Source organism: Glycine soja, chromosome 13 (genome assembly GCF_004193775.1).
Source record: "Glycine soja cultivar W05 chromosome 13, ASM419377v2, whole genome shotgun sequence".
Taxonomy (NCBI): domain Eukaryota; kingdom Viridiplantae; phylum Streptophyta; class Magnoliopsida; order Fabales; family Fabaceae; genus Glycine; species Glycine soja.
In genome coordinates this window covers 24,262,454-24,523,954 of record NC_041014.1, presented here as the reverse complement: position 1 = coordinate 24,523,954, position 261,501 = coordinate 24,262,454, and the positions used below count along the sequence as shown (strand labels likewise).

General features: G+C 31.5%; 25 protein-coding genes, 1 long non-coding RNA gene and 1 pseudogene across 41 annotated transcripts in view; 12 read left to right on the top strand and 15 right to left on the bottom strand.

Annotated features, from left to right (window-relative positions):
- The first annotated feature begins 10,038 nt into the window (after positions 1 to 10,038).
- Positions 10,039 to 17,212, top strand: LOC114381307 (type I inositol polyphosphate 5-phosphatase 8-like). 3 transcript variants are annotated; one of them, XM_028340523.1, is made up of 10 exons: positions 10,039 to 10,342; positions 11,305 to 11,350; positions 11,461 to 11,554; positions 12,019 to 12,112; positions 12,282 to 12,386; positions 13,322 to 13,640; positions 14,019 to 14,215; positions 14,313 to 14,421; positions 14,639 to 14,787; positions 16,046 to 17,212. In XM_028340523.1, exons 2-10 carry the CDS (start codon positions 11,318 to 11,320, stop codon positions 16,347 to 16,349), a joined length of 1,404 nt encoding a protein of 467 aa, XP_028196324.1. In that variant the 5' UTR covers positions 10,039 to 10,342; positions 11,305 to 11,317; the 3' UTR covers positions 16,350 to 17,212. The 3 variants fall into 3 exon arrangements, with proteins under 3 accessions (XP_028196324.1, XP_028196325.1, XP_028196326.1); XM_028340524.1 differs by lacking the exon at positions 10,039 to 10,342 and adding an exon at positions 10,492 to 10,919; XM_028340525.1 differs by lacking the exons at positions 10,039 to 10,342; positions 11,305 to 11,350; positions 11,461 to 11,554 and having other exon boundaries at positions 12,053 to 12,112; positions 12,236 to 12,386.
- A 5,751-nt stretch (positions 17,213 to 22,963) lies between these two features.
- LOC114382418 lies at positions 22,964 to 26,649 on the top strand. Of its 2 annotated transcripts, none has more exons than XM_028341817.1 (6): positions 22,964 to 23,315; positions 23,455 to 23,558; positions 24,503 to 25,690; positions 25,775 to 25,840; positions 25,924 to 26,122; positions 26,233 to 26,649. In XM_028341817.1, exons 2-6 carry the CDS (start codon positions 23,556 to 23,558, stop codon positions 26,286 to 26,288), a joined length of 1,512 nt encoding a protein of 503 aa, XP_028197618.1. In that variant the 5' UTR covers positions 22,964 to 23,315; positions 23,455 to 23,555; the 3' UTR covers positions 26,289 to 26,649. The 2 variants fall into 2 exon arrangements, with proteins under 2 accessions (XP_028197618.1, XP_028197617.1); XM_028341816.1 differs by having other exon boundaries at positions 22,966 to 23,315; positions 25,772 to 25,840.
- A 31-nt stretch (positions 26,650 to 26,680) lies between these two features.
- On the bottom strand, positions 26,681 to 30,481 carry LOC114382419 (WAT1-related protein At2g37460-like). 2 transcript variants are annotated; one of them, XM_028341819.1, is made up of 7 exons: positions 30,218 to 30,481; positions 30,032 to 30,094; positions 29,813 to 29,929; positions 29,264 to 29,495; positions 28,566 to 28,727; positions 27,539 to 27,690; positions 26,681 to 27,168 (listed from the first exon to the last, which is right to left on the bottom strand). In XM_028341819.1, exons 1-7 carry the CDS (start codon positions 30,406 to 30,408, stop codon positions 26,946 to 26,948), a joined length of 1,140 nt encoding a protein of 379 aa, XP_028197620.1. In that variant the 5' UTR covers positions 30,409 to 30,481; the 3' UTR covers positions 26,681 to 26,945. The 2 variants fall into 2 exon arrangements, with proteins under 2 accessions (XP_028197620.1, XP_028197621.1); XM_028341820.1 differs by having other exon boundaries at positions 30,171 to 30,306.
- A 16,395-nt stretch (positions 30,482 to 46,876) lies between these two features.
- Positions 46,877 to 50,986, top strand: LOC114382497 (soluble inorganic pyrophosphatase 4-like). Its single transcript, XM_028341966.1, has 9 exons — positions 46,877 to 47,090; positions 47,830 to 47,967; positions 48,075 to 48,103; positions 49,024 to 49,089; positions 49,168 to 49,275; positions 49,879 to 49,944; positions 50,088 to 50,208; positions 50,352 to 50,433; positions 50,630 to 50,986. The coding sequence occupies exons 2-9, from the start codon at positions 47,832 to 47,834 to the stop codon at positions 50,670 to 50,672; spliced, it is 651 nt and encodes a 216-aa protein (XP_028197767.1). The 5' UTR covers positions 46,877 to 47,090; positions 47,830 to 47,831; the 3' UTR covers positions 50,673 to 50,986.
- Positions 50,987 to 54,584: 3,598 nt separating this feature from the next.
- Positions 54,585 to 58,506, bottom strand: LOC114382529. Of its 2 annotated transcripts, XM_028342009.1 has the most exons (4): positions 58,123 to 58,506; positions 56,739 to 56,888; positions 55,550 to 55,646; positions 54,585 to 55,101 (listed from the first exon to the last, which is right to left on the bottom strand). In XM_028342009.1, the coding sequence occupies exons 2-4, from the start codon at positions 56,799 to 56,801 to the stop codon at positions 54,977 to 54,979; spliced, it is 285 nt and encodes a 94-aa protein (XP_028197810.1). In that variant the 5' UTR covers positions 56,802 to 56,888; positions 58,123 to 58,506; the 3' UTR covers positions 54,585 to 54,976. The 2 variants fall into 2 exon arrangements, 1 of the variants encoding a protein (XP_028197810.1); XR_003660258.1 differs by lacking the exon at positions 56,739 to 56,888 and having other exon boundaries at positions 54,998 to 55,101; positions 55,548 to 55,646; positions 58,123 to 58,505.
- Positions 58,507 to 61,800: 3,294 nt separating this feature from the next.
- Positions 61,801 to 62,470, top strand: LOC114382620 (probable histone H2B.3). The gene has a single exon (XM_028342176.1). The coding sequence runs from the start codon at positions 61,899 to 61,901 to the stop codon at positions 62,316 to 62,318; it is 420 nt and encodes a 139-aa protein (XP_028197977.1). The 5' UTR covers positions 61,801 to 61,898; the 3' UTR covers positions 62,319 to 62,470.
- Positions 62,471 to 63,558: 1,088 nt separating this feature from the next.
- Positions 63,559 to 67,100, top strand: LOC114382279 (annotated as a pseudogene).
- On the bottom strand, positions 66,251 to 66,841 carry LOC114382280. The gene is made up of 2 exons (XR_003660234.1): positions 66,714 to 66,841; positions 66,251 to 66,615 (listed from the first exon to the last, which is right to left on the bottom strand). It is a non-coding gene; the product is annotated as an uncharacterized LOC114382280 (long non-coding RNA).
- Positions 67,101 to 67,320: 220 nt separating the features above from the next.
- On the bottom strand, positions 67,321 to 74,216 carry LOC114382278 (arginine biosynthesis bifunctional protein ArgJ, chloroplastic-like). The gene is made up of 17 exons (XM_028341583.1): positions 73,874 to 74,216; positions 73,638 to 73,742; positions 73,334 to 73,457; positions 73,193 to 73,266; positions 72,682 to 72,726; positions 72,426 to 72,476; positions 72,259 to 72,327; positions 72,056 to 72,114; positions 71,742 to 71,811; positions 71,192 to 71,272; positions 71,026 to 71,112; positions 70,642 to 70,764; positions 70,146 to 70,208; positions 68,805 to 68,882; positions 68,579 to 68,724; positions 67,815 to 67,885; positions 67,321 to 67,698 (listed from the first exon to the last, which is right to left on the bottom strand). The coding sequence occupies exons 1-17, from the start codon at positions 73,937 to 73,939 to the stop codon at positions 67,616 to 67,618; spliced, it is 1,395 nt and encodes a 464-aa protein (XP_028197384.1). The 5' UTR covers positions 73,940 to 74,216; the 3' UTR covers positions 67,321 to 67,615.
- A 991-nt stretch (positions 74,217 to 75,207) lies between these two features.
- Positions 75,208 to 84,942, bottom strand: LOC114382459. Of its 2 annotated transcripts, XM_028341887.1 has the most exons (20): positions 84,561 to 84,942; positions 83,381 to 84,312; positions 83,238 to 83,306; positions 82,959 to 83,157; positions 81,501 to 81,585; positions 80,669 to 80,779; positions 80,449 to 80,517; positions 80,258 to 80,339; positions 80,097 to 80,156; positions 79,952 to 80,004; positions 79,712 to 79,878; positions 79,177 to 79,342; positions 78,732 to 78,789; positions 78,595 to 78,651; positions 78,267 to 78,515; positions 77,468 to 77,529; positions 76,713 to 76,769; positions 76,534 to 76,627; positions 76,262 to 76,402; positions 75,208 to 75,692 (listed from the first exon to the last, which is right to left on the bottom strand). In XM_028341887.1, exons 2-20 carry the CDS (start codon positions 84,179 to 84,181, stop codon positions 75,606 to 75,608), a joined length of 2,667 nt encoding a protein of 888 aa, XP_028197688.1. In that variant the 5' UTR covers positions 84,182 to 84,312; positions 84,561 to 84,942; the 3' UTR covers positions 75,208 to 75,605. The 2 variants fall into 2 exon arrangements, with proteins under 2 accessions (XP_028197688.1, XP_028197689.1); XM_028341888.1 differs by lacking the exon at positions 80,669 to 80,779 and having other exon boundaries at positions 75,281 to 75,692; positions 84,561 to 84,900.
- A 5,616-nt stretch (positions 84,943 to 90,558) lies between these two features.
- On the top strand, positions 90,559 to 92,422 carry LOC114382460 (actin-depolymerizing factor 2). The gene is made up of 3 exons (XM_028341889.1): positions 90,559 to 90,749; positions 91,595 to 91,860; positions 91,960 to 92,422. The coding sequence occupies exons 1-3, from the start codon at positions 90,747 to 90,749 to the stop codon at positions 92,108 to 92,110; spliced, it is 420 nt and encodes a 139-aa protein (XP_028197690.1). The 5' UTR covers positions 90,559 to 90,746; the 3' UTR covers positions 92,111 to 92,422.
- Positions 92,423 to 96,550: 4,128 nt separating this feature from the next.
- On the bottom strand, positions 96,551 to 99,406 carry LOC114381891 (pentatricopeptide repeat-containing protein At3g53700, chloroplastic-like). Its single transcript, XM_028341115.1, has 2 exons — positions 99,323 to 99,406; positions 96,551 to 99,289 (listed from the first exon to the last, which is right to left on the bottom strand). Exon 2 carries the CDS (start codon positions 99,249 to 99,251, stop codon positions 96,981 to 96,983), a length of 2,271 nt encoding a protein of 756 aa, XP_028196916.1. The 5' UTR covers positions 99,252 to 99,289; positions 99,323 to 99,406; the 3' UTR covers positions 96,551 to 96,980.
- Positions 99,407 to 106,085: 6,679 nt separating this feature from the next.
- On the bottom strand, positions 106,086 to 111,338 carry LOC114381189 (short-chain dehydrogenase TIC 32, chloroplastic-like). Its single transcript, XM_028340382.1, has 8 exons — positions 111,081 to 111,338; positions 108,687 to 108,918; positions 108,389 to 108,468; positions 107,912 to 108,065; positions 107,479 to 107,557; positions 106,786 to 106,870; positions 106,638 to 106,684; positions 106,086 to 106,492 (listed from the first exon to the last, which is right to left on the bottom strand). Exons 1-8 carry the CDS (start codon positions 111,199 to 111,201, stop codon positions 106,319 to 106,321), a joined length of 972 nt encoding a protein of 323 aa, XP_028196183.1. The 5' UTR covers positions 111,202 to 111,338; the 3' UTR covers positions 106,086 to 106,318.
- A 5,792-nt stretch (positions 111,339 to 117,130) lies between these two features.
- On the top strand, positions 117,131 to 121,796 carry LOC114382163 (ADP-ribosylation factor GTPase-activating protein AGD7-like). The gene is made up of 4 exons (XM_028341396.1): positions 117,131 to 118,002; positions 118,099 to 118,176; positions 120,399 to 120,999; positions 121,286 to 121,796. The coding sequence occupies exons 1-3, from the start codon at positions 117,235 to 117,237 to the stop codon at positions 120,996 to 120,998; spliced, it is 1,446 nt and encodes a 481-aa protein (XP_028197197.1). The 5' UTR covers positions 117,131 to 117,234; the 3' UTR covers position 120,999; positions 121,286 to 121,796.
- Positions 121,797 to 123,921: 2,125 nt separating this feature from the next.
- Positions 123,922 to 127,585, bottom strand: LOC114382141 (cation/H(+) antiporter 20-like). The gene is made up of 4 exons (XM_028341376.1): positions 127,131 to 127,585; positions 126,035 to 127,060; positions 124,461 to 125,399; positions 123,922 to 124,345 (listed from the first exon to the last, which is right to left on the bottom strand). The coding sequence occupies exons 1-4, from the start codon at positions 127,308 to 127,310 to the stop codon at positions 124,016 to 124,018; spliced, it is 2,475 nt and encodes an 824-aa protein (XP_028197177.1). The 5' UTR covers positions 127,311 to 127,585; the 3' UTR covers positions 123,922 to 124,015.
- Positions 127,586 to 136,099: 8,514 nt separating this feature from the next.
- LOC114381368 (kinetochore-associated protein KNL-2 homolog) lies at positions 136,100 to 141,310 on the bottom strand. Of its 2 annotated transcripts, none has more exons than XM_028340607.1 (9): positions 141,141 to 141,310; positions 140,963 to 141,066; positions 140,664 to 140,808; positions 140,132 to 140,279; positions 139,671 to 140,003; positions 138,994 to 139,566; positions 138,752 to 138,810; positions 138,535 to 138,611; positions 136,100 to 136,356 (listed from the first exon to the last, which is right to left on the bottom strand). In XM_028340607.1, the coding sequence occupies exons 1-9, from the start codon at positions 141,204 to 141,206 to the stop codon at positions 136,329 to 136,331; spliced, it is 1,533 nt and encodes a 510-aa protein (XP_028196408.1). In that variant the 5' UTR covers positions 141,207 to 141,310; the 3' UTR covers positions 136,100 to 136,328. The 2 variants fall into 2 exon arrangements, with proteins under 2 accessions (XP_028196408.1, XP_028196409.1); XM_028340608.1 differs by having other exon boundaries at positions 140,963 to 141,048; positions 141,141 to 141,309.
- Positions 141,311 to 143,881: 2,571 nt separating this feature from the next.
- Positions 143,882 to 146,875, top strand: LOC114382640 (heat shock cognate 70 kDa protein 2-like). Its single transcript, XM_028342200.1, has 2 exons — positions 143,882 to 144,217; positions 144,918 to 146,875. Exons 1-2 carry the CDS (start codon positions 144,004 to 144,006, stop codon positions 146,648 to 146,650), a joined length of 1,947 nt encoding a protein of 648 aa, XP_028198001.1. The 5' UTR covers positions 143,882 to 144,003; the 3' UTR covers positions 146,651 to 146,875.
- A 1,214-nt stretch (positions 146,876 to 148,089) lies between these two features.
- Positions 148,090 to 150,311, bottom strand: LOC114382395. 2 transcript variants are annotated; one of them, XM_028341781.1, is made up of 2 exons: positions 150,139 to 150,311; positions 148,090 to 149,832 (listed from the first exon to the last, which is right to left on the bottom strand). In XM_028341781.1, the coding sequence occupies exon 2, from the start codon at positions 149,742 to 149,744 to the stop codon at positions 148,233 to 148,235; it is 1,512 nt and encodes a 503-aa protein (XP_028197582.1). In that variant the 5' UTR covers positions 149,745 to 149,832; positions 150,139 to 150,311; the 3' UTR covers positions 148,090 to 148,232. The 2 variants fall into 2 exon arrangements, with proteins under 2 accessions (XP_028197582.1, XP_028197583.1); XM_028341782.1 differs by having other exon boundaries at positions 148,090 to 149,782.
- A 9,886-nt stretch (positions 150,312 to 160,197) lies between these two features.
- On the bottom strand, positions 160,198 to 162,710 carry LOC114381143. Of its 2 annotated transcripts, none has more exons than XM_028340326.1 (2): positions 162,490 to 162,710; positions 160,198 to 161,991 (listed from the first exon to the last, which is right to left on the bottom strand). In XM_028340326.1, the coding sequence occupies exon 2, from the start codon at positions 161,959 to 161,961 to the stop codon at positions 160,450 to 160,452; it is 1,512 nt and encodes a 503-aa protein (XP_028196127.1). In that variant the 5' UTR covers positions 161,962 to 161,991; positions 162,490 to 162,710; the 3' UTR covers positions 160,198 to 160,449. The 2 variants fall into 2 exon arrangements, with proteins under 2 accessions (XP_028196127.1, XP_028196126.1); XM_028340325.1 differs by having other exon boundaries at positions 160,198 to 162,095; positions 162,490 to 162,709.
- An 18,125-nt stretch (positions 162,711 to 180,835) lies between these two features.
- LOC114381868 (glycine-rich protein 5-like) lies at positions 180,836 to 181,543 on the top strand. The gene has a single exon (XM_028341096.1). It carries the CDS (start codon positions 180,937 to 180,939, stop codon positions 181,210 to 181,212), a length of 276 nt encoding a protein of 91 aa, XP_028196897.1. The 5' UTR covers positions 180,836 to 180,936; the 3' UTR covers positions 181,213 to 181,543.
- A 6,601-nt stretch (positions 181,544 to 188,144) lies between these two features.
- On the top strand, positions 188,145 to 192,424 carry LOC114381268 (26S proteasome regulatory subunit 4 homolog A-like). The gene is made up of 6 exons (XM_028340488.1): positions 188,145 to 188,718; positions 189,467 to 189,712; positions 189,852 to 190,021; positions 190,155 to 190,371; positions 190,930 to 191,070; positions 192,167 to 192,424. The coding sequence occupies exons 1-6, from the start codon at positions 188,245 to 188,247 to the stop codon at positions 192,248 to 192,250; spliced, it is 1,332 nt and encodes a 443-aa protein (XP_028196289.1). The 5' UTR covers positions 188,145 to 188,244; the 3' UTR covers positions 192,251 to 192,424.
- A 745-nt stretch (positions 192,425 to 193,169) lies between these two features.
- On the bottom strand, positions 193,170 to 195,784 carry LOC114381267 (ankyrin repeat-containing protein BDA1-like). Its single transcript, XM_028340487.1, has 2 exons — positions 195,015 to 195,784; positions 193,170 to 194,219 (listed from the first exon to the last, which is right to left on the bottom strand). The coding sequence occupies exons 1-2, from the start codon at positions 195,621 to 195,623 to the stop codon at positions 193,416 to 193,418; spliced, it is 1,413 nt and encodes a 470-aa protein (XP_028196288.1). The 5' UTR covers positions 195,624 to 195,784; the 3' UTR covers positions 193,170 to 193,415.
- An 875-nt stretch (positions 195,785 to 196,659) lies between these two features.
- Positions 196,660 to 199,558, top strand: LOC114381468 (zinc finger HIT domain-containing protein 3-like). 4 transcript variants are annotated; one of them, XM_028340728.1, is made up of 8 exons: positions 196,660 to 196,783; positions 196,921 to 197,013; positions 197,117 to 197,148; positions 197,468 to 197,509; positions 198,574 to 198,660; positions 198,775 to 198,863; positions 199,035 to 199,085; positions 199,222 to 199,558. In XM_028340728.1, the coding sequence occupies exons 2-8, from the start codon at positions 196,940 to 196,942 to the stop codon at positions 199,243 to 199,245; spliced, it is 399 nt and encodes a 132-aa protein (XP_028196529.1). In that variant the 5' UTR covers positions 196,660 to 196,783; positions 196,921 to 196,939; the 3' UTR covers positions 199,246 to 199,558. The 4 variants fall into 4 exon arrangements, with proteins under 4 accessions (XP_028196529.1, XP_028196531.1, XP_028196532.1 ...); XM_028340730.1 differs by having other exon boundaries at positions 196,877 to 197,013; XM_028340731.1 differs by lacking the exon at positions 199,222 to 199,558 and having other exon boundaries at positions 198,952 to 199,078.
- Positions 199,559 to 202,325: 2,767 nt separating this feature from the next.
- On the bottom strand, positions 202,326 to 208,090 carry LOC114382258 (transcription factor PIF1-like). 4 transcript variants are annotated; one of them, XR_003660227.1, is made up of 10 exons: positions 207,805 to 208,090; positions 207,551 to 207,640; positions 206,748 to 207,483; positions 204,892 to 204,990; positions 204,739 to 204,804; positions 204,542 to 204,607; positions 203,720 to 204,115; positions 203,028 to 203,100; positions 202,787 to 202,899; positions 202,326 to 202,710 (listed from the first exon to the last, which is right to left on the bottom strand). XR_003660227.1 is itself a non-coding variant. In XM_028341543.1 (9 exons), exons 2-9 carry the CDS (start codon positions 207,631 to 207,633, stop codon positions 202,889 to 202,891), a joined length of 1,530 nt encoding a protein of 509 aa, XP_028197344.1. In that variant the 5' UTR covers positions 207,634 to 207,640; positions 207,805 to 208,090; the 3' UTR covers positions 202,326 to 202,888. The 4 variants fall into 4 exon arrangements, 2 of the variants coding, with proteins under 2 accessions (XP_028197344.1, XP_028197345.1); XR_003660228.1 differs by having other exon boundaries at positions 202,823 to 202,899; XM_028341543.1 differs by having other exon boundaries at positions 202,326 to 202,899.
- Positions 208,091 to 221,306: 13,216 nt separating this feature from the next.
- LOC114382439 (CLIP-associated protein-like) lies at positions 221,307 to 240,779 on the bottom strand. The gene is made up of 21 exons (XM_028341857.1): positions 240,188 to 240,779; positions 237,271 to 237,426; positions 237,108 to 237,170; positions 235,416 to 235,484; positions 235,067 to 235,232; positions 233,795 to 233,956; positions 231,694 to 231,791; positions 231,152 to 231,226; positions 231,001 to 231,069; positions 230,826 to 230,911; positions 230,636 to 230,753; positions 229,623 to 229,721; positions 229,186 to 229,540; positions 227,285 to 229,038; positions 225,627 to 225,728; positions 225,095 to 225,199; positions 224,879 to 224,953; positions 224,726 to 224,794; positions 224,533 to 224,601; positions 223,637 to 223,738; positions 221,307 to 221,723 (listed from the first exon to the last, which is right to left on the bottom strand). The coding sequence occupies exons 1-21, from the start codon at positions 240,518 to 240,520 to the stop codon at positions 221,562 to 221,564; spliced, it is 4,287 nt and encodes a 1,428-aa protein (XP_028197658.1). The 5' UTR covers positions 240,521 to 240,779; the 3' UTR covers positions 221,307 to 221,561.
- Positions 240,780 to 242,391: 1,612 nt separating this feature from the next.
- Positions 242,392 to 247,793, bottom strand: LOC114381516 (GDSL esterase/lipase At4g28780-like). The gene is made up of 5 exons (XM_028340792.1): positions 247,501 to 247,793; positions 247,221 to 247,348; positions 245,475 to 245,717; positions 243,411 to 243,663; positions 242,392 to 242,916 (listed from the first exon to the last, which is right to left on the bottom strand). Exons 1-5 carry the CDS (start codon positions 247,757 to 247,759, stop codon positions 242,681 to 242,683), a joined length of 1,119 nt encoding a protein of 372 aa, XP_028196593.1. The 5' UTR covers positions 247,760 to 247,793; the 3' UTR covers positions 242,392 to 242,680.
- Positions 247,794 to 256,874: 9,081 nt separating this feature from the next.
- LOC114382788 (tetraspanin-18-like) overlaps positions 256,875 to 261,501 on the top strand; it is a 4,882-nt gene continuing 255 nt past the window's right edge. The window contains exons 1-6 of the mRNA XM_028342403.1: positions 256,875 to 257,330; positions 257,790 to 257,889; positions 258,240 to 258,320; positions 258,429 to 258,533; positions 260,441 to 260,644; positions 261,215 to 261,501. The exon at positions 261,215 to 261,501 is cut by the window's right edge and continues 255 nt beyond it. Of these exons, the coding sequence (XP_028198204.1) occupies positions 257,128 to 257,330; positions 257,790 to 257,889; positions 258,240 to 258,320; positions 258,429 to 258,533; positions 260,441 to 260,644; positions 261,215 to 261,259 (738 nt within the window). The 5' untranslated portion in view covers positions 256,875 to 257,127 and the 3' untranslated portion in view covers positions 261,260 to 261,501. The remainder of the gene's footprint in view (positions 257,331 to 257,789; positions 257,890 to 258,239; positions 258,321 to 258,428; positions 258,534 to 260,440; positions 260,645 to 261,214) is intronic.

Genomic DNA, 261,501 nt, shown 5'->3' with positions numbered 1-261,501 from the left:
TTTTTAGAGAATGAATGGGAAGACATTATAAAAATTTTTCAAAATAGAAATAAGAAAGAGTATAAGTATGTAAATTAATCTGTTTTGATTTTTTTTTATACTTAATGAAATTACTTAATAAATTAATGAAAACTGTTAATAACATTCATTTATTTAAAATTTTCGAGAATGTTTCTGGATGTGTTGTTATATATATATATATATATAACACAAAGGAAATGAAAAATTAAAATTTTATAGTTGGACATACAAGGTTGATTTTTTTTTTTATGTAAAGTAATGTAATTTATTACCACAGGGGAAATATATGTTTCATTTATTGGCGTTGCATCCGTAATAGAGTAGAGTTGAATTCATGAAATACCACAAGGGAAATATATGTTTAATTTATTGAAGATTTAAATGAACATGTAAGGAGAGAATCTCATTTAATGTTTTTTATATCTTATGTATTTGATGCATAAATTAAAGACCAGTAAATTCATTCTTTTAAATATTTTTAATTAATTAAAGATATATTAAATAATTTTTGTTTTAAACAGATATTTTTTTCAATAAAACTTATATTTTTTTGTTTGATTAACTTGAACCCTTCATGTATAAAATATATATATATAAAAATGTTAATAAAATTTGTATATGATCAAAAGGAAAATCTACTATAGTTTTTTATGTTAAAACATGATAATAAATATTGATTGTAAGGTATTTTTTTAGGAACACTGTAAGGTAATTAATAATTATAAAAAGTTATTCATTGGATTATGATTATTAATACTTTTACGTACGGTTTATCATATATAATTCATATCTATTTATAGATAAATTATTATCTAAACACAAATATAACTTTATATTATATTTTAAAATATTTTTTGATAATCATGTATTTTTTTACTTTAAAAATATACAAAATATTTTATATTTTCAATTTTTTATTTAATTTTAACGGGCTAGGCACAAATAATACAAAAACTCTAGTCTCGTTAGTATTATCGAAACACTTTGCCAGGATATCAATGAATGAACTTGGCTAAATATCCTGATTATTGTGAGACCAATTTAATCCCTTATTAATCATGTCGATACTTACCTAATTATTGGTAGGCTTTTACTTCAAAAATTGTTTGTAAAAGTAGCTAGTAGAGCCAACCGAACTTTTCATCTAACCTTCTTCATTCATAAAATGTCTTCAGGTAAGGAAATTGGATAGTGTTTGAAAACAAGAATCGATGGACCTAATAAAGTTTGCTTAATCCAATATATTAATTTGGTGCTATATATCTAACCTCACTCTAACTCAACTACATTAATTAATCAAGCATTTGTGTTAGGATCATTAGGATTACATATATGGCAAGTGAATATGATTTGTTTGTTGTCCTGTGTAGCAGCCCCCTCTGTAATTCTCTATACTGTATATGGCATTCATGGAAGTTCTACACTCCACATCTTCCCGTGGTAATGTCGGAAGCAGTCTCAATCTATGCAATGAATTTAATTAGAATATATGGATGGTGTGAAAGTTTTTATACGGTTATTTGATTCTAAATTAGTGTAATATTTTGTGTAATAATGTTTAAAATAATTAATTTTGTACAAAAAGTTATATTAATAATATATTAAATTAAACTCATACATTATATATACACTATAACTTATGCACTTCCTCCCCTTACACATCAAACAAATGAGTGAGACTATTGCCACTTTAATATGTTTATTCACATTCTTTACCTTTTTTACTTTTATTCTATTTTCCAGACCTATTTTTATGTAGGTTTTAAAATAAAATATTAAATTATATAATATAAATCTCTTTGTATATCTTATATATTTTTTTATTCCCTTCAGTTCACTATGCTATCTATTATAGTTATTATTTTTTCTATATTCCCTATCTTTCTCTTCACTCTTAAAATATATGTATTTAAAAAATGTAAAGCTTTATTTTTCTAAAATTCATTTAAAATTACATCTTTTTCAACAAGCATTCATTGATATTTATGTTAGTCATTTTTTTAATTTGATAGAAAAATATTTATGTTTTGTTATTAGCATGAAAATAGTAAATTAAATATATTCAAATGAATAAAAAATAAATTAAGACACTGAAAAATATCAATATTTCTTTTTAGTTTTTATTGCATGTATAAATCAAACGTATTCATCTTTTCTATCAAAATTTAGCAATATTTTCTTAAAAGAGTCAAATTAAACAATAAAAATATTAAAAATATATAATTCCATTTTAAAAATTCATTTTAAAATTTTATAGTGAAATAAAAATATAGAAAATAATTTCATAACATTAACTTCATAAAAGACAATACATTCCATTATTTTTTTTACATTTTATCATATTCTTGTACATCTTGTTAATTAGTATTATTATAGTGTATTGGTTGAAAAACTTGGTAAAAAGTTATTATTATTAGAAATTGTAGAATTATAGAATTATATTAAAGGTCAACAGTGATAACAATAATCTTTCTTTTAATATGTTTGTTATTGTTGGTTGAAATTTATTAAAATTTATGAAATTATAAGTGAAACTCATTAAAAAATATAACACGTATAATTTAGTAATTTATAGTAATATTTTATAAAAAAAATTGTTTAAAAGAATATATATATATATATATCCTCCTTTCTCCCCATCTTTCTCTCTTCACAGAAACCAATCAACCTACAACCCATGTATTTCACTCATTATTTCATGCCAATGAGCATGCATTTTCCTCTTGTTAATTTGTTTCAGAATTAACTCTAAGACTTAATAATTATGTAATCAAGAAAATTAATTAAATGGAAACTTCAATACTTGAAAATAACTTCATTCCACAATAACATAATGACTAAATAATTCTAAACCAAATTAGCATCCAAATTCATTTTAGTTTTTTCTTCTTAATCAAACCTCTCTAATTAAGTGAGACATTAAATCAATAATATGTGAAATAAAGAATTAATAACACTTTATCTTATCGAATTCAATCATAAATTAGCATGTATAATTAAGATTTAATTGAGTTTAAATTTTAAAAAAAGCATAGAATTATATTAAATTAATATATATCGTTCATACTAATTCTAACCGAATTCAACATGATGTTTTCATTGGAAAAAAAAAAGTCAAGAATTTTACAAGACTTACGACAGCACGAAACCCAAAACTGTTTTATCACAGAAACATGGACATTGTTACTGTTTTAAATTGTCTGTGGATGATTCAAACACAGTCTTAATCGAAGTGAATAGGCCTTAAGTATATAACATGAATTTGAACTAGTAAGCAGCTTGTAGCCCCACAAGAGACACTTTTCTTGCGTCACATTGTGTATAAAAAATTCTTAGGCAGTTAATTATTTATAAGGGTACTGAATATTGCCCTCTTTTCTCATTACTGGCTCGGCGGAATAACAAATTTGACAAATCTTATCTACGATGAACCGGCCATGATCTTTTTTAGTCAAAAAGTCTAATTCCTAATGTGTCTGTCAAAAAAGTTCCCCATAATAAAACGATTAGGATCAATATAATTAGTTTACTGGCTGCTGGATTTAGAGGCCTATCCTTTTATTAATTGTTGGAGACGTTGCCGTGAGTCAGAAGACAACATATGTTTAATTAAGTGTTCAGTAATTAACAATGTATTTAAAATCAAATTAATAATTAATCAAAATCTTCAACATAAGAACTTGGATGAGGATGGTGCAACTTCTAAATGAAATCCTATATCATTATTCCTCGTCAACAATATCCAAGTATCATTGTCGGCATTCAAGTAAGTGCATTCTGATATCACATGCCCGCAAATCTTAATTTGCATTAGAATGTAATGCTGACCTATTAGAACCTCGTCAACAATATAAATGGATTATATGACCGCATCAGATTCATCTCCTTCAAGTAAATATTTAACAATTAATATAATTTAGTATTTTACACGTATGTTGTACGCTAAAATTAAATTAAAATTAATTCAAAATATAAAATATGTGAACTATTTATGTTAAATTTAATATAAAAATACATCGTTATAAAAAAATTAATGAAATGCAAGACAATTAATATATTTGTAATTAGAAGCAGTTTATCCAGAAATAAAAGTAAATTTTTAAAGTATAATAAGAGTATCAGTTAATAATTATAACATAATTAATAAAATAATTTATAGTTATTGATTGCTTTGAAATGAATGTTTCATTCCATACTTCAACATGAGAGTTTATAACATGATCATCAAACTTTTTTATAAATAAAAATCACTTTTTTTCCCTACAATATAGACAAAGTTTATCGATAATGTTTTATCTTATACTATATCAGGTCTATAGTTGTGGAAGTAAGAATAATTATTAAAAATAAAAAACTATTATATTTGAAATAAATAATCATTTAATCTTTATTTTTAAACTAATTAATATTAATTAAGAATGCATATTTGTAATGTATTTTAACTTATGCAACAAATGCACAAGATAAAAAATATATATATGCATTATATAAATTAGCTAGGTTGATTAGAATTTATCTAAGCATCAAACATATCTATTTTATTTTCATATATTTTAATTTTTGGTGATGTTTAAAGTCGTGTATATAACTAAACTTGATTTTTCTTATAATTTTAGGTGATTAATATTATAATATAATACTCACATATGATTTTCAATTTAAACAATGCAAGTATGATATTATATAACAATTTGTTTTAGTTGTTTATGCTTCTGTGAAATGTCTTTTAATTAATTGCTTTTAAACATTGATAGTTAAGTAGATCTACATATCTATGAAAATATAGTCAAATGAAATTTTAATATTTAATTAAATATTAATAATTTATTTATTTTATTAAAAATATTATAGTTTTACATTATCCCATGCCTTATATATATACATAATGTGTGTGTGTGTGACAATATACGAGTTATGAGAGATCATGTAAAACAATATTTTTTTAATAAAACAAATAAAAATTGTTTATATGAATACTTGAATGTTAAATTTAATTTGACTATACGTTCATAAACATGTATAACTATCAATGTTTAAAAGCAATTAATTAAAGATTGTACAGAAGTATACATTAACAAGTAAAATAAATTGTTAAATAAAATAATACTCGCATTGTTTAAATTGAAAATCATATGTAAGTATTATATTATAAAATTAATCACCTAAAATTTTAAGAAAATATTAAATTTAAATATATACATGACTTTAAATACCATTGATAATTAATATTTTTAGGTCACACTAATATTAGTAATATTAGTATGTAATAATTGTTGAATTTGTTGATCACTAACTTAGAATTAAAAAAAAGCTTAAATATGTTTAATTTCTTTGATAAATAATTAAATTTTATTCAGAGACTAATAAATTTTTTAATTATTTCAAGTCGTTGATATATTAAAATTTTTGTTTTAAGTCTGAAAGTTAAGTAATGACATGACATTATCACAATAATTAATATAGTTGATAAAAAAATCAATTTGTAAATAACTGATATTAAAGATTTAAAATAAATTTAATATATAAAAACTAAAAAAAACTAAAAAAAATATTAAAAATCCAAAATAAAATTCAACCATTTATTAAAAACCTTAATCATAACAAAGAAAAACTTATCTAATAACTTTTAGTGAGATGAACTTGACATATTATTTTATTTGAGAATATTGAGTCCAATTCTGTTAAGAATTAATTTTTGTCTTTTATGTATTAATTAGATGATGAAGACCTTCGATAATTTTATTAGAACTATGCCTGCCCCTATCTCTTCTATGACCGTTTACTCTCCTATGAGTTGTGACATCTAAATGAGCCCATGCATTTATATCAGTCCATATAAATCAGTTAAATACCAAGATGGCTGCACCGCTGAACCAACCAGGTTTTGATGGCTAATACTCTATTTTATTTTATTTATTATAGTGTTGATATGAAGCAATCTCAGTGATTAATTTTTATAAGCAGTTATAAGTGTATATCAAAAAATATTTTCCTTTTAATATAATTTATTTCATATCTAAAAGTATGATTCAAATTATAAATAATTTAATTAAGTAATATAAATTACTATTAGTTGGGTCAATTTGACAAATAATACTTAGTTAATGTCCACTTTATACTGCAATTCAATGTGGAAAAATATCTGACACAACGGTTTTGAAAATTAAAAAGCAACATATTTTAATTAGTTGCAATTTGGTTCTACACTAAAAAAAAGCAATTAATAACCCAAAACTGAAATTGTTTAATTATTTGTTATTTACTCATCAAATGTTAAAATATCACATTTTCTCTGACAAATCTTAGCAAAAATAAAAAAAAGTTTAACAGTTGAGTAGAATATTTAAGTTGTTATAAATTTTCTAATTTTATCTTCAATTATTGTTAAGAATAAAAAAAATCATAACAAAAACTTTACTAAGAAAACTATACATTCACATTTCTCATGGTTAAAATAGAGAACAAAAGTAGATCCTTATTTTCACTTGCATAAGAAATCTTTAGCCAAAAATTTTATGATGGGAGAAAAGAAAAAATTATATAAATAACAAGGTATTTGTATTAGAATGAAGAGAAAAATAAATCATATATGGATTTTTTTTCTTTCCTTTCATTTTTTTCTCTGATTCAAATTTTAAATTATTTTCCTTTTTTTATTCTCTTTCATCTGAAACAAACAAAGCATTGTAGCATTCGAAAGAGTATTCTTGGAATTTATTTCGGATTATCTCTACTTATTAAAACTAAATTCTAAATAAAGTAATTTACGTTTAGATTTTTTATCTTAAAATTAAATAAATTTAGAATAAAACTTAAAATACAATGCCGAACTAATGCAAAATTATAGAGAAAAGTATGTTTAACCAAATTTTTTTCATTAGAAATTAGAAACGTTCATCTAAGGTGTGTGTTTGGTTTAGTTATTTTCTATTTTCATTTTAAAAAATGGTGATGGAAATGTATTTCATGAAAATAATTTTCTAAACATCTAGAAATTGACTGCCGCCTCCTTAAGGTTTCCTCTTCCCACCAACTCGCAGATATGTTTTCCCCAAGACTATTTCAATCAAATCTTTCCAAGCTTGAGCTTCACGATATCTTTGAACCTTCAGCTTGTGGGGGCTAAAAGGAGAAGAAAATCGCAATTAAACAGAAGATTATCTCATATTACTTTGTACAGCTGTAGAGCCTATTATCCTTTTCTCTATTTTGTTTTTATTCATAACTGCATTTTGTTACTAGGATTCAGAATTTGCTGAGGTGTATATTTTCTGTTATTCCTTTTTGTATCTTTTTTTTTCAAAGGTTGTATATATGTACGTTTCCCTCTTCAATATGAGATAAGGAAAACCAATTCCATTCTTCTGTCTTTTATAGCCTTGTGTTTTCTTTTAAATAGGTTATACTCTGATTTACTGAGTTACAAAAAGTGGGTCGTTTGTCCTGTCCCATGAAATCTGTTTTGTCATGTGCTGCAATCATTTTTACAGATCAAATAGGAAATAAATTGATTTGTTATGTCCTGTCGCCTTAATATTTTATCTATGCCTAGCTAAATACTTCCCTTTCCTCTTCTCATGTCCACGTTACTATGCAAACTGCTATGTTACTATCAAACAGTTAAATTGTAATGGCCACCTGGGGGCTGGATTAATGAAGTGAAGTTGTTGGAAGTGGTCAAGCATCCCAATCTGGCGAAATTTTAGTGGCTACTGCGCTGAGGATAATGAAAAAGGGATTCATAGACGACTTTTGGTGTGCGGGTTTATGCCTAATAAGAGCTTCGAAGTTGGAACACCGTCTTTTGACTCCAGTTCCTTCAAACTTCAAAGCTCCTTGGGGACCAGCTGACTGAAAAAATTATTCTCCCCATTCTAATGTTTTAACATTTGGCTATTTGTTTATAGATATGATCTTACATTTTCAGGAATCATTTTATTAGAAATATTGTAATAGAATAATATTTTTAGGTATGTCTAAAAATACGTTTACTTAACTTTTAATATTTTTAGGAATATTTTTTATATTTTAAAATAATAATAAAAAGAGTCAAAATGGGATTAGAAAATAATTTTCTACATTTCCATGTAACTTTTTCGCTCTTAACATGGAAATAAAAATTGCGTGTACATGAAAATACAACTTTTCCAATAATAAAAGATATCTAAGAACATTTTTAATAATCTCCTAACAAACAAGAGAATAAATATTCTCACTTTTATATTTCTTGAATGTTAGAAGATCTTTTTAAAACAAATGTCTCCTATAAAATATCCAAATTGATTGATATTTTTAGTTATTTTTATTAGATGTTAAAACTTTTAAGAAGAGTGGTTTGTTGAAAAAATTGAACTGATCTGAAAATGCAAGATTTTGTGAAACAAATATCTCTTATAAAAAAATCAAATTGATTGATATTTTCAGTTATGAGATGTTAAAACTTTTAAGAATAGTGGTTTAAAATGATCGGAAAAAATTGGAATAACTGATAAATCAATTAAATTAAAATGTATATTTGAAATGACAAAAATAAAATTAAATGCTGAACATAAGTGGTTCAATAAATACAACTCCTAAAAATACTTTTATTATTTTTTATTAAAGAATAATTCTTAAAAATACTTGTATTTAATATGAGAATTTGAATTTATAGTATATGAATAGATTTTGTATAATGTAAATATATTTTTGAAAATAAAAATATAAGCTAATCCTTATTAGGTAAAGTATAATATACTACTATACTACAAATCTAGATCCTTATCCTTGAATCAGTGTGCTTTTAGGAATTCTTTATAAACTAGTATTTTATTCTATGTATTACATATAATAAATGTTTATTTAATAATGAAAAATTATAATTTATGATAAATAAATATGAGAAGAAGGTTTATACATTAACTGTATAAAAAAATTACACTCTCATTTAAAACACAAATATGATAAGTTTGTTAACTTTTATAATAACTACCTTAAAAGTCATATTAACAATATTTATTATTAGATGATAATATAAAAGTGGATTACACTATTTTACATTATGATTCAATCATAAGGATCACTTCTAAGATAATTATTGTAATAATTAACACAGTTATCATATATAATAGATTGTAATTAGATGGTTTTGTAAATTTATTTTATACTATCTTAAGAGTCATACCAACAATGATTTTTATTAGTTGATAAATAATATAAAATTGTTTTACACTCTTACTATGCATGACCATTAAGCTATAATCAAAATATTAATAAATAGATATTTTTAACATATGAATTATATTTAGATTTATGATAAATAATTTATGTTGTTATATATATATATATATATATATATGTGTGTGTGTATTATTTTCAATTATTGATGATTTTTTTATAGAAATATTTATATGCAAGTCAGAACTAAAGATGTCAAAATGATATATTGAAAGAGATAAGAAGTTAAACTAAATTGTTTAGATATTAAAAGTGTAAATTAATATATCGAGTATATTTAAAATTAAAAGTATAAAATGATATATCACATCTTCAACAAATAATTTCACCAAAGCTTATCTTTTATTTTTTAATAATATTTCACACTTTCTTATAATATCACATCATATTTCTTACTTTGAACAACTCATTTAAATTGTTACTTTAACAAAAAAAATTCACTAAAATTTCTTAAATAGATCCCACAATATATCTAATTTTTTCTCCAACCCAATATAAAAAGTAGCATGTACACCCACGAAGTTGCTATATATTTGAAATTAAAAGTGTCTAATATAAAAAGTATGTAAATTAAATTTTTGAAGTTAAAAGTATAAAATTATATAAATTAAATTAAATTTTAATTTTTCATATATAATTATATGATTTAAATTTAATTTTTTTATTATAAAAAAATATTTTCTTCTCGTATGATATGTACTTAAATTATTATATTTCCCCATAAATAAATTGGATAGACTAAGAAACTAATTCATCTTATTTTTCAAAATCAAATATCCCCTTTCCGAGAAAAGCCCCCAAAACAAAACATCATCTGCATCTCTCTCTCTCTCTCTCTCCCTCCCAGTTTCCACCTTTCCTTCCCTACAAAGTACTACAAACCAATAAAGGCAAACAAGCTGGAAGCTACAGGTCACTGTGACATATCACATATACACTTTTATGTGTTGGTGTTACCTCTCTTCACATCATTAACAAAAGGGGAAGAACTAAGGAGCATCAAACCCGGGATTATAAACAGTCTGTTTCATATCCACTCTCTCCTTCTGAATCATTTTCACTCAAACTGAAACCCCACACCACACCCCCATATTTTTCAATTCTCGTAAGTGTTTTTCATCTGTTTCTTGCTAATTATCACTTACAACCGTCACACACTAGTCCACAATAAGCAATGTCGTTGACCCACTTCACTATAATGTTCCACTTTCTCCTTGTTCCATGCTCTTGTCCTGCTTCTATCTCTGCTATGCTTCTCTTTTTCTTTTCTTCTTTCTGTTTTGGCTTTTTGTTCTTTTCGCGTTTTCCAAAAAGGCTTCGGATTTGGTGTCCCTCCTTTCGTTTTCACCACTCTGATTCCGGGTCCAGCTATTAGATTGATGTGTTTCCGTCCATTCACACACGCCATTTTCTTTTTTCAATCTTCTAGTTTTGGATGTAGACACAACCCCAGTTTGTGTTCAGATTTTTCCTCGAGAAAAAAGTCACAAACTTTCGCTTTTTGAACGAACGTTGAATGTGATCACACCCCAGTTTGTGTGCAATTTTTTGTTGGTTCATCCGCACACTGTTTTTCTTATCTGTAAAGCGCAAAACTGGAGCTTGTAAAAGGAGATTCCTCAGAGCCGAAGAGGAAGATGCACCTAGCCTTTTTTCTAACCTCTTTCTTCCTTTCTCTTTTGGTATATTCTATGAGCCCAATTTTCGTTTTCATTTTTTCTTTTTTAACATTTTAAGTACTCAGAAGCTGTCTCCATTTCCCCTGCAACTGGGTCTTAAATATTGGCCGTTGAAAACTATTCAAAACTAGTTTATTAACATTATTTCAATTTCAAACAATAAACTTAGTTTTCTCGTACAAAAAAGGAAAAATAAAATATCTAGTGTGTCTAGACCCATTTTGTTGTTTTTTCTCCCTTGATGACTTAACGAAATTTCTAACCTTAATTATAAAAAATTCCCACATGGATTTGGATAATCTGAGCTGTTGCTATTAAACCGCCGGCACCCGCGTTCCCATGCCATTTTGTTGTTTCTTATCATTTGTTGTTGTCTTATTTGGTTCAGTTGGAGAAGAACAATGAGAACAGAGTTGAAGAAGAAGATATCCAAGGTATGAAACATAAATGTCCTTGCTATCTTCCACTTTTGGCAATACATGTTCTTTATTATCTCTCTGACCCCAAATTCTTATTTTTTTTCCTTTTCATTTTCGGGTTACAGTCTTCATGGCCAAAATTTAATGTAAGAAAGTGGCTCAATATAAGGAGCAACGATGATAAATTTCACTCAGATGCGTCATATTACTCTTTACCAGGTAAAATTCAGTTTTCGGGTAATTTGTCATTTAATAGATTTTTTTATTAACATTAAGAATTATTATTTGTTTTTGAGGTGAAAACGTGTATTTTCTTTCGGGTAATTTGAGGGACAGATTGGTGGTACATGGGTATGATGGGTTAGCGTAGTGTGATTAGACATGGTGATGGAACAAAAGGAAGTGACTTTGATTAAGGGTACGCCATATTTGTTACCGGGGTCCTTGGGTCCCATCTGAGAGGCTTCCATTGAATCTCCACGTGGATGGCTAATTTTCTGAAAATCAAATTGGCCTATAATTGAGCCTGTAATTGCAAAACCACACGGTTTTAGGTTCGATATAGGATCTTTTGTTTTGGGGAAAAAAAGTAGTATATGTAAATGTTTATTTATTTATTTATTAATTATCTGTTGTGCCTGCTTTAGTATTGATTTTGGTTTTTTGGGATTTTATTTTCAAAGAGGGGTGGCTGATGGACTCCACAAATGAATTGAAACATTCGGCATCAGTGATGGAGGCACCATCTGTCATTGACATTGACACGCTCAACCTTAGGTAAACACACCCATCATACCTGATTTGAAGTAATAAATATGATTATGTGCTATGATCTGGCTAAAGCTAAAAAATTTGTTCTCAAGATATATATTTTACTTTTTGGTGAAATTTTGGCTATAGAATTTTGTTTATTTGGAAAGATGATGATGGAGGGCGTGGTCTGTAGGATGTTCGTGGGGACTTGGAATGTTGGAGGAAAGTCACCCAACGAGGGATTGAACTTGAGGGATTGGTTGATGTTGCCTTCACAAGCTGACATCTATGTCATTGGGTATACTATTTTATTTTTTATCATAAGTTTATTCCTCCTTTTTATTACCAATCCCAGTTTCGAATTTATACAACACTTGTGTTGTGTGTTTCTTATTTGATGTGCCTAATACTAGTATATTTATTTCTCACTTCAAGGTTTAATTTCAACGAGTACAGACTTTGTACTCATAATTACGTTGTCAGTTTTCACAACTGTAATTCTTTTATTATTTGGTTATGGTGACTGGAAGTCTCTACACACCAGAGGCCAGGGCTCAGAGGCTACTAGGCTATAGCTCAAAAGAGCAAATTATTGGCAAAAAAGTAACGGCAATTTTTACCTTCTGCCTTTCCCCCTTGTGTTATTAACTTGTTCTCCAATCCTTTTGCCCATTCTCGAGTTCTGAGAGCACTGCTTTTATGAATTTAGATTATTTAATTTAAACGGTCACTTAAATATACTATTATAGAGTATGTTTGTTTGATAATTTTTTAATGCAAACTAATTAAAAAAATATAAGAAAATATTATTATTGTACAACTGTAATACAAACATGATTAGTTTTATAATTGTAAATAGTTATTTAAATTTTAATTATCAATTTTTAATCAATTTTTATAATTACTTATATATATATATATATAAATAAACTAAATCCTTGTTTGTATACCTTTTACTGCTACCAGCACTTTGCATGTAGTTAGTGTTGGGCTGGTACAAGAAACCTTGAACACAGCTAGTGAATCCAAACATGTTCAATCCTCATTATAGTGTATTTGCATTTTAGCTTTTGGACCTCACTATCAAATCACGGCCTAGCTAAGTTCACAATTTTGCCCCTAGTCAATCTAGGAAATTGAAATAATGTCCATGTGAAAATAAATTCAAGTCTTTCTTTTGAGGGTAAAATATTGAAATATTAATGATTTTGTTTTTATTGCATTGCACCATAGGTTCCAAGAAATTATACCTCTAAACGCAGGAAACGTGCTTGGGCCAGAGGACAGTGGCCCAGCATCGAAATGGCTGAACCTTATTCGTCAAGCCTTGAACTCTAACACAAGCTCCAGTGGAGAAAATTCTCCTACATCGTCTTTTAACAGTAGAAGGCAATGCTGCCCAAATGAACAACACTATTATTGCCTAGCAGCAAGCAAACAAATGGTGGGTATCTTCTTGTGTGTGTGGGTACGTGCGGATCTTTACAAGCATGTCAGCAAGTTAAAGGTGTCTTGTGTTGGTAGAGGCATCATGGGCTATCTAGGAAATAAGGTTGGTTCCTCTAATTTGCTTACTTATATTAAGTGTGTCTTGGATAAGCATTTGCAAAATTGATTTTGTGAATGTTAAAGTTGATTTTCAAGTGATGTTATGTTTAGATGTTTTAGTATAAAGGCCAAAAGTAAGTTAGAAATAATATTTAGTATATATTTTTTGGTCCAACACAAAAATTATAAAATTGTTTCAACTCAGAACCAATTGTAAATCTAGAATCAATTCCTTGACAATGTGAAATCAAATATGTGAGAAATTATCTCAAATCACTTTACAATGGGATCATTTGACTTTTGAGATTAATTTCAGCACTAGAAATTCTTTGTATGTGATATTGTGATTGCTTATTACTTTGTCTTGTTGGTTAATTAACAGGGTTCAATATCAATTAGCATGACATTGTACCACACAACGTTCTGCTTCGTTTGTACCCACTTGGCCTCCGGAGAGAAAGATGGTGATGAGGTGCGAAGAAATTTGGACGTTTCAGAGATATTAAAGAAAACTAAATTTTCACACTCATTCAAAGCACTTGGCCAACCACTCCCTCCTGAAAGCATATTAGAGCATGAGTATGTTCTTTGTTTCTAATTTGCAAAAGAATCTAATAATTTTCCAGCAATTACCTTTAGTTACTAAATGGCCCTTGAATTTATTTTTTATTCGCAGTAAGATAATTTGGCTTGGGGATTTGAATTATCGCCTTGCTGCTGCTTACGATGATACACTTGGGCTGCTGAAGAAGAATGATTGGCAGGCACTATTAGAGAAGGATCAGGTAATTTACATACATAGCCATTTGTTTTGTGTGTATGGTCTCGATTAATCTCTAGGTGACAAGTAATTAAGTTTTATTAATTCTTTATCATAAATTGAAAATTTTGGTTGTATGTCGTGTAAAAATTTGATTAGAATCATAGACACATACTGATTTCGGACTGTGTAACAATTTTTCTTCTGTCTTACCATTATGTTGTTTTCATTCCACTTGGCAGCTAAGGATAGAGCAGAGAGCTGGTCGAGTATTCAAAGAGTGGAAGGAAGGGAAGATATACTTTGCTCCAACTTACAAATATTTATTTGATTCTGACCAATATGTTGCCCAAACTAACAAGTCCAAGGAAAAACGACGAACTCCGGCTTGGTAAGATTTGATATATTAATATTCCTTTTATTAAAACTAGAACTCTTTTCTTATCCACAATGGGAATATCATTTTATCATATGCATTATTGTTGCCGTCTGTTTTGTGTATGCTCTGACGTTAAGTGATGCCAAGTTGAGGTGACTTTTTGGGATTAAGATATGTCTAGTTGAACATAATTTTCAACCATGTTATGCATAATTAAGTATCTTCACTTAATTGGTTGGTACGTAACAGTAATATATACCAGTTGCAATTCTTTATGAAACTAGTCCCGTATGCCTTTGAAAAGGATTTGCCTGTATAATATATTAGCAACTGTTTATACTTCAATGCTGAATTAGTCAACCATGAGCAAGTGATTTATACAATTATTCTGTAAAATCATTGGCTATGTTTAATGAAATATTCCAAAATGGTTGATGACTTAATGATGGGTTGCGGGGAAACACTGTATATTTTATATCATACATGATAGGACCATCACCTTCAGAGATTAAATATCCAGGTCGTCATTGTTTTCAATATAATCATATAAACCAAATTGAACCTCCACCCATTACCATCGACCAATCGCATAGATCTTCACCCAATCACACGCCCATCTTCATCAAACATTAATTTTCTACAATAAACTAAGTTAAATGATGTCAGGTTATCAAACAGACTATTATTATTTTTCCAATTACAATGCATAGAGGCAGGCAAATTGCTTCCGATTGACATTATATTATATAATGATGGGAGATATAAGACTCATCTAGTGATAAAAAAAATCGTAAGTTTAAATTTTCATACTAACAAAATTTAATAATACTAATTACTAACATTTTTTGTTCAGAAAAAACTATTATATTAATGGTTAAAATATACTTTTGTTTCTTCACTTATTTCTTTAGTCTCAGTTTGATCTTTAAAGTTTAAAAAGTCTCTTTTTTTTATTTTTTTTAAGTATGTATGTGAATGTTAAATTAAGTTCGTTGTTTTATTAGTTTATTATACTAACATTGTTGATCAAAATTAATATCGCTAGTACAAAAAATCAATAGAAAACCTAATTTGGTCTAACAAATATACTATAAGAAATTAAAATAAAACTTTTTAAAACTTAGAAGAATAGATCGAAACCAAAATACTAAAATACTAAGACAAGGAATATATATATATATTGTAGTCTATATTAATATTTTGATGTTCTAGTTAAGTTTTCTTGATGAATTATCACAACTGAAGTAAATTTGTTTCTTTGGAACAAAAGGTGTGATCGAATTCTATGGAGAGGTGAAGGCGTGGAGCAGCTATGGTATGTGCGAGGAGAGTCCAAATTCTCAGACCACAGGCCAGTGTATTCACTATTCTCGGTTGACGTGGACTTGACATGTAACAAGCTAAGTAGTCCCTCTATTGCTGCATCAGATAGCAGCTCAATAATCTCAACAAGGTCGTGTTCCTCTAGACCCTTAACAAACGCTGCCTTGTCCTCATCTTGCTTTGCTAAAGTTCAGGCTGAGGAACAACTTTTGTTACTAACCAGGGTACATAGACACAGGGTTCTGACTTAGTACATAGGATACTATACAAACACTTTCCGAGAAAGTAAAGTAAGTACATAAGAGACACGACCACCAAGTTGCCGCAGCTCGCGGTGTGCCCTGACAAAGCGTAAAGTGAGGGAAAATCAAACATTAGTTGTCATGGTTCGGGTTCTGTGTTCCTCACTTTTTTTGTTGAAACAGAGGATGGATTAGTCTTTTATGGGGTAAAAAGATTAGGTTCTTTTCCAAGGATATTGCTAAAAAGTGTTTTTTAGCATATTGGTTAAGAAATTAAAAGAAAAAAATATTTATTGTAAAAATTATAGAAGAATATAAAAAAATAATTAACAACATAATTTTATACATCTCTATAAGAAAATCTTTCTTATTTTAATTTCTTAAGCAATACTCTAAGAATACTTCCTAGATGGCCTTTGCCCTTTTCATAATTGCTCTCATGCGAGCCTTGGCAATTTGGCATGCACCCTTCTGGCCCAGATGAAAACTATGTGACATGTTGAGCTAGCAATGATTAGAGGACTGCATTTGGTGTAAAAAGTGAGAAACAGAAGCGTGGCAGCGATTGAAGTGAAGAAAATAATGGCTCGATGTGTGGGAATCTCTAATCATGCGTGCTCTTTTTTTAAGCTTTTTGGGTATTAGAGGCTTAGCTTTTTTTATATAAGCTTGGAATCTTGAAAAGGTTTGGTTGTTTTAGTAGAGGCCGGGGGATGATTTGCATTTTGATAATCGGATCGGTGGAGGTGAGATTGATAGCTGTTGAAAGTTGTAAATTAAACTGTTTATCAGTTTTGTTATCGTTATTCAATACAATGTATGGAATTTTGTTATGTGAAAAATCTATAGCAGCTTAGTATAATATTTGTTCATGTCATTGCAACGCGACTTTGGTATCTTTGGCGTAGTATCAAGGATCCTTTGCTGATCAGGATAAAATAAAGATGTGTGAAATAAGACGATAAAATGGTACAAGGAAAGAGTATGAAAGGATAAGTTTGTATTGTTTCCAATATTTAGTACACACAAAGATAACTTAATAGATATCATATAAATTGTATGTAAATAATGAAAATACTTTTTATAAAAGAGTTGTGGTATTAATAATAATAATAATAATAATAATAATAATAATAATAATAATAATAATAGTGGCAATGACCTTGACAGATTATAGTATAAATTATAAAAAAAAATCACCGTATAGTAGCAAGTAATCAATGATGGATGCACATATTGGGCTGTGGGGGCAATTTCCCCCACAAGATTTTTTTCCCATTGTATATGTATAATAAAAGAAATATAAAAAATTAAATAAAATGAATAAATTGATATTGATTTTATTATTTTATTCTTTTTATTTTATATAGTATTGAAAATGGAAAAAAATTGTAGAACATTTTCAAAGTATAAAAATACATATATCGCAATTATAATTTATAGAAATTTAAGTATTTTGGATTTTATTTGTCATCACATTATGTATTTTTTAAAAGTTTGTGATTTTTTCTTCTTAAATGCAATTTTGTTCCCCTAATCTTTAAAATCCATAAATTTGGTTTCTTTATTTTAAAATAAAAACATTTAGTCTTCATATTTTTTAAAATTTGTAATTTCAATCTCTCTATTTTAAATAGAGACTTTAGTTTTTACTTTTATAAAATTTGTGATTTTGGTCATTTCAAAATATTGATTAGTAAGAGATTAATATGATGAAATTCAAATTTAGTGATGTGACACGAGTATTTGTTTAATCCATATCATAATCAACGTAATCTTTTAATAATTAACACTTTTAGTTTAACTAAATGATCAAAATCACAAATTTTGTAGAATTGAAGGCTAAATGTTTATATTTTAAAATAGGATGACCAAAATTACAAATTTTAAAAAATATAAAGATTAGTTAGTGTCTCTATTTTAAAATAGAAAAACAAATTACATTTAAGCATTTTTTTCTTTTATATAAACTGTTTTTTGTCCCACCAAGAAAATTTTCTAGATCCATCATTGGTAGCAATATTGTGATTATGATGACTATAGTGTGGATGAAGGAATACTAGTTGGGATAGTGGTGGTCACAATTATAATGAAAGCGAATTAATGATGATAATGACTATAATAGTAAGGAAAATAATGATACTGATAATAATAATAATAATAATTATGATGTTCACATAGAATTGTAATGATAGTGATAATAATAATGATAATTATGATAGTTGTGTTATTAAGAATGATAACAACAAAAATTCAACATTTATAATGATCATAATGGTGAAACCAAGAAATTTTGTGATGTGAATTAAGAGTAAATAGAATTTTTTTTTTATCTTGTATTTTTGTAGTCAGGTTTTTCCTTATAAGATAAATTTTCAATTAATATATGATAATAAAAGTTAATTGGATATGATTATCCTATGCTGTTAACTCATCAAATAATAAATAAAAATAGATGATGTATCTTCTCATTGTTACTTTTTTATTACAGGAGTATCGTCATTGTTATTATTCACTATTAAATAAGTTTTACATAATAAATTTTATGTATCCAAAAAGTATTTAAAGTAATATGCTAACTGTTTCACAAGTTATAATTGGTCATGTTTAAAACTGGTACAACTTTAGTTTTACATTATATTAAAATTTTATCTACAAGAGTTAAGTATAGAGGAAGAAGACAACTTTATATACATGACCAATTAAGATTTAAATCTTTATTGAAAGAGACATTTATATTTAGTATTTGACACGAATTGCCTTCAAGACAAAATACTAGTGGGAGAAACTATTAAAACTTTATTGATATTTTGAGATAGGAACTAATCAATAAAGTGCAAGTTCACCTTTCAATAATTTTACCTTTTAAGTATTGAGTTTAAATAACTTTTAATTTTAAATTAGAATGTATATTCGCTTCTAAATTTGCATTTGCATAGCCACGCACTCAAAACCCATCACGCCCAAATGTTAATGTTAGCATTAATTGGCTTTATTAATTCTTAATTGCTACCGAATGTTAGAAATCATTCTTGGGTAAACATGAGAAGGAATTTTAATTGGGCCACACAAGGTCCAAATAAAGGGATTGCTATTAGTCCCATTGATATTGTTTTCGGCCCCTACTAAGGGGATAACAATTTTTTTTCATTTTGAAAATGTCCTTCTCACTTTGAATGTCCAAATTCACACCCTTCTTATCACAACGGAATGTGATTTCGTTGTATAGTATACAATGCAACCATGATTCCGCTGTATTTTTTTAATTGCCTCAGACATCACAACGGAATCATAATTTCGTTGTTATTTTTGTTAGCACCCCCTTATGATTTTGTTGCTTAAGTTTTTGTATCATAACAAAATTATGTTGTACTGTTTTTAAAAAAAAATTGTGTAAAAAAGAAAAAAATACATTTTGTGTTTTATATTAATTGAACACTACATTTGTTTATTGAACACTATTTTTTCTAAGAGGTATTAACTTAACACTGTTTTTCCTAAGATGTATTGATTGGACATTTTTTTAATACACATACCAATTGTATTAAGTATAGACACGATCTAAATCGTCTATATTGTCAAACCAAAGCCATTGTGTTCTCCTCTACCCTGAAAACCTCTACCTCTAAAGCCACTTATGTCTGAGCCACCTCTGTATTTCCCATCACCTACTCCATCGGAATTTTCATTTGAACCTTTATTTACACCATCATTACTTGAGGCATTTGTTGTGTTCCAACTACTATTGCTTATCCAAGTGGTGTTTTGATTAGCATCACCAAATCCATAATTTCAATTACTTTTCTTGCCCCAATTAGAATCTTTATTTCCAGGATCCCCAAAACTCCAGTTAGAGTTTTTGTTTTCATTCCCAACACTCCAAGAGGATTTGTTAGAGTTCCAATTGCTATTGCTTGGATTAGAAGCATGGTTACCATTGTTCCTAGAGTTCCAATTGCTTTCCTTGCCCTGATATTCACCATATTACTGAAAACATGAAGAGTGTACATGTTGTTGTGTATTGTGATGGTGACGTGATTTCATCATTTGAAGGGGAATGGGTATTATTTGAATGTCATAGTGGTTCTAAAGTCATTAGAATAAGTGAGGATATGTGATGCTTTAAAGAAAACAATTACGAACGCCATCGGAGGTAACAAAATTTTGCTTGACCTGTTTATATAGGTGATGGTTGTGTTGAATATGAGTGTATGAAGCTTACACGCGACGATGATGTGAGAAAAATATTTTTCATCTTTTCAGAATGTTGTAGCAAATGTCTAATTGATCTGTATACAACTTTTGGCTGATCTCTACATGAAGTCCTTGCCTTGTTGTGCAAACCAAGGAAATCCATATGTGCTAATGAGCACCTAAGCATCATGGCTCACAAGCTCCACCTTTGGTCGCTCTTGACAGATCTAGACGTGTCCAACACAATGGTCCCTATATGTTGTTGAAGAAAGGACAAATCAACTAGACCTCCTCCAAATAGAGGTCCAATGATCCTACCAGCAAGTGGCCCTGGTTGTGGTTGTGGCTCTAGCTCTGCTTGTTGTTGCCAACGCTTGTCATCACAACACCGGTGCGCCAACGCTTTCACTCCATGATGTCTCTCTACAACATTTATCCCTTGTTGCGATGGGTCTTCATGGGAGGGGTTACATCCAACAACATATGATGTTTGATTTATGCAAGCCATCTGAAAAAAATGAAAAAAAAATAAGTCATCATAATAAACATTTATTTAACTAAGAGAATAAAATTAAAAAAACATTATATTTGTCTAAAAGTAATAAAAAAAATAAAACACACAATGGAATCACAATTTCATTGTGTTTCACCAGAATGCACAATGGAATTGTGATTCTATTGTGTCTCCAATGAAACACAACAAAATCGTGATTCCTCCAAATCCAAAAAAAATATAACGAAACCATGATTTTATGTAGCTATATCTACAATGGAATTGTGATTCCTTAAAATCGTTGATTTGCGAAAATAAAATAAAAAAAAGTGCCTTAAAGGAATTATAAAAAAATAGGTAGAAGGGTCGGGCGTGGTTAGGAGGTGAAGGAGGTTGGTTGGGAAGGAGAGAAGTTAGAGAAGGGAAGAAGAGGTTGGAAGGAGAAGGGTTGGGGAATAGAGAAGAGGAAGAGTGCAGAGGGAGTAGGGTGGAATAGGGGGTGGAGTAGAAGGAAGAGGGAGGGGTAAGGAATTTGAAATGGGGGTAGAAGGGTTTTTTCCCCTTTTGGTAGGGGCCAAGAACAATTCTGGTAGGGACCAATAGTAGTCCCTCCAAACAAATTAACATAGAGGCCCGACGCTTGCGGGTTACGTTCACTTTGAAACCAACCAACTTTACTAATGACATTACCCACATAGGTCGTGTTTTGCATTTTTCTGAAATTGTCTTACCCACGAAAATATGATTTTGTTACAAACAAATATAATGGAATTTTGTTTTTGTTGCGCATACGGGGGTAAAAAAATGAAACAACAGAAAATATGATTTTATTGTACACTATATAACAATGAAATCATATTTTCATCGTTGAACAACAACCATCCCACAACCATTCTAGCACCACCATCCCAAAACCCATTGACAACAACACAAACAACAACAACACATGGTGCTGCCCTCACCTAGGTTACCGTTGAGACGTGCGCCACCATCCCAGCATTGCGCTGCCATCACAACACCACCGCATAGCCAAACAACATCATTGCATAGTAAAACAACAACCCTACACCAACAGATATGCACACCACTATTAGCATCATCGTGTCACCCTGCCGCTAGTGCACCACCACCACCATCACCGCACCACTGTTTGAATGCCACGCACTGCGACCACACCCAGATCTGACTAGATCCACCCCAATCTCACCATTGAGTCATTGACCATATGTTCCACAAATCACAACACTCTTATTTGTTTGAACAATTAAATAATTTTGTCATTTATTGATAGAATAATATTTAGAAGTTCAAAATGAATTTTATAATTTGTTAAAAATGCACTTTTAGTTATTTATGTTTTCAAATATCTTTAATTTGATCTCTTATTTTTTTAAAATGTTAACTTAATAGTTTATCTTTTAAAATAGTTAAAATGCTCATTTCAAAATGTTGTAATTATTGTTTTAAATTTTCGGATATAATTTTGAACTTTAATGTTATCATGTGAAACTTAGTCTATTAATTTCATTTACATAAAAATATAAAAGTCAACCGCTCAAAAATACTCATAAACATAATAAAAATTTCAACAAAAATCAATCTAATGAGTAGTAAAAAGAAATTTTAATCTAATATCATTTTTTTTCTTATGAGAATCATTTTTCATACTATTTTTTTTATATTTATGGTCATTACCGGTTCAAACATAAAAATGTAAGTAAATTTAATGATACATATGTCACATCTTGTTAGTAAAAAAAATCAAAATTATATTCCAAAATTAATAACTCTTGTTATTTCAAAATGATCCATTTTACTAAAAAAAAATACGATACTAAAGGGAACATAATTAAATGAGAGTCTCTAATATTTATTCTTTTTGAATTAACTCAAATAGTTCTGGTATCTTTTTTTTCCCCTCAAAATAAAACTGAAACAATAGAATAGAGTCATAGACACCGTTATAGAGAGTCACTGAGGTGAGGTGAGGCAGCCGGCGTATGTATGATGAACCTCAGACGCACAAAACTCGATGATGCCACGTGTACGGAAAAGATGTGATGTGACGATGCGATCGTGCGGAGCACCATCGTTTAACTTTTCCGACAAGCACAAAATCCTCAAAAATCTTTCTACCGATCTTACCGTGTTCCTCCGCATGATTCACAAAACCTGCTCCATCAAACGTAGGTTCACGGCAACGCATTCCCACTGAGTCACTCACTAGGTTACGAATCAAAACCGATGCTAATGTTGTTCCTTTTTCCGCTTCCTCGTCTCAGTAACATGTAAGTTCTATTTTTTGTTGACCCGAATTTTATCAACTTTTGGAGCCACCCAAGATGCGGTTTTTACCATTGCATGTTCCATTTTCGAGTAAAGTAACGGTTTTTAGTTTAAGTTGGTTTTGGGGGTGCTCATTGGCAGGTAAATTTATCGAGCAAGCACTGATTATTGGGAAGTTCCATCGAAAAGACCAACATTGCTTTGATTCTCTCAGTAACGAGGAGTTTGCAGTGAAGAGGGAAATGGTATGTTTCTCTTGATTGCATGGAATTTTTGTTTGCTGCTGCATATGCTTTTGTGGTCCATTTTTTTTAATGACAACCGAAATTTTGTGTGGTGCTAGTAGGTACAAAGATTTAGCATTAAATTTTTGTTTTTATTTCCATTATTAACCTGAGTAAAAAGTGTCCAAGGTCTAGTAAGGAAAGTGTGTGTAATGGTTAGGAAGTTTACCATTATGTTCTAGTTACAAATACTATGCTAAAGGAGTTAATTATATATTTTTGTTGCATGATTCACTAAACATTAATCACCAAGTCACTGTAGTGGAAGATCTCTATATTTTTTGATAGAAAAATTTTAACTATGATGATTCTGCCTTCTTTTGTTTTTAATTACATGCATTTTTTTTTATCTTTAGCCAATGTTATGCTCTACTGCAAATTTTTACATAGCTGGCCCCGTGCCAGGATAAAAGAGGGTGGTGCGAAGCAGTTTTCAGCTAACCTAAAACTTACTCAGTATTAATGTTTTTTTTTTTTGTAATTTCATTTGTTAGTGGCAATTAGCTATATGTGGAATTTGTGATAAAATTTATGGCTACTTGATTAGGAAATTTGGTTTAAGTAATTTCATATTCATTGCATGTTAATCTCAAGCTACATGAGAGTGTTTTCGTGTGATCAGTTCATGCAAAGACGTTTTGGGTTCAGATCTATTGCCTGTAGTCATAATTTAGGAGGTTCTTAGAATATGTGATTTAGATTGTAGAGATTTAAGAGAAGGAAGTGTTTTGTTTTTTCATGGTACTTATTCTTATTGGCACTGGTATTTGTGAATGTTTTTCCCTATTGGTGATAAGATGCATGCTAAAGTTTGTTCCATCTATAGTTCAGATTTAGCGGCAAGTTTTTTTTTTCATTGAAATTCTTTAGTAGGGGCATCTTTCTAAAGAGTTTTTTTGTGACAGTCTTTCCACAATCAAGCATTTTGGATGGGGAAGAGTCCTGGGGGGTTGAATGACGGTGACATGACAAATGACAATTCTTCTAGAATAGAGTCCAAGCGTGCTCATCAGTGGTTCATGGATGACCCTGAAGTGGATATGTTTCCCAATAAGAAACAAGCCGTAGAGGCTCCAAACAATTTGTTATCTGGAATGCTCAACTCCAATATTTCTTCATGGGGAAATTCCTCAGGATTTCACTCTTTAAATGGTCATTTTACTGAACAGTTATTTGCCCCAGATGCAGTAACTATGGGTTTTGAAGACACAAACACCCCCTCTGTTAGCATAGATGATAAGTTGAGTGTGGAAAGAAAGGATAACATGGATCCCTTTGGGAGTGAGTCCTCATTTGGTTTATCCATCTCAACTGCATTAGAAGATCCTCATTTAGTTTTTAATTATGATGGAACTAGAAAAGTCAAAGTTAATGAGGTGAGGGAATCTGAGAATGCCATGCCTGTTGCTACAAATAATCCCTATGAAAGAGGTGTTAGTGACAGTGTCTCAAATCCTTGTCTATACAAGGAGGATGATAATTCCATATCAACAAGTCTCGCCTACAATGAAGAGGTTGCGAATATAATAACAATGGATGGCACATATGACAGGACAGATAACAATTTTACATCAATGATTCAATCCTATAACAAGGGAAATGACAGCTTATCTATACATCCAACGTTCAATGAAATGGATTTGGGTTTCAGTAAGGTAGATAGTAATGTAACATCTATTGCTCAAGGTTACAACAAGGCCTATAACAATTCCGTGTTAACTAACCACTTATACAGTAAGGTTGACAATGACACTTTATCATTGCATCACACCTACCACAAGCAGGGAAATGATGTGCCATTTGTTTCACATTCCTATAATAATGGAGAGAGCACTATCATATCCTTTGGTGGCTGTGATGATGATGCAACTCCCACTCACTTATTCATTTCTGACTATGAGAGCATCTATCATTTACTTCCAAGTACAGCTCAGACATCTGAACCTGAGACTGAAAATGTTCCCAAGACAAAAGGGGAGATAAAAATGTCTAGAAAAGCTACTTCAAACAACTTCCCTTCAAACGTCAGAAGTTTGCTATCCACTGGTATGCTGGATGGTCTCTCAGTAAAGTACAAGGCGTGGTCACGGGAGGTAAAATTTAGTATTAATGAGTTCATCTTTCACAGTAGCTTATCTTTCATCACATGTCTGTGTACTTCCTATGATTGTTAGAAGGAACTTCGAGGTGTTATAAAAGGTGCTGGCTATTTGTGCAGTTGTCACTCATGTAATTTTTCCAAGGTAAAGTTTCTTCAATCCTTATCATAAAGGAGAATCCTTTTTGAGCCAAACTGCTACCTTTGACTAATATTACATTTGTTCAGGTTATTAATGCATTTGAATTTGAGCGACATGCTGGTTGCAAGACAAAACACCCCAATAATCACATTTACTTTGATAATGGGAAAACTATATATGGGGTTGTACAAGAGCTCAGGAGCACTCCACAGAGCATGTTGTTTGAAGTTATTCAGACTATAACTGGTTCACCTATCGATCAGAAATCCTTCTGCATTTGGAAAGGTAATATATCTTGTTCTGTTAGTGCTGTATTTCCTGGTTTTGTCTTAATATCTTTATGTTGACACTAGATGCTCCTTCTCACATTTGGACTCTCTCTTCCTCCTCTACAGAATCTTTTTTGCCTACAGCAGGGAACTCCAGCGCATATGGGCAAAACAAGAAGTAAAACAATTGTTATAAAGGAGCAATTTTGAGTTACAAGATAGGACAATCTTTGTTGGTTTCATAGGAGTAATGTTTTGATACACCTTTTGCTGACCGATTGTCAATGCATCATAAGTTTTGAACCCTTTACCCATTTGAAGATAAACTCATCTTTGATGAAAATAGTAGGGAACTCTCCAAACAAAATGGAAATATGTATTGCAAATTGGATCTATCATGGTAGCATATAGTTGATAAATTTCAAGAAGGGAAATTGATTTTGTTGTCAAGGTCTGTAGTCTTATTAATACTCTATTATTACCATTTTCTTTTGTTGTTGTATGTGGACCATATCTCAAATCGAAATATCGTATAATTAGATACACTTGCAAATTCCTGGTATCATCTGTAGGCTGACAAAAGGAAGTTTGATAGGTACCTTTGTCTTTTATTGCTGCTGTTACACCTTGACATTTAGTTATATGCAACATCATAATCTATTTTCAAAGTTTCACTACTATTTTTTAGTTATCTACCTGCCTTGTTGAGATAACTTACAACACGTTAAAAATCTATGCTCTCGTAAATCGTAATTGAAAGATTAAACAACTAGGAACACTGGCATAGCTGGAATGTCCTAGAATAGTTGAATTTTAGATAGTAAATGGTAAAGCTTTCCTCACACTAGTTCTTCATTTCTAGTGATTCCATTTCCAAAATTGTTGACGTTGATGACTTCGTGAGTGCAATTGTAATTCTCCTTCTTAGCATTGTCCTCATTTACTATTTGTTTTGCCGGTAATGTGGGCTCTTGAGTATTTGGGTTTGGTGGGCTATAATCTTTGCTTTTCCCCCACACCACAACGTATAGGCCCAAACAAATAATAACGGCACCGATCATTCTGCAACATTCAGATTCCATTAAGGTTTTGGTTAATTTCATATGTATGGAAAAAATCCGACTTAAATACCTTGGAATTTATTTTTGTTTTTAATTTTTGTCATTGTAAAATTTTTTTTTTATTGTTTTTAATTTTAAAGTTATGTTTATTTTGCTTTTTGTCCTAATAAAGCTTTAGATAACATTTTTTCATTGTTCAAACTTCAAAGTGTTATCTAAAGTACTTTAAAAATAAATAAAAAATATAATTTGCAATAACTAAAAATAAACAGATAATTTTGTAAGGAAAAAAACAAAAATAAATAAATTATAAGAATTAAAAAATATTTAAACCCAGAAAAACATCATAGGACTAAAATTTTGATAATTACCTTCCAAGAAACACTTGTTCGGCCAGAATAAAGTAGCTCATGACAGCCACGATTACCATGCAGAGGGGACTAAAAGCTGTTACGAAGACTGGGCCTCTAGTTTTGATCACTACTCCTTGCAAGTAATAGCCCATTCCCGAGCACACTATGCCCTGTATGTGAATATTTTCTTAATTAGTTTATTAGAATGAGCATTAGAAATAACTGGTATGCGTGATGACTCTTGGAAGAAAAATAAATAATTTTCTCTTTATTATTTTGTATGAATATGAAAAGAAAAGGGAGAGAAAGAAAAAAGGGGGGGGGGGGGGGGGGGGGGGAAGAGAGGTTAATTTTATCTTTTATCTTTTCTCTTGATTGATTAGAGGGAAAAGGTGAGAAGAAAAAAAATGTAGTTATATTAAATGAGGTTTTTTTTATCTTTTTAATATAATGGTGGGTAGGTGATTAGATGGATAGACTTTTTCTTTCAATAATTTTTTCTCTTTTTCTTCCAAAGGAGAGAAAACTCCTAATTTAGTATTGTTTTCTAATTACAGTTGAACTTTCACCTTGAAAGCCTGACTTTAAATGCTAATTTTTTTTCATATTGAAGAAACTCTAATTTTAGTTATAAATAAAAGAACGCTCAAAATATCTAAAGAACTGTATTTATTGTTTGTCCTTTCTTAATATCAATAGTAGCTCGAGAAAATAGGCTTTGGATGCCAACGACTTTACTCGAATGTTCAACATAAACGAAATGAACCACACAATTTTTTTCATTAAGTTATTTATCACAATTTTTTCTTAACTTTTCTACTTTATTTATTTTTTCTTTTTTTTAATCCATCTTGCATCCACAAGAGTACGTGGGGAAAAAAAAGCACTATTAATGATAAAAAAAAAATAGAACGAGTGGATTTAGCCAACCCAACAAGGCAACTTGGTGATGTTTTCCATATTTGTATTATTAATTTTCCATGCAACATGTTGCATATAACGTGGTTTTCTTATATTTTTGAGTAGTTAGGTTAGAGGGGCTTACAGTGTAGACTGCACATAGCAGTTTCATGTCCAATTTTAGAGACCAAACTGAAGGGTTGCCCCTTTCCATAATCAAAGCCACTGCGGCACCTTCAATTGTGCCCATTAAGCATATCCACGCAGAAAGAGAGAGTTCAGCAGGGTAGGTTTTAAGCGTAATAGCCTACACAAACAGATGATGCTGTGTTAGAACTCTATCTATTAAAATTATATATATTTAGCAGAATTCTATATTATTCCATTAATTTTTCTTTTCTCGACCTTTTAGCAATTTTATTTTAGTGCATAATTCATATATGACAAACACCTATTCATTTACTTTTTAGCTCAGCGTATCATCGATCTAATATATAAATTTATTTTTTTTTCTCCTCATCTGTCTTTCTTTCATTCTCTTTCTCAAAGTGTCAAATAGCATTAGATCATTACATGTTCATGCTTCTTTGTTCTTAATTATATGCGGTTTTCTATTAGAGAAAAATTAATTAAATACAAAATATAAGAATTAGTAAGCAAGTAGTTCATATTTTTTTATAAAATTAAATATTAACTATACTTTTTAATTCTTGTGCCTACAACCTCAGACAACATACGAAGGAAAAGAAAGAAAGGATCGAGTGTCCTTATTATTATAATTTTTTGGTCATTCTTCTATATGATTATTATTGAATAATTAATTAGCTAGAATACTCCACTCACTTGTAGGATCACGAAACAAGCCCAACTAAAGCATCCAATTGTGATCATTATGAATCCCGTTATTGTATGCTGCATACTTGTCCCATTGTGCTGGCCGTGATCATTGCTTCTGTGTGACCCTAAAAGTACGGGACCTTTCAGCAGTGTCATAACCATGGCACCCGAAACAGTTGCTAGAGTTCCTACCACCTTTGCTTGGCTCCTTATACTTTTTATTTTTATCTTCTCAAGCCTGATCAGAAACAGAGAAATCGCCTAACCTTATCAAAAACAATGAAAAATTAACTGCTATATATTAGGTAATAAGTTTGTTAATAATTTTTATGTCATATTAAAAATGAATTTTGATTGGTTGATAATATAAAAATATTTACACTTATATATGTCTATAGTGGTCATTTTTGTTAGCTTAATTAGTAATCTGTATAAGAATCTCTATCTTTCAGCAAGTTGCCAAGCAAGCAAGAACAAAACGGCAAAACCTTAGACCATATTTGAAAAAAAAAATTAACTGGTGGAGCAAAAACAATTAATGTTAGTTAGAATTACCTAAGAATGCATGCGAAGATAAAGGTAATGGCAGGAAGCATATTGGTCGTGGCAACGGCAAAGGTTGCTGTTGTGTACTTCATCCCCAAAAAATACAAATTCTGGTCAATAACTGGCCTGTCACAAAGAAATATAAATCAACATCAAAGTTAAGTGATTATTTATTTTTCCATTAAAAAAAAAGTTAATGTGTCTATAGCAATGCAGAAAATTAATTACTCTAGCAAGCTGAGCACCGCTATCTTCATGAAAATTGATAATGTCATCTTTGGCCTTACTTTCCTGTTAAAAGATCAATGCAAAAATTACTTAAATTTTATATTGACACACAAAAATATGAGTAGTGTTAGAAACGTACACTAACACACTCCTTCAAGCACACGTAGAGGAATAAGGGTTAATTACTTGTCAAAAAACCATGCCAAAGGGGCCATAACAAAGAATGCAACAGCATGACGATAAACGACAAACACATAGTTGCTCATCCCTTTGTTCATTGCAGCCTTGGATAGAACATCCATAGCTGCATATCCAAACTGCATTGATACCACAGCTGCTAAAGGCTTCACTCTTTCGAACCAATTTTGTGTCTCCATCTCTTGTTAGAGCTCCTCCAACAACCTTAACCACTAATTTAATTTGTTGAGCCTCAAGAATGAAATGATACAACGTAGAATCATCGTATTTATATGGATATATTGAAAATTATTTGCCCCTTTTTGCCCTTCCAATTGATAAATGACACGTCACTATAAAATTCCCATAAGAGGGTATGTAAATCTGTTGTTGCTTTTTAAATCAGTTGCGTCCACTAGGCATACATATTACATAGGAACTCCGTTATTTCACGCAAATAAATAGAGTTAAAACGTATAAGTACTGGTTTATTATTAAGAGACCCTCAAACAATCCTTGAATCAAAAGTTTTGAATTTTTACTTCTCTCAAAATCTGTATGAGAATGTGTGTCCATTCAACCTAAGATTAAATCAAATACACCCTTAAATCATCTGTGTAACCCATGTATCCAGAGAATTCTTTAAAACTTTTGTCTTCTTTCAATTATTATTGCCTTTAAAATAATTAAATGTTTACTGATTGACTTCAATTCACCAAAAAAAAAAATGTTTACTGATTGTAAAGTAGCTTTTATCGATCGTTCATGGTTCTGCTTTACCATTTCTTTTTATTATTATTATTGATTTTTGTTATTGGCTTTTGGCATTCTGCATGTAAAATATTTGTATAAAAGAACATTTTTGTGTCTTATTTCTCTAATAAAAAATGTCAGCTCAACATAAAATGGAATAGATTTCTAATTGAGAAATTGTATTTATGTAAGAATGTTGTACAAAAAGTTATACTACAATACAAAGAGAGATAGAAAGAGAAGAGAAAATTCATGAGATAAGATAATTAGTTTATATGATGGTGAGAAAGAGAGAAAACATATTATTGATTGTTATAAAAAAATGTTTGCATGATTTTGTTATAGGATAATATAACTATTTGTAATTTTCTGTCCTCCCATGAGGTGAGGAAAAACAATATGCCAAAGATGTTTTTAGATGAAGCTCTGGTTCATGGTTTAAATTTCCAAAAAAAATAAATTATTGAAGGCCAATCGAATTAGCTAGTCCACAATCGAAGTTGACAGATGAGGGATGATTTACGCAAGTGTGAATGATCATCATATCCTGTTATTAGTCTTGCTTTATACACTATGAACAAAAGATTTGGTCTCAAAGTGTGGTAATTACTAATTAGCTAGCACTTAATTAGTCCACTATATGTAGTTAGTGGCTAAAGTTGTTTCCTCCTTTTGTGCTTTCAGTATGTGTAGGCACTAGCATGGTCGTTTGGATACTCCACCTCCTGCTGGAACCCCATTCACTACTCCATTTATTAATTTTTCATATAATAAGTGGATTTATGACCCCACTAACTGTTAAAAAACAATGACTGCATCTACTAATTGTGTGTTTATAGGGCGCCCCCCTTCTGAAGCATTGGTGGGCTAATGTGCCTATGAATGGAGTCTTACTCAATGCGGGTCCGGCAGCAACAGTTATCACCACCGCCAAATCACATAGTAGGAACGAAACATACAAGAAAACAATGGTCGGAAGGAAAGGGAAAGGAGGATTATATATATAAGATATTTTTTATACTAAAATTATATCCAAGATATTGAGGAACAAGATTTGTTAATATTAACACATTTAACGACTAAAACTACTATTTTAAACGGCATTTACCTATAAATAAAACAGAAAAAGGATATAAAAAAAAAAAAAAAACCTTCTCTTTTCAATTGTAAAGTTGCTTTTATCGTTCATGATTTTACATACATACATATATATATGAAAGCACATAGAAATACAAGAAAATGGAAGTTGAGTTGTGTTTCCAGTATGAAGATCCAATTCGATCAGTCTCAATTTAATAAGTTGGTTTGGGTCAAATTTGTTAAAGTCTATGGAAGTTGGGTCCCATATATTTTTTTAAACACAACTCATATTTACTTATGTTGCTAGCTTTATTTTCATGACCATTGCTATTTTAGCCTGTATTGTACAATATAGATATTTATTTTTATATAATTAAAATTTATAATAAATAAATATAATTTTTTTATAAGTCAATTTTTTTAATTGAAACTAAAATGCTTGAATTTGACAAAAGTGATACCCAATTCAAGATTAGGCAATACAAAGAGCAATACTTCCAATGACAGAGTGCCACTATCATTGAGCATCCATCTAACCTAGCTATATCTACGAAACACCCAGTGTCCTCCCAACTCTATTATATTTACAAATCAAACGTGGTTGATTTCCACAGCCTAATGCTTGCTACCTCAAATATGGTTAGCATTGACTACATATGTGATTGATGTCATTAATGGATTTTATATTTACAAGTTAGGCCCACACCTAATTAAGACATTGGCTATATATGTGGTTGATTTCATTCGTATTTTTTATGGAAAAAAAATTATACACTAACATTGTAAAAAAATTTACATGATCATTCCTATATTGATTCTTCATGAGAAAAAAAGTTATATACTAGCAATGTAAAAAATTTTACATAGTCATATTATAAAAACTTATCTTGTATGATAAATTTGTAAAATTTTAAAATAATTATCTTAAAATAATTCAAACGATAATATATGATTCGATGACAATGTAATATTATTTTACATTCTCAGTATATATAGATATTAAACTCAGTATTTATATGTTAAGTTCATTCTCCTTAAATACATGTTTTTTTTACTATGTAACATAATTTAATTTAATAAGGAAATGTATGTTTTCTTCAAAATGTGTCCAATTAATTTTGATTACATGGTCATCTTATAACAATCTGTCATGTATGATAAGTTTATTAATTTTTAAAATAATTATCTTAAAGTAATTTAAAATTTATAATTAGATGATAATGTAAAACTATTTTACACTATTAATACATAGGCATTAAACTCATTATTTATATGTAATTTAGTTTAATAAGGAAATGTATGTTTTCTTCAAAATGTGCCCAATTAATTGTGGCTACATAGTCATTCTATAACAACTCATCTTATATAATAAGATTGTTGACTTTTAAAATAATTATTTTAAAATAATTTAAATAATAATTTATGATTGAATGATAATATAATATTATTTTATAATATTAGTGTATAGATATTAAACTCATTATTTATATATTAAGTTCAATGTCTTTAAATACGTACATTTTTACTATGTTACATAATTTAATTTAATAAGAAAATGTATGCTTTTGTGATTACATATGTGGTCAATTTAATTCATTGATTTGTTGATCTTAAGGTTAATTGTAAGCCCTCAAATATGGTTAATATTGACTAAATATGTGGATGATGTCATTAATAAATTTGTTATTTACAAGTTAGGTTCAAAATAGTTACATAGTACAAATACTTTAAACATGGAACAATATGAAATTAAGAAGCTTTTTTTATTAATTCTTTAATAAAATAATAAGAAAAAAGAGTAATTATAAAATGAAACAAGAATTATTCAAAACTCAATCGGGCTCAATTTCGTCCAAACACCATTTAGCATCTGTCTAATAAAACTATTAAAAATTAAGTGTTGTTTTATCTAATCTAATATAAATTAATCGTGCTCAATTGAACATTTTTTATTGGAATTAAAGTTAAATGTTTGACTCGGATTCTCTATATTAAGAGATAAAAGTGCACTATGGATAACCCAAGCATTACTTAAATATACTTATAATATTATAAAATACAATAGATACACTTATTTTATCTAAAATTCGATAATTGTAAAAATTAAACATTTTTTCTTATTTATAAAGTAATGAAATACTATATTCTCTCAATTTTTTTCATTAAAAATCTATACAATTTTCCTCTTAATTTTGTATTACTGTTTTTGTTTTATTAATAAATTTAACTCAATTTTAATAATTTTATAACCTTTGTCTTAAGTGCTAAACAAAATTATACTCCGTAACAGCCTAGGGTTGACTAATAATATGGATTTGGGTAATATGAATGAAGTTTTAACTTGAAACCTCATTATCGACATTGTAAATGAAATAAAAACTACACAAGTATAATTGATAGTTAATAATAATAACAACTACATTTGTTACTTTCCAATAATAATCAAAAGTAGTTTAACAATTGAAGAGTTAATTCTATCTTATACTTTAATTATTGAGCTTTAAACTTTTCTTGTTATTGCTCTTAAAAAAATAGTTAATTATTTTAAATGCACTGTCGTGACGATGGGAGGGGGTGTGCCCATCGAGCTTGCCATTGACCAAAAAGGAATTAGTCTCAATAAAACAAAGGCTGACTCAGAAAAAGGTTTCTTTTCTAAAAGTTGTTGGACATAACAAAACAGAAATTATAACCCAAGCACCGAATATAAGGTTACAAAAAAAAAGTTAGTATCAACATGCACTTACGTGTACTCAATTAACATAGAGGAGAATAGAAGAGAATAAGAAAATGAAAAAGGTTGCTTGGTCTTGCTTTCCCGTGTTAAACCAAGTATATGACATTAATTTCTGTTGTTGAAAGTATTAAAAGTACAGCAGATAAGAAATCCTCATAGTCCAAACAATCAATTATACACAAGCTTGTAACATTAAATAATAAATAGGATAAATAATAATTTTTGTCCCTAAACGTGTAGAATCTGATAAAAATTTATCCCTGCAGGATAACAATTCAAATTTTAGTCCCTGGAAATATAAAACAAATGTAAAAAATCATCTCTTACCATTAATAAAAAAAACCTCGCGACACATTTAGGATGAATTTGTCAACGTTCTACACATTCAAGCATGAATATAATTATTTATCCAAAATATAATTCAATCTTCATCTTCTTTCTTTTTTAATCCTTGTAAGTGTTACAATAAACACTTAAAAAATAAAAAAACAAAATAGGAAAACAAACATAAATTAGAACAAATATAATAATAATATGAATGAAAGTTAAAACAAATATAAATTTGTTTCATCCCTGAATGTGAAATGTAGGTTCTTTCATTAATAGTAATGGACGAAAGTTAATGAATGGATAAATTTGTCACACTTTTTTTATTTTTAAGAACTAAAATTTAAATTTTTATGTATCAAGAACGAATTTGTAAGCATTTTACACATTTAAGAATAAAAATATCTATTTAGCCATAGTAAATACCTCCCTTCGAATTTTAACTTAATTCCCTATAGTAAGTTTAATTTCTCTAGAGAGGGATAAGAACGTACATATTCTAATGGTGTTAATTAATTAAAAGAATGCATTTTGTTCAAGAAAGGACAAATTTACGATGATAAGAATTTGCCAAAAGTATTTTTCGTTCATTGCATGCGGATGAAATTTAATTTCCTAGACATATATATGACATTAATGAGCCATAAGCGCATAGCTAAACGAATGTTTTCTCGTGGTAATTTTTGTTAACGTATTTCCACTTTTTGATTTATGATAAGGATATTCCAGAAAAGTTGGTTGATGCGAACAGACACTTATATAAGATGTTCCTTATTCTTCAGTGTGGCCAGCAAATAACATCAAAGTACAGATCTGGAATTTTTTTCATTTCAACATCTATGTATGTCTAGGTTCTTCTTCCTTTCCACATCAAAAGTATTGATCTAGGATTTCCCCTTACACTGAAAATTACCCAGTGCTTGTGAATTTTCGAGATGCATGAAATTCTGCTTCCAATCCTGTTTTATCGAACTTTTATGATTCTTTTGCAATGCTACATGATTCTCATAAGAAAGTCGGTCAACACAGACATTAGCCAAATGTGTTTCATTTTCGTTTTTAGCACTAAAAGAAGGAACTAATTAAAAACATCTATGACATAACACACCAACAACCAGAGGTTGGCAAAAGATAAATCATAAAACGCATTAATTGGTGGTTTTATTTTATTGAAGGAAAAATGTAAGATAAACTAAGACCTTTTTCTTTTCTGTTTTATTCAAAATTTTAAAATTACTTTCCTTATTGCAAAATAAACTACCTTTAAAACTCTTAAAGTTAGTTATTTTTTTTGGTTTTGTCCCTTTCATTTCTGTTTTTTTAGCTTTGTAGCTTTCATATGGACAAATTAACATGCCTATTTTGCGTAGATGGATGGAACGCAAAGGATAAGAATAGAGAATAGGGGAAAAAATGGAATAATTGAATTATGAATTCGGATGATGCAAACCAAATAAGAAAAAGTTCAGAAAACGAGATACCGCATTTTCCTATAAACTTTTTGATCCTGGGGGAATCCTTGAAGAAATGTTCATCATAAAGATATGTCTCTAAAATAATAAGCAACATAAGTATATTTATTCTTAAATTTATAGAAATGATTTCACAATGCACTTCAATTGATCAAATCAGTAGTAATGTTGTCTTCTTTTTTATTTTTAAATTTTGTTGTCTTATCATGTTGTTGCTTACTTTATTGTTTTGGGCTTTTTAAAATAGAATATTGCTTTCAACATCGGCAAATATCACACCAAAAGCTCATGTGACTTTCATTGTCATCCCATTAAAATAGCAAGCGATTAACATAATAGCAGCTAGCTAGTCTCAAACTATATATCCTCCATGATATCTTACAGTGAAGATCTTGTTAAGAATGCCATCACCCATCTCGTTATTTATCCAATTTCTCCATTCCTTTTGAATGCTTTCATCCATACTCCTTTTTACCCCTAATCTTAAGAGAGCTCATTCTAATACGTTCAGAAGTTATATACGGTGGATTTTTAAGCTCAAAGAACACTTATGTAAAAAACTTATATTTACCTCATAAAAAAACTAAATAGAACTTCAAATCTATAACATGTGAGATACAAGGTAATTAAGACTTTATTTCATTCAACTAACCCCGGCCCTTAAGCTCGAAGCTTGATTCAAAAAGGTTGAAGCTAAACACAATTATGAATATTAGATACATTGGGTTATGTTTAATCAGCAAAACACAAGTATCATGTAGTCTTTCCATCCTAAAATAAGTGTTGTTTTTATATTATTTTACACATATCAAGAAAAGTTAATAAATCGATAAAAGAGAATAATAATTTTATAAAATTAATCTTATTAAATAGATGAAACAGAATAATATTAATATTAGATTCAAAAATTAAAGTGATATTTATTCTATGTATTGGTGAAAAAAAGTAATTAATATTGCAATAAAAAGTCAAATGCGATACTTATTTTAGAACAATTTTTTTTCTAAATGCTACACTTATTTTGGGAGGGGAGAGTATACATTAAAAGGTGTTGCTAACTAGTGTCCTAAAGACATTGGTTAAGAAATGAAAAAGTATTTATTGTGAAAATTAGATAAAAATGCAAAAAAAATCATAAACAATATAATTTTGCGTATCCCAATAAAAATATTTCTCTTTTTAATTCCTTAACTAATCTCTTTAGGGACAATAGTTAACATTTACCTATATTAAAATACTTTAATTCTTATACAAAAGATCTAATAATAATGTGTTTGGGTACTCCTTTAACAAAGGAAACACATTTTCCTAGATAACATAGAAACAACACATTTATTGCTTTTAAAAAAGCATTAGTTACTTTTGAAAAAAACGGTAACCTAAATGTGATGTTATTGGTTACTAGTAATTCAACTATATATTTTTTAGGTCTCAAATATAAGGGGGGGAAACATTTTTTTTAGTCTCAAATATTAAAAAAATTCAACTAATTTTAACTTATTAAATACTACTATTTCTAATATGCCTTTCACTTAATTTTAAATTTTAATTGAGATTTTAGTTACAATAAATAATAAATTGAGAAAATTTTAGTTTTTAATTAAGATTGTTACAATTAAATGTAGTTAATTAATTTTTTTTAGTTAGTGTGAATTAATTTTTTTTCTTCTTATATTTAAGACTTAAGGAAGAAACAAAGGATTTAAAGATCATTAATCTGATATGCATATTAAATACCATTCTTAAATAGTGATATTGGTATGAATATAAATACAATGATAAATTAAATATGATTCTTTTACAAAAACTAAGATTGAAGTAGGATAATATATTAAGTACAATATATTTATATTTTATTAATTTGTTTTGCATCATTATTTATTTTTCTTAATATAAATGATATTTATATTTATTTGCACGCCATTACTAATCTATAATTTCTTACAAAACTTAAGGGAAAAAGCTTGATTATAAATAAATATAAATAAAGGTAGTCATATTATACATGTATCATATCTGATATATGACTTTGAGAGAGTTTAACTCAATTAATTGAACGAAATATCTAAATTACTATAAATTTTTCAATAGTAATGAATCTCTAAACTGTTTAAAAGTGGACAAATACATCCCTTTATTTTAATAAATTCATGTTATTTTCTTAAAATTTTATATTTTGTATTTCTAATTTTATGTGTTTTAACCCTGACTTATTCTCATTGGAAAGCATAGTAATGTTTTATATTACAATAAGTCAGAAGGTGAGTTAATTTTCCATCTAGTTATGAGTCATGTATAGCATTGTAATTTTTTTTTTTTTACATAGCAGTGTAATTATTCATCCGAAAGTTTTATATTATAGCATTGTAATGTTTTTTCTTTTATGTGTTTGATAGCAATGTAATGCTTGATCATTGGTGACAGAGGGTTAGTTAATTTTCTATCTAGTTATGAGTCATGTAAAATTTTATGTGCTTCCACTTTCTTGTTTTTGGAATATAACGTTGTTCTCGCAGTCAATGTTGCGTTCTCCCTGGCGGCCAGATATGAGTGTTTTTTTCTTGGTAATTTCTTCCTGCACCCCCAAACTTTCTAATATTCTCAAACTATCCTTTTCTTATTATAACTTCTTTCATTTATTTTTTTTCAAACATTTATCTTTATCGATGGGCTAATCCATAGGTTACATTTTTTATAGGCTTCTCGATTCGTTGTTCTAGAAATAACGTAGCATTATTCCAGAATCAATAATCCATAAAACATGTTTTTAAAATTACTCATTCTGTTGTTTGTAAAAAAAAAAAAAGGAATTACTCATTCTGGAATAATGCTATGATATTTTTGGAACAACAAATCCAAAAGTTATCTAACATTGTTATAGATTGAATATTCCAGAAAACTACATGGATTCTGGATTACTTAATTCGGAACCAATGCTTTCAGATTTACTATTCTAGAACTTTGTTAGCCCATACGTAAAAGGATTTAGGCACGACTTCATGATGGCCTTTTCTCATTACAAATTCGTTTACACCTCAAACATGGTGGCACAATGGAGGTTTGGAGACATTAGAAAGGGATGGCGGTGGAGGTTCAAAGAAGAATGCATCCCGGCTAACGACGATAACGTTGAGTCTCAACGGTAATGAGGAGTTTTAAATCTAAACGTGACGGTCACACCCACTACTGCAAAAAAGACATTTAACGACGATTAATAGAGGCATTTATCGACGGTCACACTCACTACTTCAAGTTTGAAATGTTGAGTCTCAATCTTTCAAGTTTGTTGAACAAGCCTTGATCTAGAAGTATGTCCGAGACCCTTAATTCATTTTTCCTTGCAGGCTTGGATGGTTGCTCAAACTTGCTACAATTGTGCACAACTAGTGGCTTTTGTTTATCTACACCATAGTTTTCTTCGAGGATGCTTTCAGGAGCATCATCTTTGTCATCAAGGTCACATATTTGGCTACTGAAATTGATGAAGGATCTTTGTAATAAAGAAGGGAAGACTCTGGAACTGAGAGTGTCAAAAGGCCAAAATTGTTTGTTGTTTGAGAGGTCTTGGGGTGGGGGTGTAGTTATTATGGCAAAGGGATCAACGTGAGGTTTCATTCAGATCTGGAACGGAAGGGGGTGCAAGGGAAAGGAAAGGACACATTTGTCCATTTAAGTTTCCTATGGGATGTAAGAAGTAAAATATGAGGTGGAGGAAGTAATTGTCTTTTTTCTTGTACATGTAGTAGTGGACTGGAATGCAAAAACTAATTTTGTCGAGTGGCTACAATCTAGGTATTAACGGGCTTAGAAGGGTTCATAACCCAAACCCAATAGCTGAACACAACAATTACTCACAAGTGATAGGATTTTACCTATTAAATGGAGGCAATTACTATTTTACACCCCCTACTTCTCCATCCTCATTTCTTCTTCCTAAATTACCCTAACTTTTCTCTTCCTCTGGTAGTACAAACCCCCCCCTGATAAACCTATGTGTTTAAAGATAAAGCTTTGTTATGTCCATCATCAAGCCATTGTTTTACAATGGCTTGAAGCTTTTATTTTTAAATTTTTTAGATGAAAAATCACTTACTAAAATATCACAATTAAGTTTTGATCTTTCTCTTTCATTTGATAGGAAAGTTAAATATTGAGATGATTTTTATTAATTGAGAAATCTATTTCTTAAAAGAAAAACTTATTTTTAATATTACTCATTAATTAATTTATAACCTCTTTTCAGATTTTTTTTATAGTGAGAAAATAATACCGACAATCATCAATATTTTGAGATCTAGAGAAAAATGTTTTCATGAAACTGTTGACGATCGTCATCTTTGAAATTCTTTTTTATGTTACTGCAAGAATAATTTGTAAATGCCTTTGACAAGTGTTGAGCCAAGATTTAAAATAGTATGTGGTTTTCCTTTTTACTGCAGAAGATTCCAAACATTCAGGTCATGTTATCAGTGAGTTTGGTAACGTGTTAAATATTTTGTTTTTTTAAAAAAATATTTTTCATTTACAATTTTCAACATTTAAAAAATATTTTTGTTTTGACTACTTAATTTATGTCTTCAAAAAATTAAAATTATAAAAATGCATTTGTTTTAACTTCTATTTCTAAACTTTTTATTTCTATTTTCATTAAATATTTTGTATATATAATTTAAAATAAGAAAAACATATTTATATATTTTAATAAAAAAACAATTATAAATATAAAAAATATTATATATAAATATTCTGAATAATATTTTGCGTTGTTTATTTATAGATATAAGTATTATAGATTTTTATAAGTTAACTATAACCATCATAACAAAAAAAAATGCCTAATTATAATCATCAGAAAATTTTTGAACATTTATATATATTTGAATTTACGTGTTTCAACATTCTACAAACACATTATATAAGTTTGTTTTTAGATAAATTTCTTGATAAGCAGGAAAGGGATGAATACAAAAAATAATGTAAAAGGAAATAAGTTTCTTTTACAAGCTAAAATAAACATGTGCATTTAAACTTTTAAAAAAGTTAGATGATAAAGCTTCTAAATTTTATTTTATTTTTATGGAAAACTTCTAGAGCATACGAGAGAAGCGAAATTCGTCTTATTTTCTAATTTTGTTCTCTCGTGGATGTTTATGGAAAAAAAAAATTCAAATATGGCCTAATTCTTATTTTATTTGTGGCCATAATGCGTTGTGAAAATCACGCAAATAACATATTTGCCTTTTTTTATAATGAATTTTTGCCTTTGAAATAAGACAAAAATAGCCTAGCATATTGGGAAATTTAGAGTTGGTAAGATAAAATTGTTTTGTAACTATAAACAATGCACCTATTTAATTACTTAGTACCGTTAAAAATGAAATAATATTGTTTTAAGAAAAAATTATCTAAACAAGGCTTCAGAAAATTATTTTCATGAGTTAAACCATCCAAAAAAAATCATAAATGATTTGTGATCTCTTTCCAGTCAAAATAAACAAATAGATGTTAAAAAATATTAAAAATCTTTTATATTCCAGTTATAATGCAACATAAGTTAAATATTTGAATAAATTTAAATCTTACAAACAAATGTTATATGTGAGAATAAAGTGGGAATCTTACAAACATAACATTAAATTTTTATTTTTGAATTTATTAAATAAACTTGTCAAGATGAGATAAAAAAAAAAAATATTTAGAGTCGCACCTATTTATACTGATAAATGTGTGTCCACATCAAGATTTGTTGGGGGAGAAAAATTCCCTCTTTATATCGAGCCTTAATTTTTTTACTAGTGGTCATTACACTTTCGGTTAATTGTCATGCTACCCGCTGCATGGTAAAGCTTAAAAAATGTTGTTAACGCGTAGCTTTGTTATATATATATATATGCTTATCTAAAAGCACGTTCCTTCATTCCGGGACAGGATGCTTCACCCGATTCTGTGTGGGCACCACTACATGCTTTGTCTCCCTCTCTTCCTTGATCACCTTTCATCTTGCATTCATTTTCGTGCATAAAAAAATAAAAATTTGATTTCTCTGTTATCCTTTTCTGTATTATTTTATAAAATTATATAATTTTTTAAAATTATATATTACCATTAAATATTAAATATTAACATAATGTATGATTATTTTAATGAAACAATATAGGAATAACATGAAAAAGGCCAACGGAAAATTCAAGTCCAAAATAAAATACCCAAAAGACGAAAACCAACAAAAAAAAAAAAAGAAGAAAGATCCATGACAAATGGAGGCGATGCAACTAACTAATCGTGGACGACCTTGAAAAGTCATTTTGATCGACCTGGTCCTTTTTTTTTTTTTTGAAGACCAACTGATTCAAATTTTGTCCTGGTCTAACCACGATCTATATATTCAAACCTATCGTTCCCATTATTTTTTTTATATAATTCAAAGCTAGGCATAGTTTTGATATAAAAAAAAAAAAACTAGGCAAAGGAAATTCGAACCATAATGCCATGATGGCAAATAATTTTTTAATGCTTTGCTAAATTAATCAGAATTGAATTGCTGTTGTTGATGAAATGGAAACTAGCTGTAGCGTAGGAAAAGGAAGGGACAGTGAGATGCCAGCCTCCATTGTAAATGCAATGCATATTTATTTATTTGCTTTCATATATTTTGAAGAAATAGTTATCAACTTAAACAAAGAGTTTTTCCTTATTTTAAAGATATTGCATTTTAAAATTTCAGCTGGACAACGTGAACGAATTAAATGAACCTTTTTCCCTTGGATAATAAGATATTATTACACTTTAAAGGACCCTTTTTTATTATAACCAAACAATTTCTTCTAGTTTTTTTATTATAAGTTAACTATATTGATCTTTCTTGAAATTTGTATTTTATATATATATATATATATATATATATATATATATATAATTTTATTTATCACCAGACTTGTTAATATTTGTTTTTTTTATAAAAAAAAAACATATGATTGCTTTGACTATTTATACCTATTAACCAAACACGTAATGTTTTCAAACATAACAAAAAGAAAAGAAAAGAAATATAATTTTCCGAACAAGTAAAATATAAATATAATCACCGTTAATATTAATACTTAGCACGTTGGATGGACCAATTCAATGGAGACTCGGAAATATTGAAGAGTGACTTACAAGAGGAATTCAAATCTCCAACCACTTGGATTATCAAGACATCAACCATTACAGGAGCGATAAAAAGAATTTAAGGGTAGAGTTTTATGTTAGATATCAACCATTACAGGAGGGATAAAAAAAATTGAAGGGTAGAGTTTATGTTAAAAATTGCTCCTCTTTATTATCTTTTTAAGTGAAATTTTTATTTGGGTTCTTTTAAAATAAAATCTTTACATTAAAACACGTCTCCCCTTTTGAGTATTATTTAAAATTCTTTTATCTTGTAAAAAAAACATGTTTTCTTATTTTTAATTAAAGACTAACATTTTATTGAATAATAAAAAGATCACATGAGGAGATCTAAACCCGAGTACTCGTGCATTAATCCTTTTAACTTTAAGTAGGATTTTCATTTGAATTCTCTCGCGTGAAAATCTCTACTACTACTAATAGTGTGTTTCGGTACTTCCTAAAATTAATTTTACCACCAAAATTATGGTAGAAAATTGAAAATTGAAAATTAAGAAATTGAAGCAATTATTTGTCCATTTGGTTTCAACTTTATTTTATTAGAATTGAAAACTAATTTAAACACACTAAAATTCCCATGAAAGAAGTAATTAACTTCAAGTATCTCTTTTACTATGAAGTATTTTCTTTAACGATCAAAATTGTCCAATCATTCTAATTTTTTCTATTTAATTAAATAAGTTATATCATTTGTCTTATCTATATAAAGAAATGTTAATGTATTCTTTTTTCAATACTCTCTTATGATTAACTGACATTTGTTAAAAATGATCAATTTTGGTTAATCATACTTATCATTTAATGATTTTATTTCTTAATCTAAATATAAGATTTTATCTCTGTATATCCACTTAGATAACATACAATCTCACATAATATTTTTTCTTTTTAAAAAAATTCCTCTCTATTTCTTTTTAGCATCTAAAGTGTAAAAGATACGAGCAAATTTTCAAATTTACCCAACTAAACGCCCCTTTGCTGTCAGGAACACAGTTTCATTGCTTCTACGCCACTTCCTTTAATTCATTACAAAAATAGTGCAAGGTCGCATCCCGTGCGGACGGTGCCAAGAAATGTCACGTTTATTTTTGTTGAATAAGGAATGTCATATTTATTAAATTTGTTGTCATTATTAAAAAAAATACAGGACCATGCGTTTAAAAAGTGAAATCAAGAGGTGGCCTTGCTTTGAAAAAAATTAATGTATAAAACGAAATATAAAAAAATTAGAAAAATATTTGTTTTTTTATTATATTTCACATTATTTATTGAATGAATTAATAGATTTGCAAATATAAAATAATATCATTCTTGCTTTCTTTTTTCTTTTTATTGTTATCATGTTTTTTTCTTTCTTTTTCATTCTTTCAATTCTCTGTTTTACTTAACTTTTAATTTAAAGAACCTTTTCTTTTCATTTTAAGATAATAATAATAATACATCAAAATCTCAAGTTACTATCTATATAAAAAAAAAAAATCACAAACATACATAGACAAATGAACAACTTTTAGTTTAAACATACATAGGTAGCTCATAAATCGCTAGTAAGCAGAAAAATAAATAACCGGAGTGATAATCCAATTCACCCTCAAAGATCAGTTAGTAGTTTACTTAGTTTGAAAAAAAATATGCATATTTGTGTTTAGTTTATTCGGAAAGAGTTCTAATGGATTAAAAATGCAATATTTATCCACAGCATGAAAATTAATCTGAAAAATCTCTACGTAAAAAATGTTATATTGAGACTAAAAAAGAGAGAGATGAATGGTGGGTGAGCCAGCACTGCATCACACATGATCCCCACTTGCCGTGAGCGAAGATCCGTTTCGTTAACGGAACAAACTTCTTTGCTGTCTCGAGACAATATGGCGTAGGAGTGGGTTCCTACTGCACCGCACGACCGTTCGGATTTGGAACGCCGTCTCCGTCAACGGTGGGTCCACGTCACACCCAGTCAGCATATGATAAACGGGTAAGAGATGCTTATCCATGCTGAGTAGGAAAGAAGGTATCGTATTCTATTCTTCTCTTTCAATTCTTCAAAGTAATTCATGCTTTTTACTTTAAAAGGAATGAATAATCCACTTACCGCACACATGATTAGTGTGGTAACCAGATATCATTACTAAATTGAATGACTAGTATTATAATTTCTGAGACAAAAACATAAATCACCACTGATAAAAAAAAGTACAAATTCTTTAAGTAAATTAATTTTATAATAAAAAGCTTTCTTTTTTTCTTTTTCTTTTTCTTTTTTTATAAAAAAAACAGCTTTCTTTTATCAAGAAAACGCCAATATATTTGCTAAAATTATCAAAATCATGAAACAGCTATATTAGTTTTTTTATTATCATAAGCAAAAGTTTAGAATCTGTACTTAAGAGTAATCAAATTATTTTTAAAAAACTTTATTTTTGTAAATTATGTTAATAATGATTTATGTTAAATACAAAATTAATAATTAAAAATAATGCCATACTTTTTATAATTTTATTATAAAGGAAAATCAAAAAACTAAACGAAAAAATTTATTTTAAAACTATTTTTCACTCACCATATTAAAATATAAAATTCTACTATATAATTATTTATAATAAATTATTATAAATATAATTATTTATCAAAATAATTTGTCACAGCTAAACTCACATTAATTAAATGTTACTAATTCCTTTCATATTTTAAGGAATTCATATTCCCAAATTCGCAAAATATAAATGCAACAACAAGAGTTTTTATTTTGATTTTCACTTCTATGTTTTTATTTAAAAACGGCAACATCTAAACATTACTATAATAGAAACTCTCAATGAACGTTTTTTTTTTTATATTCATTTATTGATAACCCAGGTTATTTTATCTAACTTAATCTTTTATTCAATGGAAAGATAAATAAAATTTAATCAATAATTATTTTTAATAAAAATCGAATTTGAATATTTAATCTTAATTTTAATAAATTAATCATTTGTTTTTCATCATTTAATTAAATTTTTCTTTCTTTCATTTTTTTTCTTTTTATATTTATTTTATTTCTTACATTATTTTTTTTTATTCGGCACCTTACCAAACAGATATTCTCTGATTCTTTCTCCTTATTTAATTTAATTTTGAATAAAGGTGAAGTGGCTATGGCCTGTGTCTGTGAAACAACAAGGAGAGCGGGAACGCGTTGCGTACACCTCACATCCTCCTCCTCTACATAAGCGCCCTCGCATCCCATTCTTTGCAGACTCAACAAGCATTCCACTCACACCTCATCGTTTCTCTCTCTAGATCTCTGTTTCTTCTTTTTCTCCAACCTTCGTTTCACCACCACACTTACATTACTTTGTCGGTGAGTTCCCGTTTTTCCTCCTTCCACTCCCACCGCTAGGGTTGCGATGCTCCTAAACTTTTTTTTTTCTTAATTAATTCTTATTTCTGCTTAATTTTCTTGAAGCGCCGTTTCTTAAACTCCACGTTTCTTAGTAACCTCTGTTTTTAAGTAGTAGCAATATGCTTGCCCTGGAATATCTCAGATCTGTCGCCGTTTTGGCCTTTCCCTGCCGTTTAGTTACGTTTTTTTTTTTTTTTTTTTTGTGTAATTCCCTATGCTCTGCCGTTTCGCTTGCAAAAATGGCTTCTGAATCAGAGAATGTCAAATGAGTTATAGGAAAACGTGTTTTTTAAAGTCGTAATTGCAATTGTGACGGTGCTTTTGGTGAGATTGGAAAAGAAAAAACTAGGTGTCTCTGCATATAACATTTATTGAAATTAAAATAGATTTTGTCAAATGGATTGATTATTTGAGTTTTTAATTCGTAATTGCAGACATTCATCTTTTATGACGGTGCTTTTGGTGAAATTAGAATAGATTTTGTTTTTGCAATTCTTGCCTAAGTTTACGCGTCAAATGGATTGATTATTGTTGATTTTGTATGGTATTAATTTTCGGACACTGTTCTTTTGGGTGATTATTGAAAGGTCAAAGGTCAAATTTGGTACATTGTTTTTTTTTTTAAAAGGTTGGTAAATAATGTGAAAATACAACTATGGATCTAGTGAAAAATATTATTTATTATTTCGGAGTGCAGAAATGGCTCCACCAATTGAGACCCCAAACAAGGTTTCCAGCTATCAACAGTCCCCAAACCCTCGTCTTAACGAGAGGATTCTTTCATCCATTTCCAGGAGACACGTTGCTGCACACCCGTGGCACGATCTTGAGATAGGTAAGCTATGTAATTGTAAAATTGTGACATCTTAATGTTTTGATCGTGATGTATTTCTTTTTTCTTACTTTATTTTGTATGTTAACTGTATTTTCTCCACAATGCAGGACCCGAAGCTCCAAAGATCTTCAACTGTGTAAGCATATATACTTAAAACTTACAATCCTAAACATTGAATGACTTGTCATGCAATTTCCATGCCAAATCATTAAAGGATCACTAAATGTTTTGCTGAGATTTTATCTATTAATGGCTATGATGCACGGATATAATATGCATGTTTGTTTGATGGAATGGTAAAGTAAAAGATATACAATGTAATTCACACCAAAAAAACAGATATACGATGTATTTTATTTTTTTTACAATAGTCACTGAATTTTGATTCATGACCTCATGTATACTACTCTAGGCCCAACATTAAGCCGACCCTGGACGGTTGATACTGTGTTACTATATAGGAAACAATGCTTGCAATGTGTGTGTGGGTGTGTAAAGAGGACATCAAATAAGTATGAAGTATCCAAATATTCATATTGGATAGTGAAGCAAATGCAAGTATTGGTGCTTTGTAGACTGATGGTTAGAACAGGGATCATATTGGATAATGGCGATTCCATTTTCATCTCAAATTTTTCCAGTTAGTCTGTCTTCTTATTGGAAATGACTATCCTGTTACCTGACTGACTTGTTGGAAGGGCATAATTTGATTATTTGTATGGGATTCTGGCTGAATTTGTTCTAAACTTGTACTATAGGTTTAAGCATATCTAGCATTGCGGGACAATTTGTTGTCAAGTACCCAAAATATTTCCTATATTATGTTTCTCATGCTTTCTTTTTCTTTTCATCTAATTCTTAAATGCTATAGAATGATAAGCCTAAGCTTTTTAAGAATTGCAGTGTTTGACCTATAACATTTTCTAATCAGCATGGCTACTCTAATCTCAAGTTTTCATATCATGTTGTTCCTGTGACCTTAAATTGTTATGATTTTTATTGCCTCTATTGAGAAATTAGACTTGAATACTTGTGAAATATTGCTGAATCTTGCAGGTGGTCGAAATAGGGAAAGGAAGCAAGGTGAAATATGAACTTGACAAAAGAACTGGACTTATTATGGTAATCATGGTTGCCTAGCTTTTTCTTCCCTTGTTACACTTGTTGACAGGATATTGCTGAACATGCATCTATGTGCAGGTTGATCGTATACTTTACTCATCAGTTGTTTATCCTCACAACTATGGGTTTATTCCACGTACTATTTGTGAGGACGGTGATCCCATGGATGTCTTGGTTATTATGCAGGTACTTGAATATTGTTCATATTGCCAACTTCTTGCTAGTTAGTGTGATTCAAGTTTTCTGAAAATGGATTGTGTAATAAGTCAACAACTTCCGTTCAACTGCAATACCAAATACTTAAGTTGGTGGTTAGAGTAACGAGGTCAACATTTTAACTAAAGTCTCTTGAGTAGAGTTTCTATAGTTTTGATGATTTTAGTGTCTTTAAAGTGATCCTTGTCATTTTAAAAGACCTTTACTTATTAGGCCTTATCTTTATTACTAATCTAAAATTTAGCCAGCTCAAGTGATCTCAATGTGGGAACCTGAATAAAATTATTTTATATACTGTAATATAATTAATAATCCCAGAATATTTTTATCGTAATAATTCAAGGAGAGTCAATGAATTGGCCTTCCTAGTTCAACAATTTTGTATTTGACGTTTGTGGACCATCCTACATTTTTACATCTTCAGTATTTTTCTACTATCTTTAGTGTATATTATGTATATATTTTTATACATTATCTTTAGTATATTAATTAATTAATCTATTAAGTACGTTTTGTTTTATGCTTTTACTGTTTTTTTGTGATGCTAACCCTTGGTCGTACTTGGTTGGACAGGAGCCAGTTCTTCCGGGTTGCTTTCTTCGGGCCAAAGCTATTGGTCTCATGCCTATGATTGATCAGGTATATTAGACATTCCCTTTTTCCACAAAGCAAGAGCCTCTCTCTCTCTCTCTCTCTCTCTCTCTCTCTCTATATATATATATATATATATATTTAGCAGTTCTTTTGATTATTGATCTACCATTAATTGTGATCAAATTCAGGGTGAGAAAGATGACAAGATAATTGCTGTCTGTGCTGATGATCCTGAGTATAGGCATTACAATGATATCAAGGAGCTTCCTCCACACCGTTTAGCTGAAATTCGTCGTTTCTTTGAAGATTGTATCCTTTCCAAGAATTTCAAAATGTGTTTGTTCAGCACTTCCTATATGTTAGCATCTACATAACAGCGAAATACACAAGTATCATTTGGTGCGCCATGTAAAATCAAACTATTTTTGTGTTTTTCTTAATAAAGGAATTAGACAAGAAGAATGAGAACAAGGAAGTTGCAGTGAACGACTTTCTTCCTGCCTCAGCTGCCTATGAAGCGATCAAGCATTCCATGTAAGTAGCAGCCATCTGATTCATGATCACTAAACCGTTTTTTATCCATTAAGTAATGGGTAATTGATCACTTTAACTCGTCCAATTTTGACATTTTTTTTAAAAATGTTTTAAGGTTTCAATTTTATTACTTCTCTTTTTATTCATGCGCAAGAATGATATGAAGTTTAAAACCTTTTTATTTTGTTGTGAGAAGGACCTTATATGCGGAATACGTTGTGGAGAACTTGAGGCGGTAGTGTTGATTCCTGGGTGCTTGGAATTTTGTTTGGTTGTGAAGACATACATTACATGTATTCAAAGGCTGCTATTATAATTACGATTATGACGATAACAAAAGCTTTCTATCCTTGTCGCGTGTGCATTGGTCTCAGGGCTGCAACATGCATATTCTACACATGTGCTTAGTTTTGAGTGAATGATTTTTTCATTTATTAATATCAAAGTTTTATTATTGTAGCTCACTCTACCAAATATTTGGAGCATATGGGATTCTTACATCTTATATAAAGCATTTTTACAACAAATATTAGTACTATGTTTTGTGCTTATTGCCACTGTTTACCCGAAAAATTGCATCGAATCAAGATCAAAACTATTTCATCGCGTGTGCAAATAATACGCGATAAGAAAATTGGTGCCTCGTAAATTTGCAGAGAGCAATGTCAATGTGTATGGTTGTACCAGGATGACACATGCAAAACAAGGGCATGTTTACGGTTCAAGCAACTTATTAAAGATGGAAATGATTTAAAATTTTATATCTAGCTTGCCTCGTTTATTAAATATATATGCTTCATGACTTTATGACTACAGTTTAAAACTTTTTTTTTATTATACTGACTATGTTTCTCTTTATCATGTCCCTCTGGACTTTTCACATGTGTATTTGGGGCGCTAGTGCGCTACTGCGGGGTTATCTGTTTCAATAGGGAAAAAGTATAGCAAAGCTAAACTATTACACACTACTCTAGCCAAAAAAAAAAAAAACTAGTATACACTAGCACATTGGTCAATATAATTTTTTGAAACAGTGAAGAAATCCTCAAGATTTTTTGGAAGAAAAAAAAATGAAATAATTTGATGTAGATTATACTGATTCGAGTCATGTATGAGGTCACATATATATTACAATAACCGAGTAAGATTTTTTACATGAAAAAAACAAGATTAGTATAATAATAAAGTTACCTCTTCAAATATTGTCTTTGAAGATTTATATGACTGATTCGGGTTATAACAAATTATATTTCCCCCCCTTTTTTACAACAATAAACTGCATTTAAAAAGTGTGGAAAAAAATTCATCAATCCACCATGTATCAATCTAGATTCACGTAACAACATTTGACAAAATACCAAAAAGGGTGAATCAATAAAAGTTTGGATTTAAGCTTAAGCAAAACAGATGGCACATAGCTGATGAGGAACGAATCAGTCATAGTTCAGTGAGTCATCAGCCAGAGGCCAGATGGTGGCTAGGCATGCAACTCTGCAAGTGCTTACAGAGACCTCACATTTGAATACGTCGTGCCACACATCACAGATGATGATGGCTGGGGACCAAGATCCTGTGCAATTTTTCAACAAACTTCATCAATCTCATCCATTAAGATATCTTTAATGGTTAAAATTTAACATACTCTTAGAACATATTAAATTATTTTTTTTTAAAAAAAATTTAGAGATGAGTTATTGATATAAGATACCCAAACAAAAACTTAAGAAACACCCACAATGTCAATTGGACTTCTCCAATAACAAAAGAAAATAAAAAACATATATTTTTTATCCTAAAAAATTCATTAGACGTCTTCCATTGGAGATGAGCTTAGCATTTAACTAATAAAATTTGTAGAATTTTTATAATGAGATAGCGAGTATGAAAACTGGCGTCACTTAAATCTAGGGTTTTATGTGCATAAATTTCAGAACATCAGGGTGTATATACCATGAAACACAGATATGGGTTGCCACATTAGTTTAGAACACCTTCTATTGGACAAGTCAATAACTTAAGACGGGTGAAAAGTTTTAAAATTTTTCCACTAACAAACTTTAACCTCCTTTTAAATGATAGACTCAGAATGAAGAAGAAGAAACAACAATCAATTTAATTGATGTTTTTTAAACGTGCAAGACAAAATTGATTGTAATAAAATAAATGAGATAAGGGAAGAGAGAATTGCAAACTTGATTTATACTGGTTCGACCACTTCTCATGCCTACTTCCAATCCTCAAGCAATCCACTTGATTGTTCACTATCTCTGTACATCTTTTATAGATTTCGAACACACTTTGGAATCTCTCACCCTTGTGTTCAAGATTCTCTAAGAGACACTCAATTTCTTGATTACAATTCTCACAATCCGAGAGACAATCAGTCTCTTGATTACAACTCAGTTTCTGAGATGAACAGAAAGATTTCTCTTCTTTAGAGTAGATGATACAAATTGAAGATTCTAGAGGAATTTTTCTCTTTTAGAGATAATAATACAAATTGAAGTTCTTAGATGAATTCTCAATAAATTTGTAAGTGTTTACCCAATAGTTGTTAAGAGAGCATTTGACTATTAAGTTCTTTTAGAACATCTCTCTTTTCGAAGTCAGACACATATATATAGGCCCATTGTACCTTTTCAAAATGGTTTGAAAAAATGCATCTTTTCAAAAAGTTTTTCTGAAATTTTCTCACTGGTAATCGATTGTAGGTTTCTGGTAATCGATTACACAATTATATTTTGAACGGTCGTGACTTTTCAAAGTGTTTTCTGAACGGTCATAACTTTTCAAAGTGTTTTCTAAAGTGTCGTTATTGGTAATTGATTAGAAACATTTGGTAATCAATTACAAAATTCAAAATTCAAATTTCAAAACCCTTTTGAAAAGCTTATTTCCAAATTTGTCTATGGTAATCGATTACAAACATTTGGTAATCGATTACAAAATTCAAATTTCAAAACCCTTTTGAAAAGCTTATTTCCAAATTTGTCTCTGGTAATCGATTACGAGGCTAGTGCCTTTGATCTCTTGGAAATAATTTGTTTTGAGGCAAAAACCAATCAACCAGTGAGATTGTTTGAAACCTTATCTTTTTATTGACATTGAATTAATCTTAAAGTAATGTTTAACCTTTGAATGTTTGTTGAAGCAACCTTATTTGATTCTACTTTGACATCATCAAAACCTTGTATTCATACATTCACATTCCCTCCCTTTTTTAAGATGACAATTATTACCAAGTGAATTCTTTTCAGCATCATCAAAACCTACATATTTCACACCTTCACCTTCAATAAAAAGAATTAAACTGAAAAGAAAAGATTTCTTCTTCATAGAGAGCCAATAAATAAACTCTTGTGAACAGAAAACAGCATTCAAACATATAAAATAAACCGTACTACCACAGCATTCAACGTTGAGAAAGATCCTCGAAAGGAAAGAAACAATGACCATTTTTATACGGGGGAACAATTGCAATTCAAACTCGAATCAGGGAGTAGAAACACCCACTTATAGTACTAAGGAACACCAAATAGAATAAACATTGATACTTTATATTGTCCCTTTTTTTAGAAGAAATGAACCGTAGTAATGCAACATTTTGTTATGCACTTGTGCAAATTCTGAAGCACACTCTAAGTCGATTTTCTCAAAATACACTTATACGAGAAGAAATAAAAAAATCAAAGAAATAAAATAAACTTCACTTTAAGTTAAACATCTCAACTTATAAAGAAGTAAGATTTGAGAAGTTATAAAAAGGTTTAAGTACACAAGTTAATTAACTTATGATTGGAGCATGACTCGATTTATTTTCTTTTCCTGTAAGTCTTCATTGAGAAGTTTATTCGAACTGCCTCTTTATCATCTCTAGTCTCTACCCAACCATAGTAGCTACTTGCTATTCCCATCTTAATGAAAATACGCTTAAATGTGCTTTAGTAAGAATAGACAAAGGTGACAGTCATGAAGATGACAAGAAACAAGTGGATCGCAATGTGGAAGCTCTATGATGTGTGTAAGAAGCAGCCCTAAAATGCTTTTCTCCTTTGCCTGAAGGAGATTAAGTAAAGATTGGCTAAAGTAAATGTCAACTGAAATTGTAGAAGAATGAGACTACTTTGAAAGACTTGCACATAAGAGGTAAATGTCAGCCAGGGAAACAAATTAAGAAACATTTGTATTTTTTTTTTTAGTTGAGAATAATGTTAGCACACGTGTGCTTGTCTCAGTGTTGTATATGTACCATATTACCAAGAAAACACTGCGCACTTATTCAAGAGTCAAATAAAATAAATTCAACACTCAAAGCCAGATAGCAAAATTGAAGGTTGTGTGAGCCATCCCAGAGTTGCCCATGATTTGGAGTCTAGCCGACAAGATGTAGCAATCAAGGTTGTTGGATGGTAATATACCAGATCCACTTTCATAACAGAATAGCTAGTCCAAATGTTATTAGTTTATTTCCGCACATTCTCACATAACACTTTGAGTTCTTTAAAATCACTCATGGATTTTAAGAAAATGATTCATAATTGAGTCAGGACTTCTTTGTTTTTTCTGTGTCAATCTGTCTCCAGGGGTTTAGAGCTTCTCTAATTGCCTGAGCATCAGGCGAATTCTCCCAGGCACGCTTTTCTGACTCCAAAACAGTTACTTTGTCATCTGTACAAAAACAAGGCAAGGAAAAATTGAAACATTCAAATTTTTATAAAGTCTAAATCCTTCGATGAAAAAAAAATCACGGGAGCTATCACAATACCTAAGAAAACAATAATTAAATTCTCTTCATATGCAAAATATTATGTTGATTGGGCAATTTGATCAAGAGAAATAATGTAAAAAGCCATGTATGACAGAGTACATGATATTTCCCAAATATTGTTCTCATTGGAAGACCATGGATGCTTCCCAAAAATCAGATTCACAACATTATTGAATTGTGTATCTACTAACTAGTAGTACTGGAGGCAATATAATAATCAAGACACTACTCTAGTAACCAAAATCAATAACCTGCTATTAGACAACTCAAAAGGTCATATCACATTAAAAAAGAAGCAAAAATAAGAGCATCAAATGGAAAATCAATAAGAAAGGAAAGTTCTCACACAGAATCCAGTTTTGATCATGAACAACTCCATAGAAGCCCCAACCAGAGCCGACACAACCCCAATCTTCAGGTACCAATCAAGAAACTTCATTTTCAACTGAATGAAATAGAAACAATGATTACTGAAGTCAAAATCTGAATACAGTACTGATTAATTGCAAACCCAACACCATTTCTAAGTTCCAAAAGAACTGGAATTAGTTAAGCTTGTCATTAACGGTTCAAGTTTAAACTCATTGTGTAAAATCATAATCATAAACGTATAATTGAATTTGGATTTCATTATGCAGAAGCATTAGAAATAACTAGAGCCAAATAAGAATCAAACTGAAGGAAGCAGAAGCCACATTGTGATTCCAGAAAAATCTAATAGAAAACACACCAAAGGTAAAGGGAAGGGAACCGTATGCTATCACAATCATCACCACAGGATCAAGCAAACACAAAATTCCAGATTAAGGTCCAATAGTTTAACAAATGCATGCATGGTTGACCTTCTTGATAGATCTTGGGATTTAGGAATTGAAACTAAGCCAGAACACTATGCATGCATGTAGATTTGATAATAAGCATGCCTTTAAGCTTTACACATGGCTGAGTTTACTGCCAATAATCTGCTTGAGCTTGATCCAACTATTGCAACTGGATATGTTCAATTGGCTAATGTTTATGCAGCACAAAACAGACGGGATCATGTTGCTATGATCCAAAAATCAATTAAAGAAAATAATGTAGACACCTGGATATAGTTGGTTTGAAATAAAAAGTGTGGTGCATGAGTTTAGATTGAGAGACAGATTGCACCCTATTTGGTTTATATACATGAAAAACTAAATGTCTTGGAGAACAAAATGAAGTTGACTGGCTATGTGCCAGATCTTGCATTTGTGTTGCATGATGTGGGAGAGGAGTTGAAAGGACAGCTTTTTTTATGGCATAGTGAGAAGCTGAAAATTGCATTTGGACTTCCAAAGGTACCATATTAGGGGTTCCAATCCGGGTGTTCAAAACTTGAGAGTTTGTGGAGATTGCCACTCTGCAACCAAGTACATCTCGAGTATTGAAAGAAATCATAATTAGAGATACCACAGGGTTTCATCATTTCAAGGATGGGTTCTACTCCTGCACAGATTACTTTTAAGCTCGAGAATGTGCAATCAGCATGATGCTATTAAATTGAAGGATATACCGTTTTATTCCAAGAGCAATGCTGGCATGCGCCTGAGGTTGACGTTGATTTGATTTTGATCATACACAGAAAGGAATACCATTATAGAGATTCAAAAAAGTGGGCTTAATTGCTCTAGCATCGTATTAAATTTCCGGTTGAACTAATTGCCTGTGATATTGAAAATTAACAGCCAAGTCACATCTTAGGTGTTAGCAGTCTTATGGACACTACTTTGTAAAATACAGAGGTTCTCGACAGAATATGACTAGAGAGAACACAATCCATTGATGTTTGTTAGCACCCAAAAATTAAATGCTTTTGCAAATGCAGTCTCAAGAATGAAAAATTGACTTGTATTAACTTCCAAAATAGAAAGGCTACATGACAGTAGGATGGCATGGCTCCCAATCAGATAAATTCCCTTGACCACTTGGTTTTGACTTTTGGTGGCATTGGTATTCAAGATTTGGCACACTGATTTCATGTTGAAAAAATCATCCACTGCTCCCATCCAGACCATTCCATATTGTTAGTGTTTTGATGAGGAGCATTATCTACCATTTTATCAATTGTTTCTTGAGACAGTAAATAAAAAAATTCTTGCAAGTTCCTCCACCGCTGGGTGACAAGTACCTGCAAGCTTTTTTATAAACCAATTGTCTAGGTACAGGCCTAAAGCTATATTGAGCAAATAGCTAATATAAGGAATCCAATGACCCTGCTACAAATTAATATGCTTCCCATTCCCTAAGCTCCACATCATGTTGTTTTTAATTTTATCACAAGCCATAACGTACTCCCATCCAAAAGTTGGAAGATTGCTAATGTTTGTAAATTTTGAGATAAAAAAAAATTAGCATTTACTAAACTTGTTACCTATGATCCTTAGTCCAGAGGTATAATCTATAATCACAACATTGGAAGATCAATCATATTCACCGATTCATCATATTCAAAATATAATCATTGGAATGAGTGAAACACATAAAGTAGTCAGTACTTGAAAGCATTAGCAATTTAGCATGTGACAGATATGAAAGGAGATTATACTGTCCAACACAATTGATTATAGCCAATGTAAAATAATCAAATCATCAAAACAAAAGAGAAAAAGAATTACATTTACATTGGATAGCATATAAGGATATATGTTCATCTCATATATGTACACTAAAAACATCTAAGAAAAAGCGAGTATATCAAATTATATTGCATGAGAGAAGAAGATATGGAAAACATTCCTGTACATGATAAAGCATATGCCAAAAATTTTGATAATGAGTTTGCTTATCTATGATTCTATGTATTATTTAGAGCAATTATTTTATCCTATAGTTATTTTCACAAACATGATAATTTTCTGTATCATTCAACTCCTTTGTCAGAGTGGAAAGTATCATACTATTCACGATACGTATCGCACGATTCGATACGATTCCAGCTGCTCCCGATACGAATCGGAGGTTGTCTCGTTTTTGTTCCTGAATCGTGGTTGAATATCTTTATCGGGGATGAATCGTGCTTGAATCGCGATTTCCAGACGAATCGCGCGATTCTTCACCGGCGGCTGGCCTCGCGACTCTTGAGCCTGCGCAGACTCGTCGGAGAGCGGAATCGCTGGACACGCCGCGCTGGATCGCAGGATCGTGAAGACGGGCGTGTTTCCGCGTCGCTATTTTCTCAGCCGTGGCAGAGCGGAGTCAAGGTTGTTTCAGATTTAGGGTTACTGTGGAGGAGATAACTGATATTTGGGCTTGCGGGACTTGGACAAATTCGGCTCACGTGATTTTTAAACTAAATGACGCTCCACACGTGCCTTTTTAAAACATAATAAGGATTCAAATGTGATTTTTTTATTCTGTACTAAAATTTGGGTGAGTTTTTAAATCTTGCAGTCAAATGTGATTTGTGCTTTTTTATTTTAAAATAGGTTCAATAGTATCTTTTTTTTATTACAATTAATTTTTTTTTTTTATGGTGTGGCTGTTTTTCTTTCTACTTTTATTTGTATGGACTCTTGAACCTTCATATGTGAATAATAAGTTACTTGACATGCATGCAAGGGTGATAACTTTCAATACGAATCAAGGTGAGCGACCACCAGGGCCTCATATTTAAAGTGCCATCAAAATTGTTATTTAGTCTAAGTATTAAAATTTTATATAATATTATGATTTAGCAATGTCAACTTGAGCTTGAAGAATTGTTTCTTGTCCATTGGATTGCAAAATGTAAAGAGGAATAAGTTATGAACATAAAAAAAAATTCTCTTAAAACATGATAATTCTCTAGGCTTCCTAAGATTAATCTTTAGTGTCCCGAACAAAAAAAATTAAGTATTCATAATTATTGAAATATTGTTCATCTTGAATTTTGTTGTTGTAAAACTCATTAGTAATTTATTTATAATTAAGATCATTTAAAGTAATGATAACGTGTATATTACTCTAAAAGTTGTTATTAACAATAACATGAATAATTAATTTATCATGAAATAAAAAAATTAATTAATCTACCTTGTCACATAATAAATTACAAATTGATAAACTCTTTTAAAATAAGTGAAATGATTAAAAAATTGTAGAACTAAGAAAATAAATATACATAGAGTATGAATATCGAGACAAGCAATTATATATAATATGAATGACACATCAAGAGCTCATGATTGACAATTGTGAATTAAAATTACAATTATTGTATTAATAATATATATATATATATATATATATATATATATATATATATATAAGTTTGTACTGATAGTGTACGCTCACATTATGTAGTATAATTTGAATTTGTTTTTCTTGAATTAAAATTAATTTTAAAAAATAGGCTTACAAAATATGATTCGTTACTTAAATAGATTTTGTGATTTGTAAAATCAAAGTATAACAAAATATAGCAATAAAATATTAGATTTAACTAAAATTAAAATAAAATTCTAAAACAAATAACTTACAAATTCATAAAAATTCTTATAGAAATTAAAATAGCAAAAAATGGTCTTATTCATACTCTCCTAATCTATAAACTAATTAAATCTAGATGGATAACAATAATATTATCACAAGTGCAATTAAGTTTCTTTTATAAGCAAACCATAGACTAGTGGGGAAAAAACACATTAGAAACTTCATAACATTTTATTATTTACACTTGGAAACTAAATTATGACATTTGTACATGGACCTGTAACTAATAATAATGAAAATAAGATAATATTCACATATTTTATTTACAACAAATAAAAATAATAAGAAAATGTTTATTTTAAAAAAATGTAAACTAACCAAACTAATAGATAAATAAATATTTTAAGATTCTTTTTTAAACTTGTTCTCACCATTTCAAGTCAAGAGATACATAAATAGACACATATCATTATATGTTTGTAGTGATACTATTAAGAACCTATTAAACCAACACAAAAAAAAATTGTCTATTATGTAACATGCCTTTTTTTCGTAAATAAATGATTTAATAATGTACAACCTAAGAATAGAAATAAAAATACAAATCTAACCCTTTATTGTCATTATAATGTGATTCGGTGTGATTATGCAAAAATATGTTACTTAAGATTGTTGACTTACTATTATTGTTATGTCCAATTATATGTTTTGTTATCATGAACAAATAGATGAAGAGCAAACAACTACAAAAGAATAGTGTAAGTCTTAAAGATCTTTTGAGGAAAAATAATATGACTTTTTTCATTGATTAAATCAATCACTTGACTTTCTAAACAAAAAAAAAGTTACTAATGAATGAAATTAGAACATAAGCAATGCTTTAAGAGTATTGTCTTTGTTGAGTAAGTTGCCACACCAAAAAGTCCAAAGATCATTTTCAAGATAGGAGTATGACATAGACGAAATCAATGAAGAAGAACCTATTAAACCAAACTTTAATATCAATGTGAATGAGTCTTGTGATAAGAAATTATGTACAACACTAATGATACGATAATAATTCCAAATCAAAATTGTACATCCAAGGAAACAAGTACACATCATGGTACAATTATAAGTTTAGACTTGGAAGCATCTATTCATGGAATTGAAAAAAATTACTCTAGGTAAATACTACTTTTAAACATTTAAAATGTGGCAACATTCTGCCAAAATTTAAAAGGTCATTCGCATCGAGTTTAATAACAATTTGTCATGGATTAATAGAATGTACAACTGATTTCAATAAATTACATTATTCTTATCACTAATACAATTGTCATAAATTTTATATATGTTTTTCTCTTGAACAAAAAGTTGAAGACTTGAAAATAACAATAAAAGAGTACAAGAAGTATGTTGTCTCTAGGAGTCTGTGCAAGAGAAATAATGTAGGTTTTGTCATTGGCAAAAAAATTGTTACTACTTGATGCAATCTGAACTCAATCAATATTTTTCTTTTGAGCAAAAAGTTTTCATATCACAAGCCTAAAGAATTATCATAAAACAAGTATGCGATGTACATGAAACTTGTGAATATTCAATTTAGTCCAGCAAACAAAAATATTTATTTACAAAAAACTATGTTTGATGTCTGATTGCATCTAAAAATACATATAGGAGCAAAGGACCATTATTGTTGAGCTAAAAAATATATGTTAACCATCCTTTTTTCATAATAATAATAATAAAAATAAACAAACATAATAAAAAAAATTATCTTTTTAGTAAATAAGTTCGAGTGAGATAAATGTTTTAAAAATTAAAAATAATCTATTTAATTAATTAGAGGTACCCATCTTAGGAAGAATATTATGGAGTGTTAACACCTTTATTATGCATAATCGATTCGTTTAGGGAGGGTTTTTGTATACCGAATCCAAAAAATATTATTATTTAAAAAAAAAAAAAACTTGAAACGTTCCCCAAGTTTGCGCTCCTAGCAAGTGCAGTAAGTGAAAGTGAGTAAACTACTCCAAACTCGACTGCGGATTACGCAAGCTGAAACCGATACGGTGAAATCTCAGCCGTTAAAAAAAGGAAGATGCAACTGGACACGTCATCGATCCGCGTGACAGTGTATCCTCCAATAAGAACCCATCTCTTATCCCTATATATACTTCCACTCTTTCATCCTATTACTCATCGCATTTCATAGCACTCACCCTCATTACCAACACGAAAGCATAGCCAAAACCTTTTTTCGAAGTCTCTGATTTTCCTAATGGCTCCGGCAAAGGCAGAGAAGAAGCCGGCGGAGAAGAAGCCAGCGGCGGAGAAGGCACCGGCGGAGAAGAAGCCGAAGGCGGAGAAGAAGATCTCGAAGGAAGGAGGGAGCGAGAAGAAGAAGAAGCGCACGAAGAAGAGCGTGGAGACCTACAAGATCTACATCTTCAAGGTCCTCAAGCAGGTTCACCCCGACATTGGTATTTCCAGCAAGGCCATGGGCATCATGAACAGCTTCATCAACGACATCTTCGAGAAGCTCGCCCAGGAAGCGTCGCGTTTGGCTCGCTACAACAAGAAGCCCACCATCACCTCGAGGGAGATCCAGACCGCCGTGCGTCTCGTGCTCCCTGGTGAATTGGCCAAACACGCCGTTTCTGAAGGGACCAAGGCGGTTACCAAGTTTACCAGCTCTTGAATTAGGGTTTGTTAGGCGGTTGTGTTGCAGATCTAGGGTTTTCTGTGGATTTCTTTTCTTAAAAATTAGTTTGTAGATGTAATGATCTGAACAGTTGTTAATGGAAGGTTTCGTTTGAATAATTATAATTGCATGACTGTGGATTACTTTTTCGTCCTTTTTGTTTATGGTTTGGGCGGTGATTAGGGTTAGGGTTGTTGGATTGACTCTTAAGATGTATAATAGATAAGAGGAGTGTGGGGTTGTGTCAATTTGATCATATCGTTCCCTAATTTTCGCTCTGTTTGCCGCAATTTGAAGAACAACAGTTCACACTATTCTTTGTTTTTTGGCTATTGTTTTCTGATTTTCGAAATGAACGCCGTTTTGAAGGATGTGGTTTTCGTTGTTTCGGAAGATCGGTGAGGGCTTGAATGTATTTTGGCTGCTTAATGGACGTGCTGGAATAATTATCGCAGCCTATTTTTAGAAATTGATTCTCAGTATTTGTGTATTTAAACTTTTGAATGAATATTGATATATTGAATTAAATTTATCAAAATAAATCATAATTGATCGTATCTATGTTAACGGTTGCGATCAGTTGAAAACATAGAATGGGGAAATTTTCTGACTGCTGGAGTCCGGATTCTTATTTTTTTATGTTGCTGGATTGTTGGGACTTGGGAGACCTAATTCAATATTTCAATGCCTTTCAAAATAGACTTTGCCCTTATCATTTACGGAAAAGAATATCAAATGTTGGGGGTCGTTCATTTTCGGATCAGTTACAACTTAATAACAATAGAGAAATACAAATTGTAGTTGATTACTACTATTTGACTAAATTATATTTTGGGTCTGTATATGGGTTTCCTTCCCTTGCCATTTATGTACATTTCAAATTTTCAAACTCTTGCGAACTCCGATCACAGTATCACACTCCTAAGAGGATGGGATGCTTTGAGATTTTACAGTAAGAGATACTGCATAAGTAATATTGTCAAACTATTTCCCAAGAATACGGAAAGAATTGTGCTTTTGCCTTTTTTTTTTTATAGAAAAATATGAAAATTCCAAACCGTCAACACGCCTTTTCTCTATATATATGGGCTGAAAATGTAAAATTTAGTGAATATTGGGCTTTGACACCGTAAGTGTTAAGCATATCCACAAAAATACACCGACACGTGTACGTCCAGATTTGTTCTGACTTTTCCCATTCCCTCCCAGCACCAACTATAAATAGAATTTCTCATTATAGCTCCAAATTCCATTCCGTTGACGCGTTTTTCCTTCTTCGCTAGATTACCCAGATCTACGACGAGTCTCTGCTATGAATTAATTCTTATCTTAATTTTATTTATTTATTTATTTTCATTCTAATCTTTCCAGAACCCTCGAATCTCTCCTTCGAACGTTCAGTGATCTTTGACTTGACCGAATGCTGTTGCGGTTGAAATCTCAGAGGCTTTGGGATTTCGGTGTGAGAAAATAGGGCTTCGACGATTCCTTTGCTTCCCTTCGGACTCCTTCTACGCCATTTGGTCCCTTCCTTGGCCGTATTCCACTGTGGATGCTCCTCTCATCGTCTCAAACATCTCGAAAAAAGTGATCGGCGTTGTAGTCTTAGTTAACATTACGACTTTTTCTTTCTTCTGTTTTTTTCGGTGTTCGTGGTTTTGTTTGTTTTGGAAATACCTGTTTCGGTTTCCTCTATTTTTGGCCGACGAATTTGGGAATCGAGGTGTTTTTGTTTCTCTCGGTGTTAGGAAAAAAATGCTGCCACAGGGATAGTTATCATCTTAGAAACAGTTATTCTGATGGTTATTGTAGTGATTATTGGAGTGGAATTACGGTTAATGTACATGTTTAATAGGTAATGCACATAGCCTTTAAATATCAAGAAACATTAAATAAAATGTAAAATATTTAGAGTTATTTCTTTTTTTTTTGTTCTTGAAGACATTCCATAGTCTCAAATCCAGATTAAGGACAGTTTTTAAAAGAAAGAAAGGAAATAATAAACTTAAATCTGAATATTCTATATTTTATTTAGTGTTTTTTGATGTTTAAAGGTCTATCAAACATATATAATAACCACAATTCCATTATAATAATCACCACATTAAATGCTTTTAGAATGATAACTAACTCTATCACAAATTTTCATGGTAGAACATCTTTCTAACACTCGGTAACACTCGGTATTGCGTTGACTTCAAGGAACGTGGAAGTTTTGCAGCTGTAAACGCCGACATTTACAGTATGGGGTCTGAATTCAATGAAAACTGTCTGATACCCGTGGCATGTGTTAAAACATGTTTGTACTTAATGGAATAATACTTGGTGTTAATGGCTGTGTTATTTGATGCTGTATTCGAATCTCTTGTATGATCTAGTATTTTTTTAAAAAAACCATTTATCCATTTAGTTATTCTAGGATGTAATGTTAAAAAGTTATTATTTAATTCTGTGTGAGAAATCTTACTTGACTTAATTTTTAGTGTAGAAATAAGATCATCAAATTAGTTGTTTAAATGTTGCCAAAAAAACACATCAGTGGTTTAAATATCAAATAGGCGGGTAATGGTTTTAGCAGATGAAGTTTTAGGCCGTTTGAATCGGATAGAATGTGTTGCTTTTTTTTTTCGGAAAGATGGAATCTTCTCAGGGTTTACATATTTGGTAATTTAATTCAAATTTCATTAGGATTTTCGAAGGTCGCCAATATATAGCTCTTAGTCATGATATCTCGATTAATTTCTCTTTATAGCTCTTTGATTTCTTCCTAATCATGAGCACAATATGTGTGTGGAATGGTTTACTTGTTAAGGCTTCTGTGTGAAGATTATTAGTAATATATATATTTTTTATTATTCATCAAATAGAGGACGAACCCTGGTAAAGTTGTGTCTTGGTGATTAGCTGGTCATGGGTTGAAATCAAGAAACAGCCTTTTTGCATATGCAAGGATAAGGCTGTGTATAATTACCCTCCCCTATACCTTCGCTTAGCGAGGAGCTTCCGGGCATTGGGGTTCGCTAGTATTTTATTGTTCATCAAATAATTTGTTTTGTCCTTTGTTGCTTGTAGTGCGTAATACAAATGATGGACACGCGCTCTCCTGTTAATGCTGTGTATGACAACATCATAGGTAAGCTAGAAGGTACTTTTAGTGAGTCATTACATATACATGATGCTCAGAAGTCGGAACATGCATCTGAAGGGGATCATATTGGTAATTGTGCTGTGGGAGAGGTGAACTTACGTGGAGGTTTTGAACTGCAAAAACCAAATTAGAGATAAAGTGCTTGAAAGAGTGTTCAACCTTTCCTTGTCCTGATATGATGCTGCCTTCAAGCTCGTCTGATGAGGAGGCTGATGCATCACCCTCTAAGCAGTCTCCACGCGAAAACTACTCGTGCTCAGTATTTTTACCAGTAAGTTCTTAATTTTGATTTTCTGCATGTTATTTTGTTAAATGAGGGTTAGTTTTGATATCCTACGTAAAGATTGTCTGCAATGCGTTTTTTTTTTTAATGAAGAAACGCATAAAATTAATGGCGGAATGGACTGTTTGACTTATCTTCATTTAGAGGATGTTTAAACTGAATTGTTGCTTGTGTGTTCCAGCCTAGTGCATCAGTTGGTGTATTAAATGCTGTGCATTTACACAAACATTTCTTGTTATTTAGCACTTTGCAAATTGTGTAACTAGTGTCTGTAAATACCTGAGCCCCCCTTTTTGCATATTTCAACAACGAAGATATGGTCCTACCCTTGGGTAGTGTGGCATGTGCTTTTTCATTGCAATAATAGGCTAGAACGTTATGGCTGCTTCGTATGTTGCATGCTGTAGACTGTAGTTTATCTCAAATTTAACGTTCCAACCCAAAATAGAACACAGGGTGGTTGAAGAGTCTTGTTGTTTTCCGTACTTATGATTTGGGTTTTTTCTGTTGATGAAGTATAGATGTTTCTATTGCAAAATAAATAAATAAATAAACAAACGTTGGTAGGTTTAGTTTACAGATTGTTATGTTGCTACAGTGTCTCAGCATTTCCCGTTCTTGGTTCAACAGATAGAAGCGATGATTAGGGGAAGTTCCACAGATAGAATGCAGTTTGGTCTTTGGGCATACATTATTGGCAGCTATTTTTAGTAGCATTTGCTTATGATTTTCTTTTTCTCTGTGCTTTACACTACAGGCACCTCCAAAGCATGTATCTGCCATGAAAGGTGGTCGTGAGAAAGAGGGTGGATCACAAATGAAATTGACTGTGACATGGGCCCCTGATGTGTCTGATCCGGTACCTACATTGTTATCACATACTGTAAAAAACAAGAAACAGCAGAAACCCAGGATCAAGAAGAGTCAAAAGAAAAATGGAAAGGGCCAAAAGGTCAGTTACTCCAAAAGAGGCAGCAGCAAAGGCAAACTGTATCGAAATAGGTGGTTGCATTCTCATGATGAAGTGTTTGAAGCTTCCTCTGAATTAGATGATCTTAATGCTGTTAACCATGATTCCTACTATGGAACTAGTTACTACTTAAAAACATCATTCACACAAAGGTTCACTGGCCTATTGGAGACGCGCTGTAACATGCTTGGTTGTGTCGTATACTGAGACTGCATAAATAGATAATTTCCTGTTATATTGTGATATGAATAGATCGATCAAGGCTGTTAGAACATCCAATGTACCACTAAAAGCAGCCTAATGCACGATTCATACCTTTTTTGTTAAATAATTCGTGGAGCAATTTTTTTTATACCATCATTTATGGGCTTCTAGGTAGCAGTGCAGTCTTTTGGTTGACTGTTTGTGCAGAATCTAATCATGTGCTGTTTGTGCAGAATCTAATCATGTGCTGTTTGTGGACACTTGACAAATTGAAGGCTCCTCATGAACATATTATAATAACAATCTTTTTACACTGATTTAAGCAGCACAATTTTTTACCGGTCTTGTTGATGACCGCTATCAAGTGCACAATCAAACGCTATATGACGAGAAATGAGGTGAATAAGGAAGCTCGAGTACTACTATAAGTGCAGATTGCAGAGTACTATGCTTATGAGAGTTTGTTCATGAAACAACAAAAGTAAAGATGAAATTCCTAAACATAAGATAAAGATAAAGGTAAATCAAATTCCAACCAAATCCTGAATAAGATAATGCAGACTAATTACCATAAATTCAAAATAACATCCCTAAATATGAAATCAAAATTGAAATCCTGAATAATATCTAATTAGATCATAATCCAATCCCCATCACTATGCCAATGTACGTGTGAGGTTTCCTTTTGCCTATGTTGTGTACTCAGCATTTATTTTAACATAATCGTAGCTTAAATCACATCCCCATGCTTGTCCACGTCCTGGTCCATTGCCTGTTAGTATGAAATGAATATAAATTAGTAAGTATGATAATATACATGGATATTTATTCCAGACGGCTTAAAAAGAAAAAGAAAAAAAAAAGTACTGTTCGCAGGCTATAACTTACCAACTGATATCTGAATTTTAACCGTGTCGTGAGTCTCCCCAGCCTTTCTAAGATAACTACTAGCCGCGTGCCTGCCACGATTACAAGCTTTAAGAGTTTGCATAATAAAGCATAACAAAGATGCAGCCATGGGTGGATTCTAAAGTGAATGGACAAAGAAGACTTGCACATAAGAAAATACTAATAAAAATGTACAAGATAATTGGATGGACTATGGATCAATAAATTACATGATCTAACATTTGTTAGATATAAGCATCATCTTAGCAATTAAAATTGAATATTAAATTGCAATTATTATTATTTTGACAAGAAAAGGAAACAGACTGTTTTCTTTTGGAAGACAAAGTGTAATATAGCTGACAACGGCATTATTAGAAAAGTAAAACTTAATATTTAGCAGGCAATTTCTTGCTACAAAGTTCTACTGCTAGTGTTTGATGGAAAAACATGTGAATCTAATCAAAGGATCAATGTTATTCTACTTTCCTTTCATTCTTGAGCTTTTTATTTTATTATGTGGACATATTAATAATTTGGCTGAATGATTGATGTTATAAGTAAACAGTTTCCTTCATGCAATAGAAATGGAAAGTGATACTCTTCCACAGCATCAGATTTTGTCCATTTACTAACTGGTATTGGAGAAAAAAGGTAATTGGTTGGTTTCAAGGCTTGAATGTAGATAAAATGTCAGAAAATATTTTTTTCTTTTTTTACTAATTTGCAAATGCAAGTAAAATAACCAAAAACAGAAATCCTACCGGTCAAATAATTGTGGTTCCCCGCCATCCATTAGTAAAATATCCCCCAGCTCTACCCTAAGTAAATCTTGATGGAATGAAACCCCCGAGTAACCAGCTGCAGCAGCAATGCGTCCCCAATTGGGGTCTCTACCATATATAGCAGCCTGATGAAACATTAGGTTGGATAATTAGACTTAAGCCGGATTGAAAAATGTAAAAGATTTCTTTAGTTCAATTATCATGCCTTTACAAGTGAAGATGATGCAACTGAACGCGCAACTTTTGCAGCTTCAGCCTCACTATTTGCACCAGTCACACAGACCTGCAAAGTGAAGATGGAATTTGATGAAAAATAGCCATATCAATCAAGACTAAGTCAACATTTTGGCTAAGCAACATCAACAGACTTCAAAATCACACAGAAATTGACAATAAGAGTTGGATTGAATAACTAAGTGGCCATGTAAGACATCAGCAATGGCTTATTTATCTTACTAAAGAAAGCATATGCACATGTATGCATAAAAAGAAAGGGCCCCTCTTTCTCTTGTTAGCTTCCCTCTGTAAGAATTCAGGACTGTCGCCTCCTCTTTTTGGTTTCACATTTTTCCCCCAATAAATTTCTCAAATCTGTTAAATCTTGAGATTGGTTGTTGAGTTGTTCAGATTAGCTTCTCCCAGTGACAGATTAAATGGTCGCATAGATCCACATTGGAAGAAGTGATCATTAAATCTTCAAGTTGCAACACTTTCCAAGTCTCCAATGTGAAAATGGTCAGTCATTGGGTAGCAGAGCTACATATTGTTGGTTACTCCCTCCATTCCTATTTATAAGACTCAATTACTTAATTAATCAAGATTAATGAAAGTGGTTAATTTAGTTGATAGAAATAAATTTTTCTTTAATTTATAACTTTTTCCCAAACTATCCTTGTCATTAATACTCCTCTCTCTTCTAATTGTTTGTCAATACATTCTCTCTTCTTTTAATTAGGGGTATTTCTAGTCTAAAAATAATTACTGCAAGGAACATTATAGATTGGGTCTTATAAAAAGGAAAAAGTCCCATTTCAAACTTGGATCTTATAAATAGGAATAGAGGGAGTAGTTCAGAGTGCATATTGTTTTTGTTTCCTTTTTTCTATCTAGATCCAGTGTATCTTTTCTGATTTATAAGTTTCACCGAGCTTCATTCGCTATGAATTTTCTTTATCAATAAGAAAAGGCAGAGAAAATGAGACAAGAAAATCAGTTATAACAGAAAAGGCAGTGGTGATAAGGATGGAGGAAAAATATAAGAAAGTGGAGAAACAATGGGGGATATATTATTTAAATTTATTTTGATTTTATTTATCACTCAGACCCTGCATTTTTATTCATTAATTAACAAATATTTGAATTGATGAGGTTCTTCGAAAACAAGGCAGGATGAAAACTATCACTTGTTTTGTTAAAAGAGTAAAGAAAGTTTCAATCATGATTCATGCACAAGGACTGTGGAGGATTAATATTGGAATATAAAACAACAGTCACATAAATCAACAGTCATGATGCAAATATCCTTATCCTTGACACAAAAAAATACCTCAACGAGGCATGTTGCTCCTTCCCCATCCCAAGCTATTGATTTGGCAAGACCTTGCATTACCTGGAAAGAACAATCAACTCAAAACTTCACATTTTCTGACTGGGTACTTTTGAAGAATAAATTATGCTTACATCTGAAGGAGGTTGGAATAAAGGATGACAAAAAGGAGTTTCAGGCATTTTTGCAGGCCTTTTTTCTTGAAATGAATGGGAGCAGGGGGGTTACAACATCATTTACCAGAAAAAGAAATGGGTGTTATGCTTACACCCCCCCTGCATATTACTGAATATCTGATTCCAAATGGACTATGATACTACTTCCAGCAAAACAGTCATAGTAATTCATTTGCCAGTTTTACTAGAAAGGTGAAGCTTCCAGCAAGGGAGCAAGAGTTTAAGTACATCAATATATTAGTTTGTTCAAAGGAAAAGAATGAAAATATGAGATGACAAAATAGTGATGAAATTGTAGTATGGTACAAGGTCAACTTTACCGCATCTAGGCATGCCTGAAGTTGAATAGCCTCATCACTGTCTAGAGAAGATATGCAACCAAGCCCAGACAACCCACTAGCCAAGGCAATAACAGTATCATTAGTACTAGTATCTCCATCTACCTGTAGCAAAATAATGCAAAACATAGGAATCAATTACAATCCAAAAATTGGGGGCAAAAGCTTCGGATGGCACCACATTAAATTGGCTAATAATCTTTTGACATAGAATGCTATAATTACAATTGTGAAATTGTAGCAACATGTTTTTGCATTTTAAAATAGGGAAAATGCTGAAAAGAATTATTTTATAATTGATAATGTAGCACCAATATATCACTAACTGAATTCATAATATCCAGAAAAAGCATGAAAAACACATACAGTTATCTGGTTGAAACTTCGGTTTACAGCAACCTGCACCATCTTTCTCCAAACATCACTGGTTAACCGGGCATCAGTTGTTATTACCTACAGTAGATAAAATTCAAGGAACGGACAGTTAAATCTATATATTCCAAATAAGAAAGAAGCATCAAGTAAAACATACCCCAAGCATGGTAGCCATATTTGGGTGGATCATTCCAGAACCTTTTGCCATTCCCCCAACTCTGACCTTAGTTCCTCCAATCTAACCAACACCCAACAATAATAATAAGATTATCTATCTTTGTTCTCAATCTTCAAATTAGCAAACAGATATAGAATTTGGGAATGAACCAAGCATGTTTCGTGAAGTTAATTCCCCAAACTCCAAGAGTTAAGGTTTGTCTGAGAAATTACAGCTTCACAGAATTATGGAAAGCTATCAAACATATCAATATAGAAATCTCCAAAACAGTTAAGTTATAGGTTCGTTTTTAAATTAGACCTATTAACTTTTGGGCTGCTGAATGCTGACCCTATACATATCAACAACTCATTCCAGTGAACTGAACAAGGCCCTTTTATGATTTATCCATACGACTAAATGCATGCATCCATACAAATGTCAAATGTGTGCGTTTATCTATATATGTATGTGTGCTAATAAAACAGTTACATACAAACTAGTTGTATCAACTTAAAACAAGTGAGCAAAAAATAGTAACAAGAAATACCAGAGACTCAATTGCCACACTCTTGCTAACAAGATCTGTAGTGGTGATTGCCACAGCTGCAGAATCTGCCCTGAATGCAAGCTAATAAGATTTGATGAAAAAAGGAATGAAAAGTAGACACAGCAAGTGTTGTTCAGAGCTATATACTTTTCAAAGATTAAGAAACCAAAATGGTGAGAGGAAGGCAAAAAGAAAACTACACAAATACAAAGGTCATATAATAATCACACGTAAAAAAAATGCGAATTCCTTAACATGATTGCATGCCAATTATACAAATTGAAAGTAAAATTAAATCACAACACAGGAATTACCCCTCAACTGAAGATGACAGTGAATTTACTAGAGTGGGAAGTGAGTTCAAAAGTGCCCCCTGCAAATAAAATGAGAAGTATATAACATTGAAAACAACAGAATTTAAGTTTGTTGAAATGCTTTGTCCATATGACAGAAAGAAATATCACAAAGGACACAAGCAGACAGGATATAAAACCCAATATGCAGTCTATGCATTTACCTTTTTTATTCTTTGACCAATTACACCAGTGGATTCAATTAATACTTCTTCTGGCTTCACTTTCAATAGCTGCAATTATGAACATTTGCAGCAAATACTAAGTAGCAACTCAATCTACATGGAGCACTATAATCAAAATCAGTTTAACACAATGAAATGATGCATACCTTAGCAAGGCTTTCCACACATTCTATCATGTCCTGGTAACCTTCTTTGCCCTGGAGACATGAAAGGCCTCAACCTCAACAGCTTTTTTTTTTTGAATGTCACTCAAAAATTGTAAAAAGAAAAAGTTGAACGAACTACACTCATGGAAAAACATTCATCAATGATCTGAAGTGACTATAGTGAAACAACACTTCAGTAGACTATTCATTAAATACTACACACAGACACACAAAACAAAGAGTTTCGGTGGCCTACCGTCGCTGCATTTGCTTGACCTGCATTAGTTAACACAGCACGTGCCTGAAATGTTACAAAACTGATTAATTAGCGAGCAACCAAGCAAGAACTATTGACTTCAATGAAAACACGTTATGCTATAGGAATCTTAACTGAAGGATGAGCAAACACCCATTCCCTGACACAAACCCGATCAAACAAACAGAAAGAGAGAATCAAAGAAATCACTATACATTTATACAACCCCTCTCACCTAACTTCAGCAAAATCTGAGATGTATAAGTTGATTTTAGCTTATAGAAGAAATTTAATTTATTTTAACTTTTAATTTTCTTTTATAAGTGTGGATGCATAAGTTGATTTTAACTTATAGAAGAAACTCAATTTATTTTGACTAATTATTTTCTCCTCTTATAAGTGCTTAACTGCTTATAGAGAAGTTTAACCATACAAAACCATGGACAATGAAAACGGCTTGTAAAGAAAACTACGTAGCACAAACTAAGAAAGAAACAAAAAAGTCTCTTACAGTGTTGGAAATATCCAACGTCCTTTTGCAGTATAACACCGGTGCAGCCGCAACCACATTTGTTGTAAACGATCCTGAAAGAAATTCAACTCAATCACGTGAAGTGCAAACCAAACACAAAATCAGCAAAACGTAACGAACCTGCAGATACTGCATCAACATCGCAGGTGACAAGCGCGAGATCAGGCTTTTCTCCTTTGGCACGTAAACCTCCGTACATTCCCGCAGCTTTGAATCCCTCGGCAGCAGTAACTCCACCTGGAATCTGAATGCTCAAAATGAAACGCTCTCAGATGCTTGCGAACAAAACAGAGTCAATTATTTTCCACTTCATGTAACAATATCAGTGAAATCGTAAGAATGTGGCGTTATAAGAGAAAGTTTCTGAAAGAAATTCGTACAAGGCAATGTATAAGTGAAGAAGAATGATTAGTTAGAAAGTGACCTGGTTCCAAGGTCCTTCGGGGAGAAAAATTGGAGCAGCTGGTATGTGATTCTCTTTGGTTGAAACGGCACGGATCCTCAAATTGCGTAGGGGAGAATTAAACGCCTGCAGAAGAGGTTAATTGAAGAATGTGTTACCTCAGCGATTTTTGGTAACCGAACATACGTTGAAGAACAGAAACCCAATATTCATTGATGATCAGAAGAACAAGAGAGAAATAGAGAGCTAAGAGTGACCTTTGGGTTTGGGGAAGATGCCAAGTGAAGGTGCAGAAAAAGATGCTGAGGAATACACGAATACATTTTTTTTTTCTTTCTCAAATGTAATGTACTAGGGTTTTAGGGTTTTCGCAGTTTGATTTTGATCAGAAGCGGGGAAGGTTAGTGAACTCCGTGTGTAGCTAATAAATACTCTACTATGTTGCTGGAGTTTCGGCGTTACTTCTCTCAAATGTAGTAACGTTTTGGCAGCTGCGCAGATTCTTCCACCCAGGGACACAGTTAAACACCGAGAACAAGGCGGACAAATAGTTAACACTCAGATGAGTCAGAAAACACTCTTTCAAGGGTTGTTGTGTATTTTTTTTAAAAAAGATTGCACATAATTTTATACTATGAAGAGTGTTTTTAAATAATTAAGTTGGTACAGGGACACTTATTATTCATTTTTTCTTATCAAAATGAACTGATAATGTCAAGCTTGTAGTAATTCTTGGAATTCGTTCATTTTAAAAAGTAATTATGTTGATCAAGAGATATTTTTAATTAATTACAAATAAATCGTATTAGATGCATATACCGATAAAAACTGTGTTGAGAATTTCTAGTTAAAAAAAAATGAAAAGTGAGATTTTTACTCTAAAAATTAAAGACATTTGATTTATAGTACTATCTTAATTTTTTTGAAAAATTTATCTGTCCTTTATTACAGGACTCTTTTTAAATTGTCTTGTATATTATTTTTTATTAAATACCTATTTACAATCCTTTAATATAAATTATAAATGTTATGTTGCATTTCTTTCTCTCTCTTATTAATAATATACATATTATTCTCAATCCACACATTAATTATTTAAATTAAAATAATTGTGTGCGGAAAACTGTTAACTAGTCTCAATAATTCTAGGGCTAATTTTGAAAAGTAATACCAATTTTAATATCACTAATTATATTAACTTTTTCTCAATTCTATAAATTGGTTAAAAAAGTCTTGTGTACACAAGTCAAATGCAGTACAGGAGTAGATATTAATAAGATGAAAAATACAAACAACACTCTTTTTAACATTATTGACAAATTTACTGAAAATTATAATATTTTGTAAATTCCAATATGAGTCTTTTAATTTTGTAAATTTTAATAAAATGTTCGGAAAAAAATGTAATAGAGTGTATTACTAGCACACTCCTAATTAGATATATAATTATTAAAAATTATAACACCACGAGACGAGAATAACAGTAGCATTAATCACCTCCATGCCAAGAACCGTGACTTTGGCAAAAAAATAAGTGTTAGTCGATACATTCATTCATAAATATTTTGCTACTACCATTCATCGTGGTGTGTAAGTTCCAAAGAGAGCCAAGCTTCATGAATTTAAATTCACTGCAAAGATGCACAATTTTTTTGGAGGAAAAAAAAATCAATACAGTAGGATTTTATATATCCAACATGCATGCTAATTAAAAAAAATAAAATTGGTCAGCATGCTGGCTCTTTGGAACTCCTCTACTTCCTTCTAGGCCATGTTCCCTATTTTTTACGCCTTTTTATCCTACATTGTACAAAAAGAGACATGGCTGGCTGGAACCAAGACCAAGCCACAACCACCCATACTACGTGGGAAACAAAAAATTAAGAAAAGAACAATACGGCAGCATGAACATCGCAGCAACGTTACAGTGAGGAAAATGCTAAAAAAATGAATAAATAGCCAAAAATTAGTTACAACACCAGATAAAATTCATTCTATAGCCAGCTGCACTGTCTTCTCCAGCATTGAAGTTTTATTGAAGAGTGTTAGCTGCACCTCTCTGAGATGTTTGGATAACTGCCCAAGAAAAAAAAAAAAAAAAAGAAGCTTAATTGTCAATGCTTGTTGATGTCTGCAACAATTTCTTCAAATTTTTAACTCACGTCACCATGACCACAACCATGCTCTTATTATTATATTATATCAGTAAATAAAATAAATGTGCTGTACTGCTGAATGAATTACTCGTTGAAACCAATAAATAAAAAGTTTTCATTGAAAATAGTACAAGTTCATTGGTAACACTTTCTCAACAAAAAAAAAAAAACCATTTTTGATTTCTTACAGGTCATATTTGAGTTAAGTTGGCCTTTTTTCTTCACAGAACTTGTGCCACTGCACATAATTAACAGCTAACCACATTGCAGCCTTGCAATATGGAATCAAACCTATGGTCGCTAATATCTCAAGACCAGCAAACCTATTTATTATCTATGTGATTTATAGTCTAACACATAAAGAAGAATTCGCACATTTTGATTTGACCTATTCAATCTATTAATTAGTTTATTGGGTTCTCACTTCTGAGTACATAGGTAAAATCTACTTTCCCTAGTAAACCAGTAAATGTAGAAGGATGGACTTACCTGATCTTCACTCATCTTTCGGAAGCCCAATTTCTTAGTCCAAATTGACTCAGCATCCCCGGCTGCAGGAAGCACCAACTTTTCCACGTTTAGAGAAGACAGCAACCTCTCTATGCAAGAGAACAACACTTGAAAATAACCCTAAATGGAAAATCGCGAGTTAATGAAACTTATCCTCACTAACATCTTTGAAAGATAAATAAGTGTTATTGAAATGCATGTATCAATCAACTTTTTCAATTTTGGGTGTCATGCATGAATAAGTTGCTTACTTTTCCTTGATGTGCTCTGCTTGTGGCAACAAGTGGAAGCTCAGCAACATTACGGCCAAAAATCCTAAGAAGCCCAGCAGATACTACAACATAACTGTGCGAGTATGATAAATTCAATGTCAATACAACCAAATCGAAGCACTATCAAGAAAATAAGGAAACTGGAGATAGCAACATACTTCACAATTAAAACAATGCAATACATTCCCCCAAACTCTTGGCCAGAAATATTTCTCCTGCACAAAATTCAAAATACAATATATTAACAGAAAAAAATGATCTAAAAGATTATTAGAATCCTGGCTGTGCAACACATGCATCACCCATGTGACTCGTGTCCACTAAAAATTCATACCAAGACTCTTAAACAATATAAATTCTTTCTTTTTTTAAATCAGAAAAAGATTGTATTAAACAAAACAAAGTGGTACCGGAAGTACCAAATACAAGAAAAATCAAAGCTAAGTTCAGTATGCTTGGTTATATTATATTTATAACAGGAAGGGATAAATAATAGATAACCAAATATGACTATAGCTAAGGTACAAATTTAATTCAGATGTTGAAGAGAACTTCAAAACAAACACCGCTTGTGATAGATAAGTAGATACAAATTTAATTCACCCTAAAACATGTATGTTCTGATGCAACAAAAGCTCAGAGAGGCTACAGACTAGTTTTACCATCAACCAGTAACTATGCAGGGGGGGGGGGGGGGGGGGGAGGAGTGGAGGAGAGAGTGATAGAGGGAAATATGCATATTCATCATAATTCAAGTCAGATTCAACTTATCCACCAGCCATACTAACATTTGACTGTTAATAATCCATAGTGCAATAAATCATCCCTAGGAAGGAAGCACAAGAATACAGAAGGCTGCACATGTAAGAATCAACCACACTGATCTATAATAAAATTATCCATATTTGCTTACCCGTAGACCATAACAGGAATCAGATCACGACCAGAAATGGCAACTATGGGATCAAAACATTCCTGCCAAAACAATTCCCATAGCATGAGAAGTGGATAACATCATAACACAACATATATATAACAGACAATTTCAATGCCACTGAATAACCAACGGCCAACACACAATAATCAAATGGTAGAATAAGAAAGATAAAGGTAGAACTAGTTTATTACCCTATTAAGAATGGTTAAACAACTTAACTAAAGAACAAAATGTTAATTCCAACAATTAAAACTAAATTCCAATTAAATACACTCAAATCCAACCAGTTTTGAGTGGATTGCTATTAAAACACAGCTAAAAAAAATTCTGAATCAAAAGATCCCTATTTTATAACATGCCAAACAAAACATTGCACTTATAAACAAACCAATTCAAAAATATTTGATTCCAAACATATACAGAATCCATGAATTCTTTCTTATCATGTAAAAAATTAAGGGATCAGATTTCGAGAGACGGGGGATTACTTTTCTTGTAATGGCTAAGACAAAGCCACTAATGAAAACACAATGTAAACAGCATTCTATATGACAAGGAAAGTTTTCTCATCAAGAAAGCAAGTTACAATACAGTAATCATTAATATTACAGCATTTGTAATAGACCTATTCTTTATATACTTTAACAAATTTGAACTGTTTTAGGTAAGCTAGGTGCAGATGATAGAACCAATGAAACGTGAACAAATATGAAATATCAACAGCATAAAAAATCAAGTATAACTATTAACATGCTTGGAAGCCATGAATACTCACTCGGAAAATTGCAGCAGCTCGTGAAAGCAATGGTAAATGTTCAGGATAACGACTTTTTCCACTTAAAATTCTCCACTGGATATCATTCATGGCCCCATAGGTACATAATCCCTTGTCCTCATGCTTCCTGATTATTAGTTCTGAAAAGGAAGCTGGTATAATTTCTGCTCCAGCAGAAACTGAATTCTGTAGAGCAGCATATATTCGATTGCAGTCATCACAACAAAACCACTTATCCTTGGGCAGCTCCTGTCATAAGATATGATAATGAAAAATTAAAAACAAATGCAAGTATCATAAAAATATTTGCTAAAGATCCAGTGCTTACTTCCAACTCACATAGCCCCATGTCCCGCAAGCAGCCAACATGATACTCCTTCTCACACTGGATAACAACCAGCAAAATATACTTAACTTTCTAAAAAAGGACAGTTAAATACAAATGTCATCATGTATAAATCATACCTGGTCACAAATTATTACTGTTCGTTCATCAAATTTAGCAACACTGAAATCATGTTCCCTGTTGACCAATCAACACAATTAGCACATTAGTATAATACTAAAAACCAAACTGAGCTTTCTCTAGCAGAAAAACCCAATACAGATAGCTTAAATTCTGCACACATTGTCATTAAAAAAAAACATTAATACCAAAATTTCAAAATTCAATGGCTTATTTCCATGAATCATCATTAATTCTACCACCACATTACATGCCATACACATGCATTGCTTTGACCTCCTAACAACATATGCTACTGAACCACTATATACCATGAGCCAAAATCCAAAATCTTACTTGAAAGTAAAATTGCACACTTTTGTAGGAAACATCTTCCTCATAAAATTGTCAAAAATTGATTGTTTTGTTAAATTCTTTTTAAGATAAACAAACCATATAACCTACCTGCAAACAACACATCCTCCCATTTCAACTTCTGGTGTTTTATCAACGCGTGTCAATCGTATCATGATTGGCCTCACAATAGAAGATTCTCTTCCATTACCAGCATTATCTATACAATTTAGACATTGCCAACCACTATCTGGAACACACTGTAAACCCAAGCAGGCTGCAATTGAACCAGAAAATGCCAAATGTTAACAAATCCTGTCACTTTACCTCCAAACCACTTTATTTTCCCATAGTAATTTCACAATATCTGCTACTAAAGTGACCTAAGCATGGTATATCACTGAACAAAATGAGGTAGCAAGACAGACAATATGTTATGCAATATGTTATGTTGTATGCAGCATATGAATACAATAAAGCACACTTTCTTGCAACGTGTAGATGATAGACATCATCACTCATCATCCAAATTACACACAACAGTGGATATATTTTTTAAATATAATGGACAAGAAAAGCACATGAAAACATTACAATATTTGTAAATAATTAATAACTTAAGAATTGTTGAAGACAATTTGTTCACCTGCATGAAATGCCCTGGGGCATCCATTGCAAAGAATCAAATCTCCTCCATCTCCACATACTGCACACATATCATCACTGTCTCCCGTGGTAAGGTTTTGACCATTTGCCAACGATAGAGCTATGTCATGAAGTGTTAATCCATTGGAAGTATATATGTGTCGGTAACTGCAAAAGGACAAATTATTTCAATATATAGAAAAACAGATCAGTCATTTAGATTCTTTTAAATTCTACTCACGGTTGACGCCTAGCAGCCATTCCAGCATGGGCTTCAAACTGTGAAGGGCTTATCTGTTTACACATAATGCAAATAGTAAAAGCTTATAGTAGCATTTATGTTTGCATAAACAAAATATTTTGTGCACACAGTTATATGATCGTACCTCTATATCACAACAACCACAGACTATCCCGTTTCCCTGTTTGTAACCTCCAAGTAATTTCTGAAACACACACATTAATCATGGAAAAGAATAAAAATCAAGTGCAAATCAACCCATAAGCACCAAATGACAAAAAATATTTAAAGAAAATATTAAGACACCTGTCCTTTGACATAGTAAGCCAACTCAGCACCATCTGGTAGCCCATTTGGCATAAAAAGCAACCTGTGTAAATCATTGTCCCTGATAAAAGCAAAAAATCAAATTCAAACTACAGTAGCTAAGCTATTGCAATTCACATAGAGAAGCTAGAGGAATGGAACAGGCATCCCCAAAAACAAAACAAAAGTACCTTCTCTTAGTGCAACCATCAGCACTTCTTTTCTGCAGTACACCTGAGTTAGAAGTGTAGGAGCTTGGCCTGCAAAAAAGGTGTACTGTGAATAATTGAATCTTAAGGAAAAATCTATAACTTAATTGACCATATAACCTTATACATATGAAGACTGCTCAAGCACATTCTCAACAATCAAGTATGGGTATAAGTAATTGAACCAAGAGAGAGGACAAACTTTTTCACCACACGCTTCCATTCATCAGTTGTCTGATTCATATACATGTGCTGCTCATAATGACTCGGTACATGCAAAGATGACAAATGGCTTGTACTTTCTACAGATTGACTGGAACAACAATTTAATAGGTAACAAGTTTTGTCAGTCTTTTTTTCTTTTAAAATGGAGCCAAATTTCATTAACTTAATGACAAAAAAAATTGAAAATATTAACAATTGACAGACATAAATAAAATTGAATTTAGAGTTCTCCAAAATTCCAAAATAAAAAAGCACTAAAATTAAATTGGCAGCAGCTCTCATAGATAACACCATAGCAAAACTCAGGTGAAAATGAAATTGTTTTCCTTTAACAAAACCATAGAATTACAAAATCTGATTAAGTTTCAATTCAACAAGCACCAATTCCCAAATCCTGAAAGCACTGGCTGACAAAGCATCAGGACTAAGCAAATTAACTTGAGACCACCATTAACGAGGCTTTAAAAGCACAAGCAAATGCCCTAGTTCACATGCTTTAGTGATGAGAAGTAAGATAAAGGCATCACATAAACAAAACATGAGATGTTATTCTTGCTTAAGAAGGTCCATTGAACATTTGCACCAATAATGTGGTTAACCATCAATGTCTTGGCATTTAGAGCAAGTTTCTTTTACTATTAAAAATGAACACATTGACAGCAAGAACTACTTCTGGTGGGGGGGGAAATCAGATATGTCCTGTTCACTATAGAATTCCTTAATTGAAAAGGTTGCCAATATCCAAATGAACTAAACAAGCTGAATAAGCAAGACATAGGGAATGCTTTTTGGGTTTATTTCGGGTTCACCTTATGTTTGTATGAGGCATACCGACAAGTTTGGTGCTATAACTTTTATGAGCCTGAACCTTGCCATTGCTTTGTAGAAGACTTTCTGCAGAACCCAAGGCAAAGAAAATATATATAAGAAAAATCAAGACCTAAAGCAAAGCAAAAGAAACATCTCTTACTATTTGTCATGAGAAATATGCATCTATACGCTTAATGTGTCTTCCCATGCAAGTTACACCAAACAACATGCATGGGATACTCTATATTTTAAATCTTTATTGAGTTTATTCCTTCCAGTTCCTGGGTGTTTTGTAATGATAACTGTTAGATACAAACCCATTCATAAGCTTTCACCTAACAGCTCAACCTTCTAGGAAAGTTGGAGAGCTTGGTAATAATACTCTCCAATAGAATAAGATCAAGACTATATCATGATTAGCTCTAACAAAATACAGGGAAAAAATAATTCTTAACACCCATATTTTTTGTACTCCATTTCAAAATAAATTTTGTACAAGTTAAGGTTTTGCACAAGGAAAAGTTACTAAAGTATTCTCAATTTCAATGAAATATAAGAGTTTATTTGACTGTTACCCTTTTATACCATTAATGCTTTCTTATTCCATTTAGTGCTGATTCCAAATGGAAGTTTAATTCACAACTGTTCCGCCACTCTTATATTGTTAGTTTCTTTCTTTCATATCACTCTTCTAATTTATTTAACCTCCAAACCATTTCCTTTTCTCTTCTTTTATTTTATTTAAATCCCACTACACTTAATACCACATGTGGGCTATTAAGAGTATAGAAGACCACAGTGTAGCAAAATAAAAATACAGAAGCAGCCAACCAACAGATACTTTCTAATCTTCAAATAAAAAAATGTTAGAAACTACACCAAGTTTTTGGTTTAAAGGAAGTTAAATTCTAAATATAGAGGAGGGAGAGGCAGGGATTCTAAAGAGGGGAGGAGAGGAAGAAATAGCATTATTGTAGATCGATAAAGTAATTACACTTAAGTTTTCAGGTTGGGGATAATTTAGTCAGCAAAGCCTAAAAGCTTCAAGTATGTTTCCTCCCTTCCAAATCCCCCCCCCCCCTTCCTCCATTTTCTTCCAACCAAACGCTATGTTTTCTTTTATCGGCAAATGTTAGTTAGTAGTTTGTTAGTGGGGGATTCGAACCCACAACCTCTCCCCCCTTCCCCCTCCCTTCTCCACTAAGCCAACCTTATAACCCCTAACCAAGTGCTATGTAAGTTTTATGTAAGGATAGATTCCAGATAGGATGAAATGTGTGGACCACATCAAAGAGACTAAAAATGACTTCTGTTGGGAAGGATATGGCAATAAAAGAAAGTGATACAGAATGCCTACGGAGAAATATAACTGGTTCTTATTTTATAGTATTCACTGTTCAGATAGCTGGACACAAGAGTTTCTAATAAAAACTTCTTGCCAGAGAAATGATTCTCACCTTTCCAAGCCTGGAAGGACTCCTCATTGACAGATGAACCAGCCACATTCTTTATAACCTCATCTAGTAGACTGAGTGGAGCAGTTTTTATTTCCTGTATAATACTATATATCGGTCTTCCATTTTCTAAGAATATATGATTATTTGGATGTCTAGTCTTGGCCCCAGCATGCTGCTCGAACTCATAGGCACTAAGAACCTGAGAAAATGATAAAGTTAGCCATCTTGTAAATACAGAACAGAATCTCCAAACATAACGAAACAAAGCGCATGTCTTACTCTAGAGTAATTGCACATTGAACAGCCACACAAATATCCGCCACCATCAATAATCCCCTGTAGCTCAACCTGACAACAACTTCAAAACATAAGAAGAAACCAAGCATGAGTATATAAAAAAAGACAATGAATGTGAGCTTTACCTTTCCAGGATTGTAAATATACTTCACTACAGCTCCGTCAAGGATGCCAGTTGATAAAAGCTTTTTGACATTTGTAGGGTAGCAGTTGGGGACTACTTTCTTGGACATTTTCAATTCCATATTGCGAGTGTACAAGTCCAAATCTCCATCACGAACATATCCCATTCCACACGGGCTTTCTAACGACCCACCACTACAATCATCCCTTGCCAAATATTCTTCATCATCCCCATGAAAGCCAATGTAATTGCCATCATTGTAAAGAGCAGGATGGTGCATAGGTGGAGGCAGTTGGTAATCATAGTCCTCCTTCTTCTTACTGAACTTAAAAGTAATTTTCCTGATACCAGATGAACTCGCATGCTTGGGGATTTCCATCACTACACAGGATGTCATTGCAGCACTACTTGTGTCCTTATCACTCTGAGAAGTATTATTATTATTATTATTATTCTGTTCACCGGCTTCATCACTCAAGGTCTCATCAGAACTTGAATTCTCCAAACAAGTAGACGTCAGTTCCCCACACTCTGCATGGTTGACATTTTCGGATTCAGTTGGTTGGCTACTGATATCTTGAAAAGTTTGCGCAAGCTCTGCTGCAGAAACGTTGGGGTTAGAAACCTCAGAGCGCACTTCATCATTGGAAACTTCTTTCGCTTGTTTCTTATTAGGAGACAGGTGAGGTTCAGTATCAGCAACGCATTGGTCGTAGTCACGCTTCAGTTCCGTCCTTGACTCCTCATTGTTCTCCTGCTTTCCTTCTTCTAATGCATGCACACAAACCACTTCTTCTCCCATCAAAATCAAAGAACAGAGCCCCTGGGAATCCAAACGTGGTAACTACCAGATAAACACCACTGCCGCACAGCATTCACGAAGAAACTCGAACAGACTTGAACTTCCACACAAGATTCGTGTCAAATCAAAGCCTACGCACAAAATTCACAATTAGAAACACACATTCCGATCAATTCGCGGCTATGCACAACGGAAAACACTAAAATAGCATCGAAAAAAAACAAAAAAAAAAACAGTTAATATTCCAATCAACGCGTCCAAAGGAAGTTTCGAGACGGTTCTTCGAATGAAACCAAAACCGCGTAACCTTTAATTCATTCATTTTGAAGACACAAAAAAAAAAAAGAAGAACGACAATAACGAACAGTAAGAAACCTACCTCAAAACCACAACACCAATTAAAAATCCAATAAAAACTCAAATCCGATTAGCCTCCAATCCCTAGAATTAAAAGAAAATCGAAAGACGCGCTCCAGGAGCCATGAATCGAGTTTTGGAGTAACAGATCTGAGATTGGGGAAGAGCAGTGAGCTCTGCACTCAAAGAGATTCGAGACAGAGAAGTGAGATTGGAGAGTGTTAGGGTTTGGTTGGACGGAGGGGGAGGGAGAGAGAGCGAAAGCTGAGAGGGCGGTAACGAACTGAAGCGAAAGGCTTGGTTCGCGCTTGAGATTTCAACTTTATGGAAAGCAGAGAGGAGCAGAAGGCGATGAGTTTCGTAAAAAGAAACAACAACTGTCCCAAAAATAAAATGGCGTCACGATATTTCGGAAGAGGCCAGAAGACAAATGGATAAATGTGATGGGACCCACTCGAGTTGGGCCTTTTACATTGCGCTACGTGGCATTGCTGGGATCCAACGGTGGCCCTCCTCAGCCGTTTTTTCTCATGAAGTGTCGTGCAAGTTAACACGTGTAACCAAGGGTCATCTACTTATATGTTAAGAAAAAAATAATAAGAATTATTTTTGGGTATGTAGAATGGACCGGGTAACTTCCCCTTCTCGGGTGGAGTAAGGACAATGCTATTCTCACCGTCAAATTTGCTATAGACAAAGTAAATTGTCCATTTTACCATTCTCTTTTTTCCTACACCTCTAACCCTTTTGTATTTTTTTTTTGTATTGTTGCACAATGGTAACTTTTTTTCGTTGTGTTTTGAGTTGAGGGACACACCGAATCATACTTTCATTGTTCTTTCACAAAACAAAAAATACACAACAAAAGTCTAATTCTGTTGTGTTTCTCAACACAAAACACAATGGAAATGTATTTTTGTTGTGTATTTTTTTGGGGGTGAAAAAATTGCACAAACGAATCATGATTTTGTTGGATTGCAAATTTTTTTCACTCCCAAAAAATACACATAACTAATACTTTTTTTCCCATAAGAGTTGTAAGTAACAACTTGCAATAGACACAAACTTAGCCTCTGTTGTTGATAGAGAGGTGAAGTTCTACTTCTTACTTGCCCAAAATATCAAACAAGGTCCAATATAATGGCATCCACCATTTGTATTTTTTTGTTCAACTCTATCTCCTACATATTTTACATCACATTGTCTTACTAACATAAAATATTGATTTTTCTTATAGAACAAACTTTGGTTAGTGTTACCTACTAAATAGTGTAAGATCCTCTCAACAACTTTGAGATGTGACTCTCAAGGATCATATTGAAATCTAACACATACATACATTATACATAATATCAGGTCCACTGACAATTGGATATAAAAGTTAGTCAATCATACCTTTGTAGATTGTCTGATCTACTGGTTTATCTTATTTGTCTCTGCTTAGAGGATTGGAAGCATGCATAGGTATTTTCATTGGTTTGATACCTTTCATCTTGAACTTCTTCAGAAGCTCTTTAGTGTATTTCTGCTAATGTATGTATATTTCTTTACCGTCTTGCTTAATTTGAAGCCCTAAAAAGAACTTAAGTTCTCATATCATGCTGATATTGAATTCATTATTCATTAGATAAAGGAAATCTTTGCATAGAGATTCATAAGTAGCTCAAAAAATGATATCATCAACATAAATTTGAACTATAATGAAATCTTTGATGACTTTTCTTCTAAAAAAAAGTAGTATCCATTTTGCCTTTCATAAAACTAACTTCTAAAAAAACGAGCTTAGTCTGTCATACCAAGCATGTGATGATTGTTTCAAACCATATAGAGTCTTTTTTAGTCTGAAAACACGAGCTAGAAACGTATGGTCTTCAAACCCAAGAGGTTGTTTCACATACACTTCTTCTTTTATAACTTCAAGTCTAGTAACGAGCAAATATTTTTGTGAAACATATACCTTCTTGTTAGTTATAACCTTGAGCTATTAACCTAGCTTTATTTTTTACCACCTTACCTTGTTCATCCGATTTATCATTGAAAACGCACATTGTTCCAATAATATTATTGTCATCAGGTTTGGAAACAAGTGCCCAAACATTGTTTTTACTGAATTGGTGGAGTTCTTATTCCATTGCAACGATCAAATTATCATCAGTCAAAGTTTCACCTATCGTCTTATGTTCAATTTTAGACACGAGCACAAAACGCAAGATCTTTGAATGATGTTTTGACTCGTTCAATTTGATCTCCAATTATTTGATCTTGAGGATGATAGTTAACAAATTTCCAGTCCTTAATTTGAGGTTGTTGACTTGATGATTCTCCAGATTGAGGAAGAATTTCATCAGACTATTTTACTTTGTCTATCTCGGGTGCATCAGACAAACCAATTTGCATTTATGCAAAATCATCCTCAAGATCTGATAGCTTCCTATCAGTTGTTAGACCATCATTGAACTTAACATGGATAAATTCTTCCATAACTAAAGTTCTTGAGGTAAACACTATGAAAGCTTTGGATGTGTCAAAATACCCCACGAAGATACTTTTATCCATCTTTGAATCAAACTTTACAAGTTGATATATGGTGTTAAGGATAAAACACTCACATCCAAATGGATGAAAGTATGAGATATTGGGTCTTCTTCCTCTCCAAAGTTCATAAAAAGTCTTTTTTTATTTTATCAATGGTCATATCAATATTTTGTTTTGAACATAGCAAATTGTGTTTACTACTTATGCCCAAAAGTATTTAGGAAGTGAGTTTTCGCAAAGCATGATCCTAACTATTTCTTGTAGAGTTATATTATTATTTTCAACTATTCTATCATGTTAAGGTATTCTTGATGATGAAAAGTTATGAAAAATACCATTTCTTTCACAAAATGATTTAAAGTCAACATTCTCAAATTCAGTTCCATGATCACTTCTGATAGAAGAAATACAAAATCCTTTTTCATTTTGAACTCTCTTACAAAATATCTCAAATACTTTGAAAGACACATGTTTATATGTAAGAAAGTAAACCCATGTATATCTTGAATAGTCATCAACTACGACAAAGTTATATTTCTTTCCTCCTAGACTTAGCGTTTGAGTTGATCCAAATAAAATCATATGTAATAGTTGTGTCAATCTAGTAGTAAAAGTAACATTTTTAGATTTAAAATAAATTTTGATTTGTTTCCCTTGTTAACATGACTCACAGAGAAGATGAGTTTTTCAATAAATCTTGAACAGTTTATTCACTAAATCTTTTTTAAAAAGTTTTAAAATATGTTTCAGATTGACATCCTTTTACATATAATTTTAGTATATTATCCAAAGTTTTAAAATATGTTTTAGATTGACATCCTTTTACATGTAATTTTAGTATATTATCCAATTTTTTCTCCATAATGCAAATTAAACAAAATCATCAATAATAAGGTTTGATATTTTTTTAGGGTTCCAACATGGAATAAAAAATTAAATGAAATGATATTTTCCTTCTCTGCTCTTAAATCAATCCACACACACCCAAAAAAAAACATTTTTTCCTTTATCTCTTTGTGGTAGAGACTATGGACTAAAATGAAATAATTATATGTTAATTAATTCATGTGTTACCAAGATTTTTTTGTTTCTCTTAACTATTCTCTTAAACCAAATTCTTGTCTTATGTGAAAGATACATATGATTAATAAAAAAAAAACTAAATAAAGAAAAAATATATCTCCTCCATATCTCCCACTTTATTAAAATTCATTTTCTTCCTTTCTTACTTTTAAACTAAAAAAATTATAAAAAGACACTAGATACAGTATTATCTAAATCAATGCCAGTTAATTCCCGATTGATTAGTTTAAAATTAAGCAATCAATTGTTGGAAAAGAGTTTTCAAGAAAAAACAAAAGTAGAAAGAACTTTCATTTTCATCCACAATCTTTATCATGTGGGCTATTATAATAATTTCCATTCTAATCCTAAAACATTACACGAGTCTCATAATAATATGACTAGAAAATTAACATCAATAATGTAGTTTAATTATAAAATCAAGAATTTTTTTTTATCAAAATATTATAAAATCAAGAATTAAATAAAACAAGATTTGTAATCTTAAATATTAATTTAATATACCATTTCTACAAAATTCGCAAAAGAGATAAAATATACCAGTAGTTTACTTATTATTTTCTAACAAGATAGAAAAAAAAAAAACAAAAGCAAATCCAATATAACTTTTTATAAAGAAAAATGTTTGTTAATTTTTTTAGTAGGAGTATTCAAAGCAAGGATCTATCCTTCTCCCCATTCATCTTTTATTACCAATTTAATCTTATATCTACTTAATACAAATTATTTTAAATTAGATAAGATTGATTTGATCTTTAAATCAAATTGATTAATTCCTATAGGCATAAAAAAATAAATTTCATTCTTAAAATGATAATTTTAGCCTTGATAAGTTTAAAGTATTTTTGATCTTCATAAGCTTCAAAATCAATTTAATTGAACGTAAGAAACGTTCTTAATTAATTGTAAGTAAAAATTGAAAAGACATGTGTTACCAACACTTTGTGGTGTGGTGGTGAGGTGATTGAAGACATGAATGTTTGGGCAGCGTTGCAATTAAAGGAATATGAATATGGGGTCGCGTAGGATTGACGCAGAAAAAAGAATATCGAGGGGACCCAATACCAAGTAAGTGTCTTTGTTGGTCTCTTATTTTTCCTCATTCATGCTTTACAGGAAATATCCAAATTTAAATTTTCCATGAAAAAATGTCAATTGCAAATTGTCAACCACCAACAAATATCCCACTTTACGCCAGCCGCCGAATTATGAGCCAGCTGTTAGCTTAGTGCATGTTTGTTAAAAAAATTATTTTAACCAAACAGATAAAAATAAATAAATTCTAATCCTTTAGCAGAATTATTTTCACCTCAAAATTTATTTTATACCAGATTTTCAAACACTCTTAGTCATGCACACGACGTCGTTCGCCTGTATGCCACCAGCGTATGCATGCTTATATATACATATATATCATAATTAATTTAAAAGATAGTAGTAAAACAAAACTTAGCCATGTAATATACTTTTTAAAGATAATAATAGTTTAAGAGAATAATTCCTTTCATTGAGTAGTGTACTCTAGATGATGCACTTGAAAATTTATGTTGCTGAGTTTTGAATTAATGCCATTTAAAAGTATAATGAAAATTTGAAAATAGTGAAACAATATTTAAGTATGTCTCATGACTTGTATAACCTAACCTACTTTCAATATCATTTTGTTTTACTTCCAGAACGTATCTAAGTCAAATACATGTAAACAAAAAATAAAGTTTCAAATGAAAAATCTCAAATATTTTCGAAAGTTATATGATTATCGTATGTGGTTTAGATTATTAGGCGCAATGTCGCTTGATACGCCCAGAAACAGCAAGCCGAGATCGAAGAGCAGAAGCCACGTCAAAATTGAAAAGCAACGTTGGTACAATTTAAGGGTAAACAAATAATTTCATCCTTAAAATAATAAAATACCAAAAAAGTCTATAAGTTTTTGTGTTGTAACTTTAATACTTAAACTTAATTATTTTTGTTATTTTAGTTTCTGATGTAGGTTAATATTATCACTTGTCACATAATTTTTTGAAATTTTGAACTAAAAATAAGAGATTTTTTTTAAATTTGAAATATATTTTTTCCTTCATAAATGTCAAACTTAAAATTTAACCCAAGAGCTCGATTCAATTCTAATTGAATCAGTCAGAATTAACAACAGATAAATTATATTTGGATTGTGTTTGATTTGGATGAGAAAAAACACCAGAAGAAAATTTGTATACTTTATCATATAAAACTCACATTTTACACTTATCTTAATTAAAAAATTTAATTTTTATTTTTATTCTGAGAAGCAAACAAATCCTTGGAGAAGAAAATGATTATTTATGTGCATTTTAAACACGTAATTGTATTAACCGGGAGTGTTGAGATTGGTCCATCATTAATCACAAATTTGACGCTCGGAGACGCTCTTCCGCGTGCCACAATATAAATTCAATTTAAATTCATTTTCTCCTTCCATTCCTTCCTTCCTTCCTCAACCCAACCCAATCTTCACCTTCGCCCACAACAAATCCCATTCCTGCATCTCCTCCTTCAGCATCGCTGCAAACTTTACTTTCCATTTTTGTCCTTCCTCCCCGAGAAAAAAATGGTTAGTTCCTCTCTCTCTCTCTCTCTCTCTCTCTCTCTCTCTCTCTATATATATATATATATATATATATATATATATATATTGTGTTTTTTAAACCTCAGAAAACGGATAAGAGAGAACTGAACTGAAGTTCCCAGCGATTTGAAGTTTTCTTCCGAAAACCTTGAAATATATGGCAATATTTGTTCTCGCGTTCTCTCTATCTGTGTTCCTGTAAACTGTTTTTGGCGGTTACTGCTTTTTTTTTCTTTTCTTTTGAGATTGAGCTGGATTCATGATCGATCTTATCATCATCAACACTGAACACTGTAGAATCGAAGTTGTAATCACGCGTTTTGTGTTTCGCTAACTGTTCATGCGCATGTTCTTTGGTGATGATAGATCTGATTTTGATATCGATTTCACCGTTTAATCTGGAATCACATTGTAGTGTAGGGATTAGCTTTTTCTTGCTTGCTTGATCCTGTAGTAATGATAGCATATGGTTTGTCTTTGAATTGTTTTCTGTTAGATTTTCTGCTCTAAATTACTTGGATCCATTTTTTGTTGCTCAGGCATATATTTAATCATTTTGCCTGTTTTTCCTTGCCTACAAATTTTTATGTTTATTTTATTGTTTTCTATGCATAATCGCTTGGGCTTGCTGCTTTAAATAGATTTCTTGAAGATTTAGTTTATGGTTTAACTCAATTGTATCTGTTAAGTGTAGTTGACCCCTTATAGGGGAATAAAACTTGGTCATTGTTGTTAATGTTATAATAGCAATTGACATCACATGGGCATGTTGATCTGTTTGATTTCATGTGTTAACTGCCAACTAATTGTTGATGTATGGAATTTTACAGGCGAACGCAGCATCTGGTATGGCCGTCCATGATGACTGCAAGCTAAAGTTTTTGGAGCTCAAGGCGAAGAGGACGTACCGGTTTATCGTTTTTAAGATTGAGGAGAAGCAGAAGCAAGTTATTGTGGAGAAGCTGGGTGAGCCTGCAAATGGTTATGATGATTTCGCTGCCAGTCTTCCTGCCGACGAGTGTCGATATGCTGTTTATGATTTTGATTTTGTCACTGAAGAGAATTGCCAAAAGAGCAGAATTTTCTTCATTGCTTGGTAGTAGGCTCTTACACAAACTGAACAACCATAACTTAGAAGATTTGAAGTAGTAACTAATTTTTCTATATTAATTTTGTTGCTTGCTTTTGTCTGAAGGTCCCCTGATACATCTAGGGTTAGGAGCAAGATGATTTATGCCAGCTCCAAAGATAGATTCAAGAGGGAGCTTGATGGGATTCAGATTGAGCTGCAAGCAACTGATCCTACTGAGATGGGTCTTGATGTGTTCAAAAGCCGTGCCAATTAAATGATTCTGATTATGCATAATAGGAGTTGTGATGGGGATGGTCAACTTGGCTAATTTGGACTCAATTTTCCAAGTTTTGACATGAGGTCTATAGCAGCTTCAACAAAGCTTTTCTTGTTCCAGTGTATCTTGTGGTTTGTGACATATAACCCGTGTTTGGGTGTCATCTTAGCCCTATTCCTACTAGTTAATTTTGTAACTGTTCTTTGTGTGATTGGACGAAAATTTGGGATCAGGTATTGATGTAATATTGCCAGTTGCCATCTTATTAATGTCTTGTGACTTAAATTAACTAAAATACTTTCTTGAAAACAATTTCATACCTACTATGTCATCCATAACAAAATGGAGGGGTAAGTTTTGTGGATGCAAAATAATTGTGTTGGTATTGTTGCATTTTAAAACAAAGCACTTTGTAATTTTTCGCTGTTTTTCTTTGAGAGTTAAATTTAGTACTGTATTAAACAATAGCTCACTTTACAGAAATGAAGTTTTCTAAAATTTGATTATGCCTATGTTAGACGATACACAATTGCATCTTTTTTCTCCTCACATTCTTGTAGGAGTTTCAAGTGCTTAAGGCGATTAATTAAGCATTTTCACGTTAGGCTGAAGAATTTGTCACATTTTTACCCAAAATAATTTTGTTTATTTGTAAGCAAAAGTGATGGAAAATATAATAGAAACACTGAATCGATAAAATTAGCACCTCAAACTCTTGGTGTGATTTCTTAGAACGAGAAACTCAGGCATCTTTAACAAATTATTATCTCTTACTGACAAAAAAGTGTGCATTCTACCTGGGCTTCCTTTATTGGCTTTATTAGAACCACAAACGAAACCTCCGTGCCAATCAATGCATGGTTCACTGCTGCACACTTGTGTTCCGGCGCACAGCTTATTATAAGCACGAGTGAATAAAAAAGAAAATACTCAACGTACCCACAGAAGCAGAAACCGTAAGTACACTAGGCACACAATACAGACCAAGTGAACTTTAACCATGAAGTCATGGTGTCGGACAAAAGACCATATTAAATAGCACACGAAAGAAAAACATTATGGAATTTTCAATTTTCCTCTGTTTATCATTAAGTAAAATCAATGTATTAGCTTTTAACATCATGCCCTGTTTTTGTCAAAAAAAATAAAAATCATGCCCTGTTCTGTTTTCTATTTTAAAAATGCATTAAAAATATAGAATAAAATCTATGTATCAATATTTCTTAATCTATGTATAAATGATCTAGTATATTCGTGATAAAATTGTTAGTTGTCTATTCTTCTAAAGTTATTTGCTAGTTTAGCCTGATGGGGCACACTTAATTGTTAAAAGCGGTTAAAGAAAGAAAAAGAAAAAAAGGATTAAGATATTTAACAAGAATCATTTTCCCTTCCAACAAGTTAAAGCTAGGAAAACGAGCAATGATAACAGAATCATAATTCATCTGGTAGCTAACGAAGTTCCTCCAGAAACACAATTATGAATTAAAGGGAGGGGGGAAGCCAAAAACAATTTATCGCGCCTTCTGCCTGATGCGGGTATTACATAGCAAATGTCTACGAGCAAGATGAAAGCTCCATTAGCTATTACGTATATAAGTATATTATAGAACCTGTCTCCTTTGACTATTGACAAAAAAAAAAAAACAGGCATGAATATATATTTCACCTGGCTAAGATGGATGAAAAGTTATACTATTATAGAACTAGTAGTACTTGAAACAGTCATCTTTTATGTTTTCAAGATCCCATGAGTCAACTTTCTGAATGGGGCGAAAAGACATAAAATAATAACACAGCTCCTAATTCAACTCCTTATACAATTAACACTGAAATTTTGCAAGTGTGTAGCAGCACGTATTGGAGAGCCAGAATAATTTTTTTTTTCCTTTCATTTTTTAGGGGTTGAATAACGGGGTCAAGGACCAAAATACAACACCAAAACATTGAACTATCCTCGCAAACACCGTATACTAGCACAGGCAATAAAGCAACGTAAATACATGAAGGATGGAACCTGTTCTATGCTTCCCCAAGTCCAGTGAATGACCATGCTTGGCAAGTTCATTGGCAATTGGCACAGCCGTTTCCTTAATGGTAAACACGATGAATTTGGTTATCCCAGAACTACTCGATGATGATGAGTATTTGGATAGCCATGACCAACATAACACGGTTGACCACTATAACATCTCAGACTCAGCAGCTGGATCGCACGGATAGTATAAGATGAGAAATATTTAGCAGTTGGCCAACCTCAAACCATGATAAATACCCAATAATTCAGGTTGTGTTATAATACAAGTGCCAAGATTGCAAGAAAAAGTCACAAGACGATTCATCCTCACTTGATTATTCTACCACAAATGCACTAACTTGTGAGCCATCAGTATTCAGCTTAAACCACACGAGGGTGGGTGCATGACAATGAGTCTGGATCACTCTTGGATGGTCACAATGATTTGAAAAAATTCTATTGACTATTAGAGCTCTATGGTAGTCCCTAGCATGCTCATGCACCTGCAATCAAAATAAGCAAAACCCCCATTAGAGTGGCTCAAATAGTAAGCAAGCTCAAGTTCGGCGATTGAGGGGTCCACAATGTGAGGGGTTTGAGCCTGCAAGAAAGTAGGAAGGGGCAACGTTGGTACCACGAGTAAGGTTTAGTCTCATAGACACCCAAAAGTGTGCGGTAACACCTCCCAAGAACCAGAAAAAAAGGAAACCTTAACTAGTTGAGAGATCCAAAAGATTGAAGTATACATTCACAGACAGTAAACTTCCAAACGCATGATATATATATATATATATATATATACACACACACACACACACGGAAGCATCAACCCAAATACCCTAATCCCAACTAGGTTGCACCATCGAATATTATCCCTGAAGAAAGGCTCCTGGATACTAGATGGTAACAAGTCCTACCATTGTAAGCCAGATTGATGAAAGCCTAAATTAGCTAATCTATCAGCACAACACAACAATTATCCTCCCAATAAATATGAGACACCACAAACTGCATAGAGTGAGTAAGAGAAATACAATTTAACCAGCAATTTCTCAAGTACCAAGGCACGGTATCCAAGTTGCGAAAAGTTGCAACAACTAACCAGTCAGATCCTAACCACAAGAGATGCCACCCTTTTCAAAAGCGATTTCATGGCCTCCATAGCACTAGTGAGCTCAGCAACAGGCGAAGAAGCAACTCCCAAAGAAAATGAAAAACAGCCCATGAAGCTTCCTCTATAATCACGGTAAATGCCACCACAAGCTGCGATTGCCGGAAAGCCTCTGACAGCACCATCAGTGTTACATTAACACCAGCTTGCCAAGGGAGGATGCCAGGAGATTTGGAGGATACGGGGTGCCTTGGAAAGATGGCCAGAGAGATATGAAATGCCCTGAGAATAGAGAAGTCTGAAATTGAGTTTTTCATAACCCCTTAGATAGATTTCCTGAGAGAGAAACAGCACCAATAGTGTCTGATATTATGCGAGCATGGGAGAAGTAGCCATTCTGGAATCTTGCGTTATTCCGACTGAGCCAAAGAAGCCATGCTGTATTAATGACAGCTGCCAGAAAGATCTCTTGTAGCAGAGAACTCACTGCCTTAGAACAGCTCTCGAGCAAGGCCAAGGGCTCAAGCAATAAGAGGTTGCAGCCTAAGATAGAACCAACTCCAGAAGAACATGCCAAACAGGCACTCTATCAAAAGGTGCCTTGCTGTTTCACCTGCTTGTCCACAGTGCGAGCAAATGGGCACAATAAGAGGGCGTCATCCGAGGGAAGTTTGCCAACCAAAAATCTCCAAAAGAAAAAAGACTGAGAAGGAGGGATTGAAGGCTTCGGCCATGACACCTTGTCATGAGTACCATGTAAGCAATCAACTGCATTCTTAAAAGACATATGAGAGTTCATATGTAGTTGACTTCATTTTGGGGAAAGAACTTCTCCAACACATGACAGTTCATATGGGATAGCATTTGATGTTTGTTTACTTATATTAGGAAGCATATTCTATCTTAAAGTTTAAAGTAGGTTAAATTAGTTTTTTGGTTGTCTGATTTAATTTTTAGATTCAATTTGATTCTCTAATTTTTTTTAGGTTCAATTTGGTCCTCTAATTTTTAAAATTGATTCAATTTTGGTCCTACCGTCTAAATTGGGTCAACGGTGTTAAGAATTTGCACTTTATGGAGGTTTAAAACCGCCATTAAGTGGTTAGTGGCGGTTTTAAACCGCCACAAAATGCACATTTCATAACACTGTCAGTTTAACTTAGAGGACATGACCAAATTGAATTGATTTTAAAAATTTAAGGACCAAATTGAACCCGAAAAAAAAAATAGAAGATCAAATCGAACCTAAATAATAAATTAGACGACCAAAAAACAAATTTAACCTTTTAAGGTAAAATGCTTGCTGTACTAACCATAATACCAATTTGGGACCGACTAGATTCTTGTTGAGCATATGTAATCTATGTAAAATATAAACTTGCAATTCTCATCCTGGAAATAAAGTACTTAAATTAAGAAGTGAATGAACTCCTTTCTTATGCATTGAATCCATTAAGAAATATTCATATGAATGTGCTAGCTACAAGTTACATGTTTGCATTGTCCCCTTGAAACTGGAAACAATGAGGATGAGGAAGTGGTATTCATCAATGAGGCCAGCCAGATGAAGGCAACACTAGTGCTGAAATGTATTCACTCCAAGTCTGTAATATGGTCTTGGCCCTTGAGTCCTGGGTTTTGAACCTTCATATGCTTCAGCACCTTTATGCAATGAGGAGCTTTCCCATAACATTCTTAAAAGCATCACCAGAGTGCACTTACAACAAAGCTTTAACCACTCAAAATCTCCTGGGCTTTTTCCGATCCAAGATAGCTCCAAGATTGGCTAGTGCATCATTAAATTTCTGAATCTTGAGGAAGCCTCTAATAATAGATGTTTCAGATTGTGAGAATCTTCCTTTCTCCATCACCATATTGATGAGTTGAATGAGGGTGTCCTCCATGGATAAAGAACAAAGACCTTCAGCCAAGAAACCAAATGATGGGAACTCCGGCAATATTCCTTTCTCCAACATCTCAACTGTAAAATCAACAGCCTCTTGTATCGGCCCTCCACCATTACAGAGGCCACGGAAAACAATCTTGTATGTTATAACATCCGGAGGATCACCCTTTTCCATCATTTCTCTGAAAAGCCTCATGGCTTCTTTTGTTCTCTTCCTTTTGCAGAGTGCTTGAATCACAGGGTTATATGCTTGTGGAGTCAAGACCATACCTTTCATCTGAACAGATCTAAGGAGCTTACTTGCAACATCTACTCTCCCTGCCTTACACAGTCCCCCAATAAGTGTCCCATATGTAACAATATCTGGCTCGCACCCATTCAAAGTCATATTCTGCACAATATCAGCTGCCCTTTTTATATCCCCTTGTTGGCAGAAGTACTTCAGCATTGTAGTATAAGTGAACTTGTCAGGTTTTAACCCTTCCATTATCATCTGATCCATAAGCTGAGCAGCTTCTTCCACTCTCTTGCTCTTACACAGGCCATTAATAAGCGTGTTATACGTCACCGAACTTCTCGACACCCCCAACATCTCCATCTGATCGAAGATATCCTCTGCATCCCCAACCCTATTGTTCTTGCACAAACCATCAATCAAAGTATTATACACCACCACATTCCTCGCACAGCCACTCAATTCCATCTCCTTCAGCAGCATCAATGCTTCCTTAAGCCTCCTTTCTGAACACAGACTCTCGATCAATATACTATACGTAAATTCATCCGGATCACACCCCTTCTCCTTCATCTCCTCGAACAACTCCATAGCAATCTCCCGGTTACTCGTCAAACACAGCCCCTGTATCAAACTATTGAACGTACAAACATCGGGCAAAACCCCCTTGCTAGTAAGAACACGGGCAAGCTCGGTGGCCGCCTCAACGTGATTCTCCTTACACAAAGTACCAATCAGCGTGTTATAAGTCACGGTATTCGGCTCACAATCTCTCGAAACCATGTGGTGGAGAATCTCCACGGCCTCGTCGATCTCGCCCAACTTACACAGCCCGGAGATCAACGAGTTATACGTATAAACATCCAATTCAAACCCTTTCTCGAGCATAAAATCCATCATCTCCAAACCCTGTTTGATATGCCCAGTCCTACATAACCCATTCACCAAAGCATTGAACGTAACCTGGTCAGGGCAAAACCCTTCCTCCTCATAAATAAACCTCAAAGCCTCCTCAATTCTCCCCTCTTTGCAAAGCCCATTCACCAAAACATTAACCGAAACACTCGTGAGCTCGCACCCAGACTCCACCATGAGTTCCTTAATCCTCAGCGCGCCTTCCACGTCAGCCTCTTCTATAAACCCCTGCATAAGTGTGGTGAACGTTTTTTCGTCGGGCCTGAGCCCGTAGTTGGGCATGTCCTCAAGCATAAGAATCGCGGGCCGGAGCTGATGGGCCTTGCACAAAGCCCTAATTAAGATGTTGAAAGTGGAGACGTCGGGTGGAACGGCGTCAGCGACCATCTTCGAGTGGAGCGTTTCGACGAGCTTGAGCTTGTTGGCTTTGACGAGGAGGCTGAGGGCGACGTTGTAGAAGCGCGTGTCGGGTTTGACGGCGAAGTCGCGCTCCATGAGGAGGAAGAGGGGGTTGATTTCGGCGTGGAGGTGATGGGAGGTGGCGTAGGTTTCGAGGAAGATGAGGAAGGTGGACTCGTCGACGGGGATTTTGGAGGAGTGCATTTGGCGGAGGAGGGTGAGCATTGAGTCGAAGGAGCCGGCGCGGGCGAGTTGGCGGAGGAGCTCGTGGAAGACGGAGGGGTGGGCCGAGTAGTTGGGCTGGGCCGAGGCCCATTGGAAGAGGCGGAGGGCGGAGGAGGAGTCGGGTTGGCGGCGGAGGAGGTCGAGGAGCTGGGAGGGGGAGAAGTCCGGGGGGAGGGGGTGGTGGGTAGCGGAAGTGGAAGATGAGAGCGCAGAGGAGGAGGAGAATCTAAAGGTGGAAGAGAGTGAGAAAGAGAAAGGAGTTGTGTGGCGTTGGGTTATTACGGTGTAAGCGAGAGGGAGAGGGTGGAAGTGGAGGGAGGAGAGAGCCATTGGGACAGTTTTACAAACATGTGCTGTGCATTGAGAATTCGAGGAGTGTCGCAAAGCAGGGAATGCAAAATGGATGAGCTGTGAGTGTGTGGAGAGTGAAAAATCAGTGACCCTGTTGTTGGATGAGGACCAGAATAAAATCTCTTTTGGGGGTAAGAGCCTACCCTATAAGCTTATTGTTTGTCTATTTTTGCGTTTTGTTTTTTAATACTTTCACCAGGGAAGTGTAAGAAAATTGGTTTCATTTCTTGTTTTAAAATTAGGAAAAAACATTATTATTTTTTTTCTAATTTATTTTTCAGTCTCAATTTAGTTATCTTATTTTTAAAATATTTGTTTTGGTCATTTAGAATGAGTTCAATTTCATCCTTTACAATGATTAATGTTTAAGATTTTTTTACAAAAAATAAAAAATAAATACTTAAAAAAAAATAATATTTATTAGGGACAGTCTTACTAAAATATTCTTATTCTCTCTCCTAATTTCAATAAAAATTATTAAATCTTTTAAAATATCATTATTTGTTACATGATAAAATTAAAATAAATGTTTGAATATCTATTAATTGAAATTTTTTAAAGGATTTTTTAACCCATATTTTAGGATATTGGTTAAAAAACTAAAATTAAAAAATATTTACTGTGAAAATCATACTAGAAAATAAAAATAGTTTTACTTTAATTTTTGTAAAGACTTATACTTTAAGACCCTGATTAATATTTTTTATATATAGAAGGTATTGGTGAATGTCTTGGACGTCCTCTTCAAAAAGAACAAGGGCTCGACAAATTGAAGATGGTTGCTAACAAAGGTTTCAAAGAGGCAAAGTATATCTATGGTATGATATTATTGTCTACCACTAATGTTTCATTACAAGAAGAGGGTTTAAAACATATGCGGGATTTAAGGGTGGAAGATTGTGCTATGAAGTGCTAGAAAAATGTGAAGAAATGGGTTACAACGCGTTATTGGTTGCCACAAAATGATTTTTGGGTTAGAAACAATATTCCTCTCTGTTCGTCAAAATAAAAGTTTAACAAATTCATGTTCGATAATATACTTACAACATCTGATTTGTGTTCCAAAGTAGATGGATTGTTCATCCATGGCCTACAAATAGTAAGCAACATAAGTAGTTAAAAATAATTATAAATTTGTCCATACAAAACATATACTATACACGTACCAACTTCCGTTTTTTAAATTTTGGGTTACTTCTCTTTTTTCTGTATCATTGTCTGCCTGGAAACATAGGTCAAATTATTACTCATGTTAGTATCACATGCATTCAATTAAACAAAACATAATCCAATAAGGTCAACACGCTTACTTTTTTCGGCACTGCATTAGGCATCTCAATACGACCAACTAGTGCTACATCTTGACTGAAACTTACGTTAGCCCCTTCAGTGTTATTAACAGAAGGATCATTGACGTTAAAATCTTCACCGCAACTTAGGTCGTCTTTCATATATAATTTAACAAAGGATAAGTCATTGCACATTGTCAAGTCTCCTCACAGTTGGAACATTGTCGAGACTTTTTCTGTTTCTTTTTTCGGGGTGCACCTTTTGTCTTAATCACATTAGGATTCTTCATATCATCTACCATACCACTAGAATGCCTAACAGGATCACCACCCAAATCCACTCGTTTCTGCAACCTTTCAGTCAACTTACATAATTCATCCCTTACAAACTTGAAGTTATCAACATCTTTCGAACCTAGTTCACACAATTTGTTACAACCACCTGATAGAGCCCCAAAACCACCTATTTTGATCATGTCAGGATCGGTTTAAGAAGAAACATAACAACTAAAAAAGAACTCTTCGTATCCTTCAACCATTGCTTACAAATCAAGCTTGAGGGGAATGCGTGGATGTGCTCAAGACGCATCGCCCACATAATGTGCGAGCATGGAATACCAGAGGACTCAAACATCATACAGTCACACTAAAATTTGGATTCAACTTCGTCATACTTAACAAAATGTTGACTAAGCCGCTCACTAAATTTGTCCACCTTGAAAGTAACCTTGCCCCCTACTTGACATCTATTTATCACATTTATCCCTTCGGCATTGACAATCTACTTAACCAAATCATAAACATCCTGTGTGTATAACTTTGCAGCCTCCCGCTCATTCGTAGGCAATGAAGTATTTATGTAAGGTTCGGTATAAAAAAGCTAAAAATCTAAAAGCAACTCATTGTACCAAAAATCTCTTAAGGACTTCTCAAAGTTAAACAACAGCTCAACAATTGAATCCTTCCTTTTTACATATATTTTCAAAAAAGAGTTCACCCCCTCACACTGAAGTTGTCCTTAAATGTGCAAAAAATGTGTCCCTAAGATAAGCAGTTGCCCACGTTCGCTTCTTCTTATATGTTTAGGCAACCCAACTATTTCCTTCAAGTTTGTGCTTCTTAACAATGTGCTTCCAAAAAACTTCAAACTTCTTCGGCTAAAAATTACCATACATGACTGTTTGGAAATCTTCATGAAATTTTTTATTCTTCACATTGTTAGATGCATTTTTTTTGTAGGTGCCAGGCACAAAGCCTATGAGTTGTGTTCGGAAAAACCTTTTTCATTGCCTCCCTCATTGCTTTATCTTCATCAGTTGTTATAGCTTTTGTTTGCTTCTTGCACATACAATCCAATAAAGCATTCAACACCCACTCTTAAGTTTCAGTTGTTTCATCTGATACAATAGCAGCACCAAATATCACTGTTTTCATATGATGATTTCTACCTGAAGATTACCATAAGCTTTTGTACTATTTTTTTTGTAGGTTGCATCAAAAGCAAGTACATTTCCAAAGCATTGGAAGTCAGTTCTACTAGTCCCATCTGCCCAAAATAAATTTATCAACTTACCATCCTCTGTAACCATGTATCTTGCAAAAAAATAGCATTGTTGTCACCTTTTCCTTGCAAATAATTAATTGCAGCCAGTACATCTCCTCTTTTGACTTTGAGACGCTTCAACCGCTGAATATGATTGATCAAATCTCTCTTGTTGAATCCAATCCTTATGTGTCCCGCTTTTTTTATCTAGCATATACCCCATAATATGACATGTTTTCACACCTTGCCCCATGCAAAGCATCAACCTGTGCTTTGTCTCCACAAGACAATCCACGGTAGGTTCGGATTAGGAGAACATAATCTATGGTAATGACCCTCCAAAAAGGTTTCCACGTATAAATTAACCACAGTGTGAGAGAGCTGAAGGTGCCCACCTACCAATGCTAGGGAAATACGTCCCAAAGTTTCGGGATGAGAGAGCTGATGGTGCAGAATCATCAATGCCAAGGAAATATGTTACGAAATTTCGGCGTGAGAGAGCTGAAGAAGGTGCAGAATCACTAATGCAAGGGGAGTATGTTCTAAAGTTTCGGCATGAGCTAGCTGATGGCTAGCTGAGCCGAGGGTGCAGACCCACAGAATCACTATTTATTAATGTCAATATAAATATATAATTAACTATCGTTTAGCAGCATGTCAACTAATTTTTCTGTTGTATGGTCAGGTTGATTGGATATGGTAATTCAAAAGAGAATTGATTTTGGGTATACTATAAGAATAAGAATAATATTCCTCTAAAAAAAAGAATAATAATAATATAGTACTGACTATATGTCTAAGTATTTGATGACAATTTTTTTCATAAAGAGGACCATTTATTCTATTGGATTGGATATTCTTCCTTTTGCAAATTACTTATGTAGAATGAATTTTCGACATCTAGAAACTTATTTGATATTAATAAAGAGAAAAAAAAAGAAAAAATAAATATGTTCGATAATATGATATACTAATAAAAAAATAATGAATATTAAAGAAATGTTTTTAAAAAAGTGGGATCTAGCTACTAAAATAATCACCTATATTTTTAGTGAAATCGCTTCTTTCATTCATGTTTTTTTCTTCAAAATTTAAATCCAAAGTCTTAAGGTTCCAGAGTTTAATGTTATGTGAACCAACGACTTGTTGGTATAGTGTGTTTGGATAACCTATATAATACTATGATAAAGTAGAATAACTATTTATTAGATCATTTTGTTTAAACTTATTTGTTGAAATAAAAATTTATTTTAATAAAATAAACAACTTTCTATTTTCTAGTGTGTTTGTCTAAATTATTGTTACTTAAAAAAATATTTTTTTTTAAGAAACAAATCCTATCTATTTCTTAAAAAAACATATTTATTTTAAAGTTATTTTTTAAGTTTAAACTAATTCACCCATTGTTTTACTTTTATCATGAAAAGTTAAATAATTTTTTTTATTGGTGTGAATCCAAACACATTATAATTCTATGTTAACTATATGATTTATTAAATGTTTTTATTATAAAAATAATTTTGTAATAAAATTTATATAATTTTTTTTATCTAACACAAAATTTAACTAAAGTCATTTCAAGTTAGATTTAATTTTGAACTCAAAATTGATTTTTCAATATAAAATCCAACATATGAAAACTTACCTAAAATTAGATTAACTAGTATTTTAACAAGGAATCCATCATGATGAAACCAAACGCATACTACTAAATCTCATTCGGCAGTTTTCTTTTGGGCGAGTGAATTTAATGTTGCTCTGTAAGAGCACGCATAATAGATTCTGGGAAAAAATTCTCGTAAATTACTGTATCTTGTTGACATTTCTTGCTGTTAAGGGAGTTCCATATTGGTCAAATGGCATTATCTTGTTAGAAATTTACTCATGCATGCATGCTTGTACGTTGTTAACATTTCTTGTTGTTTAGAAAACATATACTAATATTATTATTAGGCAGCTACTATTTCCCCAACCACCCTTTGAGGAGTGTAAGATTTGATGTCAATGATGTCATGGAGTGGCTCTCCAGTTTCAAGCCTAACATGCTAAACCGAACCCACAAAGCATGTCAATAATTCTAGGCCTCACAACAACCCACAAACACAAGCCATTCCCTAGAGGCCAGAGAGTTCAACCTACCTCATTCGCCCATCAACCCCCACCCAAAACTCCAACAACCCCACACCTCAAAAAGTAGGTTTTATTAGGTTGTTTTGCTCTACCCACACATACTCGAACCATTTCCTCAGTTTAATTAAAATGCAAAAGATATGGATGGATCTTGCTAATCAGTATCCAATCAAATGTTTAAAAAAATATTTATTCTATAAATTATGAATAATACAATTTTTTTGCCAAAAGATATAACCAATCACTTCATTAAAAAAATCGCATCACTCTCCTAACAATAACATGTATGATCATTAATTTTTTTATTACACTTACAATTGGACCTATAAGTTTGTGCTGTGTGAAGCCCAAAACATCAATGCATGATTTCATTTTCATCAACTCCTACCTATCTTAGGACCCAGAGCGAGCATGTTTTTGTGGCTCTCTAATTTCATCCGTTCATGGCCTCTACTAATCTATGCTGCCACTTGGATTATGGTAATGACGTTTACGGTGGCAGTGGCTTCACTCTCCACAGAGGTGGCTTTTGTCTCCGCCATATCTTCCTCTGAGAAATGCAAGAGTGATGGGTCCCTTGTTAGAGTTAGAGTTCCGTTGGAGGAGACACCGTGTTTCCCTGCTCATCTTTTCACCAAGTCCCACATCGATGTTATCGTTCCACCAATCTTTGCAGCCCTAATTGTAGCTGCTTCTGCTTGCGTAGTAACAGTTGTGGGCCTATGGGAGCATGATTAAACCAATTTATAGAAATAGATGCAATTAAAACTTCCTATTCTTTGTGGAATCAAATTTATTTACGTGAACATTGTCAAATAGTATTTGCATTTAAAAAGTTTTATATTGGATTATTTACAATTTACTGTGTTAATTTAATTTTGAGATAAATAATTATTTTAATCCTTAAAAAGTAATGTAATCCCGTAATAATTTAGAGGATCATCGTGTCTTATGATATATTTGTCACACATTTTATATATTTAGTAATTAAATTAATTTTTTTAAAAGTTAAATTATGATTAATTTAGATATTTAAGGACCAAAACAATCATTTAGGCTTTATTCACTTTAAATTCGTGTAAATTACGTGAATCTTAGAAGTTACTCTGTGTAACTTCGGACCGAGTCGAAGGCGGAATGGATGTAACATCAACAAGTTTTAGGATGAAAATCAAAGACGGACTTAAAAAAGCTAATTAAGAAATAATTAGTTATCCATATAATTAAAGTTTTAAAATATTTTTAATAAAGTAAAATAAAAAAGATTAGTGGAATAATATGATTAAATGAATTTATTTTTTAAAAAAAATTAAAAGATTAAATTACTCTCTAAATATTTGTATACAGTATAGTTGTTTAAACAATAATTATTTTAAAATACAGCAGATTCTTAAAATATAAATTTTATGATGCGTTTAGAATTCCAAATGAATCAAGTCTAACTGAAATAACCTTAACGTGACTTGATAAGAATTGATATATATATTTTTAACTCAAACTCGATTCGACTTATTAAATTCAATAAATTAATTATGAATCAAGTCTCGTTTTTTTTAACTTTCAATTGGTTCAGTTTATTGCCCATTGTAAATTTACCCATTGCTTCTTTACCTTTGCCTTTGTAAATCCAATAAACGATACTGAATTCTTTAATTTATATCCATTATGATTTCAGAAGTTAACGCTAGTGCATTAAAACTTCAACTAGTTAACAGTTATATAGTCTCGTAACCAAATTTATTTTATGATTCTTTTAGATTCTCAAAATCTAACCTAATCAAACTATTTACTAAAACATCATGTGAATATATTTTTTTCGCCTTAATTTTAATTTAAATTAAATGCTATACATGTCCGATACATAAATAAGACCTCTATATTACGCGTACAAAATACAAATGGAGTCAAGGATCGATAACCACGAATCATATGAGAAATAATGATATATCCTCCCTCATATATAGAACTTATGATTATAACTGTAGGGTGGATGGGTATATTAAGCATAATTAACGAGTTTTGATACACTGATATATATGAGGAAGACGAGGCTTTGGCACTAATTAATACTATAGTGCAATCAATCAAGCTTTTGAAAGTGAATTAATCATCTTGTTGCTAAAATCCCACAGTTTCCTTCCTAAGAGTTCGTTTGAAGCATGTGTACTTGGTTGACACTCATTACAATCCCGAAAGTACTTCCCCGTTACCCCTTTCAAGCTTGGGTGTAGAGCGACATAGCACGTTGTGGCTGCTCCCTGCTTGGTCAAAATTAGAAAATATAAATTAATTATTATTATTATTGGTGACTCTATTTTTTAGCACTCTCAATCAAATGCAACATTTTGCAGATGTATTGGAATCTTAGCTACAAGGAGGAAGACAATTTAATTGAATATATACCTGAGGGATGTTCTTCCATGCGAAAAAGGTAAACATCTTCAGAAAATCTGCTTGAAATGTATATTATTATTGGCTTAGACAAGTAAGTAATGAAAAGAACATTAAATGTATAGTATTATTTGTACGTATTTTTGGACAAATCACTTACTCATAAGTAAAGAAGAGTGTCTCATGAGAGGAGTCATTATCACCCCTGGGTGGACTGAGTTGGCCGTGATGTTAACACCTTCTGCCTGTATAAATTAAATTAATAAATGCACAATGAATCTATAAATGATAAAGATACTGATTAAAAATAAAAATAAAATGAACATGAAAAGTTTTATTTAAAATAATTATCAATTTACTCTTACCATTATTTTTAGTAAGAAAAAACTTTTTATTTATTAATCCTTTCAACTACTAACCTTAAGATGCTAATTACAAGACCCTAAATACGAAGGAAATCAGTTTTCTCATTTATCTACGGCGGAACTCACAATTAAAAGTGGTAACGTTCTCTCTTGTAATTGTTATTTTTTTTTCCTTCTTTTTGATGCGTTATTTTTCTATTGGGGAACAGGGTGGGAAGGAAACGTGCTCAATAGTCAATTTTCATGGTATCTTTAAGAAAAGATTCTCTTGCTTGTTAACATGCATGGTGTAAAATGTAAATTCAGAGCTAGAATTCCATTTAGATAGACAGGTATAAATTAAATAACTGCTAAAAGAACACACATTACAACAAATTGTCATTATCTCTCTCACTCTCACACATTTATTTTATTATAGTTTACTCTATGTTTTGCTTTGTAAATAAACAAAATAAATAAAAAGGTTGTTGAAGCATTAGTAGTTTCACCTGTAAGCGACGAGAAAGCTCGTTTGTGTGTAATATGTTGGCTAACTTGGACTGTCCATAGGCCTTCTTGTCAGAGTATCTGGAAAATTATAGCAATATTGGAAAAAAAAAGAGATTGTAAAGCTATAGCTATCTGCATCAGTCACATTACACGTTTCCAAGCTGAAGAAGGAGCTAGCGGAACTTATTACATGATGGGGACCCGACTTATCTAAGTTATAAGATAAATTATTAGAGTTATCTAACTTATTTTAAGTAAAAATCGGATACTTGATCTTATTTTTAATTAAGGTAAATTAAACAACTCCTAAAAATATTAACTCTTTTTTACGTTTCACTTAGAAATTGTCAAGATTAGTTGCTTTTAGACCATGTAGTAGTAGTTTCTTCACCAAAAGAGAGTGGGAGAGGATTCAAAGTGTAACATACGTACCCATCTTCATCATTGATGTTATCAAATCGAATTCCTTCTTCGTAAGTGTAGACATGAGCAATTGATGAAAGATTTATGATCCTGCCCTCAATTCCAGTGTCTTTTGCGGTTTGTTTCATCTTGTCAAGAAGAAGTTTCGTCAAGAGAAAATGACCTGAGAAGTGAAAAGCGAGAGAAGAATACAACAAGTATTAGACTTATGAGAAGTGCTAATAAAACACTTGTTAATGCGAGAGCATTTGTATTTAGTACATATTTTATTATTAGTTAAAATTCATTGAAATCTAGAAACTTATAAGAAAAATTAATTAAATATAAAGTGAAACTTATAAAAGTTTGTCATATCTAATCAATTTTATTAATAGTAATGAGTGTGGTTAAAAAAGTGTATTAAAACTGTTAGTACTATGTTATTAGTATTTCTCCTAAACTATAAACAATGATATGCACGAGTAGTGCTGAGACACTTCAAACTACCAAGATGATTGGTTGCAAACTGCATCTCAATCCCATCTTCCGTTTGCTGATAAGGGCAGAACATGACTCCCGCGTTGTTTCTGAAACCAAAGATCAACAATGTCATTAGTAGCAACTTTTGAACACATTATTTTTTTCTTGTTAGTACTAGTTTTTCTCTATCACATGTCTCAGGGGATACGGGAAATGGGGACAAAGTAATTCAATTGGATCTTTAAATGAAATGAACCCACATTGAGAATGAGAGAGAGAGAGAGAGAGAGAGAGAGAGAGAGAGGGAGAGGGTTAAAGAAAGCACATTAAGATGTTAAGAGGAACACCAAGAGCAATGAAGTTGTCCACAAAGGTTCCGACAGACTTCACTGAGCATAGGTCGAGCTTCATTATGTCCACACGAGCTGACTCGTCTTCCTCAAGTATGAGTTGTTTCGCTTCCTTTGCAGACTCCATGTTTCTGGCAGCAATTATGACATGGGCCTTTCGAATTGCCAGAACACGTGCTGTCTCCAACCCTATGCCACTGGCTCCTCCTGCATTTGGACATAACATAAGGTGAATTTAGTAGTTAAAGGGACAAAAAATGGGAGTTCGATTTCCTACTAATAATTAATATTTGCCTATAAAAAAAAATTGTTAGATCACACACAATTGGAGGATATACATCATTCTCAATCTTCAATCCAACTATCCATCTTTATTTATGTTTTGTGCTGATTCTCATCTAAAAGTGTTTACTACTTAATAACCTTAATTGAATTCGATTGTACTATCTAGTGTCTACATTGTTTCTTACTCAATTTCTTCTTTACCTGTCTCCTTTAACACCACCTGCCCCCGACCTGAGATAATGCCAAGTATTTAATAACTATTTAATCCGAGAAAGACTAATATTAAATTAGTGATATTGAGTTTAGGATCGAAGAAGTAGATCCAAGGCAAACTTCACCAAAACTACAGCCTCTCTGGTAGGAGAGTTTCGCTTTCCTTCTCTTTAGTCTTCACTCCTACTGGATATATAACTACTCAAGACATCTTTTGTAGCAAAGGCATTAAATAAAAAATAATAGAACAATATAAAGAAAAAAATGATAAAATAATCAAGGATAAAAAATGATCAATAACATTTTTGAAAAAAATATTTTTTTTTGTCTTAATCTTTTAGTTTATTAAAAAAAAAGATCTTAACTAATCGAGAGATCGACTTAAAAGTAAATAAAATTTTATTAAAAATTATTTTTGTTAAAGATCAAATTCAAATAACCCAAATAATTCAATCTTATTTCATCATTTGATTTTTGGAAAGAATATTTAAATTAGAGACTGATGGATCTTAACTAAGTTTTAAATACATAAAAAAAACAATATATTTTCAAAACTGATTATGATCCTTTTGACATCTCTACTGAGTGCGCCTACTCCCTGTTAGAGGAAGAGATAAAAAGTGTTGAGAGATAAAGTAATAGATGTAATTAGTAATTTGATAGATGGAAGACAAAGATAAAAAAAATGTATAGTGCAAAACTTAGAGGCATGCAAAAACAGAATCAAAGTTATTTTAAAATTGAATGGAAGATATATATCAATTGTTTACTGTAAAAAAAGAAAATTATTTGTTTAATTTAAAAAAGTGTTATCATAAATAATTATAAAAAATATCATATTTTTTTTAATTTTTAAAGACTTAGACAAAAAATAACGAAAACTAACAAAACTAAATGCAATAGGGATGATAACGAGACCAAGCAAGCATGAGTAGCAAGATTCAACTAGTCGTCATAACAAATAAATTAAATCATCAGAAACATCTGCAAACTTAAAAACATTGCTACAAATGGAAAAGCAAGATGCAGAACTGGGGATTTTATATATATAAAGAAAACCACCATCAAGCATCCAGTGCCACACAAAAAAAGATATTTTTTATGGATCATGCAGAGTAATAAGGTCCATAATCACCGCCTCAAGCAGTGATTGCCATTATAACTCACATGTTGGTGCCCAATTTCACTCACAGGATGGACCCCAAAAACACAAACAAAACCAGGAGAACCGAAGACACGGGTGTTCAGCGGTTACACGTATCTTTACTCAAACCTCGACGTTGCCCCCAAAATTACGGTCAGTATTAAAAATCTTGATACACTAGAATACGTTTGGATTGAGGATTTTAATCGAGGAAATTAAGAAAATTTAAATTTTTTAAATTTAAAATTAATTGTTTAGATGTTTTTTTTTTAAAATTTAAAATTTTGAAATTTTAAAACAGAATTTTAAACAATTAAATTCTGGAATTTCAATTTCCTTTTAAAGGTAACAAATTGAAATTCTTTTTGAATGTCTTTTTCAAGAAACATGTGAAACATCGATCGAGTTTGAACGTAGAAAAATATGTATAACTAGCACACCAATCATATTTTTTTTTATTTATTTTTTTCACCCTCATAATTTTAACTTTTTTTATTCAAATATAAATTTTTTAAAATAAATGAATTTTAATTAAAGTATTTAAAATTTTTAAAATTTAAAATTTCTCAAAATTTTAAATTTTTCCATCTAAATATACTCTTAAGGTTTAACTTTGAATAACATGAATAACAGGAACAAATAAAATGTATTCACCGAAGGCTTGTGTGTACTATGAAACCAAGTCAAAAGCAAGGAATAATAGTAATTCAAAATACAAAAAACAGACCTGTGATGATTGCAGTGAGGTTGCTGGCATCAATTCCTTCAGTAACCTGTTCAGCAGTTGAGGAAGATCCGAATCCACTAGATCCCGGTCTTCCTGTAACCAACGAAAAGATTCCCACCATACTGAGCACACAAATAGACAATAACCAAATCTGTGTTCAAAGCTCAAAGTTTAATTTCCTTTTTGGGCTGAAACAATCACGATATATATATATGTTGGGGAAGCAAAGATTACTACTACATCGGTGAATGTGGGATGAGAGAGAAGAGCTAGAAGGTGTAGCGTGGGACCTACGGAGTTAGCAATGAGGTGGGGAAGTGTAATTATAAAAAGATAAATACTAATAAGTATTCTTTTATTGAAATACACAAAATTATATTATTTATAATTCTTTTATATTTTCTTATCATCTTGATATTATATTTTTTATTTTAATTTTTTAATCAATAACCATAACCTAAGAACACATATTATTAAAATTGTAAATTCCCTTAATTAATTTGTACCAAAGATTGGGTGTATTAAATTCTCACCGGTGAAGAGCTGGTTGATAATTAAATTCCCTCAACGACCAAACTAATAATCAACAACTAGTATTTTTTTTTATCTTACACACGAAAATTATGGGACCCATGACGCTGTGTGAATATTTGGAATGGAACCCACGTGAAGCGCCTCAACATATTTACGAATTACGATTCTCAAAGCACTGCAAAATTTAGTTCGGCAACAACGTCAGCGACACATGATGAATCTGTTTGTTCTTACGTCTCTGTATCTCTGTTTTTTTTAATACTTATTAGTAACAGAACTCGGAAGCTTCCATTGTTGCCCGATCAATTCTAACCGAATCAGATATACAAAACAAAATCCTTCAGCAGTTTATTTAGGGCAAATTTTACCAACTCTTCCAGAATTGCATACAACTCTTTTGCTTTTTCAATGTTTGCACCAATTTCTTAAAAGACTTACATGATATTAAAAGACTTATATGTGGAAAAATAATGTATTTAACGATTTTTATTTTAATTAGAAGATAACATAGGAAAAAAAAAACGAAACTTTCCTATTATTGAATAACAAAATGGAAAAAATATGTGGTCGACAAAATTTACTTATATTTACTCATTTATTCATTTATTTACTTATGCAAAATGGAAGAACTTTCCGCAAGATTTGACGACATATGTTAATATAATTTACTCATTTATTTACTCATATTTTCAATTCATACATTTAATTATCAATGAACCCCAAATATAATAGTAAAAGAATCCATTCTTGTAGTTAATGGTGAATAAAATTAATATTATATGTAGAGAGTGATAAAATTATATAAGTATAAGTTTCATCAGTATTATATTATTTTATAAATTTTAACTAGAAAATATTTTTTTAAAATTCACGTTAAATAAAAAGTTCCTTCACATAGATTATATAGATAGAATTTTATATTAATTTAATTCAAAATTATTTAATATTTTGTTCACATAAATTAAAATTAATATAATATAAATATCTTATTAAAATATATTAAATATGAATAATTTGATTTATAATACAATGCAGCACCACAAAACGTACCAGATCCCATACTGAAGCTAGGGACAACGCAGATGGTTCTCTCTCTCTTTGTTTTTTCTTTTCTCAATCTTTTCTGGTTAGTGTGTAAATGGACCACCACATATCCATGGAGATCCTCTCTTTGTATTGTCATAAAATTTGATTACAATACAAAACTAATTTTGGTTGACAATGTTTTGGGTTGTTTTTAAACCTACGCAATATATCAACCTAAGTTATGACAGAGATATTATCTAGTTATTCGCCAGCTTCCCTCAAACTCTTTCTCCTGGGTTTTCGTGGAAGAATCTGGATCAGTTTTGAGAAAGAAAAAACTATCAGAACCAAAGATAAAAAATAATAATTGTGGTTCAATTCAGTTTTGACGACTTTCTAAAAAAAAAACTATTAATTTGTCAAATGAAGCATAAATTCACGTAATAATAATAATAAAAATTACATTTCAATTAAACATAAATTACAACAGATCGATGATACAATTTCTAATTGCCTCAAGGACTGCCTAATAAAATTTTACAGCTTGCCATATTTAAACAAAAACTTTACAATGGGACAATATAAAATACACAATTGACATAAAATGACACACTTTGGCAAGTTCACTACATATATTAATTTAATATAGAATATATAGGCTTAACCCATATTATAATCCAAAACTTATTTTGTGACTAAGATATATAATTAAAGAGATTAACTATTATACAAAAGTCACGTGATAAGAATGACAAACCAGAAAATTTTTGATCTAAATGTTAAGAATACATTAGCGAAAAAGCAATATACTAAAAAATATTTAAAATATTAATAATGTCAAAAGAAGCTTTGATCAATTATTCATGACTACATAGCATAAAATTAGTAGTTTTAATAGCGCAAAAGCAATAAAAGTATAAAACTATCAGCCCCAAATAAAGAACATTTTTTTCAAGAATAGTTCTCAAAAGTACCAATCGATCCGCTTATCATAATTGAATCACCTAAATAATTAATATTCCAAAATTTTAGCACACAAAACTGGTCATGGTGACTTTCAACAATAAAGGACAAAAACGATATACACATTTGTAATGTGAACGAAAATACTTTTTGAAATTAATAGTGACAATATTTTAAAAATAATATCAATCACCTAGTCATTAAGTCACCATTTGAGTGAATAACATCACCTCACTTAAACTCGTTTCACCAATGCCTTATATTTTTTTTTTATATTCGTTAAATACAAAATATGCTAGCGTCATATTCGGATCATTTCATGGTAGGTAAAGAGAGAAGCTATTCATCGATAAAAAAGAAAAAACAGAGATTTGAAAGCTAATTGGTATTTATTTAAAAGCCTGACTTAATTGATTGACAAAAATGGTGAATTATTATAATTTTTTTAATAAAATCTTTGATTTTTACTTATAAAAGAAATTTGGTATTTATTAGTCTAAGTAGCAAAGAGCTTGATTCCTTTTAAATAAGATTTTGATTTTAACTCAAGTCTTGTTAATTGAGATATAAACTAACTTTTAGATTTATATCAACCGTACTCTAAATAAATAATTTAAAATATTTTTAGAAAAAAATAGAATAATTTTTAAAAAAACTTAAAAAAGAAAGTGAATAAATTCTTTGAAATGAATCAAATCTTTTTGCCATTGCTTTAAAACTGTGTTATTAATATATCTCAAATTTTATTATGAAAAATAGTAATAACAAACTCTTGTTACTACATTTTTTATTATCAGACAAATTTTATGTAAATTCCAATAAAACTTAGATCCATATTTGTAACTAATAATATAAAAAAATTACACTAACAATCTATCATAAATCACTGTTAGTATAGGACTCTTAAGTTAGTTAATATTATATATATATATATATATATATATATATATATATCATAATTTATAATTAAGTGATAATATAAAATTATTTTATATCCTTATTTACATAATTTATTTTTCCTTATTATTTTATTATATGTAGGGATAAATAAAGTGATCTAGTCTCCTTTTATTAATGTTAATAACAATAATCTCAACCCAAGATTGATCATTAGGTGCATGTTTGGATGATTAAAGTTAAAAGAGATAAAAAAATGTGTTTTTTTTAGTTTAGAACCAACACATTTTTCTTTTTAACTTCATGCATTAAAACGTGTAATTTTATATTAAAATTTGTAAAAGTACTTTTGTAGCCGTTAACCAAAAATATGTTTCATTATCATAATTTTGTTTTCTAGAGAAAGAATAAAATTCGAATCTAGTGTGGAAAAGTTTAAATTTACAATATAGACTTATATTTTTTTTTGGAAAAAATGTAAATATATTAAACTCAAAATGATACAACAATAAATGGGACATACCCCACAGCTAAAAAAAATCAAAAACCTCCCTAATATAAAAAGACCTATATCAAAATACTAAAACAAATACAACAGGTGCATTTATTATACATAAGAAACTTAATCTTACTCATAACTTCTATTATATAGACTTATATTTGTGGGAACAACATCTAGATGCATGTATAAAAAAGATGAGCGATCATGTCAATGCACCGCTGGGGGCAAGCAATTGCACTCTCTCTTTAAGTATCTTTGCCTTTTTTTAAAGATTGAATCAAGATTTTTTTCTATAAATTTTATATGTATTATCAACTAATTATACATGTTGAGTTAAAGTTGAAAGATTTTGATGTCCCCTTTTCTTAATTGAATCGTTTTTTTTTTTTGTCATTGCTTTTGGTAGCTGCAGTTGAATTAGTCAGGCGAGTCTCATCCACGATTTCGTGGTCCAAACACATTTAATTAACAGGGAAAACAGCTAAAGATATGATAAAGACTGAATTATTGATGTTTAAAGAGTAATAGCCCAACCAAAGACATAAATAATTAATAGATCCAAAGTTAATATTAAATTATTTGGTCTTATTTAAATTTGATTATTAGTGAAAATAATTTTTTATCATATTTTATTGGTCAAATTTCTGATTTGTTAGAATCTCATTTTTTTTCTTATAAATTGGATGGTTAAAAAAAATTAAATGTGTTATTAGTATTTATGTAAAATAATTGGATGTCTTACCCATTGATTTGGTTAGTTCTAATTTATGATGATCCATGTTTCTTTTTTTGTTTTGTTGGATTTTGATAGATTGACTCCTTAATGTCATTTTGACATTGATATCACATTAAAATATAAATTTAATTTATACATATTATTATTTAATTATTATATTATTCTATTCATTAATAAGATATGAAAATAGAAAGATACATCTGTAAAAAGATTTACATCAACAATATGTGTAAATTAAAGTTTTAGAATAATATTTTAGTCAATATTCATGTAAAACCAAAAAATTCAACATAGTTGTTGATAAATGGATTCCTTAAGTGTACCTATAGGGGGTTTAATTCCTAGTTGTGAGTGTGAAGAAAATTTTGTTAGGAGAGACAAAATATGCTTAAGTAACTTTAACATCTAGAAAATTAATCTAATGCCTTTTAATTATGAAAATATTTTGCTTTGTGCAAATAAAATTAAGTAAAGATAGAGAGTTCAATAACAAAATGAGAACGTTTTGGATTGGTTACTCATGAATATTTATGATTTTTTAAAAAAAATGGAGTAGTTGAGGCATATATCATATATATTAGTTTTAAAAAGTATTAAAATTATTTTTGTTGACAGGATAAAAATCTTATTCTTGTTTAATATTATATTCTTATTCTTTTAGATTTTCATTAATGTTATAATTTAACTATTTCAGATTTCCAATAAATATTTTCTAACTTTGGTCTTTTAGTACGGTTTAAAAATCAAAAGATTTAAATTTTATTTATATAGTTGAAATTCTTTGCAATAACTCCAAATAATCTAACCCCCTAAATCTTCATTTATCAACTTGAGAAAACAGAAGAAACAAAATAGAAGGAAAAAATAGAAAAAAAGAATTATTCTTTATGATGTTGTTTAATTTAACAAATTGAAAATTAAAATATATTAAAATGAGTGTGACGGCTGGGGTCATGTTGACCCCTCAAATGGACATGGAATATTTCCTTATTTGGTTTAATTCAAGAAATTAAACGTCACCACTTTTAATTTGTACAAAAAAAGGTGTAAATAATACCCCGTTTTATTAGTACCTATTATTTTTTCTTATAATTATTGTTTTTTTTTTCAACCACCAGCGTCTTTGATTTTTGGGTAGAATCTTAATATATTCTTATCAATTTCAATTTTTTGAGTGAATTATATAATTAATCTTTAATCCAAAACTTAAACACATTTAAGTATCTTTGCCTTTTTTTAAAGATTGAATCAAGATTTTTTTCTATAAATTTTATATGTATTATCAACTAATTATACATGTTGAGTTAAAGTTTTAAAAAATCAATAATTTTGATTCAATTATTAATTTGACATAGGTTTTATTTTTTATTTTGATCTAATTGATCTTAGATTCTACCTATTGGGACACACTAGTAACTAAACACCATCCTTTTTTTCCGGTGCGCGACTCCATCTATTATTCATCCACACTCCCTCCCTTCCAGATCCGATCCTCGATGGCGGCGGCGTCGCGGAGGCTCCGGGACCTGCAGTCCGAGGCCGGGAACAAGATCTGCGTTGACTGCTCCCAGAAGAACCCGCAGTGGGCCTCCGTCTCCTACGGCGTCTTCATGTGCCTCGAGTGCTCCGGCAAGCACCGTGGCCTCGGCGTCCACATCTCCTTCGTCCGATCGGTCACCATGGACTCCTGGTCCGACATCCAGATCAAGAAAATGGAAGCCGGCGGCAACGACAAGCTCAACGCATTCCTCGCACAGTACTCCATCCCCAAAGAAACCGACATCGTTACGAAGTACAACACCAACGCCGCTTCTGTTTACCGCGACCGGATCCAGGCCATCGCCGAGGGCCGCCCCTGGCGCGATCCGCCGGTGTTGAAGGAAAACCTCTCCGCCGCCGGAAAGGGGAAGCCGCCGCTGACGCAAACGCGGAGGAATAATAATGAAGGTGGATGGGATGATTGGGGTAACGAGGCGAGTCCCCGGAGCAAGAGCAAGTCGACCGGGGATTTTAGGAATTTGAACGGCGGCGGCGGAGCGCCGGCGAGGTCGAGGTCGACGGAGGATATCTACACGCGGACGCAGCTGGAGGCGTCGGCTGCGAAAAAGGAGGACTTCTTCGCGAGGAAGATTGCGGAGAACGAGTCGCGGCCGGAGGGGCTGCCGCCCTCTCAGGGAGGGAAGTATGTCGGGTTTGGATCCAGTCCTCAGCCGCCTCAGCGGCGGAATGAAGCGCAAAACGATTACTTCTCTGTTGTTTCGCAGGTGAATTTCGTCGTTTGATTGATCGGGTTTATTTGTTAGCTCTTGAAGAGTTTTTTTTCTTAAAAAAAAAATTGATGACGCGGTGTTTGATTGCAGGGGATTGGTAAGTTGTCTTTGGTTGCTGCCTCTGCGGCTAATGTTGTTCAGGCTGGCACGAAGGAGTTCACTTCTAAGGTATTCTGGGTTGGCTTTGTGCATTGTATTGCGTGATTGTTGTCAGTGTTAATTTTGTTTTCTATGACAAAAAATGCAAGGTTTTAAATTGCAGTTGGTATTTTTGTTGCAATCCTTAATATTGCACTGTATGATTGAAATTGTGGACAAATGCAGCTGATGCGGCCATAATTGTGGTTGCATTGTTGTGGCTGCCGCGACTTCAAAAACCTTTGAAGTCGGGGCTGAAATTGCGGTTGCAGATCATTTTTCAAAGCCTTGCATTGTTACAGTTTGTTGCTTCTTCTTGAGTTTAATGCAGTGTGTTTTAAACCAAAGACACTCCTTTATTCCTTTGATCGATACAAATAAACAAAGGAAGGAAGAAATGAATGTTTTTCTTCGTATATATAGTTGGTATTGTCCCTGGGAATTGAAGAGGTCATCTTGGTGTATGAGCAGCATGAATAAAAATCAATTATTTTTCTGTAATTTTGGCGCTTTCACTGAGTTTTGCCTCGTTTCTGAGGATTGGCAAATGCAGTTGAGAGTATAATATGATATGGAAGAAAACTGTTAAATGAGGTCAATAGGGAACAAAGTGTCAGATTATATTCAGATGAAAGCTTAAAACAATTTCCATAAAACTAATGATGTTTGCCTTCATGTTGTCTTGTTCATCAATGCATATCTAGTCTATTAGAACTAAGAAGGGATTATGTTGTTCTACACCCCAAAAGTGTATTACGTCCTTGAGTCATATAAATATGACCGAAGTATTGAAAGTAAATTGTGTGCTCCAGTAGTGTTACTGTCTATAGGATCCCCCATCGTGCTTCTAGAAATACTCTTTAAAATGTAGCACACAACTTTTGTAATAGTTGTTGGGATGTAACTTCTCAAGACATCATTTTACTACCTATGGAAATCCCTGATGATACTACATATTGCATTACATACTATAAGCTTAACTTAATTTCACATGGCAACCGTGGGGCATTGGTTATTTGCTGTTGTGCACATGTCAGTGTTATTAATGACTGTGGTTTTGAGGATGTAGACCTAGTTTGTTTTATAGTTGGAAAATCAATTCTCGCACTTTCTAATAGAAAAACAGTTTCCCATGGTAATATGTGGTTTAGGTTAATTTATGCATGCATCTCATATTCTGTTTAAAATCAATTTCATCAATATCAATTATACTCAACTTTAAACCAAATGGGCACGTAGTAACCTTGGTTATGGGTCCAGTAGTCAAACATTTACTGTTTGAAGAAGTGTATGGTTATTTTTTATTGGCTATCAGATGTGTAAGTTGTTGGAAATTGTAGATTGACAGAGATTAATGTCATTGCTGGTTCTTGGAACTTGAACTCACTTTAGGGCTCATGGACCTTCATTTGTCTTTTTGGGTGTGAGGATAAAGTGCAGAAGTAATGAAGGCTTGGTGGTTTTAGCCTTTTAGGCCAAGGAATTGCGCACATCCTTGAAGCTCATTTTACAGTTTCTTTCCTTTTATGAAAATGTATAAAACTATGTTATCAATAGCAGAAAACTGCGTCGCTATAGCACCAGAGCGCTGTGTTGCAGCTGCTATCCTGGGGTGGTATAGTGGCAGCAGAGCGGATGCTACTGTGAAATACGGATGAAATCCCTAACATGTCAGGTGTTTTTGGTATTTTTGTAGTGTATCTGCTTCAAAGGAGAAATGACACTCGAGACTTCACTCTTGCTTCTTTCTTTCACACGACCCACCCCATCACTTTTCCAGCAACCCATATCTGATTTCTGCATTCTTTTCTGCTCCCGCAGGCTTCTTATTTTCTTTTTGTACTATGTTTTCTATTTCTTATTTGTGCTCTGTTTTCCTTTCTCTTTCACCCATTATTGATTATCTTTTTTTCTGTAGAGGATTAAATGTCTTTGTTTCTTTATACTTGTATGTTTTGTTTAAGTACTATAAGTTTTTATTAATTATGAATAGTTCATGGGTTTTGAATATTTTTCTATTTTTGAGAATGCACATATGTATATGTAGAGTATTCATTATTTAGTTTATATAAAAAATATTAGAATAGTGGTAATCCCACTATCTGCTATCACATTTTTGGGGTTGGCCACTCTGCTTCTATCTGGGAATGGGATTGACAAAAAGGAAATGTTTCTTGCTTTTTATACTTACATGGCAATTTTGTTGCTTCAATTTTTTGTTTGGCTGACTGACACTATACTATTTGTTTCAGGTTAAGGAAGGTGGTTACGATCATAAGGTGAATGAAACTGTCAATGTTGTCACTCAAAAGACATCAGAGATTGGACAAAGGACTTGGGGCATAATGAAAGGAGTCATGGCCATGGCTTCCCAGAAGATTGAGGAGTACACTAAAGATGATCCAAACTGGAAGAATGATAACTGGCAACGAAATGAGAATGATAGAAATGGTTATTATCAGGATTTTAATCAAGAGAACAAAGGCTGGAATTCTTCTATTGGAAGAGAACAATCTTCATCAGGGCAATTTAAAACTCAAAGCTCTAGCTCTTGGGATGATTGGGACCACAACGATAGCAGGAAGGAAGAACCAGCTAAAGGATCAAGTCATTCATCAGGTGGGCTCTTTAGTACCCACAACTCAAGCTCTTGGGATGATTGGGAACACAGAGATTCTAGGAAGGAAGAACCAGCTAAAGGATCAGCTCCCCATAATAACGAGGATTGGGCTGGCTGGGATAATGCCAAAGATGATGGATTCGATAATTTTTATGAAGGTGCATCTAATAAGAAAGGTGTTGGTCATAATGGGAAATCAGATGGCACTTGGACAGAGGGAGGCTTTCTCTAAGGTCCGTACATTATGCATTACTATCATTTGCTCAAACTGATTCTTATTACCCTTCACAATCGTCTATGTGAACCATGAAATAACAGTTAGGCCTTACTAACCACTTGGTTATGCAACAATAGTTCCTCTTTTTAACCTGTATGCCTACTGAAATTCATAAACTTTTAATGCATGCTGGGGGGACAGGTTCAACATGTTGACATTGAAATTATAATTTGCAGTTTTATTTTGTTGCTGTTATTATTAGTACAACTATTGTTATTAATGTATGTATTATTCTAATGCAGATTTCAAGTACATAATTTGAAACAAGTTATCACTTGTTATACTTCTTGGACCAGGGTTGATTGGACTTCATTACCAGTTTCATGATTTCTTCCTTAAGTGACAAAAAAACACTGTAGTTTACGCACTGATGGCATGCAGGCCAAGCAAGGATGCCACTAACCAAACATGATACTTTATTGTTGGCTATAACTTTTAATCCCATTGTTCCTTTTTAAACTCAGACCCAATGTGCAAGAAGAAAGATTTTGTTAAGGTTAAATATATTTTCAGCAAGTCTTTTTTCTTATTTTCCTTTCTTTCTTCAATATTCCCTTCTCTTTTGTAATTTTTTGGGAAAGTTCGTTGGAGAGATAGTATCCAAAGAACGGGCTAATCGTCCAAATATCAATTCTTCACAGCATTATTGCCTGCGAAGTGTGATGATTAGTGACAGGGAAATTTCAGAAATGTTTTGAATTTGTAGCCTCTTAATTTGACTGCTTATAATTTTATGAATGCCCTTCCCTCGCCTGTTTCTCATAATTTATCGATGTTATTTGTGTCAAAAATTATTTTTCATAATATTGCAAAATTAAAGTATGGCGTCAATTTCCACAACTAAATTAACATCACACTCGTATTTTTTTTTAATCCTCTTATTCATTAGGAGGAGAAAATTCTGATTAATTCAGAGTTTGGTAGAAAAATAAATAAATTTTGATTAAGAATTATTTTTGTCAGAATTGAACTCAAGTATTATTCAGATAATTTAACTTTAATTTTATTACATTAATAACTCCTTCAATAACATGGTTTTCTTGTGTTGGTTATTATGCTCCAATTTGAAGTTTATTTTGACCCAAATAGTATTTGGGTGAAAATTATCATTTAAAGTAGTAATTCTTATTTACCTGTACTAAACTTTTTGATAGAGAGGAAAGAAATAGTTTGGAAATAGGAAATGAAAAATCGAGGAAAGACGAGAAATAAGAAATGAGCAAAATTATTGGTTATTTGGTTTAAGAAAATAGTGGAAATACAAATACCCTTTTGAAGTGCAACCCACCCATTATATTATATGGGAACTGCTACAGCATAACACGAAATTTTGATTTTGCCCTTTCGTAAGCTTAATATGGATTGTCAATTCGTAAGTTTCATACGGATTGTTCAAACAAGAATCGAACATGTGATTTTTGCATTATTAGCACAACACCCTAACCAACTAACTAATAGACTAATTATGTTATAAAATAATTAATGTCGTTATATATAACACTAAAATTTCTAATGTATATTTAATGTACATGTAAATTTACATAATATATTTTGTGATAATTAATTTTTATCTAATAATTACTTTGTTTACATATATAAATTGTAAATAAAAATCACATGTTTAATAAAAATTTACATATGTAAAAAAAATACCAAATTTATTTAATTATCAATTGTTGTAATAAACATCTAAATACATCATTCAATTAAATACCATATTTGTTTAATTTTCAATCACTGTAATAAAAATCTAAATACACCATTCAATTAAATATCAAATTTGTTTAACTATTCATTACTATAATAAATATCTAAATACAACATTTAGTTAAATATCAAATTTGTTTAATTAATTAAATGTATAAAAAAATTCTTAAAAAATTATAATTTTTAAAAAAGTTCAAAAAATTATAATATCAAATTTGTTTTGAATTTTTTTAATACGCACCTCTTCTTCTCCAACGATGAAAAACCATCAAACTTTACCGTATATTTGTAAACAACTCACATACATTACTGGGGACAACAAATACTCACAAAAGGATGCTAACAAAAGCAAGTTATACTAAGGAGTGCGGTTTTAAAAAAAAAAAAGGCACTACAAGAAAGAAAAAGTTAATATGCTATTTATAACCGTATTTTGAAAACTGCTGGATGTATTAAAAAAAATACTGGGTGACCCCCTTATATTATTTCTACCCTTCATTTCTTTAACCCAATCTGCCTTTGCGTTTCTTTTTCAAGGCCCATCTAGAATGGTTTTGCTATTCAAAGCTCCGCCTATTTGGTTTCCCTTCCAGTTTTGCACCTCCATACTTCACGTTCAGTAATTTTGTTTTCTTCATATGAAACATAACATATTTGATTATGCTTGCACACAAAATATGTTTGGTTTACAGTTGTAAAATTATGTTTGAGACAGAAGTAATTTTACGAACTGATCAGGACCCTTGCTTTGCATTCATTTTACTTTTATATATTAGATTTATATTGAAATATACACAACAATTTTTCCAACTACAAATCAAACATACACATAATCAGTTTGTTCAACACCAGGACGATAGTAATAAGGACAAAGAAGCACGAATAGACAGTAACTCCAATAAGATGAGCAGCAACCACGCAAGAGAAGAATGATGGCACAAGTAAAAAAAAGTAGAGAGAGAAAGTGATTGATGTGATAGAAAAATAAAGAGAGAGAGAATTTAAATAGTGAAAATATATCAGTTAAAAATGAAAATAAAAAACAAAAACAACTTATTACTTTCATCATTTCCTTTAGGGAATGTTAAAAAAAGGAGGAAATGAAAAATAGTCATATTTTTATATATATTAATAAAATATTTCAAATTTGGTAAAAAGAATATTTCATTTTAAAAAAAAATCGAATACCATTTAAGATGTATAATGTTTGAATTTGGTGTAATTTCAAACGAAGCCTAGTACATTGCTTATATCTTGTTACACATTTATATTACATTGTCATTTCTCATAGATAAAGGGGTCTCCCCATTCAGTACCGCATTATGTTGTTGAATTACTAACACTGAAGAAACCACATCATGCGTTGATGATGCTAAAATGTCTCCAATAGGACCTAATTCCTCGTGCTGCCTATCTACCAAATCTGCCACCAAACTCAACGAAAATTGACCTTTCCCAACAATTATGAGATCATAATCCTTACTTCGCCCTAATGCTAACACCTCTTCCATAATATTACTAGCTACCTTCTCAAAACACTCTACCATTCCATTCCACTTTCTTTGGAACCTTGCCATTGTTGCATCATCTAGCTCCTACAAGCAATTAATTAAGATAAATCAATATGAAGAAGAATTCTATAAATTAAAAAATATACGTATAAATTTGCAAGGAACTAATATAGCTTAAAGTATAAGCAAATGAATATACCTTTTCCTTTGGAGGGTACACTTTAGATATGGCTAAATTGTAACTTTTCCCATTAGTTTTGCTTGGTGAAGAGTGTGACATGTCGTTACCTTCCAACACATCTTTGTGAATGAACCTCACAACAGTCACTTTAACCGCTGGATGGTTAGATATTCTATCCCCCAACTCCAAGGCCTCACGATCGTCGGGCCCACCAAAGAACAAAACACAAACATGTTGGGTCACAGTGGTATATAGGCCCAAATTCTGAGGCCCATGTCCATATCCTCGATCAACAAGCACAGCCACAGTGCAAGGTGCATTCCTAAGTACACTTTGGTTCACACCTCTCCACCCATGGCCAATATTTTCCTCCATTTGGTGTTGGGAAACCTCACTGTTCTCCTCCTCATTTTCCATTTCCACCTTCTTCCACCGCTTGTGGAAAGGCAAGATGATCATGGTCACCATTTTCTCATCTGCCACGTGGCAAATGTCATCATGCATAGTGGACAACGAAGAGATAGTGGTCTTGGACTGAACTGAAACTTGACCCAATTGACTATGGGCTTGGAAGGCCCTATAAAGTTGCTCTAGCCACTCAACATGGCTAGAGCCACTCTTATTATCAGTGTTCTGAGCCAAGATGATTGATGAAGAGCGTTCTGTGAGCTCAACAAGGTGCATGATGAAGAGTTTGAGGGAGGATTTTTGGATGCTACGAATTGACTCAATCAAGTTAATGATGGAAGGAGCGTTGTTGGGGCCATGCACACACGCCAAGACGCGAAACTCGTTAGTGGCTTTATCATTAGTGTCAAGGTCACCTAGTTTTCTCAGGGTTTGATGAAAGGATATGTCATTAGTGTTTTTATAGATGGACAACACTATTGGGGTTGTAATGAAGGTGGTGAATAGAGCCATAAGAACCAAAATGGCAAACATTTCATCGTTTAACACCTGTAAAAGATAATAAGAAGCTCATAAATTATAAGTGAAACAAAAAGAAAAACCTCTTTTTAATTAGTATTAGAAATCATTCGTTAAAAAATTTACAGCATCAATACGATTATAATTAACTTGAACCGTTATATGGCATGACTATCTTACATTAGTAATTTATCTTTGTCCTTAAGCGTTTATTATTTTATTTTATTTTGTAACTAGGAGATATATAAAATTTCTTATTCCTCTCCCCAAATCAGTACCATTTTAAAATAAAATGGACCTCCAATTGAATTTGGTTGAAACAAAAGATAATAAAACATGGCTTCCTATTTTATGCATGGAATCTTATGGTGAAAATTGACACTATGTACCTTATCAAAGTCATAATACGCTGTTTTCAATACTCCAATGATATATTTAAACGCATTTTTTTTCTTACATTACTGTAAATTTAATTTTTATTTATTTACAAAAAAAGGAAATAATTTAGTATTTTTTTTTGTTAATAATGAATTTGTAAAAACGTGATGTGTACTTATCCGTTTATTGACGACGTTAGTACGTTACTACATCAAGTTCAACGTTGAAAATTGTAGGTGGTTGAAAATGAAAGAGTTAACGTTGAAAATAAGGTTCCGAAATGTAACCTTTTTTTCCTTCCCAATGTTGAGGACGATGAGCTCCACCAACCCCTTAGTGTTCATGAGCACCGCCAGCGTCATCGCCTCCCTAATCGGAATCTTGCACGCCACCGCCGTCAGAAACGTCCCCCCAATCTTCCCGGCGCACGCCGTCGCAATCACCAGCGCCAAAATTCCCCACCCCTTCGCGCCACTTATCGTAGCCACGTTCGTCTTCAACCCACTCGAAGCAAAATACAACGGCAACAACAACCCTACAACGAAATCCTCAACCCTCTCTATCAGCCTCTCCGCAAACGCGCCCTTCGGAACCGTTATTCCGAACACGAACGCGCCGAAAACCGAGTGGATCCCAATCATGTCCGTCACGAACCCGAACACCATCACGAGCAGCAGAGTCAAGCACACGTAGGTTTCATCCACCGCGCCGGTCACCGGTGAGCATTTTCCGGCGACGAATCTCATCGCCGGTTTGACTAATATCATCATGAAGGCGACGAAGGCCACGCCGGAGAGGAGCACCCATAGCGAGACGAGGGGGCTCTTGTGGACGTGGCTGTTGACGCCGTCGCCGGCGAGCGCGATGGCGAGGGCGAGGAGGATCCACGCCGCGACGTCGTTGAACGCGGCGGCGGCCATGGCGGTGCAGCCCACTCGCGTGGTGAGGAGCTTGAGCTCGGTTAGGATGCGGGCGAGCACGGGGAAGGCCGTGATGGAAATCGCCACTCCCATGAAGACGAGGAACTGAGCGAAGCCGACTCTGTCGGTGCCGTCGACGGTCTTGCGGAGGATTAGGGCGAGGCCAATGCCGGAGACGAAGGGGAGGGACATTCCGGCGACGGCGATGCTCAGAGCTCTCTTTCCACTCCGGCGAATCGTGACCAAGTCGAGCTCGAGACCTACCAGGAACAAGAAGAAGAGGAGACCTATGCTAGCCAGCGATTCCAGCAACGGGGTGCTCCATGGCGGGAACAGGCGGTGCTTGAATGTCTTGTTCCTTCCCAGAACGGAAGGACCCAAGACAATCCCAGCCTGTCATAAATAAAAAAATGCACAAGTTATTTTATAAAGACTGAAACAAGTTGTATTTGATTGAACTTACTATAATTTGGGCGATGACTTTAGGTTGTCGGATAGGTTTGAGGAGGAAGGCGAGAGAGCGGGAGAGGAGGATGATTAAGGTGATTTGGAGAATGAGGAGAGGGAAGGCGAAGTCTAAGGGGTTGTCTCCTTGCCATAAGCCGTTGGAGGATGTTTTGATGGAGGTTATGTTTAATGCCATTGTTGCCGTTTAGTTGGGGGAACTTGGAATCCAAACAGACTCACCAGTTGGTTTAATAAATGTTGACAAGAAGTGGGGAAAATATCTTGTGGCTGTGGGTAGCAACGTTCACCAAACGGGTTTGTGGTGGTCACCACTTCCCATGCCACCTGCTTGCTACGCCTAGTTTTGTTAGTCAACTTTTCAACTCGTTCACATCTCCTTTTCTGCCAAAACCCTCTGCAAGAACAAGAGAAGAGACTAATCTTTCTTTCCAAATATTACTGAGATTTATTCTAGAGATTACTTTGTGTTAATAAGTATTATTATTTTGCACATCAAACTTTTGCTACACAATTGGTATGAGTATATGCTAACTATATCATACCATGTAATTCATGTTTCATTGGTAGAAAGAAAAAAAATTAAATTAAAAATATAAAACCAAAAAAACACAAAAGTTTGAAGTTTTTTTTAAATAAATTGTTAGAATTAATGTATCATTTCAGAAATATGTGACTTATGTAGAGACTAATAAATAAATAATTAATAATTAAACACTAAATTGTAATTGGACTAAATAATAATTACTTTACTGATTATAAAAGGAATTAATACCTACTAATATGAAACAATGTTTCATTTTTAACAAAAAAGTGTTCTTTTTAAATGTCGAGAAAAAATAATAGAAAAGGAAGTGAAATCTTGTTTCTTTTCTCTTTCAAGAAATCAAAATACACTGAAAAGAAATTTCGATATGAAGAAAGATACACATTGTTTATTTATTATTTGTGAGAATTATAAATTTTAAGATATTGTTGATTTTTCTATAATTATTCATCTAGGAAATCCTTAAAATTTATATGAATAATGACATCTTTTTTCTCAATAACTAATGACATCCTCCATGGCCAGTAGTAGTATAGTATATTTACTCATTCATAATGGGAAGAAAAAAAAACAAAATATAAATCAGACAGTGGTGTAGTGGCTTGGGCTGTGTTTGTAAAACGGTTAAATCTGTGTTGAACGTGGATCTTTCAATTTTCTTCAGTCATGTACTCATGTTTAGTTTCTTGATATATAGATGCTGAAACAGTTAAACAGATACACACTTGGAACTCTGCTTTTATTCAATCATAAGAAAATATTGTGACTTTTGATATAGCATATTATATTGATAATGAATAAATATTGTAGCTGCGGGAGAGAGTATTGAGGGGATAAATTATTGAACTTAGGACAATCTCGGCAATGACTTTAGGTTGAGGAGGAAAGAGAGAGGGAACGGCTTCACTACGATAATAAAGGTGATTTGGATTAATTTGGACTATTAGGGAAGTCTTTATTGGAGGATGTTTTGACGGTGGTTATGTTCAATGGCATCGTTGCCGTTTAATAGTGGAAACTGAAAAATCATAACTTTTTCAAAGCATATGCCAAGACATAGGAAAGTGACTTTGGTTTAAAAAGCCTGTAGTGGAGTGTAGGAGAAAAGTTTTTCATGCTCTCTGAAAATTAAATAAAATTTATTTGAATGATCATTAAAAAAAATTAAACTTCAAAAAGTAAAAGTCTCACTTTTTTTAAAAAAAATTTATGAGAAACTGATTTAAAAAATATTTTTAGAAAATATCCTTTTTCAATGAAAATTATTTTTTAAAATATATATTGAAAAAATAAGTATTTTAAACTACGATACTCTTAAAATAAAAAACTTCCCTCGGGTAAACGCTGCTTGAAAAGTGAGAATAATATCTTGTGGGGGTGGATTTTAGGCAGCAACGTTTAATTACAACTGGTAAGCACTTACCAACCTGTTACCATATATTTTTTGTCAACTTTTTTTCATAATTATTTCTACTTTTCTAAATTTTTTACTATTTTCTTTCTTTTTGTTCTCTCTCTCTACTTACGTGTGTGTTCAAGATTTTTTTTTTCACATGTTACAATTATTCTTTATTAAAGATAATACTGTTCACAATGGCAAATGGCAAAAGGCAAAAGAAAAACCAAGATTGAATCCTTCATTTTTTTTTCTGAGGTGCCATAAAATTGTTCACGTGAGAATTTTAGAGGAAGTTAAAAATATTGGAAGTGACCATGGCAAGTCCCAATTACCCCGTAACTCCCACCATAACTGCTTAAGCCAGACAAGATTGTTGTAAACATTAAAATTTTCATATCCAAGTATTTAACATAACTATGAACCTACTACTTATGATTAACTTAAAATTTAGATATAAATTTTGTCTCAAGATTTTCCTTTTAATTGAATAAATTTATCTCAATCTATTGTTGTATTGAAAAATCTTTCTACATAAATCATATTTATAAAATTTTATACAAATAGAATTATTTAATACCATATTCATATAAAATTTAATATATACTTTTTAAAATATATATAAATATAAATATTTGATTGTCTTTTTATTCTTGTTAACTTTTTCCATAAAATTTGATTAAAAAAATGAAGATAACATATGAACGATTATATTAACAAAAATCATATTTTATATAATTATTGATGATGTAATAATTTGTACTTTTAATATACTTATTATAAAAAAATCAGTAAAAAAAATCTATCAACAAGTATTAATTTATTAGTTTTGTAAGAAATATCAGCTCTCTTCGCTCTTCTTTGTTCCGGCACCCTTTCCCACCTTATATATCCTAAAAATCAGGAAACCTAATCACTACAAAAAAGAAATCTAGATAAACTTATTATAATTGGGTAATAATGGAAAAGGACATGTATTATTATTCTAATTTATTTACCACCACAAAAACCCGAGGAAGGAAGCAATATATGCTTATGTTTACCAACAAAACCATATAGGATCTTTGCTCACCGTCTTCCTTAGGAATGTTTTGGTGTGAATCACACTCTGGAGGATAATTTTGAACAGACCACGAAGAATGTCCATGTTGGTGAAACCTCTAATCATGCTTTCTTTTTCAATGGAATAGGGTCGTGTCGTGGACAGTGGCCGGATGTTATCGTACAGCCTTGTGCATATATATTGCTCTCTTTTTTCTTTTTGTTTTTTTCAAACTCTTGCCAATGTTGCCATAGCTTTCTGACAAATAGATATTTTCATTAACAGAACTTGTTAATTAGAGCATGCAACCATGCACCTACAATTCTAAGTTATGATTGCAGTTTGAATTTTGAATTCACAGTAGTTGGTGTTATATCTCAAAGTGAGTGGCAACAACGATTCGACTATTGTTTATGCCTTAGTGGAGGATAGTTTGTGCAAATTATCCATTAACCACAAACTAGTCTAAAACCACACCTATCGATCCAATCTATTTTCAATTCATTTTATTAGTTCGATTTTCATATCCAAACCATTTAAAATCAGTTTAGAGTTTAAAACTGTTTTTACGATCTATACCCGTTTTGGAATTGGTTTTAAAATATGCCTATTATTCAAAACCATTTTTTAAAATTATTTTGTGGATTAAAACTAGTTTTTGAGGGATTTTTTTAAAAAAAAATGAAAGCAATGATATCTTATGATTTCAAAATTTGTAAAAATATTTTAACTAATTTTATATAAAATCAATTTTGTGGTTCAAAAGTGGTTTTAGAACTAATTTTAAATCAATTCCAAAACCAGTTTTAAAACTAATTTTAGGTTTACAACATGTTTTGAACATAAAATTTGTTTGCAAATCAGTTTCAAATCAATCTACAAAATATCTGATACAATTCTCGTTAAGAATCTGTTTTTACGGATTGTTATTGAGTGGATTCTTGTTTAAGGGAAACAAAGAGAGAGAATTTAAAACAAACTTCTTTAATCCTTATAAAACTGGAATATTCAATCAAAGAAAGCTTGAAGCGTTATGGAAATGACACAGATAAGAATAAAGGAAAATTATACAAGAATGAAAAGATGAAAAGGAACATAAGTGTAGGGGAAGACTCTAAATTCTATTAAGAGTGATAAGTCCCGTAAAGATTCACTACAAAGATGTGAAAACTTTGATAAAAATCAAGAAAAATTCAATCTAAGAACCAAGAGACAATAGTTTTTAAACTCACAAAAGAGTAAGATTTTATTCTTATTCAAATATGTTCAAAAGCAAGAGAATACAAAACTATTTATAGGAAACAAGTAGTGTCTCTCTCTTAATAAGAATTATGGTTAAACCTAATTTTAAAGAAATAAAAGCAAAGGCCAAAGTAAGCTTAAGACCCAAATTATATCTTAAACTAAATTCAAAAGAAACATAATCTAATGTTGAAATTGGACATTAGTATCGGAAAAATTCATTTATTATAATTAGAACAATTCAAAATACTTAAATAAAATTTAAAAATAAATCATATTGCATGCTCATAATTGACACATTATTATTCCACTTAGATCAAATGCATTTTGTGTTCTTCTTTCTTACTTTAGACTTGAGCTTGTAGGTGTTGATATCTTTTCCAAGCAACATCTGATTTTCTTTCTTAGCTTTTGCCCTTATTGTTGGGCCTCTTACCCAGTTAGATTCTTCCTCTCCTAAGCTACTCTTGGTTTTTTTCCTTGAAAGGTTTTCCTTGGTCTCCATCTATATTCAAAGTGTATTTAGTATATTTCTTCTGTGTACTTTTTAGAATTTCAAACGTATTTATAAGGATGAAAGATACAAAGTGTTATTTTAAGATAAATTTAAATATCAGTTTTAGGTCCAAAGTTTTAAGTTCAAAAGTCATTTTGAAACTAGTTTTGGACCCCAAAATTAATTTATGAAATCAATTTGAGGTCCAAAATTTTATGTTCGAAAGTGATTTTAAAAATTACCCAAAGTTAAAGTACACAGTGTTGTTCATCAATAATGAGAGAAGATAACATTTTTCACACTGACAGAGAAGTTATCCAATGACCAAATCAAAGAATAACTAAAGGTGGTTCATAGAAAATGACGTCCAAAGACAAAGAAGGTTGGAGAAAATTATCATGTCAATTATCAAGTAAACGCCATTTTGTGACCAACAAATATGTGAACGAAACACTCCATTTCTCAACTCCATTGTGTCTGTCTGATCTGATATCTTATTGTCCAAACACTCACCACAAAAAGAAAATAGAATGATTGAAGAATCATTTAGTGGGATATACAAATTAAAATATATTAAGTCAATCGTATCATATATAACAACCTTAGTCCATCTATGTCACAATAAGTATAACATAAAACATTAAAAAAAAACAAGTACTAATTTAATAAATAGAATAATTTTATTAAATTATTCTTATTGGTTAAGATTTCTCCACAAGGATTGAAAAATAATAAATAACTCAATGGATAAAGTAATTTTACAATTTTTTATTAGTTTTTAAAAGATTGATATACATGATATTTAAAAATCACCAAATTAAAACTTCACTTGTAAGGCTTTTGAGGAACTTATAAGTTCCTTTGAGTAGATTATAAGCTCCTTTGAACAAAATAAGATTGTTTAGTATACAAGTTTATTTTAGTAACTTATGAAAAATAAGTTAACTTATAAGATATTATTTTCTTTTTCTTCTCAATTTTATCTTTATTATTTTATTTTAAATTTTATTTTACCCTTTATTCAATTTAAGTCCCATTATGGAAACTAGACACTTGATGACATATCTATTTTCTTTGTTGTTATACAACTTAAAATTCTACTTTTGATTTAAATAGTTAAAATATTTGGTTACTAAACCAAAGTTGATAAAAGAAAATCAAAATTATATGTACTATTGTATAGCAGCGGAATCCCAATATAAAGAAATCAAATTTTATCAAATCATTGGTAGAAGATATTATTTGTACCATGTTTTGCCGTTATGCAAGTGAAAGACATGTATATCCAAGTTCTTCTTCTACAAACAAAAAGAATAAATATTTAAGAAAAATTATAAAGAAAAAAATACTTTTTATTTTTTGTTTTAAAATAATATTATTAATAAAGTATTTAAATGTTAAAAAAATAATTTTAAACAATATAATTCTAATAAAGTTTATTTAATTTAGTTTTACTTTTCCAAAAAAATGAAAATTTTAATTTTAAATCTTACTTTTTAAATGATAAGTTATTAGAAATAAATTTCAAATATGAAAAATATTAAATATGTTATTTTATGTCATTTGACATTTATAAGTTATTTTAAATCATCTAGTTTACAAGCATTTAATTATCTTCCAATTTTTCTGCTTCTAGCTCATGTTAGACAAAGCATTTAAGTTAATTTTTAACTTTTTTACTAGCTGAAAATTTGTTTAATTGTTTGATAAATAAGTTTTTATTATTAACTTCTGACAATGTTTAAACGTTACTTGAAATATTATTTTTAAAATGATAGTTTCTAACTTCTAACTTTTTATATTTATTCTCTTTTTGTCCTTGAACACTTATTGAATTTTCTTTTTAATCTTTTCTATTTAAGGTAAAAAAATAATATTATTTTTGCCATTTTTTTTTACATATGATAGAGTTTTCTTATTTTTACTTTTTTATTATATATGATATTAATATTGATATATAATAGTTCATGTAGTTTTATTCTCTTGGATATTTTATAAATAAAAGGCTATAAGTGTTTAAAATTAATTTAATACTAAATTATAAATACTACAAAATACATTCATATGCTACTTAAACAGATTATTTTATCAAATACATATAATTCAATAAGATAACTCTCCAATTTTGAGTTAGTTTTTGGCAAACATAGCAGCTTATAAGAGCATCTACAATAGGAATTGCTGAATGTGTTGCTTAATAAAAAAAAATGTTATTTTGATTTGCTACATGCGATTTAAAGTTACTTAAAATTGAAGAGAATTGTTAATATAAACAACTATTGCTTCTCCTTAACTTTGTATTAAATATAGGAGAGAAAAATATAATATTTACAAGTAACTTATTAATAGAAATATTCGTTGGAAAAAAAATTGATGTTAATTAAGATTAAGCTGACAAAAATTAGATTGTTTATATCAATAACATTGAAAATGGTTTAAGCTTTCAGTTAAGTTATAATAATGATAAAAGGCACTAACCTAAGGCATGATTTCCGTTTTAATTTTTTAGGTTGAATATCGGTTCAAAAGTCGAGTTTCCTTTTAAAATTATAACTATTCATTACCTTTAATGACCAATTTCTCCTTGCGTCTACGATAATCAAGATAAGTTCTTTGACTATTTCTCTTAATTGAATTTTTAGGAGACTATTTCTCTTATTGATAACAAACCTTAAAGAAGCTCTTAAGAATTTAATCTACTAATACCATTAGATTTTAGAGCAACCTAATTTTAACGGAAATTGAATGTACACTGTTTCTATTAAAATTATTTAAATTTAGATGTAATTGATTTAACTATCACGTTATATGACAGTAGATATGATTCTCGTTTTCGTTACCTACTTATATACACACTTGCACTTGCAAGCCTCACTTTACTTGTATATAAAATTAATAAATCAATAAAAAAATTAATTAAAACTATTGTTACAAGTAAATTAAAAAATACATTCTTAAATTTAAAAAATATAACATTAAAAGTATTCCCGCATAATATTAAAACAAGTAAGCAATGATATGTCCTGACCTAGGACATAAACAAACAACATTACAAAGATAATCATCCAACATAATAATTCTTAAAATTTATAATGTTATAATCACTCAACAAAAACTCTAATTAAACTTAGACATTATGTGATGATAATATTTTTTAAGACCTATCAAAAAAGAATATATAAACTAATTAGCTTATAATTATATTATTATAAATTATACATAAAAAAAACACAAATGGATATAATATTTGACTTCATTTAAATCAATTTCTCCATATTTTTGGAAACACTTATCTCATAAGTTTATATATTGCTTTGGTCCATTAATACTAATAAAACTAGAATATGATAATAAGACTAAGGATTAAAGTATAAAAATAATAATTAAAACTACCAATAGGTATTTTTGTTTTTTTCTTAATCCTTTGGTTAATCAAGGGGAAAAATCCATTGGTTGAGATAAGTAAATTTTTGTTAAAAATTATTTCTATCAAGAATTATACTCGAGTATTACTTATCAATATGATACAAACTTGTAAAATGTAACGCAGACTCATCTTAACCATTCCCGGGGTGAAAAAATAACAAAAACCAAGGTTTTATAAAACTGCAAGCATTTGAGTTCATGAGTAATTTGAGCGGACGAATTGAGTACAAAGCATCATTTTTTAATGTCAAAACATTTCCATATTTTATGGGTTAAACGTAGTGTCTAAACCGGATAACACCAGGACCTGGTCTATCAAAATCAATATTGATAAGCAAATATTTCCTATGTTATCTTCAGTTATTTTGGTGCTGTCAAATAAGAGTCATCAACATTGAGAGTAGGCATGGCAACGGGATCCAAACTTATGGGGCTCATCCCGATTTTGACAGAAAAAATTCGAGTTGACCGAGGTTGAGTTCAGGTTTTCCCATATAGCCAAAGTCGGGTTCGGGATCGGGGGTGAGATTATTAATACCCGTCCCGAATCCATCCCAAACCTGCCCCGCTAATCATTAATTTAAAAAAATATCATTATATATATATATATATATATATATATATATAACACATTAAAACATGAAACTATTAGATTGAATTTTATGTTAGTGTTGGATTGGATTTTATATTCTCATGTACAATCTAAAAATATGTTATGGTTGCTATTTAAAATTATATTTTTTTTATAAAATTTTATAAACATGTCAGAGACGGGAAGGGGTGGAAAAGGAAATGGGGAGTCGGGGGCGGGAGTGGGCTAAGCAAAACCCCACCTTAATGTGCATAGTTGAGAGGGGCGAACTTAATGTGCATGCTAAGAAATATATAGAAGCTATTCAACCTAACCATGGTATAATAAACCATTGTACATCTTATCTAATTAGCAAACAAGATCACAAAATATTCTAAAAACCACAACCAAAGAAGAGGGACTATTCACAGAAAAGATCCATACCATGAATCAAGCATTTAAGTTCCTTTCCTGCATCACGCTCCACGTTTTTGATTGCTAAACCTGTTTAACAAGACAACTATTTCAAATCTAATATGCAAAATAAATTGTTATTCTCAAAGCTCCAGTCCAGAACTCACCCTAACACCATGAGACAAGATAAATCATTTAATATTTTATTGAGGTAAAACACAACCATGTTAACCTACCTATATTATGAAGGAAGATAGGTTAGTTCAATTATAAGTTACAATTTGATTTACTCAAACCAAAGACATTACCAAAGGTTTATCTGCGGTTCAAAGATCAGCAGATGGGTTTTATTGGTGAATTGTTGTTGATGGTTCCTAATCTGGCAGTGCTAAGGTCCTTTATGCTACTTGTGCAGCTGCACCTGTGGGCTTACATTGGATCAGAAGCCTGAAAGATCTGAGTTATGTAATGACACTCTTCCACATGACCGATATCAAATTGACTTTTAAGGTCAGAAACAAGAAGACCAAGAAAAAAGTTTGTTGTCATTATCTAAATAAAAAGGAGAACGAGGAATGAGGAAGAAACCTCCCTCCTTGATATACTAGTCACCAACGTATTTATTTTAGGAATGTATCTCTTAATATCTGTATTATTTTTGTAACCTCTAAATTGGAAGGAATTTAGAAAATCCCAACAAATCAAGGGACTTTAGCTTATAGAATAAGGAGATATTTTGTTTCCAAAACTAGTGCTGGAACTTCTGTATATATTCTATCTAATTGATCGATGAAATTATCAAGTTGAATCCTAATTCCAGATGGTATCACAGCTCTCAAGCTAGGGAGGCTCCGACTATATACTCTTGCAACCTCATTGCAGCCATTGATAGTTACCAAAAACAATGAAGTAAAATCAGAGACTGATTGTTGTATTAATAGTGGAAATCCTAGCCTGTATCCAGATGATACCAGGACTGGGTATGAGAAAACCAGAGCAATGCAGAAAAATGGAAAAAAAAATGATAATCAGGGCAGATTCTAGAGTTACCATTTCTCTCCCAAGCCTTAAATAATTCCAGCCTACCTCACCTCCCAACCATACCTCCACTTATACCTTGTCTTCCCCCCATACAACTCATGCACACCCCATGCCCCTACTGCCAACTATGTACTTAGTTAAGACTATATCAGGTGCATCGCACCTTTTCCCTCTCCACACATACATCTTGGTTATTTTATTAGGGGTTCTATCACCCTTCAAATGAGGCTACTAGTTCTGATTTTCAAACTTAACAAGTTGAAACTAAAACCTAAACTGTTGAAAATGACCAACACCCCCAGTTGCCATTAGAAAATGAACCAGAAAATGCACCAATAAGCCACTATACTCTCTCTCAAATGACTTCTCTTTTAAAAGCTTCTCATCAACCCACAAAACTTTCCTTGAAAACCTGAATCTACCACCACACCTACTACCTTACCTAAGGCATTGTTTAATAAAAATGGAAGCAAGCCATGGATGTAGAGATGAAGAGATTAGAGAAGAATAAAATTTGGAGTTAGTGACACTACAAGCAGAAAAAGACCAATTGGATGCAAGTGGATACATACTGTGTGAAATATAGAGCAGATGGATCAATTGAAAGGTATAAAGCAAGGTTAGTTGCCTGAGGATTTGCCCACACCTATGGAATTGATTATCTGGAGACCTTTGCTCCAGTTGCTAAGATGAACAAAATCAAGGTAATATTTTTCTCTTCCTGCCAATTATGGTTGGAATTTGCAGCAATTTGAAGTGAAAAATTCCTTGGAGTTCTTAAGGAGGATATTTAAATGGAACTACCTCCAGGATATGGAGAAAATGTTGCTGCCAATAAAGTAAGCTGAAAAGGCACTATATGATCGCTTAGGGCCTTGTTTGGTAGGTTTACTAGAGTCATGACAACAACCTTGGGATATAAGCAAAGCCAAGGGGATCCATACCCTGTTCAAACATTCTGACTTCTGAGGCAGGCAGAGTAACAGTGCTGTAAGTGTACTTGGATGGATGACATTAACACTGTGAGATATGTTGTTTCATAAATAGTGCTAGAACTTCAGTGGATATTCTACCTAATTGATCAATGAAATCATCAAGTTGACTCCTAAATTTTCCAGAAAACCCATCAAGTGTGCATAGATATTTTAATCTGAGGAAATGTCGTCTACACACGGAAAGTTATAATTTATTCTAATGGGAAATGTTTCTTAACAACAAAAGACATACCTACTCAATGATGGTGAAAAACCTCTACAAGGTGATATCAGAGATGCACCATCCCGAATTTCTGTAATCTCGTGGTCCTGGATGATAACATTCAAAAAGAAAAAGTTAAAAGAGATTTGGAGACATGATTAGTGTGTACAAGATATGATTAGGTGTGCAGGATGTCTACCAATGGCAGACAAGAAAAAAGGTCCACATCACATAGGATACCACATACCGCATTATAAATTGGTATTTGATTGCGCCAAAACTCTAAGGGAGGTAGAAGCAACCTACCTGCAACATAACCCAAGCACAAAACTTATAGTCTGAGTAAATGATGTTTCAAATTACATCAAAAGAGGCTAACAATAGCATTGGGTAACAAGAGAGTGCATGAAAATCACACAAAGCACAATTATTACTTCTAAGCCTAATAAGATGAAGTAGTTTATGCACAGACAATAATGAAAAAATTACCGGATCTGGATTTTCTGAAACTTAGTGACTCTGGAGTAAATGTGGATATTTTCTGTTGGCTTCCCTTGGCCAAGGGGCTTAGATCCTTTTCTCGTGGATTTTTCAAAGCAGATGCAGATTTATTCAGTTTTCCCTTGGGCATGACCACTTTTGTTTCAACTGTCACTCTCTTTTTCTTATAACAGCCTTCAGTCTTTGGTGACAATGTTCTAGAAATTTTGGATGCAGATTTTTTAATTACCTGCCCAGGTGATGTGCTTAGTTGTCTTGACGATTGTGACTGAATGGGTGTTGCTGGACTTTTCAGTCCCTTTACATCACAATTCTCCAAGGCCACTGAAGTAGAGTTCTCATTATTTGGATGCTTCAGAGACCCTCCAGAAGCAGGCTTCTTCTGCTGGTATACTTTAATATCATGCAACCTGGCACTACGACTTTTCCCACCACTACTACAAGCAACATTAACCCCATTAATTTCCTTTGACACGTTGGATTCATTTTCAGGGAATGACTTCTCATGATCTCCCGGGGCCTCCTCTGATGCCAAAGAAGTAGGAATGGCATTTTCCACACCTGGAATAGCAATTAAAATATCAATATAGAAACTGGATAGAAAGGAAATGATAAAACATCAAACAAGTGCAAGGCATAAATAAAAACAAATGCAGGTCATTTACAAGCATCGTTTGAATATTCACTCCACAATTGCGGCTGAATGGGTGTTGTCGGACTTTCCAGTCTCTCTACATTACAATTCTCCAAGGCCACTGAACTAGAGTTCTCATTATCTGGATGGTTCGGAAGACATTCAGAAGCAGGCTGCTTCTTCTGCTGGCATACTTTAATATTGTGCAACTTGAAACTATGGCTTTTCCCACCACTACTACAAGCAACATGAACCCCACCCATCTCCTTTGACACGTTGCATTCATTTTCGGGGAATGACATTTCGTGATCTCCTGAGGCCTCCTCTGGTGATACCAAACAGGTAGGAATAGATTTTTCCACACCTGCAATAGCAATTAAAATATCTATATAGAGATTGGATAGATAGGAAATGATAAAACACCAAACAAGTATAAGAAATGACTAAAACATAAATGCAAATCATATTTACAAACATTTTTTGAATATTTACCATCAGATAAAATTTTTGGACAGCTAGCTGGTGCATTATCAGGAACAACACTACCCAAATCAGCATCAGTGGTAGGTTCTTCTTTGAAGCAATCTAGAGCATACCTTTCCCAGTCTGGAGGAAAGCCAAATAAAAAATGGTGGAAAACCTAGCAATGAAGAAAAAACAAATAAAAAAGGGGCAAATAAAAAATCAACTTGAGATAACATACAAACTATACATCATAAAACGATGGACAATTACCACCATAAACAACAACTTGCAACACCCATGATCACAATACATTATACACACCGTACGATACAGCGGAATTATAAAACAAGGCTTGTCAAATAGAAAGGGAAAAGTGAAAAACACCAAGGACCAGTTTGGATAAACTTTTAGAATTAAAAAAAAAAAAGGTATTCTCCAACAAGCTATAAGTAACTTAGCATAAGTTAATTTTATCTTACGAGAGAAGTTTAATTCATTTTACCGTCTTATTTTCTTAGTATCTGCATAGAAGTGAACCTAAACAGGGAAGGCTACAAACCTCGGCGGAAAAACCATTTTCGAGAGTGCGCTGCTCGTTGATGAAGCCCCTGATTATGACGCATATCCCATCCGCAGTCTCGAGAGAAAACACGTCATATCTTTTGATAACAGCAGCAGAAACAAACACACGCGTTGCCTCATCCCTGAATCACAAAATTAAACCGTTACAATAATCACACAATTTCATAATCATAATTTCAAATACGAACAGACATTATACCAAACACTCGCGTTTAAGTTGAAACGACAGAGGAGTGAAAACCCTAACACGAAGGAAGAGAGGAGTCTGAGACTTACTTTCTCGACGAGACGCCAGCGACGGCTAAACGCTTTCCTTGGAAGTCGTTTTTGGCTATAACCAACCACCAATCGTATAAGGTGACCTTCGGAAATGAAAAGAACTGCGTGAGAATTTAAAATTAGAGAAAGGGGAAAAAAAGGTGAGACTGAGAATGAAGGAGGTGTAGTGAGTAACCGTTCGTCGGAAAGAGCTTGATACGATGTCGTTTGAAGGAGTTGCAGTCGGAGTGGAATCAGCCATTAACGGTGTTGTGATGTGATATCTGCGTTACATACACACCCACCTACATCTCTGTCTAATATTCCCGCGCAAAACACGAGTGGTTGTAGCTTCTAACTAGAGAGTTGTCCTACCAATGGGCTAATACTAATATTTGAATATTGATAAATGTAAATTATTATTATATGTATATAATTTTATAATTTTATTAATTGGGATGATAATAATGTTGAAGTATCGGTATAAAAAACATTAAATATAATATGAATTTGAAATTAATCTCATCCAATTGTAATAGAACTAACTAATCCTAAGGCAAAGGGTCAAGAAACTCAACGCTACTATTCTTAAACAACTTCTTGGAGTTAGGCTTTCTTTTCACACTATTACGGATACAAAAATTATGGGAAAAATTGGATTCCATTGTCAGCTGCTCCTATCGGAAATAGGATTAACCACGGATTCGAGCAATAGCACATGATTTCATAAAACCATATGATTTTCCCGATCTAAATAAAGCAGGTTTTCCATGAAGAAGATTTGGCTAAGCATGTTCTATTCGATACGGGTAGGAGAAGAACCCGACTCGATTTTATTAAAAAATAGAGAAATCAAAACCAAGTCAAGATGATACGGATCAACCCCTCTTCTTGCGTTCTTGTGCCAAAGATCTTACCATTTCCGAATAGTTTCGGATGATATTGTTGTGATTATTATTAGTAACATGTTGATGTAGTGAATGAGAGGTTGTACAATGAACAAAAATGAATGTATTGATTGCATATATAGATAAAATTAGTGAATATTTAAAAATCCCAAGTAGGTTAGTGCTATTATACACAATACTAACCTAAAAAGGGGTAGATTGATGTGAATATGCTTTATTGGTTGTGACCTAATAACAAATTTGGCAGTATTTCCCTTCTTTCCCCTGCAACATAAAGAAATAAAGCTAATATACAAAATGCATTTGAGATTTGATCATAATCAAATTGCAAAAGAATGTGCATGTTGAAACCTGTATAAGTACTGGTAAAGCTAAATATGTAGTGTATTGTAATACTCTAATTAGAAAATGATATGTTGAAAATCAAGTCAATAAATAATGTTGTAGGTAGGAAATGTAGGATGTGTTACTGTATAGTTTGATAGAAAATGAATTTGATTAACCATAATGCATATGTAACAATGAGAATTTGGGAAGCATACATTCTTTATAAGTTTGCAAATACTTCTTTGTATACTACATTAATGGTAGTATTTTTTGGAGTGTCTTGTTTGTCATGAATAATAATATGTAGTCCTTTTTTACTTTGCACTCGTGAAAGTACAACATATAGTTGGCAATGGAAAAATACTGGGTTTGGTAAATACAATCCTACATGTGCCAAGGACAGTCGCTGAGACTTGTTTATAGTTATTGCAAATGAAACCATGAATGAAAATTGTCTTCTAATTAGTTTGAATGGCCATGGAGAATCAGAATGAGACATATTCATTATTGGTATGTATGTCTTATGACCTATATTGGGTCTAGTAATAATCTCTGCTTCAATCACATTTGAACCAAGTCTTGTGACAATAAGCCTAGTTTCATTGCATAACCCATTTGTCTTGTCCAAATTTCGTAATAGTATGATGGGAGTGCCAACCTTGATTTTTAACTTGTGATTAGGTATTTCTGATGTTTTCAACGAGTTCAGAAATTCAGGTGTTAGAACTCCAAATGTAGGATTGAGTAGTTCATCAGATTTATCAACACTATCGGCACTACAATACTCTTTCTCCTCATTGGATATCAAATATAGGACATAGTCATTTATATTGTCAACAACATTTTTTGTAGAGGCTAGAATAACTTTTTTTTGCAAGAAATCTCTGTTGCTATAATTTTGTAATAAGTCTAGATATGTTGCCTCAACAATTGCTTGGATAGGATCATTAAAGTCCTTGATAAGAAACTCATTTGGGAAGGTGATTTCGCCACATCCATCATTAGGTTCTCCAAGTTTGTCATCACCTATATCTACTAGCCAATCAGAAAATTGTTTGAGGTCATCATTGTTGGTATGGGCAACATGATTGGTTTGCAAACGCATGTTTTTTTGTCAATTTAAGAATTTGGCAACTCTAAATGTATGATGCATTAAAGAGTGAGGAAGGAAGTGTTGGACAAAAAAAAGGTAAAATTGTAAATTTGGTCTTTTTATTTATTTTAGAATTTAATTTTGGTCTTCCTATAATTTAATTTACGAATTTTGTTTCTCATTTTGTTGTCATCTTGTTATTTTAGTCCTCAATCCCGAAATTGGATGTTCACGGTAAATTGTTTACCTCCACATGTCGCACTTTCAATGAACCTTAATTGTCATGTGTCGCACTTTTATAAGATGTTGACCTTAATTAGGTGTAGAAAATCAACGTCCAATAAAAGCACGATAATTGACTGTCAACTAATGACAATCAATGTTCAATTTCGGGTCGGGGATTGAAATTGAATTCTAAGACCAATAGAATGATTTTTACAATTTTGCCCCCGACCAAGTATAGCCCGCCAGGAAAAATTCGAATCTTAACTGTCCAAACATGCTAGCCTCAACATCCAACGGCCCCTAAGGTCTTGGAACATTATGGAAAAAAAGAACCACAAAAACCCTAACAAGCGCAAAGCATTGCTGAAATTGCTATATAAGGTCCACTCTCGTTCCTTCCCTCGCCCTCTCTGCACTCGATCTCGAAACCCAGCCGCGGTTTCGAACCTTTCTCTCAGATCTCTCTCTTCGTTCTCTCACTCGCTGACACAACAAACGAAAGCATTATGGCTGGCAAAGGAGAGGGTCCAGCCATCGGAATCGATCTCGGAACCACGTACTCGTGCGTCGGTGTCTGGCAACACGATCGCGTCGAGATCATCGCCAACGACCAAGGTAACAGAACGACGCCGTCTTACGTCGGGTTCACCGACACCGAGCGTCTCATTGGTGATGCCGCAAAAAATCAGGTCGCCATGAACCCCATCAACACCGTCTTTGGTAAGATCCCCCTGCTTCAAATTTAGTATTGTACGGACACGGTCTTTTTTATGACATGTTTTTTTTTTTCACGTTGATGTTGCTGTTGTTGGTGTTTTTTTTTCGTGTTTGACTTGGAATAGATCGGTGTTTTTTTAGTTGTTCTTTTTTTTTTGGTAATTTTTTGTCCTGTTTGGTTTTAGTTTGCTGATGTAAGTGCCTTTTGCATTTCTTCTCCGGGGTGTTTGATATGGTTTTGATGTATACAAATAAGGAAAGCTGAATACCTTTTTTAACCCTGATATCATCCTCTTTAAGAAATTTTTATGCATTAAACTAGTTGTTAAGTGAAAGCATGATGATATTCTTATTAAATAAATTAATAAATAAACTAGTTGTTAAGTTCGTTTCCCTAAAATACTGCAATTGAATTGACATTGACTTGCAGATCAGGTTGTTTTAGTATTTGTTCAGTGCCTTTTTCTCTCAGAAGATGTTGGTTTGTATTTGTTAAGTGAAAGCATACTGTTGTCATTATTAAGTAAAACAGTTAGGGTTTTGACTATATATTGACTGTTTTGACTAAGTAGATTGAATTGTCATTGAGGTTGTTTTAGCATTTGTTCAGTGCCTTTTCTCTCAGGATAGATGTTGGTTTGTATTTGTTAATGTGAATTATTATAGGATTGCATATTTATATTTTTCTTTGTGCCTCTTGCAGATGCCAAGAGATTGATTGGTCGTAGATTCAGTGATGCCTCTGTTCAGAGTGATATTAAACTGTGGCCTTTTAAGGTTTTGTCTGGACCTGCTGAAAAGCCAATGATTCAGGTCAGTTACAAGGGTGAGGATAAGCAGTTTGCTGCAGAGGAAATCTCTTCTATGGTGCTAATGAAAATGCGTGAGATTGCTGAAGCTTATCTTGGCTCTTCAATCAAGAATGCCGTTGTTACTGTCCCTGCTTACTTTAACGATTCTCAGCGTCAAGCTACCAAGGATGCTGGTGTTATTGCTGGTCTCAATGTGATGCGTATTATCAATGAGCCTACTGCTGCAGCCATTGCTTATGGTCTTGACAAGAAGGCTACCAGTGTCGGCGAGAAGAATGTCTTGATTTTTGATCTCGGGGGTGGTACTTTTGATGTCTCTTTACTTACCATTGAGGAGGGTATCTTTGAGGTGAAAGCCACAGCTGGGGACACCCATCTTGGAGGTGAGGATTTTGATAACAGGATGGTCAACCACTTTGTTCAGGAATTTAAGAGAAAGAACAAGAAAGATATCAGTGGCAACCCCAGAGCACTTAGGAGGTTGAGGACTGCCTGTGAGAGGGCAAAGAGAACTCTATCTTCAACTGCCCAAACCACCATTGAAATTGATTCTCTCTATGAGGGAATTGATTTCTACTCCACCATTACTCGTGCTAGATTTGAGGAGCTCAATATGGATCTCTTCCGCAAGTGCATGGAACCAGTTGAGAAGTGTTTAAGAGATGCTAAGATGGACAAGAGGACTGTCCATGATGTTGTACTTGTTGGTGGTTCCACCAGAATTCCCAAGGTGCAACAACTCCTGCAAGATTTCTTTAATGGGAAGGAGCTCTGCAAGAGCATCAATCCTGATGAGGCTGTGGCATATGGTGCTGCAGTTCAAGCTGCTATCTTGAGTGGTGAGGGTAATGAGAAGGTTCAGGATCTTCTCCTTCTTGATGTCACCCCTCTCTCTCTTGGGTTGGAAACTGCTGGTGGGGTGATGACAGTCTTGATCCCCAGGAACACTACTATCCCAACAAAGAAAGAACAGGTTTTCTCAACCTATTCTGACAACCAGCCTGGTGTGTTGATCCAGGTTTATGAAGGTGAGAGAACAAGGACTAGAGATAACAACTTGTTGGGCAAATTTGAACTTTCTGGCATTCCTCCAGCTCCCAGGGGTGTTCCTCAAATCACAGTGTGCTTTGACATTGATGCCAATGGTATCTTGAATGTCTCTGCCGAAGACAAAACTACCGGCCAAAAGAACAAGATCACCATTACCAATGACAAGGGTAGGTTGTCAAAGGAAGAGATTGAGAAGATGGTTCAAGAGGCTGAGAAGTACAAATCAGAAGATGAAGAGCACAAGAAGAAGGTAGAGGCCAAGAATGCATTGGAGAACTACTCATACAACATGAGGAATACCATTAAAGACGAGAAGATTGGAGGAAAACTTGACCCAGCTGACAAGAAAAAGATTGAGGATGCCATTGAGCAGGCCATCCAGTGGCTAGACAGCAACCAGCTTGGAGAGGCAGATGAATTTGAGGACAAAATGAAGGAGTTGGAAAGCATCTGCAACCCTATCATTGCCAAGATGTACCAGGGTGGTGCTGGTCCAGACGTGGGTGGTGCAATGGACGATGATGTTCCTGCTGCTGGAAGCGGTGCGGGGCCAAAGATTGAGGAAGTAGACTAAATTTAGTTTATTTCTGCTTTTGATTTACTATTTATTTTTAAATGTCTGATTTCATGTCCTTTGGTTGGATTTAGTTTCTCAAGAAAGACAATATTTGGTAGTATGTCATGTCGATTTATGTTTTCAGTATCATGTTACCCTTTTCAGTTTTCACTGTGTTTTAGTGGACACATACAGGCTTTAAAGCTTATGTTATAAGCTGGTTTTTTAGTATGTTTATGTTTCTATAGCTTGTTCGTTACGGATAACTTAAAGTTCTAAATTCGTATCTGATGAGTCATTCTACATTCCTACGAATGACCTCTTGAAAAATTACACGGTAAATGGATAACGGAGGATAGCGTTCTGAAGCTATTTTTATGCCCCATCAATATCTTAAAATAATGTGAGGAAAGCATAAGGCCCTAGCTTCAATTTGTTTTCGTATCCACTGTTTTTTTATAACTTTCCTTTATCGTTTTTTTTTATCTTTTCTTGATCAGTGTCTTTTTTTTTATCTTAAGCGTAGTTAAAGGTACCAATGACCTCAAGCTTTTAGTAGGGAATTTAGGTTCGATTTGGAAGACGTGTTTTGAGAAAATTTACGCAAATTAGTAGTTTTTTTTAAAATCAATAAAAACAAAAACTACTGCTTTTAGTAGTTTTTTTTTAAATCAATAAAAAGAGATGCATAAATTAATATTAGCTCATCAAATCAAAGAAACTCAGTTTATTTTCCTTTTTTCTTTTTCTAAAATTTTGACCAATCAGGAAACAAGAAAAGCAAAAAAAAACTTGACTCTAATCCTGACTATCTCGTAGCATCATTATGGAAAATTTATCCAATTAGAGCCATAATCAAGTTGAAACGAACAAGGTGTTACTCGGGAATCAAGTAAAATGAATTGAGTTCTCTAATTGACAAATTGAATTGTGGGTAGTTGCAATGTAAGCAACTTGCGGCTAAAACCAAAATTTCACCCCAGCTGTAATCCCCCACTGAAAAAGGTTCAAAGGTATGCAATCTTTAGAAAGGAGTATTAAAAAACTAGCCATTATTTCTGGGCTCTACTGTGTGACCGTTGTCATCGGTCTCAAATTCAGGGTGGTAGAAACTAGAAACTAAAGACACCTATTAGACTCTTTATACCAAGATGGGAAAAAGAAACTGAATCCCGAGCGAGGGATGAGAAAATATTTCATTGAACATTATTGGATGAACCCAGCCAAGTTCCAAAGAGGGTCAATCGAATATTGGTGGCAGCTAGTTTTGTTTGACAAGGATAACAAAGGAGCTGAATATTCAAAAGGAAACAACCTCGGGCAAATAAAAAACATACTAGTAGAGGCAATGTACGATTTTAATAAATAATAATTTCATATAAATGGTTATGATTGAAGACTGGATGTTAGACGATAGAGGAACGACTACAATCAAGGACCCAAAAAACCAGAGCAAATTAGTGCAGAAAAATGACAAGACAATACATTTGTATTATAGAAAACACAGTATGGTACATATTTACTGAAACAATGATTAACGGACCATGCTGACAATCATACCCATATATTTTTCATTAAGTGCCTAACTCATGTCTATAACTCAAGTCAACATGAGATCATTCCCCACATTTGGGCGAAGGCAAACACGAACTTCATGCTCTTCTGCTCCTGGAAGAAGTTTTGGCACCATTATCTCAAGCACAGATCCTGGCTCATCATAGTATGCTTCTATATTGGCATCTTCAGGAATTCGAGTTGAAAGAGGGATTTCACGAACGAATTCACCAGGAGGGCAGTGCTCTGACAATGGCTCTGTAAGCTTGAATGTCCTATCGTTTCTCTTGATAAATGGCTTGCGAGATACACTAACACAAGAAACCTTTATGATACCATGAGTTACAGTGTTCCTCCAAGAAACTTTTACAGTAGGAAGATCCACAAATGGCAAACTGATAATGATCAAGAAACCTCGTTCATCCTCATAAACAGTTTTTGCAGCTGTAACTGGTCCACAAACATTCTTCATCACCCCTCTGAAGTCATTCAACCAGTGTGATTCACTTGGGTGCATTACCAAATCTGGAATCTGATCAGGTGGAGGATTAATAGCCAAGCAACATTCTTCATCTTTCTCATAAAGGAAAAAGTCCTTCCTTTTCTTGCTGCTAACAGAAGACAGGACAGTCCCGTTACCATTACTGAGGTTAGACAGATGAGTTGATAAATTCAACACAGATCCATTAAGCATCTTCTTTGGGTGTGGATTCGGAGCGCTCTTGATCAGGGGAAGTGGTCTCTCGAGCTCAAATTCTGTGTTGGGAAGATTCCTCCATGAACTGAAGTCACTTGCTTCAGGTGGGATTGTGAAGTTCAAATCTCGGCCAGTGAGTTCAATCCACTTTTTCTGCTCATCCTTATCAAGACTCATAAGATTGGGTGATGGAACAACCTCAATGCCGTGCACACATTGTGGATTTGAAAGTCCTCTATAATGCTTCCGCTGCATCCGGTGGGATCGAACAAAACCCCGGTCAGCACTAAATGGAAATGGGCGCTCCCCTTGGCGGGAATGCCCATTCATGTAGCTCCTCAACTGCATCTTACCCAAAGCATTCTCCGGCTTCTCCTTGAAAACCCACATGTACATGTTTTCCATGTCGTGTTGAACCATGAAAACATCAAGCTTGATATTGGATTTATCGAACCCCGAAACACCATTGCTGTCCCTAACAACCTTGGCCTTGGACTTCTCAACCAATGCCGGCTTGAAGTAAAATCTGAAGAAAAACCAAGCACCCCATATGCTATCAAGCCGTTTGGCGCATTTCCTTCCAACTTTGGGGAGTTGGACGAAACTCTCAGTCTCGAGTCCTTGAGTACCAAGACCAATATCAAACACAGTATCAGAAGGATCAGGATTCCAAGGCTGTGGAGGTGGACTGCGCTCGGCCGAGAGGGGCAAATTGATATCAGGTGGACACGAGAGTGTGACTTTGCCATTCATATGCAGATCCAGATCCTGGTGAGAAGGAGCACTTGAATCCATGGACAAGAGTGTGGATGGATGATGATTCTCCATCGACAAACAACACGTGAGAAGTGAACCACCCATTGGATTGAACTACCTCATCAGCTTGATGAGTTTTGCTTCTGGTCGGTTCAATGTTGCCATCCCAAAAACAATTGGACAAAACAACAACCTTATAAACACAGTCATCATTCATATCAATCCCCACAACAATATCAAACCCTCCATACCCTTCTTTTCCTTAGAAAAAAAATCCTAATTTATGAACAAGATAACATAATCCTCAGTTCTTCACACACCCACCAAAAAAATAAAAATAAACCATACTCTAACTAATAACACCAGTAATAATGAAAATCCTATCCTATAATATGGCTTCAATTTCAAAATTGAAATCACAAATCTTTTACACAAATATTAATCTTAATTTATTGAAATAAACCCGAAAAGAAAATTGAAGGAGATCTTCAAGGAGTACCTCTGGGAAAAAGCGTTGAAAAATGGAGAAGACGAGGGAGCAGCAATGGCTAAGACGGTGATGCTTTTTTCCATCGTGTCAACCATAACATTGAATTGTACTCTACACTTTTTCTTTTATCTTAACAAAAGAAATAAAAAAACTAAGTATTGGTGAGGCGGTGAGTATGAAAAGGAAACTAAGAAGAGAGAAATGAAATATATTGATAGTGAACCGGGCCTGTTGGACCAGCCGGCTTTCCTTTGTCCATCACTAGTACTCGAAAAAGATTATTTTCAATGGACTTTTTTTAAAGGAAAAAGGCTTAAATAAACAGATTTTGTTCATGTAATATACAATTTTTTTATTATTTTCATTCTTGTAAAGTTACTTTTTAAAATGATCTTTGTAATTTTTTTAGTTCCTGTAATATATTTTTTATTTTTATTTTAATCTTATAATATATTGTTCATTTTGAATTAGTCTAAGTTAAGAAAATATTTGATAAGGACTAAAATCAAATGATGTATATATATTAAGACTCGATGCTCACAAATCTTCATAATAATTAGCCTCTTTGTAGGTGTGAAGAATGGATACTCACAAATCCAAAACATGGAAGAATCCAGGACTTTGGTGAGGAGTAGTTGAAGGTGCACGAAGGAAGTATAACCCTTATAACAACATTGAAACGAAAAATTTTATGAGTGTGTTTGGATGATAAAATTTTAAATTCTGAGAAATTTTAAATTTTAAGAATTTCAAATATTTCAATTGAAATTCTTTTATTTTCAAAATTTTGTGTTTGGATAAAAAAATTAAAATTGTGAGGGTGAAAGAAAATGAATGCAAAGAGAACAGAAGATATGTTGGATGTGCTTCCAAAGAGAATAATATTGATGCGGCATGGGGAGACACAAGAGAACCGGGACACGATGAGTCGATGACGTACACCATCATACCCAACCACAACATTCAGTCAACGACGCAAGGCATGACCCAGGCCCTCCGCGCTGGTGAGAACCTCCGCCGCGTGATAGGCAGCAACTACTGTTCCCTAAACTGGTGGGTGCAGTTTTACATGTCCTCCTATGTCTACACCCGATCGACGCTCTGTGAGCTCAGATAATGTTTCTTTAAGAAGAGGATCATCGACGTGAGACAAGAGTCGTGAATTCAAACATTTTGGAAGATTCTTATATTAAGAAGAGAATTTCAATTTCTTACCTTTTAGAAAGAAATTAAAATTTCACATTTTTAGTTGTTTAAAATTCTGTTTTAAAATTCTAAAAATTTAAATTCTTCATAAAAAAATCCAAACAATGAATTTTAGATTAAAAAAATTTAAATTTTCTGATAAATTATTTTCCTCGATTAAAATTCTCTATCTAAATACACTCTATAAGAATTGATCATTCAAATTGTAAACACTAGCGGATGCATGTTAGAAGCTCGGGAAGTAATTGTCCTCACAAGATTTTTATTTTCTTTTTTTAAACATTTAATAATTTTTTTTGCCCCCATAGTATATATATATATATATATATATATATATATATATATATATATATATATATATATATATATATATATATATATGTTAAAAAATAATAAACAAAATTATAAGATAAAAAAGAATATGCTGATATTAATTTGACCATTTTATTATTTTAATTTTTACAATTCACACACCTTTAATACTAAATACGTAGTAAGTTAGTAACACAAAAATACACCTTGGCACAATCCTAAACAGATAGAGAAAGGAAAAAATTGTCATCACTTATTACTATTCCTTGGATCAATTAGGTTTTCAGGTTTTTTTTTTTTTAAAAAAAATGGTTCAATATGATCCTTTACTTTTAAAAGGTTCAATTAAGATTTTTATTTTATAAAATAGATTCAATTTAGTCTTATTATTCTTTCATTTGTTCCAAAAGTTTTAGTAAGTAGAACCTAAATTGATTTTAAATAAGACTAAATTAAGTCATTTTAAAAATAAAGTACCTAATTAAACAATTTAAAAGTAAAACACCTAATTGAACATGCAAATAATAAGAATACCAAATTAAACTAGTAAAATAAGTTAGAAGAAAAAAAATAAATCATTTTGTTATAGACTATTTCCTTACCCCCACTAAGTAATTTTTTTGGATCGGCCCCTGCTTCAAGGAGCTTGACCCTGGGAGGGGGTTGCCATGAAATGTTAACTTCTTTTTTGCTAGCTTCAATGTAGATATAGAGAAGTTATGCTTTCTTATCAATAATAAGTTGCAGTTGACTAGTAACTAAACCCCAAATTGCTTGGTTTTTATTAGTCTTGTTGGCAGTAACTATCAAATTGCTGTCCTACCAAAAGGCTCAAACTATAACTCTAAATAAGGTCGGCTCGTAATGGAGAAATAAGTGGACATATGTTGAAGGAAGATTTCATAAGAGACAATAAAAGAAGTCCTAGGTTGGAGAAATAACTTTATTTGTAAGGTTTAATAACCTAAGACCAAAACTACGACATTACATTACAATCTTTCAAAAGCAAACATGACAATTTTTTTGAAGACTTGGCAATAGGGAAAAGATAGTAAGATGTCATACCACTTCTTTGTTTAGAGCGTGTCAGACTGCTGAAATTTTTTTTCAAGCAGGAGCGTTTTAAAAATCGTATAATTATAATTTATTAGAATCGATCGAGTTGGCTGATTGATTCTCATTAGTAGGGGTGAGAATAGACAAGGCCAGACTTTGAAAGGCCTAGGCCTAGTCTACGATGAATTTTTGATGTTTGAGCCTGACCTATAACCTATCAAAGACTTTTATTTTGGTTCAGTCTGACCTTTTTAAAAGCCTAGTCTGGCCCGATAGCCTTTTTAAAAGCTTCTTTACATTCTGGAGTAGACACGTAATATGAAAGTTAAAGGAAAAGGAAACGTTAAAAGAACTAGAAAAATCAATAAAAATAATGAGAAATATAAAGGGCACATGACTCACATCTAAATTGTAATTAAAGTCTTACTTGATTATAGGAATAGAAGTTATGGTGATAGTTTTAAAAAAAAAATTAATTGTACCCAAAAAATAATATAAATATATATACATATATATAGGCCAGCCTATCAGGTTTATAAGATTTTTTAATAAGCCTAAGTCTGGTATTTAATTTGATAGACTTTTAAAAAAGCTTAAGCCTAACCTTTTAATTAAATAGACTAGTTCAGGTCAGGTTTTATGTAGGTCAGGTCGTAGACTCCTGTAGGCCCACCTGACTTATTATCACCCCTACTCACTAGTTGAATGCTAAGTTGATCAGTTTTTTTTTTTTTTTTATCAATACATATGAATAAATGATTCAAAAGCATGTAATTGGATGAACATAATTTAAGTTTCTGATCAAATTGGTTGACTCGACCAATTTAGTGTGATTTTTATTACACATCACAATATCTTGATTTGGGTAAAATTTTCTACAAAAACTTACACTTAAAATCATACATACATCTTTATTTATTTTATTTTTAAACTTGGTTTTTTTTTGCAATATCAAAATCGATAGTAAGTGTTAAAAATTATAATAAAAAATGTTGAGAATTACAAATAGAAAAATGGTCTTTAAGAGGCTTTTTTCTATATTTATTTTTACATTATAAATTATAATATACAATTTGAAGCGTGAGACTCTCACTCTTCCTACTTTTTCTATTAATATTCTCTTTATTTTTATTTAGATGTTTATTTTGCACTTTTTTTTTTGGACAGAATGTGTATTACACATTTCACTGTCGTTATTTTTAACCATTGTTAATTTTTTTTTCAAAAAAGCTAAAACTAAAGATATTGAAATTGATAAATTAGAAGACAAAAGAATTTTAAAAAATAAAATAAAATTATTTTAAGGCAGATTATATTAAAACTAAAAATACCATCTTTAAAAAATGATAGCTAAAATTTTTATTGTTGAGAATAGTTATTCTAACTTATATATAAAGAAAATTAAATTATTTATGTCAAAATATATTAAACTTTAAAATTAAATTAATTAGATACTAAAAAGAAAATCAAAATTATTAAATAATATTTTTTCCTCAACATCTATGTAATCCACGACACGAAACCCCTAGAAGCGGCAGAGGAAAAATGGAAAGGAAAAAAAAAATGACAATCCAATGACAAAACTAAGACCAAACTGTAAAGGGTAAAATAGATCCGTTGAATTGTCTCTTTCCGTTTGTACAAATTTTATGCCAGTACCGGAGAGATAGTTTTGAAATGGCTCCCATTCTTAAATAAATGAGTTTTTTTTTTCGAAGACAATAAATGAGTTTTATAAATAATAAACCGAAGAGTTTACATTTTATGTATGATTACTATAAATTTTTAATACTACTAATTAATCTAAAATTAAGTAGATATGAATTTTTTCTCTCTTACCATACATATAGTTTATGATAGAAAGATATAAAAAAAATTACACTATTAGTATGTATCTTTTTCCTCTTATTGTATTAAGTTTAATGAATATTTAGTGTAAAAAAACAATCAATTAATTAAAAATAAGTTTTATATAATTTTTAAGATAATTATTATTAAAGTAAATAAATTTATCATATTTAACAATTTATTATTTAATAACAGTAAAAAAGCCTTCCACAATCATTATATTTTTTTTATTGTAAAAGTCAATAAATTTATTATATTACTTGACAATTTATTATTAAATGATATTATAACTTTTTTTATCACCATAACATTAATGTGAAATATTTATCAATTTGGTTGATAATTAATTTTTGTCAAAAAATCTGACTGTATCTTTAATAGAATTTATTTTTCTCAATCATATTTTTATTTTCATTCATGAGACTTTGTTTAAGGAAAAATCTAGCACCACTCAAATTCATAACTTGTTTTTTTTTGTAATATTAGTACATTAATTATTTTTTCATTCAAAATTTGTATTTAAACTGTAAGTTAAAAATGGTATTATAATCTCCCACATAATAAATATATAATAGTTGATCAAGTTTTTAAATACATGATCATTTAAATAATTATTAGATAATCATAATACATAATAAAGTTTGTTTTGATTTGGAATGAATTAGTTTTAAACCTAATAATCTAATCTAATGATAAAAAAATTGATTTTCAAATTTTCCGATGATTAATAACATGTTTGAGTGACCATTCCAACTCCAAGGCATCTAAACGTGCATTTGAGACAAAAAGTAACAAAACAGGTGTCTTATTTGAATGTGTGTTCATGCTCTGCCAAAGTTCACCCAAATGAGCACTAGTTTGTTTTGTTAAGTTAAAAATAGTTTGTATTCAATCGGATAAGCTGATTGGCACTCTTATATTAACTTATCTATCCATTAGGATCGATTTGAAATTGGTTTACTATGTATGAAGTTTTGTATATCTTTTAGTTTTAATTAAGTTTTTTTATATTTGGAATGGAAGTTGTTTTTAGATTATTATTTAATATATTTTTTTCAATCAAGTATTTGAAAAAAAATAATTTTATTTTATTATTTTTCGTTAATCGTCTTCTGTTAAATGATAACGTGACAGATAAATTGTCACATCATTGTGTCATTGTTATGTCAGCACCTTCAATAAATGATGTGATAATAATGTATCAGTAGAATCATAATCATACTGAAAAGGTTTTTAAGCATGATGATGCGGTAATCTCTCTGTCTCGTCATCATTTGACGGAAGGGAAGTAAAAATATGTAGTAGAATCATATTGAAAAGTTTTTCAGTAAATATTTGACAAAAAAATGAATTTTTAGGTAGTAATATGAAAACGACTTATTTTTTCAAATATGAAAAACTTATTTAATCCAATTTGAAAAATAATTTTTTAGTCAAAAATGATAAGGAAGAGTTTTATTAAAATAAGTAATTTAATTTCAGATAAAATGATAATTGATAAATTTTATTATTTTATTTAAAATAAAAATGAAAATGGTAATTATAAATTTCAGTTATGTTTAAAAGTAAATCTTATAAGTCAATAAAAAAAATCGTTTCTCAAACACTTTTATTTGATCAAATATGTGTAAGCTTGTCAAAAAATTAAAATTGAATTAAAATAACTTGATAAAAATATATATAATTTACTTTTATATAGACTTGAAAAATTTTATCTTATTTTTTTTAAGATAATTATTCGTTCAAAATAAGAAATACATTAAATTAATAAGATATTTTTTATTGGTAGGAATAAAAAAAATACTATTTAAAATTTATAATAACTCACCTATCAATTTATCATATTTGCATATGTACATTAGACCGTAAAACACCAATTATACATGGTTTAAATAAATTTTTAATGTCATATATTAAATAAGTTTTTTCATACCTGAAAAATAGACCGTTCTTAAATTACTATCTAAAAATTCATTTTTTTGTCAAATACCTACTTGAAAAAAAATTTAATCTCATTTCATCATATTAGATTATCTGTTGTTAGTTCCCTCCGGTTAAGTGATGACGTGACAAAGTACCACATAATTACGCCCAATCATTGACATTAGTTGAAGGTGAAGGTGAAGGTGATGATGTGTTAAAGAGATGTTTGTGATAAAATGTGATGACGTGACACTATACATGTTACATTATAATTTAATGGAAGGTGACTAACGATAAATAATAAAATAAAATTTAAATTTTTTTAAATAATTAATTAAAAAAATAAATATTAAATAATAGTTAAAAATAAGTATGAAAAACTTAATTAAACCTATATTTTAATATGAGTGCAATTAAGTGGTCAACGAGCATACTGCATATCAATTATTCGTAATCGTGGCTCGCTCACGCTGTGTAGGTGGTGCAGTGACGCTGCACACGGCACAGCCACAGACCCATTTTAATCCCACGCGTGATTTCTGTATGTTAAGCTGCTACCCTTCTTATTCGACATTTCTACTTTGTCCTCCTCACTCTTGGAACTATGTCACATTCATTCATAGGTTGAATTTCATATCACAGCCACGCACAACTATGGTATACTCCGAAATATAAGACTGATTTAATGATAAAATAAAAAAAGAAAGAGAAATTACAAATTTGAATTTTTTACTAATAAAAAATTATTGATATTATTAGTTAACATTTGCCGAAAAAAATAACTATGGTATAATCATCTTTGATGTATATTTTTATCATGCTTTTCACTCTTCTTTTATTATTCATTCTTAGAAACCCTTAATGTATAGTCATCTCTGATGTATATTTTTATGGTGCTTATAATAATAATAATAATAATAATAATAATAATAATAATAATAATAATAATAATAATAATAATAATAATAATCACTTAATGGATCTTAATTGATACATACTAAAATTAAATATAAAAATATTTTAGGTAATAAATAAAAGAAGTGAAATTTAGATAATAGAATAAAAACAGACTATATTATAAATATGAAAAATATATTTAAATCTATATTAAAATATTCTTAATTAAAAGAGAGGTTGTAATAATAAAATAATTAGAAGAAAGAGAAATGAGTAACAATAACAATGATAATTTAGGAACAAAATTATAAATTTAAGATATATTTATTATTATCAACTAAATTAATGACTCTTTCAAAAATTAATTACACTTCATTCACCAAAAAGAAATCATTCGTTTTAATTTTGTTGAATTAAGTAATTGAATCTTATAAATTAAACAAGAGAGAGTATTTGAATTAAATCAATTAGCTAGATTTAAATAATCTAAACTATAAATTAGTTAAGTAACTTAATATCTTAATTAATTTAAAATAACATAAACTAAATTCAAATAATAGAAAATTGTATTTTAGTTTTTTTAGTTCAAGGATATTTATGTCCTTTCAAAAATTAAATACACTTCTTTCTCTTCTATTTCCAAAATCTTAGACTCAAACCCTTTTAAGTTTTTTTTATTAATTTTGTTTTCAGTTTTAGTATTATTAGTTTATTACCTATATTTTGGAAATAGTTTTCTCCATTTACTTTTAAACTTTCTTTTTTACTTCATAATTTAAAGACACTTACTATTTACACCCTCATTTTTTTTCTAAGTACACCCCTATATTGTATCTAGTTTTGCTTTGTAATTAAGATGCATAATATATGAAGTTAGTGATAAACTACCTAAAATGCATAGTCACATGAAGAAAAATATAATATTGTATAATAATGATGAAAATACAATACTATATCATGAATATACGGTGAAAATAATTTAAAATTAAAGTTTAAAGAGTAATAAAGAAAAGATGAAAATAAGACTAACAAACATGTATATGAGATAAATATTTATTATTATTTTTTAATTTCTCGTCAATCATTATAATTCTTAAGTGATATTTTATTAAAAAATATATATCTATTCTAAAAGTATATCTCCGGAACCATGATTAGCATTTGTGAAATGTAATTCTTTTTTGATTGAGATGAAATCAAACCAAATATTTGACAATAAACTATATAATTAAAATAGTGATAACCCTATTTTACTTGTTTGTTTCGCTTCCGGCCGCTCACTTCGGTAGATTTGATTTATAAATAGTTAAATACGATTTGACATTTAGTGAATTATTCTTTCGACCTCAATTTTTCTTAATACAGTAAGCCCTACCAAGCAGGGTAAGTGGGTAGCTGAAAGGTTTGCTGGTCCCTTGGTGTTCCTTCATGTGGACATTGTGGTTCACAACGAAAAAAAGAGAGAGAAAAGAAAGGGACCCAAAGAAACAAACAAAAATAGAAAGTAAATGAAAATCTTTAAAAAAATAAAAATAAAAATAAAAGAAAGTTTAGTACCTGAACTTTTTAGAAACTTTTAATTTGGTCTCTTAATTTTTTTTAAAATTATAATTGAGTTCTTGATCTTTAAAGTTTTCAAGATTGAATCCTTAGATTTAAGTTTGTTGTGGTTTGAAATTGTCACATATTAAAATTATATTTAGTGATAGATATAAAAAAAAAAATGGTTAAGCAGATCAAATATACAAATCAAAATAAAATGAGAATAGTTATAAATTCGTCACAAAGTCATTAACTATATAAAGTAATAGTAAAAGGACTATTTAATATGAAATTTACAGCCACGGCCACCCCCTTTCCAAAAATAAATTAACTCTTAACTGGACCACTTGTTATGTATCTGTTCATCAAAGGATGATAGCCTTCCCTTCCTAACGCGTAAATGAGAAAAGTATTCAATGACCAAATAAAGGGAAAAAAAATAAATAAAAGAAAAGTTCATAGAAAAGGACATCCAGTGACCAAAAAGGAGAGGGAAAAAAAATCATCATTTCAATTAGATGCCATCTTGGCCAACAAACATGAACGAAACACTTCCCAACTTCCACTCTATCTATTTCATCCTTGTTGCAATCTAAACACTCACCATACAAAGAGACCAATCTATTATTTAGTCAACAATTGCTTGCTCCTACTTCTGTTAACTCACAAAATATCACTTGAAATGGGCCTAGTCCATTACATCTTTATAGGAATGATTCCTGAATCATGTAATGGGATGGTTAAAATATCTTCTGTTATTTAGTCAACATATCATTTTGGAATTCTTAGAAAACAAAAAAGAAAAAATCTATTCCACAGGTAACAAGTTCTTCAGGATTATTAATATGATAGTGGGTGTTGACTTTGTTCTTTTAACCAATATTCCAACATAGTCTAAAAAGGTAGGGTCCATTGAATTGAAATTTCTGTTATAAAAGGTGCGGAGATTATCGAATGGTTTCTGACTTTCCGTAAGAATCCCACCCATTAATCTTGTATAACATAATCAAAGACGTTAATATGGTACACATATAGTGATGCAGCTGAATAGGAGTAGTTTAACTTGTTCTTCACATTCATTATTTTACTGCTCTAGTGAAAGTTAACTCTATCATCGAGTCTTGTTATATTGTTAACTGCAGGATGTATTCACATGAACAAATACTCATTCGGAGGCAAAACTACCTTATACTCTTGTATAACATTCTATCCAAAATAAGAGATAGCTTAGAACGAGAGGATAATAAATCAGAATCCATGTAAAGGTCGAAATCAAATAACAAATTATTCCAAAGGTATGATTTGGTAATTTCTTATAAATTATGAGAACTAGCTGTTCAATACTGCTTACAATCAAAAGCATAATACAGATGCACCGGAACAAAAAGAACCAGGGCAGTCAGTGAGCTAAAATTGCTAGAGACAAACATAAGAGACACAATTCTATTGCAAATAACACTGTATGGTACAAAGTTAGAAAAACAATGACATACGAACCATACCGGAATCCCTAACAAATTTTTTTAAGTGCCTATCTCAAGTTAACTTGAGATCATTCCCTCCCAGATGAGGGCGGAGGCAAACCCGGACTTCATGCTCTTCTGGTCCCACGCGATGTTTTGGCACCAGGATCTCAAGCACTGATCCTGGCCCATCGTAGTATGCTTCTATGTTGGCATCTTCAGGAATTCGAGTTGAAAGAGGGATTTCTCGGACGAACTCTCCAGGGGGGCAGTGCTCTGACGATGGATCTGTAAGCTTGAATGTCCTATCATGTCTCTTGATGAGAGGCTTCCGAGATGTGCTCATACAAGAAACCTTTATGATACCGTGAGTCAGAGTGTTCCTCCATGAAACTTTCACACTTGGAAGATCTACAAAGGGCAGACTGATAATAATCAAGTAACCTTGTTCATCCTCATAAATAGTTTTTGCAGCTGTAACAGGTCCATAAACACTCTTTATCACCCCGCTGAAGTCATTCAACCAGTGTGGCTCGGTTGGGTGCATTTCTATATCTGGTATACGATCAGATGGAGGATTAACAGCCAAGTAACATTCTTCTTCATTTCCATGAGGGAAAAAGTCCTTCCTTTTTTTGCTGCTGACAGGAGAGAGGTCCAACCCATCACCATTACTGTGGTTAGATAGATGAAGTCCAGATCCATTAAGTCCGGATCCATTAAGCAGCTTCTTCGGGTGTGCATTAGGACCACTCTTGATTGGGGGAGGTGGTCTCTCAAGCTCAAAGTCCGTGTTGGGAAGATTTCTCCATGAACTGAAATCACTTGCTTCAGGTGGGATTGTGAAATTCAAATCCCGGCCAGTGAGTTCTATCCACCTTTTTCGATCATCCTCATCCAGGGTCATCAGACTGGGTGCGGAAACAACCTCAACACCATGCACGCACTGAGGGTTTGATAGTCCTCTATAATGCTTTCGCTGCATCCTGTGGGACCGAGCAAAACCCTTGTCAACACTGAATGGAAACGGGCGCTCCCCTTGGCGAGAATGCCCATTCATGTAACTCCTCAGCTGCATCTTACCAAGTGCATTCTCCGGCCTCTCCTTGAAAACCCACATGTACATGTTTTCCATGTCGTGCTGAACCATGAAAACATCCAGCTTCAGATCAGACTTATCGAACCCTGAGACACCATTGCTGTCCCTGACAATCTTGGCCTTGGACTTATCGTTCAAAGCAGGCTTAAAGTAAAAACTGAAGAAAAACCAAGCACCCCATATGCTATCAACACGCTTCGCGCACTTCCTACCAGCTTTGGGCAGATTAAGAAAACTCTCAGTCTCGTAGCCTTGAGTACCAAGACCAACATCCAGAATATCACAGGGCTCAGAATTCCACGGCTGTGGCGGCGGGCTGCGCTCGGCGGAGAGGGGCAGGTTAATATCGGGCGGACGAGTGAGTATGATTTGGCGATTCATCTCCAAATCCAGTTCCTCGTGAGAAGATGCACTTGAGTCCATTGACAAGAGCGTGGAGGGGTGGTGATTCTCCATTGACATAGAAGTAAGACAAGAATCGCCCATGCTAGCTCATCTGGTGGATGAGTTTTATTGCTGGTTCGTACAATATTGCCATCCCAAAAACACAATTCAACAAAACAACCTTATAAACACCTTCATCATATCAATCCCCACTATATCTCCCCTCCATCAAACCCCTAGATTTATCAAATTGAGTTGAAAACAGGAGAAAAAAATCAACAAATCCAACCTATTTAAAATAATAATAATAACAGTTCTTCTAATTTTCTTTATAAATTAATAAATAAATAAGAACAGAACTAACTAATTAACTATCTATCTATATTATATAACAGAGAGAGTGACACAGTGATATATCTCTTCAATCTCTGTAAGAGAAGAAGAGATTTCGAAAACGCTAGAGGTGAATTATGTTTAACCCTATTCGAGGTAACTCCAAAAACCCTCCAAAATCAGGGGAAAAGCATTGAACCATAACCATCAAATCCATAAGAGAGAGAGAGAGAGAGGAAAAAAAACAGTTTTTTTTTTAAAGAAGAGAGACAAAGATCTTCAAGGATTATTTATTACCTTTTGGGATAAGCATCGGAGAAACGAGAAGAAGAGGAACCTCCATAGCCGACGATGATGCACAGCGTCATATCATCGACAACCATATTTTCTACACACTCTCTCCAGAATATTTCCCCAAATTGAAAACCCTAATTTTTTTTAATTTTTTTTGGGCGTTGTTAAATAGAGGAGAAGAGTGTGGGGTGTGGAATGGGAGTGGAGAGAGAAAGAAGAAGCGTAGGAGAGCGAGTGATTATAAGGACAAGTTCGTAGGTTGAAGCCTCCACTGGATACAACCACCCTCCTGGACCACCGTTTGTTTACGGTGACGTGCGTTTTTGTGTGTCTTCGCTTTTTCCTAATATTTACACTTCAATTTTAACTTTGTCTTCTTCTCTTCTAGGTTATATATCTTCATCCATCCATGATAAATGGAAGGGTTAAGTTGAGATAAAAAAAATATTTTCATCCCATTCTCATAATCTCATCGATTGGTTAATTCCCGAAGAGAAAGAGAAATTCTCAGAAACATAATCTTGATATATTTTTTTATTAATTGAAATTTATGAAAAATAACAAAATTTTATGACATGTGCATCATATTAAGTATTCTCTTTCCTTACTTTTAGTTTTCAATGAATTTTAACTCATTAGAAAAAAGTATATTTAAAGAAATATGTTTGCGAGTCTAACACTTTCTCTCCATAAATATAAATATAGTATTATTATCTTCCCATTCTCCTCATTGGAAAAAAAAGTATTTTTTTTTCATGAAATTTTATTTTTTTTGTAATTTTTTTTTTACTGAATTTGAAGGTATAATCATGGTATACTACCATTTTAGTGTCTAAAAATATAAAGTATTGTGACATTATTTTTGAAAAAAATAAAATAAAATAAGTTTTATATTATTATTGTAGTCTTTAAATTTATCTATTTATTGTTATTTTAGTTTCTAAAAATATATTAATGTTATGACTTAAGTCACATGATTTTTGAATTTTGAATTAATAAGTGATAAATTTCACTTTTAGGCACTTTTTTAATTTTATTGTTTTTTTGAACTAAAGTAACAATGTCTCACACTTTTGGAAACCGATAAAAATAACTAATAAATTCCAAATTTTTTTATTTCTCTGATTTCTTACTTTTCCTCTGCAAAACACTAAATAATAACTGCTAGGTTTCACATTCATCTTTCTATTTGCTACTTGTTTATTTCCTTCCCACCTTATTTTATCTTTTATCAAATAAAGGATAAGAATAGGAATCTTAACATAATGCCGTTAATAGTGAATCAGACATCATCCGAGAGTAAACTTGCCCTTGTCAATGTTGTCATAGACCAAATTAGAGTATTATTATACACAAAGGTCTTTGGTCTCCTGCCTTGGTATCCAATCCACCTTATATCCCTAAATACTACCAACATAAAGGAGGTTAAAATTTAACATGTTGCCAATTTGGTGGAATTCATATTGAATTGAGCGTCAAAATGTCTCTCCAAGGTTCCTGCCAATTTTCACAATGTCTCAACTTGTCGGAATGCAACCAAACTCAAAATTTCTCATTCATCACAACACCATTCCTCCACCATAATTCCTCTCTTCAACAAGTTCTCTTTTCTAAGGAGTCTATCTCTTATAACCCTCCATATTAGGAACGCAACTTTGCTAGGAATTTTAAACCTCCAAGTCTCTGCAAGTGTGTTGCAAAGAGGTTCGGACTCAACCTCCTGGAATTGATGTACATATGCAGAATTTCTAGAGTAAGCACCCGAGTGGCTATCCAACCAAATCCACAAATCAAGATCAACATTATGTACCCGCACATTTTCCAAAAGATTTGTTAGTTGTAAAAGCATCTCCCTCTCCCACTCAAATGACTTTTTTCTCCACCTAAATTTCCAACACCACCAATCATTTCTTTAGATCCTCATCTTCTACACCTTTGCTTGCTTTTGTTCAGAAATTAGATAAAGTCTTGGAAATAAATTTGCCAAACAATTTTCGTCCACCCAAGAATCAACCCAAAATCTAGCCTTATCCCCAATCCCGATTTTCCACCGGCTCCCTTTATCAAACAGTTTTTCTTCATTACTCCCTCCACACACCCTCTTCAAATCCCACCACCACAAACTCTCCAATGGCTTAATAAACAACTGACCCATAAAACCCCATATCCCAAAGGTAAGACTAATCTTGAAAATAAGAAGAGTAACTAGGCACCTATCTCAAACTCGGTGAAAACGTCTTAGTCACTGATAAGTGAAGCTATTAATAACTCACTCCTTGAAAAATATCCTCATCACAACTTTAATGGTGACCTTTATTCTATCACATCCTTCTAATGGTTGTATACAAATACAAGGGAAAACTTCACCCCAATTAACACTCATCTCACTCTGAAAACTTTGACTAACATTTACTAACTTGTGCACCAAAGTTTATACAAGTGAGACTCCATCGCTAATGGCAAAAGTAAAATTGAGGTTTTATTTATGTAGGCCTAGACCCAAAGACTCCATGATTCCAATTAACTACGTGACTTTGAAGCATCAAACACATCGCAAATTACATTGGGCTGTTGTTGAATGGTTGAGCCATCTTATTGGATCTCATGTGATAGATTTCAAAACGACTACGATCATTCCCAAAATCATTTTTTATATAACGCATGTCATTGACATGTTTTGGGTTGGAGTCTTATCTCACAAATGAGATTTTTAAAATTACATTATATATAGTTTATTTGTTCACTTGTAATTAAATTGATAATATAAAATAAAATTTTAAATTTTAAATAAGTATAAAAATCATATTATATATTTTATAATAGATAATTAAATAATTTGAATTTATAGATAAATTACATATATAAGTCTTTGTTCATTTAAAAACTGTTCCAAAAAATATTTTTTTAAAAACAAATTAGTTGTGTTTCAAGAATACCGGCACCAATAATTCTTAACCATTTTTTTTTCTTTGCTTGTTTCTTGAATTGTTAGAACCAATAACCTAGTGAATTCTTGATCTAATTGGTCGAATTAGCTAATTTAGTTATGATTTATAAAATTATGACCATAAATATTTAAAGAATAGGCATGTGTAAAGTTGCACGACTACCAATTGAAGTTGACCATTGAAAAGCTGCAACTTTCATGAAACATGGGTTTGACATAGAAACGGAAGCGGCTTTGATTGGATTCTTGAAGAACCTCGGCTGAACGAAGGAGCTCTAATCCAATATTGTGGATGTGGTGCATCTTTCCATTGATGATATTCTTAATTGAATTTAATGGAAAATAAAATCTTGTCCGTCTAACTCCTATTTAGTCTCGAAATATTTTTAGTAGGGTAAACCTTCTTTTTGTTTTAATGGCAGATTAGTAGTGGTTAGCAGAAGAATTCATGATTTCTCTCTTTTCTTTTTCTTTTTAACTACCAAGTTAATTTTATAACTTAAATTTATTTTCTTGTACTCTATAAATAAATTGGATATGGTTTATTCTTATTGTAAACGACTATAATTTAAATACGTCTTTCACTAAAATATTATTCTGATAATTTTTTTAACTAGTATTGTTTATTAAAGAAAAAGTAAAAAGATAAAATTAAACTAAATACATTCGTGAGTTAAAATTAACTTATATATATAGAAGTTAATTTTAAAAAATTCTTATTAAGTCAAAATATATTCATGTCTTAAGATGAATTAAGATTCTTATTTATTTTGATTAGATGTACATAAATATAAAAATTAAAAGCTACGCTTTATGCACTATTAGAACATGTTTTGTAAAGTTTGTGCCTGATGTTTCAAACAATAACAAGATAGATTCATGGTCTGATACGATATTAAAGATAATATTTATGACTTTAATACTCTGTATTTGAGAAATACTTTGAAGAGACATTTTTCTAGGATTTGTTGAATCCTATTAAGAACAAATGAAACTAAATTTTGAAATTTCTCAATTGCTATCAAAAGAAGAGTTTTGATGCACCCAACTGCTCTGACGTAAAAAGAAGTTGTTTCTTATAGTAGCGTTCAACACATCAACAACAAAGAGTGGTTTCTCAACATGAAGAAATACGTGCATTTAATACCCCAACAACTATTTTCTTCCATCACATGCTTAAAAGAGAAAATATGCTCGTTTAGAGACAACGAATACTTGATTAAAGAAGACCTATATATGCCAGAAACTATGAAGATATGAAATATGATTTGAAGTGTTCATTATTTCATTCTTTGTATAAATTCTTATAAAGTTTAGAAAAGCTCTCGAAACACTTTGTTCATCTTGAGAGAAAAAACTAAGTGCTAAAATGATAGAGTGTTAGTCACTATGCAATTAAACCAACAAATCTTTTTGATTTGTATTAGAGCCACAGTGGCTTGGTACAAACCATCAAATTAATCTCATCCCCAATGGTCTAAAGATGAAAATCTTGGTAATATTCCAAATCATTCATAAACATCACAACAAATATGATTAAAATATTTATAACGCTCACATATATAAGTAGTTGTGATGCAACTACAAAATGAGAGTTTGATAAAATATAGAATACAACAAAGAATATTAATTGTAACAAGTTTGGAGTAAAACTTTAATTAAGGAGTCACAAGTGATAACGATGAATACTTGTAATTTATTGAAGTTGATGAAACTTGATAGTTTATCGACGTAATCTTAGTGATTGACACAAATTAATATAATTTTTTGTGTCTTATTTTTTTTATTTTCTCTTATGTTATTTGAACTGAACTAAGATATGAATTTAATGTTTGTTTTTAAAAAACTTTATTTTTACAAAAAATTATAATTATTATTTGATTTACTTTACAAAAGTCTAATATCTTTTTTTCTTAAATCTTACTTCTTCATACGGTAACTTTATTATTTTATAAAAATCACAATTCAATCTTTTTCTTTATGATATTTACCTTTACAACTCTTTTCCCAAATGTATTAGGCAAGACTTCTTTCGCAATCATTTTGGTTTGTCGTATTTTTGTTTTTGTTAATATCTTTTCATGGATTTTTGCCTAGCCTCCGATGCTTTTTGTTTTCTTTTTCATTCATTTTGAATAAAATTGGCGTGTTGCAGGTGGTTAGTAGGCTTTGGTGTGCCAATGTTATTGAAATGCCTTACTCATGCTTTGATGCTTTGCGTACCATTACCTTAAATTGTTTTCTTATAAAAACTCTTTCATTTAACTTATAAAAGGAGTTTAATTTAATTTATTTTATCTTTTTATTTTATTTTTCTACAAGTGTTTATTGAAAAAAATATCAAAACAAGATCCAGCTAAATGACAAAAAAAAGATATATTTAAATTGATTCATCTTTATCAAACTACAACAAAAGAATTATTAGAAACGCAATTTTTACGTAGTGCATATTTATAAATACAGATTCAATGACACCTATATATGATTTAGGTACGAGGTACTTTAATTCACCTAAACGGCGTTATATTTTTCCCCGTACTTTTATTGCAAGGAAAACAAAGTTATTAATTTATTATAGTTTAATAAGCATGACAAAAAAGAAAGAAAAAAAAACTCAAAAAGAAAGCACTGTCCACCAGTTAGTGACATTCTTCTTTTATTGGTGTGATATGTGGCTATCAGTTGCATCACGATGGAAAGTGGAATTACTTTATTAGTGGCCCTGTGTTGCATGTTGGTTCCTTTAATATTTCTGTGTTCATTTCAGATATAAGATCTGAATTTCCCAATTTGTATAAAGGGCAACAGAAGTTTAGGTACAATTATCATCTTATAAAATTCTATAATTGTCACTTTTTTTCACTTTTTCTCCCCTCAAACTAAACTAAGTTATAGCAAATTCGTCATCCCATAATGCGGAGTGCGACAATATAACTATAATTAAGTTATTCTCCAACAACAAAGCTTGCCTCGCATCTATGATAATGCTTCCATGGCCCATTAAATATGTCACAATACATTATCCCTATGGACAAGAGAAACCATGTGCTTACGTTATTCTTGTTTCTGAAGTAGTAAGTTTTCTGCCTTAATTCATCTTCTTTACCATTTCACTAACAAAAGCATTTTACACCCTTTTGGGTCCTTCGCCACATCCCACATGGATATATACACAAGTACATTAAAAATTAGCATTTTAGATTTATTTACTTTTTTTAAGATTACAAAAAAAATATCACAAAAGTGTTAATATCACATGTGTATGTGTGTGAGTGTACTAGGTGAAGATTTACTTTGTTCTAAGATTAAATTTTAGATACTTATATATATTATTTAATAACTCTTTTTGTGAAATATAAATTTTATTTGATATTATTTTTAACCATTATGTATATTAAATTCTAAATAAATTTAAATTTTATTTGTTACAAATTTCAGATACCTGAATATGTAGTATAAAATAAAAAGTAGATTTTTTGTAACAAAATACTAATAAATTTGTTTATGTTGGTTTTTCATTATCAAACACACAAAAAACATTGTAAGTACACTAATAAGTATCTCATATACTGTATGATTATTATAAATACAATTAATACTGAAAATATAAAATAAAAATTAACAAATAATTTAATTTAATCTAATTCATATATTTTTATAAACCAGTAATTACAATTATAAATAAATTGTATAAAAAAACATTTTGAACTTTGAAGCTTTCAGTTTTAAAAGTATAACAATTAATTTAATTAATAAAATATTGTTGAAATTATTATTTAATAATATCTCATTATAACCCTAAAGTTAATTAAGAAATTAATATTAGTTACAAATTGAAGAAAAACATAATTTATTTTGATTACCTAGCACAACAAAAGAAGAAGAAAAAACATGGATTTGGTTAAATGTAAAAGTTAAAAAAACATGTGCTATAATATAAAATAAAAAAGATGTGTAATTATATGAGAAAAAAAGTATAAATAGAGATTATCTTTCTCACAAGAACAAGAATTTTAATTTCTTATGTAAGAATGAATTCACACAATTAATTTGATACTAGCAAGTATCTCATATATTTTGCAAGTATTTATAAATACAAGTAAAATACAAAGTAAATAAAAATGTTTAAGAAAATGTCAATTTAGTTGAATCTTTCAGTTTTTTAAAAATCAATTTTTTATTAAATTATTAGAGAAGTATTTTAACGGTAATTTTCTAATATCCTATTTCTGACTAATGTTAATTGAAGAAAAAAAAAAGAGCATGGATTAAAAAACAATAATTTCCTTAGACTAAAATAACTAATTAAAATATATATTAATTTGATTCAGAAAGAAAACTCAATTAGCATATAATTTTATCACATCAAAGAATCATTTTACGCCCGTCCAAATTTGATTTCGTTATCAAATTATCTGAGCTTCCAAGTCGTTAGTAGAGATGAACAAAAAAATGTTAATTGTTATTTCGTTACAATGGTTACTTAATATTTGCATATAGATTGTAAAATATGGTGTAACCAGTTTTTCACCTTCCTTGGACTCTTTGTTGTTTGTTGGGGTATCTCTTATACCCGATAATATTAATATATGTTTTTTCGCCGATAAAAAAAGAGAGAGAGAGAGGACAGAGAAATATAAAATAAAATAAATAATGTGATGAAAAAATAAACATAAAAACATTATTATATAAAATATTATGAGTTTTTTTAAAGGTAAAAATATTATGAGTTATTGGATAAACAACATTAACTTTTTTTTAATCTCGTCGTCGTAAATTCCATGGCATAGAACCGAACCTTTTCCTCGTCTAAACTTTCTTCTAGTTTAAAAAGAAAAAAAAAAAAGTCATTAGTTGCTTATGCAAAATGCAACCGGCTTAACTTGATGTCGGCAGAAAGTCTTTATTTGATTTTTGCACGTGGAGTGGACATTCATTGATAAGTGATATTTTCATATACTGTAAGTTACTCGAATAATGTCCTTTCCCTAAAATGCTATAACTTATCATCCAATTGAAGTATTTATTTATTATTAAAAAAAAAACAAGCCACTAACCATCTCTGTCTTTGAAAGTCTTTTTTTAAGTAATTTGATTTTTTTTAGTTTATTTTCATAAAATAACACATATTATTACATATTAACACATCTTTGATATATTTATTTTCTTACATTGCTTATTATTTTAAAATATGAGAAAATAGGTTATGCACTTAGTCACTAACATTAAAAAAATATTTACACTCTGATCCAATTACAACCCATAAAATTTGTTAACTTATATAATAAATTCTTTAAATGATAATTTATAATTATTTTAAGTGTGTAATTATTAAATTTAAAAATATTTCTGCAACACATCCTTAATAGTTAATAGTTGTATATAAATGGAAAAACATATAAGACCATTTCTTTAAGGATGGGAGAGAGAACAAGTGGCGTATCATTAGGAGCTACACTTTTCACTATCTGGCATTGTTGATGAGACGAAAATGGCAAGACGAAAGAAGAAACAAAGCATGATGATGATATAAGACCATTTCTTTAATGCAATTATTGAGAAAAGGGGGATGCAACTAGATCTTGGAAAACATATTCTACTCCCCCACTTAAGTAGAATATGGAAATGTGCATTATTACTCGACAAAAGCTTGTATATTAAACTCAATTTTAAAGGTGGGTAGTGCACACGTGGTGCATCATAACAGATATCAACGTATCAGTTATCACCTATAATAAGAGTGCATCCATATATTCGATAATATTATAAAGGAGAGGGTGTGTCTTGTAGTTTATCCGTACGATGTACTACCCAAACCAGAAATGAGATGCTATTATCACATTTCAAAGTTGATATAGACCATCGTGGAGGTATTTTTTTATGAGTTTCAAGATTACAGTGTTTTCTTTCAATCAATTGAATTGAGATTAATTTTATTTGTAATATGTGATAATTATTAATCTAAGTTTTTTACATAAAATTAAATAAATTAATTTCAAATATAAATATAACAAAATTTTATACCATTCTATCAATGCATCATGTAATGTATGTGTTACAAAAGTCAACAAAACATAAAACAAGAAGGATAAAAGAAAATAAGATATTTAGCAACAAATTCTTTTTTTTACATATTTGAAAATTTTAATAATCCTGCAAATTTAAAAATATTTTGAAACTTCTATATGTAAACAAAATTTTCAGGGAGGATAACCTTCCCTTCACATCAAGTTTAAAAAAATTTCCTTCTCATCTCTTGCATCTACTCCATTCAAAGTGTATCTGTATGCCTTAGAAGTGCACAAAACTGATTCAAGTTTACAACTGTCTATTATTTAAAATAATAGCTATTATTAGTTATATATATTCCTATAGTTACATTATACTATAGGTGTTTATAATGTAATTTAAGTTAAAAATTTAAAATAAGAACTCTAAAAATAATGTATTTTTTTTTAATTTTCATTTATTACATAATGCAATCATTAAAATCGACTTATTGCAGTGTTTGAATAATACCTGTTACGAGAGTGTTTGAGAGAGAGAAAACAGGGAGACACTGAATAGTATAACCTGTCTAAATCTTTAAAAACATTTCATAAAAAAAGTTTGGGCCATCATTATTCCTTTAGAAAAGAATAAAAACTAAAAATAAATAGAAGTAGGTCGAATACTACCTAAAAGTATACAATAATGATAATAAAGGTTAATGTAACGTATTAACTATCACATTTAAATTATAAATATTAGTCAATATGAAATTTATATTTATTTAGAAAACATATAAATAAATGCACAATGTAATGAGATTTAATTAAAATAATGTAATTATGAAATAAATAAATTTGTGTAATAATTTTATAAATTTTATTTATATAAGTATGAATTAATGAGAATATGTATTTAGTTTTAATTAGATTAGACTGATTTTCAAATTTAGATGAAAAAAAATAATACACAGACATTTTATTGGTTTTCTATTTTTATTTTTTTTATACAATTTTGATGATTTCCACTGAATTGAATCAGTTTATTAACACCTCTATCTATCTTAAATGCTTGCTAACCACATGACACACAGACAATTTATATATTTAACTTTGTTTTGTCTATCTTTTGCTTTAAGGATGTTGCATATGCATATTCAATAAACATTATCAACTTTTCATAATATGTTTATTTTCATCCAAATCAAAACGCCAGAGTTCAGACAATCCTACGCCTAACATTATCAATAAATTCATAAATTTATATACATTTCTCTTACATTTTACTGTAATATATACAAGTTCAATTCCTTATTTCCTTACAAGTGCGGTTTAAAAGTTTTAAATGACATCAAGCTATTCAAGATATTGCTTTATTTTGAAGATAGATTTCAATTGACTCGATTTACTTATAGTTTAAACTTTTTTTAGTTCTAATTCACAATGATGGAATGGATATATCTGTTAATACTCCATCTGGAATTATATAAAGTATCCGTTTTAAATAGAAACCTTTTTTTTTTTTTTTTGCACTAGGCCATATATATATCTTAAAATTAAAATTAAAAAATTGAATTATTATTATTATTATTTACAATGATTAAATGCCTGAAAAGAATGGGAATATGAGATTGAAATTGAGCTCTAATAATATATATATAGACAGAAAATGCGTTGTGAATATTTATAGAAATGAATTGAAGTTGAAAGGCAGTTGGGTCCTGTTTAGATACTTCTAAATAAGTATATATATTTTTTTATCCGTACTCAATAATTATATACAAATAAAGTTAGGTTAATTTATAAAAACTCTTTCATTTACCTTCTTTAAAAAATGATTATAGCTTTAACTTATAAAAGTTTAATTTGTTTTATCTTCTTATTTTCTTTTCTTATAAGTAGTAATTACTTCTTCTTCTTCTTCTTCTTTTTTTTTTTTTTTTTATCTAAACAGGACTTTAATTAATTTGATAATCATCTATACATTTGGAAATATAATTTCAAGAGCGAGAAAAATGAATATTTTAATTTTAAATTAAAATATTAATTAAAAAAATGTAATTTTCTTCCTGTTTTTTTACTTCAAAATCTAACTGCGAGATATTACGTAAAAGAAAACAAACTCACAGACAAAGTGGCTGTTTGGTTGCATGACTAATTCGTATGTTTCACGGTGTTTTCACGTCGAAAAGTTTACGGAGAAGTGGATGTACATTGTTCTGATGTTAAACCAAACCAAACATGGTAACCAGCGTTAGATGTCCATGAATGCGATGTTAGATCTCTACCTGGCATGCGTATATTATTTATGTTACGTGATAAGGTAGGAAATGTCTCAAATACAGTGGTGACTATCTAGTTTGATTTTATATTAGAAAATTAATTTTGACTTTAGAATTCATGTTTTAATATAATTTTATATGTTTTGTTTTATACATTACAGAAAAAATTTAGAATTAATTGTATCCAAAAATGATTTTGATTAAAATAATTTTGAGTAATTTTTGCATTAAATTTAAAATTTTATATTAAATTTTACTTTTAAAATATATTTTATATTAAAAGATTCAAATATAAATTATATCACTTCAAAAGCATTTTTAACGAAAATCAATTTTACAAAATTAACATCCATCTAAATACACTGTGTGCGTATTTGGTTTGATATGAGAGTATTAATTCTGAATGCATAATTAATTTTAAATGCATTTTTATATATTTGATTTTACGTTAAAGAATTCAAAATTCAAGATTAATTTTAATTTACATTTTAAGTAATTTTTGCATTAAATCCAAAATTTTATCTGAAATTTTATTTTTAACTTAATTTTATAATAATACATTCAAACATAAACCACTCACTTCAACATTAAATTTTCCAAGTGTTCATCCAAACAAAGGCTCACGTGATTGACTTGAGTACTTGGCCCTTTAACGTACACGACATTTTTGTAATTTTCTTTTGTTGACATCAAACATTTTTGTAAAATTAAATCTTGGCTTTTAGGAAATTATATTAATGTTGAGTGCTATATTATTAATTTGATCTTTCTATTTATTTGATTAATTTAATTTAATCATTTTACTATTAAAAAAATTTAATTTGTTAACTTTTAAAATTGATACAATATTATCATTTTTATGTTGTTTAACTTTCTAATAGGAATATCCTATATTCCTATGTAGTGAATATGTGTCCTTTTTATTGTCGTATATAAAAAAAAGTTAATGTCATTTCTTACAATTAAACAAAATTAACAACATTACAACATTTTTAAAAATTAAGAAGTTGAATTAAAATTTTTAATAATAGAATGATCTGAAGGAATAAACTTATTTTAATGCTTACTTTTATACATGAAATTTAAATCTCAAATTTTGTTTAAGGGAAATTAAAAACTTAAATAAGTAGATATTATTTACAAGTGTGCCATACATATTTATGAATAATTTTTTTTTACTTACCATAATATATACTTTTCTAGAGAAAAAAAATTGACATGAGTACATGAGCTTTCCTAAAGATATTTTTGGTTATTTTCATATTTTGTTAAATTGATTTATGGTAACCTATAAAGTAGTTGAAGATTTTTTGGGGAACCCAGAAGAACAAGCCCCACAAATATCTTTTGTGTCTAACATGCTGCCCTTTTCGATTTCATATTTTTTCTTCAGCATGGTACAATAACTTATCACTCTTCACCTTTTATTTTTTTGCCCAGAGGAGTAGTGCCCAGTGTAAATAAATAAAAATTTGTTTTTTTATTATTATTTTCACGGGTTTAAATTTTTAAAATTTGAAGGTGAAGTTATATACTTATATGAAATGTTTAGCTCAAGTGGGAACACAAATTAAATAAACTCACGCCTATTGATGAGATAATTTGATCAGTTTGCATGGGATTTTAGATTGAATTTTTATTTTATCTATTGTACTAAAAAAAAGTTATGTGAAATCAGAAATGTTTAATTTTCAACCAAAGAGTTATTTCCTCTCTTACTTCAATACCTACACTTAAAAAAAGGTCAAAAGTCTCAAAAAACTTAACAATCAAATAAAAAATAGATTTACTGGGATTAGTTTAATAGTAGACTTTTTGAATAATTATATATGAAATCTTCAATTTAAACCCCGTTACTTTCATTGTATAAAAAAAGTTAATAATGGATGACGAAAAAATCTCAAATAATTGCTTTACTATAAATGAATATGTCATATACAAATAAATACAAAGTTATGTATTTGAGGTATAGTTAAATAAGTTAGTAATTTAATATTTTTGTATGATGTTATTGGTATAACACTATATTTATTTTATTAATGATTAATTTTTATTAAAAAATTTGTTTAATTAGTTTAATGGGTCACTCTTTCTAATCATATATTTTTCATCTATAAGTAAAGATGTTCATGTTAAAATTGAATTCGATTTTACTAAATTCATTCCCTGACCGGATTAAAATAGTTTGGGTTGAATTAATTGAATTTGTAAGATTTTTCTATTGAATTCAAACCAAATCAATCCAATCAAGTATTTAACAATTTTTAAAATTTGTTTTTTCCTTACCATTTTCGAATGAATTTTTGATGTATTGTTCAAATAGTTGTATTGTGTATGCATTTTGACTTCTTTTTTTTCCTTTTCAAATCGTTATGCTATAAACTCAAAAATTCATATGCAACTGAGGAGGCTACAATTTTTTTTTTTAAAAAAAAAATGCACATTTGGTTTGTTATAAAGTGAGACATTAAGGCTTATGTAATTGTTGTGGCTAGTATATTCACTCGAGACTTGTGTACTCTGTTTAATTTGTGTTTTTTTTTCTTTCATTTTTTTAAAATAAAATATATACAGATAACAAAGTAAAATTAAAAGTATGTTATATTAATGAATTGAGTTAATAGATTCAAAGTCAAAATCCAATACACAACCCAAAAAAATAATGAATCTGATTAAATTGGATCAATTTGGATTTGTGAGTATTCACACCCATGAACACTCCTTTATTTCTTAGACTCAAACATAAAATTCTGTTTGATGTGAGTCCAATTTTAGTAGACCAATAATTTATTAGTTAATGAACTTATTACAACTACAAATAGAAAAAATAAAATTAAAAAACGTAAACTTATAATTACTGGACTAAAATGAAGAAGAAATTTTTTCTTATAGTAACCAAAATTTAACATCACTTAGAGAACTATTAAATCATAATTGCACTGAAGATTAAAAAAAGTCAAATCAATGTACAAGTTCATTACTTTTGTTATCACTTTATCAGAAAGTTAATAGTTGACCCATATTTATAAAATTAATTACAAAAAATTAAAGAAAAAAAAATAAAAATTAGTGGACGAAATTTGTAAAATTAACAAAGTAGGTGGAATAAAAGTGAAATTAATACCTTATAATTAATGCCATTCTCCAATACTTTGATGGCTATTGTATTTGACTCCTAATTCTTTTTTTGGTGAATTATTTGGCTCCTATATACTAATTGAATAAGGCTATCAATTAAAAGTAACCTCCCACCATGTGTTTAGCCTGTGCACATACACAACACCTCAGAAGTCAGTAGTATCGCGATGGAGTTGGAGTTCTGAAGATAAATAAGTGGAACAAATGAGATAGTAACAAGGGAATCTAATAGCAATTAGTATTATTCTAAATCACTGTGGTCAAGTTGAAGAAATACCATCACACACTCACCGGCTGTCAATTGGTTTGGGAGTCCTTCTATTTGAAAAAGACTGAGTTTTTCTTTGGACCAAACTTATAAAGAGTACTGTTTTTATTGTTAACCAATAAAATTATAATTTTTGTTTTACTTTTTTCATATCAACAAAACTTTAACTTGGGCATCTCCAAATCAGGATTTTCTTAGGGAGTTTTCTTTCAACTAAGTTTTGATAAATTTTATGGTCCCTCTCATATCATATTATTCTTAAAAAACTTATACATAATTTTACTCTAATAATAATTTTTTTTAAGAAACTCTTTTTTTTTTTTTCACCGTCTCTTCGCCTTTGCCGCACTTGGGTGATCACCCGCAAGTGCTAAGAACATCGCTGCCCCGTATGACCTCGGTCATAGTTAAGAAATTAAAAATAAAAAAATATATTAAAAAGTTTAATATTTAATATTTTAAATATATTTCATTGTGATTCTCAATAAAAATATTAATAATTCCTTAGTAATTTTTTTTTATGTTTAAAAAAAATTAAAATCATTATTTTTTAGTATGTTATTAGTATGGTATATCTATTGATTTTATCGGTGATTAAATTAATATGATTGATCATCTTTAATAAAATTCTTTTCTCCTAATCATATGTATTTTTTTATTCATAAAATTTAAATATAAAATATTGATTAAGAAGATCAAATTTAATACTAACTGGATTAACGACTTATATATTGTTTATCAAAATCATTCTAATTATTATGTATTATGCTTGAAATTAATATTTTTGGTAACAATCTGAAACTAATATGAAGTTATGTGTTTGAATTAGTGAAAATGAAAACATGAATTAAAGCAATCTGAATTAAAACAATCAAAGTTATGACAAATATATAACAATTTTATATTTAATTTTGGATATAATAATATATATTTGATTTGTTATTAAATCGTAAGAGGGGTTTCATTACTAAAACAGTGGCTAAAATATTTCTACTAAAGGATCCGATGGGGGAAAAAGAATGTTTTAACAGAAAATATTACTTTTATTATAAAATGTTAAAACACAAAAAAACACTTACAAGTAAATATACTAATCCTTTGTTTGAAGGAAAAATATACCATATATCCTTAAAAATAATTTAATCTGACAACTGCTTAATAAATATGTCAGAGATGATTTGAGGGAAGATATGATGCATTAACTGTGTGGCAGGTGAAGCTTAGGGACCAACTTTGCTGGTAATTGAAGATGAATAGATGATTGGTTGTGTTTGGTGTTGTATCCTTTACTCAATTTAAAATTTTCGCGTTTCATATCTTTTCATTTTAGGAAAGTCCATTTATCTTTGTTTTTTTATTTCTTCCGAAAGCAAAGTAGCTGGTAGCCTATCCAGTACTCTGAGTTAGTAAGGACAAATCTACTTATAATTTTCTTTAAAAAATGCACCGTGCACTTGCATACCCTCATTACAATGTAGATCCACTTATGAGTATTCTTATAGGCAGACTAGTTATCAAATTTAAATATCATTCAAGTTAGATTTTGTCTCTCTTGATAAAGTATTTTCCACACTCAGAACATCGAATCCTATTTGCATACTTAAGATATACAATCATTTATTATCTGTGCTGAACCTTAACCAATATAAATAAAATTAAATCTTGGAAAACATATTTGTTTTTCATCTCTCTAGAATTTGGAATCACTATTCTTTGTCCATATAAAATGAGTGGATTTTGCTTTTTGGTCCATGTAAATTTTTTTATTTTTCATCTTTCCAAAATCTAGAATAGCACTATTTTTTTTTTGTTCATTAACATTCATTTTAAGGTAGATAAATATCATCTTTAAAAAAGTAGATAAATAATATTTATTTTAAGGATTTAGAATTTTTTAAAGTATTACATGTTGATGTGGTACGACGACATACACCATTAAGTCACTCTGGAACTTTTATTAAACAGAGAAATAGTTAACACGTATTACATAAAAATAAGATCAAAAGATAATGATTTTATAACCTTTTTAAAGATGAAAACTGAAAAAAAAATCTTTGATAAGAATTAAAATCAAAATTCACTTATTTTATAGAAATAAAAAATATTTAAGTCTATATTTTATATTAAATAAGAATAAATATATTATTATTAATTTTTCGAAAACAATTTAACTTAATAAAACAATATAATTTTTTTAGATATTATATATACCGAGAATATTCGAAATACATGCAAATGGAGGTCCTGAATACTCAGATAGTCAAGAAACCAAACACTCTAGCCTAATAACAAAGTGTAATAATAAATGATAATTACATGATTATTGTCTTAAAAATAATTAATCCATGATTAACCAAGATGCTAATCGCCAACAAAGACCCATCAAATTATGTATAAATACGAGTTAAATTCCCAACATAAATCAGTTATTCTTCCTCATTTATTATACTCACTTTTTTTTTTATTAACTCCAAAATTTAACTTAATCGTTCAAGTGTTTTTGCACGTACTTCTTCTTTCGGACTACTGAGATGCCGAACACTCCCTCTCGAAAGTACCAATTCCCGAAGACAAAGAAGCATTTGAGCAGAGAAAAGTAGGGCATAGGAAGAAAATTACCTGATTAATTACTTAAAAAATGAAGTAGGGGTGTGTGAATAAATATATAAGCGTGTGTGCTCTTCTGCATCCAAATTGCAAATTATTGAAGAGTTTATTTTCTTCATTTGGTTTTTCAATTGAAAGTGTGTGAACCTTATAACTGACAAGAGGCGTGGGCAAATTTACTCTTAACAGTACTCTTGATAAGCAGGATTTACCTAAAGAAGTATTCTTTTCAGTTACTGGGATTTTCCGGTTGACCAGTATTTTGTTGCCGCATAAATATATTTAAAGTTCTCAAACTCGATTAATAGAAATGATCCGTAAACTTATAAGAATTTACATAATAGAAAAAATAATATTAAAAAATCTATTAATGACATATACACTTAACAAAATACTTTTATTACAACAATAATTTAACATTTGAATTATATAATAAAACTAAATAATAAATCACAGTACTAAAATGTAACAGTACATTAGTACTAAATAATATCAAAATACAATGACCAAATTCTATATAAATTCATAAAAACATAAAATATTAAAGTAAAAATATTTTAAAAAGGGGTTAATTTTGTAAAATTGTTCAAGTCAAAAAAAACATTGTTGTTCTGGGATCTATAAATAATTAAACATTGTTTTTAAAACCCGTTTCGGGTAAAACAAAAAACAAAAAAATGCTCCAAAGCGCTAAAAAAAATCGAAAACTTGTGTAATTGTGTTATTGAATTATTATTTGTGGACCTGTGTTATCAACTTTAACATTTTAATTGTTATTTTAGATTTTGGAGCATAAATGAATATTTTTTATACAATAATATTAGTTATATACTTATATATAAGAAATATATATATAATTTTAAATTTTTTAATACATATCATATCAAACCAGATTAATTATTGACTTACTAATTAAACCATTAACTCACTATCTCCTGTTGGTTACCGAACCGGGTTTCATAACTTTAATATTGATAGTACCGAAATAGTAATAATAATTGTTGTAACGTGCTTGGTGACAGACGGCAAGGCTTTGCAATGGCATTAAAGTTTCATTTACTACACGCTCAACTGCCCCATATATCGTTTTTGTTAGTTTTTCCCTATAAAAAGGAGAGTCCCTAGCACTGTTTTACCACGATTACTACCAAGTGAAAAAGCAATTAACTAAGCATATATAGCGTGTAAGACAGTGAGAAAAAAAGTGTTGTGTAGAGAGAAATGGCTAGGTGGTGCATCTTGGTGGTTCTTGCCCTTGTCGTGGTTGCAAGTGCCAGAAATATGCCCAATGACGCAGGTTTGGAGGACCAGAAGAACTTCCTCGGGTATGGGTTCTCTGGAGTTGGCAACAATGGGCTTCCCTTTGGAGGAGTGGGTTCTGGGTTTGATGGTAATATGGGTGGGCCTTCTGGGCTCGGTGGATTTGGAGGATTCGGTGGGCCTAGCGGGCTCGGAGGTCTTGGTAACGGTGAAGGGCCCAACCTTCCTCTCCCTTGAGAGTTGAGACCACACACCTTCGTGTTTCTTAATTTCGGTCGCTATTATCATAGCCTATATAGTGTTTCTTTTAGTGTTTGTTCAAGAAAATAATTATGGCGTGAGGTGTTATTGTCTTCTAAGAAATCTAGGCTTTGTCGCCTGAAAAGAATAGTAGTGGTACGTAGTAGTACTAGTGTGGGGTTATAAAAAAAAAGAAAGAGTAGTAGTAGTAGTGTGGTTTCATGGTTTGTAACGAGTGTGTTTTTCCTACATGTTATCATGTATGGTTCTGTTAGTTTTATGGGATGCATATTTTCACTTGGAATCAAAACTCAAGTATTTTGCAATATGTATGTGCATGCTTCTTCTCTAAGTCTCATTCCAGCTTTATCAAACGTACTTAATTAGTATGTGTACGTAGTTCAATCAACGAAAAGATAAAAGGAAATAACGAAAGAATAGCAGCTTGGATAACGTCAAGCTTTCTCTAACGACAAAACTAGCTAATAACAATTTGAGACGATTTCCTATGTGAAATTTTGGTCAAGTGAGGGCAATGTACAAAAGAAAAGAGGAGAGGAGTACGTGTTAGAGCTAACATTTCTCATGTACAGAAATAACACAGACAATTTGAAATGGATATATATGAAACAAATGCAGTACAGTTTTATAAGTTGAAAAATATGAAATTTTAATTAAAAAAATAACTTCAAAGATCAAACGCTTGAATCTTTTGTTTTGGGTGTGTATGTGTGTTTAAGTGCCATTATTTACACGTAATTTCTCTTATCTGAAACATCCAACTTAACAAAATTATCGTTAGGACATCATCTTATATATATTAAAAATGAAGTTCATGTAATAATTACAAAAAATTTAAGGGAAAAAGGAGAAAATTATTCCTCAACTTGTTATTTTGCTGAATGGTACCAGCCTCTTTATTACCAAAACTTCATTTCCTAAAAATTAGTACGTAGGAGGGAATGAGGAAGAGAAATTGATATATGTTCAATTATACTGGTCCTGGCCTAAATAAAATCAGTGTTGATTGCTATGAATTCATGAAATTCTCGTGCTGTGAGAGAATATTTTTTCTTTTACGTAAAAATAAAAAAATAAATATCAATTATTAGATTTTATATTATGAACGACCAAGGTTAAAATACATACTAAAAGTTACGTGACCCAAATAAAATCTATTATTATTATTATTATAAATTTCTAAGGTTAAAACACATGAGTAATGTCAGTTTTTTTAAGCGGTTTTATATAACTTTAAATTTTAATTATTCATATATAATTATATTATTCAGATTTATTTTCTTGCATGAGGGCAAAAAGTACTAACAGTCCCTGCTTTGTTAATTTACTGGTATTTGATCATGCTTAATATGATCCACTACCAACTACTTCAATTTAAAAGAGGAAAACAAAACACAATTACTATGTATACACTTTAATAGGTTAGAAGTTAATTTGTGACCACGAGTATTTGTTCAACTGATTGTCAATAGACCAATTGAACATATATAAAGAAAGAAACAATGAAAGATACTAAAAGTAGCTACCAAGGTTGTTGTCATGCTTTAATTGTTTTGCAGCAGCAACTTAGTTACTCTGTGTTGGTGTTGTCACAAGCATAAAGGATTTATAACATCAGTAGTATTTGAAATAGAAGGAGGGACATCATCGGTTCCCTTTCTCTATGCAGTTTCTAGTCTTGCCTTGGTACGTAGAGGGAGAGTTATGACCGTAGTTAATGCCTTTGATGAAGTTTTTGCTGTTAAAATAGTAAATACAAAGATTCAAGTTAAAGTTTGAAAATATAGCACTAATAAGTGTTCTAAGAACACTGATTCATAAAAATATATAATTCATTTCATAGAAAAGTATTACCAACTAACTCCTGCCACCCTAATTTCTAAATGCAACTTCATTATGTTACCAAATAAAAAAAATTATCTACTAATTCTTTAGGTATATATCTTTCATTAAGTTAATCCTATTCGAATCAGATAAAATTATTATAGATAACAAATTTTTTCTTTTATGTAATTACATAAACAATTTGAATTCAAGATGAATAATTAAGTTAAAATAATCATATATTAGTTTATCTACTCAATCCATTCGGTGTGGATTCTTTTATAACCTCCTTAGCAATATCCTTAAAATTTCACAAACTTCTGCCAGCTGTCATGTTCCTAGCTTAGCAGCTGCTTAATAGTTAATATGAGGATAAGTATGGTCACTGTTAATTAATACGTTAGGTAAAAGGATTGAATGAAAAATTTGGGGGCCCATGTCACCTATCCGAGGATGGCAATAGACTCCATGTTACCCTTGCCAAATATATCACCACTGGTAACTGGCAAATGCTAATAGTAGTCACATGTATTCCATTTGAATGAAACAATTCAATAAGAACCAGAGGGCCGGTCAACTAAATAGTAATTGAACCATTAACCACCATTACCTACTCTCTGTTATATTCCATATTTAGCTAGCTACTGTTAAATTTGTCTCTCTAATTGTACTCTAAACCTAGTCAAGGAATCTCAAGGCCATAAGAAAGAGACTAAAAACTATACAACATATATTGAATTAGCAAAACATGTATGTTATGCAATTAATGTTAGCTTAAAGCGTTCAGCTACATGTGCATATATACATATTGACACTAAATATTGTCTTTAATTTTGATAAGAAACGACGTGTGTTCGGGGAATATAGAGCACAACGTAAAATTCATATGTATATCCGTATGTATGTATACCTCAAAATGATTGTCTTATTACAAATTTACAATATTAGAAGGCCTTTATGGCTGCTGGTACAAAAATGGCCTAACCAAGAGTGTCAGAAATAAATTTATTTCAAGCTTTTCAAGATTATTCATGCAAAACCTGCAATCACCCTTGCTATTTTTAAGGTATATATATATGCACTGATCTTATTTAAATATGAACAATTTAAATTTTAAAAAGTTCTGTTCTCTCTTTCCTTGTTCTTTTTCTAACTATCCCACTGTAAGTAACAGATTCAAAAAAAGTTAAGCACTGATTTAAATAATTAATATATAGAACCATATTACTATTTCTGTATTTCAAGTTGGTAAGCAAACTCACCTGTTTCATTATGGCTCCATGAATGCTACTAACGTACGCATGACACTTCTGCTCTGTATCTTTCAATGCTCATTGAATCGACCTAACCTCGTCAAATTGTTATTTAAGATGACAATATCTCATCCAAATTAAGATACACATTGATAATATTGTGTGTAAAAAAGGGCAATTAACCAACGTTGGCGCAAACCCTGATGCTTTCCAAAGAGCACGACATATCGCCCAAGCCAAACCAACGTGGAATAAGAAATGAAGCATTCAGCACATTATAGAAAAGCAATCATTCTCCAAAGCGTATTGATTTATCATTTAACTAGTAGTTTATGAACCACCCTTCAACAGCTTTATTTAGTACGTACACGGTACATCCCCACATGTTTTAAAGAAAGAAATATATAACATTTTTTTTAAAGAAAGAAATATATAACATGACTCATTAGCATAATTTATTTTCCTAAATTAGTAAGTTTTCTGTGCATAATATGTTAAAAGAAATACGATTATTTATTACGAGAGAATATCTATATTATTTATTACCAATGTTTTATTTAATTAGATACAAATAAAATGAAGAGATGAAATTTTAATTAAATTGACGAAATATGTTGCAAGACTAAAATTTTGAATAAAAAAATATTAGTTATAGCCAGGTCCACTAATTTAACTCGATATGTAAAATTTTAAATTAGATAAAAGTATAATAATATTAAAATCTAGCTTATTTTAAGAATGAATTAAATTACACTGGTTTAACCTTGATGAATTATTACATTGTTTAATATCTTTCAAGATAATATTTTCTTAAGATTTAATGTTGAATTGAAAGTTCTTTTTACATAGATTATATATACAAAATTTCATATTAATCAAAAATCATTTGGTATCTTATTCATATAGATTAAAATTGACGTAATATATATATATATATATATATATATATATATATATATATTTTTTTTAATATACTAAAGTATGAATAATTTAATTATTTTCTTATTGTTATTTAATTTTAATAAAATTTAATACAGACAATCTTAATAATATTAATAATATGTAAATATAATTTAACTATTGATCAATAAAAATAATATTTTATATTAAAATATAAAATAGTATAACAATTATTTAAGTTATATTGATTGATTTAATATATATATGTATATTTATATTTATCATCATCAAATACATAAATCAACTATGACATAATTGTTCTAACTTAACTAAACGGACCTCCAACTTAATTGTCTCCGCTAAAAATATTATCTATTTTCTTGACCTGCACCAATTTGTTTTTTGTTCTTGGCCAGTACTTTTGTCTTTTTGTCATTTATTGAGATTTTGAACTTGTCAATTGTGAGGGACAATTCAATCAGGCCCGTAATACGTAAGGGCCTTTTCTCATGGGGGCATGTTATTCTCACCCACCTTTTCTCTGTTCCCACGCCTCTTTCTTTTTAATTAAAATTTTTATTTTATATCTTTCCCTTGCGAGTAACGTCCTTTCACTTCTTCTTTCTTCTCTCACCCCTTACTTGGGATGTTTCTTATCTCTGTTAGTCGAAAGCTTGAGTTGGTTTAGGGCTGAAAAATTATAGGCATTTGAATACCACCTTCATGATGAAGATAGGGTGGTCATTATGTTCAAGAATATATGCTTTATGTGTCCAGTTGCTGAGGGCTAAATACAAGTGTGGTAATGATCTAATTCCTCAAGATGTGTGTAATCTCATTCGTGCTACTCCTCCTCCAAACTGGGCTAGAGGCGGTGATTCTCTGGCTTGGAGTGCATCAACGTATGGTAGTTTTTCAGTTGCAGGGGCTTATGCTACTTTAATAAGCCAATCAAATTCTTCTCTTGAATTTTTGTTTCAGGTTATTTGGGTCTGAGAGACTTAAGGCGTTGATATGGAAGATTGCTAAAGAGGCTCTAGTAACAAATGAGCTGCGTGTTAAGAGGAACTTAACTATCGATGACCAGTGTATGAGATACAATGATGTTGTTGAGTGTGTGAAACATGTTTTTCTAATGTGTCCTTATGCTAAAGAGGTGTGAAATGTTTTGACCAGGAATAGTTGGACGTTCAGAGCCTAGTTTCGTTGATACTCTGCCAAGTGGAAGCCATAGCTCATAAGGGATAGTAATGAGCACAATGTGCCTCTTAATTCTTCTGGTGCTACAGAGATGCCAATTCCTCAAATTTGTTGGTCTTTTCCTCCTAGCGATAAGTATAAACGGAATCGTGACGGGTCCTGTATGCTTCACTCGAAGAAATCTGCTACTAGAGGCATGTTGCGTGATTTGAGTAGGAATGTGCCATTTTGCCTTTGCTATAGATATTGGGTTTTGCTCTAGTATGCATGCAGGGTTATGGCCAATTTTTCTAGGCATTTCTATAGCATGACAGAGAGGGTTTAAGGATCTTATTGTAGAATCTGATTCCAAAGTGGTGATCAATTTCTTTTGGATTGCTGTGTCAATACTCATCCCTGCTATCCTTTGGTGCAAAGTATTGATCATTTCAAGAGTATGTGTAGGAGGAACTTTTGTTTGGAAGCATGTTTTCAGAGAAGGAAATCAAGTCACAGACTAAAGGTATGTTTGATTTGTATTTTCATTTTTTGAAAATTGTTTTCATTTTCAAAATATTAGAATTCTGAAAACATGTTTGATTTGACTTCTTGTTTTCTGCTTTCAAGAAATAAAAATACTAAAAATGCGTTTTCAGGAGGAAATGTATTTTTAGATTTGCTTAAAATTACATTCCTTGTCATCGCGGTTTTCATTTGACTCAAAATGAGGTTCCTGATTTCAACTAAAAATGAGATTTTATTTTTTCCAGTTTTTAGTTCGTTTGAAAAAATATTTTCAATGGAATAAAAATAGAAATCCAATGAAACACATTTCTATCACCATTTTTTATTTCCAGTGAAAATGAAAACAGAAAACAAACAAACCAAACATTTCCTAAATTTGGCAATTCTTTAGATAGTTTTATTAAGGTTTTCGAATTTCTACCATCCTTTTTGTATAACTCCTTTTTGACGGATGTTTCATCAACCATGTTTTTGTGCGAATTTTAGTGTTGGTATGGAGGGTTTTCCATCTTTCATCAAAAAGAGAAATGAAAATTAGGATGTTTTAAAGCTTTCACAAACTTGAAACAGAATTAATTTGTCAGAATTAACTTAATATGCAAAGGGCATTAATATAATTTGCACATGTCATGTAAAAATGACCTAAGTATCACAAACATGAATATTCTCACGCACCGGCTTGATAACTCAATAATCTGGACAACTAATATTTGTCTACCTCGTGCTTGTTGCTTGAGCCAATAACACAATATAGATTTACATCGAGTTGCATCACGAGCTTCTTCATCCAATGTTGACCATCATCATGGAGGGTCTTGACGACTCATCAATAATATACACTAAAATATGTATTAAACATGTAACCTCTAAAATACCATATACATACCAGCACATTTTATTTTTCCTCATACAATTCTTTGAATAGAATCTTGCTATCAATTTTTTTTTTACAAGTGATCACCATCCTTACACTGCCAATAAAACTCACCTATCTTGCTTGCAATTTTCTTTGTTGATCTCGAAATTTATGCACATGTGAACCAACTTCAACAATATTTAGTATTTAATACAAGCAAAATCAAAATTTTAACAAATTAAAACCACATTATAATAATAATAAAATTAAAGGACTTATACTTACCACTTTTAATTATTAAAAACACATTTTTATAATTTAAAAAAACTTAAATTTTATGAATTAATAATTTGACGTATTAGTGAAGACTACTTCACAAAAATATCATCCCTCTTTGTTCCTAAACACGGGGCACTGGTTTCGAACCCTCGTTGTGGTTAGGTCTTCTTCACCTTTCGAATTTTGGAATCCATGGGTCAGGGAACTCCAGGCGGCATGAACCGGCAGGGCGACCGGAAGCCGGACGGCGGCGACAAGAAGGAGAAGAAGTTCGAGCCGTCGGCTCCGCCGGCGCGCGTGGGGCGGAAACAGCGGAAGCAGAAAGGTCCGGAGGCGGCGGCGCGGTTGCCGACAGTGACTCCGGTGACGAAGTGCAAACTGCGGCTTCTGAAGCTGGAGCGGATCAAGGACTACCTTCTGATGGAGGAGGAGTTCGTGGCGAATCAGGAGCGACTCAAGCCGCAGGAGGAGAAGGCCGAGGAAGACAGATCCAAGGTCGATGATCTCCGAGGCTCTCCCATGAGCGTCGGAAACCTCGAAGAGCTCATCGACGAGAATCACGCTATTGTCTCCTCCTCCGTTGGGCCTGAGTACTATGTCGGAATCCTGTCTTTCGTTGATAAGGATCAGTTGGAGCCTGGTTGTGCTATTTTGATGCATAATAAGGTTTTACTTACTCGCTTTACTCTTTTATTGGTGGTGATTATTGAAATGAAAAGTATCCAGTTATTAGAAATACCTAATTGCCTAGGGTTTGACTTTGAGGTCGATAATAATTATTAGTTCGATTGAAGTGCGTGAAGCTTATAGTAATCTTGTGGCAGAAAATGATTCAGAGTATGAAGTTTTATATCTAATCAAGGTTTTGTTGCGTTTTTTGGTATTTTGGGAAATTGTGGACAAAAGCAGCAGCTAATGTGGCCACAATTGTGGTTGTGGAGTTCCCCAAAACTTGGATGTTATGGCTGAAATTGCGGTCGCTGACCTTTTTTAAAATTGTTGTATATCTATGATATATCATTGGATTTTAAGCCTTTTGAAGGGGGTCATAGAATTTGTATCTTTAGGTTGTTTTAAGTTTAAGTGCGTGCTTGTACTTGTGCCTGTGGCCGTTGACAGCATGTTAGAATAGATATTATATGCTCTTGTTGTTTATTGTAGTTTGGGAATGGAGTGATGGTAAATTGTCTAATAATCTACACAACGCATAAACAAAGAAGTGTTATTATCCTTCTTGAAGAAGTAATGAGCTTAATGTGGGTGATTTGGGAGCATCTGAACCTGATAAGAGAGAAGGAAAAGTTGTGGTTGAAATATTCTTCAGAACCATAATATGATCTCGAATTTGACATAATTGTTGTTCATGTGGATAGAAGCTGACGATGCAATGATTTATGTATTTTTTTTTTATCAGGTTCTTTCTGTTGTTGGGCTTCTTCAAGATGAAGTTGATCCAATGGTCTCTGTCATGAAGGTTGAGAAGGCTCCTCTGGAATCTTATGCTGACATTGGTGGTTTAGATGCCCAAATACAGGAAATTAAAGAAGCAGTTGAGCTACCCCTGACGCATCCTGAACTATATGAAGACATTGGTATCAAGCCTCCTAAGGGGGTCATTTTATATGGAGAACCTGGAACTGGGAAGACGTTGCTTGCGAAGGTTTGTGTTTATCTTTTGCTTCTTCTAGAGCTGTTTTAATAGAGTTTCAACATCTCCTTTTTACTATCTTTATCTTTTGGCAGTGTTTCAATTTAAGGAGTGTTTCAGCATCTTAAGACTATGCCTTTTGTGTATTCAGGCTGTGGCAAACTCAACATCAGCAACATTCTTGCGTGTTGTTGGTAGTGAACTGATACAAAAGTACTTGGGAGATGGCCCAAAACTTGTAAGAGAACTTTTCAGAGTTGCTGATGATCTTTCTCCTTCTATTGTATTCATTGATGAAATTGATGCAGTTGGTACAAAAAGGTAATTTTAACCTCCAACTTTAGTATTCATGAAGGTAGGGTGGGGTTGGAAGAGTGATGTCTTGTATCACTCTATGAGCTCTTAGGATTCTTTTCCTACATTCATGAGCTTACTAATAAATATGTATTTACAGGTATGATGCTCACTCAGGAGGAGAACGTGAAATTCAAAGGACCATGCTAGAGTTGCTGAACCAGTTAGATGGTTTTGATTCAAGAGGAGATGTGAAAGTGATTCTGGCAACCAACAGAATTGAAAGTCTTGATCCAGCTTTGCTACGACCTGGTCGAATTGACAGGAAGATAGAATTTCCTCTTCCTGATATCAAAACAAGGAGACGCATCTTCCAGGTAGGCATGACTAATTTTGTGAAAGCAATACACCCATGTGTTTGGGAAAGCTTGATGGCCTGGTCCATTTGTGTTCTTTCTTTAGTTTTGTTTTTGTTTTTTCAAAAGGTTTTTTTTTTCAACATATGTTTACAAATTTATAATAATTGTGTAATTTTTTGAAAAAGATTTTTTTTAAGGAAATGCTGTTTTATTCCTTTCTTCATGAGTTTATATATTATGACAAACAACTACTTTTCTTTTTTAGTAAAAAACTGAGTAGTTGCAAAAAAAGTTATCATTTCTTCAAAAAAAATAAGCTAAACCAAACACAAATTCCGAAAAAATGATTAAAAAAAAGCTATATGGCATAAAAACTTTTTTTAAGCCTAAAAAAACAATTATGCGAAATAATCTCGTTTTCTAACATGTGCCCTTAGGAAGCTATTTATAAAACAATTATTTTCCCAAAATAAACTAACCCAAGATACGATGTTGTTTCTGCTGATTCTATGTGATATCTTAACATGATACTTTGTTCAATCATATGCTTAAATGTTCTCATACTTTGGAATTAAGATACACACGTCAAGGATGACATTAGCTGATGATGTCAACTTGGAAGAATTTGTTATGACTAAAGACGAATTCTCTGGAGCTGATATAAAGGCAATATGTACCGAAGCTGGTTTACTTGCTCTACGAGAACGTCGAATGAAGGTAAGAAATCTCTTTGTGGCTCAATTTTTTATATAATATAATAATAGTACTCCATTGTTGTATGGAAGTTGCTACTTTTTTACAAGCTCTTATTGATAAAGCAAAAATATAATAAGCCAAGTAAAACTATAGCCTAGGTGGATTTCTCCAAAGGTTAAACATTCTAAAGTTTGAAAACACACACCATTAAAGGATGAGTGGCAGAGAAAAAGTGGATGGGGGTTGCAATGCTAGAAATCTTTTGAAGGAAATAGAAAATTTCTATGAATGTAGACAGAAAGTACAGAATTGAGAAGAATGCTGTTCCAGTAGAGTTGATTTTGTGTGTGTATTTGGTGTAAGTGTATTAAACAATAATTTGTTATATTAAGAAATGTATGAGATGTGCATGGCATCCTTAATGCTGTTGTACAAAAAAAAAAAGCAACTAGAAATAAGAAAGAAAAAGAGAGAGAAAAGAACATCTAACTATCCTGAGCTTTGTTTTTTTTCTTTTTTGCAAATATAGACTCCTTGAACTTACTTTTTGTTCTAATTTGTCCTCAAACTTTTACTATTGTTATAATAGACCCTTCTATTAACTTGGGGTTAAGTTACTAACGATAAAGTGATAAACAAAACTAAACCTTTTAGTTTTATTTTATTAGGGAAAATAATATACATTCACCCTAAAATTTATTCCGTGCAACATCTTGAGCTTTTGCAGTTCATCCCTCAATTAGTTCTTAACTTCCTGCTAATGGTGAATGGAAGGGTCTATTATAAATTAATAATAGTAGGAGTTTAAGGATTAATTGGGATGAAATGAAAGTTGAGTGTGCCTATTTGTAGAAGGTACAAAGATTTTTCCACCTCCTATTTTTTTAAACAAGCTAAGAATTATTGGAGTTCCTTGCATACTTTTTTCCACCTCTCCTTGCATTGCAAACAAGTAGATATTTGAAGCAAATCCTATCTTTATCAATCAAAGTTTTCTATTGTTTGTCTTCATTTGTTTAATGTTTATCTTCTCTTTGGCTTGTATTGTTTATAATATAATTTGAAGTTTTTTTCTCCCCAATTTATGATATCTTCTTACTATTACTATTTTGGTCAGGTGACTCATGCCGACTTTAAGAAGGCCAAGGATAAAGTGATGTTTAAGAAGAAAGAAGGGGTGCCTGAAGGGCTGTATATGTGAAAAACTATCCTCTATTATCTCTGGCCCTCTTGTCTTTCTTTTAACGTTCTAGTTATGCGAACAAATGTCAATTCATTTGTATTCTGCGAACAAATGTCAGTTGTATTTTAGGGGCTTTGAATCTCAACAACGATTTTAATTCAATATAGTTTTCTTTCAATTTCCTTGTTTTTAGAAATTGTTCCATATTCTATTATAAAGCAGCTCATTATCCGTGGCCTTTATTCATGTTAAAAGGCATGCATGCTTGTAGAGAAACTACTTAATGCAGTTTAATTATTTATAGCACAATTGATGATGAGAACCGGGTGTTTAAACTCTTGGAGGGACGATGAACATAATTTTCAGATACCTGTAGCTTTTGAGAGTTCAGTTTAATTTGCATTTTAGTTATACAACAGAGTAGAGATGGATTATTCTTGACTTTAGGGTATAGGGTAGAGACCTTGGGGTCTGCTTAAGTAAAACTGCAGTGTGTGTTATTAGCAATGCAATTTAGATAATGAATTTCTATATTCTTGTACCTAACTCCACCAGGGGCTTATTGATGATTATATGATAGTCACGGTAGCAAATTAAACTACCATCATAATAGCTACCACTATTAACGTCTACTCCTCAATATTCTTCACGTGGGATTGCTAATAACCTGCTCAGAATCCGGATACTGTTCTAGTTGTTTCTCGTTTAATGAGCTCCTTCTTCACTGTGATGATGGTGTGCTTTTGAGATAGACTCGTCTTTTTCAAATTTGATAGGGTGTGTTTGGTTTGGACACTTAAACTTAGGTTCACCCCTCGCCGAAAATTAAACATGCTTGTGTGGCAAATTATTTTTTCAGTTGAGTTAAATGTGACTTTCACTCAAACTGAGATTTACTCCAAAGCTATTTCTCTCGTTTTTCTGTTGACAGTAGTGGTTGAATAATAAGCATGCTTAATTACATACAAACTGTTCGCTGCAGTTGAAATTATTTTAACACATAATTTTTTTAGATTCCATGTGATGATTATATCCAATCACAATTATTTTATCTTAGTTGTTGTCACAATCCTATTTCTCTAACTAACAACTGGATATGCAAGAATTATTATTTTATATTGCAAACTTCAAAGGGGTAATTGTAATTCTCATTCACTGGACTAACTCTCGCGAGCAATGACTTTTAGCTCTGCAGCAGCTTCTGCTTCTTCCACTTCTTTACATACTTCTTTACCCACAAGAACAAGTTAACCCCATGAACCAAAACAGCCACTAGAAGCATGATCACCCAAACTATGGACAAAGGAATTCCCATCCTATTAACTTTATCAACAATGTGATCAGGGGTGACCAAGCTCTGTGCCCAAAAGTATGTGAGTCCCATGAATGTGAGTGCCAAAGTCATACCCATGGTCAAGATCCACATCATGAGCTTGTTCTCAAGGCGAAAACCGCTTATGAGAAGCAGCACCACAGCAAGAGAGGAGAAGAAAGAGGTGGTGTTGAAGGTCATGAATTTCAGAAACCCATGTGGCCAATCATATGCTAAAACTGCAGTGCCTGCTTTACAAATGCCATAAGTAGTGCAGTTGTGTCCACCAGTTATTGTATCTTCTTGCCAAACCCCACCTGGTGGACTTATTGCTGACTGAAAAGTCATGGTGGCAATTACAGTGGCTACTACCATCAATGTTCCTCTTTTCTCTTCTATCCAATTACTTTGGTATTGTAAGTATTTTAACCATAATGTTTCCCACATCTTGCTTCTCTTGGATTGATTTGATGGTTGAGTAGCTATTCTTGGTGATGGTGACCCTTGTTGTGCAGTGCCAGTTTGAACTTCAGCTTCAAGTAGCATCTTTTCAATTTTTAGGCTTATAAAATCTCTTGGACAGCGCTCCAACATCTCCAAAGCTGTCAAACCTGCCTTGTTTAAAGCACTAATCGCTGTTCTCATTTCAGGTAGCATAAGTAGGTGTTTTATGGTCTGCAAAATAATAGAAAAACGAATTACTATTGTTTCCCACAACACTAACACTATTCAAACAATTAGTGTGTTAGGAATAACTTCATGCGGAGAAAAAATCAATTAACTTTTCACAGTGAAGGTAAAGTAACAAATAGTTACTTCTTCCAGACACACTATAGAAATATTGCATTTCGAGCATCACCAATGGTACAAGGTAGAAATGTAGAATGGCTTAACTCACTTTTTGTAAGCCTAAAAATGCCACATAGGATTTAAGAATTTTAGCAAAAATTCTCTCAAATGGTGCAATCCTTAAGAGCTAAAAATGAATGGTACAGGGTAGATATGTAGAATTGCTTAACTCATTTTTTGTAGGCCTTAAAATGCCACATAGGATTTAAGAATTTTAACAAAATTTCTCTCTAATGGTGCAATCCTTAAGAACGAAAAATGGATCCCGTAGTTGTCTCACAATTAAGAACGGTTAAGGACCATTATTCGTATAAGCAACTGTTCTAAGAACTGCCACATGCTTCGATTACAAAACTGCATAAGAACTAGTTCTTAAGTTTAAGTATATCCCATAAGCAATTTCCATCAGAGATACTCTTATAGTCTCAAATCATGTTTCACTTGAATTACTACTTAAAGCGAGAAGTCTACAATCTTGGAAAGTTAGAAAACACTAGTGAGACACTTGGAAGTTCTTATTTGAAGTTATGAAAGTAGTTTAAACTCTTATATTATATGATAAGAATTTATTGAATTTAATTAAACTATTTATCTATACACTTCATAAATACTAAATATTACCTTAATTTGTTTGAGCCTCACTGCTAAATGCAGAACTGTGTCACCCTCTTTGTCTTTGGCAAGCAGGAACTGTTGTTGGTTCCTTGTTGCTGATTGCACAAGGAATATCAAGGCCTCCAAATGATTATACCTAACACACAAGTGCAAAACAGAACCATCATCAATAGTGTTCTGTTGAATTGAGCCTGGTCTGGCTCTGGTCAACTCCTTAATAACTCCAGTGTGTCCTCTCATCACAGCCAAGTGGAGAGGAAGCATTTCATCTTTGTCCATAGCCAAGCAAACATCAGGGTTTGTATGCAAAAGAGCTTTCACAACCTCAGTGTGCCCTTCAGCACAAGCCAAATGAAGAGGGGAACGTCTTTCAGAGTCAACTTCACTTGCTAGACTTGGTTTCCTTTTAAGAAGTGCCTCACAGAATTCCAAATGTCCTAGCAAAGAGGCTATGTGTAATGGGGTTTCACTGAATGGAGAGAGTGAAACTCTATGCAGAATCAGAGGGTTCCTTTGGATCAGGGTGTTTAAGGTACTTACAGAGCCATTTAGTGATGCTTCATAGAGTGTTGTTATTGTGTCATTCTCTAGAGTTGGAGATACCACAACCTCCATTGTTGGAACTGCCACTAATCAAATCAATTGATATTGATACTTGGATCTTTTTATCATCCAATCAAATAGCTTAGAAGAAAAAGAGAATAGCAAGATAATCAAACAAAAATTTGGCTGATAGCAGCATCGTGTTTTTCTTGGAGCATTATGGATATGGTCAAAAATGGCATGTATGACTTTTTTGGGGGAAAATTCAAAAATATTAGGTTCGGGATTCGTTGACTTAAACATGTTCATACCATGCCATTTTTTGCCATCGCGTGTCAGGCAATTGCGTTAATATCTATCATATAGAATTTGCTAATCTACACGTTTTTTTAATTGGAATACGTCAGTAGACTATTGATAATCTCTACTCTTTATTTATAATTTGTTAACATATTTTAACTAAAAATAAATGTGTGTATATTAGCAAAACTCATAAGTATTTATTAAAATATACATGCTTGTTTTTAGTTTGTAGCATCTTAGAAAACGGTGTATTTTTTAAGATAATATTTAATTATAATTTAGTAACATATTTATCCATTATTTTCTTGTAATTTTATGGTTCCAAAGAATAAGTCACCTTTAACGGTTAGCTTACGAGAGAATGAAAGATGAGAGTAAAGAGGAATTTTATCTCTCTATATATACATATATAATTTTTTCGGTGATGATTTTAATCAATAAGCTTTTACTTCCTAAAATGTTTGGTCTAGGCTTGATGTTGGTTAAATCATAGACTCTTATTTGACTTGATCTGATCCCACCCATATGCAAATCAAAAGGAAATAAGAGAAAAAATATTGGAATAATTGATCAATTTAGTTCATGGATTTGTATCTTATTTTTATTTTAGTTCTATAAATTTTCTTTATGATTTTATTTAAGTCTATGAAATTAACCTATTTTTTTCTCATTTTAAACGCAAACAAATGGATCAAATATTTATTGTACGAAAAAAATATTAAACATGCAAAAATAAATTATACGAAAATACCAATATAATATATAGAATATATCATTATCTTTGGTAAGACAATTGGCATGCAAAAGAGGGATCCAGATAAACAAATTATACCCTAAAGAGTTGCTAAACCCAAGCTGTGGGTTGAGGCATTGAGCAGAGCCTCCCAAACCAATGACTTTGGCCGACGGCGCTACCTTCTGAATTTCCTGTAATTATTATTTATATACATTGCACCCGCCGATTGATAACATAACTTCTTTGTTTTCTTTTTTCCATTCAAATTCTGTTCTATGCGTTTCAGTTTTTATATAAAAGAAGATTAAAGCGTAAGTGCTTCTGTTTCAGAGACCCTTTTGGCTTCACGATGGGTCCTCGACAGTGCCAAGTCTGCAACCAAGCTCAGTCCAAATACAAGTGCCCTTCATGTTACTTACCTTAGTAAGCAATAAATATCTCTTTTTTTTTTTCCCCTTTATTGTTGTTGTTGTTGTTGTTATTTTTATTTTTTTGAAATTTGTTGTGTTGTTCCTTCTGCTTTCAGTTGTTCTCTGGTCTGTTTCAAGAAACACAAAGGTATGACGCTGGTCGGTGCCATTTAATTTTTGTGCTCCTCGTGTTTTTGGTTTGCATGTTTTGTGTTTCATGTAATGCTGCTAAAGGTTTCCAGTGAAAGGAATGGAAAATATTTTATCTTCTTGTGCTGCTTGAGCAATGAAACTTGCATGGTTCTTTACCATTGAATTTTACCCATCAAAATTGGGAGCTATTTCATATTAGCTTGTTCGTGGGGAAATTGAAATTTTCACCATGGAGCCATGATACCTATGGCCATTGACCTTTGTTGGAATTTCCTGATTGATTCTTGAATGACAGACATTCTTCAATTTTGCAGAATCTCCATGCGTCAAGCCACAGCCTTCAGAGACCAAAGCAAGTAAGAGTTTCATTTACCTCCATAATTACTTTGGTGTGGTAGTGTTATCGGTGAACTAATAATAGAAGCTCACCACGCAACACTCACACGCACAGTGCACAGCGGAAATGGAATATACAGAGAGAAACAAAACTAAAATTGTTTTTCACACTCACATTCATAACAGAGAAAGAGATTACTTCACAAACTAATAAACTTGATCTTTCACTACTCACATGATATCAACTACGTACAACCTGTGGCCTTTTATAGGCATATGACATGCAAAATATAATATAATAAACACTATGCTAAGTGTCCCTTAAGAGATAATGTAGTTACACTTATAGTAACTACCTAAGCACCCACCAAGTATTCTGAAACCGTGGAATTACTCTCTTTACACCACGTAATAACCAAGTAACAAAATCTTAACACCTAGCAAGTAACGGAACGGTGTATTTCTAACTCAACCATCTAATTGCAAATCAAAGATTGTGCTGTCAATACATGGTGCAGTAAGAAAACATCTTGCTTGATTAAAATTAACTGACAGGTAGTCTGCACAATTTTTTATTTTCTTCGTGGATTTTGTAGTTTTATATTGATAGGTTCATGTCATTTCATTACATCATTTCAGATGAGGGTTCTCTTTTCCTTTATCTCCTTATCTGCCTCATCGATTGTACATACTGAACTGAAGGGCATCCTTGTGCTGTAACACTCATGAGAAGCATGGAGTTTAGGGAAAGTTTTAAAACCCACCATAACGGTCCATGCTAGGCAGCCTTTTCTTGTATTAGCAAGAGGCTGATTCCACGATAACCTTCCCTTTTATCTGCAGAACTATTATGCAAAAGTTTCAGTTTTACATTTGTCCGAACTCTGAAACTTAACTAGCTTGTACTCATCAAGTACATATATGCAGTTTTACACATCTTGTACTTTTATGTCGAACTAAAGCAATCAACAATGTTTAAGTATGAAATAAACTTGTGGCTTTTGGAAACTAGTGTCCATGTAATAATACGTTGCTCTTAAGCACTTTGGGGATCTAATTTTAATGTTTCCCTATTGTTCATCAGCTGCTGTTTCAGAATCATTTGTAGAAAAGCCATTTGTTGCTGATGAATCAAGTGAGGTGTTGCAAAATTTCCAACTGGAGGCCATAGGTATCTTTTGTATGTATATAAGAATGCCCTACATGCAGGATCACAGTGCAGAGATTCCAGTGGTGGAACCATGATATTGGTTAATTTTTTAGAATGATTGTATTTTTGCTGCAGCCTCTTCCAGTGAGATTCGTGATGCTTTGAATGATGAAGCCCTTCAAGAACTAATTTGCCGTATTGATGGTTCCTCAAATGCAGAGAATGTAATAGTTTTTTGTCTTTTCTTTTTTTCCCATCACTCACTATCTTTTCTAAATTTTTTCATCTCGCTTGTATGTTTTGGTTTTTTAGCAGCTTGCCTAGCAACCGGACACTGTCATTTATTTATTATTACTAGTTTTAATACTCACCGAGCAAATGCGTTTCTCTGTCAGGAGCTTGATAAAGCTATGGCAGAGGAGGCCTTTTGCTTGTTCACTGACAAGGTAATGCTATATGTTGCTTCTGATGTGCATTCTCCCCCACTGCATGTGATACCTTTATAGGGTTGAATCACATTGGATAAATTCAAGTTGTCAAGTACCTTAAGCCTTGTTTTTCCTTTGTTCCATTGGTTTCCAGATTTTATCAACCATCAACCCCTAATTGCAAGCAATGGTTACTGAAACAAGAGTTTGTTGAATATGAAAGGAACAGCAGATAAGCCTCCAAATTTTTGTAGGATTTGGTTATTATTTCTTTTTCATCTGTACAGCTTTGCCCTGTGATTCAGCTTTTGATGTATGATAAATTTTGTATCTTCATTGAGGCATTGTATTGGTAACAATTGATTTTGATGCTTAGATAGTAAACCTCAAATCTGTGAAGTGTTTCCTTTGGCTCTCTTGATGAGAACTGAGAAGAAGTCTCGTTACATTTTTCATTTAAATGGATGAGAAGTCATACAGTGTGCGGATAACAGTTACGTAACTATTTTTCATTGTCTTGAAAAGTGAGAAAATCCCATTGAACGAGGTTTCATTGGGGAACCAAACACACTGGTGCATTGGTGTTTGTATTGATAATGACATATGATACGTGAACCAACTTGGTTATTCAATTATTGGACATAGAGAAAAAAGATAAAGTAATGCTAAATGCAATTGTTACAAGTTTTCAACACATCAATCAAATTTAATTGCACTTTTAAATTATAAAGCTTTAAAACCATCTATATTTTAATAGTTTTCAACAAAACTTTCTATATTAATTTTAAACTATTTTTAAAGTTATTTATTAATTTACTAATTATTAATAATTTTAAGTCATTGAATGAACATAAGCTTCAGTTATTTTCTTTATTATTATTATTATAGACAATTTACGCAAATTTTGTTTTTGATAATATTAGTACTTATGGCTAATTTTAAATATTAATAATGCTTTTAATACAAGATTTGTATAGATTGGCTAATTTTTATAACATATTTTCTCATTTTGTATAGAAAATTTTTATACAATATAACTTAAAATTGCAAATTTTTCTTGCTTGTGGATTTTTCTTGAAAGCTTTTTATGCAAATTCTTCTTTATAAATTTTATAATTTTCTTACCAACTTTTCTTCAAATTATGCTATGGTTTTGGCAAAAATATGATTAAATTTGTTGAAAAATCCATTGAGTTTTAAAGTATTTTCTATGTATTTTCCTACAAATTGTTTTGAATAGAATATCTTAATTTTTCTTGCAGTTTATTTTTTAAAAAATAATTTAAACATAAGTTGTCTACTCATTTTTTTTTTAATTTAGTAGCATAAAGGATTAAAAAAGTCCTATAAAAACTGAAGAGTGTTATTTGTAGAGTAAGAAATACAAATATCATAAAAGTAACTAATTAAAAAATAATTAATATTTACAAAAAATAATTAAAAAATTTAAAAATACTTATAAGAGATAATATTATAAAAAATAATACATTTAATTTATATATTAAAAAATTAATTATTTGGATCCTTCCAAATTGATTGGTAAGCTCCGCCACTAATATATAAAAATAATGATGTTGTGTTACTAGTGAGTATTTGGGGACAAGATAGTATAGTATGCATGCACAAAATTAAAAGACATTGAACGCAGAGACCTCTAGCTAAAAGCATGTAACGTTAACACTTCTTCCCAGTTCTTTTCTCCAATTGAAAGCTCTGCGTGCATGCATTGATTAATTTAATTTCAGTGACACAACACAACAAAACAATTCATGCAAGACAAATGATTAATGATTAATGATTAATGATTAGGTACCTTTGTACCCCGGTCGGAGAGAGTGAAAAAGAGAGCCTTCTTAGAATGGGAGGCGATAAAACGATCCCACACAATGTCGTTTTCTGCGGCAGAAACAAAGGCCTTTGAAACGAGGGAAAGGCCGCATGCATCCATGGGAGTGGTAGTGGCGTGCAACACTATTTTTGCAACTATGAATTGAAGCTCTCCTTTTAGGGTTTATTAGGGTGTTTTATCGCCATCATATTGGTGCAGACTATAAGATGTTGTTTAAAGGAATTGAGTTTATGGTTATTGGGACGAACGATTTGTTGACGTTTATAAAGAATAATTATATTGTTATATTAAATACCAAACATATATAGAAAAGGTAAAGTAATTTAAATATAAAAGATATAATATGAATCAGAAAAAGATTCTTAGTTTAGAATCAATTGTTTTAGTTCAAAAATGGCAAAAAGTAAAAACAATCAATCGTGGAACATGATAATTGATTCTAAATTTTGAACAATCGATTGTTGAAAAATAGTTGATTATCTTGCACTTTATTTATTCTTTTCTTCTTCTATTTTTTCCATATTTTTCTTAGATGTTTGGTTGGGAAGAAATTTAGTTTCTTAAGAATCTTAATTTTTTTTTATCTTTGGTATCCATTTTAAAAAATTAATATTCTTAGAAAATGTTTTTTAAATAATTTCTACAAAAAATTTCCTATGAAAAAGTGAGAACCTTACTTTTTTAAATTTGATTTTTTTTTTATTATAGTAAAAATATCATATTACTTTTTTGAAGAAAACATAATTGTAGGATTCATGATTTCAGAATATGAATTTTTTTTCCCCTACCAAACACCTCCCTTAAACTAAACACCCCTACATCTGCTCTATTTTTTACTCATTTACATTCCCTATATTTCTCTCTTTCATCTTTCTTAACAAAGACACCTAATTGACTCAAGTCAAGATATAAGAAATATCCACAAAACCCTGGTACTTTAAACTGATTGTTGAATGGGTTGTCCATTGCGTATGCCTCAAGAAAAATGTTCAGTACATACTTATTTTCTTTTCTCTCTTTCTCACAATATCACTTATCACCTTTTTTTTTTCATCTTTCTCTTCCTTCTACCCCATATTCTCCAAAATGAAGTTAACGTTAGTCATAATTAATGCTTGGTATACCTCTTAGATATTTTTAAATTTTAATTATTTTTGTACCAACATATTATAACATTACAATAAGTCAATAATTAAACATGTTGTTTAATTATATTTAAAATAAAATTCAATTTATAACAGTTTTTATTTTAATTTTGTTATATATTAGTCACAGCGCATAATATAAATTTTAGAATTTATTGTGTTCACCAAGTATTCATCATTGTGTTGTATTCTTGTTTGGTTAGCATACGTGCTTCGCCGGGAAGAATAGTGCCAAGATTCATGTAAATGAGGGACTGTTTCACCTTTTTTTTTTTCTTTATAAATAATCACCATCCATATTTTACTGTTATAATATCTAGCAGTAAAAAAATGATAGTACAACTGCAAATAATAGGGAGCAGAACATGAATCTGAATCCAGTCCAAGACTAAACAGAAAGGATCTTCTACGTTTATTGTAGACTGTATAAAGAACTGCACTTGCCACATAACAAATAATCTCTAAAATAGTATGAACTTTTTAAAGTGGGGTAAAAAGTGCTGGGCAAAAGAAAGGGGACAGAAATACTGCGAGGGTGGAAATAATTTACATGTTAGCTTGCTTGTTTACTGAGAACTGCTAAAAAGCTAGTTCTCGCATATTACACCACTTAGCAGCTTTTTTGTCTAGATGCCGGAAAAAAGCTAACCTGCAAATGTGCACAAGTGATCCATTGTCAATGATAGTTATCCTTGTTTTGTGCACTATCACTAAAAATAACTTACAATCCCCTGATGATGTGAGAGTTACTGGTAGTGTACCAGCGATCCAATAGTGAGCCGCACCATTTGAATTGTCAGCGCTAGATTGTAAATATTATCAACCAATCATGTTTCGTCTGAATATCAAGAAAAAAATGGATATACCTTAGGTCATTATTACATTACTGGCTTATAAGCAAGAATAAATACAAATAGCTAACATATTAAGTACGAAAAAAACTAGTAGACTACAATGGCACTTTACCTGACTGATGCTTTTCTGGATTCTCTTGACCTCTACTGCTACTAGGCTTGCTGACATTTTGTTGGTTCATTGTCTGATACCACATATGCAAATGGACTTCATAAATGTTTGCATCTTTGTGCCATTTTTTAAAAATAAATTACAAATAAAAATAAAGAGAAACACTAACAATATGTTTGATTCCCTTCTCTCTTCATAAAAAAAAATAAAACTGTTTTCTAAAACAACTCTAACAATAAATTTCTTATCTCAAATCTGTTAAGTTTTGAAAATTGTTTCCAAGACTAGTATTTTAAAAACAAAAACAACAGAAACAGCATGAAGATGTTTTCTCATCCTCTGGTTTTGCTTTCTTCAAGTTCCTTTGTTCAACTGCTCAGAAGACATTTTTTAGAAGAAAGAAATATGCTCAAGGGACACACACTTTCAAATATGATGAGCGGACAAACAAAATTTGGAGAGCATAATACTGTTTTTAAAAGATAATAAACAAACAAGGCCGGGGTATCAATCCAAAACACGAGTTTTTTGTCAAAAAATCGGGATTCAAAACAGAAATAAAGTCATTTTTTTCACAATTTACCCTGTTAGTGATGTGCCTTGGAAACTTGCCGGTGCATATCATCTCAAGAAGGGCATTACGATGATGCACCGAAGATATGTAATGGTGGACTGGAATACGATAAATTTACCTGCATTAATTGTAACTGTGCCTGTTGGAGACCGAGGTACTGTTGATAAGGATCAGTGAAGTTTGGGATACGTGATTGATCTGGATCTAGTGTACCAAGTGAGTTAAGCATATTATTATCTGGGTGATTTGCTCCTTGCATTCTGGATGAATCGGGTGCAGCAACATGGGGCATATGGAAAGGAGGCATAGGAAACCTTGGTCCCAAATGAACAGCCGCAGTTGCTGCTGGCAAAGTCGAACTAGCTAACATATTGGTAAATGGCATTACTGGTCTGTTCATTCCCATTCCCATTTCCATGCCCATCCCCATCCCAATCCCCATTCCCATTGGTGGCATATACTGCTGTATTCCAGGAAACATCATAGGTACCATGCCATATCCCATGGACATCATCTGCATACATAAATTGTATTATGTTCTTGTTACAAATGATAGTATATTACCATGATAGTATATGGGTCATAAATTGAGTCACAAACTCACAATTGTAGAACATACGAACACTTTAATAAATATTACTAAAAGCTTTCATCTAAATAACATTATGCCAAATACAACTTCTTTGGCTCCGTCACCCTGCCTCTTTCACTTGAAGGAATTGGAGTTTCCTCTAAAGAAAACTTTTCAATAAGAATATAACAGCAATTACTTGTTTTGCCATCATTATTTTTCTTGCCTTTCCTCCTTAAACCTTTTTAAGGCTCGAAGGCATTTTATAAATTATGGATGCAGATAAATCAAATCATATTCAAGTAGATTGCTCGATTAATGTACTCAATTGCTTGGTTACAAAACAATTTGTTTATATAAAAGGTTTACCTGCACTTGTAATTGCAGTGACTTCAAGTACTCAATTGCTTCATCCAGCATTGAAGCTTTGTCAGACTATCAAATTCAGAAAAGGAATCAAAATTAGAAAGAGCTACGAGGAAGGAAGTAAAATCCAGAATACTCTCAAGCATAATAAATTAAAACAAAAAAGGTACTGAAAAATTTAATAATTCTGTTGACCTGACCTTGTTGCACCTAGGTATAAGTTCTTGCAAAGCTTTCATCTTTTCATTAATTCTATCTCGACGGCGCTGCAGGAAAATACAATATGAAAATTTCTTTAAATGAGAAAAACAGCATAAAATTGATGGACCCATGAAAGTTATGTAAATACAGACCCTCTCAGAGAGATTATGGACTTCTGCAGCACGAGATCTCTTTGTAGATGTAGAACCATGAACTTGCTTTTTAGCTTCGGGAGATTCAAAATCAACATCCTTTTTGCAGTGAGACCAATGGAGATAAGAATACAGAATTAGCATAAAACATAAATGTATACAGATTGAAAAATATAGAAAAAAGACAACAAATATGTCATTATCTTATAAACTGTTTGATCCTTCTCATCTGTTCCAAGTTCCAACGTATATGTCAAGTAGTCTGTTTCCATGGGAAGCCACCAACTTATAATCTTGTGTACAAAGTCTCATTCCCCCTTGCTTTTGGCAAATTAAAGCTATCACAACTTAAACCCAAGATTCTACCTATTTCCCTGCCCCATCAAACTTCACAACTAAGTCCAAGTCTTTCTTTTAGTCATTATATAGGCATTTTACCATGGAAAATAATTGGCCAAAATAATAATTGAGTTGGAAAATGTTTGATAGACACTCAATGTTCCAATATGTTATCCAACACCTAAAGAGAAAAAATATAGGTATGATAGAGCTTATGATATAAGTAATGATACACAAACACTTCATCATTTTAAACATATCTTCAACACCTCTCATTTCTTTCTATCTCTCTCTTTTTATTACATCATAAATCTTATTTTACTTATATTTTTTTTTCTCTTTTTTCACTCTCTCTCTAGGTGTTAAGTAACACAATGGGTGTCCATGTAACATTTTTCTTATGATATGTGAAGATAGAGAGAAATGAGAAATGTTAGTGGAGTATTTAAAATAAAGAATGATTTGTATATAATTACTATTTTTCAAAAATATAAGTCAGGAATGGAGAACTAGTAATCATCTTACACCATCAATAAAAGGTTCATGTTTAATTATCACCTGATACACACATAAGCATATCCAATAACAGCATCTGTATTACATTTGGAGATAACTTAAATATATATTAATCTATCACAAACTCGAACAAACAATACATAATAACTAAAGCACGAGCCTATTAAACAGTTTGTTGAAGGGAGTTGTTATAGGTTTTCATTTTAGAGTGTGGAAAATGATTCACCTCCTCACTAGATCAATCTATATAGTATATAATATATATAACAACAACACGTTTTTCACACGTCTGGTTTTATTTTTTACCTAACTTTCCCGCGTAACTGTTATGCAATGCAAGCATAGAGATTTTGACCAAACCCACGCCCAGTCAACATCATGACAGCTTAAGTCCTTTGTATATATTTTGACATCCATAACTTCATAATTTCTTTGGGTCAGTTATCAAAATATCAAATAAGCCAATCAATTTATGATACACAAACATTATGTTATTTTAAACCCAACACAGACCCTTCTCATTTCTCATTATTTTTATTTTCTTAACACATCATGCATAAATTATAATTTTTTTTCTTTTTTTCTTCTCTGTGTTCATCCAACATTTTCCTAAACTTATATACAGGCTATACAGTAAAATTGCAAACATGTGCACATGAGTCACTCCCGTCCATCAAATCCAATCCACCATGCTCCTTGGTTAGAAGGTCTTGAATCTTCCAATATAGACGTGGCATCACCGTATGCAACCGCGTCGCGTTTAAGGGTTTCGATAGAGAAACGACACCAAGGACATGTCCACTCACCGAAAGTTAGATGATTGAGAAATTAAGACATAGACGTTGAATTGAATGCAAGGGAGTGTGCTCATGTAAACACGTCACTCCCCCGGTGCACGATAGCCAACACCAACTCATATGGAACGTGTTGTGAGTGTGATACATAGCGTGAAACCAAAAATAAATAAAATATGAACTGAGTCGACTCAGTGACTCACTCACCTCGCTCTGAAACTCCGATTCCTCATGTTCCCTTCCCTTCCTCTTCCGGTCCGCCATCGGTTCTCTCTCGACCGGTTCGGCACTCCCGCTCGAATCGCCAGGCGATGACGTCACCGTCACGTCGCACGTCGCCGTCTCTCTCCCGCCGTCCGACACCGCGGTTTTGCCGGCGGCGGCTCTGGCGCGGCCGGTTTCCGCGTGCTCCGCCGTCGCGACCGGCGTTTCGCAAGAATCCACCACCGTCGGCTGCGCCGCCGCGGCCGCCTTCGAGCTCGACGACGCATTGCCGTGCTTCGTGAAGTGCGCGAAATTGTGTATCCTGCTCGGCGCATGCTCCGGCCGCCTCGGCGGCGGAATCGGAGGTCGAGGAGCCGGATGCCAGAGCTCTGTCGTGCGAAAGGAGGACTGCACGGCGGCGCTGCCGCGATTCTGGCTCGCGGTGGCGTTTGGCGGCGGGTAGAAGATGTCGGCGCCGAAATCGTGGTGATCGAAGGGTGGAGGATCTTCGTGGATTGGATAGTGCAGCCACGCCGCCATTTCGTCTTCTTGCATGAACAAGTGTTGGCTATTATTGTAGTTTTCTGCTTCAGATGATCGAATCTCCCTCGCCGAAATGGCGCCGTCGCCGCCGTTGGCCTCCGGCGGCTGCGGCGGCTTTCTGAAGGGTCGTTGGTTCTGGCTTTGCATCACGACCTGGCCGTTTTGCCATAACAGTTCCATGATCTCGTCGTTTTGCCTGTTTTAATTGTCGTCGCTTTCAGGAAAAACAAAAAAATTGAAAATAATAGTGAAGAGAGAGTTACGTGGAGGGTTTCTTTGAGACGGGAATTGAGAATTCTAAGTCGTCGTCCATTTGGGTTTCGAAATCTGGAACACAGTGATTCATTTTACCGCTGTTCATGATTTCAATGACAAAAAAAAAAAAAAAAAATCAGTAATAAAATTTATGAGAAAATTAAAATATAAAAAAAAAGAGAGAAGAAAATTGAATAATTCATGAGGAATATGAAGAGGGATTTGTTAATAGGAAGTGAAGATGCAAAGGTGGATGACTTACTACTATTGCAGCAGAGGAGCATAGTGAGTGAAGATTTCTTTCTTCAAAACTTGATTTTTTTTTTTGTGGAGAATCCATCACTCTTTGAAATGAATTGGTATATTATTAGGAAGAAAAATATCTTCTTTGAATTTATTGAAGTTATAGTAAAAAATAGTAGTAATGTATAAGATGATAGGGCAGAGTAATTGGTGTGGTGTGTTGGTGTTATGGCTGAGGGATGAAGAAAGATAAGGTGTCTCTCCGACTCCGAATAATGGGAAGAAGCTAAAGGACGAAAGCGATTTTTGACGGTTTGCATTAATTCTACTTTCCTTCTTCTTCTTTTTTTTTTTTTTTTTTTCCATTAAAAAACAGTCAATGATCCTGCTAAAGAAAATAAATAAATAAACAGTCCATAATTAGTCATTTTAGTTCCCTCGGCATCTATAATAGAAGTTAATTAATGACTTCTTTTAAAAAAATATTATTTTGATGTATCTTATGTGATTTTTAATTCTTTAAAATTAAAAAGAATTATTTATATAAACAATTATTATTTATATGTTGTTTAACTTTGCATTAAATATATATAAAAAAAGAAATATAATATTTAAGTTAACAATTTATTAATAGTAATATTTATTGGAAAAAAAAACAGTCAATGATTCTGTTAAAGAAAAATATCAATTCCTAACCTACCTATTCATGTTGACCTTTTTAAGAGTTAGATTCCTTCTAAGGTTTAATTAATTACTATTTCATTTATCTTTGATAAAATATTATATTTTAATTTTTAGGTAAGTAACTCTTTTTAAGTTCAATAGTCATGCATACTGATAATGTAATAATTTTTAAAATAGTTATTATAAAAGTTAATAAAATTATTTTATTAGTTAAAATATAAAAACTAAAACATAAAGCTCTTGAAATATAAATACTAAGAAAATGATACTGTTATAGACATCAAATAATTAATCAAATCTAGAACAAAGTTGTTAATATATCTTGTTATCGTCTTCGAACATTTAGTTCTTTCTGTCCGAGTAGTCAACAAAGTGTTTTTTTTTTTTATTGATTGGTTTGAATCTCTTAGATTGCTACTTAATATTCTTGATTGAGATAAAGTAACCCACTGACCCTTAAAACCTTCGACTAATTAACAAATGAACCATAACATCTGACAAATTATCCATTGTAATAATCAAATATAAACCCTTCATAATCACAAGCATTGTTTAAACATACTTTTGTGTTGAACTTGCTAATTTAATGCAATGTCTTGGATATGAGAATTGATTCTGGAGTGCGTCCTGTGGGGACTCGACGACTTGTTATATGTGGCCCGCCCATACTTATTCGTATATTACGTTCTTAGTTTCATCCCTCTAGTTTACATATTTCTTAATGAGCAATGTTTTCCTCCTAATATCATTTTTTATTGTAGTTATCATATCTATATCTATATATATAGGAAAAACGTTTAGCTAAATTAGTTAAATAGGATGTATGACTATTATAAATTTTTTTATATTATTTTTAATTCTTATGGATAATAAAATATTATATATAATAGTATTAGTGTATAACCAATATTTATTGGCATAAGTGGTAAAAATTGTGTGTTTTAATTAAATAGTTAAGGATTTTAAGTAAAAAAATATATTATAGTGTTTGTTTCAGAAAAAAATTTCTCATAATAAAGGTAATTTAATTCGAAGCACTCAAATGATGATGTTTAACATGTTGTCTTAGACTCTTAGGTCAAGTTGAGAATTATTTATCCTTGTATGTTGCATTTATTCTCCTAATATTCATGGGTTAAGGCTTTATGACAGATGAGAATGTTTCATTGTATCTTGAGATATTTAATGGATCAAGATCATCCTTAGAAGTGATTGGATTAGACCTAACATAATAAGACAATAATCTCACTAAGATCTTATAAGGATGGTTGTTGATCATAATACATCTAATATGAGAAATACAAAACCTCCTAACCTAATTAAGCACAAGATGTATAAAGGTTAAGTATCTGAGAATCGGAAAATCATCTTAGTCAGAAGATACATAATTCTCTAACTTCAAATTCAAAATATGTAAGAATTAAGTGTATAAAAATTAAATTACAGTTCAATTTGGGGTACAATGTATACGTTTAAAATTGTCTAAGTTCCAATTTTGCCTTTTCAGTTATTGAGGTGATATTAAGATTAGTGACTGACATAAGTGAAACACATTTTTAATTTAGGTATATAAAAGATTAAAGGGGCATAGTGTAATATTGTCAACCCGTTTCAGATTAGTAGCAAACATTAATGGGAAACTTCCCCTATGATGCGTTAACCTATTTCAGATTAAAAAATTTATACAGGGATCTCCGAGAATTCTTTTTTGATATAAAGTATCGATAATTAATTTACACCAAATAATTTAGCTGATTATTTTATGAAATATCCCTTAAAAAATAATTTTTTTTAGCTATATTTGTCAGGGCCAAAAGGCCCAACACTGAATAAATAAAATGTACATAATATATGCAAAAATATAATTAAATTTTCATTTTCATTATTTTATCTTTGTACTTCAAGTGTTCGTAACTTCCTTTTATTATTTCATTTTATGTTGGTTTAAGCGATAAGAAACTTGGTTCTTTTTAAATAATATTTCAATTTTAAATCTTATGAAGGAAAAAGAAATAGACTTAAGAATACTTTTATTCTTTAAATAAGTTCATTTAACTTGACATACATTTTTTTCGGATAACTTGACTTACATTAGTTAAAGTTTAATTAATCTTGGAAAAAAAAGAAAGTTTAATTAACTTTCAAATATTATGGACCAAGACCTAAAATCATAACGGGAAAAACAAAATAACTTCATCTAATTTTTGAGCTATTAATTCAGTGCTTCGTTTTCACATTAGAATTGAGATTATAATTGTCTTGTTAGATCTTTTTTTTCTTTTTCTTTTTTTGGTAGATGGACGAAATTGTCTTGTGTTAGATTTGACTTTGTGAAAAATGAGAAGTATATACTTTAAATAATAGAACATGAAGTCATAATAATTAATTAAAAATTAATATAAAAATTGTAACATTTTTATAGTTGTAAGTACGCTTCAACAGGTGAATCATGACTAAAAATATTTTAAATATGATTTTTTTAATTGGTTATTAAAAAATTATCATAATCATCATATTTTACACCTCCTTTTTGTTTTATCGTTTCAAAAGTGATGCAAGTACATCATCATTATCAATGTAAAACATACATATTCACCAAAATAATCTCTTCGATCGTTTATTCAAGTGCATGCAATGCAACCCACAACAAAAACATTATTATCAATCTAAAAACATATATATTAACCAAAAATAATCTCTTCGTTCATTCAAATGCATGCAAGCTTGTTGGATGAAATAGTAAAGCTATAGCAGCACTCTTAAATAAGGTAACGATTGAGGACTTCTTAATCATGACATACAGTATTAGAGTAGTTACTCGCTTACTCTCACATGAATATTGAAATGACTATTAGGAGTAAAAATAGACTGAAAATATATAGTTCCTCCTACATTTTAAGTTTTGCATAGCCTAAGCTACAACAATAGAAGAATCATATATTAACACCATAATATTAGCACTTTCACATAAAATCATATTACAAGAATGTTACAGTCCACAGGTAGCATTATCAATGTTATCAGCATCAATTTGATCGATGTTAACTTGGTGTGATTGATAGTATGCATGATAATTTTCTTCTTTTTTCTATTATAATTATATATTTGTGTTGACTCGGTCAACACTATTTTTTTTAAATTAGTATTGGCTTATTTAAAGTGATCATTGTTATATTGGTATACTCCGTGTTAATTATCTAAGTATATATTAAACTTTTTTTTCTTTTTCACATCAGCCAAGTATTAAACTTATTCTTGCCAGAACCACCTTTCTCCATGTAAAACAACTCGTCGACACACTTCCACCACCGTAGCACCCCCCTCTGCCACTAGAAACTTCAAAGGTTAGTCACTGCCACTTTTCAGTTGCATCCCATTGTAGTTATCTACTACTTTTTGTTTTGTTTTAATTTTCCTAATCTATATGTGCTTACACATTAATTTTTTTAATTCATATAAGCTTTATGTACCAAAAAATTTATATAAGCTTTTGCTCAGGGATGAAAACAAAGTTTCTCCAGCTAATATCTTTAAATTTCTATGAAAACCCTTGATTTATGCTTGACATCAAAATAAATAATTGAATTATCTTAAAAGTCATAAAAAAAATCATTTTTAATTAGTTAATTGTGCATCTATTAAACTCAAATAACAATTAGTTAATGAAATGGACTCTAAAGATTGTTCCATCAATTTATGAGAAAATTATAGCATTGTTTCAATTTTTTCGATGGTAATTGTGGTATAAACATCCTCATTATTTTTTATTTGGCATATATTTTCTATATGATTATCCTATCATCTCTTCATTTCTATTGATATACACAAAGCATCTTAGTAACTCTATTATTTCTAAATATTTTTTTATGATTGAAATATTAATTATATTAACTAACACAAGATTATATTAATTTAATTAGTGATCTCAAATTTAAGTTTTGAAATATAATTATATTAAATGATTAAAGAGTTTTGTTATTTATAATAATTCTATTCGACATAATTTTTTTGGAAATGCGTGTATCTATATGTACACCTTGACAAACATTTTCCGACATTGTCCATCTATTTGTCAATATGTTATCCAAGGAGTTAAAGTGCTTGAAGAGCATATTTTTCAAATCAAATATGATTGTTTCACTATGATATTTCTTTTATTCTTTTCCCATGTTGTTTAGGAAATCTGATTCGGTAGGAGTTGTTGTAATTGATGATTGCTACTCAATCTCATTGCTTTCAATAGAAAATACTTTACTTGTAATTTCTAAAAAAAAAAACTAAATCAAAGGAAGAGAGAAAGATGACGACAATCAATAGGAAGTAAAAAAAAAAGTGGTCCAACTATGTATGTATGTGCTACGCATAGGAGAATTGTGACGAAATGAAAGCAAAGGTGATGACGTGGGTTATTTAGTTACGAGGATGTCGATGCGATGGCGCAATTTAATTAACAGTAATGAATTTGTATCAGTTTTAATCATTGTTCGATCTTGATAGTAAAGTACTAAAGTACCTGAGGTTAATGCTGGAAAATGACCTATCTTGTAATTATAGTGATATTTATCCCAACAATGAGATGTTAAGAAATGAATCAACACTAAAAGCCACTGCGCCCCACTTCAGTACTTGACATATTGGCCCAATAAAATAAGGTACAATGAACCTAAATAATTAAGTGGATCACCTTAATTCATTCTCATGCTCATATAGATTAATGACTAAGACTATTAACTAGTTTGTATAAATGGCCTAAACAATATCAACTTAGTAAGAGTTCAGGATAAGAAATATTCTTTTGTTTTCCTATCTGAACATCATACTGTCTGAAAATTTTAATCAAATATTTTATTTTGAAACATGGCCACAGTTCCACAAAGGCATAATTATACAAATATCTCTGAAGGTGATGATATTACACATAATTCCTATTTAGTTTTAAAAAATCACTTATCTTATATATCTATATGTCTTGCTTGTTTGTTTTTAAGATATTATGTTGGAATAAATATGTAGGTCTAAGATCCAATCTATTATATTATCAATTTTAGTAAAGAATTATTCTTTATTTTATTATCATATTTATTATTTTGTTAAATTATTAATTTGATAAGTTTTTGATTAAAATTAGATATTTATTATCATGATAGAGATTATGATAATGAGAAACAAGTCCTTTATAATTTTAATCTAAATTGTTCTTGATATATAAATGTAATGGTCTCCATTGGATAAAGATTAATAAATCTCATTTATTAAATTATATGTGAATGTCATCATTGAACTGACTTAATTGAAAATTCCTAATAATTAATATTATCATGATATGTCAATAGGAAGTTCTTAAGAAGAAATATAATAGTTTCCTTGAGATTATCATAGTAATTAACAAGTTATTTGTTATATTTTAATTTTGGACACCTAATGTCTTAAGGCACTAGTTGAATGAATATTGAATATAATTAAATACTTGTAAAATTAATGATTAATCAATTAGGAATCCATCAACTCTAGGTAATAAGTTTGAGTTCTATGATAAAATTAAAACCTTGACCAAGGCAATTGAATGAAAGAAGAAAATAATTTCTTAAGTCATTCATTGATTAAATGTGTTAGCTTATTAGAGTTTGACAATAATATTATTCTAAAGTTAACCTTGAGCTATAAATGATGGAAGAAAATATTACATTATTCTTCTATCCATTGATTCTTGAAGATAAAAGATATTATTTCATGCTATCCGGATGTTAAAATATTACTAGATGTCTACCTTGATTAGTAAATTAATTATGATTAATTTACTATCGGTTTAGTATTAAACCTACGAAGTCACACAAAAACGAATGTTTTAATCTGTACAAAAGGAAAATAATTTATCTGGTAATTAAATTAGAGAATTTAATTTAATCAAATAAATATTGTAGTGAAATATTATTATATTTTTTGCCAACACCAAGAATATAATTAATATAAAAAAGGAAGTATTATTTTATAAACGTGTAAGTTGTCCATAAAATAAGAATAATATTTTATTATTACATATCAGGATCAGATCATGTGATTAATTATTGTAATTAGTCATGTGATTAATTATGAATTATCTTTGTCTTATATCATTAAGCTTATTGAAACAAAAAATATGAAATAATTTTTTATTTTTATAAAAATAAAAAGATATAAAATTATTTTAAATCTTTGCTTTTTTTCTTTGAAAAAAGAATCCAAATTTATATCTCAACAACATTATAAATAGAGACATGTACTTGAGGCAAAATACACCAGACTTTAATGTTAACTATCATATTATATGTATAGTTGATACACAACAATACAATACATGTAATAATACAATTTTTCCAAAAATAAAAAATGTCAAAATGAGAAGTAAAATTTCTGAATCAAGCATGATTTATTTGGAGAATAATAATCGCTAACCTAAGGGAAATCAGTGTAATTATCCCTTAAAAAAAAGACAATCCATGACACCTTAAATATCACTAAATCCATACAATTGTTAATGTATATTGATGTTGAGTCATGATGGCAATTACACCCTTTATATAACACCAAATCTGTGATCCAATGATGTTATTTCCAGTGGTAGTCCTCCAATGATTTCTCTTCAAATACTTACACTCCTTAAGAGTATGAGAATGAAATTATTGTCACTCTCATAACAAACAAGAAAATTATCATACTCCATCTAAGTAAAGAATCAATGACATGTTGGTTTGAGTACGAGCAACGAACAATCTTCTCCAAACAAAAACAGCTACCTTGCTAACAAAGCAAGAAGACTTACATGATCAAGCATATAATAAATTACCATTAATTTATTATTGTAACACACCTAAAAATACTAATGTATCTCACAAGGTACACAATATATGGTCTAATTGCGTGTACATTAATAATCAACTAGCATTCTATGTTTTAATCTTTGTCATTAGTTAATTTCCATGCGTAGCTCCACTAGTTTTAGGTCCTCTAACATTGTCACAAAATCAAAATTGGTGGTGTAAAATCATCATAAATCTAAAAATAAAATATTGGTGTGACACTTTTGATAATGTAATATTGACAACTAGAATATTTTATAAATAAACCAACATGGTATATCAGAGATACCAAATACAAAAGAGGGAACAAAAGAAAAGATTATGATGTATTTGCATAAGTGGATATTTACCATATTTTAAGCCTTATCCTAATCATAATAATCTTTTGTATAATATTAATAAATTGAAATATCATCAATGTTGTTATCAAATTCCATAAAGTAATGTTAGCTCCTGCTTTTTATCAATGTTTGAACACTAAATATAGGTAGAAGCAAGAAAATATTTAGGTTTAATTCCAGTAATGTTAGCTCCTACTTTTTATGTTTGATTTCTTAGATTTTAACAATTTTTTCGGACATTGAATTATGACATGTCAATGATGTAAAAAATAATGCATTGCATAATACATATTGTAGTGATTTAATAACATTTTTTTTTCTCTCAAGAATTATAATCGTGAGAAATCATACATCAACATATATTAGATAATATATTAGTTATTACATTATCAAATTAATGTCACATCAATATTTGTTAACAAAAAATGATAGAAAGAGACTAAAACTATATAATTATGATACTTAAACAACTCAATTATATAATTAAAATCTGAAAAAATTAAAATCACACAGTTATAATATTCAATAAAAAAAAGTATAATTAAATCAAATATGTATTAATTGGCATGTGTAGGTGTAGCCATGTAATGCAGATGTTAAAAAAATTTCTTAAACAATTATTTTTTCAAAAGTTGTATTTTTTTTATTTTTTTAGTAATTCCAAATTTATTTTTTCAATTTGAAAGCTTTTATGATAAGTGTGGTATTCAAATATCAATAAAATAAATAGATAACTTATAAAAATTTCTTAAAAAAACATATTTTATTAAGGACTTTCTAAAACTCACCAGCACATTTAATCAAATTGAACATTTTCTTCTCACTTTCGAAGAAATCAAAATGTCAACATTGCTTGCTACATGCCGGAGTCTCACAAGCAATTGTAAACTATAACCAAGATAAAGCAAAACACTAGGTTGGGGAAGAAAAAAATAAATAAATGAGATAGATAGTAATCATACAATAAAAAAATATATAAATATAAATGTGCAAGTTATGTATATTATCATTGCTATTATTGTTGGTGGACCGGTGATTTGAACATTAAAAAGAAATGGTGCACATTTATTTATTTTTATATATGAAGCTTTAAAAGATTGGAAAAGAAATGTAGTCAATTTCAAGTCATTGGACATTTATGATGCAAATTATTATAATTATGCAATGATGAGTGTCTTTCCGACATTACCTAACATTAGCCTGAGCTTTCATCTTAACCTGTAAGTGGACATGCCAAACCAAACTCAGAATTTGCCTCTTTCACCGCCAGCATCATGTAATTAACCAAGGGCAATTTTCGGTTCTGTGCATGAAAACTCTATTTATTATGCAAACCAAACCAATTACCAAACAGTGTCTTGATATTAATTAGTGCTAAGCACAATTATAAATCAAGGGAGATTGTCGTCCACAGAGTGAAATCCAAATAATTGGAATCATTTCAGAGGCAGTAGGCAGTTCTCTCAGCTATAGTGACTGACATTAATTTTATTTTTTTGAATAATTCTCTCTTTTTTATAAAATATTTTTACCAATCATCCTACTTGGTAAATTTTTTTAAAAAAAGTATTAAATAATTTTGAAGTTTTGAAAACTTTGGATGTATTTATTTGTTTATTTCATACTTTCTTTATAAAGTATTAAAAAAATTGTACGAGAAATTATAAGAGAATGTAACATTATTCTATTTCCTTTTTTTTTTTTATCTTTCTTGTTTTATATTATGCTTTTTAACTTGGGTCATCAATCATCAAAACCCATTGCAAGTCATATATAGTCAGAAAATATATATGGATCTCCAATATTATCTTCAGTTTTTATAAATTAAGCTCTTTTAGATGTAAAACATTGACAATTTCAATCCAATAATTCACTTTGTGCAAAGATGAGCTGAGTGATAACAATCTTTTTTATATAAATTTCTACCTAAAAACATAATGGACAATCTACACAATTATTACATAAATATGCACATATTTCTCTATTAAAAGTATTTAATCGTAAGGCATGCAAGCGTGGCAAAGGTGAGAGCGTGCCATGTTGCGAGTACACCGACAATTGGGGCTTGAGTTCCATGCTGATTTAGTGATATGAGACCCCATTCTATATATCTTGTTCCATTCTCTCTCACTATCCACTTGCAATTTGCAAATTGCTATGCTTTCTTTAATACTGTGAGTGCCTCACCTAAGCCACCCAATCCTTTGGCTTATTGCTATTCCTACTTCTTCTTGTTACCCTCATTATTGAAGGTAAATTCTTGATAAGAAAAGGTTGAAACTCACCGTTTCTTTTCTTCTTCTTTTTTTTATGGAAAAATTTGCACTAACATGTTACATGTACGTGCATCTTCATGATTCTGTTAATTGGGTATTGTCTGAACTATTTTTTTTTTCAAATTAAAACTAGTTTTAGTCTGGACTATTTTAAAATCCATGTTTATTTCTTATGTTCAAATCTAAATAATTTAACTATCTCAAATACCTTGAATACTCTGGTTGATAAATTAAAAAAAAAAACTAAATCTTGTGTGTAGGTTTATTAGGTAATGTAAGTAATGCATGCTAAGCTAATAGACTGATTACTCACTAAGGTCTTCTTTAATATTGTTGCTTACAAGGACTGCTTCAAGGTAAGCCACGTTATTTAATAAAATTTATCATTAGAGCACATAACCTGACATTGCTAACACAAATATTGTTTCTTATATAACCAGCTTTACTTAAAAATTTGTAAGGAATAAAAAATGATTTTTTATGTTGTTAAGGAGAAAAATTTACAAAATTAAGTTTATCATTTACTTGAATAATCTTAGTATTAAATTGAAATTTTGTATAAAATATTTTTTTATATTATAGGTTTTTTTCCTCATTAGTGTATAAAATACTTAAATTTATATAACATTACAAGACCTATTGAAATTAAAATAAATTACTCATTTAAACTACTATTTATAAATGCTATAACAAGAATAATAATGTGACCGAACTTCCTCGGATTTTGGGGAATATTTTTTATTTGGTGTGATCATTGGTGTAAATGCACAACACTTCATTCTCCCCATTACAGTTTGCCTTTATAAAAAAAAAAAAACTTTATAATGTTAGAGTAATTTCAAAATAGTTTGTGGTCTTTCAAGCTTTCTAGTAATTTCAAAATTAACGACATAAAAATACTTTATAAAAAAATGAAATATGCTAAGCAATTGTCAATAAAAGTTAGAGTAATTTATTTTTATATATAATGTTTTATGTTTAGGATCGAATGGCTTATTTCATAAAATTGGACTAAGTTCTGATCCTACAAATAATATTTTGAAGATCTTGTCCCTTTGATGTTTCTTCATATAGTTGAAAACATGTTTCATGTTCACAGCTCATCAAATTGAATGAAACTTGGGATTCTGTTTAAAATAATCATATTTGAAGGGGAAAAACTCAAAACTACACTAATGCTAGATATTTTAACATTTTATGCATAGTTTAGGCAGGCGTTCTGAATTTCGATACATGAATAGAGCCGAATATCCGAGACCCATTATATAATTGCACTGTAATGAATTTGTACAGTTTTATTATAGCATTTAATATGTAGAGAGGATAAAATGTAACTTTTTCTATTAAAAGGAAAAATATATTTGATTAAAAAAATTAATAGTTAAAGATTTTTTTTTACCAAAAGAGAAATTGATATCATTTCATTCGAGATAAGAGATTCAATACAAGTAGATACAAAATCAAATACATAGTACCTAAAATAAGATCTTGACGCCTTGCAAGTGACATAATTTTGTAATAGTTAAAGATATTAATGATTTTATAACATTATATATTTTAATTTTAATCATTGATGCTTTTCATGGATGGAATTATATTTCGCACTTCAAGGGAGACAAATCCTGTTTATGTCACGGTTTGATAATGATATTCTGTAATAATTTCTTCCCACCCAATTGCACCGTCGTAATTTCCTTGTAAAACACTTTTGAAGGAGCTATTGCTGTTGTCAACCTCAACGGAGAATAGCTGACAACTCTGCCAACAATACTTAGACATGGACTCGTGGGCTTGTAAGGTTTGTCAATGTGCATAGCAAACATTTTCACTCTCTGGAAAAGATATGGAACGAGGGAAGATCAGTGAGAGATACACTAGGTAGTACAATATAGTAGGTACCAACTACTAAAGGCACAAATATTGGGATTACATAGGTGATAGGTCCAGCATCCTAGCCTTTTTTATTTTTTCTGGAAGGCTAGCTTGGCACATTTTTTTGTTTTGGTCCACAATAGTTCAGCACATTAAATTTGTAAATTAGAAAACGATCTTTGTGGTATTTTAGTCATTTCATATTAATTAAGGTTAAAACAGTTTCATTATCTTGCATTTCATTTTTTTTAGAAGTATACTTGCATTTCATATTAGTTAAAGTTAAACATTACAAAAAAAAATATTAATTAAGGTTAAAGAAGTTTCATTATTCTTGTGCACCTTGCTTGTCTGAGTATGTATTCATAATTTTTAAGTTGGCATGTTGCAATCAGCATTCGAAATTCGATGAATCCCTTCATTACTAGACTCATTCGAAAATAAATTTTGATCGGCTTTAGTCTCAAACCTGCGAATCGGACATGCAACATTTTTTATATATTTATCACCTTAACAATCACACTACAAGGTACCATATGTTGAAAAAAGGTATCTAGATTCATTCTTGTATGGTTTTATAACATGATTTCCATTAATATAATTTGAGTTTATATAAATGCCAAACTTTCACATTTAACTCTGGAGAAAATTATAAATGCTGACATAGAAGAAAAATGCAAAAAGAAAGTTGTATGATCACAATAAAAGAAATGTCCACAAGAACCTCAAGAGTTTACGATATGGAATCTGCACTTCCTTTAAAGCAATCAAACTGCATTATTTATGTTTATATAACTGCACATATCATAAATATATATATATATATATATACATATATATATATATATATATATATATATCTTGCACATTGATTAAACTTTCAATCTTGAACCAAATTTGACATGGCCTACGGGTTGAACTTAAAGTCTTAAACATCTTTTTTTTTTTTTTGCAAATTCAGGAGGACCGAAATTTGAATGCCGATGTAAGCTGAAACCTTAAGTGCAAGATAAAGCTGAAGACGTAACCCGTCTAATTTCATGAGGGACAGACTCGTCATAATATAGGACTTCGTGAATTCATTTCGGAAATCCATCTCTACATTTCCATGGTTCAATTGATGTATTCAGTTTAGATATTAACTCTTCAAAAATTTGTGGTAAAATGCGTGACACAACCATGATATAGGACTTACTTTCTTTTTCCTTTAATTTAGTACAACAGAATAAAATTCATTACCATTGCCAGACCCTTAAGCCCTCACGCCCTTACAACTTGCAGATGTAGTTCAAATTGGATGCCATTCAACATTGGTTAAGTGCACTTTTCAAGCATGAAACAACCATGCTTGATGTGCTAAATTTTCTGAACTAGTAATGCACTGCATCATTGGTATTAAACAGTTATTTAATAAATAACAAATCACAAGGAGCGACAAAAATTACACAGGTTGGAAATCTGCTTCCCAAAAATTACATAAAAATAAAACTTAAGTAACTGAATCAATGACAATGAGGCCTTCGGGAAAACCATTTAATATAATCAAATAATGTTTCTTCAATGTAAATTACAATCGCACTGTATTCCACCACCAGCACTCACCAAATCTTTGGTAGGGAAAAAGGAAGCCAAAAAAATATTGGACAAAGGGGAGGAAAGAAACACAAGGAAAACCCACCTAAAAAATTTCATGCACACAATCTACAAAATACACAGCAATGAATAAGAAAGCATTCAAAACCGACGAATTTTCATCTGAATGAACCTCTAATCGTGTGTGGTATCAATTGATTTTCCTGTCCTTGCCTGTGAGATACGATTTGCATAAATGGTGACCAACTTCAACTGTGTGCTGTTAAGTCCTTCCAAATATGGCAAAAATGCTTTCCCAAGCATGATATAAATATCCACTAGACAGAAAACAACGGTCTGTACCATCCACCATTAACATAAAATGAGAATAATGAAAGAGACCAAATTTGAGAATGGAGAAAAATGACAGCAAAAGCATGCCCACAATTTCTAGCAATAGATATGATACCAATCCTCCAACTTAATCATGCAGAGCCAGTAATTTTAATCTAATTTGGCTCCTCTAAAGTAAAAGTGTACTTCAGAGAATAAAGTACAACTATAGCCATTGATTAGAAAAATAATCATTGAGACTTTAAAAACTACAGTATTGTTCATTTGCATATATTTTATCACATTCCCAACTGTTGATTTTCTAATTGATGGATACAATATAACTGCACTTTATCCTCTAAAGTACACCCCTTCACTTGAGAACAGTTGATCATCTTGAAAACAACTAAAAATTAATGTTCAATATTCAAACCAAAAACAACAAAGAAAACAGCTTACTGACCAGATTTTCCACATGAAAGAAATGTGCATTGGTAAGTGCAGTTGGAGAGTGAATTGTGTGATTGAGAGTGTTGTAAGAGTAGAAGGTATAGAAATGTGGTAAGGTTTTGATGCTTTGTTTTAGTCTGTGTTCTCTAATTTTTTGTGTTAATTTGTGATTATTTCCCTTCTTTTAACCATCATTGGCAGGGGATTGGTTGGAGTTTGAAGCAGACTAGGAAAAGAATGGGAATGCCAGATTTGAGTGTAAACACATGAGAAGTACAATAGAGAACCGCATTCTGCCGCCTGAATGTGGGCAAATAGTGCCATGCCCAGAGGCAGATCTTTTTTTCTTTCTATGAAAACAGCTGAAATTGGGGGAAACAATTTTTCCCAAACATGCTCTTACTAGCATAAGATTATATTGGATTATTTAGAGTAGTTGTGTTTCAAAGTAGGTCAATGGAATGGAATACCTACCCATACAATTAGTATGCCAAATTGGACTGTGTTGCCGGAATAGAAAAAGAGCAGAATAAAGGTAGTGGAGGAGGCAGCAGTCACAGTGGTGTTGTGGCATAAATGGTAGCCATGGGTTGGGGCAATGTGAGGTCAATGGGTTGGTTGGCACTAGTGTCAGTTGCAGAGGTCAAGGTTGCAGTCGAAGAGACGGAGAGATGAGGTGGCAATGGGCAGGACTACAATTGGTTGAAGTGGAGATTGTCATTAACAAATTTAGAGGGAAAAATAAAGATATATTGATAAATAAATTAATCCTTGATGAAATCGAATGGACATTTCCAAGGAATGAAGATTACTACATTATTAGTAGGAAAGTCACCTTAATTGCAATCACCCCTAGCCCACTTTAGTTGCAGCCTCTTTGGGGACTCTCTTAATTGTAGCTCAAGGGCGGTGTTTAGCCTTACTTTGACTAAAGATATGGCTTAAATAGAGGTTATAAAGTTTGGGCAAACCTCACCATAAAAACTAGTTTTATGGGGTTGAGTTAGGCCTTAAGCCCAAATTCTAAAAGGTTTCAATAGCAGCCACCAATCCAGAGGCTAAGAAATGCTAAGCTTGACCAACCAACCTGAGCAACAGGCAGTTCATACTTTTAAGGGAAATACAAAGCTCCCTCACACAAGATGGTAAATATTCATTAAAGGTTCAAGTAATATGTCCTAATTATAAGAAATGTTTCAAATCATATCACAGCCTGGGACCAACAGAAGCCTTTCGAACAAGTTTTGTTCAATAATCCCAAGAAATTTCAAATATGGAAACTACTAATGTTGGAACAGATTAATATCTTAATTAACTAAAAATTACCAAATAGGCCTCAAGCATCTAATCTACAGTTACATAAATTTGTCGGAACTACATACACTTTACAGTGTTAATAGATGGATAAGAATTTTTTTACCAACAAATTTTCATTAAATATATGATAAGACCATTAATTCATGGATGCAGTCAAAAGACCTAAGTACCTTGCGAACATCAGCACTCTGGTTTCCAAAAGCTTCAAACAAAGCAGGCAGGAAAGAGGGTAACTGAGCCATCAGTTCCTCCTGAGGGAGCCTCCCCACAAGCTGAAGAAGGGTAATATGAATGAATATGAAGTTAAACATGATTATGTTGATGAAGCAAATTTAATTCATGCACAAAAATGGGTAACTTCCTAAGTAATACAGGTACAATATGATACAAAGTTAACTCAGTATATGCTAGTGATATGAGATATTTGTGTGGTTTCTATTTACTATCACTAACTGGTATATGATTTGAGAAATGCTAGCAACAGACTCTTTGACACACTCTTTTGAACACTCTCTCCTTTATCGGTTGAAATTTCTTGGAAATTACAAAAAAATATGGGTCCCACATCTTATTTAATGATTCTCTCATAATTTTGTAGTTTCAAACAATTTTTAACCAATAATAGAGTGTGTTAGAGAGTGTGTTGTTAGCACTCCTCATGATTTTATGCCTGAGAATGAAAATGACAGACTAAGATATAGTCAATATAGAGTATGGCATAATAATTGCCATTCATGAAGGAAGGAATAAGCAAGTTGCATATTCGGGACTGTGTTGATCTAAGTTCAAAATTCAATGGTGTAAACAAGAGGTACCTAAGCAAATCAGCAGGATACTCACAGGACATGTCTTTATAAGCAACAGAAGAATAGTGATATTGGATGAGTACGAACTATGAAGGGGGTTATTTCCCTATTTTGAAGCACCATTGCTTCATAGACACTTACAGAACAGAACAAGGCTTTTCTAAAAAATATGTATTTAGAAAGTGGAGTTTTGTTAAAAACGAGGTTTTATCAGAAACCTTCACTTCAAGGAAACTGACAATTCAGTCTTAAGGCAATACCTTTGTCAAGCAATTTATGCAAGTGATAAGAGTTTTCTCATCCTCAGTAACCAGTAGAGGGACAATAACCTGAAACATTTTAAATTCCGAAAATCAGCTTGAACCTTTAAGTTTAAAACAAATCCTTGCTCCCTTCTCCAACTAAACATCTTAAAAGGATGACCAATAAGTAGAAAAACCAAGAAATACATACACTTAAGCATCTGAACGGATCATTCTGAGATAAAACAATGGTGAGGCAGTGCTCTGCATCATTTGAAACCTGAAGAAGAGGTGAAAATTGCAGAACCTGAGAGAAGAAAGCAACTACATAAAAGAAAATCAAGAACATGATAAAGCTGCTTACCTTGGGAACAATATCCTTGGTAACATTAAGCAGCTTTTCAACTACAATCTCAACTGAATTTTCCATAGCATCTTTCTGGAAACAATAAACACAACAATTAAACGGTCTCTTATTATGTCTCAAAAAGCTTATACGAGGGGGCATATGTGCAGTTGCAAGTACTGATATGAACAAGGGCATTATCCAACAAAAAATAGCACAAAAAGGAGTACGAACCTGGTTTTTCAGCATTTCAACTATCAGAGACAGAGCAAGCTCTCTGATTGAGGAATCTGAATCATCCAGCACCTCAAGCACAACTGTCAAAATCTGATTGAAGTACTGCAATTACACCATTTAACTATCAATATACAGAAGCAAATCAAAATATATTGTTCAATCTTGTTTAGTGTAATATAACAAATTAGGGATTTCGTTTTTTTGTACAAGCAGAACTCTATTGATCACACAACCGATAGCTGTCAAAGAATCAGAAAAAATCTCCATTATACAACTAGAAAATCTTTTTGTGGAGAAAACGTCTGAAAAAATATTCTAGAATAGAATTGCACAAATAATACTAATATCAACTACCAAATAAATAACATAGTATTTTTTCATTAAAAAATAAATAAAATGATATGAAAATAAGACACTGCAATAGTATGTTTATGAAGTTCAACAGACTAAATCATTCATTTCAAGTACAATCGACAATCAAACAACTTGGGGACATGAAGGAGACAGATACTTGTCAAATTAAAAATACCAGGGTCCAAACAGAATGATCATTGGCTATAGACACTTCAGCTAGCTGTTGAAGAGCAGTCCGCTTGCTTGAAATAGGGCTTCCATCACCCCCACTGCATATCTACACAACAAATGCTACATCTTAGTCAAAGGAAATCTAAAATATAACTATTAAGATAAATTTAAAGAATGATCATTTACAGGCAAATTCTCCAAATAGAGGTGTCTCACTAAATAGGCTGAACCAGAAAACTCAAATGAGGGTACTAAATACATATTCATATACACAAACCTTTCAAAGAGGGGACTACAGAGTAATCAAGGAAAACATTTGATTGTGCCACACCCATACAAATGGTTCCACCCCAACTGGCCACCACTTGTTCTTACATTGTGGCACGGTTTGACCAGTGTTGTCAAAATTGCAAGTATACTTGCTAACTCATAATCCTACGAGTTTTGGGGGAGTCCATGCGCTAACTCATACAGAGGATCGCTGGCTGTGTGGATCGCTTGCGGGTCACAGGTTTCAGTGGAAAATCGCTGGATCATCGATTTGCTTTGATCCTTTCTCTAGAGACAAACGAAGATGTTCTCTTCCTCTCTGCGAACCACTCTCAACACTTCCATCACCGTCGTCGGACGTCACCCTAGTCATCGTCAGACGTCACCATAACCGACAGATGCGTCCTCTTTCTGTTGTGTGTTGGTGTTGAAGTGTTTGGTGTGTGTTGTGGCAGTTGTTTGATGCATGGAAGGTGTTTGGTGTGTGTAGGCCTGTTTGGGCATTATTCGGAATAGAATAATAGAGAAAGAATAGAGATTTCATAAACGAAAAAGTGTTTCTATACACTGCTGTCCTAGTGACAGTTGTAGGACTACCCTTACTAACTCCTTGGATGCAGTCCAGACTGACCCTATACAATATACTCACACACACCCTCAAATTGAAGGTGGGAGAGCCTTGGAACAAGGATCAAGCACCTTTAGTTTGCCTCTCAGAAAAAGGAACCTGGTAGGAGAAAGGGGTTTAGTAAGAGCATCAATTCGGTTTGGGCCTATTATCCTCAATTCTTGTGTGTTTGGGCCTGTTGGATGTTGTTTTGACGGGGTCTATTATTTTCTGTTCTTTGTTATTTATGACTTATTACAAGTTATTATTTATTTTTCTTATCTATGGTATTTTTTATGTATATAAATATAATTTTGCATTTTAAGAAGGACTTTATGATCTGTATCAATCTTTTTACGATCCTTGACTTACAATCTTTCACCACCCACCCTTCCAATCCTCAAACGATCCTAGAGTTTGACAATATTGGATTTGAAAGCTTGGAACAAGCTCTTTCCCATTTTTTGAGAGTTTTGGGTTTGCTCCACCACCTTAGACAACTTTCTAACAAGTTACCAAAATGAGTGTCTTGCAAAAAAATGTAGGGTATTGTGCACTCTTAGCCAGTGTATGACATCATTAGCTCAGCATAATGCTAAGTTTTGGGGTATGTCTTTGCTGTTTTGCAAAGAGATTTTGTTGACTTTTAGGCTGATGATTTTATGCTTTTCTTAGATAATACTTTATCCTCCCCCGTAATTAACTACATTTCTCTTTCTAATGAAATTTTAAAAATAAAAAAAAAATACAGTACCAATTCATCATCTACTAGTTGCATGACTCACCATATGAAGAATCTGGGGAATACTAGGCCCATTGTCTGTCATGTAGTTTACTTTCACATCTTCAGCTGAATGATGTTCTTTGTCATGTCCAAAGTCTTCAGTAATATTTAAATGTTCTGATGACATCAGACCATTAACATTCAGATCAGATGATAGACCTTCAAAATTAATGCTACTGTCCACATGTCCATGGCTAGTTTGTAAGCCAAAGTTTTGACCCGTTGAATTGGCTGGGTAAGCAAGCTCTTTAGTTTTTAAACCAAAAGCACCACTATTAGAATCAGTATGTTCTTCAGTTTCATCAGTAGCTGCTTGGCCAAGACTGGCTTTAATCAGGGTGGAATCTTGGGAACTCCAATTCCTGCCACCATCACTATCTAGTGAACCAGCAGAATACCTTCCAATGTACTGAGCTTTCCTTGACAAACCAGCATATCCCTCTTCAGAGGATGCTCCCACAACATCAGATGGATCATAGGAAGACTTAGAACGGCGATCTTTCTTATTTTGCAGATAATTCATTAAGTCTACTTCAATGCGAGGGGTGCGCTGTTTAAGGGCTCGCCTCAAAGAATTTTGTTCATCAACTGACAAACTAAGAATAAAATTCAAAACTGCAGATGAATCAAAGTGAGAGTACACCGATATAATGCATGTAATAGCTGCTTCTTTAAGTTTTGTATTTTTATCATGAACCAATGGGACTAGCTTGGCAAGCCATAATTTTAGGATGCCAATATTAGCAGTACCTTCAGGATTCATGGCATGCTTATCAAATGAACTTATTGCAAACTCAATAACAGCCAATTTTGCCTTTGGTGACCTTTGTTCATCTAGAGATCGTAGCAATGCAGGTAGGAGAGAATCTATGCTGTATGTTTTGCTAACAACTTCCAAATTCATTGAGCATGCTTGTCTAACTAGCTCTTTGGGGTCAATTAACCGAGAAAACACATGGGGTAACATTCGTTCCATGTAACCTTCAAAGGGCTTTCGGCATGCCAGAATAATATCTGCAAGTGTGGAGAGAGCAGCCTGTGCAACTTTATGATGGGGATCATCCAAGTGCTGAAAAAACAACTTCATTACCTTTTCAAAATTCTGGACTACTTCTTGAATTCCCTTTTGACCTTGCTCAAACAAAGAGTGAAGATAATTAAAGGCAGCAACCCTAGCGGACCAGTCAGAACCTGAGCTAAGTCCTTCACTCAGAGCTTCATGAAGAGATGCTGGGCCATCTGCATAATTTGACATCTCTCCAAGAGATAATTGGCTATCATCAAAACTCCTCCTGCTTCCAGCAGACACACGTCCAGCTACATTCTTTCTCAATAGTGGCCTCTGGAAATTAGGCACATAACTATTCTGTGAATCCCTATAGTTGCCATCTCTATAATGGGTATCCATATACTGCCTATCTATGTTGGGGTTCATATAGCGTCTAGTCTCCCTCATATCACTGTTTTCATCAATAGAACCTCTTTCTTGCAATTTTTCAGTAGCCCTTTTACTTGAGAATGATGAGAATGCTGATAAAGGCTCAATACCAACATTAGTATTATACGATAACCTGCCAGAATCTTTGGAAGCTTGAATTTGGGTGATTATGTCAGACAAACCCAAACCACCATGTCGGTTACTAGCTTTATTGGCACCAGCTGCAGTTGATTCTGCCGTTAAAGAGCTAGTCAGATGATTAGATGCTGTGACAGCAGCAGGGAATGGTGGATCACGAGATGAGGGAGGGTCAACTCCTGCACTAGGGGCAATAAGAGATAAATTTAGCCGCTCACAAAGTTTAAAAACCATATCACTAGCTTCATCAATTGTTGAATGGCAACAAGTCCAGAACAATGTGGTAGAAAAAATATATATATTTAACAAGTAAACTTATTTGGTACCTAGACCCAAGCTCGATGACCGGAGAGCAGATGAACCATGCTTATCAGACAAATCCAAACCCCTAAGCATGCTTTCAATAGCAGTGACCTTCTGTTTGCTTGCATGCAACACACTTTCCAAACTACGTTCAGTAACTTTACCAAGTGACTTGGCTTGTGAAAGAACACCAGAGGCGATAGAAGTCCCCGATGATAAACTTGAACTTCGGTCCATTGCAATAATAGCAGAAGTTCCATAACCAGTTAAATTAGAGGGTGCTGAAGCTTGACTAGTTATTGGCATCAGTGCACCTCTATCACGAACAGACGGTGATGCATGTCGCCTATGCATTCCTCCATCCTCTTCGTTTATTAACTGCGAGTTATGTTCACTTTAAAACAAATTAAGCAAAACTAAATAAAAAAAGGACAAATAACACCTTCAAATAAACACATACCCTTTGAATAGCAGGGTCAAATGATGAAAACAGGCGACGGGAACGTTCTGGCCAAGTCTTTGCAAACATTCTGTAACACATCCTTGCAGTCGACCGCACCTATCAAGTTTAATACTGTAATTATTTTTATGCACTTACAACTTGGCACCAACAATGCGGCCACATGAAAAATGTCAAGTCAACAAATATGCTGACAAGCTTCTGTCTTACAGTTTAAACAAATATAAATTTCGACAAATGAAAAGAACAAGGTTTGCCGAAAAAAAGTGAAAGATCTTAGTTTATAATATAACCTAAACTGGATACTGCATGAGAATTTTTAGAACATCTTACCAAACATGATTGCACACTTAAACAGAGTAATGAAATAATCATGTCATTTTGGACCCCTTTCCTTCAAAGGTTAGAGATTAATAGAATTTGCATATCAAATGATAAATAAATAGATGTATGCAAGCCAGATGACATAAGTCGCTGATTCTGATTTCTGAGCCCATAAGGAAAATGATGACAGAAGAGTGATGGGTTTTTTACAACACAACTCCCTTTTGTGGATACAATCTTTGTACAGATATGTTGGTCAATTGATCATTAGACATTGCATTTGCATTAAATAAAGTACTTTTAGCAAGAATTAGACAGATAGCTAAACATAATAGAAGGTTTGCTTCTGCATGAGTTTTATCGTGCAAAGTTTCAAAATTATAATTATGCCCCCCATCACTCCCAATCACACACACACACACAATCAGACATAAAGCCAACCAATTGCTTATTTTCTTTTACTATTTCAGCTAAAATATTGCATATCATCACATTATACATTTATGAGAACTGAGCTTTTGCCAAAATAAAAGCAAACACAGAATTCGCTTCCCACTACTGCGATTGCAATGCAAATTCTATTAAGCGCAGGAAAAAGAGCAAAACAATGAAAGCTAGTCCAAGTAGAAATATGATGCACGGTCTATATTGATCAAAAACATTAAATAACCTAAAACTATGAAAGTTACCTCACTCATTGCGTCTGAAACACAACACCTTATCATATCCTCATATAGATCAGCCGATCGTTGTACTTCTGCTGCATCAGGCCAATGTTCTAGTATCAAAAGAGCATAATCACAACACCTACAATACAAATGGCATTAATTAAAAACCAAAACTCTCACACATCTATCTCCAAGAGTAGATAATTCTCACCTTGCACGAAGAACAGCATTACGATCATTTTTGGCACAATCAGCTATCCGAGGAAGTACACGAGCTGCTTTGCAGTTGCGCAACATCTGGAAAGTAGAGGATGAATCACAACAGGATACAGAAAGTCAAAAGGCCATAATACAATGCAGAAAATTAATAAGTATTATCAAATTACCGTTTTTATGCAGTTATCTGCAGATTCCGCAATTACAAGCACAGTAATCACAACCAGCTTCAGAAGGACCTGATTATCAGATCAAGTATTAAGATTTTAGAAACATCCAAAAACCAAAACATGATTACCATAGATAAAAAGTAAAACTTACCGGTATCAACAATTCAGCACATGCTTCAAAATCACCCAAAAAGTCCTTCGACAAAAAGCATAATAAATGGCAAGCCTAGAACAAAATACCAAACAGAAAGCAACCACGTATAAGTAGTCAAATATAATGAGATATTGATCATCAATAATCATGCTTACTTCCAATAAAACATTTTAATCTAACTACACTAAAACCATTCAAACAAACGGAGTGGAAAACAAAAAGAAATTCTAAACCACTATTTTGGGCTTTAAGTTGGATAATGCACAAGTCCAACTACCTTGTGCTTAATTTCAAACCACAAGGATCATGTTTTTCATCACTTAGTCTTAAAAGATGACACCATATGAGAATTTCAAACATACTATGCCTGACCCAACCCAAACTCAGAAAAGGGGGGATGGTGAGTTAGGCCAAGCCATCATAAGGGATACTTTGCCCATGTACCTAGCCAATATGGGATCTTAAAATCCTTCATAAAAATAAAAGTGGCATTTATTCACTTTAAGATAGATAGATAACCAAAGAAAATGTCAGCGCACCTGCTTCACAATGCTAGACCTTCGATCTGACAATTGTGTGCTTAAAGGTCCAACAAGCTGCTTCAGGAGTCCAAAGAAACATGGATAATCAGCAGCACCTGATAAAGAGAATATTCAATAAATATTGATCATTCATGCCACAGACAAAAACAGATAAAGTCATATTGCATTTTAACATCTCAGTGAAAATTACAATACAACAATAGGTTAATCCCATGAATCACATGGCATCATTGAGCTATCAGTGAAAATGTTAAGGACTTAAGCACATGAAGAGAGCCCAACACAAAAGAGTAGTTCATTAGCTGGGAGAGCAATGTGAGACAGAAAATTACAATAAAGAATAAAAAAGGTAAAGCCACTTTTCCTTAAGTAATAGTAAATAATATTTTGACAAGTAAAGAAATGCAGAGTGTTCTAATAAATAATTGAACTTTAACAATGTTAGTTCTAACCTCTTATTAATTTAAAGTGACTTTAACCCCCCCCCCCCCCCCCCCCACTTTGTACACATAGAATCTCAAAAACCTCACATCTATGATAATAAAAGAGCTATACTTTATGGCCCCAAACCACAATATTTCCTCTATTGTTTATATTAGAATTTTGGCTTATGGCCAAACTCAATCCCACAAAATCAGGTTGTAAGGTGAGGATTACCCAAGCTTTATAAGTTCTATTTAAACCACATCTCTAGTCATTGTGAGATCTCAATCTGCTGAGAGCCGACATCCTAGTGCCTGCACACTAAGATCCTTCACTCAATTTCTGGCCATCCCCTCCATAGGTAGCCATTTTCAAGACACTGAACTAATTCTGATAGGCCACAATTAAGGTGGGCTAGGGGTGACCATAATTTTGTTTTTTTTTTTTGCTCAGCAAAAGTAAGTATCATTTATAAAAATGAGTACCAGAGGTACTGTAGATAGATAAGAGGATTGGATTAACAGCTGGTTCAGAATGTCAAGATACATGTAATAAGAACCAGCTGAACCTGAGGAAAGACACTACTACACAGCACAAATACTTATAATATTACAGCTACCCTCCTTCCCTAATTACAAAACGCTGCTGTGGTTTTGAGGCTTTGATTTGACACGAATCTTGTGTGGAAGTTCAAGTCAGTTCGAGTTTCTTTGTGAATGCTGTGCGGCAGTGGTGTTTATCTGGTAGTTACCACGTTTGGATTCCCAGGGGCTCTGTTCTTTGATTTTGATGGGAGAAAAAGTGGTTTGTGTGCATACATTAGAAGAAGGAAAGCAGGAGAACAATGAGGAGTCAAGGACGGAACTGAAGCGTGACTACGACCAATGCGTTGCTGATACTGAACCTCACCTGTCTCCTAATAAGAAACAAGCGAAAGAAGTTTCCAATGATGAAGTGCGCTCTGAGGTTTCTAACCCCAACGTTTCTGCAGCAGAGCTTGCGCAAACTTTTCCAGATATCAGTATCCAACCAACTGAATCCGAAAATGTCAACCATGCAGAGTGTGGGGAACTGACGTCTACTTGTTTGGAGAATTCAAGTTCTGATGAGACCTTGAGTGATGAAGCCGGTGAACAGAATAATAATAATAATAATACTTCTCAGAGTGATAAGGACACAAGTAGTGCTGCAATGACATCCTGTGTAGTGATGGAAATCCCCAAGCATGCAAGTTCATCTGGTATCAGGAAAATTACTTTTAAGTTCAGTAAGAAGAAGGAGGACTATGATTACCAACCGCCTCCACCTATGCACCATCCTGCTCTTTACAATGATGGCAATTACATTGGCTTTCATGGGAATGTGAAGAATATTTGGCAAGGGATGATTGTAGGGGTGACCATAATTAAGACAGCTTTTCAACAGTTTACCAAGTTCTGTTAACACAGACTCATATTGAATCCATAGCTACAAGTAAAATCTAATACCAAATTCATGTAAGATCACCATAAATACCCTTCACAATAACCTCATGTTAAAGATATTCAAATACCTATAATAACAAATGTTCTTGCCCTTCTAAACACAAAATAGGAGAAAGTTTTTAGGATTGGATTCTGACTATAAAATTCTGTGCATACTACATACTCCTGAAATGAAGATGAAAAATACCAACCTCCCAAAACAAGACTTTCAATTCTTTGCATGGCAGCAATACGAATTGACCAGTCCTTTTCTGGTACAAGAGTAGAAGCAATCTTATCAATTTCTCTGATTAACTCCTTCTCTGAATACACCTTGATGGGGTCTATGACTTTCTCAGTGGCATCACCTTCTCCTGCTCATATTTAATATTTAATAAGAAACAAATGTGCATTATGTTAGAATATATGAAAAACCTCCAACAGCATGTTGATTATATCTTGGAATAATTTAGTGGATACAGACTATCTCTTAGGATTAGTTTTCATATTTCCTTATTATCTCATGATATGTTTTCTTATTAAGATTGTAATCTAGTATATTAGTACAAATAAGGGTTGGTGCTTTATATTTTGATCATATTCAAGAGAATATTATTCAGTGTCTCTATTCTCCCAATTTCCTCCAACCTAAAACAACATAATTTCAACACATTTAATAAAGCACGGCAGAATATAAAAAATATGGCTAACAAAGAAATCATAAATGTAGATAGCACACTTGACTGATTAGACAAAGAATGATAACAAAATACATTGTTGAAAATTTTTCAAACATATAACTTTGGATGTTACTTATCTCTTTTAATCATATAATTTATCTTCCTGAATCATTTTTACTTCCACTACCAAATTCAGTGAATCTTTAATTTTGCATTTGAATCTCATGTAAACCTTTCGTTGAAGTGAAGAAAATATAAGTCATTTGATTATTAAAACCAGTCAGATCAGAGAATCATCATGTAATAAAATGTAGAATCCCAAAGATCATGCAGCCTAAACTTGTGGAATACCCCAGAAAGACATGCTAGCTAAAACATCCCAAAAATTCTAATAACTGGTCAACAAAGTCAAACAAGACAATAATGACCACATTTATGTTGATTGGAATAGCATCCTTATCATATAAAGTTAAAATCCAAGCAACCCCAGTATGATACAAAAGCTCTGTTTGATAATATCATATAAAGTCTATCAAATTACTATCAAATGAAAGAAAAATTTCTTATGCAAAATATCAATCTCTTGTCCATCATAAATCCAAATCACAAAATTTAAACATATGATCAAGTACAGCGATGCTCATAATAAATGAAAAACAAAGAACAATTAAAGAGCAAGTTATACGGCTTGTAGGCAATAACAGTGCAAGAGAGAGATAAAGTATGAACCATGCTACAAAAATTACATTGGTAAAATATTAGAATAGAAACATTTTGCAATCCAAAAATAGCAAATATTCTAACCTCCAAAAAGAGAGGTCTCCCTTGATGAACTTTTAGCCTTTGGACTACTTTTCTTGGGATTAACACCCACAGGCTTAATTTCCCCAGCATTATAACCACTAGAAATACCATCTGAAGAGTGAACTTTTGGTTGAATTCCCTCTAGCCTGGCATTAATAGCTTTCACCTGAAATCATTGTAAATTTGTAATGCAATGAAAGAAAGAATAATAAACTCTCCCTGTAGTTGTTACAAAAATGTTTAAAAGGGCCTTCAATATCTCAATTACAGATGTATAATGTGTACTTGCATGTGTAAAATATTAAACAATAACAAAATCAGGAAACTGATTCTTTTGTTTCATGCTTACCAAAGATGAAGGGAGATTGTGGCGCTGAAGTTCATCACGAAATTGGGACCCAGCTTGTGTATACATTTCCTGTAAAAAAAGAGAGAATAATAAAGGAATGTACTGGGATCCATAGTTGTTAGTGTCATATGAATCGTACAATTCGTATCCCGATTTGAAACAAAAATGTGTACAGCGATACAAATCGTAGCATGATCGTTTTTAAGCTTGAATTGATCTCCGTATCGCATGATTCGTGATTCTGAAGCTTCCTCACACGATCCAAAAACGCTGGTCGTAATAACAATCCGGGTCAGCTTTGCAGGCTCCGACTCTGGGGAAAAGCATTACAGATCTTTTTTTTTTGCAATTTTTTTTCAGGAAAAAGAAGGAAACTGCCATTTTCAGTTTTGCATGTGCGCCCCAACTAAAATTTCAATTTTTAATTTTAATTTTCAATCATCTATTTTTCCCTTGTATTCTATTCAAACGAGGGGATCTGTTATTATGCTTCAACCAATTTCATCATGTGAAGAGAAGTGTGACTGTGCAAGTCACTGTGCCGCTTAAGCTTTTTGTAATTTTTAATTGCCTTTTGTCTTTGTGTGGTGGTTTTTTTGGTAACGCTGATATTTTTTTTTGGTAACGGTCTTCTTGTGGTGGTTACTTTTTCTTGTGGTCCCATGAGTCTATTTCTTGTAACTTCTATAATTTCCTCTCTCTTATTCCTTTTTTGTCAACTTTATGACTTCTATTCTTTTAACTTCTCATCTCTTATTTGTTACATTCTTTTTTGAGGACTTATTCCATTCTATTGATTTTACCTTTGTAGGGGTTGAACACTTTGGGCAGTTAATATTTTTTGCTCTTTTGATCTATGACTTTAATATATGATATATTAGGTTATATGTATGTATATATATATATATATATATATGCATTTGTCACTCATTTTTACCTAAAAATATCATATTTTATTGATTATGTATCTTACGATTCATAATATGATTTGATTCACGATACGTAAAACAGCTCTTCCAATTCACGATTCGAATCTCAGTTCGATAACCACGCTGTGATCCATCTTAATTTTAAATCTCCAAACCACTATATCCACTAAATTCACGATTATGTATCTTACTATTCAATCAACCTATGTCTAATGTATGACAATATCAATATCAATTACTAAAGTATTCAATTAAACATTGGGAAAAAAATCCAGTTATAGATAATTCTGCATAATTGAATTAAAAGAGAACACCAAACTATCCAAGAACAAGATCATCAATTCTTGAATTTAGAGCCATATCAACTTGGCAAGATGCAGGAGTAGAAAAGTAAGTATTATGATAAAGTTTGACAACATCAACTTTGACTAAACAATATAGTCAATGGTCCACTCCTAGAATGGCTCTAACATCAAATTACACCTTCTACAAGAGCCACACCCTTTTTTCCATTCCTTAATATTCATACAATAAGGTTTTAATGATATTATAAATCAAATCAGCATAAATGCACTCATAAACACAACCTAAAGTTAAAAACAACACACAATTTTAGCAATTCTGACATCTTTTTTTGGCTAATACATTTACTAATTTAAATAACTACTGAAATGGCATAGATTCCCAATATTTGGATAACTAGTATGAACTTAACAACCTAAACAAGTTCAAATAATATAAAATGACAAGATGACATTTTTACCTCAATACACAAAATAGCTGTTTCCCTAACAGCAGGATTCAGATCATTCAGCAACTGCAAAATCTGACATTGATCAATTTTAAAAGGAGTTAGTATCACATTCAATAAATATTGAACAATAAAAAAACATGTACTGCTTGTTTGTAAAATTCAATAAACATACAGCAGGAAGAATAGCACGTTGAAGGGGAAGCTCAGTAGATGAAAATAGACCAATTGCAGATGTGACTGTTCGCGCAAATTCCTCTCTGACTCTCCAGCTTTTGCTTGTCCATGCAAAGGACCCTGCTCTTTCAACAATTATTGTAGGAGATGAAACCTGTAAATAATAATAATAAATCTCAAAATGAAAGAAAATTCAACAATACCCGGAATTTAAATTTAAATCTGCAACAAAATCAGCTTGAGGGGACAGTGAATTTTCTTCACAATTCTCATTTAGATGGATATAAATAAATACCAAAAATCCACATAGAATCATTGTGAGTGTACGGAAGCATTTTACTGCCAGGGTACAATAAGGTCACGTAGATAAATATATCCAAACTTGGAATTTACATGGACTAGCCAAGCAAAACTCCATTTATTTGGCAATATATTATCATAAGCAAATGCCAACATCAACATTTTGAAATGAGCCAAGCACAATGTACAAAGATAGCAATCACTTATTCTAATAGCTTCCAGCTTAACTTGTTAATTGTTATAGACCTATCCTCATTCAAAGGCTATTTTAAAAAGTATGCTTTGTCTATAGCAGTTTATGAGTTGGTGCGCAATTATTGTTAAGTGTTAAATTAATAGTGTGACCACAAATTTCATCATATATGGAATAAGGTCATGTCAGGAAGAGCTTACTATGGCTTATGTTTAACTTTCATACAAGCTCTTTTTAGCCCAACTCAATAAGATCCATGCTAAAGCTGATCAAAATATTAGTTTATTTCAGTAAACTTTACAAACTTATGATATAAACACTCATGTGATAAGCTTGTTGAATAACCATTTAATTAACCTATCTATGCATGCATAGCCTATATCCATTATCACAAAGAGGCAAATTTCCCCAAAGGGGGTGCTTTTACAAAATATTTCCCTAAAGGGGGTCCTTTCCAAAAATATTACATGAGGGGGCTCTTTTCTACGTACTTTGCATGGATAATATAGCAAACCGCCACTCCTAGTGGCGAGTTTGCTGGGAAAACGCCACGTGGCACGGAAAACGCCACTACGAGTGGCGAGTTACCCAGCTGCAGGCCTAAAGGGGAGTTGCAACTGCAACTTGCGATTTGAGTGCAAGTTGCAACTCCCATTGGCAACTCCCATTTGTTTTATAATTAAATTAGTTTTATATTTTATTTTGTAGTTTCCAGTAAAATAATTTGTATGATAATTTTTTTTAAGTAATTATTAATTAAAACTAAATGTCAGCTTTCAAGTAATTTTTTTAAATACATACATAAATTTAAATAAATTACCAATTTATTTTCCGATAAACAAAGTTCAAAGCTAAAACAAATGTCACAAATCTTCTTGATTAATTTTAATATAAAAAATAAAACTCTATTCAAACTTCTGTTTTCTTCGTTGAGTTATATTTGAAAGGAGAAAAGGATTTTAAACTTTTCATAGAGTTATTCTAATTTTGCGGTTATCATTCCCATTGGCAATTTAGGGCAGTATAAATACATACTCAAATATCAATTTTCCTCACGCTGTTTCCATTGTATTTTTGGGATTTTTTAAATACATACATAAATTAGAGTTTAAAATAACTCTACGAAAAGTTTAAAATCCTTTTCTCCTTTCAAATATAACTCAACGCAGAAAACAGAAGTTTGAAAAGAGTTTTATTTTTTATATTAAAATTAATCAATAAGATTTGTGACATTTGTTTTAGCTTTGAACTTTGTTTATCGGAAAATAAATTGATAATTTATTTAAATTTATGTATGTATTTAAAAAAATTACTTGAAAGCTGACATTTAGTTTTAATTAATAATTACTTAAAAAAAATTATCATACAAATTATTTTACTGGAAACTACAAAATAAAATATAAAACTAATTTAATTATAAAACAAATGGGAGTTGCCAATGGGAGTTGCAACTTGCACTCAAATCGCAAGTTGCAGTTGCAACTCCCCTTTAGGCCTGCAGCTGGGTAACTCGCCACTCGTAGTGGCGTTTTCCGTGCCACGTGGCGTTTTCCCAGCAAACTCGCCACTAGGAGTGGCGGTTTGCTATATTATCCATGCAAAGTACGTAGAAAAGAGCCTCCTCATGTAATATTTTTGGAAAGGACCCCCTTTAGGAAAATATTTTGTAAAAGCACCCCCTTTGGGGAAATTTGCCTCACAAAGACTACCTACCAGCAAATCATTGAAATTCACTCCCAGCACCACAGGCTTGCTTGTCATTAACAAAATAACCGAATATTATAAATCTTATGTTCAGGATCTTTTATTCATTCAACCTGCTAGGATAACATAAGGAAGCTGTGACATTATGGCATTGGACTGCAACGACACTACATCAGGATGCTATAACCACATAACAAACACTAGAGAGATCCTACAGTTAAGCGCAATTTTTGATTAAAGATCTAGTGATGTTATTTAGAACTAGCAAGTCTAGTAAGAGTCAATACTCAATAAACCACTACTAACCTTACATCCAAGCAATCATGAATCACCACTCATCAGATTTTATATTTGCCAGAAACAAAGAAGAGTGAAGCGTTCATGCACAATTGCTAAGATTTAAACAACACCAAGCTTCCCCTTCCTACACTCAAAGTCTTATTCCCGATCTCACTTTTCCAACCGACAACAACCTTTATCAATTATTATTATTATTATTCACTCTCATCTATCTTCACTCATAGCACTCACTTTTCACTTTCCATGTAACAGATTCCGAGATTCTCTACTTTGCAAAAAACCTACCTCACCTACCCCTCTTTCTTTCCAAGTTTCACACTCACAAATCACAATTCACTAAACTGCAACAGATACAGACACAGATACAGATACGATAAATAAATAAATCAATAATTCGAGGAATCGAAGAGGTTCGTACCTCCATGAGAGTGAGAAGGAGCCGCCTCGCGGCGTCGCGGACGGGCTGCTTGGCGTCGCCGAGGCGGTCGACGACGGCGGGGACGAGCGCGTTGAAGTGGAGCTTGAAGTGGTCGCCGGCGCGCACGGCGGCGGAGTCGAGCGCCTGGAGCGCGCCCTGCGAGACCTTGAAGCTGCTGTCCTTCAAGAGATCCAAGCAGCAATCGACGAGCGAGGTGACCTCGCCGGAGCTGAGGCTCCTTCTGGAAGCTTCCAGAACCTCGTGTAGGCGCTCCACGCCCGCCATGCGCTCCTTCGCGTCCTTTGCGCGCGCGAGCTCGAGCGCTTCCTCCATCGGATCTGGCGCGGCCGGGTGCAGATCTGGTTTAACTGTCACCGGATTCACCACCGCATAACGGCGCCGGGAAGTTGCGAAATGCAAATGTAAATGCGAATGCGGGATTTAAAAGGAGTGAGAGGGGGGTTCAGTGGAGTGTAGTGAGAGAGAGAGATTGTGAATTTAGTTAGCGGAGGCGTCAAAATGAGGGGAGAGGTTGCGGTAGGAGAGAGAAAGAGAATGATGACGCGGAAATGAAATGAAATGGAAAATGATTTGAAAACTATGTTTTATGCTATGGGGCTGCCGTGCTTGCAAAATTAACCACTATTAGTATTGAGTGATAGTTTGTTGGGTTGGGTTGCTTTTAAGTTTTTTTTTTTTTTTTTACTATTTTTTAAATTAAGATAAAGAAGGAAAAGAGAAGCTGACTTTTGTTTCACTAATATCATGTTTTAAAAATCATACCGGTCATCAAATCGGCTGAAATATTAAATTAATGGGTAATTGATCGAATTAAATTCTTACTTTTTTGACATGATATATATTAAAATATATAAATAAAAATAAATAACTATTATAATTTAATTATTCAACACTTTAAATTTAAAATAATTGTCTTTATAAAATACTTAATATCTCAAATAACAACCAATATTCATATTAATACAAGTCCATAAATAAATTTCAAATACAAACAAACATTTAATGTCTTACCAATAATCATAAGTTCACAAAAATAAGATAAAAAAGTACTTAAAAAAAATTTCCAATTCAACCAAAGACCTTATCAATTTAATAAAAAACTTAATCCGATTCTAATACATTTTTTATTCTTTTAGCAAACCGAACCAATGTGTTCACTTGATTCCTAATGGTCCAATCCAATTCTTAAAACACTACACTAACATAAGGTTAAATTGTAATATTGTCATTGGTCCCTTTAATTAATTACCTCAATTTTGATATATAATTGGGTACTTATCTATATTAAGTTATATAAAGCAAATTATGGATATATAACCAATTTTTAAAAAATTTTAAAAAATTACATTTAATTATTATATTTTTGTAATTAAATTTATGCATTAATCATTGTATCGTGTTTGATTAAAATTATTTTTAAAGTTTAATTTTTTAAAATTCAAAATCAATTATTATTTCAAGATATATGATTAGTTATATAATCGATTATGACTTTAGACAAATAATCGGTTGTTTAATCAATTTTTTGAAATAATTATAGTGTAGTTACAATAATCACTTGTCACCAACAAGTCATTGGTTCGACTGATTATGGACTCGATTCTTTAAACAAGATTTCATGTACGAGTCTCATAAATGAAAAAAACGTAGTTGATTGGAAGAACCTCACTAAAGGTAATTAGTCAGGTTCTTAACAGATATTAATTATCAACAATATGTGGTTAATTTTTATAATCATTCTTATTTAACTAATTATTATATAACTAGTTAACTATAATTTGGAATGACATTTTTGTTGAAAGGCAAAAGATAAAACTTTTTTTTAAATAACTATTTTGACTCACTTTAAAGATTAAATTGAATTTTTTAAAAGATAAAGCATTAAACCGAATATAATAAAAAATGTAAAGGATTAAAAGTGTATTTTAACTTAAATTTTAATCAATAAAAAAATGTGATAGAAGAACTATATTAGAATGTGTTGCCCATGTTACTCTTGTAACACCCATCATGGCTAATTTATGGACAATTGGACGTTAAAGCAACATGCATAGCAACAAATAATGGTTTGATGAGAGTAAATCATATGTGATGGCTAAAAATCAATGTTTGTATGAAATCAATTACGAAGAAGTGTGTATATGCACGCACAAAGAGCAAAAGCAAAAATACGAGACTTCAAATTTGCAACCAATCAAAGCATAAGTTATTGGCAAATTACTTTTTAGATTTGAAAGTTCACTTACATTGAAACCCTCACCCAGTCCATTGTAACTAAACAAACTATCACACACTAGCTAGTAGTGATGTTGCACTTGAACATACATTGCATATAGTATATGCTATGACGTAACATGAGGAAGCAAATTACAAGCGTAATTAATAGTAAGACATACATCCTGGCACATACAATTACAATGATGATGAGGGTTTTTTTTCCCTCACTAACTCACACTAATAAATTAAGGCCTCTTAATAGATGTTGGAGTCAATGGCCATGATGGTGCTAAGATTCATAGGGGTCATAATGTCAGAGGTTCCACTGAAGATGTCTCGAACGATAAACCCCAGAGCACGTTGAGATGGGTGATAAGGGTCCCAAAACGCATAAATATCACGGTTTGGGCATAAGTTTGACAACGCGGTGCACAGTCCCACCCCATTGAAACGACCCTGACCACAACATGCTATCTTTGATGTAACAAAACCTGCTTCCACCAACAATAAAAGATGACCATTGGTGGGTTACATGTAGTTAGTAACACAAATATTAGACTACAGAAGTAAAATTTAAGTATAAAAATCATCTTAATCTTCTACCTTTTCACCCACTTCAAATTAGTCCGTGCTCTTAAAAAACCTTTCTTTTAAGTTCTACAACTATCCAAAGTTTATTACATTTTATGCATTTTTTTGAAGACAAGAATATAATTTTGGTGTTATTCTTTAATCAGAATTAGAGTTTTACGTCAGTAATTTTTGTTAACTTTTAATGCAAGCCATTATTATATAGATTACTTGAATAAAAACTCCTTAAAAGAACAAAAAAAAGACAATTAAGGAAGTGCATTTAAGTTTTGTCAATTTTTTTAATGTGCAAGAGCTAATTCAAGTGGTTGGAAGAGTTAGAAAGCTAAAAGGTGACTATTTGCTCAGTAAAATTTCTATAAAAAAAAGTGAAATCAAGCAAATGTTGAGAGACCAAATCTTTGAGGGTCGGTGATGAAGTTCATGTTCATTTGGAAGGCATTGACAGCAACAAATACGTCAGAGCCCACTTGGGAGTTGATTTCTCTTGTCATTTGGACCAAAAGTGGGTTGAAAATTTGTGCAGCTTGTTGTAACTCAGGTACACACTCTCCGTTACTACTCCTAGTAGCAAGCTGAGCAGGAACACAGCCCAATGGACCAGTTCCGGTCACAAGAACCCTTCTAGCTCCCAACTCATACAACCTCTGCATTATCATAATTTATGTAACAATTATATCAGTTGAGCCCATATCAATATGAATGAAGCACATGAAACTATGAAAGGAAGTAAATTGTGACAATAAAAGGTAACAAAAAGGAAGTATATCCATCAATTATGATTTTTTTATTGATAAATGTTAGTTTGCAGTTTTATTAGAAATATTAGTTTCCGGAGATTCGAATCCCATCTCTCTTCCTCCTTTCTTCCTTCACTTTTTCTCAACCACAATGGGTTAATTTTATATCTCCTAATTATGATTTATGTATTATGACACAAATTTAGGGAGGTAAAACTTTGCATTTGGATGGCCCAAAATGAAGATTTTATTTATAAAAAAATTGCCTTTTGCATAATCATATTTTTCTTGTGTATTGAAAAATTTTCTTTTCAAGGAAGAAAAACGAATTACGGTGGCCTGAGTTCAAAACTTAATTCAAATTTGATAAAATAAAATATTGACGTGAACTATGTATATTGATTTTCCTTTTCTTGAAAATGAAGTATCAAGGACTACTTCCGAAAACTTGAGTTGTTAAATGAAAACTCATTGTTGGTTCTATATATATCTCTACCATGAATAACGTTATACTAACCTCTGGTTAGGTTTCAAAAATTGCATAAGCCAATAATCTGGCTCTTTCACTTTAAACTTTTTTTCCCCAGAAAACTATCTCCTGTATTTTTTTTTACACATACATCTTCCTAGCTTGTACTGTATTTGCTTTTCTTATAACTCCCAAAATCAAAAGGTAAATAAATGAAAGTTTATCAAAAATTGGTGTAAGTAACTAAAGCGATCGACTTGCATGTGTGCATGCATTTATTTTTTGGAATCTCACGTCACACCTTACTGTTGAGCCAAATCACAATTTTTTTTAATCCAAATGCTAGGCTCCACTTCGACCAAGGGGATCCCAAAAGGACACCAATACAAGTAAGGGGAGGAGTGATGGAGAGTAAAAAAGGATGCATCATTGACCCAACAAAAAAGGAAAAAGAAAAGGCATTGAACTTTCCATGGAAAATGGAAGTATGTGTCTTAATCAATGAGTTATGCTATTGGAGACAGTTTTGTTTTAGTTTTACCTTGAAAGAGAAAGGGAAAAAAAGAAGAAAAAAAATATGGCAATTTTAGAGAAATTTTTAATGGGTGTAGAAAGAATTTCTTTATTTTCTTTTTGTCCTCATTTTTATACTATTTCCTTCTTTTGATTTTCTTTTTAGTACCTTTAGCTATACACAAAAGATACACAAAGTGCTTTCAAGAAAACAGATACACACTGTGCGCGCGGGTAGCCACATCACACGAATAAGTTGAGGTTAATTAGTACAGTAGTTGTTTTTTTATTCACAAGTTTCAATTGCCAGTATTATTCTTTTTTTTTTTTTTTAAGATTCAGATCCATGACCTTTTTTCTTGTTTTTTTATCATTAAATCAAATTTATATCTTTAAAATTAATAATAATAATCTTATATAAAGTGAATTAAATGATTATAGACTATGAAGCACGGACACTCCAACTCCTGGTCGTGTCCGATGTTTGACACGCGTCCGTGTCAGTGTCCGACACCTACACGACACTCATACTATGTTCTATATTTTAGACATTACAAATGTGCACGTGTGTCTGTATCTTGATCGTGTCCGATGTCCGGTGTCCGTACTTCATAGATTATAGGATCTAACCAAACTAATGTTTGTTAAATAAAAAAAAGTTACTCATATATGGTAACAAAAAAGTAGACAGATATGAAGGTGAAGAAAAGGAAAAAGAAAAAAAAAATGGAATTACCATGAGAATTTTACGATACTCGGAGATAAGGTAACGACAGTACTGAGGGACAGTGAATTGGCGAGACCTGGCAGACACAGGAGTGAGAAAGTAGTTGTTAACGAAATCGTTACCACCAAGTGTCATGAGGAACAGTGCCCCATTCACGATTTGCTGAGCCTGCGCTGCTCCCACTAATGCACTTAATCGTTGCTGGTACTGCTCGAACAGCGCATACTGCTCGAACATTCTTAAGATCCCCACCTGTTCCATACCACATAACATAGGTACTAAATCTTAATTATTTTACTATCAATTATATATGTTCCATTGCTTTTAAATAACGTTTGTGGTCGCATTTGGTGGGATTGATTTCATAAGTTAAGAAAATGTGCATTCATAATTGCGTGTCTTGTGAAATGACTTCAATTAAAGAGAGATACTTTTAGGTTAGTTGGTTCTCATAAATAAAGAAATTAAAATGATTCTTAAATACTTTTTAGGTCGAAAAAGATGAGAAGAAATAAACTATAAATTATAGATATGATTGATAGTGTAATATAATAAAAAAATAGAGACAATGAAATTAAAAATGAGAAGTGTTCACTTAGTTATTGTAATTTGTAAGTGTTCAAATATCTTTTAATTTGATTAAGTATAGTGATATTTGGACACTTCATTATAAACTCTATTAATATATTTTATTTTATTTTACTTCTCTTCTTACCACATATCTATTTTTTTCTCTTTTTTTTCTCACACTAGATGTTAAATAACATTTAAAGTTTTCTGTTTAAGTATATTTTTCCTTTTTGGATCCTCCTTAATTATAAACACCCCATTAATGACTATCATTTATTTCTATCTCTTTTTATTAAGTGTTCACAAATCATTTTTGTGTAACATATAATCTAGTTTTATTTTCTTTCTCAAAAAAAATTAATTGCATATATCACATGAAAATTGAGACTGTAAATACATTTAGTTTAAATTATTACGTAATAATTTTCTATAAAAATGGCCATTATCACACTTTTTAAGATATTTTCTAATATATGTTAGTTAAAATTTATGAATCTCTCTTAATAAATTTCTCTAATTTTGTAATTTTAATAAATTTTAATTAACAATAAAGTGTGTATTATAAATAAAGTATTTTTTCTTACAGTAAGAAATAATGTGTAGCTCTAAAAATATACTCTCATCATTCCAAAATAATAGTCCTTTCAGTCTATTAATTACATAGATCAATAAGAAATAATAAATAGATGAAACAAAGTAATAACTTTACAAAATTAAGGAACTTAAATTAAAAATATTTTTATTGGAAGGTGAAAAATTGTGTTGTTTATGATTTTTTTTACATTCTCCAATGATTTATATAATAAATATATTTTTTTCTTTTAGTTTCTTAACAATGTTCTAAGAACATTGGTTAACAAAACCCTTAATCTTGTATCATCATTAATTTATTTATAAATTTTATTGTCTGTCATTAATATTTATAAATGATATAAGTGGAAAAAATACAATAATTAATATTATATTAAAAAATTAAAATAATAATTATTTAAAAATAATTTTTTTTCCTTACGTAATAATCATAATGAGACGAAGGAAGCATGCAATTAACACTCTTCATTCTCTTCTCAAAATAAAAGCACCCTTCATCATATTTCTCCATAGTTATGGTTAATGTAATTAAGTGCATTGAGCAATTATTATGATTTATACATATAGATAGAGGGAAAGGAGGGGGAAAGTTACAAATTGGATGCCAGTGTCGTTAAGGATTCCTATCCCCGCGGAAGCGAAATTGGCCCCAACTAATAGCTTTTGTCCGGTGAGTTCAGGGCTCAAGTATGGTAACGTGGGTTCAGACCCAATATGCTGGCCTGGATGGAACAATATTCACATTAATTTCACCCACCATATATAACAATTACTATAATAATGAGTGGGGTTATGAGCAATGTCTTAATTGTCTCATATCATATCATATCATAAATAAAAAAATGAACATAATATTTGCATATATGGTACGTACTGATAAGGTCAGGGAGGTTGTAGCCATTGGAGAAGCGACCAGTGGGGCGACCGGTGGGATAGTCGATGCCGTAAGGAGGAGAGTCAGCGCGTGCTGTGGTTGGCAAGTAATTGTTGTTGCCACTGTCAACTAGAGAGTCCCCGAACACATAGAAAGTGCGAGCACTTTCTGCACTCTCTGTGTTGTTCAGAACTGTCACCACCACCAGGGTGAGGGTCATGAGGACCACTCTTGTTCTTGACATCGTCACCAGCTCCATTAGTTATTATGTTATAGTGATCAATGTTGTGCTTCTGTGCATTCTAGGACTCGGGTGCATGGTCTTATATAATGAGGCTATGATGCATAAGTCCACTTTCAATGATTAATTACTAAATCTTATTTGAAGTGGTGCTATACTGAATACTTTTGTGAAAAATATTTGTGTTCTAGACCAAAAAAACAAATTGGTTGTCTTTTCCTTTGATCTATTATAGTATATAATAGATTAAATAGTTAAATTTGTCATCCTTAAAAGTGTGAGACATTAACAAATTGATTCATGAAAGATGAAAAATTTAAATTTAATTTTTAAATGTATAAAAAATACGATAATTTAATTCTACAAATAATTTAGCGACAAATTAATCCCTAAATTTTATAACTTAATGTCAAATTGGTCATTAAAAAATATAAATTATTGTCAAATTGATCTTTGAATATTACAATTTAATAACAAGATAATTTCACAAATTTAATGACAATACTAATTTGTCACACTTTTTGCATATTTAAAGATTAGATTTGTATTTTCATATTTGAGAGACTAATTTATCATTACATCATACTTTCATAGATGAATTTAACTATTTAACCTACCTATATAATATCTTTGCTTTACATGATGTCATAGAATTTTTTCATTAAAAATGGAAAATAATTTGTTATAGAATTTATAATTAAATTCTCAACATTTTATTGAAGTTCTGATTTGAGCTTAATCAAATGATTCTATTTAAAATATCAAAGCCATTAAAATACTTTTTATTTACAAAACACAAGTTAGAAAAGAAAGAAAAAAAAATAGTGACGATCGCATTGCTATTTGTTAGGGGGTTACGCACTTACAGTTGGTCATGGTAAGATATTTCAATTATTTTTTAATTTTGTTATTAACTAAAATTTTGTTTTACACTTCTATAAATAAGTTTTTTTTTAATATTTTTTGAAATATTATTTTAAATTATTTTTTAAACCGATAGCTTCACGTATTTTATATTTTTTTATTTTTATCATCAATATATTTATCTAATCTTCTTATTATCTTTTTTAAATAAATCATAATTTTATTGTTTTTTATTATTTTACATTTTTAAAATACTTTAATAATTAGTTTTAATAAATACTTATAATTCAATAGTTAATTTTTCACTCTTTTACTATCAACTTTAACTGCCAATTAATTTTTGAGATTTTAGCTAAATTTTCAACTTGTCTAATATAACCTAATATGCCCATAAAGATTTGAAGTTATTGCATTGACTAACGGGAACACATTTAGTCAACCAAGTATATAAATAACCTAAATTTAATGCACCAAGCAGCGCCCTTTTTCAATTTTGATATTCTTATATCTTCCTTTTGTTATCCTTTCTTGGTAGTATTTTAAATTTTAATATAGGATAAGGAATAAGACACGACATACTACAACTTTAAAAAAAAAAAAAAGATATATTCCTACAACTACAAGGTAGCTGCTATTGAAATAGGAGTTTTGTAAAATTCTCCTCCCTGAATGGCTGAATGATTGATAAACACTATTCAGTTCATCTTTATTTGTCAACTTTTTTAATAAGAGGTAATTTATTCAAGATAGCATTTCTCTTCCTACTATATACAAGTGGACTAATATAAGTGTGACAGTGTGAACTGTGAAGCATCAGATTTATGATTAAATGAAAATATCAATATCATTTACAGTATCAGCATCTCTCTCTCTTACTCTTAGAATGATAACGATAATCAATTGTCCGTTGAAAATCTATTTTAGCATTATTATAGAAGACTTTTGCATCCCTTGTCGGTCTTCAACATATCTGGCCCTAAGCTGGATGACGTGATATATAAAATTTAATTCAAAGGTGCGATTCACAGCAATTAGCACTCCAAATTCTAGGCGCAGTAATGTTTTCAATATTTTTTTTAAATAAAAGAACGCAAATTTCAACAAAATGTGTAAAATTAATTTTAATACACATTTTATATATTTTTTATGAATATATAACTTTTAAAAAAATTATGATATTTCTTTTTTTTTAACTATTATAATTAGAACCTTTGGATTGATTATACCATTAATTATCATCGATCTAGAATTTTGTCACACAACTTCCTTCCTTAAATCTTAAAGATGTATTAATGTCTTCTCCGGGCCACCGTTTTGTTTTTATCTTTTGGTTTACACTTTACACTAATGATATCTCCTTGCCAACCCTAGAAAATTAATTTTTTTCAAAGTATAAAGATCATTAAAGTAGGTATTATCTTTTCTAATAAATTCATAAAATTAAATGCGTGATAATTTTTATTTTATTTTTTTAACAATTTAAAGTTACATATGTTTAAAAAGTGACAACAATATTAATATTATAAATTCATATAAATAATATAATATCCAAGTAAACCTCATCATCTAGTTTTTCTATTTTTAGTATAAAATTTACTATTAAGATTAATTTAAACATAGATTCAATTATTTTTAATATTTTAAAATTAATTGTAAGTTTATGTACAGTGTTAGTGTATAAATTAAATTTACACCATCAATCAATTAAAAATTATTATAAATATAACTTTTAAAATATGCATTATAAAAGTTAACCAACTTAATTAAGAAATCACCAAACTAAAATATTACTTCTCTTAATAAAGTTTTCCATGTACATATGATTTAAAATTGAATTCCTTGCAACATACCTTTTTTTTTTTTGCCGTGCCTTGCTAAGAACTTAGTTGTCTACTAAACTTGTTAGCTCAATACATAAACTATTTTCTGTAATTCTACTTAACTTATTATTAAAAAAGTAGGTTTTTTTTTTAGAACAATCACACTAAAATTATAATTCCTTTAATCTTATGCATATTATCCAAATCTGTAACTAAAATTTATTTTATTATGCTGTATACATCTCAGTTATACTTATTCAACAATTTAAAATTAATTTTATCATTTAATATAAGTTTGCATCTATTTATTGAAAAAAGCTGGAGTGAACAAGATTCTCCTTAATTTAAAACTAAATCAAATCAGTCTAATTAAATTAAGACTTGTAACTGATAATTGGAATTAACTATTTAAGAGATGTTTGATTTAATTGTTTTTTGTTTTCATTTTACTAGAAATAGAAAATAACGATGAAAATGTGTTTGATTGGATTTCTGTTTTCATTTTCATTGAAAATATTTTTTCCAAATAAACCAAAGACGGAAAACAATCAAATTTCATTTTTAGTGTTCTCAGTTGAAATTAGACTCTCATTTTAAGTAAAATGAAAACACGACGAATATAATTTTAAACAAATCTAAAAATACATTTCCTTTTAAAAACGTATTTTCAGTATTTTTATTTATTAAAAACAAAAAACAAAAAATCAAATCAAACATATTTTTAAAATTCTAAAATTTTTAAAAAATAAAAACAAAAAATAAAAATATAAACTAAACAAACCTAAAGTACTCTCTACTTAAAGGCACGGATAGCCTATAAAGGTATATTTTATGCTAAAACCATCTGTATACTTTAAATTTGTCTTTTGTCACCTATTATGCCAAGGTAATACTAATAAGTACGTTTAGAATATTGATTAAGAATTTAAATGAGATATTTTTTTATTAAAATATGTAAAATTGTATTGTTTATAATTTTTTTATGTTTTTTATAGTAAATATATTTTTAAAAAAATTTAACCAATATTTTAAGTACGTTGATAAGAAAGACTTTTTTAGTAACATGATTAATTAGCTTCAAAATATCTACTCGTAAACGTGTCAACATCTTGTCAATCGTCACTATTTTTGCAATATGTTGATCCGAATGGCAACAGACATTTTTTTTAATTACGTTAATTAATTAAGGACAACAGATTTTCTAGGCATTAAATTTTTACGTAAGTGACACTACTAGAAATAGAATGCTAGGCGCATGCAGGAACTTGGGGTCACTTTCTAATATATTAATGATGAAAATGCAATTACCAGCACAATCCCAACGACTATTATTATCTAACTGTTTTTATTTATTGGGTCGGTAGAAAAAATCACGATAAGAAATTGAGCATGCATGTGATGTACATAAATGACAAAAATAATAATAACAAATGACTGAGGCTAAGCCGCGAAGGTAGATCGATGATCGATCATCTCAGTCTTTTTGTATCGAAGGAAAAACAAAATCTTAGTATTTTCCCTTCCTTTCTCGACGTGACCACTAGACAGAGCTAAGGTGACGTTTTCCACAGAGGAAATTTCCCAAATTTGTCATGAAAAGTAATATACTATGAATTACAAATTTCAGAAGCTAATAATTTACCACACGTTGCATGATCTACACTCAAAAAGTTTGAATGGATTAAGTTGTTTCCAATAATATTTAAACTCTATGACTTAAATGCTTAATCAACTTTGCTTATTTAATTAAAAAATAAGTTAAGTTTATAAGCTTAAAGTTTATAAATCTGATACATGTTTTTTTGAAACAGTTCTGTTTCTCACTTTCTAACAGAGGTCACGTGATTCAATGTACAGTAAACACACGTTCTCCAACGTTTTGAAGCATGCATTTCTTTAGTATTAAAAATTGAAAAAAGCAACTTTTGGCATAGACATGGTTCGAACCCATTTTTCTCAATTGCATAAACATTACGATTGTGTTTGTTATCGGCAATGGAAACAATTGGGTCGTCCCGCATGCTGTATTTCTCTCTGCACATCAGACGAGAAAAAGAGAACATAGTCTGTCCTTTCACGGAAATGACCTCTGTACCCTTATATTTTCTTTTTTCATTCATGAGTCTGTGACATATACTGTGCGTTTTTCTAGGGCATAATGGTATTTTTCGTCTGAATTTAATTTTTCCTTTTTTATTTCATCCATATCAAATGATTTTATAATAGTATTTTTATTTTATTTCTCACTCAAAACAAATAAATTTTTTTTTTTTCAAATTATTTTTCTTCTATTTTCATCTATCATATTTCTCTTTTTTAAACCAAACAAATCCCTCAGATAAAGTCTTTAATTCATAATTATATGACAAATCTAACTTTAATACCACATAAAATTTATGTATTTAATATACACTAATTTATTGGGTTCAACTAATCTTTATCATAATAAGGCTTTTGAATTTGGAATATAGACTTCTGTTGTTAAAAAATTCATTTGTTATTTGAGTTATTAGTTATTTTATTATGATAATAATTTAAAATTTAGAGTATGAATTGATAAAAAAATATTAGTTATATTTTTTATTTTTTAAATTATATATCAAATCAAACAGAATCAATTAATGATACACTACCAAATTAATGATAATTGCTCATGATACCTTTTTTTTAGTTTTTATAATCTATTTTAGTTCAGTTCTTATCTTACTAATTCGAATTAAAAAATTAGTAGATATGCTTCACCCAAAATGGAAATGAGCTAGGATGATCAATTTGATTTTCACATGTGAGTAAATATCTCTTAAGATAATTTTTTATTAAAAGAAAAATAATTTTATATGTTTAATATGCTAATGTGACAATGTTTTCTTTCTAACCATTTTAATTTCTTTAATTTTAATGTTAACAAAATTATTTTTCAGTTTTATTAAACTTAAGACTAATTTTAAACAACAAAAAGTGGAAAATATATTAAAATATTATATTTTGGACATATTGAATATTTTTGTTTTCAATAAAAACTTTATTTTTTATTAATTTAAAATTAAACCTAAAAATTGATGCTAACAAATTTTTTTTTATAAAAAATCTCGGAACTCTTGAACCCAAATATTTGAATAAAGGATCCGACATCATTTTCTCACGGATATCTACCCTGGCAGTGCCAATTAATGGCGGAAATCAATAACTAAACGTCCTTGAATTAATCATGTCAGACATTGACTAATAGTAGTAGTAAATTAATTTTATTTGAGTTGAAAAAGAAAATATAAGTAAAAATAAGGTGATGAAAAAAATTGTTGGATAGAGATATGAAAAAATTAAATTGAAAGAAAATATTTTTTTTTAATTATATCCTATTAATAATATTAGGTTAATTTAAATTTTTTTCCTTTAATTTATTTTTAATATTTGCTCTGATCTTTTATTTTTTTATTCAATTTGATTATCTAATTTTTAAAATTAATTCGATTTAATCTTCTAATTTTTTGAGGTTAAGTTAATTCTCTAATTTTTAAAATAAATTCAATTTAATTCTACTATCTAAATTAATTTGAATAATCATACCTTCTAAATTAATCTTATCATTTAAATGTGTATTTTTTATTATTTAAAATCGTGATTAAGTGATTTTAAGTAATCAAAAAATATGATTTCTTAATAGTGTTGATCTAATTTAGACAATAAAATCAAATTAAATTAATTTTAAAAATTAAAAGACTAAATTAAATCCTAAAAAATTAGTTAAAGATACATGTACAAGATTTCCCAATAAACTCATTGAAATTAGTTAAAGAAAACTTAATAAAAATGATGACTTGTTTTTATAAACGTAAATAAACTCTATAAAATCTCGTCTCACTACATCGATAAAGTGCTGATATGAAGCTTATAAAAGTTGTTCTTTTGACTCTTGAATGCAATCTATCAATCTTGATTCTTTTTTAATCTAGTAAACAAACAAGACTTAGCCTATAAAAAAACAAACAAACAAGATTTAGCACACAGATGATTCAATTTGTTTACATCCTTAATGCTAACTATGTTACCAATTCAAATCTAACTTCTTAAGTTGTGTTCCCTATTAATTAATGAATGATATGATATGCCGTAAATGCACACCTCTTATGAAATTCAAACGTGTTTAATTTACACTTATAAATAATTGCTACTCTTTCAGTCTTTTGTTTTGGTACATTGAAATTTGTATTGACGTAAAAACAAATAATACTCCCATTTTTCACTTGGTGAACCCTTTCATCTAAATGAGCCAACATGTCTCTCTTCACAATACTCATTTCAATTTTTTTAGAACCTATATAGTACGTACATTGCACTACTAAAGGTTTTGGGTCCCTCTTCTCAATAATTCTGGTTGGTGTCAATGTTTTATAAAAGAAAATTTTGGCACTCACATAGTGTAAATGAATAGTTTTCTCTCATTCACGGCACTATGGTAATGTGATGACCGAACACCTATCGTTAGATTATTAGACAATTATTTGAGATGCACTTTTATTTTGAGATTCCAAGCATGATAATGCGTTCTTTTCCTTAGGGGTGAACGGAATTGGATTTTGGAACGAATCATACAGTTTCTAAATCACTACTAAATATTTTCATGTGAAGGTAAATAAAGTTTTATATTTAAAAAAGATGAGCAGAATGATATATCTGAACTTGGGTTTTTAGAAGAATTGTTATTTTTTATTTAACTACATTCCTTTATTTTACCCTTGATAATAAATTTAATTCGTCGCAGTTCACATTATTAATTGAGGCGAACTTCCCTTCCCAATCATATCCCAACGATCTTTGCGGCCAATCAATTCACCTCAGATTCACGTACTCAAAGTAGCTTCGATTTTGATTGCACTCTGTTAATAAGCTTTTGAAAAGTAATAGTATGATTTAAATTCAGCCCCATTAAAAGGGGATCTATGAAATTAATGTATGGCATTGTTAAAAAATAGTATCAAGCATCAAGCATATTTTGATTGGAGAAGGGATCGGTTGTGAAGCATCAAGCATATTTTGGGGATCAAATCCCATAACTTTCCTTACATCTCCGACAGTATACCATGTAAGTTATTGAGAAGGGACTGTTAGGAGGACACATGTAACAGGGGGAAATTTTTAAATTCGCATAAATCCATGCTTTAAAAAGTTATTATGTTGATATATAATTTTTTAAAAAGGACAAAATTGTGTTTTGTTTATTTTAAGCATGAGGTTGGTACACTGATGTAAAATCTTATTTTTAGAAAATTTATAATTTATTTTCTCTAATTTAATTTATATATAATATAATATAATGACATTAATGATTTTAAAAGAAAACAAAAGCATACAAAAATAAAGATAAAATAATTTTGATTTAATTGTACCTTTTAATTGAATGGGCAAAAAAAAAAAAACAGATTCACATTGTTGAAGTTGTGATTCAAACCCTCACTCTAACATTCCAAGAATTATATAATTTATTTGAGGTAATCCAATTTAAGACCGATAGAATCACTATATGTGACAAAATATTCTCTATAAGTATTTAATGTAAGTAGATATTTAAGATTCTAAATGTATGTACATATTTAAGATTCAAAATAAAATTATTAGTTAAGTTAAAATAATTTAATATCAATTAATTTATACATTTAATGATAAATATAATAAGAATTTTAATGAATATATACCGTAAATGACAATGTAAATCATTAATCAAAAGTTATTGATTATATAAATTTTAAAATAGCTATTAGAAAAATCAACAATTTACTATACATAACTATTTATATTTCTTCACATTGTGAATGTGTAAATCATTAACCTGTATCTTAATTCATATATATCAATGTTAAAGATCAGTAATCATTGAAATGAATTAGTAATAATAAATAAATAAAAATAAAAGTCAAATAATTGGTTATATTATATATCAACAAAGTCTAACACAAATGATAGATAAATAAATTTCTTAAACATGCTTACATAATTTGATTTTCTAATCAGATATATAAAGATATTTAAAAAAAAATAAAATTAACTTTTTTTGATAATCTCTATATCTCAAAACATTAATCAAACAATTTTCAGCTATTGAAATCCACTCTCTTCAAAAAATAATAATAATTATTATTTATGGATAGTGGCGAACCTACGTGTGAGTGAGAATATATACTTGCATCCCTCATTTTTTTTTTAATTTATCAAATTTATAGACAAAATCTTATATTCTTATATTTTATTTTTCTATATTTATATAAATGAACTTATTGATTTTATTTTTTTATAATTTACTCATTGACTTGGGTCTTAGATCGACCATTTTTTATGAATCCGACAAATAATGTCCATACCTCCACTTTTAAAATGGACCAGACGAGGGAAATAAAGAAGAAAAAAAAGAGTATTCTTTTTTCATCCCTCTGTCATCCATCCTTCCATTATTGCATATTTTATCACTCCAAGCATACAATAAGTCCAATAAGTTTTTTTTTTTTTTTAATGTATGCAGAGTGAGAGTACCTGACGGATAAACCAAACAATGGGATAAAATACAAATTGCGGAAGGAAGGGAAGCAAAGAGTGATAATTGGAAATCCTAATAATCAAAGCCAAACTCACTCACACACTCATTGGAAATCAACTCAGGCAAGGCAAAGGAAGAAGAAACCCTAAAATATTAGTATTGAGAATAAGAAGATGCGGCTGAATTTGTGCCACGTTTCGCTTGGTTTCGTTCTGAAATTCCTGAATTTTCTTCAATGCTTCGTTGGCCTTTCCATTCTGCTCTATTCCCTATGGATGTTCAACGAATGGGACCATCGTGTCCCTCCCGATCCTCCTCTTCCTCCTGCCTTCCATTTCTATCTCAAATTCAATTCCATCAACCTACCCGCTCCTTGGTACTAGTAATCTTTACTATTTTGTTTCCCTCACTATTCATTTTTCTTTTTCTCAAGTTTCAGGAAAATGCTAACCTGTGCCCCAACTTTGATTGCAATGCATAACATAGCTGTCCATCACTTTTTTTACGCTCTTATGATGTCACAATACACACTTTCTTCCTTAAACAATGCCCTAAGGCACCGGTTAGCAACACCTAAGTTTTATTCTCACTGGTAATGGTAATTAATGACGTTTTTCTGATTTGGGTGCTGTCAAGTGTATTATTAAATGCCATCAACTACCTTCACGCCTCGAAAGGAAATTAATACTTACGTGACTTTATTTTATTTTACTGTTTTAGTTACTTTTTTAATTATTTTTTATGTGATTTTAATGCCTTTCGTGATATGCTTAGATGGTTATTCGTTTTTATTCCTTGTTAATGCTAACTTTTTTTCTCTCACTTGATGAGACAGGTTCATCTACGATTTCATGGGATTGGGAATATTGGTGTTATGCATTTCTTTCTTGGGTTGCATTGCAGCTGAAATGATTAATGGCTGCTGCTTGTGTTTTGTATCCCACTCAAACTTGGAATGTTTATTTTCATATAGTACTATGGAAGTTCAAGGTTTTAAACTGTTTTGTCGCATTTGTTGATATTGTGGAAAATTGTTGACAAATACAGCTGATGTAGTGACGTTATGGTCATAGACACCTCAAAAACCTTGACGTTGTAGTTGAAATTGCGGTTGCAAACCTTTTTAAAAACCTTTTTGGCTAAAAGTCTATTGATCTTTTATTATGAGAGCAGAGTAAACTTGTGTTTAATGCTTTGAAGCAGTAGCTTTTTACTTTACTTTTTGATTTTAGTTTTTTAAAAGTTATCTTTGCTTGTCACTCCTTGACCTTTTTAAAAATGTTAGTACACTATACTCGTGGCAGTGCTTCTTCTTCTGGAAGCTTCTCTGGTGGGATTCATTGCACTTGATAGTGATTGGGAAAAGGTTCTTACTTTCTTGTTCTCCTACGTTGTTTATAAACATAGTTGCACTAGTTCATGTTTAATGTCCACTTTTGGGATGCCTATAGTTTGTTAATTGTTTTCTTTACAGGATATTCCACTCGATCCAACCGGTCAACTTGACGAGCTTCGAGCTTTCATTGAAGATAATATAGATATCTGCACATGGGTTGGCATTGCTGTGCTTGTGGTTCAGGTATGTTCATTACTGTTGCTGTTTTAGTGTTAGTATCTGGCCCTTTTTTCTTGACCCCTCATTGGTAAATGAATTATAGTCTATTAGTCCATTTTCAGATCATTAATGTGCAACATGTATTATCTATATCATCTTCTGAAGTTGGTATTTCTTCATCAGTACTTGTAAAATTTTGGAATCCTTTATAACTTGTTGCATGTAGATGTCAATGTTCTTTTGCTCAGACATCTTAATAGTTAGTTAATGCAGGAGAATTTGATGTGCCACCATCCACATGTTTAGTTCATTAACTTCAATTGTATAAGGAATTTGGACGTCCCTGTTGAATCAGCTCAACATAAGGTTATCATTCACTTTGTTCACTAGAGTCATGGAGTCAGAGCTCTGACTTAAGGTTATGATTCACTCTATTCACTAGAGTCATGGAGTCAGAGCTCTGACTTAAGGTTATGATTCACTCTGTTCACTAGAGTCACGGAGTCAAAGGTATTATTAACTATGTAGACCACTATAGAATGCCGTCATGGTAGCCGCTGGGTATTTGGTTTCAGTAAATATATGTAACAAAAATTAATAATAGAAAAGAAAAGCTGTGTTGAATCTGGTTTTAGAACTTGGGACTAAATTGTTTGCCATTACTAATATGAACCAATTAATAGCATTATTTCTATTTTGCCAGAATATATGTTAGTATTATGTTCTCGTAACTATTGCTTTGGTTATTAAAAGAATCATTGGTATTATTGATGTGTGTGAGTATGAGAGAGAGATAATGATGGAGTTTATATGAGTTCTTTCTAAGTAACATTATTAGTTTAGGTACATGTTCTGATGCGTCATTTGATTTTCTAAAACTATACCATTCACAAAAGAACATTTACAATGGCATACTCTCTTTATCTTATATTATTTGTTTTTTAAAGTTAATACACACTTTTTAAAAAATTATTAATTGTACTAATTACTATAATAAAATAATAACCTTTTTTTTGCCAAAAAATATCGTTATTAAAATAGTTAGATTGTAGTTGTCAAACTACTTTAGTATTTAGCTGAGGTGAGATACTAATATATGAGTGTGTTGTTGAAGAAACTAATTAATGTTTTCTTAGTTTTTTTAAAGTGACAAATAATTTGAGACATTGAAAAACTCAAAATGAAATAATATTAGAGAGAGGGAGTAATTATTAATAAACGATATTCTTGTATCATTATTTTATTTTAATTATTTATATTTTTAACTAAGCAACTGCAATTTATAAATAAAACAAACATTCTTTTTTGGTTATGATCTTTTTACCCTAAGTAACAAATACCAGTTATTAAAAATAAAAAGAGAGTAAAGCAACCAATGACCATCTTATTGAGATCCTTTTTACATGCTACAGGAATCATTGGTCAATGGGCTATTAATGTGTGTTGAATCTTCTCCCTAGAAAATTTGTTTATCTTTACCTCTTGTTGTCCCTTCCTTCATTTGGGAGGATGTTGTTTGCAGTCTCTACACACATTAGTTGGACTTGAGATAATAGCTTCTGCTTTTGATTTTAGATTTTAATGCTCTGTTGACAGATATTGAAAGTATGGGAAGTAGAGCCTGATATAAAATATGCTGCTCTTTTTACTTTATTAAGGTTGAAACAGGAAAACAGGACAAAATTCTACCCCAACACTGCCTAGCATATTTCATGTCTGTGATTTACCTGTTAAAAGGACAAGATGAGATTGCTATGACCATTGGTTTTAAATATCCAGCATTTTGCGTGTATCATCATGAAAATAGTATCAATTGAAAATCTAACGAACCATATAAATCATGCTGTATGATTGTAAAGCATTTTCTGGATTTCCTTTTATCCCATTCCTCCCTTATTGCTATTGCTCATTTTTCTTGTCGTCAACCTCAGGCATTATCTCTACTACTGGCATTAATTTTGCGAGCCACAGTTTCTGCTAGGAGAGCAGATTTTGATTATGAAGATGGATATGATGTTAGGGGTAGAAGTTGGGAGCCCCTACTGAATCCTCAACCTGGCCAACCATCTGGGTCTAGCAAAGGTGATAATAGTGGAAATCACTCTGATTTTTGGAGCTCGCGGATGAGACAGAAGGTATGCTCATGCTGGTCTTGAAGTCTAAACTGTAATTTCTTTGATAATCTTTAATTTAAGTCTTTCAATGATAGGAAAAACTATGTGATTTTGTCATGCAGTATGCACAAAACATGCACACCTGCCAAGAAAAATCACATTTTCAGTATTGTCTATTGTCATTGCTTTAAACTATTCTTGATTAATTTGTTAGAAACAGAAAGGATATGTAAATGTTTTGCAAAGATCACTACTTTTTCCTCCTTATTGGTTTGACTTCAGAAATTTGAGGCCTTTGTATTAGTTACACGGGGCTCAAGATCAAAGATTTCTTCATTTAGGCATTCGGGTCTATGGATAAAATTCTATAGGTTTATTGTTTTCCAACTTGTTTTTGAGATTTTCTCAAGTGCTTGTTTGTCGATCTCTAGTGAATGTAGTGTCTTTTCTTCTCTCCTTGTGTATTTACTATTTAGTTTGATACATAGCTATGTGTGCTATTCATGTAAACAGATTACCGTTGAGCATGCTGGTTATATTAGTATCCTTTAACATTAGTAATGTAGGAATCACTAATATCATTATTTGCAGTACGGGCTGAACCATGGTGGTGATAAGTACAGCTACCAACCATGAATTCGAGGCGATGAGTGCTACTATACTAGTCATCAAGCAATTCAATGCTGTGCTGACATCTGAGTACATGTGAATATCTTTGGTTTTTAATGTTTTATTTACTTTCATTTGTTCTCAGGAAAATTTATAATGTAAGCAATATATTGGTGGTATATGTATTTTAAACTATAGTTATTGATTGAAGTTTAAGTCATGTACTTAAATAGCATAGCAAGAGAGAAGAATTGAAAAGAAGGCTACAA

What these genes read in the sequence shown, in the direction of transcription:
- LOC114381307 (XM_028340523.1), top strand. Translation starts at nt 11,318, where the DNA reads ATGAGAACAGAGTTGAAGAAGAAGATATCCAAG. An exon ending in ATTGACACGCTCAACCTTAG is followed by an intron (nt 12,113 to 12,281) that starts GTAAACACACCC and finishes CGTGGTCTGTAG; the next exon opens with GATGTTCGTGGGGACTTGGA. An exon ending in GCTGACATCTATGTCATTGG is followed by an intron (nt 12,387 to 13,321) that starts GTATACTATTTT and finishes ATTGCACCATAG; the next exon opens with GTTCCAAGAAATTATACCTC.
- LOC114382418 (XM_028341816.1), top strand. An exon ending in ACTCATGTAATTTTTCCAAG is followed by an intron (nt 25,841 to 25,923) that starts GTAAAGTTTCTT and finishes ACATTTGTTCAG; the next exon opens with GTTATTAATGCATTTGAATT. An exon ending in ATCCTTCTGCATTTGGAAAG is followed by an intron (nt 26,123 to 26,232) that starts GTAATATATCTT and finishes CCTCCTCTACAG; the next exon opens with AATCTTTTTTGCCTACAGCA.
- LOC114382419 (XM_028341819.1), bottom strand. Translation starts at nt 30,408, where the DNA reads ATGGAGACACAAAATTGGTTCGAAAGAGTGAAGCCTTTAGCAGCTGTG. An exon ending in TTGGCATGGTTTTTTGACAA is followed by an intron (nt 30,095 to 30,217) that starts GTAATTAACCCT and finishes ATCTTTTAACAG; the next exon opens with GAAAGTAAGGCCAAAGATGA. An exon ending in GAACAAGTGTTTCTTGGAAG is followed by an intron (nt 27,169 to 27,538) that starts GTAATTATCAAA and finishes TGAATGTTGCAG; the next exon opens with AATGATCGGTGCCGTTATTA.
- LOC114382497 (XM_028341966.1), top strand. Translation starts at nt 47,832, where the DNA reads ATGGCTCCACCAATTGAGACCCCAAACAAGGTTTCCAGCTATCAACAG. An exon ending in CTCCAAAGATCTTCAACTGT is followed by an intron (nt 48,104 to 49,023) that starts GTAAGCATATAT and finishes TGAATCTTGCAG; the next exon opens with GTGGTCGAAATAGGGAAAGG. An exon ending in ATGTCTTGGTTATTATGCAG is followed by an intron (nt 49,276 to 49,878) that starts GTACTTGAATAT and finishes TTGGTTGGACAG; the next exon opens with GAGCCAGTTCTTCCGGGTTG.
- LOC114382529 (XM_028342009.1), bottom strand. Translation starts at nt 56,801, where the DNA reads ATGATCAAAATCAAATCAACGTCAACCTCAGGCGCATGCCAGCATTGC. An exon ending in ATTGCTCTTGGAATAAAACG is followed by an intron (nt 55,647 to 56,738) that starts GTATATCCTTCA and finishes TATTTCATTCAG; the next exon opens with TTGAAAATGAAGTTTCTTGA. An exon ending in CATGATCAAAACTGGATTCT is followed by an intron (nt 55,102 to 55,549) that starts GTGTGAGAACTT and finishes GTTTTTGTACAG; the next exon opens with ATGACAAAGTAACTGTTTTG.
- LOC114382620 (XM_028342176.1), top strand. Translation starts at nt 61,899, where the DNA reads ATGGCTCCGGCAAAGGCAGAGAAGAAGCCGGCGGAGAAGAAGCCAGCG.
- LOC114382278 (XM_028341583.1), bottom strand. Translation starts at nt 73,939, where the DNA reads ATGTATTCGTGTATTCCTCAGCATCTTTTTCTGCACCTTCACTTGGCA. An exon ending in CGTTGGATATTTCCAACACT is followed by an intron (nt 72,727 to 73,192) that starts GTAAGAGACTTT and finishes GTAACATTTCAG; the next exon opens with GCACGTGCTGTGTTAACTAA. An exon ending in TAAAATTCAGATATCAGTTG is followed by an intron (nt 67,699 to 67,814) that starts GTAAGTTATAGC and finishes TCATACTAACAG; the next exon opens with GCAATGGACCAGGACGTGGA.
- LOC114382459 (XM_028341887.1), bottom strand. Translation starts at nt 84,181, where the DNA reads ATGGGAGAAGAAGTGGTTTGTGTGCATGCATTAGAAGAAGGAAAGCAG. An exon ending in GGAGGATGTGTTGTTTGCAG is followed by an intron (nt 78,790 to 79,176) that starts GTAGGTTATATG and finishes ATTGGTCAACAG; the next exon opens with GGAACATGATTTCAGTGTTG. An exon ending in ATTCCTGTTATGGTCTACGG is followed by an intron (nt 76,770 to 77,467) that starts GTAAGCAAATAT and finishes AATTTTGTGCAG; the next exon opens with GAGAAATATTTCTGGCCAAG.
- LOC114382460 (XM_028341889.1), top strand. An exon ending in AGAATTTTCTTCATTGCTTG is followed by an intron (nt 91,861 to 91,959) that starts GTAGTAGGCTCT and finishes TTTTGTCTGAAG; the next exon opens with GTCCCCTGATACATCTAGGG.
- LOC114381891 (XM_028341115.1), bottom strand. Translation starts at nt 99,251, where the DNA reads ATGGCTCTCTCCTCCCTCCACTTCCACCCTCTCCCTCTCGCTTACACC.
- LOC114381189 (XM_028340382.1), bottom strand. Translation starts at nt 111,201, where the DNA reads ATGGTGGGAATCTTTTCGTTGGTTACAGGAAGACCGGGATCTAGTGGA. An exon ending in AACATCAATGATGAAGATGG is followed by an intron (nt 107,558 to 107,911) that starts GTACGTATGTTA and finishes ATAATTTTCCAG; the next exon opens with ATACTCTGACAAGAAGGCCT. An exon ending in ACACTCTTCTTTACTTATGA is followed by an intron (nt 106,685 to 106,785) that starts GTAAGTGATTTG and finishes CATTTCAAGCAG; the next exon opens with ATTTTCTGAAGATGTTTACC.
- LOC114382163 (XM_028341396.1), top strand. Translation starts at nt 117,235, where the DNA reads ATGGCGGCGGCGTCGCGGAGGCTCCGGGACCTGCAGTCCGAGGCCGGG. An exon ending in ACTTCTCTGTTGTTTCGCAG is followed by an intron (nt 118,003 to 118,098) that starts GTGAATTTCGTC and finishes GTTTGATTGCAG; the next exon opens with GGGATTGGTAAGTTGTCTTT. An exon ending in CGAAGGAGTTCACTTCTAAG is followed by an intron (nt 118,177 to 120,398) that starts GTATTCTGGGTT and finishes TATTTGTTTCAG; the next exon opens with GTTAAGGAAGGTGGTTACGA.
- LOC114382141 (XM_028341376.1), bottom strand. Translation starts at nt 127,310, where the DNA reads ATGGCATTAAACATAACCTCCATCAAAACATCCTCCAACGGCTTATGG. An exon ending in AAGTCATCGCCCAAATTATA is followed by an intron (nt 127,061 to 127,130) that starts GTAAGTTCAATC and finishes TATTTATGACAG; the next exon opens with GCTGGGATTGTCTTGGGTCC. An exon ending in TGTACCCTCCAAAGGAAAAG is followed by an intron (nt 124,346 to 124,460) that starts GTATATTCATTT and finishes AATTGCTTGTAG; the next exon opens with GAGCTAGATGATGCAACAAT.
- LOC114381368 (XM_028340607.1), bottom strand. Translation starts at nt 141,206, where the DNA reads ATGGCTGATTCCACTCCGACTGCAACTCCTTCAAACGACATCGTATCA. An exon ending in CAAGCTCTTTCCGACGAACG is followed by an intron (nt 141,067 to 141,140) that starts GTTACTCACTAC and finishes ATTCTCACGCAG; the next exon opens with TTCTTTTCATTTCCGAAGGT. An exon ending in AAAATGGTTTTTCCGCCGAG is followed by an intron (nt 140,280 to 140,663) that starts GTTTGTAGCCTT and finishes CTTCATTGCTAG; the next exon opens with GTTTTCCACCATTTTTTATT.
- LOC114382640 (XM_028342200.1), top strand. Translation starts at nt 144,004, where the DNA reads ATGGCTGGCAAAGGAGAGGGTCCAGCCATCGGAATCGATCTCGGAACC. An exon ending in CCCCATCAACACCGTCTTTG is followed by an intron (nt 144,218 to 144,917) that starts GTAAGATCCCCC and finishes TGCCTCTTGCAG; the next exon opens with ATGCCAAGAGATTGATTGGT.
- LOC114382395 (XM_028341781.1), bottom strand. Translation starts at nt 149,744, where the DNA reads ATGGGTGGTTCACTTCTCACGTGTTGTTTGTCGATGGAGAATCATCAT.
- LOC114381143 (XM_028340326.1), bottom strand. Translation starts at nt 161,961, where the DNA reads ATGGGCGATTCTTGTCTTACTTCTATGTCAATGGAGAATCACCACCCC.
- LOC114381868 (XM_028341096.1), top strand. Translation starts at nt 180,937, where the DNA reads ATGGCTAGGTGGTGCATCTTGGTGGTTCTTGCCCTTGTCGTGGTTGCA.
- LOC114381268 (XM_028340488.1), top strand. Translation starts at nt 188,245, where the DNA reads ATGGGTCAGGGAACTCCAGGCGGCATGAACCGGCAGGGCGACCGGAAG. An exon ending in CTATTTTGATGCATAATAAG is followed by an intron (nt 188,719 to 189,466) that starts GTTTTACTTACT and finishes TTTTTTTATCAG; the next exon opens with GTTCTTTCTGTTGTTGGGCT. An exon ending in GGAAGACGTTGCTTGCGAAG is followed by an intron (nt 189,713 to 189,851) that starts GTTTGTGTTTAT and finishes TTGTGTATTCAG; the next exon opens with GCTGTGGCAAACTCAACATC.
- LOC114381267 (XM_028340487.1), bottom strand. Translation starts at nt 195,623, where the DNA reads ATGGAGGTTGTGGTATCTCCAACTCTAGAGAATGACACAATAACAACA. An exon ending in TGAGGCTCAAACAAATTAAG is followed by an intron (nt 194,220 to 195,014) that starts GTAATATTTAGT and finishes ATTATTTTGCAG; the next exon opens with ACCATAAAACACCTACTTAT.
- LOC114381468 (XM_028340728.1), top strand. Translation starts at nt 196,940, where the DNA reads ATGGGTCCTCGACAGTGCCAAGTCTGCAACCAAGCTCAGTCCAAATAC. An exon ending in CCTTCATGTTACTTACCTTA is followed by an intron (nt 197,014 to 197,116) that starts GTAAGCAATAAA and finishes TTCTGCTTTCAG; the next exon opens with TTGTTCTCTGGTCTGTTTCA. An exon ending in CTGTTTCAAGAAACACAAAG is followed by an intron (nt 197,149 to 197,467) that starts GTATGACGCTGG and finishes TCAATTTTGCAG; the next exon opens with AATCTCCATGCGTCAAGCCA.
- LOC114382258 (XM_028341543.1), bottom strand. Translation starts at nt 207,633, where the DNA reads ATGAATCACTGTGTTCCAGATTTCGAAACCCAAATGGACGACGACTTA. An exon ending in TTATACCTAGGTGCAACAAG is followed by an intron (nt 204,608 to 204,738) that starts GTCAGGTCAACA and finishes TGAATTTGATAG; the next exon opens with TCTGACAAAGCTTCAATGCT. An exon ending in CACAGTTACAATTAATGCAG is followed by an intron (nt 203,101 to 203,719) that starts GTAAATTTATCG and finishes ATGTGGTATCAG; the next exon opens with ACAATGAACCAACAAAATGT.
- LOC114382439 (XM_028341857.1), bottom strand. Translation starts at nt 240,520, where the DNA reads ATGGAGGAAGCGCTCGAGCTCGCGCGCGCAAAGGACGCGAAGGAGCGC. An exon ending in TGAAAGTCTTGTTTTGGGAG is followed by an intron (nt 231,792 to 233,794) that starts GTTGGTATTTTT and finishes TCTCTTTATCAG; the next exon opens with GTGCTGCTGATTATCCATGT. An exon ending in GTCATCGAGCTTGGGTCTAG is followed by an intron (nt 229,039 to 229,185) that starts GTACCAAATAAG and finishes CCCCTAGTGCAG; the next exon opens with GAGTTGACCCTCCCTCATCT.
- LOC114381516 (XM_028340792.1), bottom strand. Translation starts at nt 247,759, where the DNA reads ATGGAGCTGGTGACGATGTCAAGAACAAGAGTGGTCCTCATGACCCTC. An exon ending in ACGACACTGGCATCCAATTT is followed by an intron (nt 245,718 to 247,220) that starts GTAACTTTCCCC and finishes GGTATGGAACAG; the next exon opens with GTGGGGATCTTAAGAATGTT. An exon ending in CACCGACCCTCAAAGATTTG is followed by an intron (nt 242,917 to 243,410) that starts GTCTCTCAACAT and finishes TGGTGGAAGCAG; the next exon opens with GTTTTGTTACATCAAAGATA.